The sequence below is a fragment of the Nannobrachium achirus genome (assembly GCF_963921795.1).
Source record: "Nannobrachium achirus genome assembly, chromosome: 10".
NCBI lineage: Eukaryota > Metazoa > Chordata > Actinopteri > Myctophiformes > Myctophidae > Nannobrachium > Nannobrachium achirus.
Genome location: NC_137819.1, coordinates 8,436,642 through 8,724,999, shown reverse-complemented (window position 1 = coordinate 8,724,999; position 288,358 = coordinate 8,436,642). Strand labels below are relative to the sequence as shown.

The following is a 288,358-nucleotide window of genomic DNA, read 5'->3' as shown; positions in this document are numbered from 1 at the left end:
GTCCAGCATAGTGGGACAATAGATTAGGGAAGTGGAGAGGTTAGATGGCTTCACTAGCCTACAGTAGGCTGGATCCTGCTGTTATAGGCCAGACCAGGGTGCACAGGACTGCACCAGACTCCAGCAGTCTCCACCGGGCTGCTCAAGGCTCCCGCCAGTCCTGTAGCTCCTCGTTGATGGGATTATACACTGTGTACACGGGCCCTAGTTTCTACATGCCTTAGTGTACACGGCCAATAATTTTACATGAACATGCCTAGGCTATACTACAGTAGTGCCCTGTATAGCCTACTAGAGCCCAGCCCAGCCCACCAGAGCCAAAAACAGCCCACCAGAGCCTTTGTGACAGGTGATAGATTTAGAGCTACAAGTTATGGTATGGAACTGCCGATGGAATTAGATCTACAAATCATGGGGATGCGACTGGTTTTAGAATTAGATCTACAAATCATGTGGATGTGACAGGTGATAGATTTAGAGCTACAAATTATGGTATGAATTAGATCTACAAATCATGGGGATTGGAATGGTTTTAGAATTAGATCTACAAATCATGTGGATGTGACTGGTTTGAGAATTAGATCTACAAATCATGTGGATGTGACAAGTGATGGATTTAGGGCTACAAATTATGGTATGGAACTGCCGTTGAATTTAGATCTACAAATTATGTGGATGCGAATGGTTTTAGAATTAGATCTACAAATCATGTGGATGTGACAGGTGATAGATTTAGAGCTACAAATTATGTTATGGAACTGCCGATGGAATTAGATCTACAAATCATGGGGATGCGACTAGTTTTAGAATTAGATCTACAAATCATGTGGATCTGACAGGTGATAGATTTAGAGCTACAAATTATGGTATGGATTAGATCTACAAATCATGTGGATGTGAATGATTTTAGAATTAGATCTACAAATCATGTGGATGTGACTGGTTTTAGAATTAGATCTACAAATCATTTGGATGGAACTGCTGATGGAATTAGATCTACAAATCATGGGGATGTGAATGGTTTTAGAATTAGATCTACAAATCATGTGGATGCGACTGGTTTTAGAATTAGATCTACAAATCATGTGGATGTGACAGGTGATAGATTTAGAGCTACAAATTATGGTATGGAACTGCCGATGGAATTAGATCTACAAATCATGGGGATGCGACTAGTTTTAGAATTAGATCTACAAATCATGTGGATGTGACAGGTGATAGATTTAGAGCTAAGAATTATGGTATGGATTAGATCTACAAATCATGTTGATGTGAATGGTTTTAGAATTAGATCTACAAATCATGTGGATGTGACTGGTTTTAGAATTAGATCTACAAATCATGTGGATGACAGGTGATGGATTTAGAGCTACAAATTATGGTATGGAACTGCCGATGGAATTAGATCTACAAATCATGGGGATGTGAATGGTTTTAGAATTAGATCTACAAATCATGTGGATGTGACTGGTTTTAGAATTAGATCTACAAATCATGTGGATGTGACAGGTGATAGATTTAGAGCTACAAATTATGGTATGGATTAGATCTACAAATCATGTGGATGTTAATGGTTTTAGAATTAGATCTACAAATCATGTGGATGTGACAGGTGATGGATTTAGAGCTACAAATCATGGTATGGAACTGCTGATGGAATTAGATCTACAAATCATGGGGATGGGACTGGTTTTGGAATTAGATATACAAATCATAGAAATGAACTGTCTGTAAAGTTAGATCTACAAATCACGGAGATGGGATAGTCTATCAAATTAGACAGTAATTTGTTTCCATTCAATAATGCTGCCTGTGTACACATGTCCACTTCCAATAGTTTTGGAAAATAGCCTGCTGCCCTGTGGAATTATGCTTGAACTGCAGAAAAGGACCCTAAATTAAAAAAAAAAGAAACTAAAATCATCCGTGGGACTGATGGGCGAACAAGTGGAGTCCACACGCAGAGGGGGCCCCAGAGGACATTTAGAGTCCACCCGGTGAATTTTCACGCCCCCACAATCCGCACAGTGGGGCCCGTAAATTTGGCTGTGTACACCGGCCATAGCTCATTGACCTTAGAGACACCAAAAACAATAGGGGTAATAATAATAATAAAAATAATAAATAAAATGTTCTCAAAAAATTGCAGTGCAATTCTGCAACTCTGAGATGTAGTGGAGCAGAAGTAAAAGCACTGAAAATTGGAAATACTCAAGTAAAATGAAAGAATACCTCTAAATTGTATGTAACAACTGTATATGTAGTGTACTTAAGTACAGCACTTGAGTAAATGTAATTGGTTACTGTCAGGCAGGGGAGGTGACCAGGGGCGTCACAAGGGGTAGGAAAGTGGGACTGAGTTACTAGGGCCCAAGGTGGAGGGGCCCTAGTAACTTTAGCTATTGAAAAATAGCAGATATAGTCCTACAAGCTCACGCGTGCTTGTAGATCTGCTATTTTTGAAAAGTCGCGAAAATGTGTGCAAATCTTTGAATATATGTATTTTTTAAGTGAACATTTTGTAACTCAAATTTTGCTTCTGGGGGATCCCTGGAACTAAATATTTTGAGATGGTGGGGGTCCTTCACATGAAAAAGTTTGAGCATCACTGACATGGAAACATAGGTTTCTTGGCACACATTTTCACGATTTTTCAAAAATAGCAGATCTACAAGCTCGCAGCGCGGCACTCGGTGCCGCGCTGTGAGCTTGTATATCTGCTATTTTTCAATAGTTAACATTCATGGGGGGCCCGCAGTGAATCCTTGTACCCAGGGCCCAGAATTTGGTGTGACGCCCCTGGAGGTGACACATGTTGGAAAGGAGAAGTGAAAAGGCAGCAGTCCCGTAGTGTTGGCTGCAGTGATTACTAAACGCTGTGGTCATGATGACACCAGCCCTGGGTTCTTTGTCAAGACCAACACAGATTTCAATATACAGTGGACCCTGTTGAAGGCCTCAGAAAACATAAAACACAAAAGTATCAAACGTGGCAGATCCACAAGCTATCCCAGCACGTTGTATTAGTTCACGTAATGTTAGACGTGTTTTGGGGAAATAGTGTTTTATGAACAAAATCAATATGTACGGTATAGCCAAACATTTTCCCTAACATTTGATTAATTCCAAACCTTTTTTAGTCCAGGCCTGGTGTGTTCCAGAAGCTGTTTAGCATGGATATTAATATTTATAAGGATGTGCCTTGAGATGTAGGACTTTCCTTACGGTGTCGCCTTGGGCCCAGAACAGTGTGAAACCTGCTCTACTGCTTCAACACAGCCCTGGATAAACACTTAAACACTACAGTTATACACTTATACAACTACTTACTTATACACCATACACTTATACAACTAGACTTACTTATACAGTATTGAGTACACAGTTATGTAACAAGACGTTGCCACACAACCAGCCTCCCGCTCCTCTGCCACTCAGAGACTCAAATGAAACATTTATATGAGACACTGGCAAGATGTTCTTACCCCCTTTTATAGGGCTGTCACAATATGACATTTTACATGACGATTAATTGTCACTCAAATAATTGGCGATTAACAATTTAATTGTGTTTTTGTCGTTGATAATTACATTTCTGTTTGGCTTTTAGGCGTTAAAGTTGTACATGGTAGATATGACACATAACCTAAATATACAAAGAAATTACTGACATATTTGACAACTTACTACTTAAAAAATAACTTTGATAGTGGAAATAGCCGATCTACAAGCTGAGCTTGTAGATCTGCTATTTCCACTATTTTGGACATTTTTCAACATTCACGATTATGACGATTATGACAAAATAATTGCGATAATGTCAAATAATCACGATTAGACGATTATGTAATAATTGTGACAGCCCTACCCTTTTATCTACAATTTAGTTGTTATGCCAGTTATTTCCTCCCCACAGACGTCTGTGTTCTGTGTTGTCACTGCTGTTGTATCCTACTGCAGGGGTTTTCAAAGTGGGAGACGGGGCACCCTGGGGTGCCGTGACGGCAGTCCAGGGGCGCCGCGAGATCTTTTGATAATAGTTGGAATTTATTTGGACACTTAAAAAATATATTTAGTATCATTTTAAACTTGAAATACAGCATTATTTTCAGTCAGTTCTAACCAAAATGTCTATTATCTCAACGTTTTCCTTGCAACATAATCGCTAAAATATGCTATAAATTTGCTGGGTGCTGGGAGTGAAAATTATTGCCTCGGATGAATATACATTTCTAGGGGTGCCTTGAGCCCAAAAAGTTTGGGAACCCCTGTCCTACTGACTCACCTGCCAGTGAGGAGCCCCCACTGGGAGGACGTACTGTTGTATCCTACTGACTCACCTGCCAGTGAGGAGCCCCCACTGGGAGGACGTACTGTTGTATCCTACTGACTCACCTGCCAGTGAGGAGCCCCCACTGGGAGGATATAGAGCCTTCATCCTATTCCTCCCAGCCAACACATTCTATAAATGCTTTTGCTACTTTTGCTTTTATTGTATCCTAATGTCATTTTATAAAGTGTAGCCTTTGCTTGATGTCTTTGTGTAACAATCAACTGCCTTGTTGTGTAAATGTGCTGTAGCTACAAATAAACCTTACAGCAGCTGCCTCTGACTGCACTTCTCCCTCCCCAAACATAACAGAGGCCTGTTTACCAGGGTTCAATGTCCTGTCCTCTGACACAGTGGCAGAGTGGAGGGCAATGCCCCCCTAGTAGACAGTGGGTAACAGTGGTATAGTGAGGGCAATGCCCCCCTAGTAGACAGTGGGTAACAGTGGTATAGTGAGGGCAATGCCCTCCTAGTAGACAGTGGGTAACAGTGGTAGAGTGAGGGCAAGTAGACAGTGGGTAACAGTAGCAGAGTGAGGGCAATGCCCTCCTAGTAGACAGTGGGTAACAGTGGTATAGTTAGGGCAATGCCCTCCTAGTAGACATTGGGTAACAGTGGTATAGTGAGGGCAATGCCCTCCTAGTAGACAGTGGGTAACAGTGGTATAGTGAGGGCAATGCCCTCCTAGTAGACAGTGGGTAACAGTGGTAGAGTGAGGGCAATGCCCTCCTAGTAGACAGTGGGTAACAGTGGTATAGTGAGGGCAATGCCCTCCTAGTAGACAGTGGGTAACAGTGGTATAGTGAGGGCAATGCCCTCCTAGTAGACAGTGGGTAACAGTGGTAGAGTGAGGGCAAGTAGACAGTGGGTAACAGTAGCAGAGTGAGGGCAATGCCCTCCTAGTAGACAGTGGGTAACAGTAGCAGAGTGAGGGCAATGCCCTCCTAGTAGACAGTGGGTAACAGTGGTATAGTGAGGGCAATGCCCTCCTAGTAGACAGTGGGTAACAGTAGCAGAGTGAGGGCAATGCCCTCCTAGTAGACCCGTCGCCGACGATTGCGTAACGATTTTGACTGCTAAGGCGATTGTGCCATTGCAGCTGTACTTCCGCCTAGAATGCAGGGTAACAGGGGCAGAATGCAGGGCATGGTTGCCCCTCTAACTCCAACTCTCTGTCCACCCAGAGGATAAAATGCTGTGCCAGTGGAATTTTCCACATGGGCACCTATTGCTCTCTGAGCTCCAATATACTGTGTCAGCTCGCACACACGCACACGCACACGCACACACACACACACACACACACACACACACACACACACACACACACACACAGTATAACCTCTGCAGTACCCCCCCCCCACACCCACACACACACACACACACACACACACACACACACACACACACACTGTTTGTTATGCACTGTTTGCATTGTTATGTGATGTTCATAAATATGGAGTGTCCTGTCCAAATACAAACACATAAATAAAGTAAAGTATATACAGTAGGAATGCACAATGCTTTGGTTTGTATCAATAACACATAAATAAAACATTTAGAACAGCAGCAGCGCTAAGTGGAAGGTGGAGAGGAGCATGAAAGCCTGTCAATTATTCATGGAACACTTTGAGACGTGTGAAGAGATGCTGTGTGCCTATATGGATGCTACACGCGATGGGTGCTACATGATGTCTGCTACATGGGTGCTACACGATGGGTGCTAAATGGGTGTTAAAGTGGCTCAGGAGGTAGAGTGGCCGCATGGCAACCGGAGGGATCCCAGTTCGATCCCGGGCTCCCCCAGAGTTAGCGTTGAAGAGTCCTTGAGCAAGACTCTGAACCCCTAACTGCTCCTGATGAGCAGGTTGGTGCCTTGGTTTCCTCTGCCATTGGTGTGTGAATGGTTGTGTGAATGGGTGAATGTAATGAATGTGTGGGTGAATGGATGAATGTAATGAATGTGTGTGTAAATGGGTGAATGTAATGAATGTGTGTGTGAATGGATGAATGTCATGCACTATCATTGCAAAGTACCTTGGATAAAGGCGCTATAATGCACCATTTACCATGGGTGTTACTTAAATATTATCCATGAGAACCATCTACATGTATGTGTACTCATGTTAGTGTGTGTGCACCGTACAGTCTCAATATGCAAAGTGTCAGGTGCCAGTGTGTGTGTGTGTGTGTGTGTGTGTGTGTGTGTGTGTGTGTGTGTGTGTGTGTGTGTGTGTGTGTGTGTGTGTGTGTGTGTGTGTGTGTGTGTGCGCGCGCACGTGTGCGCATGCGCGTGTGCGTGCGTGCGTGTCAGTTGTTCATAACCTGATTGGCTGGTTTCACTCATATCATGTAGAAGGTTACAGAGGGCAAAGCTCAGAGGGCAAAGGTCAGAGGGAAAGGTCAATGTTGTGTGATTGTGACACAACATTGACCCCCCCCCCCCCCCCCCCCCAGATAATCAGTGCAGGGGGGAGGGGTTGACAGACAGACAGACAGACCGACAGAAACAGCTGTGAACCGTCTACCGGCCAATCAGCGATGGGGAATTCGTCAGCAGCCATCTCATTAGCATATAATTGGCTGTATTGGCTGGGTTATAAAACGCACTGTGAGGACTGTGTTGTCATCGCTAGCATCTGGACACTGTCACCAGCGTCATCTGGTCAGTGTCACCAGTGTCACTTAGCTTAATAGAAGGGCTATCTGGACTCTGTCTAAACTACAGCCTAATAGAAGGGCTCTCTGGACTCTGAGGGCAGAGGAGACTAAACGCTGTGGTTCTCAACCTGTGGGGGTCCCCAAATTATTTGGTGAAAATAGCAGATCTACATGCTCACAACGCCTCGCAATAATGCAAGGCGTTGTGAGCATGTGGGGGCTTGTCACCTATAGATAAAGTCTGGGCCCCCATAGTCATGAACCCCTGTGGGGGTCTCTTTCTCCTGTGGGACATATTGACTGATTGAAAATAACACAGCAGTTCATTAATATCACCATAAATCTATCTATCTGTCTCACTCTCTCTCTCTCTCATCCCGAGTCTGGTGACGCAAGCGAAGTTGCATAAACACACACGCCGTTGAGTTACACCTATTTCCAGTTAATAATAACCTGTGTAAAATCAGCTGCATTTGGAGGTAAACGTGAAACACTTTATTGTGAAGGTAAGACCGGAAAAGTTGTTGTTGTTGCTGCATGGGTAGTTGTCGCACGTCATGTCGGTCAGCTTGGCTTTGGAATACGAGGCGCGTGGTTTAGTTGTATGTAGCCTACTGTACATGGATGGATTGTCAAAAACAAGTTGTATTATTGGATAGAATACGTCACAGACCCTTTCAAACGAGAGGGCACTTGTGAGTAAAGTTGGCAAGTTGTTCAAGCACTAATTAACAACAATGCACGCTCTTTTTAAGATGAAAACAACAAACAACATGGATGCAACACTGGTCTGTTGCATCCAGATGAAACACTGCGTTAATCATGTGGACAGCTGGACACGTTAAAACGTTACCTTGAATGGAATATATCTATGACTATGAGGAGAAAAAATTTCAACTTTCCCAAAAAGCTGTCCTATTAAACCATGGAAGCTGGGACAGCATCCACTGCCTGTATCCACTGTGTAAAATGTATTACCATAACATGTCAGCTGAGCCACATTTTGAAAGATTATGAAGTACATATTTTTGTGCCGCAGGCACAAAAGCAGGCTCCCTTTGTTTGTTATTGTGAAGGAAATGTGTTCTCAAAGTAATGCAAGGTTCAGCAACCATTACGCACGCCGATGCACAAATGGTAATGTGGGTAATTAATGTACAGTATTTGTGCAAGTTGGCCCTAACATTTGTGTATACTTATTATGTTCAAACAGTTCAATCAAATCAAATTAACATAACGCTTATGGCTGTGTTAGGCTGCATTTATGGACCTGCTTGTCATTAAAGCATACAGATATCTATGACAGGTATTTTTATCAGATGTCCGGTAAGTTTTAATCATGCCGGTCACGGTGACCGGCAGTTTAAAATGCTAGTGCAATCTCTGATTGGGACAGTAAGGAATGGAGCAATAAATGGTGAGTTAATATGAACAGAAATACCTGCCTGGAGTTGTCAACATAGCCAATGTGAAGCCCCAAAGACACCCGAATTAATATTGTGAAAGGAAAAATCTGATTTAATATAGGAACATACCTGTTTTAGCCGTATTTATACCCGAAACTACCAGAAAATGACAAATTAAACATTGGCCAAATTGTAAAACATTAGCGGCAGAAATCTACATTGTGAGCATAATAGAACAGTGTTACAGTATACAAAATGTAATTCCTCAACTCTTACTGCTCGTCAGGGTGGGGGATCCCCAGTTAAAATATGATTATTTTGGGGGTCACGGCCTGAAAAGGCCCCCGGTTCTTCTGAGAATCTGAAGCCTGTTTGGTTTCAGCTCGGCCCCTGGCTGGAGGTCAGAGGTCAGCTGAAGACACACAGCAGAGCCAGGGAAAACAAGCTCACATCACATGACCGTCCAGCCCTCTGTGTCACCTCACATGACCTGACCTGAAGGTTCTCTACACTATGGGATTCACAACAACACTGCTAACATTATGTTCTTTATAGACATATTATTATGATATTTTAGATGAAGCAAACAATCAAGTTTTGCTTATTGCAGGCGCCCGCTGGCCTACCGGCCCAGGCGCATACCACATAGGCTCTGATGCCTGACAGCGTGTTGCGGGTTCGAGTCCCGATCCCAATGACATTTCCTGAGTGTCAATATGTACCTATACTGTCCCATCAATAAAGGCATAAAAGCCCCCAGAAAAAGTTGGGTATACCTTGGCTACAGGGGGAAAAAATAAAATGTATTTCTTAAAATAATTTCATATCATGCCTGTTGCTAAGGTATGGCAACATGAAGGCGTGCGTTTATGTATGTTGCCATACCATAGCTTTTTCTGAACTGACGCCACTGTTGCATACATCGATGAAATCGATTAACCACTTAATCATTTGACACTTCGCCGGCGATCTACAACTTCACAAAGCGCCACATCGCGACTCGTGAGCTTGTAGATCTGCAATGGTTCACTACTCTTTTCAATTATGATAAAATACCGGAAATAGGGATCGCGGTTACTGTACCGTTAAGACCCAATTATTAAAAATCCAAACATGGAATAATTTCATTGATGCATGTACAGTATATAGTGTCCAGGTTTTCTTCTGAATAAGCAGGACACGGTTCTAAATCATGCAAAAACACTATCATTTTAAAATGTTTTTAGCACATTGGCATAGAGTAGACACTAAGCTAAGGCACATCGGGAGTCCCATTACTTTATCATTTACTTTTATGTTTCAGGCTAGTGGACATGACCTTTGGGCGAGTAGAGCATGACCTGTACTTAAAGGGCCAGTTCACCTCTGGAACAACCAGATCTTATTTTATTGTGTTTTTGTTTGGGAGAAGATCGACACAATCCTGAGTATTTTTTTGTGTTCAATCTGTGTTTTTAGATATTTTAGTATTTCAGTGTGAATGATGATGCATTTTGCATCATATGAGTCATCATGCTGCATCATGCAAAATGCATCATCATTCACAATGAAATACTAAAATATCTCAAAACACAGATTGAACACAAAAGATTACTCAGGATTGTGTTGATGTTCTCCCAAACAACAATAAAATAAGATCTGGTTGTCCCAGAGGTGAACTGGCCCTTTAAGTTGCCCCACAGGCAAGTGCCCCTGAGACCTTAAGAGTCTGTCACCCCCTGCCTCATTTTGCCTCCAGGACCCCCTGGCTGGGACCCCTTCCCTCCTGGCTTAGAGGGAGAGAACCCTCTGCTCCCGTCCAGTCCTACCATGTGAACCCTGGCTCTGGTTCCTCTACACCAGGGGTTTCCAAACCTTTTTGTCTCAGGGCACCCCATGAATATTGTTTTAATCCGAGGCACCCCTACATTATAATTTTCACTCCTAGCACCTTATATTTATAGCATATCGTCGTTGTCGGGTGGAAACCTGGCATGTCCAAAACCGTTTGTTTTGTAATTATCATCTATAAAATGCACTAAACTAGTGAAAACAGCAGATCTACAAGCACACAACGCCTCCCATCGCGAGGCGTTGTGTGCTTGTAGATCGGCTGTTTTCACTAGTTTTGTGCGACAGTCTTGTATGATGAAGCAGGGCTTTGCTTTACCAAAAGACGTACAAATTTGAAACTTGGAAATACAAGGTTTCTGCCCGACAGTGACAATATTTTAGTGATTATGTTGTGAGGAAAACGTTGAGATAATAGCCATGTTGGTTAGAACTGACTGAAAATAACTTTGTAGCCTAATTCAAGTTTAAAATTATACTAAATATTTCTTCAAGTGTCCAAATAAATTCCAAATATTATCAAATGATCTCGCGCCACCCCTGGACTGCCGTCACGGCACCCCAGGGTGCCCCGTCACCCACTTTGAAAACCCCTGCTCTACACAAACACTTCCAGAGAGAAGGGAAGGAAAGCCAGTGGAGTCTGAGGAGGACTGCAGTCAGTCAGTCTGCCAGGCATTGCAGCACAACATGCACACTGGTTGCTACACTGCAGTGCTGGAGAGCACCTAAGTACAATTCACTCAAGTACTGTTCTTTTCTACTTTACTGGAGTATTTCTAATTTGCAGTTCTTTTACTTCTACTCCACTACATCTCAAATATATGTGCTTTTTACTCCACTACAAGTATTTTAAAATTTGAGTAACTATAGTTAAGCATACATTAACCACTTCAGCTCTAGATGTCCGGCATTTGGAAATAGTTGATCTACAAGCTTACAATGCGTCTCGATAAATTGTTAGTTCAAGTATATCTGCTATTTTCAAAAGATTTGTATACATTTAGCATACATTTGAAAATGGTATACTTTCTACTTTTGGTACTTGTGTTTTGATGCCAATACCTTTGTACTTTTACTCAAATGCATTTTGAACAGAGGGTTTCTACTTGTAACAGAGTATTTCTGCATTGCAGTATTGATACTTTTACTTGTGAGTCTTCTCTCCAGCACTGCTCCACTGTTCCCTGCAGGGCTGCAGCAGGGAGTATTGTTATTGTTGTTCTTTTTAATTCTCTTGACACCAGGAAGCAGTGCTTTTCACTGCTGAGATGAAAACCCCACGGATGGAATAATGGAATAAAAACAACAAATAAAACCCCACGGATGGAATAATGGAATAAAAACAACAAATAAAACCTCACGGATGGAATAATGGAATAAAAACAACAAATAAAACCTCATGGATGTAATAATGGAATAAGACTGCAGCCACACCAAAGTACCTATGAGAGTGGATTCCCCATTCCAACGATGCATTTCAATGAGAATGAAGCAGTTTCGTGCCAGTAGAGGAAAAAAACGCTCCATTCTCATTGAAATGCATTGGCGGAATGGGGAATCCACTTTCATAGGTACTTTGGTGTGGCTGCAGCCTTAAAGCAACAAATAAAACCCCACGAACGTAATAATGGAATAAAAGCAACAAATACTGTAAAACCTCACGACTGAAGGTTTAATGATGATGATGACGATTATTAAATCCTAAACGTTAAATATTGCTGCTGTTCCACAACACAGACAAGCAGATCAGATGAAGAAATCACAGATTTGAGGCTTTATAACCTCTTGCTTTTTATGACGTATCGGAGACCATTTGTTTCATGGAAGGTGTTTCTGTACACGTATTCTATTGATAGTCTGTCCATGAATTAAATACTGAGGGCTTTCAACGTAAAACAGACCGTAAAAGGTCTTATTTGGGATGTTCCTTAGGCAGGGTGTTTAACTGTACTTGTACTGTACTACATTTATATTGTATTGACTATACTTGTACTGTTCTCCATTTTTGTCTAATAAAATAATCAATCAATCAATCAATCAGTCTGATCACTTAAAATCCCAAAGGTTAATTGATCTTAAAATAACAAATAGTAATAAAAAATAGCCGATCGGCATGCTCAAGCTTGTAGATCTGCTATTGTTGGTGTGCGACATGCTTCCATATAGAGGACATGAATGACTTCTATGGAATCCAAAAGGACTGAAATCAGCCTGGGTGACTGAGAAGTTAAAGTACTCATATTCGTTGCTTAAAGTAAAAGTATCAATACTGCAATGTTGAAAAACTCTAGTAAAAGTACAAAGGTATTGGTATCAAAATGTACTTAAAGTATCAAAAGTTGAAAGTACATGCAGAATGTCCCTTTTGAAGTTTTAAAACGAATACAAATCTTTTGAAAATACCCGGAAATTGGAAATACTCAAGTAAAGTACATATACCTAAGAATTGTACTTTAAGTACAGTACTTGAGTAAATGTACTTAGTTACTTTACACCATTGCATAATAATAATACTGCACATGTAAGGAAGGAAACACCCAGAGAATGAACTGCATGCTGTACACACTGCAGTGGTAGGAAAGTAACTAAGTACATTTACTCAAGTACTGTTCCAACCCAGGTACAATGTTGAGGTCCGTATTGCAATGCTTTATACTGTACTTCTACTCCACTACAAATCAGAGGCAAATGCTGTACTTTTTTATTCCACAACTATTACTTGAAAATCTTTTAGATTCACTCCAGACTATCATTAATAATACAAAACATATTGTACATGAATCAATTAAGCCCTGGCTATACTGTCTACTAGTATACTTAATATATTCTGAAATAGACAATCTACAATCGAGTACATTGGCTGTTTTTGAATAGTTTTTACATCATTTTGAAAACTTCTACATTGATTGATTGATTGATTGATTGATTGATTGAAGACTTTATTAGAGGTTTGCATAGGAAAAGGTACAGTTTCATGACGGTACAGTTCACTGGTACAAGGTCTACTAAAAGGAGATCCTAGAAAAGACTAATAGGAAACCATTGAAGTATCTCATATAACATTGAATGACAGACGGATAGAACACAGTACTAAGCCGTAGATATAGTCAGGAAAATGTAGTATGCGTTTTTCAAGTGCCAAATGCCAATTACCTCTGCACTTTCACTCCAGTAATGTATTTGAACACGGAACGTTTACTTGGAACAGAGTATTTCCACTTTAACTTAAGATTAAAAGAACCGGGGAGCGGAGTGGAATAATTCTTCCTCCACAAGCGAGGCTAGAGGATAACAGATAAGAGAAGCCCAGCCTGCACAGAGGACAGTGCAGAAAAACCAACACAGAATAATGAGTCACTTCTTGATAAAAAGCTGTCAGCTGAAACAGAAGTGTCAGCAAACGTCCGTGTGAAGAGTTATAGACTAAACAGACAGTCAGACAACAGAGCCGTGGTAGTATTGACACTGCGAAGCCAAGACTGTTTGTTCAGCGTTCATGCGAGCAGGGGCGTCACGACGAGGGGGGGAGGAAGTGGGACTGAGTTACTATAGGGCCCAAGGTGGTTTAGCTATTGAAAAATAGCAGATATACCAGCTCACAGTGCGGCTGCGAGCTTGTAGATCTGCTATTTTTGAAAAGTCGTGAAAGTGTGTGCAAATCTTTGAATATATGTATTTTTAAGCGGACATTTGTAACTCAAATTTTGCTTCTGGTGGGGGGGGGGGGGGGGGGGGGGGGGGGGGGTGGTCCCTGGAACTAAATGTTTTGAGATGGGGGTCTGTGGCCAAATACATATCATTTTGGGGGTCCTTGATATGAAAAAGTTTGAGCACCACTGACATAGAAACAGGTTTTTCAAAGACTTTTTCAAATACTTTTTCACAACTTTTCAAAAATAGCAGATCACACTCAAGTGTAACAGAATCTGTTACAAGTATCTGCTATTTTTCAATAGTTAAAGCACAAAATAACGTGTAATAATGCGTTCCCAGTCTAAATGGGTTAAACCCCCTCCTCCCCCTATGAAGAACATTCATGGGGGGCCCGCAGTGAATCCTTGTACCCAGGGCCCAGGATTTGGTGTGACACCCCTGCATGTGAGTAAACCCAAGAAGACAGCTCTTCTGCTGCTGCTGCTATAGTACACCATGAACTTTAGTAACCCTGCTTGTTCTGTCTTTCATGTGAGTATGAGTAAACAGAAGAAGACGGGGCGGCAGTGGCTCAGGGGTAGAGTTGCCGTCTTAGAACAAGGACGGAGGGTTCCCGAAGGAAGGTTCCCAGTTTGATCCCACGGGCACCCCCAGCTTTAGTGTGGAAGAGTCCTTGAGCAAGACTCTGAACCCCTAACTGCTCCTGATGAGCAGGTTGGTGCTGCGCATGGTTTCCTCTGACATCAGTGTGTGAATGTGAGTGTGAATGGGTGAATGTAATGCAGTGGTTCTCAACCTTTTCAGGCCGCGACCCCCAAAATAATGATATTTTAACTGGAGACCCCCCCCCCCCACACACACACACACACACACACACACCCTGACGAGCACTAAGAGTTGAGGAATTACATTTTTTATAACACGGTTGTTCTATTGTGAGAATAGCAGATCTGCATGCTCACAACGCCTCGCGTTGTGAGCATGTAGATCTGTTATTTTCACAATTTCTGTCTCTAAATAAATGGTAAATGGTGCATTTATATAGCGCTTTTATCCAAGGCGCTTTACATAGATTGTGCATTACATTCACCCATTCACACACACATTCATACACCGGTGGCAGAGAAAACCATGCAAGGCACCAACCTGCTCATCAGGAGTCTTGCTCAAGGACTCTTCGACATTAACTCAGGGGGAGCCCGGGATCGAACTGGGAACCCTTCGGGAACCCTTCGTGCTCTAATAACGGTTTCTCTACACCCGAGCTATGCCCCCCTTTAATATTTGACAATTTGACCAATGTTTAATTTGTCATCTTGGAGGTATTAAAAAGTCCTTAAATTGGCACTTTAGAAATGTGCAGACACCCTCTATACACTTAATATTTATGTTAGTTTGTTTACTGTTGAGTGAGAAAACAATGTTGCTCATTAAGTTCACCACCTGGGGGACCCCCCGAACATAATTTGGGGACCCCCCCCGGGGGGTCCCGAACCCACAGGTTGAGAACCACTGAGGTAATGCACAATCTATGTAAAGCTCCTTGGATAAAAGGCGATGTATAAATGCACCATTTACCATTAAGACAGCTCTGCTGCTGCTGCTAGTATACACCCATGAACTGTATTAACCCCGGTTTGTTCTGCGTTTCATGTGAGTCAACTGCAGACGGCTCAGCCCATGAACTATATTAACCCCCGCCGACAGGCCGGCTAAATAATGGACGCGTTTCACTTCCCCCCCGGGACCCACGAGGAAGTCAGAACTAAGAAACTGAACAGTGACTCTGGAATACTAGAGATATGTGTAGGAGTTAGGGGTGTAACGATATAGTAACTGAATCGAAAAATCTATTTTAATTTGCAATGATCTACTACAGGGGTCTTCAATAGGGGGTCCGGGACCCCTAGGGGGTCCTCAGGGTTACAAGAGGGGGGTCCTCCAAATCTTTGTGTGATAAAAACCTTCTTTTCTCCTTTTTTATATTAACCACTTGAACCCTAGCATCCATATTCTGAGAACTTTAGCCAAAAATAGCCGATCTACAAGCTCGTAGATCGGCTTGTAGATCGGCTATTTTTGGCAAAGAGCTTTGGTGTAGAGGGGAAAAAAAGCAGATTAATTACAGAGTGAAAGGTCAAGTTTATTAAGTATTGACGGTTCAAGTGGTCAAATATCTGAAAACGCAAATTGACATGAATCCAAAATACACTGATGATTGTGCTGTCAATCGATGAAACGACATGGAATCTATGAACAGGTTGTGGGGGTCCCTGCTTCATCTCTCTCTCAACTAAGGAGTCCTTGGCCTGAAAACGTTGAAGACCCCTGATCTACTATATCGATATGCAGAAGCATATATCGTACCGTTTTGGCTTTGTATCGTATCGGCATCGCTTCACAATGCAGATAATCGATATCAAATCGTTTTGCAGTGCAAATAATTGATTGTATGGAAACAAAGTATTTGTGCCTTGCATTTAGCAATTTTAAGAAGGAAAATGAAAAAGAGGGGTTTAATTACTTTTACATTCCATATAGCTACTCTTGGTCTATCGATAAATGTGTGTAATCTCTGTGTTCATGTCAAGGTGCGGGTTTGTCCATATGTGTTGAAATATAATGTCCATGTATTTGCCTGAGAATCACATTGTTTACTTATTTATATCCATAATAATTCCCTTAAAAACATGCACTATTGACACGTATATAATTACTGTATCGATTTTAAATCATTGAATTGAATCGTATCACCATGAATGAACCAATACTGTCCATGTATCGTATCGTCAACCGTGTATCGTGATGCGTATCGTATCGCTATTGAACGTATCGTTACACCCCTAGTGGGAGTATACTGGTGGTGAGGGTGAAAGGCTGGCTCTCTGTCCAGAAGCCTTTGTACAGAGAGGAGAGGAGAGGAGAGGAGAGGAGAGGAGAGGAGAGGAGAGGAGAGGAGAGGAGAGGAGAGGAGAGGCACACAGAACCCTGTGAGTTCATTGAACTCCAGTAGCAGCTTGGAGAGGAGCCACATCCCACACAGTAAACTCAGCCCTGGATCTTGTGATGCTTCTCACGCACGCACTCACACACACACACACACGCTCATGTGCGTGCGTGCACGTCGTGGACACGCAGCGTTCATATCACTATACTCATGAGGACATCAGCATTACTAAATGTTGTTGTAAATCAGATATTTTCTGTACACTTTTTGGTGCACAAGCAACTAATCAGGCATAGCTTCCAACCTGACACCTAAATACTTGTCTAACCCTAACCTGAAATATTTGTGCTGATTCTAATTCTAAGCGCTAAAACATCTTTTGTAACCGTGAAATAGGATTTGCTCTTTCTGTTTCTCAAATTGTGTGTGTGTGTGTGTGTGTGTGTGTGTGTGTGTGTGTGTGTGTGTGTGTGTGTGTGTGTGTGTGTGTGTGTGTGTGAACATTCGGCCCTCACAAGCACACACACTATCGAGCGCAAATCGTGCCACATGGACGTTGCTACACTCGCGCGCACGCATTCGATTTTATCTGTGTTGTACTGAACGCATGAACGTCTCCTGTAATTTTCAAATGGCTTTTGAATCATAACGCGCAAACGTCGCCGTCACGCGTCCCCGTGTGCCTTCTCTTTTGTGCCTCACAGGGGAACGCGAGGTCGCGTAGTGTTAGGCGTTTGTGGCGAACGCATGTGTTAACGCACGCATACATCTAATGGCCATGTGGCCATCATGCGTGAGACGACACGGTCAAATGCAGCGCCGCCATGAACTGTACGCGTGATTGACTTGTTGCTCTGCTCTGGAACGCACGTGTGAGATGTGTGCCACCCATTTGATTCTCAGCGCTAAACCTGCGTGTGTGTGTGTAGACGTGTATATCAAATAAAACATCCAGACGTTCATGCGAGCATGCGTTGGTCTGTCTCCACTCTCCACTGTGGGCTGCATGCTCTCTGTGCTCCTTGGCTGACGTAGCAAATTTGCTTTATATAGGCCTATTTGAATTGGGATAAAATACAGACCCTCAAGGACCACCGGTGGTCCTTTGGTGAGTTGGTGGTCCTGGTGGTCCCCCCCCCAAGGACCACCGTTGGCCAAGGACCACCGTTGGTCCTTGGGGGAAGTTCCAAGTGGTCCACAGCTAAATTATGGAGAGTTGTTAACCAAATGGATCTTTTAAATCTTTAGAGTATAAAGTGAAACCAAATAGATTTCGTTTCATTTTCTGGAAACACCCCGCCATTCCGAATATATTATTTATTATTATTTGGGCGATGATGTGATGTTGAAATGTAACTTTCAGATCAGCGCATGCATGAGTCACGGCCTTGCGCCCTGCTGGTTGGGACTAATATATTAAGTAGAAGTGTGTTGTGTTTATGGACTAAAATAACAGATGCTGGTTATTTTTATTTGTTTTGCCCATTTTTATATTTGCATTTTAACCAAATGTTTTAATCCTTGACTGATTGAGACTATACATATTTCGTTAATTTATTTATATTTATTTATTTATTTATTTATTTATTTAACTGTTTTTGTTTTGTTTGGTGTTCCTAAGTTGAGCCCTTCGGAATGGCTGCCTTCTGGTTAAGTTGTCAGTTAAATTGCTTTATTTATTATTTGTTTAGTTCTGTTCAGTTATGTTGTGTTTAGACCTTTATTTCGTTATTTGTTTGTTTTGTTGTTAACTTCAGCTCTGAGCAGCGGCCTGGCCTGCCGGGCTCAATTTGTCACGCACATGTCGGGCTTTGGGCTGGGTCGGGCTTGAGAAAAATAAATAAAGAAAAAAATTGGCAAGATCTGTGCTTTGCATCCCGGCCAGCAGCAGTTCCAGTGAACGGGTTTTCAGCGCTGCGGGCAGAACCATCTCCGAGCGAAGGACATCGTTGAACGATTTTCTTCATCACAATTTATAAGATCGGTGAGTACAGCCTAGCCTTTAACTGTTGGCAATATATACCCAATGGCCAACGTAGAATGTAGTCATCTTGGTCTCTTGTGATCTTATCATTTATTTATAAATGTATTTTATTTAATTTCAGCTGCTTGCTGTCTGATTGGATTATTCGCCGGTGCGGCCTCCCGGTGCGGCCTTGCGCCCAGCGCTGGATTTTTGGGACTATTAAACTGAACGAATAAGTGTTGATTCATACAAAGAAAAGTGCTGTGTTACGGACTAAAATAACAAATGCTGTTTATTTTATTTGTTTAGCCTATTTACATACTTTAATTTAACCAGGGAATGGGAATGTTTCGTTGCTTGACTGATTAAGGCTATTCATTCTAATATTTTATACACATACTTAACTTGAGATTGTTTATTTTAATTGCACAAATGTCGCACAACGCAAACTCAAAGGATTGTTCATTGTTAAATTGTCCTCGGGAGTCGGGACCTGTTTCACAATTGAATAAAGACAGTTGGAAAGGGGTATCATGTCTCTGTTCTTCACCAATATTTAAAATGTAATGAAAACAAAAGGCCGCCGCTACACGCACTCTGCAATTAAGCTTGTTTAGAAAAATGTCGGTCTTCGGGCCGGGCCGGTCTCCAATTGTCAATTATGTATCGGGCTTTGGGTTAGGGTTAGGTGATTTCTGACCATTCTGGCCGCCTCCTCCCCTCATTGATTTAATTTCTGATCACCCCTCCCTCCATCGCACATAGTGTATTATTTGTGAGGAGTTGCTCACATTTAGATGAAAGGAAAGTGCTTCTGGAGTCACTTGTATATCATATATAGGCTATAGGCTAATATAATATAGGCCGATGTGTGGGTCTCTCGCCCTAGCTCGCGCGCGCTGCTCTCTGTGCCAAATCATGTCCAAATGGAGACGCTTTTGCGCAGCGAGTGAGCCAGCGGAGGGCAAGACGAGGGGCAGAGAGAGAGAGAGAGAGAGAGAGAGAGAGAGACGTTGCCCTCTTCGTAGATATTCATATCTTGCTAAAGTATTTTCTGTCTGGTTTATTGCTGGTAGATTTTGCGAGACTCTCCCGCCGCCGCTGGTTTTATTTTTTGATTGCCCGTTTACGAACGTTGACCGCTGATAAATAGGCTAATGCGGCGCTTGCGGGGGTCCTGCGGTTACACACAGGGAGATGGAGGAGGCATTATTATGCAGCTTGGATACATTCATGTCCCTGGACAGACGTGCACGGACGATTCCTTGTTTCGGATGACAAAGTGCAGTGCGAGCGCAAACGTATCAATTAAATATGCAAGAATGTGGCAACTTCACCCCTCCCATTCGCACGACTAAACCGAATTATATTATGAGAATGTGGCCTCACCATTTAGGCCTACTGCTAATCTGCATAGATTCTCTGCCATTCCGCCATTTTTTTTGTACCATGCATGTTCCAAGCTCCTCCATGCTCCGGTTTAGATAACTACTGTACAACGCATTTGCCCTTCGCAATAGGGCCAGGTCTGTCTGTCTGTCTGTCTGTCTGTCTGTCTGTCTGTCTGTCTGTCTGTCTGTCTGTCACGCAGCAATGCATGCATGCGCTCAGCGGAGAGGCAGCCCCTTGCCTAGTTAGTAAAGCCTGGTGTGCGAGGTTACCTAGTTAGTAGTATAGTAATAAGGGTAATAATAACCCCTCCCCCTCTCTCTCTTTCCTTTAGTTGTCTTGTTATAGGCATATAGGCATAAAACGTACGGCTAAAGTGGATCAATGGATGTTTTATATAATATAATAGGCCTAATCATATCTTTTAATTACCTCAACATTTTACTTGAGTATACAGTATAAGTAAATCTACTTAGTTACTTTGCCCCACTGCGCCCAGTGAGAGCAGAGAGAGAGAGAGAGAGAGAGAGAGAGAGAGAGAGAGAGAGAGAGAGAGAGAGAGAGAGAGATCTCGGCAAGCGCCGAGGTCCATTTGGTTACCAACTGTCCAACTCCATCATTAATAAGCTGGGGATTGTGGACCACCTCAAGCCTCAAGGACCACTGGTGGTATTTGAAGCAGATGATCAGATCGTGCAAAACTCGGAATACCCCGAAACGCTTTGCGTGGTGTCACAGGCGAGAGAGATGAAGCAGGGATCCCCACAACCTTCATAGATTCCATATAGTTTCATTGTTTGACAGCACAATCACTTTTTTTGCGCAGCCTCCTCGCCAGCATGGTGCTTTAAAACGGCGAAATTAAACAAATATAGGCCTATTCGCTATATAAATATTTTGTTCGTGGGCCTGTGTTTCGCCGTTAATAGTTCTCCTTGGCTTTATTTATTTTTTCCTATAGGCCTACGCCAATGTAATGTGCACAGGAGTATTTTAGTTGCACAAAAAACAACCGCTCGCCCAGAACGAACCAACGGCGCAGTACAAAACCAAGGCAGGCAGGGTCCATTTGGTTTCATTTTACGCTCTCAAGAGTTAAGGGTCTATAGTTCCGTTTGGTTACTCTCCATATTTTAACTGGAGATCACCTGCATGGAAACCCTAACCCCTCAAGGACCAACACAGCACTGGTGGTCCCCGGACCACTGGTTGAGACCCACTGCTGTAGACTCAATATACTGTAATCATATCGAACAAAAATAAATACCCTATGAATTCAATGAAATGTCGGCTTGACAAGTGTAACGCTGACACTGCATGTGTAATGGATGTGTAATGAATGGATGGATGAAATAATAAAATGTACTTTTCATCATGTCTGTTGCTAAGGTATGGCAACATGACTGGTGTCTTGCACGCACGCGAGGGCGCGCGTGCAAGACACCAGTCATGTTGCCATACCTTAGCTTTTGCTGAACTGACGCCACTGGTAAACCCCGACTCTGCAGGGTCTCCAGCGAACAAGACAGCGCTGATTTGGGACAAGCGCTAGAGCTGCAGGCAGCTCGCCCCGTGTTGCGTATCTATAGCAGATATACAAGCTCATAGCGTGGCGAATTGCGACGAGTTGTGAGCTTGTAGCTCTGATATTTTCAACGCGCGTCACCATCGTACGACGAATAGGCTGATTTTAACAGCGCACAGCACAGAAGAAGCGCAGCACGCTCACCCTTCGGGATTTAAACCATGCTGACAGATCATGATACAAAAATGATGATGTTGTTTTAATGGTTGTAGCCTACTACTTTAACCAAATAATAATAAGAATAATAGGCTTAAATCTGATAAAATAGCCTAAAGGGAGCCAAATGATATAAGGGAGACATTTTCCCAGCCGGTCACAGTGTCCGGTGGACTTTATAATTACCGGCCAATTAAACATTTTAACGGTCAATGGCACAACGTATGCTTCGCCAATATCTTTATATATACAGACAGACAGACAGACAGACAGACAGACAGACAGACAGACAGACAGACAGACAGACAGACAGACAGACACCTGGCACCCCCTCAAGAACCACTGGGGGGCCCCGGACCACTGGTTGAAATCCACTGTCAGAAAGAAAGTAATGACGTGCTGCCGTGTATATCACCGAGAAGAAAAAAAAAAAAGTAGGCCTATACCTCTGCCCTCATGAAAGTCAGGCAAGACTGACGTTAACCTTTATTTTATTTAGAACATAAGATGAAACCAAATGGACCCTTGTGTTCATGAATGAGTTAGAGCTTAAAATGAATAGGCTACAACACCTTACAAAAGGATCCGAAGTGTAGTGGAGTAGAAGGAAAGTAGGCTACTGGTAATTGGACTCATCTTTTTACTGTGAAAATCAGACAACTGTTTCTGCCTAAAACAACGTCACAAGAGTGCACAGTGAGCAGCAGCAGAACCAGGGCATGCAGTCACACACTTGTCGGCTGGAGTGCATAGGCCTACTGAGGCAGCAGCCTGCACATAAGAGCTTAGAATTTCAGCCCGAGCCCGACGGGACCCGACGGGTCGGCGCGGCGCGGGCCGGGCCGGGCTCAATTTGTCACGCACATGTCGGGCTTTGGGCTGGGTCGGGCTTGAGGGGAAAAAAAAAAAAAATACAAATATATGTGCCTGTTGCACCAAGACCAGATGGAGAGGATGAGGATGCTGCTGCTGCCGCTCCTCCGGCCCAAAATGCAGACAACGAGTTTGCAGAGTGGCAAAATGAGCACAGAGCTGACGAGGGAGAGGACGAGGTTGACGAGGGAGAGGACGAGGTTGATCCCGGCGCGGCCTTGCGCCCAGCGCTGGATTTTTGGGACTATTAAACTGAACGAATAAGTGTTGATTCATACAAAGAAAAGTGCTGTGTTACGGACTAAAATAACAAATGCTGTTTATTTTATTTGTTTAGCCCATTTATATACTTTAATTTAACCAGGGAATGTTTCGTTGCTTGACTGATTAAGGCTATTCATTCACACATGCATCAGCGTATAGGCAGAAGCGCTGTCATGACAGTGTCAGATCTTCTTTCAAAACTGATTCCAAATGTTCAGAAGTATTGGAGAGTATTGGGAAAAAAAAGAAGGCTGTTTGTCATGACAGAACATCACATATAGGCCTAGGCCTATACAATGTATACATATCATGAGAGAGAGAGAGAGAGAGAGAGAGAGAGAGAGAGAGAGAGAGAGAGAGAGAGAGAGAGATAGAGACCTTTATTCACGTCGCTTTCGCTAATTCGCCGGTGAGGACATACCTTAACCGTGACAAATTAAACATTGGCCAAATTGTCAAATATTAGAGGCCTATTTCTGTTTATGTGCAACCACTTTTAACAGCTGTCTATCTGTGTGATGAGGGGCTGTGGTGCTGAAACTGACTGACTTGACGTTCTCTATATGCATGTGCAATGGGAAAATGAAATCAATCAGTCTGTCTGTCTGTCTGTCTGTCTGTCTGTCTGTCTGTCTGTCTGTCTGTCTGTCTGTCTGTCTGTCTGTCTTCCACACTGGATGTGTGGACAAATTGAATGAATTTTGATATTTTGATAAATGAATTAATAGGCCTACTGTCATTGCATAGGTCGGCCTAGGTCAACGAGTCAACCCAATTAGCGCTCCTGCAGATGGTCTGATTGGACTCTGACCAGCTCTGCGCTTCTCAAAGTTACATTAGATCATTTAAAACATTGTGGCATTATTCTCAGCCAACTAATGATAGTCTATTCTGCATTCTGGTTGTCGTCACCCCAAATAATGGATTACTTCTTCATATAATTTATATAGGATATAATGCAGCAGCACTCTTTATGTGCAAAGCCCTCTTCTATAATAATCAGATTAATTTTTACTCACAACAGAGTAAAATATATTTAAACTCTTAGATCTGCATTGTTAAACAGGCAACAATAGTGGATGGCAATGGCATAGAATTGAATGGTTTGGTCTGTATTTGAACTGGAATGAGTTACTGCTTAAAACGAATACAATTAAACCATTGATATAAGAATCACTGTACATTTACAGAATTAAATTCTGTAAAAAAAAAAAAAAAATCTGAGATTTTTTTTTTTTTTACATTACATGTCACGCGTACCTTCGCGGAACCATCGTGTAAAGACGCGATGCGTCCAGACGCTTTGATGCAGCGCAACGTGTGCCCCGGAGTGCCACTGGAGCAGAACTAACGCATGCATGCACGCACGCATATGTAAACAAAAAGCCATTTGCCACACATGCGTCGCTTCGCTTAGCTGGCACGGAAAAGCCGCCATACACACACACACCAGAGCGTCCACACACACACACACACACACACACACACACACACACACACACACACACACACACACACACACACACACACACACACACACACACACACACACACACACACACACACACACACACACACACACACACACACAGTTGCTTCTGATGCCCTACAAACTCGAAATTGCAGGCATGCATCCAGACGTTCAAAATATACAGAATGGTAAACAACGCACATGAACGTATTCACAGTCATCATAAAAATAAAGTCATGAGTACAGTAACCTTCTCCTCCATACAGACAGACTGCCTAATGGAGGAGGTTGAGCAGCAGTATCTTAATGCCTCATACTCCACTATTAGAGCTGAATGTATTTCGGTTCGGTTCGGGGAGTCACAAAATCTCGGTGGCACCGAACAGCCGAATTAATGACGGTACCCACCCCCCAGAACCTCTGAATGACGTCATATTGTAGTTTGGACAGAGCCGAACCCAAATATTTTTGGCTCTAAAAGTGGAGTATGAATCGGCCCTTACACTTCGTAATCCTTAGACCCCCTCTGACCACCGGCCATCAAGACCCCAAAGCTGGCAAATCAAAAAACAATGAGCTGACACGTATAGCTTAGATATAATGGCTTGTAGTGTAGCACACACACACACACACACACACACACACACACACACACACACACACACACACACACACACACACACACACACACACACACACACACACACACACACACACACACACACACACACACACACACACACACACACACACACACACACACAGCACTGCGCAAACAGAGAGAATCCTCCTGATAGTTCTGGCCTGTTGCCCTCCTAGCCTAGTTGTTGTACAGCTCATCACTGGTGCATTACAACAGAACAGTAGTTCTCAAACTCTTTAGGCTGCAGTAACCCTTGAATACAGCATTTTGCTTAGAAAGATGTACATCAAAAGTTAGGTTCCCATGCCAATATGTTCATAATAAAACAGCATAATGGCAAATAAACATTGCTTTCTATTCAATAACAGTTGTACTAGTCAGGGCATTGATGTAATTTGGTTAAATAATCTACAGATTAGCAGGTTCACACACAGTCTGTCAATGTTTTGTCATTACCCATAACAGTAACATACATTATTCACATTTTTCTCACATACCCCCTGCAGTACCCTGGCGTCCCCCTAGGGGTACACATACCCCCATTTGAGAAACACTGCAACCTAACCTCATTACTGGTGCATTACTGTAGGTAAGAACAGAGGAAATGGGTGGCATGACACAAGAGAAGGAATGGCTGTTCCGGGGTGTGCGTGTGTGTGTGTGTGTGTGCGCGTGTGATTCTATACTATAAAACAGAAATACTTTATTGATCCCCCAGAGGGACATTATTAAGAACCACAGCTGCTCTCATCAGCAATCACATCCCAAGGCAATAAATAATTTATGATAAAATCCAATTAAAACGTCATCAATCCCCTGGATTAAATATCCCCCAGTCAGTAGCCTGCACTGAAGGAAGCATGAGCTCAGTTCAGGGCTCTCCCCAGGTTGGCAGAGGGAGAGCAGAGCCCAGGATTACAGCTTAGGCAACTGGCACTGGGTGAAAAATGGGTTACAAAATCATTGGATAAAAATGATAAGATAAAAAAAAAAGAAAACGGCCACATCGAAATACACCGCTTTAGTGACACACTCAATCATCCCCTCCACTTATTATAAAAGGTTCCATTTGCTTAGCAACTCTTCCTCACATAGCTGGGAAGCACTGCTGTATGGTATTAAGAAATAGTGTAAAATAGACCTCAGGGGTTCATTTTTTACATCAGTGTCAGTTAAACTAACACTGCGCGAGGGTGTATGACACACTGTTTAGTGACAGATAGACAGACACAAAGGGGTCATGTGATGTGTGCAGAGTAAGGTAATGGAGCCTCATTGCATTTGACTGTGACACTTTATGAGGATATAAAGATTTATTGATGCTCTGAGGGCAGTTTAAGAGTCATAACAGCACCAGCACTGACAGTGAAACGGCCAGGGAGAGTTGAAGGTGCTCAGTGTCTGATGTGACGTTTTTGAGTTAAAGCAAAAGGTTTATTGTTAAAGCTCTAGAATACAATGCTAATCGTTGCTATCCCCCTGCCTCTCCAGCTCTTTAATAAACAGAAAACTCATTTTCAGGTGGGTTACACGTTTTCTCCAATCGGGAGAGAGCAGAACCCTGACCACTAAAGATCATTGATCAGTGTTCCGGTGCCAGCTTTGTCTGCTCATTTCTTTGTGTCATGATTCATCACTTCCACTTTACACTAGTTTATCCTGGATCCTGACTGGATGAAAATGGTATCCCGAACCTGAATATGTCTTCTCTGTTTACTAGAGAGCTGGAGAGACATGTACTGTAGTCGACCCACTGTTACTGAACAAACACTCTCCAGCAATGATGTGCAATGGGGAAATGTAGAGCTGTTTAACTAAAACAGAACTTGTTCAGGCACAGCCAAAAAGCAAGACCAGATGGATAAGAATGAAGCTGCACTGGATAATAATGTGTGCAACGAATACAACTATCACCAATTCATAATAAGTCAAGTATATCACTGTACAGTGAATGAATACATCTACAGATCCATAAAAAAAGATATTGTGTAAAAAAGCATTGCAGATGCCATAGAACCCCAAATCATAACTGACTTCAGAAACCTCCCACTGGACTTCAAGCAACTCTGACTTGACATTTCTATTATAAATCCTTGTTTTGAGTGGTCTTGTGTAATATTGTAATAGTTTGAAATATGGACTTTTGATATTCATGAGCTGTATGCCATAACAATTCAAAAGGTTAACATAAAAAAGGTTTGGAATAATTCACTGAATGTGCAACGTATCTAGAATATATGAAAGTTTCAAGAAAATGTACGTTTACACAATATTCAATTTTTTTAGAAGGATCTGTAATGTTGCCAAAAGCTACTTTTGCTGTCTTTGAATTTAAATAAATGTTTTGGCCATAATGATGAGGTTTCCACCCTCCAGAGACTATTAGTTGATGTACAGTGTTAATGTAACATAACACTGTGCAACAATGTGTCCAGTACAGTGTTAATGTAACATAACACAGTGCAACAATGTGTCCAGTACAGTGTTAATGTGACATAACACTGTGCAACAATGTGTCCAGTACAGTGTTAATGTGACATAACACTGTGCAACAATGTGTCGAGTACAGTGTTAATGTAACATAACACTGTACAACAATGTGTCCAGTACAGTGTTAATGTGACATAACACTGTGCAACAATGTGTCCAGTACAGTGTTAATGTAACATAACACTGTACAACAATGTGTCCAGTACAGTGTTAATGTGACATAACACTGTGCAACAATGTGTCGAGTACAGTGTTAATGTAACATAACACTGTACAACAATGTGTCCAGTACAGTGTTAATGTGACATAACACTGTACAACAATGTGTCCAGTACAGTGTTAATGTGACATACACTGTACAACAATGTGTCCAGTACAGTGTTAATGTGACATACACTGTGCAACAATGTGTCCAGTACAGTGTTAATGTGACATACACTGTACAACAATGTGTCCAGTACAGTGTTAATGTGACATACACTGTGCAACAATGTGTCGAGTGGAGCCAAGAGAGTTTCAGAGCCCCGCCCATGATACTGGCTCCATGCCACGCATGATGCATTAATGTCAACCAAACCCCGTCACCAGGTGCCAAGTGGGAAAGCTGGCACTGCCACACGCTGTCACACACTGTCACTGTCACACACTGTCACTGTCAAACAACTCACAATTTACAATTTAGGCATTTAGCAGATGCTCTTAATGCAATAAGCAAGGACAAAACGTAGGTAGACCAGGAACAAAGACAATCATCAGTCTAACCAGAAGACACTACGCACTGAGTGAGTTAGCAAAGCTCGACTATGTCATTTTCTTTGAGAGAATAAAATCATATCTTGTCCAATCTGTATGGTAGAGTATGTTAATACAATATACAGTATCTCACAAAAGTGAGTTTACCCCTCTGATTTCTGCAAATATTTAATTATATCTCTTCATGGGACAACACTGAAGAAATTACACTTTTTCACTTAGGGGTGTACTCACTTTTGTTGCCAGCTGTTTAGACATTAATGGCTGTATGGTAGGTCGAGTTAGTTTGAGGGGACAATAAAATTACACTGTTATCCAAGCTGTACACTGACCACTTCACATGGTATCAAAGTGTCATTTCTTCAGTGTTGTCCCATGAAGAGATATCATTACATATCTGCAGAAATGAGAGGAGTGTACTCACTGTTGTGAGATAATGTAACTCATAAAATCAGGGTGGTTGTGTTTGGTCACCCTGACACCCTGACATTTAGATCCTGCGTCTAGATCTTGGACATGACCTTTGACACGATACCGTTTGACACAAATGCATTTCCAGGAATGTCCCCAGAGAAAGCAGGCAGGCTCCACTATCTCTGTGGTAAACATTACACCATGCACCTTTAACACACACCTGATCGATCTGTTTTATCTGCTTTCATTGATTATCACGTGGCCTACATTGTGGAGTTTGACCACAGCAGCCACTGAGCAGCAGTGGCCTGGCCTGGGACCACAGCTCCAGCTCTAAGGCTAATAATGCCTTGCTCGCGGGCACTGTGCCAGGTGTGTACAGTATGTCCTTCCTTGAACACTTAAAGCTCTAATACTTCATTGACCGGTGTCCAGGGCAGGAATTTCATGGAGGCCATGAAGGCCATGGCCGTCGTTGCCCCTCAGTTTGGCCTTGTGAGCCCTCCAAAAAATGGCATGACCTGAGACCACAGTGGCCTTAATGCCCCAGCTGACTGTACCACTTTCTCCTCTGTCTCTTTCTTGCCAGTATGTAGACAGTAGACACCAGTGTCTCTTTCTTGTCATGTAGACACCAGTGACTTGTTGAGTCCCCATTTTCAAACAAATGTATTTATTTCACAGCTACATATTACATTTAAAGTTTTAACCCATAACCCTTAAATTCAATTAATTATATAAATGGACGAAAATCTTGTTTTATTTGATGGCCTTCCTGCCCTGGAACATGGCCTTTTTGTGCCCTCAAAAAATGGACAACAGCAAAGTGGCCTTGCCCCTAAAATGATGAAATTCCAGGAATGCCAGTGTCCCTCAGGGCTGGGCCTCAGGACCCCCTCCAATATCTTCGCTGGAAAAAAAGGTCTATATACAAGCTCACAACAACGCTATCTGCTTTTTTGCTGAATGTTTGCCCCAGAATAGAGTATGCTATAGCGCTGCACATGCATGCCTTCTGCTTTGGGAGAACCCCACATACTGTAATAAACACTGGGAGAGGACAAGCAAACTATACTGAACAGAAAGGACCAGTCAGGATGGAACCCAGGACCTTCTTGGCATGGGTGACCCTGCCAACCACCACTGATCCAATGGAGAGAAACATGAAGTACTTTTGATATGATGATGTATTCCTTTAAAATAATAAATCACACCCAGTGTGAAGTGAGCAGGGCCTTTTATGACTTAATTTCATTAAACGTCCTGCGGCGCTTGGCTAATGCCCTGCTCTGCGGGACGGACGTACAGAAAGACAAGGCCAGATGTAGAAGCAGTTAGCACCACTCAAACATCTCTGTATTTCTTTGTGTGTGACATTATGAGTGTAGGTGTAAACTGAACATTATTCACAGGGACCCAAATCTCTTCTGTCGCACCAATAATCAGCTAAATACAAGCAGCAGTGAATCAGCTGAAACTAGTTACACACTATCTATCTCTATCTAGGTCGTCCTCAGACGAGCCCTCCATCGTTGTTTCCAGTCATCTCGGTTCTCCATACATCTGGCCAGCTCATTGGTGTTCTGTGTTACACACACAGAGGCCAAATGATTCCCTGGTACAATTTTAAAGTGATATAATGATACTAATAATAGGCCTAAATCAAATTCTCAAAGTGGGGTCCAGGGACATAGGGGGCCTGCGCAAAATGTGTCAATAAAGCACAAAATGAGGTGCTCTCACCACTGGTATCACCACTTCCAAAGAAAACTGATATATTATGCCAATGCCAATGACATCACCACTGGCATCACCAGGAATACTGCTCCCTCATTGGCTGTTAATGATGACGTTGCCAGAGATGCTGGTCCCTGATTGGGCTACGGTCTCAAACAAGAGAGGACACCAACATACATACAGTACATACCCAGCTGATTGCAGAACTTGCGCGCTCTGCTGGCGCTAGTAATAATAGTATGAATAAGCGTCCAGACTCACTCGTTCTCCAGTAGGGTCATGCAGACGACCTCCTTGACCCCGGGGTTGTTGGCCTTGTCACAGGAGCAGTGCTGCAGGTTCCAGGTGGCCAGGCGCACCACCGCCTTGCCGTCCCGCAGGGCGGGGGGAGGAGGCTCCACGTGGGGCCGCGTGGACGCCATGTGGGTGGGCCCGCCGGGGGGGAGCTCCAACTCCTCACTGCGCAGGCTGGAACACAGGGACGCAAGCAGAATGTTAGAGAGGCAGGGGCTGACATGTGTAAAAAGGGCCTTTTGGTGGAAATATCGAAAATAGCAGACCTCCAAGCCCACAACACGTCGGGGTGCGACGCGTTGTGAGCTTGGAGGTTGACTATTTTCGGTACTAAAGTGAATATTGGAGATGTGGCACAGGGCATGGATTTCTACACAGAGAGGGCAATTCTTTCAACATAAGATGTTGATTTCTAGTTCAGGAGAGTTTGGACAAGGCAATTCTCTTGAATGCTGCCTTCAGGTATGGCATGGAAAGAGGGTGTTGGCATTTCTTTCACACTATAGTAAAAACTGTATTCATGGTCTGGAGAGGGCACTTTTTAGAGACGGATAAAAGGGCAGGGGCTCAAGCCCCCTTTTTTTAAATAGTTTTTATCCCACAATTCTGTAACCCATTTTTTCACCCAGTGCCAATTGCCTAAGCTGTAATCCTGGTTTCTGCTCTCCCTCTTCCACGCCTGGGGAGCCCCGGCTGGCCAGGGGGAGGCAGTATAGAGACCAGGATTACTCCATGTGTTTGTGAGGGTATCCACCCTAGGAGACACGGGGAGAACATGCAAACTCCACACAGAAAAGCCCTATCGCCAACCCCACCTAGGGTGTGGGAACTGATGACGCGGAGGAGAGAACACGCCTCCAGCGCCAACAGCGTCCCCCGGCAGGAATCGAACCCAGGACCTTCTAGCTGTGAGGCGACAGTGCTACCAGCGCCACCGTGCCCCCTGGCTCAAGCCCACTTTGATGTGTGTGTGTTTGGGTACCTGCTGAAGGAGGTGGGGCTGGGGTGGGAGCGGTTGTGTCCTCCTCCTCCATTGTTGGTGTTGGTGGAGGGCGTGCGCGATCGCTCCACGAACACGTGGAAGCGGATCTTGTCGAGCAGCGATCCGTTGATGCTGTCCACCTTGACCAGGTCCTCGATGCTGCGGAAGGGCCCGCGCTCCGCCCGGTACGCCACGATGTTGCGGGCGATCTTCTCGGTGATGCCGCGGATGCTCTGCAGCTGGGCGGGCGTGGCCGTGTTGATGTTCATGCCCGTCCCGGAGAAGGAGCACAGGCCGTGGTCACGGTGGGTCTGCTGAGGACATGGGGAGAGATTGATACGAGTGTTAAATTAGAAAAAATCTAGAACAGTACAGGTACTGTCTAGCCTGGTTGTCAGCCTGTTCGCTCCGTTCCGCGATTTGTTTTGTCTCTCCGCATAACAGTCTGGAAAGCCTCCTATCTCCAAGCGGAGGTGGGACATTGAAGCGGGATTCACCCAGCCGTGGCTTCCGATTGGTCTTTGGTGATGTCTGTCAAACACACCAGTGTGTATTGGCTGGCTGATGACGCAGCTACCTAACCCTACTCTGATTTGTTGGAACAACACCCAATCAGCAACGTCCTCGCTATGTCACAACGGACGTTCAGAAATTCAAGTCAACTGAGTAATTTCCAGACTGTGACGCGGAGAGACAAACAGATCGGAATGGAGCAAACAGGCTGGCAACCAGGCTAGGTACAGTCCAAACTTGTGTGCGCGCGCGCAAACTTTTTGTCTCGGCCCTAGACTTTTTTTGAGGGCATACTATAATCTATGATCCGTGGCTATTCGTGTGGCCAGGGCAGACGCCAGTACATAATGCCTATCAGATACACTACTTTGAAAGGTTCACGAGGGCATTCGCTTTTTCGAAAAAATAAATCTTCACAGCATACGGCGTATACCCGCGTGACAGGTAGAACACAGCACTGGCCCTAAGGGAGAAGTGATCATTACCTCCGCCTCTGGTGAATTTTCAGTTCAGTTTTAAAGCAGGGCTCGGCAACCTTTATGAAATGAAGTGCCATGTTTTTATTTTCTAGACAGTCAGTGAGCCATGTCAACATACATTTTAATGACTCCCCATTAAACATTCTGATTTCTGACATATTTTAATTGGCAGGACATTGTATAACGATCATTAGACTCAATAATCCACCTCTCTCTGACATGCCTACCTGTCAGAGTTCAGAGTTTTAATGAATGTAGAATTATGTGCAGGATGTCATTTGCTGTAAATTAGGTGCCTTCATTTAATTGACCAATTGTGTTAAACAAATATTTGATTTTAAAATGTAGAAAAATCCTCTCTCACACTTATGCCAGAGTGCCAGTGATCACCCTCCCCTGTGCCAATGTTGGCACCATGCCTAAGGTTAATAATAATAATAACCCCAACATGACTTATTTTCTATTGATTACTACTCACCCACCCCATGGAAAGGAAGACACAATATGAGATTCTATATTCAGGGATGCCGTGGATGAAAAAGTTATTTACAGGGCGTGACCTGAATAAAAAAAACTAAGTTTGGGTCTCCACCCGGAATCAATGGGGAATGCAATAAAAAAAATATTATTGAACTCAAGTCTCCATGGGGTGAGTATAAATCAATAGAAAATATGTCATTTTGTGGCTGAACTACTCCTTTAATGGAAGGGTTCAGGGCATTCCACACTTGTGTGGCAGTGCTGCACAATAAGCAGAACATTGGTTCTCAAAGTAGTGGGGTCCTTGAGGGAGTTCCGGGGGGGAAGGGGGGGGAGTTAAATGAACGATTAACGTTGATTTTACAATATAAATTGGGGTCTCAAAGATAGAAGTGCCAGAACAAGTGCCATTAAACTGGGGGTCCTTGAAATTAAAACGATTCAGAATCACAAGCTGGAGCCGTATAAATCTCCTCTTATATGGGGGTCCCTGGCATCTCTGTTCGACTGGTCCCTTGTCAAAGTTATAATATTTTTTTTTAAATAAATGTAGACTTATGTGCAGCAGCATATGTACTTTGTTGCAAATGATGTGACTTAATTTAATTGACCACGTTTAAAACATTTGATTTTAAAATATAATCTCTCTCACACACTTCTGCCAGTGTGCCAGTGATCACCCTCCCTGTACCAGTGTTGGCAGTGGCACCCACCCCGTGCCTAAGGTTGCCTTGCCCTGCAGTAGAAGGTAGAGCAGGGGTCTTCAACGTTTTCAGGCCAAGGACCCCTTAGTTGAGAGAGAGATGAAGCAGGGACCCCCATAACCTGTTCATAGATTCCATATAGTTTCATTGTTTGACAGCATAATCATCAGTGTATTTTGGATTCCTGTCCATTTGTGTTCTGTTCTCAGATATTTCACCACTTGAACCGCCAAGGCCTACTTAATAAACTTGACCTTTCACTCTGTACTTAGTCTGCTCTTTTCCCCCCTCTACACCAAAAGCTCTTTGTCAAAAATAGCCGATCTACAAGCTCACAACGCCTCGCGGTAGATCGGCTATTTTTGGCTAAAGTTCTCAGAATATGGACACTAGGATTCAAGTGGTTAATATATAATAATAATAATAATAATAATAATAAAAGTTCTATCACTCAAAGATTTGGAGGACCCCCTGTAGTAACTCTGAAGAGCCCCTAGGGGTCCCGGACCATAGGTCCAGGACCCCCTGTTGAAGATGCAGTAGAAGGTAGAGTTTACCTGGTGGGGGTCCATGTCTCTCCTCAGGGAGGAGGGGCTGTGCTGGGACGAGGAGCTTCTACTGTTCACACAGATCTCCAGCTTGATGCTCTCCAGCTTGGTGGCCCCCACCCCGCTGACCAGCGCCAGGTCCTCCACCTTCTTGAAGCCCCCTATGCAGTCCCGGTACTCCACGATGCTGCGCGCCACGCAGCGGTTCACCCCCGGCAGGGTCATCAGCTCCTCCTCGGTGGCCAGGTTGATGTTCAGCCGCTCCTGGTTGACCATGATGAGGCCCGGGGTGAAGTTGCACGCCGCGCTGAACTTGCGCTTCTTGCCGTGGCACGAGGAGCCGGAGGAGAAGTCTCCGGGATCCCGGGGGATGGAGCGGTGGCAGCCCAGGTTGCCCCCCATGGTTGGCACCGGTCCGGACCGGGGGCAGAGAGAGGGGCGCGCAGGGCAGGGCGGGCTGGGTCGCCTGGGTGGGTGCTGGAGGTGGAGGTGGACTGGTGGAGGTATAGGGGGTCCGGGGAGGATCTCGACTCCTTCCAAACGCACCGGGGTCCCGGACCGCAGAGAGACCGGGAGAGAGACGCACGGAGCCCGGGGAGAAACGGAGCGATCACCGCCTGGTTGAGTGCAGCACAGACGCGGTGGAAGTCAAACAGAATATCCGTGCGCACATGCTTTAAATCCTCTTTAAACAACACCCTGACACCGCTGTGTGTGCGTCTGTCTAGCGGGGGTCCGCGACCGCGGGGGTCCGGGGAGATGAATAAACACGCACAGATCGAGCGGTTTATTCCAGTCTGTCTTGTGTTCTGCTCTGCTCTGCTCTCACACACACACTGACTGCAAACTGCATGGCGACGACTCGAGCTTCCCCTGCCCTGTGTGTGTGTGTGTGTGTGTGTGTGTGTGTGTGTGTGTGTGTGTGTGTGTGTGTGTGTGTGTGTGTGCGTGGGTGCGTGCGTGTGAAATGTGGGCTAATATAACAGGGACTTTGCTCCGGTGTTTGCTGGTGTTCCCTCGACTGGGTTGTGTGTGTGCGTTCGTGCGTGTGCGCGTGAGGCAGAGAGAGAACCGTTCTGGATGACTCCACTCTACCGTCACAGCAGGGGGCGTGGCTGCATGACAGCATGCAGGCCACATGATGAGAGCTGTCTGTCAAACATGATCTGTGTGTGTGTGTGTGTGTGTGTGTGTGTGTGTGTGTGTGTGTGTGTGTGTGTGTGTGTGTGTGTGTGTGTGTGTGTGTGTGTGTGTGTGTGTGTGTGTGTGCACTAAGTAAAGCTCTTATAATGGGGTCAATGTATCTCTCTCTCTCTCTCTCTCTCTCTCTCTCTCTCTCTCTCTCTCTCTCTCTCTCGCCATGGGTCTTCAACAGGGGGTCCGGGACCCCTAGGGGTTCCTGCAGAGTTACTACAGGGGGTCCTCCAAATCTTTGTGTGATAGAAACTTTTTTCCTCCTTTTTTATATTAACCACTTGAACCCTAGCATCCATATTCTGAGAGCTTTAAGCCAAAAATTTGTAGATCGGCTATTTTCAGCAAAGAGGTTTGGTGTAGAGGGGAAAAAGAGCAGACTAAGTACAGAGTGAAAGGTCAACTTTATTAAGTATTGACAGTTCAAGTGGTTAAATATCTGAAAACACAAATTGACATGAATCCAAAATACACTGATGATTGTGCTGTCAAACAATGAAACTATATGGAATGAACAGGTTGTAAGTAAGTAAGTAAGTAAACTTTATTTATATAGCACCTTTCGAAACACGGTTACAAAGTGCTTTACAGTATAAACAAAAAAGCATAAACAAGTAACAGGGTAAAACTTTGAACAAGATTAAAAATACAAAAATACAATACAAAAAAGAAACCCAGGAAAAAAAAGACAAATGCATTGACCTGAACAATGAGGCCAATAAAAACATCATGGAGTAAAATTAATTTGAAACAGATGTGTTTTCAACATACGTTTAAAACTGTCGACTGACACTGCAGTTTTTAAAGGTAAAGGTAAGGCGTTCCACAAGGTAGGGGCCACCGATCTCCCTTCGTTTTAAGATTGGACACAGGGACTTCCATCAGGCCCTTGTTAGAGGATCTAAGGGATCGTGCATTGGGTTTAGGGGGCAACAGGTCAACAATGTAAAGCGGGGCCAGCCCATGCAACGCTTTATATGTAATTAAAAGTATTTTAAAATCTATTCTAGCTTTGATGGGAAGCCAATGAAGAGAGGCTAAAGGCCCATTCCCACTGGGCCAGATAACAGATATCTGGAGATATTTCTCCAGATATTTTTCCATGCAAAGTGGATGGTAGATACAGATAAAAAAAAAGTCTACCACAGATATTTGCCACAGATACTTTTATCTGTGGCAAATAGTGTTGGTGAGGATTCTGGCTGCAGTATTTTGTAGGCTACAAGTTGAAGTCGGGATAGTGAAGAACGATTTAGGGTGGTGTATAGTCCGTTGCAATAATCAAGACCGGAGGAGACGAAGGCATGCATCATTTTTTCCAGATCTTGGGGAGAGAGAATTGACTTAATTTTAGCAATGTTTCGTAGATGGTAAAAGCAGGCCTGGGTAACCTTTTTAACATGGAACTCAAGGTTTAAGTTATTGTCGAAAAAGACACCCAAGTTCTTTACTGTCTGTTTGACATTCGTTGCCAGTGGTCCAAGCAAGGGAGAGCCGAATTTCATTAGAGCTACTCTCAGGGCCAATTATAAGAATTTCGGTTTTGTCTGCGTTAAGTTGTAAAAAATTGTGAGCCATCCAGTTTTTAATGCTAGTTAAACAATCATACATGACTGTGAGCTTATTGAGGTTGTTTTGTTTGAAAGAGAGATACAGCTGTGTATCGTCAGCGTAACAATGGTATGAGATGCCTTCGAAACTACTAATAAGGGTGCCAAGGGGTAGCATGTAAAGAGAGAAAAGGATGGGGCCAAGTATGGAGCCCTGAGGGACCCCACAGGCCAGGGGAACTGAGGAGGAAGCATAGCTGTTGACTGCAACAGCCACACTTCTCGCTGATAAGTAAGAAGAGAACCATTTTAAGGCCGATCCAGGTTGTGGGGGTCCCTGGTTCATCTCTCTCTCAACTAAGGGGTCCTTGGCCTGAAAACTTTGAAGACCCCTGCTCTAGGCGATAGATGGATAGATAGATACTTTCAAAAATAGCAGATCTATCATCTACAAGTTCACAGCGCCGCTGTTTTTGAACCTTTATGATGAAAATATTGGAACAGGTTCTCTTGCACGACACATGTTCAAATGAGGGTCTGCATGTGGCCAAATAAGCCTATCATTTTGGGGGTCCTTGACAATGTGGTTTTTGCTTTGCGCAGTGTTGTGAGCTTATAGGTCGTCTATTTTAACTATTTCTTAAACATTTGTTTTCTATCAATGAAATGTATTGGATTTTTATTTTATTTACACATTTTTTATTTAGATACAAAAAAAATTAGAAAAGAATGTATGGAGCCATAAAAATGTGTCCGTGACCAACAAATGGGTCATGACCCACAGTTTGGGAAACAGTGCTATAGCACAGTGGTTCTCAACCTGTGGGTCGGGACCCCCAGGGGGGGTCCCCAAATTATTTTGAGGGGTCCCCAGATGATTAACTTAATATACAACATTGTTTTCTCACTCAACAGTAAAGAAACCAACATAAAGTTAGTTTAAGTGTATAGAGGGTGTCTGCACATTTCTAAAGTGACAATTTAAGGACTTTTTAATACCTCTAAAATGACAAACTAAACATTGGCCAAATTGTCAAATATTAGGGGCAGAAATTGTGAAAATAGCAGATCTACATGCTCACAACGACTCGCAACGTGAGGCGTTGTGAGCATGTAGATCTGCTATTTTCACAATAGAACCATGTTGTACAAAATGTAATGCCTCAACTCTTAGTGCTCGTCAGTTACTCTTAGAGCTCGTCACGGCCTGAAAAGGTTGAGAACCACTGCTATAGTAGAGCATGTAGTCAGTGGTCCGTGTCTTTACATAACATGTTTCATTGTATCCATGTTGGTTTCAGCTCAGTTTCTGACTCATGTCACTAGCATGACAATGGAATAAACCATGACCACCAGCCTTATAGATGTCATCAGGCACGTGCACAGGGGGCTTGAGTCCCTGCCCTTTTATCATGTGTGTAAAGGAGTGCCCTCTCCAGACCGTGAATGCAGTTTTTTACTATGGTGAAAGAAATGCAAATGTCCCCTCTTTCCATGCCATACCTGAAGGCAGCGTTCAAGAGTCCAAAGCCTTGTCCAAACTCTCCTGAACTTGAATGCAGCATCTTATGTTGAAAGAATTGCCCTCTCTGTGTAAAAAAAAAACAATGCTGTTACGCCACATCTCGTAATAGCCCACCTCCATATTTCGATATTTTCACCAAAAGGCCCTTTTAGAAATGTCAGCCCCTGCCTCTCTAACATTCTCTGCACGTCCTTGCATGTCATTAACATGAACTTGGGTCCTACTTTTTGGCAGTAAACATAGGCGATCTACAAGCTCACAACGAGCAGATCTGCAGCGATGCATTCACAAAACAGACATTCACTGTCACTGACAGACTTTAAACATTCAGGAGTTTCTTCCTCTGACTGAGGCCTATACTATAATATTTCATATCCATTATGTTCCCTCCTACTGCCATAATAATACTTTAATCTGTGAACTCAGCTCACCTTCAGTTTATTGTCACATCACAACAAGCCATAATAAAATGATTGTTGTTTGTGTCCCAGATTTGACACCATGCCATGGTGTTTTCCTTAACATGTGGTGTCTGGGAGGCGTGCGTGCATGATGTGTGGTGTCTTGGAATGGGTCGTATCAGTGGTTCCCAAGCTTTTTAGCTCATGACACAAAAGAGAGATTGGACATTTTCGGGACCCAAACTAGTGAAAACAGCAGATCTGCAAGCACGCAACGTGTCTCTTCCCGCAGCGTTGTGAGCTTGTAGATCGTCTATTTTCACTTCTTCTTTTCTGATAGATTTATTTATTCATTCATTCATTCATTCATTAATGAAATTACTCAAAGAATCATAGAATTTGTTTATATTCCTGAAAATCTTAGCTTTTTGGGGTAATGTTTTTTGCCCATAAAAATGAGTCTGTGACCCACAAATGTGTCCCGACTCCCAACCCAGTGCTTGGGTTATATAACTATATAAATACATAGACTCCCGACCCAGTGCTTGGGTTGTATAACTATATAAATACATTAGTCACGGTCCTCTCCTCTCTTCATCTGGGTCAAGTTGTCTGCTTGACAGAGCCGTGCAACACAAGGTGTAGAGAGCAGGGCTTCTGGTAAATGCTGCATTTATGTCGATGTCAGAGGAAACCATGCAAGGCACCAACCTGCTCATCAGGAGCAGTTAAGGGTTCATTGTTTGGCTCAAGGTATACTCTTCCACACTAACTCTGGGGGAGCCCAGGATCGAACTGGGAACCCTTCGGGAACCCTCTGTGTTCTAACGACGGTTTCTCTACCCCTGAGCCACTGCCGCTCTTCTGCATAAGGAGCACTTTCTTTTTTTAAGATTATCGTTTGGGCTTTTTGCCTTTATATAGGTAGACAGGAAACAGGGGGAGAGATGGGGAATGAAATGCAGCAGGACTTGAACCCGCAAAAAACACTCAGGCATCAGAGCCTACGGTATGTGGTATGCACCTGGACCGCTAGGCCAGCGGGCATCCCATATAGGAGTACTTTTGGTACTTGAAGTACATTATGGTTTTTGTTTGATGCTGTAGCATGATGGCTAGAGCGTTAATTTAGGAAGAAACACAAGAATTTAGAATATTTCTGCAGCATAGATATGCATTGGGGGTCCCATGCTCTCTCTCTCTCTCTTGGCTTGAATAACGCTGAACAACAACTGTATGTTGATCTTTCTGTGTCAGCGGTCTACCATTACTAACTGTAGGTTGATCTTTCTGTGTCAACGGTGTAACATTACTAATCCTCTCAGGGCAGCAGCAGCAGCAGCAGCCAGAAACTCTTGGCCCCACTTGACCTGCAGCCTGACTGCATGCTTATACAGTCCAGCCAGCGGGTTCATGGCACCCTGCCAAGGAGAGAGTACTGTAATATTTCATATCTATATGTTCCCTCCTACTGCTGTACACACTTTAATCTGTGAACTCAGCTCACCTTCAGTTTATTGTCACATTGTCACAACAAGGTAGAAGAAAAGTCTATAGGTCAGGTCTTCAACGTTTTCAGGCCAAGGACCCCTTAGTTGAGAGAGAGATGAAGCAGGGACCCCCACAACCTGTTCATAGATTCCATAATAGTTTCATTGTTTGACAGCACAATCGTCAGTGTATTTTGGATTCATGTTAATGTGTGTTTTCAGATATTTAACCACTTGAACGTCAAATCTTATCTAACTTGACCTTTCACGCTCTTTTCACCCTCTACACCAAAGCTCTTTGCCAAAAATAGCCGATCTACAAGCTCACAACGCCTCGCGCTGCGAGGCGTTGTGAGCTTGTAGATCAGCTATTTTTGTCTGAAGTTCTCAGAATATGGACACTAGGGTTCAAGTGGTTAATAGAGAAAAATAGAAAAAAGGTTTCCACCACACAAAGATTTGGAGGACCCCCGGATAGCCGGGTTGCTTTCCCTGAAAATGTGGCATCCGTGAGTCCCGCTCGCACGCCCGCACGCACGCACGCACGCCCGCACGCACGCACGCACGCACGCCCGCACGCACGCACGCACGCACGCCCGCACGCACGCACGCACGCACGCACGCACGCACGCACGCACGCACGCACACATGCACGCAGTCTAGTTAATGCATTTTTTGCCTTTCTAAAGCTCAGTCTCCAAGGTGCAGACTTAGCACAGCGTTCTGGCTCTCCTTAACATCGTGGGACTGAACTGAACTGCTGATTTCAGGCTTTATTCTTCTTTAGTCTTCATCAGGATCAGCATCATTAGCTTCCACCAGGGACGGATTAACCCCCGCGAGGGCCCTGGGGCCGCTCATTTTTTAGGGGGCCCGCCACCCCTTCTTCTTGGCAGAACTACTTTACCACTGACCAGAGTGTTAACTGTACTTCTGAACACAATATCATGTTTACATAAACCTGACCACCACCACCTAATACATTGTCTTGTCTCCTCATTTTCTCATTGATTATTGATTGATCTGAATTGCACCACACCCACCCCCCACCGTAACCCGCCCCCCCCCCCTCCCGAAGCGCACCACCCAGCTCGGATTTTAATCCATGATGATCATCTGTGGGCCAAGAAAGCACCTGTAGACAACAGAGGAGGGGCACCAATAACTCACATTTATGTGCTCACATTGTTATGCACAATCAGCAATCATTCCATTAGGAAGATTTCTATGTGTGTCTATGTGTGTTTCTATCCATTAGTATTCACATCATAGGCGGCACAAGTTGAAGTGTTAAGGTACTGTACATCAATCAATAAGAATAAGAACAGGTCATTCCTGGGCAAAAGTCATACGAGCACCGGGCGAAAGGTCAGGCGAAATATCCGACTTTTTTGGCGAACGGCCAGGAGGGCGAACAGACTTGTATTCCCCCCATGAAGGCCTATGGCACATTAGGAGTCCGCTAAGACTGTGGTTTTATTTTCAAGGACCCCCATAACTGTAAAGTGTAAAGACTCTATTAGAGTCCAGGGTGAAGAGCTATTCACCACAAATGTATTATCCACCTAAAGTGGAAACAAGTGGAGGCCATCATAGTCAGTCACGGTTTAAGTCCTATCACTGTGACTGACTGGTCTAGATCGACCAATCAGTGAACGGGGTGATGGGCCGATCTGTCTGAAAGTAAAAACAGAGAGATGTGTCGGGGTTCGCGGTGGATAGCTCTTCACCGCGAGTAATGACGTAATGTTGAAGTTTTATGACTTAATTTAAGGTTTTAAGAATACACCGCGGTGGATAGCTTATCACCGCGGTGCCTACTATGATAGGGGCTTTAGGGTCCATTTGTGTACTCTCGGAGTTACAGAGCTGTAATGGTCATTATAGCTCTTGATGTGTTTGTGCACTAGAGTAGCTATATAATTCTGCATGCAGTGGCAAAAATAGAATTTCGACAAAAAAAGTCCACCACAAGCCAGCAAGGTGACGACGACCCCCTGACCCCAGCTCACTGGAGGAGGGTTTTATGCTTTCTAATAGGCTTTTACACACTGTTACAACACAGTTTACATTCACCTCACAATGGAGGCCTTTCTTTCTTGTGTCCACATGCACAGAGTGTTATCAATCTGACCTGCTGGCTGTTTCTTCACTCTGTCAGTGTGGAGCAAGGACTTGGACCCTGAACCCTGCATGTGTCCACTGGGCCACACTGTGTGTATTGTACTTTTACCCCACTACAATTATTTGAAAACTTTAGTTTACTTTGCACATTTTGATTATTACTAGTCCTGTACCCGTGGGATTTGCACGTGTGCACAGTATCTAAGGCAGGGGTTTTCAAAGTGGGTGACGGGGCACCCTGGGGTGCCGTGTCGGCAGTCCAGGGGTGCCACAATATATTTATTTTAAACTTGAAGTACAAAGTTATTTTGAGTCAGTTCTAACCAAAATGGCTATTACCTCGCTTTTCTCGGAACATAATCACTAAAATATGCTATAAATATAAGGTGCTGGGAGTGAAAATTAGGAATATAATAATGTAGGGGTGCCTCGGATGAAAAAAATCTTCATAGGGGTGCCCCGAGCCAAAAATGTTTGAGAACCCCTGATCTAAGAGATTGAATGTAGGAGTCTCAGAAGTAATAATGGAGCGGGCAGATCTTTATGCCCATATATGGTGTTCCATGTTGAAGTGCCCGTTGGGCAGATCTTTATGCCCATATATGGTGTTCCATGTTGAAGTGCCCGTTGGGCAGATATTTGTGCCCATATATGGTGTTCCGTGTCCAGGCCAGTCTGTAATGTCAGTACTATGATGCAGACAGGCGGTTACCATGGCGGCGAAACTCTGCAGCATCAGTGATGTCAGCATGCGGACGGACAGACATTCGCTAAATAGTTAGATTACAAAACAAACATTAATCACGTCACTGTACATTTTGATACCAATACTTTTGTACTTTTTACTCAAGCAGATTTTGAATTCCGGACTTTTACTTACAACAGAGTGTTTCTACATTCCAGTTTTGATACTTTTACTTGAGTAAAAAGAAGTACCTTTCCCAGCAGCATGCTGACCCAACCAGGCCAGTTTTTCAGCAGGTTTCACCAGCCTTACATTTAAATGTAATTTTACCGCCCTCTGCTGGTGGAAAAGCGCCACTGCACACACTCAGTCAGCATGTCTGATCAATTAATAATCTGATCAATCAATCAATCAATCAATCAATCAATCAATTCAGTCGATTAAAGACATTATTTTAGAAAATGAGATCATTTTGATAGCCACGCCTTGAAGTTGTCTCCCACTCATTATTACACACCACTTGTTATGGATTTATTCATTTACCATTGGTTCTCAAAGTGGGGTCCGGGGACCCCAAGGGGTCCTTGGAATAGAGTTAGTTAAGACAGCGTCACAACAAGTTTAACCATATTTTGTACTTTGGCTATATTCAAAAATAGCAGATCTACAAGCTCATAGCTAATAGCACTGTGTGCCCTGCTATGAGCTTGTAGATCTGCTAATGTTTTTTGAAAAAGGAAAAAAAAAAAAGGTTCATATTTTAGATTATAATTAAAGAAAAGAAAAGATGAGTGTTAAAATGTTTTCATTTACTGCTTTTTATCGTTTTAGCCATTTTAGCGATTTAGATTTCAGTGGGTGGGGACATACGTACAAGTGACTAAATATGTCGTTTTAGACACAATAAGCCACAGACGTCTTCAATACTATTTACAGTAACACTACTAGTCACATCTGCCCATGAAAGATTGTGGTGCATCTTGGGAGTGGGCTTATTGAGTCTAAAAATACATATTTAGACACTTGTACGCATGCCCCCACTGAAATCAACATAATTAAAATCACTGAAATGATAGAAAGAAGTAAATGAAATCATTTTAACACTCATCTTTTATTTTCTCTAATTACAATCAAAAATATGAACCCATGTTGTAAAAAAAAACAAAGTTGTCCTTTAACTGTCCTTTGCTCAAAATATTTTTCAGATGGGGGTCTGTGAACAAATACATGTCATTTTGGGGGTCCTTGACATGAAAACAATTGAGAACCATATACTATTAACATACTCTTTCTTAACTGCCACCAATACCATCCATGGCCTACATCAGACCCTAGGGGGTCCCCAGAGTGACTACAGGGGGTCCTCCAATTTTTTGTGATAGACGCTTTTTTCTCCATTTCTATATTAACCAATTGAACTCTAGCGTCCATATTTTGAGAACTTAAGACAAAAATAGCAGATCTACAAGCTCACAACGCCTCGCACTGCGAGGCGTTGTGAGCTTGTAAATCGGCTATTTTTGGCAAAGAGGTTTGGTGTAGAGGGGAAAAAGAGCAGACTAAGTACAGAGCAAAAGGTGAAGTTTATTAAGTATTGACGGTTCAAAATGTACTTGAACCCAAAATACACCGATTGCACTATATGGAATCTAATTTATGAACAAGTTGTGGGGGGTCCCTGCTTCATCTCTCTCTCGACTAAGGGGTCCCTTGGCCTGAAAACGTTGAAGACCCCTGGCCTACATTACAACAACATGGAAATATCATGAATTTATCATAGTGTTAAGTCTCAGCTCAGGTCTAAATGCAGGAGGCAGAATATAATAGCATGAGTTAAGCTGTGCTGATTGACTCAACCTGATGGTGATTGGCTCTCCTGTCAGCCTGGGGTGTTAAGTTCACTCCACAAGTGGTGCAACGGTAATTGAATACATTTACTTGAGTAATAGGCCTATACTTGAGTAAGAATTGTTTTTGTTGAGTAGCTATAATTTAGGGTTGGCAGCAGTTGCTCAGAGGTAGAGCGGCCGGATGGGAACAGCAAGGTTCCCAGTTCGATCCCGGGCTCCCCCAGAGTTAGTGTGGAAGAGTCCTTGAGCAAGACTCTGAACCCCTAACTGCTCCTGATGAGTTGATGCCTTGCATGGTTTCCTCTGCCATCGGTGTGTGAATAGTTGGTGAATGTGTGTGTGAATGGGTGTGAATTTGTGGGTCCCTTAATTTCTTTGGTTTCTAACATGTTTTCATTATTATTTCAAAACATTTTCAAAAGACATTCCCCAAAAAGCTAAGAAAATTCCATAAATTAGAAAACAAATGATTAAGAAGCAGTGAAAATAGCTGATCTACAAGCTCACTCTTGTGTGCAAAACAATGGTGCTATTTGTTCCAAAAGTGTTGTATATATAAAATGACACAATGTGACATAGCTCTGTTTACGCAATGTATATGTTCCCTTTTTCAACTGCTTTTACTATATTTTGACACCTGCTTTGGCAATGTAAACGTATGTTTTCTCATGCCAATAGGCCTAAAGCTTTGATTGATTGATTGAAGACTTTATTAGAAGTTTGCATAGGAAAAGGTACAGTTTCATGACGGTACAGTTCACTGGTACAAGGTCTACTAAAAGGATATCCATGAAAAGACTAAGCTTATTTCCACAGGAAACCATTAAAGTATCTCATATAACATTGAATGATAGACAAAGCTCCTTTGCATTGAATTGAATTGAAATGATGTGCTTGGAGACCCCTGCAAGGAGGAGTTTTATCGGTAGTTGAGATTCAATAAAGCAGGGGTCTTCAACGTTTTAAGGCCAAGGACCCCTAGGAAGAGGCAGGGACCACCCCCCCCCCCCTCCCCTGCAGCTATCAATGTGTATAACATTGTGTTTTTGGATCCATATTAACGTGTGTTATTTAACTATTTTAAATAGCAGATACAGGCCAACAAGCTCCAGATCTACAAGCTTGCAGCGCAGCACTCGTGCCGTGCTGTGAGTTGCCTTTATTATTTATAGAGATGTTTCTGTAAGGACCGACAGGAAACAGGAAGAGAGATAGACGGGGAGACAATCGCAGCAAAGATCGTCGAGAACGGCACTCGAACCTGCGGTGCACAGTCAGGCTACATTGGAGCCTGGGTGCCCGGACCGCTAGGTCAGCAGTCTCCCTGCTTGGCATGAGCTTGGCATGAAGAAAAGTTTGAGAACCACAGCTATGAGATTCAACTCTACATCAGTGGCTCTCAACCTGTGGGTCAGGAGGGGTCCCCAAATAATTTTGGGGGGTCCCCAGATGATTAGTTTAATTATTGTTTTCTCAACAGTAAACAAACCAACAAAGTTTTAAGTGTATATCTGCACATTTCTAAAGTGACAATTTAAGGACTTTTAAGACCATTTTAACTCTAAAGTAAAATGTTAACATTATCCATATTGTCAAATATTAGAGGCAGAAATTGTGAAAATAGCAGATCTACATGCATGTAGATCCTCTATTTTCTATTTTCTTGTAATTCCTCAACTCTTAGTGCTGGTCAGGGTGGGGGTCCCCAGTTCAAATATTATTTTGGGGGTCCCTGGCCTGAAAAGGTTGAGAACCACTACAACACTTTGACAAAGTGCTTACATTGGTTTTAATACAAAAGAATAACTTTAACACAAGCCAGGCCTTTATTTCCAGCTGGGAATGAGGTTTTTTATTCATTCCAGTGTGTGTGTGTGTGTGTGTGTGTGTGTGTGTGTGTGTGTGTGTGTGTGTGTGTGTGTGTGTGTGAGAGAGAGAGAGAGACACATGAAAAACACATGTGTATGAACATCACAAAGAAAACATAAATAACAAAACATCATGTAGACAACATGACAGGGGTTATTTGAGGTGACATAATGTAATAATTACTATAATAACAACATTATTTATATAGCAGAGTACTGTACACACTGCAGTGTTGACTTTGACAGCACATTTTGATTTAGACTTATTCACAGTCTTTTGATTAAAAATTCCATTTAGTTTTAGTCACATTTTAGTCATCTGAAAGGTTGTAGTTTTGGTCTAGTTTTAGTCGACTAAATTTGATTGTGGATTTTTCTGACGAAAAGTTACTTTGGCGGAGCCTTGATGGCGTCGTAATGGCTAATTTTACACTTGGTTGCATGCTGAAAATAGCAGATCTACAAGCTCACAAGGGGGTGGGGCGGTGGGTTACCGTCATTAAGTCAGCCGTTCGGTGCTGCCGAGATGTTGTGACACCCCGAACGGAACCGAACAGATTTAAAGGACAACTTCGTTTTTTTACAACAAGGGTTCATATTTTAGTCATTAGAGAAAAGAATGATTTGTGTTAAAATGTTTTCATTTACTGCTTTCTATCGTTTTAGTGATTTTAACAATTTTGATTTGCATGCATGCCGGAAGTGGCCAAATATGTATTTTTAGACACAATAAGCCCATTCCCAAGGTGCACTACAATCTTTCATGTGCAGTTATGACTTATGGGGGCTGGTGTAAATAGTAACAAAGAAATTGTCTGCTTATTGTGTCTAAAAAGACATAATTATTTAGCCACTTGTACGCATGCCCCCACTGAAATCAAAATACTAAAACCACTAAAACAATAGAAAGCTGTAAATGAAAACATTAACACTCACTCATTATCTATCTATCTATCTATCTATCTATCTATCTGTCTGTCTATCGATCTATTGGTCTATCAGTCTATCTATCTATCTTATTATTATTATTATTATACTGTCGTAGCATGCATGCTACCAGCGTTATAGCTCATCCTAAGTCAAGTGTCAGCAACACTAAACAAACCACGGTGAAAGGATGATGAGTTGGGTTAATTTCCTGAGAGGTGGTTAAATGGCCTGTAAAACGACACCGTCCTGGGCTGGCGAGGAGGAGGAACGCTACGGTCTGTGACTTCCACCGCAGTCTGTAAAGGTAGGTCACAGGCATGTGCACACATAGGGACATCAAAGGGGGCTTGAGCCCCTGCCCTTTTATCCGTCTGTAAAAAGTGCCCTCTCTCCAGACCATGAATGCAGTTTTTACTATGGTGAAAGAAATGCAAACGCCCCCTCTTTCCATGCCATACCTGAAGGCGGCATTCAAGAGAATTGCCTTGTCCAAACTCTCCTGAACTTGAATGCAGCATCTTATGTTGAAAGAGGGGAGGGGAGGGGAGGCAGCCGCATTGGTTCTGAACTTAATTAAGATGGGACTTCAGGTGGGAGGAGTTTAACATGGAAACAGAAGCAGGTCCCTGAGCGATGAAAAGCAGGTCACATTGTTCATACTGGGTCCAGAGTGCTTCTGAGGACATCCATGCTAGAACAGCACTGCACCATCCACAAAATACATCACACACACAAACCAATGACATCCATGCATAACTCTGATAAAGAATGTACACAATGTAACCAAACCCCCTCTCAGCCACTAGCTCCCCTGAACCTTTGATTTGTCCTGAGTTTGTCTCACCTGGGAGCCCCTGAGACATGTTTAACATCACTAGGGGGTCATTTGCTGGAATATCGTTTAGTTTGTCAATGCTACATATTTCGTTTTCTCCAGAGTTTTTGCCAGAGTTGTGCATTTTGGGTCCAGCTTTGAATTTGAGTTCCTGACACTTAACGGATCCATTTGGTCAGAATGACATGAGTATCAGTATAGATTCTCTCTCTCTCTCTCTCTCTCTCACTGTCTCCACCACTCCAGTGGCATCCTTCAAACCTGCCCTGAAAACTCACCTTTCAGGAGGCCAGAGAAGGAGGTTATCACTTCTCCCATAGACAGGTGAAAACTTACCTTTCAGGAGGCCAGAGAAGGAGGGAGTTATCACTTCTCCCATAGACAGGTGAAAACTTACCTTTCAGGAGGCCAGAGAAGGAGGGAGTTATCACTTCTCCCATAGACAGGTGAAAACTCACCTTTCAGGAGGCCAGAGAAGGAGGGGGTTATCACTTCTCCCATAGACAGGCCAGAAGTGAGCACCCCCCACCCCCCCACCTTAGCCCCACCCCCTTGTTTCCCCTATCCTGTACATACCGTATAGTGTTTTTATAACTGCGATATTATTGAATGTTTTCTTTGCTTGCTATTTATTATGTCCTTGAATTAAATACAGAGGACTTCCAATGTAAAAAAGACCGTAAAAAGTCTTATTTGGGATGTTCCTTTTAGGCAAGGTGTTTAACTGTACTTGTACTGTACTACATTTCAATTGTATTGACTATACTTGTACTGTTCTATTTCTGTCTAATAAAATAATCGATCAATCAATCAATGATGACGTTGCCAGAAATGCTGGTCCATGATTGGGCTACGGGCTTAAACAAACACAGACACCGACATATACCTACAAACATAATACTGTACATACGCAGCCGAACGCAGCACTTGCACGCTCTTCTAGTGCAAGTAAAGAAAGAAAGACAGAAAGAAAGAAAGAGCGATATCTACATGACATCACGGCGCGTTGTGCACGTCAGCTACCGTGCATGACGAGATGTGATAACGACCGTCCACCAATGGAGACCATGGATGGATGATGTCACTCTGGCTCTTTTAATCAAAAGCCATAGAAAGGTAGACGCCTCCTTTATCTCTGGTTCATATGCATCAGGGGACCAAGGGAATCCCTGTGCATCGCTTCCACGTGCGTCACACATACTGAAGTTGCTAGGCCAATCAGAGGCAGGTCTTTACGTACGCAGCCTGTAAGAACAGCTGAGCAGCGCCACATCAGGAACTGGATGGAAACATGCCAATAAAGCTCTGATGAATTGAATTGATAAGTCCCGGAGAAGACGCGTTGTGATTGGCCAGTAGTCACTTGACTGGCAGCGGTCCTTGGTTTTTCCATGAAGTCCGGACGACTGTTGTTGCACATCGCTCCAATGAACTGCAGAGGATGATGAGGTATCTAGTGTTTCATATCTATAGTCACGTTTCCATAAACCTATTTGAAAATAGGAAGCGAATTATCAGACCAAGCGAATTTAGCCTGTTTCCATTTGCGGGTGTCATTCGAATTAGCGACGGTCGCATGAGCCGACTATAAAGAGCTACAACTGGCAGCCTGGCACGTTGTGAAAACGGGAGGAATTTACACATGGTCTGTGTCACTCCGTGTGTAACAACCGGTTTGTTTTGTGGGCTAACGCTATACAATGGACGTTAAGCGGCAGGGGAAAGTGTTTAACTTGGACCAGAACGTCATAATTTATTCGCATTTATTGGCTGACCCGTTTCCATTCACTAATGCGCTTTTAGTTTTTTCCGTAAAGCATCAAAATCCACCTCCTCCAAGCGCATAAAAGTTTTTGCGGATAATGAAAGTTTATTCGAATGAAAGTTTATTTTGCGCAAAAGCCTTAATGCGCATTAAGAGGCTTTATGGAAACGCCACTTGTGTTTTTAAAGATGTCACATCGGGGGGTTAGCGTTTGGTTGAGCGCCATGTTTCTGAGCCCAGGGGACTCTAGGGACCTTCCTGGACCCCTATGGGGACCCCCAAGGACCCCCAGGGACCCCCAGGGTGTCAGATGATGACCCTGAGCTCCTGGTCGGTGAGCTGGTTGGCCTCCATGATGCGCTCCAGCTGCTTGCTGTAGGCCTGCTGGTCCTGCAGGAAGTGAGGGATTCGAACCTTGTCCATCTGAGCCACGCCCTTCAGACGCTCCACGTCCTCGAATGACACCTGGTGGGGTTGGACACACGCACGCACGCACGCACATACACACACACACACACACACACACACACACACACACACACACACACACACACACACACACACACACGCACACACACACACACGCGATTCATGTTTGAGCTTTCTCTTTTAACCCTTTCAGTGCCCACTGCCCAGAATCACCACTAGAGGACGCCCAATGGCCATAGAATCCACCATAGACATACGCTGTATACTGTATGCACAAGCCCTGCGCAGCCATGACGCGCCTGAACACTTTCCTTTGTGCATGAACAGGAACAGGATGAAGTTAGCTTGAAGTTAGCTATTGGCTACCAAGCATTTTAGAAGCCCTATTTTCGGCGATTTAGCCGTGATTAAAGCTTGCACACCTCATGGATATGCATGGAACAGAGAAAATGAGCTCTAAAGATCCTGGATTGCATTGGAGTGGATGGGAAATATCGGCGGCGCGACGCTCTCGCAGGCCGTGTAAACAGATGACGGCCGGCGGCCCGGCTCGAATAAAAAAAAAAAAAAAAGACGAACTAGTTCGGGATTGGCACCCCGAACGTTAATAAGGTCCAAACTATCCCGAACTAGTTCGGGATAGGCACAATAAGAGTTAAACCATGCTGTTAACCTGGCAAATGGTAAACGGTTCTACAGGTATACAGTATATCGTCGTTGTCGAGTGAAAACCGTTCGTTTTGCATTTTTCATTTTAAAAACGATTTAAACCAGTGAAAACAGACGATCTACAAGCACACAACGCCTCGCACCACGAGGCGTTGTGTGCTTGTAGATCGGCTGTTTTCACTACTTTTGTGTGACGGCCTTGTATGATGAAGCAGGGCTTTACCTTGGAGATACGAGGTTTCTGGCCGACAGTGACGATGCTTTATATAAATGTACTGTTTACCATGTTCCAGGTTAACAGTGGTTTAACAGAAAAAGCCTTGTCCAACTCCATTGTAATCAAGGCATTTTCACTCGCTGGTAAGTAGACTAAATCACGTCTTTTTCCCCCTTTTAACGCATTCACGGGCCTCCCCAAGTTAGGCATCATTATTATTTCATGTAATCGGCTCTAGTTAATGTATAATGTCAGAAATGTGACTTTATTGACTTTAAAATTGACTTAAATTAACTTGGAGAGGCCTGTGAATCCGGTAAAAGGGGGAAAAAGACGTGATTAGGCCATGGCTACACGGAGCTGGATTTTTCATATATTCCGGTTTTTCAGATATCCACATAGAAAAATATCTAGGTCCACACGACAAAGATATCTAGGTCTAACAAGCACACACACAGTTAAGTCTTCAGAGATATCCGGGTTCCCTGTCTACACGGATCCAGTGAATCGGATATTTTTCAATCTCTCCACTTATTTATCCGGTTTATAAAATATCCAGCTTCGCAGCCGAAATATCCAGCTTCATGCGGCTGCAAGCCCCAACAGCACAAAAAAATGTCTAGCTTCAGAAATATCCAGCTCCGTGTAGCCATGGTCTAGTCTACTTGAAAATGCCTCGGTTACAATGGAGGTGGACAAGCATCTGATCAGTCCTACTGCATGCTTATATAAGCTGCCTCTCTGTGTCTGCATGTTGTTAAACATCACTGCATTGAGCTGCAGTGCAGACACCACTACTGTTCTACTGTAGTTAAACACACACAGAGAAGTAGTTCAATGAGCATCATTTTATAGTGCCATACAGGGAGCAAGAGAAAGGCATAGCCTTATTGATGTGCATAGATAAGGCTCTGCCATAAAAAGGTCTATAACCTTATATACTGTATATGCATACTGTAGTGTAGCATATCATCAAGTCTATAACCTTATTTACATGCATATAACTATAAGTAAGTCTACAGTCATTCAAGTTCACTCAGCTGGGCCGGGTTTGAACGCGACCCTAGACCCTGTGATGCATCATGTCAAGCTCTCTCCCAGCATGCACTGGGCCTGGGCACAGTGAAGCAGCACACATAGCAAGAGAATAAAAGCTTTGAACACATTCTCAACTGGATGGTTCAGATACGCCACACTCAGGGGCGGAGCCAGGATTTACCAACTGGCCAGGCCTGGCACAATGTGATGTGAGCTTGTACCTCGGCTATTTTAAAAATAGCGAACATCTAAATATTTACAGGAGCATAATACAGTCATGGAAGTGGACTTCCCAAGCAAAATGGAGATGTTTTAATGTTAGAAATCGCTTCATAATTGATTGAGCTATGATCAAATCAAACTGTGGTGCTTCCTAGATAGCCGCGCATCGCCGCGTCGAACCGCGCATCACAGCGCCGCACGGCACCGCAAATGTTTAGTTATTTTTGTGTGGGCACAAAAACGAAATGGTTGGGTCTAGGCCCACCCTTGTCAATGCCACTGGCTACACTGACACCTTTCATTCTCAACAGCATGGTTCAGATACGTTACACAGGTGGTTCTCAACCTTTTCAAGCCGCGACCCCCAAAATAATCATATTTTAACTGGGGACCCCCCCCCCCACCCTGACGAACACTAAAGGTCTGTACATACTGAGGGCGAATTGGCGAATAGCGAATTAGCGCATAATTCGCCTTTTTTTAAAAACCTTATAAAGTCAATGGAAGCATCCACACCAAACGCGAATTTCGAAAAAGCGAAAAGGCGTCTGTTTTTTATTCGCCCTTGTGTCGAATTTAGCGAACGTTTAAAGGCGAATTCCTCTCTCTCTCTGTATCAAAGTAAGCTCACTCTACCCTATTTCAAGAGAGAGAGAGAGAGAGAGAATGGTAGAGGGACCTTCATGTTGCATTGAGGCCGAGGGGAACGGTGTTTTTCTCCTTTTCCGTGTCTCTCTCTGTGTGGCAGCGTGGCTGCTTGTAAAAACTACTCGAATGTATTACTGGTAAAAGCATGGTATGTTTTAGGCTAATTTATACTGTAACTGCAAAAAGACGAATGTTTTAAAATAAATCGATGGGTATTAAATACAAAAGGATCCAAAGTGTAGTGGAGTAGAAGGAAAGTACTGGAAATTGGACTCATCTACAAGTACAGGCTACTCAAGTAAATGTACTTTTAGTTACTTTCCACCAGCTGCTGCGGGGACCTGCCAGTATGCAGGGACACGGGCGGAGGAGGAACGGTGAACACTCTGCTCCCCTTCCCCTTTCTCTCTCTGGCCAAATGCACTGCATGCAGACTCAGAGAGATGCGATATAATATGAAGAGTGCACTGTCTCGCAAATAGGGAGCGCGTGTACTCCGTTCTACTCTCTCCTCTCTTCTCCTTTCTCCTGCATGCGCCAGAGGCAGATAATCACCCCCTCGTTTAGGCGAATTAAGCGAATATTAAACGCATATTCGCGTCGCTTTTTGGTGTGTATGGAAAAAGGCGAATCGCGAATTCTTCGCCTTTTTGGTCCGCTTATTCACGTCGCTTTCGCTAATTCGCCCGTCTGGACAGAGCTTTAGAGTTGAGGCTTTACATTTTGTATAACACGATTTCTATTGTGAAAAATAGCAGATCTACATGCTCACAACGCCTCTCAACGCTAGGCATTGTGAGCACGTAGATCGGCTATTTTCACAATTTCTGCCTCTAATATTTGACATTTTGTCAATGTTTAATTTGTCATTTTAGAGGTATTAAAAGTTGTTAAATTGTCACTTTTAAGGACTTTTGTCAAATGTGCATATACCCTCTATAGTCTATACACTCAAACTTTATGTTGGTTTGTTTACAACAATGTTGCACGTTAAGCTAATGGGTCGGGACCCCCCAATATAATTTGGGGACCCCCTCAGGTTGAGAACCGCTGCGCTACACTGACCCACCTTTCCCAGAGCCATCAGCATGGGGAAGTTGATCTTGTCTCTGTACCTCAGGATCTTCAGGACGCCGTCCAGATACACCTGGTCTTTACTGAAGCATCCTGCAACACAAGATAAGAAAATACATCCTCTGTCTTTAATGGGAGAACATGCAAACAGCACAACCTTTCACCAACCCCAGGGTATGGGCACTGACGACGCGGAGTAGAGAACACGCCCCCCAGCGCCCACAGCCAATAGGACCCAGGACCTTCTAGCAGTGAGGCTACAGTGCTACAACTGCGCCACCGTGCCCCTCTCTTTGGTATCACCTTTTAATATGAATATTATCATTAAAATCTTCTTTTGACAATTGTTTGGGGGCCCACATTTGGGCTATAAGTACCTACCAGTCTGTGAGGTGTTGGTCTGTCCCCTCTATAGCAGGGGTGGGCAACTTTGATGATGGAGAGAGAGGGCCACTATATTTCCACACTCACTCCAGAGGGCCACATTGCATATACAGTCAAAAATAGCAAAAGTAGACGATCTACAAGCTCAAAACGCGTCTCACTGCAACGTGTTTTGAGCTTGTAGATCGGCTATTTTTGAATTGGAATGCTGAATTCTTTTTAATTTAATTTCAAATGCATTTAAATGTTCTTATTTTAACTTTATGAACTTAAATACAAATACATTGGATATAAAAAAGGCTAGTACTATTAACTATTAATAGTACTCATTAAGCTACTACTATAGACTATAGAAGTAATTAAAGCGTCGTCGGTCCTCTATAGGTACAGTACCTACCTGGCTGTGAGGTGTTGGTCTGTCCCCTCTTGGCGCGGACACAGTAGTCCCAGCGGGTGTTGGGGTCTTGGACGAAGCGTCCCAGGCTGTGGTAGAGCTGGGAGAAGGACATGTGGCTGGCCTGGTGGCAGAGGGATATGGGTTAGGGTTAGGGTCTGGCCTGGTGGCAGAGTGATATGGGTTAGGGTTAGGGTCTGGCCTGGTGGCAGAGTGATATAGGTTAGGGTTAGGGTCTGGCCTGGTGGCAGAGTGATATGGGTTAGGGTTAGGGTCTGGCCTGGTAGCAGAGGGATATGGGTTAGGGCAGGGGTCGGCAACCCAAAATGTTGAAAGAGCCATATTGGACCAAAAAAACCCAAAACAAATGTGTCTGGAGCCGCAAAAAAATTATAAAAGTCTTATATATTGTCGTTGTCGGGTGGAAACCTTGTATGTCCAAAACTTCGTTTTGTATTTATCATTTAAAAAATGAACTACACTAGTGAAAACAGCCGATCTACAAGCACACAACGCCTCGCACCGCGAGGCGTTGTGTGCTTGTAGATCTGCTGTTTTCACTACTTTTGTGCGTCAGTTTTGTATGATGAAGCAGGGCTTTACTTTGCGGGGGAAAAAAACATACAAATTTGAAACTTGGAGATACAAGGTTTCTGCCCGACAGTGACGATAAAAAAATCGTTAAAACAATTCCATTTTCATACATTTTTGCTAAAGAGCCGCATGCGGCTCTAGAGCCGCGGGTTGCTGACCCCCGGGTTAGGGTTAGGGTCTGGCCTGGTAGCAGAGGGATATGGGTTAGGGTTAGGGTTACCCTATCCCATAATTGTCAAACACTAGCGTCAGAAATTGTGCAGAAATTGTGCTCACAACGAGGCGTTGTGAGCATGTAGATCTGGTATTTTCACGATAGAACCGTGTTATACAAAATGTAATGCCTCAACTTGGAAAAGGGGCTAAGAGCCCCTTTTCCACTGGCCCAACTCCACACCACACCGCCCACTTGTGCCAGGTTTTCCACTACAAGGACCTGGGTAGAGTGGTGTGAAAGTGGTACTAAACGGGGTACTAAAAAGTATCCAATCTAGAGTAGGTCTGAGCTAGGCCAAACAGGGCCAAACACTTCATAATGACTGATCACTCACTGACTTTTCATTTAGACTACCATGATATAGTTGTAATACATGATAATAGATTCTATTGTGTTATAACCACTATTATAATCTATTATAGTGTATTATAATTATCATAGTAATACATTAATACTTTATAATGTATTATAATCACAGTTATAATCCATTATAGTGCATTATAATTTGTAATACAAATTTATATTGTATTATAATCACAGTTAAAAGGGTCAATTTGTTTCTCACCGATAGGGGTACTTTTGTGTAATATAATGGAAAATGTAGATATGTTTATGTGGTGTGGTGTGGTGTAGTGTGGTGTGGTGTAGTGTGGTGTGGTGTGGTGCTGAAACTGCAGTCGAAAGTTTTGGAACTTTTGGAAAAGCAAAGAATGTTAGAGAGGCAGGGGCTGAAATTTCTTGGGGCCTTTTGTAAGGAATTATTGAAAATAGCAGACCTCCAAGCTCACAGCGCGTCACGCTGCGACGGGTTGTGAGATTGGAGGTCGGCTATTTTCGGTACTTGATACCACACTAACTAAAGCATAAAAAAGGCAACGCTGCAGTTTCCACCCGACAGAGACCTTATGTACAGTATTACATCAGTGGTTCACTAACTTTTTAGCTCGAGAGCCAAAAAGAGAAATTAGATGTTTGCCCAGGACCCAAACTAGTGAAAACAGCAGATCTAAAAGCTCAGCTTGTAGATCGGCTATTTTCACTAGTTCTTAGACCTTTGCTTTCTAATTAATGGAATTTCTTAGATTTCTCTTTTGTTTTCATTTTATTCATGAAATTACTAAATCATTGCATTTTTTTCCCCATTTCAAATGTGATTATATTGGGGGTGGAGGACCCCTGCCTACCTGGTAGACGGTGTAGTAGAGCAGCGCGGCCCGCCACAACGTGGGGTCCTTCCTGAACAGGACAGAGTGGATGCTGGCCAGACCCTCCTCCGTTGGGTTGAGGGGTCCCAGGTTGTGGCGCCTGCGCCCCACGCTGCTGCTCCACGGCTGCTGGCTGTTGTTGATGCCCCGGAAGTAGTGTGTTCCTGACCAATACACAACAACAACAACAACAGCGTTGGTTAAACTGTTTAACCCATTCAGAACGGGTACACTATATCGTGTATCATTATTTTATGCTTTAACTATTGAAAAATAGCAGATATACAAGCTCACAGCGCGGCACCGAGTGCCGCGCTGCGAGCTTGTAGATCTGCTATTTTAGAAAGATCGTGAAAATTTGAATTTTGACCCGATTCTATAAGTGTCTTTTGAATCCTTCTAAGATTTTTGGAAAAAAAACCTATGTTTCTATGTGAGCAATCTGGCCAGCCATCGTCAAAGAAAAGGTCCTTTTCACTTCAACTGGAGCTCAGTTAGTCTGTTCTTGAGAGACTACTATGTCAGAGGTTCTCAAACCTTTTCATGTCAAGGACCCCCAAAATGATATTTATTTGGCCACGGACCCGCATCTCAAAATATTTAGTTCCAGGGACCACCCAGAAGCAAAGTTTGAGTTACAACCGTTCGCTTTGAAAATACATATATTCAAAGATTTGCGCACATTTTCATGACTTTTTCAAAAATAGCAGATCTACAAGCTCACAGCGCGGCACCGTCGCATATATCTTCTATTTTTCACTGGTTAAAGCAGTCAATAATTCTAGGCCTAAATGGGTTAAAGCACAACTTTGTTTTTTTACAACAAGGGTTCATATTTTAGATTGTAATTAGAGAAAAGAAAAGATGAGTGTTAAAATGTTTTCATAAATATGTCTGTTTAGACACAATAAGACCGTTCTCAAGATGCACTGCAATCCTGTGTGTCTAAAAAGACATATTTAGCCACTTGTACGCATGCCCCCATCCACTGAAATAGAAAAAACGGCTAAAAGAACAGAAAGCAGTAAATGAAAAAAATGTAACATTCATCTTTTCTTTTATTACAATCTGAAATATGAACCCTTGTTGTAAAAAAACAAAGTTGTCCTTTAAGACCTGAAACAAATTATTATTTAACCATTATTTTATGCTCTAACTAATAAAAAAATCAAACCTCGGTTCGAAGTGAAGCGGTGAACTTTTATTCTATGTGTTCTAGAGTTATAAACTCTGTGATCTATACATTCTTTATATTCTGAATGAATTAATGATTTTATCTGGAGGGCCGAATTGTCATGTGAAGCTTGACCAATCCTCAAAGTATCCAATCATCAGACCGGAACGGACACTACACACATGCGTACGTACGGACGTACGTACGTATGTACGGACGTACGTACGTACGTACGTACGGACGGACGGACGGACGGACGGACGGGACAGGACAGATAAAACCTGTTCATTCTGAACTGAAATGGCCATATATGGACATGGGACACACATTTTGCTTTTTGAAAAAGCCTATTCATTCTGGACTGATATTCTGGACGTACGGGACAGAAAAAACCTGTTCATTCTGGACTGGAGAGACCATATATGGACATGAGGTGACATACATTTTGTTTTTGAAAAAGCCTGTTCATTCTGGACTGAGATGACCATATATGGACATGAAACACACATTTTGTTTTTGAGAAAACCTGTTCATTCTGGACTGAAATGACCATATGTAACAGTATTAACTATAAGTGTGTATAATTACACAACATGTTACATAAATAAGTGCATACCTGACAATTCTCCATTGTGTACTGTATATAGAGTTTAGTGGTCACAGCTCCTAAGTCCCCTCCTACCCTCTCCTGTATAAATTACCTGCCACACCTCCACCTCTTCATTCTGTATTTCCGCATTGAATGAGGTGGGTGGCCTTCGTTATCGTTCTGTGTAAAACACATTAATAATTGAAGTTATAAAAGACTGATAAAGTGTTTGTTTGACTGTTTAGAGAAAGGAGCTCTTGTACACTGAAAAAGACTCACTTGGAGACGTGTGTTTCTCTCTCCTTTGTCAGGTATGTTGTGTGTTATCTGTATTGTTAATCCGATTCTGTATTTCCGCATTGAATGAGAGAAAGGAGCTCTTGTACACTGAAAAAGACTCACTTGGAGACGTGTGTTTCTCTGTCATTTGTCAGAATTAAACGGAGGTTGTCTCCAATGAGAGTTTTGGGTCTGTCTACTCTACACAACGCAGAGAGATAAAGATACACCGGTTACACATATATGGGCGTGGGACAAACAAAGCGACTCATTGGAAGCGGTTTTCACCGCTTCAAAAATAGCAGATCTACAAGCTCACAGCACAGCACTAGCTTGTAGATCTGCTATTTTTGAAAAATCGTTAACTTGATGTTGACTGTGCACGTTTTTGAATATATTTCACCCGATTCTATAAATGTCTTCTAAATCCTTCTAAGTTTCCATGTCAGTGGTCCTAAAACTTTTTCATGTCAAGGAACCACAGAATTACATGTATTTGGTCGTGGACCCCCATTTCAATATATATATATTAGTTTTTTTTTGTTGCTTGGTCATGATAAATAGGAACATTTCAGAACACAATAGAGTGAATACACAGTGAATATTTGTTGAAATGATAAAAAAGAAATCGCTATGTGGATTACTAGCCTTACATAGACATCTCCATTTTCCTGGCGAGACTTTTGCTTTGTGACTGATGGGGAAGTCTCGGTAGGAGATCACCCCCGCTGCTGGTGGTTGAAGGCTGAATACCAGCCGGGGAAGAGGGACTAAAAACTGGCACATTGTCGGGGTGCGATGCGGTGCAGTACGGCGCAATATGGTACAGCGTAGCGCGGTCATAGCGATTTTGAATTATAATGAATAAGCTTCAACAAAATAGTTCACATGAACGAAATCGATGTAACTAATTATTCGATTGGGTACATATATTTTAAATGTGCCGAATTACAATTAAAATACATTTTATGTTGAGGCTCCTTCGTCAATGTCCTGGTCAGTGCGAGTCAGCCTAGAGGCGCTGCTCTCTCTCTCTGCCCTCAGCCTGTTTCAGATGAACTTGTTTTGGTCAAACTAAGAAAAACATGTATTTTCGGGGGGGAAACCCCGTTTTGCAATGTAACTACTGTAGTTTTTTGTTCCTTTTAATTAATATCACATAGATGTTTTTCTTTTGCTACTTTAAATAGCAATATGGGGCTATGAAAAATGGGACCAAAAAGTCTGTGTTTTTAGATATTTTAGTATTTCAGCATGCTACAACTGGTCATATGATGCTTTGTAGTATGATGTTGCATCATCTATTGCATCATATGATGCAAAATGCAGGAGGAGCTGGGAGAGGGTTGGGGAGGGGTGGGCAGGCCTGAGCAGGAGGCGAGGAAGAGCTGGGATGAGGGTGGGGCTCAATAGCGCAGTCCTCCTACTCAGGACAAGGTGGTACTGCAGCTGAAAATGCTCTGAAAGCCAGGCAGAAATGACAGGGGCTCTGTATTCAGGGGTGATAATTTAGCGTAGAACCTTTAACTGAACACTGAATATATCATAGAAAAGGAGGTGGTCAATGGCATTTAAACTTCTAAGGCCGGTGGAGCAAAGCTGAAACCTTTTCGTACAAAAAGGGGGGATCAACAACTCAAAAGACAAGCCGACGTTTCACTTTTCCAAAACCTAAGCGGTTTCATTAGCCACAGGCTATGGGAACTGTGGTCACAGTCCCATAGCCTGGATGGACGGTGGTTGGAATCATCAGCAGCAGCAGCACTGCTCACTTAACAATGGTGCGATTTAATTATTTTAATTTTTATATAATTGTGGGCTCGCGGAAAGGCGAGACCAGTATGTTATACCGAAACTTTATAGGTCAAGTTTATTCTCAAAATTACAGACAGTACAAAGCCAATAAGGAGCAGCGTTCTTGGTGACATCACCACCAACAAGTGCGACCCGATATAAATAACAATAACACCCACATGAAATATTTTGTAGTTTGTCCTCCCAAATTCTCAAAGTCTCAGAAGTAATGTTGGCGTGCCCGTTGGGCAGATGTCTATGCCCATATAAGTTGGAGTGTCTGTTGGGTAGATCTTTGTGCCCATACATGGTGTTCCATTCGAGCCCACACTGTTTCGTCGGAACAGTATTTCTAGTTCTAATTCTCGTACAAAGTAGCATATAAGTAGCGTTGGGAAACAATCTTTCAATAGAATGTGTGTGTGAATGGGTGAAAGATGCAGTGCCATGATTTATTTTGCAGATTATACTAGGAGGAAGATTTTTTTCTAAAAAAGTGTACAGAAAGTGTTAAAATTATGTTTTTATGTGGCCACACCCACCAGTTCATTAAGTATGCCTGGTTGTCATGGTGGGTGGTGACCCAGCTGAAGTTAGCCACACCCACAGTGTTGGGTGAATGGTAAAAGGGGAGGGGATGATTATTATGATGTCATTAACTCAGGGAAGGCAACAGGGAAGGCAAATTTGCACATTAGAACCCCAGCCCCTGGTCTATTAGAGTAATGTTTTTTTTTTTTGTTTTTTTTATAATTTTATCCCACGATTTTGTAACCCATTTTTCACCCAGTGCCAATTGCCTATGTAATCCTGGGCTCTGCTCTCACTCTGCCATGCCTGGGGAGACAACGGACAAACCTCATGCCTCCTTCAATGCATGGGTAGTCCAAGTTGTTTCTTTTCACCTGACAGTGGGGATTTCCCTGAGGTGTACGTAGCGCGTGGAAGGAACACGTTATTCCAACCAGTTCCTTTCCCCTCCATCAGGCGCCCCGGCTGGCCAGGGGGAGGCATTATTGAGACCAGGATTACTGCATGTTTTTGTGAGGGTATCAACCCTAGGAGACATGGGGAGAACATTCAAACTCCACACAGAAAGGCCCTTTCACCAACCCCACCTAGGGTGTGGGCGCCGATGACACGGAGGGAGGAACACACCCCCAGCGCCCACAGCGTCCCCCGTCGGGAATCGAACTAAGGACCTTCTAGCTGTGAGGCGAAGCGCTAACCACTGCACCACTATTAGAGTAATGTTAACGCCATAGACACCTGTATACAAAACTATGGCCATGTAAATGCACCATTCAACATTTATAAAGCCACTACGTGGAAGAAAGTATTTCTGGAGGGTTTAAGGAAGTGCCACCTCCTGGTTGTCCACCTTCTGCCCACACAGGGGACAGGTGGTCTTCTTCATGCCACTCAGCCAGGGGTCCAGACACCTGCTGTGGTAGGCATGAGAGCACGGCAGCACCCTCAGCCCGTCCCCTTCCTGGTACTCTGTGAGGCAGATGGAGCACACGTCGTACGGGTCCCCCGTCTGGAACTCGCGGGATCGCTTCTCTCGCAGTTCACTGCGCCTCCAGGCGTCCGCAAACATCTTCCAAAAGGTTCTGAAGAGCACCAGGATGACCAGGTCCAGCACCAGCATGGAGAGAGCTGTCCACACCAACCCTGACAACCAGCCATGTTGCCGCGCAACCACTAGCCCTATGGGGAAGGCGGTGAAGATCATTAACACGCAACAGGTTATCCGCCGGGTTTGGCTTGTAGGGGTCCAGACACCTGCCAGTAACCATATGGTTACTGGCGAATGCAGCATTGGGTACAGGCACAGGGACCAATCCCGCGAGTTCCAGAACCAACAAAGGACAATTAACCCTGGAGACATTGACATCAACGTTACTGGGTGTAACAGTGGCATGTTTTTCAGTGCCATGCCGACTGAGATTAGACACACTGTGGCGAGGATGACGGTGCCCAGCAGGCAGAGGCAGCCCACAATCTCACCGAGGACAGCAACCATTTTCTCCTGAAGGGCGTCTGCCGTGAGGACGACATGGCCGCCCTTGTCGTGGGTATAGTGGCGTTTCAGAGAGTGGGCGGTCTCGCCGCTCACAAACACGGCAGGGATGCGTATCCACATGCTGACGTCCCAGGCGTATCCCATCCTGACCAGAGCGCCGGGCGACGTCGAGTTGACGTCGTGAACCACGGCGGCCACGTACCCGGCCCTCTGGGCGTTAAGGACCTGGGCGGCGAAGCCGCAGTCGCCTGAGCGCTCCACGAGGGCGACGAAGTCGCCGCCGCCGTCGTCGGTGCGATTGTGCGGCGGCGGAGCCACGGGCTCACACGCGTTCTCCGGCCGCGCCACCACAAGGAAGCCCTTCTGTCCGTCTCTGGGCAACGGGTCACCGAAAAGCGCAGAGAGTCCGTCGAAGCTCCTGTTTCCGCCGTCGGCTGAGTAGGCGACGATGTCGCCCCCTACGTGCGACGGCGGGTGGAGGACGGCGAAGAGCAGGAGGGCAACGATGACGTTCTGTGTGATCGACAGCATCGCTGCGAGCTTCGCTCTGTAGACTCAATGGAACAACTTTATGAGCTTCGCTGTAGAATTGCTACTCCAAAGGGACTGGTTACAAGGATTTAGGACCCGCCGCAATGGTGTCCGGTGAGAACTTAACAGAGATGTCTTTGAATCGTATGGAAGGCTCTGAAGTCTTGCTGGGAGAACTAGCTGAAGATCTTGAGATGGTTGGATGTGATGATAAGCTATAAGCTTCAGTGATCCTGGCTGTATGGTCTGAGTCGAGGAATGCTTTTGCCCTCTTTGGTGCCAAAGGCTTCTATTTATAGGGCTCAATGGTGTACAGTATGACATCAGCGTGATGTCATCTTGATGAGGTCAGCAGCTAGACATCTCCATATATGGGGATATCCAACGTGAGATGAGGTGAGATGCGTCAGTCATCTCCATATATGGAGATTCAACTTAGATTCAACTTCAATGCGTAACCAAGGCAACTGTCAACTGCCAGTATGGTGTGAGGGCAATTGAGAGCCTTCGCAACTCTGTAGACTCAATGGAACAACTTTACGAGCTTCACTCTGTAGACTCAAGGAACAACTTTACGAGCTTCGCTCTGTAGACTCAACGGAACAACTTTATGTGATTTGACGTTCACAGTGAGTACGAACGCTGGCGCGCCACGCTCGCTCATTTATATCTCAGAGTGTTCGGATGACGTTACGGTTGCTATTGGCGATGTAACAGCGATACTAATAAGGAGTAAGGATGTCACGATTCCAATTCGAATCGCGCCCTACATAAGGAGGCTGGACCTTCATCAAGCTGACCTCCATCTGAAAACACTTCTTGTGCCAGGGAACGCCCAAGGACCCCCAAGGACCCCCAGAGAGCCCCCCACATACAAGATCTAGTAATGCTCTCAGCAGCAGCAGCCAGGGTGCTGTTCTACCCCACCCTGGTCTACACCCTGCTGATGGAGAAGCTCTCGTCCAGACGCTGGTTCGACAGGATAGACGACACCGTCCTGCTGGGGGCGCTGCCCTTCAGATCCATGACCAGACAGCTGGTGGAAGAGGAGAAGGTCAGAGGCGTGGTCACCATGAACGAGGACTACGAGACCCGCTATTTCTGCAACTCCGCCGCGGAGTGGGCGTCGGCCGGCGTGCGGCAGGTGGTCCTCAGCACGGTGGACCTGACGGGGGTCCCCAGCCTGGAGGACCTCCACCGGGGGGTGGAGTTCACCCTGCGTCTCAGAGCGGAGGGCTCCAGCGTCTACGTCCACTGCAAGGCCGGACGCTCCCGCGGCGCCACCATGGCGGCCGCCTACCTCATCAAGCTCCATGGGTGGAGGCCGGAGGAGGCCTGCTCCAACCTGAGCTCCATCAGACCTCAGGTCCAGATCCGCTCCGCCCAGATGGATATGCTGAGGAGCTTCTACCGGGACGTGTGTGGAGACCAGAGAAACTGATCTACCTGGAGGTGTGTGGAGACCAGAGAAACTGATCTGTCTGTGAGGACAAAGATTTCTGGATCCGCCTACAAATAGCCTCCTAAGCGGGCGCTGGGGTCTGACGGCCGTTTACTGGTGCTATAGATCCCGCGAGAGTGTGTTGCTGGGACAGGGAAAGGGAGAAAGGGCGGTAATAAAGCTGATTTTCTCCTTTTTTGTGTCGCTGAAAAAATACACTTAAGTATGACAATTTTGTTAATATTTTGTGGCTTGTGACGATCGGGTCCTATATTTCGTTCACTGATCCATCTATGACATTGTCAACCGTTGATAAAACACATTCTCTAATCGTGTAGACTTCTTGTAAACTAATGCATATAATTTGTAGTTTTTGCCAGACCCATGAAATGGGTAGGCCTACATAAGCAAATGTCGGTCTGTCCCTTTTCTATATAAAGGGTATATATGATGATGACATGCCTACAAAAGGCATGATGTCATAAATGATGATGACAGACAGGGGGTCTGGCACAACCAGGTTGACCTGGTCTAGTTTTTACTGAATAGGTTCCTGGTCTAGGTGTTTTTTTCTTAGATTTGCCTACTATTTCTTTACAGTTGATGTATTGATGTTGATGTACTGATGTATTACCTTGCTTATTGTATGTCGCTCTGGATTAAGAGCATCTGATAAATGCTTAAATTGTAAATTGTAAATATAAGTACAACCACAGTCAGTCTTATACTGTTGGCAACTGAGCAACTCCACGTGGCATTTGTGGCTGTACATATTTGGTGGCCAGACCTACTTTGAGGAAGAGTTCTTCAATGATCTGTGGGAATTCAATCCAGAGACCTCCTCCTGGAAGGAGGTTGAGCTAACGGGAGTCCCACGTGGGAGAACGGGATTGTGCTGTTGCACGGTGCGAGGTAATTTCATCCTCTTGCGGAGGAGTTGCAGACCCCTCCGAATGGGTAGATACTAGGGCATTCACTGAATATTCGCTTATTTTAATTTCTTTATTATTTTCTCTTTAAAAAAGATATAGTTTTGCCCCTGTTAATGCTCTATACCAGGGGTTCTCAAACCTTTTTAGGCTGTGACGCCCAAAATAAACATATTTGAACTGGGGACCCCCACCCTGACAAGTATTACATTTAATGTTACTTGGTTCCGCAGATAAATATTGTGAAAATATAGCAGATCTACATGCTCACAACGCCTCGCAACGCAAGGCGTTGTGAGCATGTAGTTTTCACAATGTTCGCCTCTTGCTGACTTGACAGTGCTTGACAGTTTGGCCAGTGTGGCGAGTCCTGTCGAATATTTGACTATTCGAATACTTTGAGGTCGAATAATTCGAATACTAAAAATCACTATTCGTGAATGCCCTAGTAGATACTACAGTATAGTGATGATGATGAAGGCTCCCGGCTGGTTTCATCATTGGAAGAGGATGGTGACGACCAGTATATCTTAGATGTGAAGACCTCGTTTGAAGACGCCATGTGAGGAAATCTCGCTTTTTCGAACGCACATCATTTTGACAACGGAGCGTGGGCAGGTATCGCTACTCTCCCCACGGAGGTTAGGGTTAGGTTTGGTTGTCGAAAGGATGACTTGTAGAAATAGCGACACGCCATCTCATCTTCATCACGTCTCCAGAGGCAGAGGAGAGAGCATGCTCATCTTCAAGTTAACAGTTAGCCCTGGGTGTCCTACAGACTGTCCTAAAACAGCTCCAATCAAAGCCTTCTCTCACAACGTATTTCTGCCTGGTACGGAAACTGCACTGCCCGAGAGAACATGCAAAGCTACAGCGGGCCGTGCAGTCAGCACAGTGCACCCGGTTTATGCAAGTTTTCAGAGTACCCCTTGTACCCATCCGTCTATCTGCCTCTGTCCCTTTAATGCATGTATCTGTCAGTCTGTGTCCCTTTATGCCTATATATGGGTATTCATGTATCTGTCAGTCTGTGTCCCTTTATGCCTATATATGGATATTCATGTATCTGTCAGTCTGTGTCCCTTTATGCCTATATATGGGTATTCATGTATCTGTCAGTCTGTGTCCCTTTATGCCTATATATGGGTATTCATGTATCTGTCAGTCTGTGTCCCTTTATGCCTATATATGGGTATTCATGTATCTGTCAGTCTGTGTCCCTTTATGCCTATATATGGGTATTCATGTATCTGTCAGTCTGTGTCCCTTTTATGCCTATATATGGATATTCATGTATCTGTCAGTCTGTGTCCCTTTAATGCCTATATATGGATATTCATGTATCTGTCAGTCTGTGTCCCTTTAATGCCTATATATGGATATTCACGTATTTGTCAGTCTGTGTCCCTTTTATGCCTATATATGGATATTCATGTATCTGTCAGGCTGTGTCCCTTTTATGCCCATATGTAGAGATTTCTGCAGACAGCACTAATGAAAACAATGGGTTATCCTTTTAGGATTCTTTTGTATAAATGAAGGCTGGGGCTTTAACTGATTAAGTTCGATTCATTAATTACAGTCAAATATACACATTTTACGATCCTTTCTCACTGGACACGTTTTCGCTGTAGGAGTGGACGAGCTGCCCTGTCCCAAGATGGCCACCATGTGGCGACGTCAGTCCCCATTGGCTAACTGCCGAGTAGACCGCTTTGCTTGGCCTAGTGCAGGGGTCTTCAACAGGGGGTCCGCGACCCCTAGGGGGTCCGCGGAGGTATTTTTTATTATTAATAATAAAAAATGCTCAATGGATATCACTGGTCATCATCTTGAATCCTTAACTGTTCTGCTGCTGTAGACGATCCTCACCGTCATTCAAATCGGTGACTACATGACGCCGTTGACAGCGCTCACCGTCAATCTTACTGTATTTACAGTAAATGTATTAATACTTACATAATGTCGCCCCGGTCGCGGCCGCATCGGTAATGTCCGCGATTTGTTTGCAACGCACGTTGGGCGTGCACGCGAAGTGAAGCTCCTCCATGTTAAGTCAATGGAGAGGCCCATAAAGATACTTCATTTAATCCAAAAGAGCCATTTTGAGCCATTTTGCACCAGATCTGATGTAAACAATACACACGGCAGGGCGCAGCCATCTTTCTCTTCTCGGCTCACACTGTCATGTGACTAGATGACGTAATCGTTGCCGTCAAGTGATAATCCAAAAAAACAAAAACAACCCCCTTCCAGCCCTTCAAAATAATAGCGGCGGCTGACGGAGGAAACGGCGCGGCACCAAGGCAACAAGCAACCTTCAGATTAAGAGGCACGAGTTGTGTTAAGAGGTGACCCCAAGCTACAAGAATCAGTTGAGAAAAAAACTTTTACAGGCAAATCCACGTTCACCCCCACGACTCCCGGACTATATGCAATTGACAGATTGTTGATATTATTGACATTTGTTCTCAGTTAATAAGTAGTATGTTTAGAAATGGTAGTGGTACGGCCCACCCTGCTCGCTGTAACTTGTACTTGTTTAAAATAAAAAATATGTCGTAGCCCCGACCCCCCCCACCCTACGAGGTGGTAGGGGGTCCCTGCTCCATCTCCCCATCAGTTTGGGGGTCCCCGGCCTGAAAACGTTGAAGACCCCTGGCCTAGTGGATTAAAAAAAGCTCACTCATTGATTCACTCGTATACCAGAATTTAAATGTGTTTTAATTGAGAAAAGGGCAAATACTTATATTTTTAGAGATTAAACATGTAATTAATTTTTATTAATTAATTACAAGCCTCAAGTTAATTAGAAAAAGTCAATCAATTAATCAATCAATCAATCAATCAATCAGTGTGTCCCTTTTATCCCCATACATGGAGATCCATGTAAGGCTTGTCAAAGTGCAGGAACATCTACGACAGCATATATCATATTGATGTCATCAAGGTACTCCATATATGGGGATTTGGGGTTTTACATTCTTTTTCACACGTTAGTCTCTGAGCCTTTTATGCCCATATATGTGACTGTCTGTCTTCCTGTGTACCCTTTATGCTCATTATGCCCATATATGTGACTGTCTCTCTTTCTGTGTACCCTTAACGCTCATTATGCTCCCTGGTGTCATCTAGTCATAGGCGCAAATGGCGGGGGGGACAAGGTGTTTTTGTCACCTTCCAGGTTCAATTTCGTCCCCTCCATTCACTTCCACAAGACCCCCCTGTCCCCCCCAGTCAGGGACATAGTGGTCTAAATTCTGAAATCATGCACTAAACACGATCGAAGATGCTTTTTGAATGATTTATAGATGCTATTATATGAGAACACCCCTCTGTTTTCCTGCAAAATGGTTTGGTCTGTGTTGCCAAGTTCTTAGAAACAAGCAGCCAGCTATATAAAAACCACAATATTCCAGGGTGGTTTTCATATAGCTGGCTGCTTGTTTCTCTCGCAAAATCTGGCAACAAGAAATGAAAGCGACAGAAGGAACGACAGAAGGAAGTGAACTTCCTGCTGCTGCAGCTCAAACTCAATAGAACACATTATTTATAACTTTGGTTCTGCCATTTCAAATAGTTAACACATTCCCCGCCATTTAACAATACCTTCGTACTCTACCATGCCTCCAGTCTCCATAGACTTCCATGTAATTCATAGTGCACGGATCATGCACACCCATGCCTAGATAATGCACCACGTGTGTCCACATTGCTCACAGGCGAGGAGGAGCTGGGAGAGGGTTGGGGAGGGGTGGGCAGGCCTGAGCAGGAGGCGAGGAAGAGCTGGGATGAGGGTGGGGCTCAATAGCGCAGTCCTCCTACTCAGGACAAGGTGGTACTGCAGCTGAAAATGCTCTGAAAGCCAGGCAGAAATGACAGGGGCTCTGTATTGAGGGGTGATAATTTAGCGTAGAACCTTTAACTGAACACTGAATATATCATAGAAAAGGAGGTGTTCAATGGCATTTAAACTTCTAAGGCCGGTGGAGCAAAGCTGAAACCTTTTCGTACAAAAAGGGGGGATCAACAACTCAAAAGACAAGCCGACGTTTCACTTTTCCAAAACCTAAGAGGTTTCATTAGCCACAGGCTATGGGAACTGTGGTCACAGTCCCATAGCCTGGATGGACGGTGGTTGGAATCATAAGCAGCAGCAGCACTGCTCACTTAACAATGGTGCGATTTAATTATTTTAATTTTTATATAATTGTGGGCTCGCGGAAAGGCGAGACCAGTATGTTATACCGAAACTTTATAGGTCAAGTTTATTCTCAAAATTACAGACAGTACAAAGCCAATAAGGAGCAGCGTTCTTGGTGACATCACCACCAACAAGTGCGACCTGATATAAATAACAATAACACACACATGAAATATTTTGTAGTTTGTCCTCCCAAATTCTCAAAGTCTCAGAAGTAATGTTGGCGTGCCCGTTGGGCAGATGTCTATGCCCATATAAGTTGGAGTGTCTGTTGGGTAGATCTTTGTGCCCATACATGGTGTTCCATTCGAGCCCACACTGTTTCGTCTGAACAGTTTTTCTAGTTCTAATTCTCGTACAAAGTAGCATATAAGTAGCGTTGGGAAACAATCTTTCAATAGAATGTGTGTGTGAATGGGTGAAAGATGCAGTGCCATGATTTATTTTGCAGATTATACTAGGAGGAAGATGTTTTTTTTTTGTTGGGTGAATGGTAAAAGGGGAGGGGATGATTATTATGATGTCATTAACTCAGCGTTTTTCAGTTGGGCCTTTTGACTCAGAGGCTTTCAGCTTTCAGGAAGAAACCAACAATACACAGGGAAGGCAAATTTGCACATGAGAACCCCAGCCCCTGGTCTATTAGAGTAATGTTTTTTCTTTTTTTTTTAATAATTTTAGCCCACGATTTTGTAACCCATTTTTCACCCAGTGCCAATTGCCTATGTAATCCTGGGCTCTGCTCTCCCTCTGCCACGCCTGGGGAGACAACGGACAAACCTCATGCCTCCTTCAATGCATGGGTAGTCCAAGTTGTTTCTTTTCACCTGACAGTGGGGATTTCCCTGGGATGTACGTAGCGCGTCGAAGGAACACGTTATTCCAACCAGTTCCTTTCCCCTCCATCAGGCGCCCCGGCTGGCCAGGGGGAGGCATTATTGAGACCAGGATTACTGCATGTTTTTGTGACGGTACCTACCCTAGGAGACACGGGGAGAACATGCAAACTCCACAGAGAAAGGCCCTTTCACCAACCCCACCTAGGGTGTGGGTGCCGATGACACGGAGGGAGGAACACACCCCCAGCGCCCACAGCGTCCCCCGTCGGGAATCGAACCAAGGACCTTCTAGCTGTGAGGCGAAGCGCTAACCACTGCACCACTATTAGAGTAATGTTAACGCCATAGACACCTGTATACAAAACTATGGCCATGTAAATGCACCATTCAACATTTACAAAGCCACTACGTGGAAGAAAGTATTTCTGGAGGGTTTAAGGAAGTGCCACCTCCTGGTTGTCCACCTTCTGCCCACACAGGGGACAGGTGGTCTTCTTCATGCCACTCAGCCAGGGGTCCAGACACCTGCTGTGGTAGGCATGAGAGCACGGCAGCACCCTCAGCCCGTCCCCTTCCTGGTACTCTGTGAGGCAGATGGAGCACACGTCGTACGGGTCCCCCGTCTGGAACTCGCGGGATTGCTTCTCTCGCAGTTCCCTGCGCCTCCAGGCGTCCGCAAACATCTTCCAAAAGGTTCTGAAGAGCACCAGGATGACCAGGTCCAGCACCAGCATGGAGAGAGCTGTCCACACCAACCCTGACAACCAGCCATGTTGCCGCGCAACCACTAGCCCTAGCATGGTGAAGGCGGTGAAGATCATTAACACGCAACAGGTTATCCGCCGGGTTTGGCTTGTAGGGGTCCAGACACCTGCCAGTAACCACATGAATACTGGCGAATGCAGCATTGGGTACTGGTACAGGGACCAATCCCGCGAGTTCCAGAACCAAGGACACCAAAGGACAATTAACCCTAGAGACATTGACATCAACACTACAGGGTGTAACAGTGGCATGTTTTTCAGTGCCATGCCGACTGAGATTAGACACACTGTGGCGATGATGACGGTGCCCAGCAGGCAGAGGCAGCCCACAATCTCACCGAGGACAGCAACCATTTTCTCCTGAAGGGCGTCTGCCGTGAGGACGACATGGCCGCCCTTGTCGTGGGTATAGTGGCGTTTCAGAGAGTGGGCGGTCTCGCCGCTCACAAACACGGCAGGGATGCGTATCCACATGCTGACGTCCCAGGCGTATCCCATCCTGACCAGAGCGCCGGGCGACGTCGAGTTGACGTCGTGAACCACGGCGGCCACGTACCCGGCCCTCTGGGCGTTAAGGACCTGGGCGGCGAAGCCGCAGTCGCCTGAGCGCTCCACGAGGGCGACGAAGTCGCCGCCGCCGTCGTCGGTGCGATTGTGCGGCGGCGGAGCCACGGGCTCACACGCGTTCTCCGGCCGCGCCACCACAAGGAAGCCCTTCTGTCCGTCTCTGGGCAACGGGTCACCGAAAAGCGCAGAGAGTCCGTCGAAGCTCCTGTTTCCGCCGTCGGCTGAGTAGGCGACGATGTCGCCCCCTACGTGCGACGGCGGGTGGAGGACGGCGAAGAGCAGGAGGGCAACGATGACGTTCTGTGTGATCGACAGCATCGCTGCGAGCTTCACTCTGTAGACTCAATGGAACAACTTTATGAGCTTCGCTGTAGAATTGCTACTCCAAAGGGACTGGTTACAAGGATTTAGGACCCGCCGCAATGGTGTCCGGTGAGAACTTAACCGAGATGTCTTTGAATCGTATGGAAGGCTCTGAAGTCTTGCTGGGAGAACTAGCTGATGATCTTGAGATGGTTGGATGTGATGACAAGCTATAAGCTTCAGTGATCCTGGCTGTATGGTCTGAGTCGAGGAATGCTTTTGCCCTCTTTGGTGCCAAAGGCTTCTATTTATAGGGCTCATTTGTGTACAGTATGACATCAGCGTGATGTCATCTTGATGAGGTCAGCAGCTAGACATCTCCGTATATGGGCCGTTGATTTGTGTACGATGTGACATCAGCGTGATGTCATCCTGATGAAGTCAGCAGCTAGACATCTCCATATATGGGGATATCCAACGTGAGATGAGGTGAGATGCGTCAGTCATCTCCATATATGGAGATTCAACTTAGATTCAACTTCAATGCGTAACCAAGGCAACTGTCAACTGCCAGTATGGTGTGAGAGCAATTGAGAGCCTTCGCAACTCTGTAGACTCAATGGAACAACTTTACGAGCTTCACTCTGTAGACTCAAGGAACAACTTTACGAGGTTCGCTCTGTAGACTCAACGGAACAACTTTATGTGATTTGACGTTCACAGTGAGTACGAACGCTGGCGCGCCACGCTCGCTCATTTATATCTCAGAGTGTTCGGATGACGTCACGGTTGATATTGGCGATGTAACAGCGATACTAATAAGGAGTAAGGATGTCACGATTCCAATTCGAATCGCGCCCTACATAAGGAGGCTGGACCTTCATCAAGCTGACCTCCATCTGAAAACACTTCTTGTGCCAGGGAACGCCCAAGGACCCCCAGAGAGCCCCCCACATACAAGATCTAGTAATGCTCTCAGCAGCAGCAGCCAGGGTGCTGTTCTACCCCACCCTGGTCTACACCCTGCTGATGGAGAAGCTCTCGTCCAGACGCTGGTTCGACAGGATAGACGACACCGTCCTGCTGGGGGCGCTGCCCTTCAGATCCATGACCAGACAGCTGGTGGAAGAGGAGAAGGTCAGAGGCGTGGTCACCATGAACGAGGACTACGAGACCCGCTATTTCTGCAACTCCGCCGCGGAGTGGGCGTCGGCCGGCGTGCAGCAGGTGGTCCTCAGCACGGTGGACCTGACGGTGGTCCCCAGCCTGGAGGACCTCCACCGGGGGGTGGAGTTCACCCTGCGTCTCAGAGCGGAGGGCTCCAGCGTCTACGTCCACTGCAAGGCCGGACGCTCCCGCGGCGCCACCATGGCGGCCGCCTACCTCATCAAGCTCCACGAGTGGAGGCCGGAGGAGGCCTGCTCCAACCTGAGCTCCATCAGACCTCAGGTCCAGATCCGCTCTGCCCAGATGGATATGCTGAGGAGCTTCTACCGGGACGTGTGTGGAGACCAGAGAAACTGATCTACCTGGAGGTGTGTGGAGACCAGAGAAACTGATCTGTCTGTGAGGACAAAGATTTCTGGATCCGCCTACAAATAGCCTCCTAAGCGGGCGCTGGGGTCTGACGGCCGTTTACTGGTGCTATAGATCCCGCGAGAGTGTGTTGCTGGGACAGGGAAAGGGAGAAAGGGCGGTAATAAAGCTGATTTTCTCCTTTTTTGTGTCGCTGAAAAAATACACTTAAGTATGACAATTTTGTTAATATTTTGTGGCTTGTGACAATCGGGTCCTATATTTCGTTCACTGATCCATCTATGACATTGTCAACCGTTGATAAAACACATTCTCTAATCGTGTAGACTTCTTGTAAACTAATGCATATAATTTGTAGTTTTTTTTACTGAATAGGTGCCTGGTCTAGGTGTTTTTTTTCTTAGATTTGCCTACTATTTCTTTACAGTTGATGTATTGATGTTGATGTACTGATGTATTACCTTGCTTATTGTAAGTCGCTCTGGATTAAGAGCATCTGATAAATGCTTAAATTGTAAATTGTAAATATAAGTACAACCACAGTCAGTCTTATACTGTTGGCAACTGAGCAACTCCACGTGGCATTTGTGGCTGTACATATTTGGTGGCCAGACCTACTTTGAGGAAGAGTTCTTCAATGATCTGTGGGAATTCAATCCAGAGACCTCCTCCTGGAAGGAGGTTGAGCTAACGGGAGTCCCACGTGGGAGAACAGGATTGTTCTGTTACACGGTGGGAGGTCGTTTCATCCTTTTTGGAGGAGTTGCAGACCCCTCCGAATGGGTAGATACTAGGGCATTCACCGAATATTCGAATATCAAAGTCACTATTCGACGTTGTTCACTGAAGTTGAATATTCGCTTATTTTAATTTATTTATTATTTTCTCTTTAAAAAAGATATAGTTTTGCCCCTGTTAATGCTCTATACCAGGGGTTCTCAAACCTTTTTAGGCTGTGACGCCCAAAATAAACATATTTGAACTGGGGACCCCCACCCTGACAAGTATTACATTTAATGTTACTTGGTTCCGCAGATAAATATTGTGGAAAATATAGCAGATCTAAATGCTCACAACGCCTCGCAACGCGAGGCGTTGTGAGCATGTAGTTTTCACAATGTTCGCCTCTTGCTGACTTAATATTTGACAGTTTGGCCAGTGTGGCGAGTCCTTTCGAATATTTGACTATTCGAATACTTTGAGGTCGAATAATTTGAATACTAAAAATCACTATTCGTGAATATAGTAGATACTATAGTGATGATGATGAAGGCTCCCGGCTGGTTTCATCATTGGAAGAGGATGGTGACGACCAGTATATCTTAGATGTGAAGACCTCGTTTGAAGACGCCATGTGAGGAAATCTCGCTTTTTCGAACGCACATCATTTTGACAACGGAGCGTGGGCAGGTATCGCTACTCTCCCCACGGAGGTTAGGGTTAGGTTTGGTTGTCGAAAGGATGACTTGTAGAAATAGCGACACGCCATCTCATCTTCATCACGTCTCCAGAGGAGAGAGCATGCTCATCTTCAAGTTCACAGTTAGCCCTGGGTGTCCTACAGACTGTCCTAAAACAGCTCCAATCAAAGCCTTCTCTCACAACGTAATTCTGCCTGGTACGGAAACTGCACTGCCCGAGAGAACATGCAAAGCTACAGCGGGCCGTGCAGTCAGCACAGTGCACCCGGTTTATGCAAGTTTTCAGAGTACCCCTTGTACCCATCCGTCTGTCTGCCTCTGTCCCTTTAATGCATGTATCTGTCAGTCTGTGTCCCTTTATGCCTATATATGGATATTCATGTATCTGTCAGTCTGTGTCCCTTTAATGCCTATATATGGATATTCACGTATCTGTCAGTCTGTGTCCCTTTTATGCCTATATATGGATATTCACGTATCTGTCAGTCTGTGTCCCTTTAATGCCTATATATGGATATTCACGTATCTGTCAGTCTGTGTCCCTTTTATGCCTATATATGGATATTCACGTATCTGTCAGTCTGTGTCCCTTTTATGCCTATATATGGATATTCACGTATCTGTCAGTCTGTGTCCCTTTTATGCCTATATATGGATATTCATGTATCTGTCAGTCTGTGTCCCTTTAATGCCTATATATGGATATTCACGTATTTGTCAGTCTGTGTCCCTTTTATGCCTATATATGGATATTCATGTATCTGTCAGTCTTTGTCCCTTTTATGCCTATATATGGATATTCACGTATTTGTCAGTCTGTGTCCCTTTTATGCCTATATATGGATATTCATGTATCTGTCAGTCTTTGTCCCTTTTATGCCTATATATGGATATTCATGTATCTGTCAGTCTGTGTCCCTTTAATGCCTATATATGGATATTCACGTATTTGTCAGTCTGTGTCCCTTTTATGCCTATATATGGATATTCATGTATCTGTCAGTCTGTGTCCCTTTAATGCCTATATATGGATATTCACATATTTGTCAGTCTGTGTCCCTTTTATGCCTATATATGGATATTCATGTATCTGTCAGTCTGTGTCCCTTTTATGCCTATATATGGATATTCATGTATCTGTCAGTCTGTGTGCCTTTTATGCCTATATATGGATATTCATGTATCTGTCAGTCTGTGTGCCTTCTATGCCCATATGTAGAGATTTCTGCAGACAGCCCTATAATGAAAACAATGGGTTATCCTTTTAGGATTCTTTTGAATGAAGGCTGGGGCTTTAACGAGTTCGATTCATTAATTACAGTCAAAAAATATACACATTTTTCGATCCTTTCTCACTGGACACGTTTCCGCTGTAGGAGTGGACGAGCTGCCCTGTGCCAAGATGGCCGCCATGTGGCGACGTCAGTCTCCATTGGCTAACAGCCAAGCAGACCGCTTTGCTTGGCCTAGTGCAGGGGTCTTCAACAGGGGGTCCGCGACCCCTAGGGGGTCCGCGGAGGTATTTTTTATTATTAATAATAAAAAATGCTCAATGGATATCACTGGTCATCATCTTGAATCCTTAAGAGGTGACCCCAAGCTACAAGAATCAGTTGAGAAAAAAACTTTTACAGGCAAATCCACGTTCACCCCCACGACTCCCGGACTATATGCAATTGACAGATTGTTGATATTATTGACATTTGTTCTCAGTTAATAAGTAGTATGTTTAGAAATGGTAGTGGTACGGCCCACCCTGCTCGCTGTAACTTGTACTTGTTTAAAATAAAAAATATGTCGTAGCCCCGACCCCCCCCACCCTACGAGGTGGTAGGGGGTCCCTGCTCCATCTCCCCATCAGTTTGGGGGTCCCCGGCCTGAAAACGTTGAAGACCCCTGGCCTAGTGGATTAAAAAAAGCTCACTCATTGATTCACTCGTATACCAGAATTTAAATGTGTTTTAATTGAGAAAAGGGCAAATACTTATATTTTTAGAGATTAAAATGTAATTAATTTTTATTAATTAATTACAAGCCTCAAATTAATTAGAAATTCAATCAATCAATCAATCAATCAATCAATCAATCAATCAATCAATCAGTGTGTCCCTTTTATCCCCATACATGGAGATCCATGTAAGGCTTGTCAAAGTGCAGGAACATCTATGACAGCATATCATATTGATGTCATCAGGGTACTCCATATATGTGGATTTGGGGTTTTACATTCTTTTTCACAAGTTAGTCTCTGAGCCTTTTATGCCCATATATGTGACTGTCTGTCTTCCTGTGTACCCTTTACGCTCATTATGCTCCCTGGTGTCATCTAGTCCGGGCGTTTCGGGCAGTATGTTGATGGAATCGTGCACATACAATAAAAGCATGACATTTGGCACACAGTTAGAACATGCCATATGGAACATTGTTGGCAGTAGGGACATTGCAGATTTGTCTTTGGAAACTTGTGGGAGCCAATCAAAGTCGGGGTCTCATAGACTTTACTATACAGTAAAATAATAATAAAAAAACATATGCTTTAAGTAGCATGTGAGTGGTCAAACTAGGGGGTTTTCGTGATTCTGAATCCAATACAAACATTTGTTTTGCACGAAAAACATTCCTTGGGCTAAAAACTGCCCCCATAAAACTATGGTTTAGTGATGAGTCATCACTTTTCACAGTTTTGTGGGGGCTGTTTTTTGGAAAGGAAAGTTTTTCGTGCAAAACAAACAATCCTCTAACCGTTGGGCCACCGCTGCCCCTAAATGCTGGCTAAACGTCCAGCTTACCTCTGGAATCTAACGCCGGCTCCCTATTGGTTCACCAACTTATGTGCCCGCCTCCGCTCCCCCCTCTGCTCAGATCCTGCTCTGCCTCTGAATTCCACCCTTGTCCCTTTTATACCCATATATGGAGACCCCTGGTGTCATCAATATTAAGCTCATGTGGTCTATGACGTCAGACATCTATGATGTCAGACATCTCCAAAATTTGGGAAATAATTAATTTCAAGTCCAATGGTGAAAATCTATTCACTAATACATGGGACAGAGAAAGGGCGATAATAAAGTAGATTTTCTCCTTTTTTTTGTAAGATCCAATATTTAGTTCAGTGACCGTGGAGCTTAAAGGCCTGTCTATAATTGTTTGGTTCGGTGAGTTGTGTTTTCCGACGTACACATTTCCGTGCAATGCTTTTCAGAAGTCGCGAGGGAGGGATATCATTTTATGGTCGAAAAGGACCTTTTGACCGAAATCTTCGGTTTCGGTTGAAGTATAGACAGGTTTACAATGAATCAGAAGCTGTGTACACGTTCACTCTCCCAATGGAAATTAATTGACTCCAATAAAATAGAGGACGGACAGCCCCGCCCCCAGCCATTCACTTCAATGCAAGTGCTCAGTGGCGTTTTGAAGCATGTGGAAGTAGCTGAATCCAGGTGCATTCTGGGGGAAATTGGCACATAATTATGTGCCAAAATGTTTGACGTTGAGACGTAATGATGTCACCAACGACGTCGACGTCCATTGAACCCTATTGTAGACCCCAGCGGCGCGCTCTTATGCTCGTGCATGTATGTTTCACCCCGCCTGAAGTTCCAGCTTTGGCCAGTAGGGCGGCCGCTTCAATGTTTACAAGTCGTTCTGGGGGCTTGCTTCTTGTCAACCTACATCATGTGGATACGGGAAATAAACCGGAATTGCCGTGTGCTGTTATTTCCGTCCTGGGTGTTACCAATGATACTGATGATGCCTGTCAGGTTGGGTTCCATTGGGGCCAAACAGTGTCAAGGTGGCTGCTCACTGCTGCAGAGGGTGTGCTACACTAAATGGAACAGGACCTTCATTAGTGTCATTGGTAACTAGCCTGTAGAGGAGGTAACCTTACACCTTCTGCTACAAAGACCCAGGAGAAGACAAGATACCGCCTCATTCCAGGGCCGTGCAAACATACAGAAGATAGAAAGGTAGACTGAAGCAATAAGCCACAAGAGGCATGTGGTTACCTGGTATTTTATAACGGCTGAGGGGCGTGGTGAGAACCTATACGTATAGGATGTTAGGATTTAGAAAACATTTATAGCTACCCTGGTGCCTGGTACAGGAAGATAAGTACACAGGGCTCTTTTTCTCTATAACGATGTCTCTCTCTCCCTCCTTTGAGGGGAGTGTCTTAATTCCTGTATGAAAACTGTTGCTTTTCTCTGTATCTCTCAGAATGCATTCTCATGGATAAACTGACTTATTGTGCACAGTTTTCTCTCCTCATATTTGGCTTTGCGTCTTTTACTTTTCAAAATAACTCTGACTCAGAGCTTTTAATTCTATGGTTAAAAAATCCTAGCTATCACAAGCAGGCCCTAACAGGATCCATTCTGACATGTCTGCGTGTGCGTGTTTTGCGTATAAAGACACCAGCAGCAGCAGTGTGTGCTGTGTGGATCGATACGGACAAAGAAGGTGTAAAATTGACCTCGATCACAACACGCTCAGGTTTCGGGGGTAAAACAACAAACTGAGTTACTGGACTGTGATTAAAAACCCAGCCTGCTAATGGGCCCGTAGAGGTGGGGAATCACACCCACCTTCCCACCATGCACGTACGCATGCATGTACGCATCCACTGGCAGTGTTGTACCCGAACGCGTTCAAAGAACGATCGTTCGTGAACACGTTCGTATTTTGGGCGAACGTGAACTGAACGTAATTGTTTTCGCTTGATGAACGATATTGTCGAACGCGGTCATTCTGACGCCCGTGAACGGCGTTCGTCGGCGTTCGTCGGCCGTTCATGCGGCGGTCCGCGCCTCCGCGGTCGCCTGTCCTCTCCTCTCTCTTTTCATTCACATGCTCCAATAATGCACTGCACGCAGCTCCTTGAACGTTGATATGCGGTGCTTTCTGCACTCTGCAGTTGGCAGCTGCACTGTGAATCTCCTCCTCGTTACGTCTCACAAGCCTATACTTTGTCCTATGTGTGTTGCACGGCGAAAATAGCTGATCTGCAAGCTCACAACGTGTCGCATCCACGAGACAACGTGAGCTTGTAGATCAGCTATTTTAACCAACGCGGAAACACAAGTGTTTCGTATGAAACACCTGTTTGTTAAGACTCGGAAGGAGGCACTCCATTCCTATGGGTGTCGCTAACGCCAGGTTTAGAAACGTCTGCCTTCAGGAAGACTGGGCACTGGGCACATAAATATTGTGGGCACCTCAATGTTAAGTTGGATGAAATTATTGCTGTGTATGGTTCTATATGGGCTGTGTCAATAATTTTGACAAATAATAGCATGCAGCAACGTCTAAAAATGTATATATTATATATATAGACCTATATATATATATATATATATATATATATATATAATATATATTTGAATAGCCAAAAGGATAAAAACAATTATGGTTAAAAAAAGAACGAAAAAGAACTAAGTTAGTTCATTTTGGGGAACCATGAACTTTAGTTCAAAATATAGAATTATGAACTAGAAATGAACTAGTTCATTTTAGAAGTTCTGAACTTGAACTTGAACTAGTTCGTTTTTAAAGTGAACTTTCCCAACACTGTCCACTGGGCTTTTTCCCTCGGCTGGAGACACCATGGCGCTCGCCTGGCAGCCCTTACAGGCCCTTACAGGCCCCCCGAGTTGAACATGTCTGCTCTCAGCAAGCAGGGAAGAAGTGCCTTGAGTGCACGGTGCACGAGCGGGTGTACAGTAAATGCCCAGAGCAACGCCAAGCTGCCAGAGTTTTCAAAAACACAGCGCTCCCGATACAAACAATTACAAACATGCGCTGCACTCAGGAAAAGATAAAAAAAAAAACTACTACTTGGCGGACACAAGGTTTTAATCCCTAAATACATCGTCCTGTGACGAGCAGTGAAAAAGCTGTGACGCATTGTGGGCTGAATTCGTTGTGATAATACCTATACTACAGCATTACCAGGGCCAGACTGGGACATACTGTACATTCTGCCCTGGCATCTTGGCCCAGACCGGCACACCACAACCAGCGCTAACCAAACATAGAAGATCTACAAGCATCAATGCATGGAGGCAGCGGCGTGTTGTGGGCTTGTGTGCTGTTGAATGTTTGGGTGGGACTCCTGGGCCACAGTAGCCTGTGGTGCTACTGAAGGAATTGCCCTCTCCGCTTAGTGGCCGCCCAGCCCAAAAACTATTTCCCACTGGCCAACAGGCCCACTTTTATAGTCGGCCCACCGGGCATATGGCCGGTATGCCAGATGCCCAGTCCACCCCTGTACAGAAGTATACAGTGCAGTAGGGGTGGGCGATATGGTGATAATTATCGTTGAGAGGATACAATGTCTCCACGATATGCCTCGTATATATATCGTCATACAATGAGGGAGCCTTATAAGAAATCCTGTTTAATCGTTAATACAGAGATTCATTGCAGAATTCAATTAAACCTGCATTTTGGTCTAAATCATCAGTTCTCAAACTTTAAAATGTCAAGGTCTCCACTTAACTCTGACAGTATACAAATGAAACCAAATGGACCCGTAAGGGTCCATTTGGTGTCATTTGTATACTGTCAGAGTTACATACTTGTAAAGTTCACTTTAGACCTCCCAAAAGGAACCCAGAGAGTCTAGTTTTTGTCAAGTAACTTGAAAAATAACCATAAAAACCAAAGTGAAAAAAGAAGTGATACAGCTTGGGAAAACATTGTGATATTGTATGTTTCCATATCGCCCACCCCTACAGTGTAGTGTGATAGTTTTTAGTCTTGTGTAGCCACAATCTCTGAATGCTACAGTATATAGAGTCTGGAACTACAGCTCCCCAAATCAGAGTAACGGAAGCTGGCATTTCAATTCACAAAAATATATTTCAAAATATCATTTCTGATATGCTTATTGCTTAGATGATTTTTATTTATATGAGGATAAACGTAAGCGACTGTAGAAACGAAACGGAAGTGAGGAGGAGGATTCACGTGCACTTTTTGGTTCCTCATGCCGGATACTCATGATCAGAGCTTCCGTCTCCCAGACTTTATGACGGGAGCATGTGCAAATTGTGGGAGACAACAGTCAACAGTCTGGTGACGCCAGACTACACAGTTAGTGAATGAGCCCACAATCTGGTGCCTCAGTCAGCCTGCCCTACAGCCAGTGTTCTAATACATACAGTACTCCTTGGACTACTGTAATTCTCTCTTTTCTGAGCTCCTAATTGATGTCTAAGACATCAATTAACCATCTTCAACTCATCCAAAACACAGCAGCTAGAGTCCTCACTAGACTCTAGCTCACTGGAAATACGGCCACATCACCCCGGTTCTTGCCTCTCTGCACTGCATGGCTACCAGTGGCGTTCAGAATTGATTTTAAAATGACATTGTTTGTTTTTAAATCACTAAACGGATTTGCACTGTTTATATGTATGTTTAACCTCTATATTTCTAGCAAATGAATTGTATTCCCGAGTTTAAATAAAGGTATCAAACATATGAATCTATCTCACCTATCTCATGTCTCAGCATGCCTTCCAGCCAGTGTTCTCGTGCGGTGCAGATGTTGATGGTCAGTGTGGGTCTGCAGTTCACCACCGTCATGGAGGCCCTGGACAGCAGGTCGTCCGTCACGTGCACCACGATCTGTGGGTCGGACGCACACGCACACGCACACGCACACACACACACACACACACACACACACACACACACACACACGCGCACACACACACACACACACACACACACACACACACACGCACACACACAATTTACAATAGGCATTTAGCAGACACTTTTAATCCAGAGTGACAGTAAGCAGGTTAATCATGAGGTAATACCATCAAATGCATAGGAATAGCCATCTAGGATCACAGGTAAACCAGGAACCTAGCATTAAAACCCCTGATACACCTAGCAATTCTTTAATTAATATCAACCATTGGCAGCGTCATTGGATTAATCATTTTGTGCCTTCACGCGTGCAAGACACCAGTCATGTTGCCATACCTTATCAACAGGCATGAATTTATTTTAGGAGGTACATTTACATTTTTCCCCTTTAGCCAAGGTATGGCAACTGCTAGCCAGACCCAATTGACGCCTCTGGTCGTTGCTGGTTGATATTGATGAAAGAATTGCTACGTGTGTCATTAGTCAAAAACCATACATGGGCAACTGGCGGCCCGAGGGCCCAATGCTGCCTTTACTTACTGCGGCCCGCAGGTAAATATTATCGTTGTTACAATTCCAAACATGCAGACATGAACTGCTTTAACTCATTTAATGCCACCCTTTCACCACTAGAGGGGGCCCAGTGTGCCACAGACAATCCCATAGAGATATGCTGGTATATGCAGAAGCCCTGCAGCCATGACTTGCCTGAACACTTTCCTTTGTGCATGTACAGGAAGAGGATGAAGTTAGCTTGAAGTTAGCTATTGGCTACCAAGCATTTTAAAAGCCTTATTTTCGTCAACTTAGCCATGATTAAACCTTGCACACCTCATGCATGGGAAAAAAACAGAGAAGAATGAGCTCTAAAAAATCCAATGCAATCCTGGATTGCATTGTAGTGGGTTTGTGCAGTTTGTTCACAGCTTTCAAACAAAAAAATCCGATTGGAAATCCGTTCAGGCATTCTTGAGATAATAGCCATTATGTTTTACACTGTTGTGAGCTTGGAGGTCTGCTACCTGAGTTGTATGGGGGTTGTATGGGGGTTAAACATAAAAAATCGCGATTGAAATCATGTTCACTAGTTTTGATGGGGTCCAAAAAAAAAAATTCAAAATTTTTTTTTTCAATTTTTTTTTTTTTTTTTTTTTTTTTAAATCACGAGTATACTCGTGATTGGCACTGTGGGATACGCTAATATATCACGAGTATACTCGTGATTGGCACAGAATGAGTTAATTAATCAGTCTCTATCAGTAGCTTAACGTCTACTCGTCTAGTATAAATAAATACAAAAATATTTTAAGTGTATATATAATGATATAATAAGTATTTGTATTTAAAGGAGTAGTTCACCCCCAACATCACTTTTTTTCTATTGATTACTCATGCCATGGAGAGTAGAGTTCAATAATATTTTTTGGTTTTTGTCACATTCCTAAGACAAAAATGTGATAACAATAGATTTTCCCCCATTGATTCCGGATGGTGACCCGTTTCGAAACGGGTCACCATCCGGAATCAATGGGGGAAAATTTACTCGAATACATTTTTTGTCTTAGGAATGTGACAAAAACCAAAAAATATTATTGAACTCTAGTCTCCATGGCATGAGTAATCAATAGAAAAAAAAGTCATTTTGGGGGTGAACTACTCCTTTAAGTTCATAAAGTTAACATAAGTGTAGCTAAAAGCATTTAGTTATTCAGGATTCCATTTTAAAAAGTAGCCGATCTACAAGCTCTAAACGCTTCGCGTTGTGACGTGTTTTGAGCTTGTAGATCATCTATTTCTGTTACTTTTTTTATGACTGTAGAATGACAAAGTCGTCTATGCTATCTAAATAACATTTTGGCCTTTGAATGAAACTGCACGGTCGTCAAGGCTAGGATAAGTGCTACGGCAAGTATCACTTGACCTACAATAGACCTATAATAGCTCCATTGTTAACTTAAAGACCTCCATTAAAAACTGATTCGCTGCTGGAGCTCATTATTATGATCATCTCTTAGTTGAATTGTAACAGGATCCTTTCATAGTAGCCATACTTTACTATTTTATGGTGTATTGAAATGTAACACTTATTTCTTTACTTTCTGGGGCTGTGCGATGAAAAATATCATACTGTACCTCAATACTTACAAATCCAAATACCAAATACCTACATAGCTATGACTTTTCACCCCCGGTGTGATGAAAAGGCTTTACGCAGCATGATGTGAATGGACTCACTGAGGAGAGACTGAGAGCTTGTATCATTAAGTGAACATCATTCTCCTGCCTTCATTAGTTGAGGCATACTGCTGCACAGAAGGTGTCGGAGCCATTCAGTCCATATATCTATAACTAAAGCCATTAGTTGACTTGAGGCATCACTGCTGCACACAAGGTCTATATCTGCCATATCGTGTGCAGTGGAGTGTGATTCATTTGGAGGTTTCCGATCGTGTGCCTGTTATATAAACTGTCCGAACAAACAATAAATATAAATCACAATAGTATTTGTTCGCTCAAAATCAGTCAAAGGTCATGTGAAATGTCTCCTCCTGTTTTCTTTGTGTGGGTTGTCGCACAGTTTGGACAGCAAAAGGATAGAGCACCTCATCTCAATGGTCTGGCAACTTTGTTCCTCTACGACTGCCTGCCTATATGTTCCAAACCCCCCACCCCTCAGGTTTCTAGTGCTGACCTGCTCTAAGTGCCGACAATAGCATATAAAACACAATGAAGCAGCATTCTGCTTTGACGGGCCGGCGGCCTGGAATTAACTCCCAGTACACCTTAAGACAGGCAGCCTCTGTGGATAGCTTTAAAGCACAGCTCAAGACCTATTTCTCACTCTTGCTTTTAGTAGATTTTTTAATCGCTTTTACCTCTTTTACCATTTACCATTGCCAATACCGATATTGACCGAAACTTTGAGATCCACTCCCCAAGGCAGCTTGGAACGTGGATCGTGGAAAGATTAGGGATTTCGTTTCCCGAATGCTATCTGTACCAGACTGTTTAGATATTATCTCACCTCAACATCATCAATCTGAGTTCCCAGAGGTTATTTTTCTCGCCACTAGGGGGGCGAGAAGAACCTCTGGGCCAAAACTATGATATTCCTGGGCAGGAAGTTGTCCCAGGCTCAGAATCTGAGCTGGGACAATACAGGAAGTAGAGCCCTGTGCAAACCTTCAAAACATCCAGAACAGAAACCAACCAAAAACACTACAACAATATGCAGCCCATGTTTCAAGGTGAATCCTACCAGACTACAACATCATTAATGACAGCAGCCACTCCGCCCATACGCTGTTCAAACTCCTCCCATCCAAGAAACGTTATCAGAGCATCAGATCGCACACCACCCGTTTCAGTAATAGTCCCCCCCCCCCCCCCCCAGGCAGTTCAACGAATGGTTGAAACATAGGCAATAGGCACTGCATGCACTTTCCAAGCTGTGCACTGTTACACTGTATGGTGTGGGATTGGGGTATGTAATTGTATATTTATATCTGGACTTAATGTGTAGCCTACATGGTATGTAGGTCTCTACACTGTTGTTGTGTCTTTAAGGCTGAGAATGCTCCTAGCACAAGCATTTCACTGTATTTGTACTTGTATGTGACAATAAACTTTAACCTTGAACATCTCCCATACATCCTTTCTTCTCCATATATTATCTGTAGATGTTTATATATTACACTCACCTCTCCCATACAGCCTTCCTTCTCCATGTACTTCTTCACGTTGGTCCAGACACGGCTCTTGGTGAGAAGGGCGCCCCCGGTGGCCTGCTCAAACTTCTCGTAGTTTCCGTACTTCTTCAGGGCCAGCTCCATGATCCTCACCGCCTGCCGAGGACCACACAACATGTTTTATGGACATCTATGGACAACAACATGCTTTATGGACATCTATGGACCACAACATGTTTTATGGACATCTATTGACCACAACATGTTTTATGGACATCTGTTTTATGGACATCTATGGACCACAACATGTTCCATGGCCATCTATTGACCACAACATGTTCCATGGACATCCATGCATGGACCACACAACATGGACATCTATGGACCACAACATGTTCCAAGTAGGGGGCACTTGAGAAATTAGCCTTGACACCAGAATATGTACAGTAGATATTTATGCTCAGAAAATACGTCCAATCCATCTAAGGTTTTGTCTGAGTGAAACAAACTTTACCGTACGTCACATTTGGGTCTTTCAGGTTTCATCAGTGAGAGAGCTGCACTGCCTGTCAGTGTTTATGACCCAGTTAAACTACTGCCCTGTCAGTGTTTATAACCCAGTTCCACTGCTGTCCTGTCAGTGCTGTAATGGTGACAATAATGTCTTCGGACAATAAGGCCTCACATGGATTCGTTTTTGCTGGTGCTGATTCCACTGCAGCTCCTCAAGTCCTGGGCAGAATGTCCACCCTTGTCAACAATAGTGCCCTCAGAACTCTTGCCGGGGCCCTCATTCAGTCCCACTTTGACTACGCTTGCACCTCATGGAACTAACATCAAAAAGCCACTAAAGACTAAGCTCCAAACCTCCCAGAACAAACTGATTAGGCCACTTCTCGACCTGGGGCCCATGACCCATGTTTCTCCCACACATTTTGCTAGCCTAAGTTGGCTCAGACAGGGTTAAACAACTAAAAATGGGATTGACTTTCAAAATAGTCAACGCAAATCTGCCTTCCATCTCCTCAGTACCCGCATATCTGACCAAACATCTCCAAAAAGTTAGCGACACCCACAGCCACAACACCAACACCCTAAACCGGTAAAAGGACGTATTTGAGATGTTCCTTTTAGGCAGGGTGTTTAACTGTACTTTAAACACTTTAACACCATATATGGGCATGAAAGGGCCACAGCCAGACGGACGGATACTACGGGTATTGCACAACCGGACATCGATGGTGACTGTTCTGTCCAACGGTCTGGGTTCTCCAACATTACTTCTGAGACTCCTACATTCAATCCCTCACATACTGTGCAGTGTGCACACCATCGGGCACAGGACTAGTGTTGATTGTGTTAGGAAGTTCTCTTTACAGGCTACAGCCACCACTATGCCTGAGTCATGGTGCTGTTTCATGTCTTGCTCCCAAAATAGCCTGTGTAGCTAAACTAGCCCATCTACAAGCTCCCATGGATTTATTTAAATATCTTATGTAACTAAACTAGATCTACAAGCTCCCGTAGAGGCTCTATTTCCAGTGTGTGACATCTGGGTACGACGGTAAACGAGGCTACAATACAAACTGTGTCTTTTGTTGTGCAGGAGGACAAGGACAACCCTGGGCACGCACGCGCACACACGCACGCACGCACGCGCACGCACGCACACACACACGCACACACACACACGCACGCAGGGAGAGCGTGTAAAACAAGAGAAGCCTGGGCCAGAGGAAGAAAGGAAACATGAAAGCGCACCCTGCCTGTGGATCGCTTTACCACAGCACTGTTTCCTCTTCCTGCACTTAATTTAACCTGTCGTCTATCATTGTCTGTCTGTCACCGTCCCACCGCCGCCTGTACGGCCCGCCGTGTTACCGTGGCACTGTGGCAGCCAGCCAGCAACACAACATGACACAACATCCAGGCTTTGTTTTATCAAACAGTTCATTGAAAATAACGGGGCCGTGTTTTTTGACGCGCCGCTTCCGCGCCGCCTCCGCGTCCAGTGTGTGTTCCCCTTCAGGAAGCTCCTCCTCCTTCCTACCTGTGTGAGGAAGCTCCTCCTCCTTCCTACCTGTGTGAGGAAGCTCCTCCTCCTTCCTACTTGTGTGAGGATGCTCCTCCTCCTTCCTACCTGTGTGAGGAAGCTCCTCCTCCTTCCTACCTGTGTGAGGAAGCGGTTGGATGCGGTGCTGTGCCTCTGCAGCAGCGCGGGCGCCACCTGGTGGCTGTACTGGAACTGCGGGTCGTAGGTGAACTCCGACTTGAAGAACTTCGCCTTCTCCTTGTCCACGTTGGAGGGCTTGATGGCTGTGAGGACGCACGGCCTGCCGCGCCCGCCGTCAGGCCAGGGCGGCCGGGGCAGCGCGGGCAGCCTGGTGGCCCCGCGGGGCGGGGTGCCCGGGGAGGGGCAGGCCTTCCGGGGCCGGGGCGCGGGCCGGGGGGACAGGCCCATGGGGCTGCCCTGCACCCAGATGCTCCTCTGGGCCGAGGACCTGGGGTTGGAGAAGCTGCCTGAGAGAGGAGAGGAGGGGTGTTAAAGTCCGTTATTACACGGCTCAGTTGAACGCTTAGTTGATTCTGATTGGTTTCTGAAAGGCTGAATTCAGCGGTGTGTTATTTCTGGATAATGACCGCTCAGCTCAATGACCGATGTCAATCAAAGGTCTGTCAGAACTTACAGACAGTAAATCGTGTTTAATAGTACAAGAAAATCGCTGCTCACTTCACATGGTATCAAACACGACAAATCAGCATATCTCCTTGTATGGGCCGTTCTGTCCGTGACGTCAGTTATCTCCATACATGGAGTTCCGTGCACATACGGACTAGATCTGGGATCGGGCCCATTTTTTCAGTCCGTGCCGAACCTGTGTCCGACAGTTTTTTGTCCCGCACAGATCGACGATCGTTGCCCCAATCCATGCCAAACTTTGCGCACACACTCCTTGCCTGCCAGTCCACAACCTCCACCCCACCAGGGACCCCCGGAGCTCCAGGGACCCCCAGGGACCCCCTTCCGCCGCCGCCAAAAAGTGCAAGAATGACCAAATGACCACCCAAACACGGCTGTTCACTGGGAATTCCCGGGGACCACCGACTCCTGGTGCTCCAAAATGGATGCCCCTAGTGGAGGACCCCCGCCACTGCAGCGCACATAAAATGCCGTAACTCGGGCTAGGAGCGACCGGGAGAGCCGGGGCCGGTACCCACGCGTCCGCCTCGGCGGCGCCAAGAGAGCCGTCAACATGAATTTGTCCCATATAGCGCCACCATCAGGCCCATTTTTTCAAACACATTTTTGGACACTGCTCCTACAGATTTTGCCCTAAAATCACGCAAATCGGTACACAGTATGTCTACACTCATGTCATCAACATGGATCTGTCCCATATAGCGCCACCATCTGGCCGATTTTTTCAAACACATTTTTGGACACTGCTCCTACACATTTTGCCCTAAAATCACGCTGCGACCTGACGGTCGCTTATCTCCCGATTAGGGAGTCTTACTGGTGAAAGTGTTTAAATTGTACGTAGATTATTACATAATATAAATGCACACTCATCCTGGAAAATAGCCGATCTTCAAGCTCACAATGCGCCGCGTATGCGAGGCGTTGTGAGCTTGTAGATCAGCCACCTTTGGCACGAAACACGCCGTGACGACGGAGTATAACCCAGGATTTACTTGACGGGGCTTGCACAGTGCACAACCGTCACAAAATACACTTCCAATTCAAGGGACAGTAGTGGGGAACACGGTGCCAACAAGCAGCGAGCTCCCTTCAGCACAACAACACGTTTACCTCAGCGTTTGGGACGTTCTCCATGCTTAGAGTTATGTCTCCATGCCTGCAGCATTAGCGTGAACAGCACACACACAGTGCCATGCACTCATCATTCATAGAGTTATATGGGCATCATCAGAGAGAGTGCATGATATGACCCGAATCCACGTCTGACAATTAATTATGAAAATGTGTCCGGCCCGAGCCCAACAGGTTTTCGGTCGGGTATCTCAGCTCTAATACGGAGGACACATACATACGGTACCCACACTCACAGCCAGACATAGGAGTGGTTAGCAGCGCTCAAAAAGGGTTAATAGTGACATCATCATCGTTACCTGAGACGGCAGAGTTGGACTTGATGGAGCCGGCGTTCCCCTTGGGACCGCGAAGCGCCGCCACCGCATCACTCGTCGTCACACACAAGCGGTTCCTCCTCTGGGAGGTGGAGGTGGAGGTGCAGCAGGTGGAGGTCTTGGCCCGCCTGTAGGGGGAGTCCTTCTGCTGCTGTCTCTGTCTGTGTCTGTCCCTCTGCTCCTCCGTCTGCAGCAGCACGTTGTAGCTGCTGCTGCTCAGGAGGTCTCTGAGGACACCGGGGGACATTCTGTCCACACGGGGGGACGGAGTGGGTGGACTGGAAGACATCCTGTCCACTTTGATATTGTGTTGGTGGGGGGACACTGGCGTCTGGGGGCTGGTGCGGGGCGTCTTAGCGTGGTGGGAGGGCGCTTTGGCGCGGGGCGTCTCAGCGTGGTGGGGGGACGCTCTGGCGCGGGGGGTCTCAGCGTGGTGGGGGGACGCTCTGGCGCGGGGGGTCTCAGCGTGGTGGGGGGACGCTCTGGCGCGGGGCGTCTCAGCGGCAGAGGAGTTGAGCACGTGCTGCTTGGACATCTCCACCTCCGGCCAGTGGAGTCGCTCTGAACCAAAACATAACACAACAACAGTTAATCTGATGAATAATATAATGAATAATAATGCATGTTCTCCCCGTTTCTCCTAGGGTAGATAGACCCTCACAAAAAACATGCAGTAATCCTGGTCTCTATACTGCCTCCCCCTGGCCAGCCGGGGCGCCTGATGGAGGGGAAAGGAACTGGTTGGAATAACGTGTTCCTTCCACGCGCTACGTCCAGCCGGGGAAACTCCCCCTTATCAGGTGAAAAGAAGCAACTTGGACTCCTCATGCATAGAAGGAAGCATGAGGTCAGTCCGTTGCTCTCCCCAGGTTAGCAGAGGGAGTGTAGCACACAGGATTACATTAGATAATTGACACCGGGTGAAAAAAAAAGAAAAAAGAAAAGAAAAGAAAAAAAGAAAAAAACGTCTTTAGTCCTCTTTAAAATAATCAATCCATAGATTGATGCCCCCCCCCCCCCATTAGTGATAAAAGATTATCACTAATGACTAAAATAATACAATTTCAAATATAGCTAAAAGCTCAACATGCCTTTTCTGTGACACCAGATTGCAAAAACGTCAAATAAAATATTGATTAATCAGATGAAATCAATTTAGTCAATGACAAAAAATATAGATTCAAAATATTCTGTGTCGATTCGTCGATAAAAACAAAAGGAAATTTAAAAAAAAATCCGAAAACACATTATTCTATTATCAGTAAAGTTTCAGCCCCAATTCACTATACCACTTATTCGGTATTTTACCTTCTCTGCAGACTTCAAGTAAAGTAGTAGCAACCTGCCTAGATGGAATAACCCTCTTATGAAGGGATTAAACATGTAGAAATAAAACTATAAATAAATAAATGAATCCATGAATTCCTTCAGGTCAGTCAGTGCAGTGTTCTGTGGATGAATGATGAGGTTTTCACAGAGCAGCGTTCTTATCTCATCCTCCCTTACATAAGCACGGCTGTCATGTCCGTTCACTCAGCCTTCAATCTGAAGGGACCTAATGTGAGATGGGCTCCGTTACAGCAGGAGAATAGCTCACGTGTTTTACTTACTGTAATTAAAAGTACAGATAGTGCCAGGCCTGGAATTTACTCATTTTAGGGGCGTGGCCACTTGGCCTTTGGTGCTGTCCATTTGTTGAGGGCACAAAGGCCAAATGCCAGGGCAGGAAGGCCATCAAATGAAACAAGATTTTAGTCCATTTAAATAATTGATTGAATTTAAGGGTTAAGGATGATTTTAAATGTAATATGTAGACTATCTGCTGTGAAATAAATAAATGGGTATTTACAATCTGATCCATGCTCAGCCCTACACAAATCAAAGATACTGGATTGGTTTAAAATGGGGACTCAACAAGACACTGGTGTCTACATGACAAGAAAGAGACACTGGTGTCTACATAGCGACAAGACAGAGACAGGATTAAGTAATACAGTCAGCTGGTCTGGGGCATTAAGGCCACTGTGGCCTCAGGTCATGTCATTGTTTGGAGAGGCACAAGGCCAAACTGAGGGGCAACAACGGCCATAGCCTTTGTGGCCTCCCTGAAATTCCTGACCTGGATACTGCAATGTAGATATACTCTGTTACAAGTGGGTCCTGTATTCAAAATGTACTAAAGTATCGACATCATCAAAATGTACTAAAGTATCGACATCATCAAAACATACTTAAAGTACCCGAAGTAAAAGTAGTCATTGTGCAGAATGACCCATTTCACAGGTTCAAAACGCATACAAAATGTTTTGAAAATCTACAGCAGATCTACAAGCTCCCAATGTGTCGCATCGTGACACATTAGGAGCTTGTAGATCTGCTATTCTCAAATGACCGAAATATATATATAGGGCTGAAGTGGTTTGTGACCAGGATTACAGCATGTTTCTTTTTTTTTGGGGCCCTTCATGCCATAGGTCAGGGGTGGGCAACTTTGATGATGGCGAGGGCGGCTATATTTCCACTCCAGAGGGCCACATTGCATATTGCTATGTCCAACTTTGTCATTCTAGTATCTCATACAAAAGAAGCAAAAATAGCAGATCTACAAGCTTGTAGATCGGCTATTTATTCTTCTTTTGAATTGGAATCCTGAATAATTTTTTGTTGTTTTTGAATTGGAATCCTGAAATGTAACATTTTTATCTAATTTCAAATGCATTTAGTTATATAGTCATGTTAACTTTATGAACCTAAATACAAATACATTGGGCATAAAAAAATACATTTTAATACTACTATACTAGTCATTAAGCTGCTAATATTGACTGACGGAATTAAAGCAGGTCATGTTTAGAAATGTAACAGCTGAAATCAGTAATATATCAGTATTCCGGTATTAACCTGAGGGCCGCATTAAAGGGCCAGTTCACCTCTGGGACAACCAGATCTTATTTTATTGTTGTTTGGGACACGATCAACACAATCCTGAGATATTTTTTTTTGTTCAATCTGTGTTTTGAGATACTTTAGTATTTCAGCATGAATGATGATGCATTTTGCATCATATGAGTCATCATGCTGCATCATATGATGCAAAATGCATCATCATTCATGCTGAAACACTAAAATATCTCAAAACACAGATTGAACACAAAAAATAGCTCAGGATTGTGTTGATCGTGTCCCAATACGATCTGGTTGTCCCAGAGGTGAACTGGGCCTTTAAGTGAAGGTGGGGGCCGCATGTGGCCCCCGGGCCGCCAGTTGCCCATGTATGCCATAGGGTGTTGGCTTTGATGACACGGAGGAGAGAACACCCCCACAGCGTCTCCAGCGGGAATGGAACCCAGGACCTTCTAGCTGTGAGGCCACATTGCTACCGACTGCACTAATTACTCATTTTAACACAGTAAATGTTTTTGGAAAAAGAAAATAATAATAATCATGGCACCCCGTCTTTAAGAAACAAACGAGTGAGTACTTCCTCCAGCAGTGCTGTGTGACATTATATTGTAGACAGAGGACTCAGCATGCAGTTCATGAGGGCTCAGCTTCATTATATTAGTGCAGTTCAATATGTTCAGAAAATGTGTTCAGCTAAAAACGGCCCCACAAAACTATGGTTTTAAGTTTTGTGAGGGCCGTTTTAGCACAAGGAATGTTTTTCATGCAAAACAAATGCTTGCAATGGATTCAGAATCCTTAAAAAAAACAGTTCCTCACATGGTAGATTTTTTGGGGGTATTTTTTCCTTTATATAGTATAGTGTATAGTAAGTGAATGGGACCCAAACTTTCAGCAGCTGTCAAAAGATTCCCCTAGGGATTTTGCTAATGGAATCACAGATTTTCTGATTTGTTATACTCTGAAGTTTCCAAAAATGTATAGTTTTACAAATCCCCCGAAAGTTTGAACGGAATTACACAAGTGACTGGACTATATTGTAGAGCAAACTATTTTGGCTTTAGTACCCCCTTAAACTGATTTCTGAAGCCAAGTACCCCCTAGCCCTGACTAGTACTACAGCATTTTGCTTAGAGAAAGTCCAGTTCCAATGCCAATATGTTCAAAATAAAACATCATAATGGCAAAATAAACATTGCGTTCTATTCAATAAGTTGTACTAATCAAGGTATTGATGTAATTTGGTTTAACAATTTACAAATGAGCTGTTTCACAGTGCTGCCACTGCTGTCAATGTTTTATCATTGACCATACATTAAAAGACATATTCCCATTTTCTAGTGCTTTCCTCATGTACCCCCTGCATACCCCTAGGGGTACAGAGGATTAAGCCACATTTGAGAAACATTGTTGTCCAGGACTCAGCATGCAGTGAGGACACAGCTTCATTATATTGTAGAGGACTCAGCATGCAGTGGCCTGAGGGAACAGCTTCCTCATCAGGCTGAGAGAATGAGAGAGCAAACACGGTGCTTCTAGAAGCACTGGACCATGCACTGCATGCACACACACAAGCTCAGCACAGTGCACGCACAGTAGCAGTGCAATCGCACACACAGTGCACGCACAGTACTTAATCTAACTGCCATTTGAATGTGTACTCTTGAATGTGTGGTCTCACTCTGAGAGTCATCTTTGGCCTATTTGCCTTTAATGGTAGGATAGGACAGTATAGGCTGACGAGAGACAGTAGGATAGGATAGGATAGGATAGGATAGGATAGGATAGGACAGGATAGGATAGGATAGGATAGGATAGGATAGGATCATAGACTGTAAAAAAATATGGACGGTGGAAAGCCACTGTTTTCTATGCTGCGCAAATTACGCTTTTTTGGCCGTTGTATGGGTGACGCCATCATTGTAGAAATCAATGTTCATTGGTATAAATGATACCATCTCGAATGCTATTGGCTGCCAATGGTCACGTGCAACCGCAGGGATACATGGGACATTGTCTTGAGATTGCCGAAAATAAAGCACACGAATAAGAATCATCACAAGCCTATGATCACATGCCCCTCCTACAGCATACCCTGCTATAACATCAATTATAACATAAATTGGTCCATATTTTCACAAAACGCATATCATGGTGATTGAAACAAGGCTTTAATAGCGGCAGGAACCATAAAGTATTTATGACAATGTTATCGGACCACAATGGAAACAAGTCCCCAGACCCTTTGTTTGTTAGTTATCCTTTTAGCTTAACCCCCAAATGACTTTTTTTCTATTGATTACTCACACCATGGAGACTTGAGTTCAATAATACTTTTTTGTATTTGTCGCATTCCTAAGACAAAGATATGATTAAAGTAAATGTACCCCCATTGATTCCAGATGGAGACCCAAATGCATTCGGGTCCCCATCCAGAATCAATGGAGGTACATTTATTGTAATCAAATTATTGTCTTAGGCATGCGACAAAAACAAAACAATATCCATGAATTCAAGTCTCCATGGCGTGAATAATCAATAGAAAACAAGTCATTTTGGGGGTGAACTACTCCTTTAAATGTCTTGACTGTACCGTGTGCTGTTTTACATCTCTGACTAATAAAGTATTCCATCAATCAATCAATCAATTTACCTGATAGTCAGTGTGTGTGTGCGTGGGTGAGTGTGTCTGTCCTGTCCTGTCATTGTGAGTCATGGGTGATTGTGTGTAATTCCTTCCTAAATCTTTGTCCAGTGCATACAGTAGCATACTTGTAAAAGAGACTTTGTGTCAATGTATTTTTTAATGAATGGTTATCTAAAAGTTATGTTATCGCTGAGTAATGATAGGACCAGGGAAGCAAAAACAAGCAGTAATATTGTCGTAGCAATGTACCGGTAGTAGGTAATAGTAGTAATAAGGGTAATAGTCTAAGCCAGAGGTCTTCAACAGGGGGTCTAGGAACCCTAGGGGGTCCTTAGATTGAGTACAGGGGAGCCGCCAAATCATTGTGTGATAGGATAATTCTTTTAAATTAACAACTCGCATCCCTATTCCAAGGAGAACTTTAGCCAAAAATAGCAGATCTACAAACTCTCAATGCCTTGCGCTGCGAGGCATTGAGAGCTTGTAGATTGGATATTTTTGGCAAAGTGTAAGTGTACTGTAGAGGTAAAAAAAGAAGCAGACTAAGTACATAGTGAAAGGTCAAGTTTACAAAATGTCGTCGATTTAAGTGGTTAAATGTCTGAAAATAAACAATAACATGAATCCAACATATGTTTGACAGCACTGTCATACAAGTCTATGAATCTAGCTATGACATCGATGAAAATCTGCATCACACATTTATACAATAATATGTAGAGGGGGTCCCTGCTAAATCTCTCTCTCAGCTAAGGGGTCCATGGCCTGAAAACGTTCTCAAACCTTTTTGGTCGCAGTACCAACTTAAACTGATTTCTGAAGCCAAGTACCCTCTTCCCCTGCACTACAGCCTTTTGCTTATAAAATTTACATTAAGGTCCAGGTCCAATGCCAATATGTCCAAAATGAAACAGCATAATGGCAAATAAACATTGCTTTCTATTCAATAACAGTTGTACTAGTCAAGGTATTTATTGCGACCATAGGTCGCAGTTTACTATCCGTGTTTGGTTTCCGGTCGTCCGCCCGGACGGGTAACGCCTGACACTGTGGTTCCCCTGACACATCACTGTGTCAGATACTCAGGGAAATCCATATATGGGCATTAACTGGTGCCATCACACCGATGTCAGATACTCAGAGCAGGGATCTCCATATATGGGCATGAAAGGGATTGTATCGCAGATGATGCCCTGTTATATAGAGAACCACACTAACAGAACCTATATATGGCCAAGACAGATGGCCAAGACTGATGGCGCGACCTCGTCCTTTAGGAAGAGGCCGCTTTTCGCCCTTAGGCGTCTTACTGGTGTAATTTGGTTTAACAAATTATAGATGAGCAGGTTCACACACAGACTGTCAATGTGGTGTCATTACCCTTAACAGTAAAATACATATTCCCATTTTCTCCTTCACCTCTTGCAGTACCCACACAATGGTCTAAAGCTTCATTGGCTGGACAAGTTGAATCAAGTCACCAAATCCAATCACATTTTTACTTCATGGTCAAATGTATATATTTGGGCCAATCTTATCTAACATAAGACTTTTGGACCAATCATTTTCATGTGTAGATAGGCCTACTGTATACTATTCTACCCTACTGGGAATATTATCTGACTGTTTTGTATACACATCAAATACTGTATTTTACTCTACTTTTTGTTTTAACTTGGCCTATTATTAGATGAGAAAAATAGGACCGGTCACAAGAAGAAGAAGTGTGAGTATTACCTGTCACTTTGATAGATTCCAGCATCTTTTAGATGTCTGTGTCAACTGACAGCTTCCCTTCAGTGAAGTTAGCTTCATCAGCTAACACTGAGCTTCAAGTGGAGTATTATTATTATTAAACATCTAAATCCAGGCATTACATCATCCGCTCACACGAGGCAGTTATAATGAACACAAAACGTCCTTCTTTAAAACGGTAACGCACTAACATGTGAAGATAGCATTGTTCCACCGTCCAGTCCCAGCTGAGATGTGACAACTGACAGCAGACTGAATGCACTGCAGCTCTGCTGGGCTCAGTCAGTAGAGATGGGACGTTCGCGAACGAATCGAGTCTTTTGAACGGCTCTTTGAAATGAACGATGGGATCCGGTTCGCATGGAGCCGTTCCTTTCTAAATGAACAGTTTTGTGAAGAAAAGTGCATTCTTTACTTATTTGTTATTATGTAGAAAGTATCAATACTGCAATGTAGAAATACATTGCCAAAAGTAGAAGTTTGGAATTAAAATGTACTTGAGCAAAAGTAATGGTATCAAAATGCACTTAAAGTAGCAATAGTATAAAAAGTACTCATTATGCAAAATGTCCCATTTCCAGTGAATAAAATGTAGGGGGAAAAAAAAAACATTTTGAAAATAGCAGATCAACAAGCGCACAATGTGTCGCAAGGTGACACATTGTGAGCTTGTAGATCGGCTATTTTCAAATAGCGGAAATGTAGAGCCTATATATATGGCCGAAATGTATATAGGCCTAGTGTTGAATTGATTTCTAATTATAATCGAAATCTACAAAGTGTAACTAAAATTAGTCTTTTGAACGGCTCTTTGAAAGGAACGGATCCCAGAGATCCGGCTCACTTCAAAGAGCCATAAATCCCATCTCTATCAGTCAGCTGCTTGGTCGCCATGGTAACTGGTAGCGTCGTGACGCAGTGTTGCCAGATTCCACGAGAGAAATAAGCAACAACGTCGTCTGTGAAAACAAGCCCCCCGAGAGAAATATTTTTTGAATATTTTTTAAACATTTTCAACAACACTAAGCCGGGGTTGGCACAAAATACTTTTTAGATTGGGGGCTTGTATATTGTACTGTAGTGTACCCCATGTCTCTGCCAACAGCTCATAGTATATTCAATAAAAACTTTAGTTTAGAAACAAGCAAACACCCCAAAACCACCAATAGGTCTATTTACAAGTACAGACCTTCACCTTACAGAGAAACAAGCCCAATGTCGCTTATAATGAAAAGATATGGCAACACTGTTCGTGATTAGCTAGTAGCCTACAGAAACACGCAAGGGCTTGTGGGAGATGGAGTTTCATCTCGAACACACACACGGTCAGAAATTTTGGATGTTCATGTTTTATCTACTGTTAAAAAAATACAAAATACAAAACTACAAGCAAAACTGCTTTCTGATTTAAATGTGTCATGAAAACAAATGTCTGACATCCACTCACTCAATCAATATTAATGTCGTTATGAGCAGGATAAGGACTGAAGAATGGTATAATTAATGTGATGATGACACAAAAAAACAATAACGTGTCACGACAAGTAGAGCAGTGTGAAGTCATAGATAATCACTGAATTAAATGGTTTTAGGAGCAGACCCTGCAACAACGTTGGAGAATAGTTCAATGATTTGTCTCCCTCTCGTGGCCAAACTGAGCTCTGTGATGTTGGATGTGTGATTTCATTATTGTGCATTGTTTTGATTTAATCAATGAATTATGTCAATCCATTAATGAGCACAATGTATCATCTCGAATCATGCAAAAATATATTTCACAGTACACACATTAAAATAATAATAATAACCATCATCCCAATATCCCAATAAAAGTGACATCTATCTACACCCACCCATCATATCTATATTTTGATATTGATAATTTCCTATGCATAGTGTTCTATCCGTCTGTCGAAAGGCATACTAGGATCTCCTTTTAGTTGACCTTACCAGTGAACTGTACTGTCATGACTCATGAAACTGTACCTTTTTGATTGCAGTCAGGAAAACATTTTAAAGTATATAGACATTACATATACATTGAATGACAGACGAATAGAACACAGTACTATGCAAACCTCTAATACATTCTTCAATCAATCAATATAAATGATTTATTTAGACATTAATAATGAGACATGTATATCTATCTCAAGCTTTGTTGCTTCACACAGCACATTGACACTCCTTTCAGTTCTATTTTCTATATAAATCATTAATTTCCCCCAAAACCTTATGACATCCGGCCCAGAGCGGATACGGAAACAGTGGTGACGACGCCTCGGCTCTGTGATTGGTCCTCCGCGACGCTCCACGTAGACCGTCAAGGGCTGCGCATGCGCACTCGCGCTCAGCGGAGTCAGCGCTGAAATTCAAAATTTGAAGTCAGAAAGAAGAGTCGTTTGTGTTGAACGGAGGGAGAGGAGAGACTGCGTTCAGTAGTTAGTTTATTATTACACATTAAAACAACATCTACAGTTGTTTTTACACATAACTGTAACACAGGGCTCGTCTCCGGGACACAATGGATCCTTTTACCGAGGTGAGGCCAAGGTTTTAAGGCTTTTTATTTGCACTTTCACTGCGTTACTAATGCTAGTAGCACTGCAAGCCAGCGGCGTCAGCTTAGAAAAACCTACGGTATGGCAACATGACTGGTGTCGCGCGCGTGCAAGACACCAGTCATGTTGCCATACCTTAGCAACAGGCACGATTACAGTACATTTGATTATTTCCCCCTGTAGACAAGTATGGCAGCTGCCATAGCTTGCCATACCCAATTGACGCCTCTGCTGCAAGCTAACGAACGTTAGCCTGCTTGTTGTTGTCAGTTAAGTCAGCACGAAAATGGACAAACCGTTGAACAAAGAGTGGTTTTCAGATGGTGTAAAGTTTATTTACAGTTTATAATAAAACCACAATGTGTATTATGCTGATAATAGTAATACTCATTGTTAATAATCGCTGAATTGACCACGACACGCCCTGAACGACTGCCTCTTTTTCACGTGTCCATTGTTTCGTGGTCAACTGTCAACATATCAATAATTCAATATTCGCTCGACTGAATAATAACTAAATGCTGAAACGTCAATCATAAGAGAGTTGTTGTGCTGTTGAATAGCATGCATAGAAACATCCTCATTGGTATTTATTTGTCTTATTATATTCATTTGTAAAGGATTTTAATTTGCAGTGACGTGGGAGGGGAAAAAAGCCACAATACTGACTACTCTTTGTTTGACTAGTTATCATTTTTGATTGATTGAATACTCTTTATTAACAGTTTGCGAAATGTTATAGAGCTATAATCATACAGTGAAGCTAAAAGTATAAAACATACAGTCCTATACGTGCTTGTTTTGTTTTGTTTGCTTTGTGGCGGTCACTAGCTCCCATAGCCAGGGCTGATGGATTCCAAAATGATCTTTTGAGTGATGTGTGTCTGGTCAGCTGATAAAGTGTTTGCTGCTGTGTTGTAAAAACACCATTTTCTCAACCTTTTTCCAATTTCAATGACAGACAGTTTTATTCATTTGCAATTAGCATTAGGTCACACACAGTAGACCCACATTTCATTAAAAAATATATATCTGAGACCTCAATCTACCCTGTAAATCTTCAGTGTTAATTTTACCTGAATCAGAAGCAAGCGGACCCTTGAGGGTCCCCAAACCCTGCACACTGAGAACCAGTATTGTAAACATAACATAGCAGAGGCATTTTGCTGTTCTAACCGTTCATTTCTAATAGAATAACCCATTTAGACCTGAAAGCAAATCTGTGTCCATTATGATTTTATGCTAGCAGATATACAAGCTCACAAGTGCCGCAGTGAGCTTGTAGATCTGCTATTTTTGAAAAATGGTGAACCCGATTCTATAAATATCTTCTAATCCTTCTTCTGAATCAGTGATTCAAACTTTTTCATGTCAAGGACCTCCAAAATTACATGTATTTGGGTCCTTCCTGGGTCTTGTTGTCCAGGACATGATGATCATAAGATAACTGTGAGAGGCCAGCCATGGTTGGTAACCCATTAATAGCTTTGTCATGTGGAGAGATGCAAATAATTAAAGATCATTTGGTTGCTGTTGGGTGAGAAAAGGAAACCTCGTAAATCCAAATCCGTTCCTTTTAAAAAATATATATTTTAAATACAAACTTTTATGGTGATAATAGCCAAACTACAAGTTCACAACACTTTGCACTGCGACATGTTGTGAGCTGAAGAGATCTGCTATTTTCATTACTTTTGTGCATCTCTTGTTGTATGATGAAGCAGGACATTCATTTCAAAAATGTATATCAAAAATGGAGTATGGACAATTGGACATATGTTTCTGCCCGACTTCAACGCTGCATTTTGAATGTATTGTTTTTGGGGGGAGAGACATTGTTAATGTTCTGTTATGGAGAGAGGCTTTTCCATCATCATGCCATGATGTTGCCTCCCTGAACCAATAGAATCCCAGAGTTCAAATCCAGCAAGCACACAAACGGCAGCTGTGTGTGTGTGTGTGTGTGTGTGTGTGTGTGTGTGTGTGTGTGTGTGTGTGTGTGTGTGTGTGTGTGTGTGTGTGTGTGTGTGTGTGTGTGTGTGTGTGTGTGTGTGTGTGTGTGTGTGTGTGTGTGTGTGTGTGTGTGTGTGTGTGTGTGTGTGTGTGTGTGTGTGTGTGCTGTGTCTGCTGTGTCTCATTCCTTAGGAATGGCTGTTAAATTCAGCAGCAACGCTCCACTCATGTTTTCCAAGTTGCCTGGAGGAATTCTACAGGCTGCAACGGCGCCACAGGAATGTGTTTGGTCTTGTATAGTTAACAGGGAAGGGAACTAACAGGGCTGTAAATCAGGCCTCGTGACGGCTTTGACTCAGAGGAGGAGAAGGAAAGAACGGCGGGGGTGTGGAATGGATGGAACCAGCAGATGTCTGTCTCACTCTGTTATCTGTGTTAAAACCACTAGTTTACTTGTTGGAGTTAGTCTTCTGTAAAGTGGCAGTTCTTTTCCACCCTACTCTTAAGTTAGTCTCCGTAGATCAGGGGTAGGCAACCTTAGGCACGGGTGCCAACATTAATAATAATAATATCTGGGACTATATAGCGCTTTTCTGAATACTCAAAGACGCTTTACATTGGCACAGGGGAGGGTGATCACTGGCATAAGTGTGACTGGCAGATAGTAACTATTAACTACAGTAGTATGCTACTACTACAGTGCTTGTCAACCTTTTCAGGCAGACCTTTGCATCCATTTGTACATTTCTCAGAGTTACAGACCTGTAAAGGTCCATTTGGTTCCATTTGTTAGTTGTTACACAGTCAGAGACCTGTCCTGTAAGTAAGGGTCCATTTGGTTCTATTTGTTAGTTGTTACACTCTCAGAGTTACAGACCTGTAAAGGTCCATTTGGTTCCTTTTCTACACTCTGAGTTACAGACCTGTAAAGGTCCATTGGGTTCCTTTTCTACACTCTGAGTTACAGACCTGTAAGGGTCCATTTGGTTGGATCCATTTGTACATTCTCAGAGTTACAGACCAGTAAGGGTCCGTTTGGTCCCCAGGCCGGTGTTGAGATGCAGCGTACTATACAGTCTAGTACCGTACACACACACATACTGTGCTGCTGTCTTCACTTTATGCCTTTGTGCTTTGCCAGCAGTTATTATTCGTTGATCTCCAGTCAGGCAGTTTGAGGAGATGGATAATGACCTTATTTGGAGCTGAATTCAGGGCTAGTTGAAACATGACATAATCAGATTAGACTGCAGTGCAGTCTCTAGAATGACAATGTAACTACCAGCCAGGCACTAGACGTGTATCCAGAGTGAACTACAAGTGTGAGCGGGGGCGGCAGTGGCTCAGGGGTAGAGAAACTGTCATTAGAACACAGAGGGTTCCCAGTTCGATCCCGGGCTCCCCCAGAGTTGGTGTGGAAGAGTCCTTGAGCAAGACTCTGCCTTGCATGGTTTCCTCTGCCATTGGTGTATGAATGTGTGTATTGCACAATCTATGTATGGCGCCTTGGATAAAGGCGCTATATAAATGCACCATTTACCATTTAGTGTGAGATCAGAATAAGAGGAGTGAACATGAGCTCTAGTCAACAAACAACAGGATAAACAGTCACACAAGTAGAGTGAGGAGAGAACAACCTAGGTAAACAGTAGCATCTGTCTACTCTAAACTAAAGTAAACATTGTTAAAGGTTGTGGTCAAGGAAAAAACAACAGTAACAAAGGGGGTGAATAGGTGACAACAAGAAGGGATACACGGCACGCTATGAAGTTAACGTTTTATTTTTGTATAAAAGTAATCTTGCCAGTTGGCAGAATACTTTAATTAAGTTCAACAGCAACTGTCCTTGAATCAAAATGCATTGGCATTTCTAATATAATGCTTATTAAAGATATGAACATTTTACTGTATGTGGGTTGTGGGTAACACAAAATGAATGATCATTTAAATTAAGTGGACAATATTCTGGGGGGAACATTAGCCCAAGTACAAAGCCAGCTCCATTCCAGTCTGGACTATAAAGTCTAGAGAGGGTTTCAGTGGTTACACGTTTAATATTCAGTAGTTGAACTTGAATAACAGTATTTGCACAGTTTGCTCATAATGGCTTTTTGAAAAGCCCTTTTAGTTCTGGTTAAATAAGTGTCTGATGTATATGATGATGAATGGTCACCAACCACTCCCTGTTTATAATTATGCTTTATGCCGAATATAGTCTCTGTCATGTAGAAACCTCATGTCCAAAACAGTAACTTTTCAGACTTCTCTTAAAAAAAAGTAGCAGATCTAAAAGCTCAAATACTTTTGTGTGACTGCCTGGGATGCTATAGTTAGAATATGCAGATAACCTGACAACAATATGATGAATGATCACCACTCCTTGTTTCTAATGAGACCTTTCTTCCTCTGTGGTTGAAGAAACTGTTGGAGAGAACGCGGGCCCGCAGGGAGAACTTGCAGAAGAAGATGGCCTCCAGACCTGCAGCAGCAGCGAGCAGCACCAAGAGGACCAGGGAACCTCTTACTGAGAGCAACACACCGTCACACATTGATACAGGTACTTAATGTCACTTTGATATTACACTTCCAGTCCCCAGTCATGCACTGTTCCCTCTGTCAGCTGAGAGTGTAACAATATTTACATCATTTCATATCGCACACCTGCAGAGCTGTAACTCACCAGCAAGTCCACATGACATTTTTCTAAATTAACTATTAGGTTTTGTTTTTAAACGACCAAGGATTTATTAACAGGAGACACATGAGACAAAGAAGCACAGACGACACTGAACCTGTAAAGTCTTCAAATTAACAGACCTTCCCTGTCACTGTAGTTCCTTTATAAACGTTTAGTTTTTTTCCGTTTCCTCTCCACTGTCTGTCTCGCAGCTCCACAGCCGTCCTCCAAGCCGTCTCCGTCCAAGCGCAGCCGTTCAGGGGAGATGGCGCCTCCGCAGCTCGCCACGGTGGGCGAGGAGAACCGGGAGCCCACGCCCGCTGCTCGCACCCTGGTCCCTTCTGCGCTGCCGGTAGGGATGTAAACTAATATTAGAATAATCAAAATGTAAAACCTACGGGACTGTTGATGACCGCCACGGCAGTCTCGTCTGTAGTAAAAAGTAAAAAATACTTTTCATCTACTCACTAAAAAAAAGGACAGGTTTAAGATGTTGAAAACCTACTTTCCTTATCAGAGCCCCCCCCCCCCCCCCCCCCCCACCTCACGTCTAGATATAAAAAATAAAAAAAAATCTACATTTGGTTCCATTTGTATATTGTCAGAGTTACATACTTATAAGGGTCAATTTAGACCTCCCAAAAGAGAGTCCCTGGACCCCACATTGAGGACCACTGGTCTAAATGGTCTGTTACTCCTTTTTCTTTTAGTTTTTGTCACCTTGAACTGTAGGTGGTAACTTGAAAAATACATAAAAACCAACATGAAAAAGAGTCGTGATAAGATCGTGTATCGAGATACAGCTTGGGAAAATATGGTGATATTGTAATTTTCCATATGGCCCACCCCTAGCTGGAGGACCCCCGCACGGACCGGAAGCCCCCGGTGGGGCCCGCCAGCCTGCGCTCATCCTCCTCTCTGGAGAAGAAGAGCATGACGCGTCCCGTGGTCCAGAACACGCCTCCAGAACAGACCATGGCGAGGCCCGTGGTCCAGAACACGCCTCCAGAACAGACCATGGCGAGGCCCGTGGTCCAGACCACGCCTCCAGAACAGACCATGGCGAGGCCCGTGGTGGTCCAGACGACACCTGTGGTGGTCCAGACTCCTCCAGAACAGGTCCCAGAGCCTGAGAGGATGGTGGTGCCATCGGCTGCCACAGAACCACAACGGAGCCAAGGTTAGTATAGTTTTAGTTCGTTTTCATTCGTTTTCATTACTTAACAAAGGATTACTTCACCTATTTTCACTGCCAATAGTTAGTGACTATAGTACTTATTAAGTGTGCCTATGCATAGCATGGGGACACTTATTGTTCTTGCTCATATTTATTTATTTAAGTCTGTCCATGCAATTCCCCAAAAGTTTGGCACGCTACTCCTCCCACAGTTTTTGCACCACACACTCCCGCCATATGTCAAATTGATCGGCTTGCTCGGGAATGGTGTGCTATCAAGTTGCTAAGAGAAAGGTTCTATAGTTTAATTGATATTAATTTATTAGTGAATTAATTTCCCCCATTGACTTATAATGGGAATCGCATTCAATTATTTTTTTCTCGCAAACCATAGGGGCTACAGTTTCAAGACTTGGAGAGGAGGTTCATAATGATTGTAAGAATTAATCAAAAAATAATTACATCACTCGGCCTCATGGTGGCGCTATAACGGCCAACTTTACGTTTTGCCTTGTAACTCATGAACCGTAGGTCGGAAAATGTAAATTATTTTTTCCCCGGATTCCTTGGGTCAAGACGCATCTCCGCATATAGGCCACGCCCATTTGCGTATGGGTAGATTTTCCGCCATCTTGAATTTTCTCCAAAACACACTTTTTGCTCCTTTTCCTACATATTTTCTTCAAATGTCTTAAAAACCGGTACACATGATCTATGAAGCCACGCGATAAACATAGTCAAAGGATATTTCGATAGTCCATACCGTTCGTTCGTAACACGCTTCCAAAGTTAGCGGGAGGGGCCCGTTTCACAAACGATAGCCATAAATCACAAACAATAAGTCGAGTCACCACCGAATTTCAACCACAGGTCGGGGGCGGCATACTCAACTAATCCCCAAAAGCATTTCCACTTCGACCCATAGGGGGCGTCACAAACGCGCGAAAGGTAACCGTTTCGTGCCAGAACGCGTTTTTCAGGGGGACCGACCCTCTCAAAACGAAACACGGACGACTCGGCGGACGGTCTCACGGTCCGAACCGCCGTACAAGGTCGCGCATTTAGCGAGCTGCAGGCACACTTGTCAAAATTGACTCTGTCAATTCTAGTATAGTACTATAGTCACACGTTCTTCCATCCATGGTTCCAGATAAACTTTATCTACTCCTCCCACAGTTTTGGTGGCACACAAATGAAAAAGTTTGAGAACCACTGATTTAGAAGACATTTATAGAATCGGGTCAAAAAATATTTACATTTACACAAATGTTCACGATTTTTCATAAACGGCGGATCTACAAGCTTGCAGCGCGGCACTCTGCGCTGTGTCCCGGCAACATGTTTCCATTGTGGTCCCATGTATCCAATTCATCGACATAGCATAAAAATAACACACTAAAACAGGGGTCTTTTTTTCAGCCCAAGGACCCCTTAGTTGAAAGAGTGATGAAGCAGGGACCCCCACAACATTTTCATAGATTCCATATAGTTTAACAGCACAATCATCAGTGTATTTTGGATTCATGTCAATTTGTGTTTTCAGGTATTTAACCACTTGAACCGTCAATACTTAATAAACTTGACCTTTCACTCTGTACTTGATGTGCTCTTTTCCCCCTCTAAACCAAAGCTCTTAGCCAAAAATAGCAAAAATCTAGCTTGTAGATCGTCTATTTTCGGCAAAGGTTCTCAGAATATGGACACTATGGTTCAAGTGGTTAATATAAAAAAGGAGAAAAGTGTCTAGGCCCCCCAAAGATTTGGAGGACCCCCCCTATAGTAACTGAGGACCCCCTAGGGGTCCCGGACACCCTGTTGAGGAACCTTGCACTAAAATACATACTCTCTGCCTTCCCCAGAGCCCCAGCGGACAGAGCGTCCCACCCCGGAACCTGAAGGTCAGGTGTCGGTTGTTCCTGCCGGTAGAAGCCATGTGCAGCTGGACAGGGAGGCGGTGCCAAAGGACGACCCGCCCCCAGCTACGGCCGGCGGTGGCATGAAGTCCCGCCTCCAGAGACTGGCAGAGAAGAGGCATTGTTGGGACAACGAGGGTACGGAGGGGTGCCGTTAGCATGATGGCTTTTCATTCAACATTAGAATCACACCCAGTGTGAAGTGAGCAGTGCTTTTTATGAGATCATTTAATTAAGTGTCCCGCGAAGTGTGGGACATATGTACCTACGTACATACAAACAGACAAACCAGATGTAGCAGCACTTAGCACCTCTCAAAAGGAAGCCTCCGCACACAACAACATGTGTTGCTCCAACAACATCTGGCTTTGTCGGGGCTCTGAAGTATGGCCTACATCTGGTCTACATCTTGGCACAAAGCAGACGGCTTATTGTGTCTAAAAAGACATTCAGAATGTTTCAGCCACATGTAGTACACATGCTCCCACACACTGAAATCAAAATAACGATAGAAAGCAGTAAATGAAAACATTTTTAACACATCTTTTCCTTTCTCTAATTACTATCTAAAATAGGAACCCTTGTTGTAAAGTTGTCCTTTTAAAAGGAAAATACTTGCTAGTCTCTTTATGCAGTGGTGGTCCCTTTGTGTTTTACTCTCCTTGTTGGGATGGGACGATAAGCGATATCATTAATCGTGATAAAAAAAAAGAACACTTGCGATAATCGTATTGTGGAGATTTGATGTATTGTGATATCGTTCTCCGTCATGCACTGGGATCAATTCACCTTTTATTTGCAGAGCTGCATATCCCGTACCACTTAAACCCCTCTATAATTGGTAAAAAGGTACTTATAATATACATACTCGATACAGTCTTTTTGTCCCTTCTTATGTCTTTGCCAAAAAAAATAGCCAATCTACAGGCTCACAACGTGCGTTGTGAGCTTGTAGATCTGCTATTTCTTTGGCAAACGTTCCTCCCCAGGATAATGGATTTTGATTATCGCGATAATATCGTAAAATCGTGGTTTCTTTTGTCACAATCATCGTGATATGACATTTGAATATCATCCCATCCCTAACGTTTATTCCTTACAAATCTTTCTAGGTGACGGTGCGGACGACATGCCAGTTGGTCCCCCTCCGTCCCCCCTGAAGAGACAGGAGGTGTGTCCTCCTCCCCCGGCCCCCACCACCTCCTCGGACGCCCCAATGGGGCGCAGGGGCCGACTGGCCAACCTGGCGGCCACCATTGGCTCCTGGGAGGATGACCTGAGTCACCCTGTCACCCGCAAGGAGGACAATGAACAAGAGAAGGCTGGCACGGCCTGGGCCGCCAAGATGGCTGCTCGAGACGCAGCCGCTAAGCAGCCTGCTGCTGCCTCTTCTGCAGTCTCTGCAGCCGCTAGACAGCCTGCTGCAGCCTCCACCACTTTTTCTGCTCCCGCTAGACAGCCTGCTGCAGCCTCCACCACTGTTTCTGCAGCCACTAGAGAGCCTGTTGCTTCCGCAGCTGCAGCCACACAGCAGCGTGTGCAGGCCAGCAGCAAGGCACCGGCCAGCTCCAACCAGGTAATGATCTCCCCAGCTCAATTAGTTACGTCTGTTTAATTTGAAAGAGCTAATGACATGCAAGTGAAGAAAAAGGTTAATGATTGCCCACACATAATATAGGCTGGTCTCTCCCTCTGTCTTTTTCTTTTAGATTTTACGTTATTATTATTAACGTTTCGCCCATGCAGGGCTTCATAAAATGGTCTTAAAATATTGAAGAAGAAAAAATACAAATAAAAAAGACCGTTCGTGTGTGGATTTTCCCTTTTTTCTTCACGTGATTATCTTTTGGAAGCTGTGGGGACGTTTGTGTCGTAATCCTTCTTTCTTCTAATGGCATACATTACACATCACTTTTTTGGGGTTAGAAATCATCCTAGAGAAAAAGATAAATAGTCTGCAGTGTCTGCACACACATAGACACATAATTATGCATGTGCAGACTCTTATTCTGTTTATCTTGTTTGTTTTACATACTGTAGATAACATTTTAATAACAAGTCAAACAACGTGAAAGAGAATGCAAAAAATGCAAACGAACAAACAGGGCTTGAGATTGAGAAGTAACATTCTCCAGGAAAACATTTACAATATAATCTGGGTAAAAATAAAATCCCAGCAAGTTGAAGCAATGTCGATATATTACAAAAACTAAATGCCACACTCACAGTAAGGAAGATACAGTATGTGCAAATTATATCAAAGCGATCAACAATAAAAGACATTCACACAGACTAGACTTCATGGGAGAGTATTGATTTGACTCAGCTCTACTCCTGAGGCTGCTCTAGCCCTAAGTGATATTTTGTCATAAACATTTGTAAAAGTTAAGGCTTTATATTCTATATTAATCACTGCTGTAGAGCAGGGGTAGACAACCTTATGCACAGGGGAGGGTGATCAGTCATCTCTGGAAGAAGTGTGAGAGGATTCTTTTAAAATCATATTTACAGCAAATTACATCCTGCACATACATAGAACTACATTCATTAAAAGTCTGAACTCTGACTGGGAAGGGTGTTGGGGAGATGGGTGGATTACTGCTCTGAGTCTAATGATCCATCATTACACTTGTAACAATGCTCTGCCAATCAAAATGTCAAATGTTTTGATGGTGTGTCATTAAAGGAGCTATAGTCAACTTTTTCTTGAAAAACGGATGGTAAAATAAAAATAATGTTTCGAAAATATTTTATAAAAAAATAAGCTTCATATATGTGTTTCTATTAAAAAATGACCACAAAAAGCGTAAAATAATGATAAAGTAATCATTTTGGCCATTGTCAGACCGACACTTTGTTTACATTCTAGTCTATAGACTAGGATGTAAACAAAGTGTCGGCCCTACAATGAAAAAGTTAGTTAGTTAGCTCCTTTAAGTTTGTGTTGTCATGGCACACTGACTATCTAGAAAATAAAAAGATGGCACTTCATTTCAAAAAGGTTGCAGACCCCTGCTGTAGTGTGTTCAGTAACGGGGGTCTCCCTGTCTATGTAATCAGAAAATATATGTTCAGAAATCAGAAGCGTTGCCAATATCATCCCAATCAGGAGAGGGCAACCATTTATCTGCTTCAATGAGTCCTGGGTTATTATCAGAATGTAGAACTATTTAACTCTTACTGTAACCTGGGGTGAGAGGAGAAACATGCTCTTACTGTACCTTAACCTATTAATTATTACTTTAACCATTATGTTATGCTTTAACTATTACAAAATAGCAGACTTACAAGCTCACAATCTGAATCTACTATTTTCAAAAAATCGTGAACATTTGTGCAGGTCTTTGAATATTTTTGACCCGATTCTATTATAAATGTCTTCTAAATCAGTGGTTCTCAAACCTTTTCATGTCAAGGACCCCCAAAATGACTTGTATTTGGCCAAAATATGTTGTTCCAGGGACCTCCCCATAAGCAAATATTTGAGTCACAAATGTTCGCTTTAAAAAAAGATATATTCAAAGATTTGCAAAAGATTTCAATGATTTTTCAAAACATGGCAGATCTACAAGCTCGCAGCGCGGCACTCGGTGCCGCGCTGTGAGCTTGTATATCTGCTGTTTTTCAATACCTAAAGCATGAAACAATTCCAGGTCTTGATGGCTTTTAAGTGCAAATAAATGTCACTTCATGGCTGTGTTCGGTTGCTGTTATTTACTCTGCTCATTTCCCCTCAAAGCAGGCCGTCGTCGCCTCTTCCAGCGCTCAGCAGCAGGCCGCCGTTCCGGGAGTCCGGGGACCCCTGGCTCAGGCGGGGAGGGGACCGGCCAGTCCCCAGAAAGCCTCCACCCAGGAGCCCTCCTACCCGGCCAGTCCCCAGAAGAAGGCCTCTACCCAGGAGCCCTCCTACCCGGCCAGTCCCCAGAAGAAGGCCTCCACCCAGGGGGTGTCCTACCCGGCCAGTCCCCAGAAAGCGGGACCTTCCTCCGCCACGCTGGTGGTGTCCCAAAGCCCCCGGAAGGACAGGGGTCTGGACTTCACCTTCTCCAGCCCCAAGAAACCTGAGCTGGGTGCCAAGCCTCTGGCCACTGGTCCTTCTGCTGGTCCTTCTGCTCCACAGAGCAGGGAGAGGGTCCCCTCCAAGGACCCGGGGACCCCCCTGCCGCAGAAAACTACCGCCGGACCTACAGGTGAGAGACGCCACACTCTGTCATTTCACAAGTTGACCATAGAAGTCTGTCCCTCTCCCCAGGTTGGCAGAGGGAGTGTAGCGCCCAGGGTTACAATAGTCAAAAGAATTGATTACAAAAGTATTTTCTTTTTAATACACGTGAATGTAAACCGGATATATTATGGGATTAAAAGTGGCAAGGACTGACACAGATCTCCATATATGTCCAATAATTGTCTCCACAAGCCGAAAGGCATGGGAGAGACTATGTTTTTGCGTCCGTCCGTCTGTTACCAGCTAATCTCCGGCACCGTTGGCCCGGTCACTGCCAAACTGTGCACACACACTCCCTGGATGCCAATTCAGAACCTCTGCTCCAAATGCTCCACATGGGCTTGTTCTAGTGCCACCAGGAGGCCGATTTATGCAAAACTAACTTTTGCCAGTACTCCTATAGATTTTGTCCAAAAATCACACAAATCGGTACTCAGTATCTCTACAGTCATGTGATCGGCATGGATCTGTCCATATTCCATCCTGATTGGCTTTAACTGTCTTCCAAAGTTTTCCTATTGTTCCTTGAGATTTTATCCAAAAATCGTGCAAATCAGTACACAGTATCTCTATAGTCATGTGATCAAGACGGATCTGTCCGATATTTCATATTCCATCCTAATTGGCTAACATTGGCTTCCAAAGTTTGCAGGATTGGTCCATTTTGAACAAAATGCCTCAAATCATGAACGTGGCAAAACACTACTTTCTGGCCTTGACAGTCCATACATCCAAACAGAAAAGTCCTATCTGATCGCATTAAACCATGGGTCTTCAACAGGGGGTCCTCAGAGTTACTACTGGTGTTCCTCCAAATCTTTTTTTTTTTTTTTTTGTTGTTTTTTAGCGTCCATATTCTGAGAACTTTAGCCAAAAATAGCAGATCTACAAGCTCACAGCGCCTCGCAGCGGCTATCTTCGACAAAGAGCTTTGGTGTAGAGGGGAAAAAGAGCAGACTAAGTACAGAGTGAAAGGTCAACTTTATTAAGTATTGACGGTTCAAGTGGTTAAATATCTGAAAACACAAATTGACATGAATCCAAAATACACTGACAATTGTGCTGTCAAACGATGAAACTATATGGAATCTATGAACAGGTTGTGCCTTGTGGGGTCCTTGGCCTGAAAACGTTGAAGACCCCTGCATTAAACGACATTAAACAACGTTAAACTCACTTGGCGACTCATTTTGCCACTCGATTTGTCATTCACTTTAAGCATGCGCATACCCTCTATTAGGGTTCCCAAACTTTTTTGACTCGGGGCACCCAATGATTTTTTTTTTCTTTTTTTTCGAGGCATCCCTACATTATATCGTCATTGTCGGGTGGAAACCTTGTCCAAAACCTTCTCTTTTTGTGTTATTATTTTAAAATAAAATGTGTGTGTGTGTGTGTGTGTGTGTGTGTGTGTGTGTGTGTGTGTGTGTGCGTGTGCGTGCGTGTGTGTGTGTGTGTGTGTGTGTGTTCACAGGAGTCAAGTCGTTTGTGGAGCGTTTTGGAGAGCGCTGCCAGGAACGCTCCAATCAGGGCTCTCCTGCCGCTGCAGGCTCCTCCCACTCCCAGCTCAGGACCCCCGGCGCTGCCGCTGTCCCTCCCAGCACCAGGACCCCTGCTGCTGTGACCCCCAGCACCAGGACGGTTGCCGTGACGCCCGGCGTCTCCCCCAGCACCAGGCTGGTCCAGGAGAGGCTGCGAGCAGCCCAGGCTGCCAGCACGGCCACCGCAGACCTCACCCAGAGGCAGAAACTGGTATTACACTGTTTATAACCACACCTCCCCCAGAGGCAGAAACTGGTATTACACTGTTTATAACCATTGCACTGTTTATAACTAAGCTTCAAACAGCCCAAAACAAACTAATTAGGGTCCTGCTTAACCTTCCCTATCAGACTCACCTCACCGCTACTCACCAGTTAAGAGTGGGGTGGCTCAGAGTAGATGACAGAGTACAGCATCTTGCAATGGGCCTGGTGTACAAGATACACTACACCACTAAGATACCCATGTACCTGGCAAAATACTTTATAAACATTAAGGACGTCCACAATTACAACACCAGAGGCAGTGCCACAGATCACGTTCAACCCAGAGTCAAATCAAACAAAGGGTCAAACTCATTCTTCTGCTATAAGAATCCACAAAAATGTGGAGCTTAGTCTTTTCTAGGAGCTCCTTCTAGTTGACCTTGTACCAGTGAACTGTACCGTCATGAAACTACTTTTTCCTATGCAAACTGACAATAAAGTCTTCAATCAATCAATCAAACCACACCTCACCCAGAGGCAGAAACCGGTGGGTGGACGAAGACAACATGGCAAATAGCAGATCTACATGCTCGCAGCGTGAGGCGTTGTGAGCATATAGATCTAAATCTAAGGATCTAAGGATAAAAAGACCTTAAATTGTCACTTTAGAAATGTGCAGATACCCTAAACTAAGACTAAATCTATTGATAATATACACAGAAGTGCAATTTGCTTCGTTTTGTTTTTGTGAGGCGATAGCTGACTATAGTGACCATCAGTAAAGTCACAACCGGGTTCTAAAATGATTGTTTTAAATGAGAAAATCACTGTTATTTAAACCTTTATTGCTTTATACTTCCTCCACTGCTGTCTTCACTGTGATTTCAGGCTCTTTTCAAACCAATCATATTTATCTTGTGTCTCAGGAGCGTGAGTCAGAGCTGGCTCAGATCCGCAGCCGCTTCCAGAAGGGAAGCGGAAACATGTGGAAGAGCAAGGAGGAGGAAACAGAGCCAACAGCACCCAGGAAACACCCTGAGGAGACCCCTGCACCCAGGAAACACCCTGAGGTCAAGGTAGGTTTGATTAGCCACTCTATTTACCTTTACCTTTACAACAAATATTACAAACAACATAAAAAGGACAAAAGACAGACCCAAAAGAAAGAAAGACACAGAAAACAAAGGCAGTCGAGCTAAGCTACACCCCTTCCATTCTTAGATAATTATATCAATAGTGATTATGTGAATTGCAATGCTTAATGCAGCAAACCCTTGATGTACAGAAATAAATAGTCCTATACTAAATGGAACTTTCCTTTAACATTGTTCCTCCTGGCGATCATATATTCATATGATCGCCAGTCATAAGTTGAGTCCAGTCTGTGAGCCCCGGTATGGAACAGCTCTTCCAGTTTCTCAATATCATCCTTGCTGCTGTAACAAGTCTGTCCTGCCGTGATGAGTGCGTGTTGCCCCTTGGTGACTCCTTGTGGCACAATCTCCCAAGAGACACAACCCTGGAGATTCTGCTAGTCTCAGTCCCAACCAGTCACCCAGTTTCCCGAGTACTTCTTTCCAAAAAGGGCAATATATTTACCTCGTTTTGACATGTGTCTGCTTATTCTAGGCTAGGCTAATTCTAAGCTTGTCCCAGAAGGATTTGTTTAGTCGAATCTGATTGGCCGAATATTGCAGTCGAATGGGCAACTACAGAGGAGAACAAAATGCATAATTTGACAGAGAGATTGACATTGGAATAACGCAGCAAAGGTCGTTGGGAACAGGACTCGAACCCTCGACACGCTGTCAGTCATTAGAGCCTATGTGGTATTCACCTGGACCACTAGGCCAGCGGGCGACCTATATCCTATAATTTGGTAGTCAACTAAGATCACCTTGTTCCATTAATCGGCTTGTGTGTGTGTGTGTGTGTGTGTGTGTGTGTGTGTGTGTGTGTGTGTGTGTGTGTGTGTGTGTGTGTGTGTGTGTGTGTGTGTGTGTGTGTGTGTGTGTGTGTGTGTGTGTGTGTGTGTGTGTGTGTGTGTGTGTGTGTGTGTGTGCACGGAGAGAGACCTGCCTCGCTGCACACACATATCACGGCCACGGAAGCCTTTCACGTTTTCGTTGGACATTGGAATAAAAACTAATGTTGGATATATGTCTCGGGTGACGGGTCTAGATCACATCCTGGTGAAATATCTGGTAGTGTGTGATCCCTTGTCAGTGATCAATCTCATCTATCTATAAATGCGAGAAGTCTCTGCGTGTGTGTTTGTAATCCGTGTATCTCGAGAACCGTTCGTCCCACCGGCTTCAGATTCAGCACGCGCGCTCCCCGCCGCGGCACGGAGTGCAGTGCCGGGCCTCGACCCGTCCCGACGCGCGGTTTTCCCTAACCGGCGCGAAACGTTCGGAATCTCCTTATGCGGGGCTGATTGTTGACATCAGGCTGTTCCGGAGGAAATCGGCGCAAAATCGGTCATTGTGACATCACTGCAGTGCCGGGCGCAAGCGCTGACTCATTGTGACATCACTGCAGTGCCGGGCCTTGCCTCGACCCGACAGATATCTCCGTATATGGGCATAAGACTGAGAACTCCATATATGGGCATATGGGCAGATACAGAGATCTCCATACAGTATATGGGCATACATAGACAGATATCTCCGTATATAGGCATAAAAGGGACACAGACCCTAGACCCGACAGATATCTCCGTATACTGAGAACTCCATATATGGGCATCTTGCCTCGACCCGACAGATATCTCCGTATATGGGCATAAGACTGAGAACTGAAATCGGTGCAAGCGCTGACTCATTGTGAGATTTGTGACATCACCTCATAAAAGGCTCTGACATCACGTACGCCACATGAGTCAACAAAAAATCTCTGTGAGTGTGTATGTATGTATGTAATCCGCGTATCTCGAGAACCGTTCGTCCCACCGGCACGCGCGTTCTCCATATATGGGATAAAATGAATGCCCGTATGCGGAGCTGATGTCTGACATCAGAGTTTTCCACAACCGGTACTGTGTGTCCAGAGATCTTCATATATGGGCATAAGTGGACAAAGACAAACAGATGGTCAAAACGGGTCCTATGACAACAGGTATATTGGGGTTTGCATTAAAGGGTGGGGCATTCATGGGGTTTGCATTAAAGGGTGGGGCATTCATTCCCTATTTCAAATTCGGCACGCGCGTTCCCCACCGCAGCAGGTAGTGCAGTGCTCGGCCTCGACCCGACCCGATACACGATTTTCTGTAACCAGCACGAAAGGTTCGGATTCTGATGTCTGACATCAGGATTTTCCGGAACTGACACTGTGTCTGCATAGATCTCCATATATGGGCATAAAATGGATGCAGACAGACAGATACAGATATCTCCATAAATGGGCATAAATGGACACAGGCAAACAGATGGTCAAAGATCTCCATATATGGGCATAAAGTGGACGCAGACAGACAGATACAGATATCTCCATATATGGCATAAATGGACACAGGCAAACAGATGGTCAAAACGGGTCCTATGACAACAGGTATAATGGGGTTTGCATTAAGTTTGTCTCCTCCTCCATCTGTTTGTCTGTGTCCCTTTATTCCCATTATGGAGATCTCTGTATCTGTCTGTGCCTCCGACTGTGTTGCAGACACAGTGCCGGTTCCCCCTTTAATGCAAACCCCATATTGTCATAGGACCCGTTTTGACCATCTGTTTGAAAAAGCGACAGAGATCTCATATATGGGCATAAAATGGACGCAGATAAACAGATATCTCCATATATGGCATATATGGGCATACAATGGACGCAGAATCACAAAGTTCTCCATATACGGGCATAAAAGGGACACAGACAGACAGATACAGAGATCTCCATATATGGGCATAAAATGGACGCAGATAGACAGATATCTCCATATATGGGCATATAATGGACCCAGAACTATAACTGCAGTGATCTCTATATGGACATAAAATGGACGCCGACAGACAGACAGATACAGATATCTCCATATATGGGCATAAATGGACACAGGCAGACAGATGGTCAAAATAGGTCCTATGAAAACAGGTATAATGGGGTTTGCATTAAAGGGCGGGGCATTCATTCCCTATTTACATTGTTCCGAGTTGACCAGGTCGCCGACTAGACCAGCTTCTAGTAGTCTTAAAACCACAACGATTTTATGACCGCCCATTTCAAGAAATACTCTTAATGATCCAATAATCGCCGACCACTTAAATATCGTACAGTGTGTCCAAGCATTAAAGGAAAACTTTGATTTGATTTATGTATTTGCACAATAAAAAAACAATACATGTTAACATTATTAAAAAGCATGACAATAAGTGCAGGCGAGAAAGGAAGCCCATATAGGGCTTATACAAGGTTCTCACCTAAAGTAATAAACAAGTATATGTATATATTTTTTTTACAACAAGGGTTGTAGGGCAGATGTGACTTATGGGGGCTAGTGTTTTTACTGTAAAAAGTAATAAAGACATTGCCGGATTATTGTGTCTAAAAAGACACATTTAGGCACTTGCACGCATGCCCCAACCACTGAAATCAAAGTCATTAAAATCGCTAAAACAATAGAAAGAAGTAAATGAAAACATTGTAACATGCATTTTTTCTTTTCTCTAATTATAAATCTAAAATATGAACCCTTGTTGTGAAAAAAACAAAGTTGTCCCTAAGTCCATCTGCTGTATGTGTGACTTGTAACATCGTGTCCTGTTTGTGTCCAGGTGGTGGAGACAGACTGCTCTCAGTCTGTGGACGAGGATGAGGACTTCAGCACCACCAGTACCTCCACCTGTCCTACTGAACCTTTCAGCACCGCCAGCAACCTGACCTCTGCAGGTACTACACCTCACTAGAGGCCACTATGCACTAAAACAGTTTAGCTGGGTATATGTTTCAAGCTCTGTCCATAGCTGGAGTCCCAGCTTTCCAAAAGGCTGTGACAGCATTTCTTTATGTAGTTTTTGAACAAAAACCCATGTAGTAGTTTTAGTATTGTTTGAAACAATACTGCGCTGAATGATTGTTATATAGTCCTGGAAATTGAGTTAAATATTCTGGAAAAGCATTATAACCAGACCTGGCAGTCTATTATTATGAGTAAAAAAACGATGGCACCACCTCTTTAACTTCACTTCTTGTACATGTATGGAATGTTCATTAACGTGCACTGTCCCATGAATAAACACACATAGTAAAGTAACATTTATTTTTTCAGGGAACCTCTTGGTGGTGTCTCCTCCGGCTGCCACCTCCAGCCCCATGAGGAGACTGGACCTGCTGGTGACGGAGGAGAAGACCTCCACCTCCTCCACCTGCTCCTCCTCCTCCAGCCCCCTGAGGAGACAGGAGGAGGAGACACCCTCCACCTCCACCTTCTCCACCTGTGAGGAGGTGGAGCAGAGCGTGGACCAGTCCATCAACTCTGCCGTCATCAACGGCCTGTTCGAGGGAGTCTACGACGAAGAGGAGGACGATGAGGAGGACGCTCTGAACATCTCCTCCATGTCTCTGCTGGCTCCTCTGGAGGAGACGGTGGCCGCCGTCGTGAAGAGCCCTGAGAGGAGGATGATGATGGTAGGCACACACATGATCCATCCACCAATGTTAGGTTATGTGTCATATCTGCCATGTCTAACTTCAAAGCCTACAAGCTTGTGAAAAAATCACAATTAAATGGCAATTATTTAATAAAATGTCATAAATCGTGACGGCCCTAGTAGGGTGCCTCTCGTTGGGATTGGGTAGACATGTCTGTCAATCATTTCAGCCCTGGGTCAGACAGGGAGAGTGTTTTCTTCAGGTCTTTAATTTTGAGTGTATCAAAGGGTGCATTCAGAAATGCGCACCGGGTGTGTGCTCAGTGTAGTCGGTGCCTAAACCCAACCCTAACCCTAACCTCAGTAAAACTATGCCTAAAACTAACCCTAACCAGACCTGGTGCGCTTTTCCGAACGCACCCTTTGATACACTCGGACTGAAATACCTGCAGAAAACACTCTCCCGGGTCGGCCGGTTCATGCACCAATGAGCTGCTACTGACAGCCAATCACAGATGACAGAATAGTTTTTGACTAGATGTATTTAGGGAGCATTGTTAGCCGCCTGAAAATAAGCAATTGCCTTTTTCTCTGCTTATGTCAGCAGAAAACTACCTACCGGTACATGATCAGCTTTAATGTGCTTCACTGCTTACTGTTTGCAGTTTAGTTTTTTGGGGGTTTGAAAGCGTCACATTTGTACCCTTGTCATCTGTTGTCCTATACTGTCCAGTGTCCACACATCCACTCTGTTGTCTCTTCTCTCCAGACATCCACTCCAGCAGGCTCCTTCAGTGAGAAGAGTAAGACTCCTGACTGCGTGTCCAAACCCAGTAAGTTCCAGAGAGCCCGTGTGACGAGGGGAGGATCCAGTGATGGCATCGATGACAATCTGCCCTACAGGTATCCTTATGTTCCAACCTACCTCTCAGCTTCAACATGACAGCTATTCAGCTTGTCTACACAATCAATTGACAATCCTAATGGATACATCTGTAACCCCACCCACTTGCAAGGATGTAAAATAACCTCTTTCATTTGCCTACTTAGAGTTGCGTATTATTTTTCATCTTACAGTATGGTAAAAAAAAAAATACATTAAAAAATGACTAATTCACTAATAGATTATTTGTATTCTACGGACAAACATATCTATAGTTTTATATCGGACCCATCCAAAATATCTGAGACTCTAAAAATAAGTTAGGACCTTAATTTGGACCCTTCCCCACCACAAACCGTGTGTTTGTTTGTCTTGTGTAGCAAGCATTGTAACCTTACAGTGTGTGTTGCATTATAAACTGACTGTGTGTTGTCCTGTGTTGCAGTGTTGATGCGTACCGGTCCATCAAGAAGAAGGACGTGGACAGACCTGAGGTGAAGCAGGTGATCGTCAGGAAAGAGGACGTCTCCCAGCGTCTGGAGGATGAACCCAGAGCCTCTAGTGCTGCCAGCATCAAGCACAGGATGAAGGTTAGTTAGTTAGTTAGACCAGGAGGATGAACCAGAGCCTCTAGTGCTGCCAGCATCAAGCACAGGATGAAGGTTAGTTAGTTACTTACACCAGGAGGATGAACCCAGAGCCTCTAGTGCTGCCAGCATCAAGCACAGGATGAAGGTTAGTTAGTTAGACCAGGAGGATGAACCAGAGCCTCTAGTGCTGCCAGCATCAAGCACAGGATGAAGGTTAGTTAGTTAGTTACACCAGGAGGATGAACCCAGAGCCTCTAGTGCTGCCAGCATCAAGCACAGGATGAAGGTTAGTTAGTTAGTTAGACCAGGAGGATGAACCAGAGCCTCTAGTGCTGCCAGTATCAAGCACAGGATGAAGGTTAGTTAGTTAGACCAGGAGGATGAACCCAGAGCCTCTAGTGCTGCCAGCATCAAGCACAGGATGAAGGTTAGTTAGTTAGACCAGGAGGATGAACCCAGAGCCTCTAGTGCTGCCAGCATCAAGCACAGGATGAAGGTTAGTTAGTTAGACCAGGAGGATGAACCCAGAGCCTCTAGTGCTGCCAGCATCAAGCACAGGATGAAGGTTAGTTAGTTAGACCAGGAGGATGAACCCAGAGCCTCTAGTGCTGCCAGCATCAAGCACAGGATGAAGGTTAGTTAGTTAGACCAGGAGGATGAACCCAGAGCCTCTAGTGCTGCCAGCATCAAGCACAGGATGAAGGTTAGTTAGTTAGACCAGGAGGATGAACCAGAGCCTCTAGTGCTGCCAGCATCAAGCACAGGATGAAGGTTAGTTAGTTAGACCAGGAGGATGAACCAGAGCCTCTAGTGCTGCCAGCATCAAGCACAGGATGAAGGTTAGTTAGTTAGACCAGGAGGATGAACCAGAGCCTCTAGTGCTGCCAGCATCAAGCACAGGATGAAGGTTAGTTAGACCAGTAGTTCTCAACCTGTGGGTTGGGGACCCCCCCAGGGGGGTCACCAAATTATTTTGGGGGGTCCCCAGATGATTAACTTAATGTGAAACATTGTTTTCTCACTCAACGGTAAACAAATTACATAAAACCTACGTGTATTGAGGGTATGCACATTTCTAAAGTGACAATTTAAGGACTTTTTAATACCTCTAAAATGACAAATTAAACATTGGCCAAATTGTCAAACATTAGGGGCAGAAATTGTGAAAATAGCCGATCTACATGCTCACAACGCCTCGCAGCGCTAGGCAGGAAGGCACAGAGTGGTGAACAAATGCTATTGGTCGGAGAGTTTCTCCGCTAGCGTATCCCCGCCTCCAAAGAATGTCTGCGCTCGGCCAGGTTAGTTAGACACTGAATAGAAAAAAACATTTAAAGGGATATAACACTTTCAAAAAAACTTTTGGTAATTTTATCATCTAATCAGGCTTTTATGAATACCCTGAACAGTTTTTAATTAGCTTGATTCAATATTTAGATATTTCATGTAAATGTTACCAGGCCCTCCTGGCCCAGGGCCTCTCCCCACACACACCCATTGTAACTTCAAACTTCATTTTAACCATAATAGATTCATTAAAAACACCCATTATTTTTTCTGGTGACTCATAATACCATCCCAATACGTGAGCAGACCGTGTTTTTTCCATAACTTTTTTCATTTATTTTTAATAATTATGTTTTTGAATTTCATTTTTTCCATTTTACCAAATAATTATTAAAAATAAATGAAAAAAGTTATCGAAGAAACACGGCCTGCTCATGTATTAGGAGGGTAGTATGAGTAACCAGAAGAAATAATGTGTGTTTTTAATGAATCTATCATGTATGAAGTTTGAAGTTACAATGGGTTTGTATGTGGAGAGAGGCCCTACCACTGCTCCCTGTTGAAAGTGGAATATCCCTTTAACTCGTACATGTCATGAATCGCTCATTGATGCCGCAGACTAGAGCCCTGCAAGCCCGACGGGACCCGACCAGGGCCCGGCCCGGCCCGCCAAAACGGGCCGGGCTCGTTTAGAAACTCACCAACGGATTTCACACATGACGTCTCTGTGACTCAGACTGTGTGCGCTTAGAATGGAGTGTGGTGTGTGTGAGTGAGTGCTGCCTGCCTGCCTCCCATAGCCTTCTAGGCTAATAGCCTTCTAGGCTATGGGCTCTATCCGTATCTATAGCAACACGGCTGAGATTGGTCGTGACATGAGTACATTAGCCAATGGAGAGCCGCAACGAGCCGAGGGCGACGGCTTTTCTTCTCACACACTCACACAAGTCTACTCTGCGACTCTGCGTGTACATACACAGCGAGACTAGAACATTAGGAGCAGTGGAGCACTACTGTAGTTTCACCCATTTCACCGTCATTTCTCAAATAAATCGCCCTGTAATGATTCCCCGACCTCCCGAGTCCCGTATCAGTTACGGGATGCGTGCGTGCGTCTTTACTCTTTAGTACTGGACGATACTCTGTATTTTACGAGATGGCGAAACCACGGGCGGCAAGCCGACAATAATATCAATATCTAATTGCAGTGAAGATATACAGTAACATAACAAACGGTGGGTGGAGGAAGATTTCTTGCGTTGTGATGTGTGTGTAATTACTTGCTGTGCTGTTGTGTTGTGTTGACTTCTTTCTTTTAATCAGAGCGCAAGACGAGCACAGCTATAGTATAGAGGGCTGTACATACGTCTCTCAGTCTCCGTCCTCTCCGACCATAGTTTTCGTCGGAAAGTTTCGACTTTCTGACGTGCGTGCAGCTTTCCGAACTCAAATTATGAGTAATACTCTTCAGAAGTTGCAAGAGATGTCATTTTGTAGTTGAACTGGACCTTTCCGACGCAAATGTCGGTGGTCTGTGACAGTATGGACTCCCCTTGAGAGTGCAGCTGCAGCGCACAGCAGTGAAAGCCACGCACACAAATAATTAATTAATAATAAGGCGACGGGCTTCGTGCCGGGCTCGGGCTTTAAATAGCGGCACCAAACGGGCCACGGGCCGGGCCTGGACTGAAGTCCACGGGCCATGGCCGGGCCCGGGCCCACATTTTAGGCCCGTGCAGGGCTCTACCGCAGACTAACGTAACCACCTTTTAGAACTGCATGAATGTCATTTGGACAAATCCTAAAGCCTAATCATAATGTTACATATCATGCCTGATTGTTTAGAGAACAGCGCTAGCTTGGGAGGGCTTTTCACTGTCACATGTTGTCTTTTTTCATTGTGTGGTTGAAAGTCCCTCTGTGATCCATGTTGTATAGATGCTGAACAACGAGATGAGCCTGCAGCAGACCATCATCCACCAGGGTTAGAGTTTTAGAGCAGTAATAACTGTCCCTCTGTGTTCTCTAGATGCTGAACAACGACATGAGCCTGCAGCAGACCATCATCCACCAGGCCAGCCAGGCTCTGAACTGCTGCACCGACGAGGAGCACGGCAAGGGATCCCAGGTGGAGGCTGAGGCCGAGAGACTGCTGCTGATAGCCAGTGAGTTATTTTACTGTAAACCATGTTATACTGAGAGACTGCTGCTGATAGCCAGTGAGTTATTATTATACTGTAAACCATGTTCTACTGAGAGACTGCTGCTGATAGCCAGTGAGTTATTTTACTGTAAACCATGTTATACTGAGAGATTGCTGCTGGTAGCCAGTGAGTTATTTTACTGTAAACCATGTTATACTGAGAGACTGCTGCTGGTAGCCAGTGAGTTATTATACTGTAAACCATGTTCTACTGAGAGACTGCTGCTGATAGCCAGTGAGTTATTTTACTGTAAACCATGTTATACTGAGAGACTGCTGCTGGTAGCCAGTGAGTTATTTTACTGTAAACCATGTTATACTGAGAGACTGCTGCTGGTAGCCAGTGAGTTATTTTACTGTAAACCATGTTATACTGAGATACTGCTGCTGATAGCAAGTGAGTTATTTTACTGTAAACCATGTTATACTGAGAGACTGCTGCTGGTAGCCAGTGAGTTATTATACTGTAAACCATGTTATACTGAGAGACTGCTGCTGATAGCCAGTGAGTTATTATACTGTAAACCATGTTATACTGAGAGACTGCTGCTGATAGCCAGTGAGTTATTTTACTGTAAACCATGTTATACTGAGAGACTGCTGCTGATAGCCAGTGAGTTATTATACTGTAAACCATGTTATACTGAGAGACTGCTGCTGGTAGCCAGTGAGTTATTATACTGTAAACCATGTTATACTGAGAGACTGCTGCTGGTAGCCAGTGAGTTATTTTACTGTAAACCATGTTATACTGAGAGATTGCTGCTGGTAGCCAGTGAGTTATTTTACTGTAAACCATGTTATACTGAGAGATTGCTGCTGGTAGCCAGTGAGTTATTTTACTGTAAACCATGTTATACTGAGAGACTGCTGCTGGTAGCCAGTGAGTTATTATACTGTAAACCATGTTATACTGAGAGACTGCTGCTGGTAGCCAGTGAGTTATTAGACTTTATTACCCGGCTTGGTTGAATGCTTGATCCTGATTGGTCGAGCGCTGAAAACAGTGGTGAATTATAGGCGTATAATGACCGCTCCACTCTATAATTCACCGCTGCTCATCAATGGCTCAGAGCACCTGCTGCAGGATGCACTGTGTGAATTTAGTATCCAACATGTCCGCCATGTAAACAAACACACAGCGTCATTTACAACTAAACCTTCACTGTAGAATTATCTGTGGGACACATCCGGTTAACAGCTGACATACAAGCTCACGTCGCGTCGCAGATGCAACCGCTGTGAGCTTGTAGATCACACTCGGCTGCAACGCCGGAAATGCCACATCATGCCTTGTGCGCAATGCATGATGGGAGGTTGCAAAGTTGTGGATAGCCAAATAAATAGCAAAATAATGACATCCATCCAATGTGTTAAGTAAAACATGCGAGTACTTTTTTCCACCATTCCATCATGATTGTACACGCTCGCTCTCTCTCTCTCTCTCTCTCTCTCTCTCTCTCTCTCTCTCTCTCTCTCTCTCTCTCTCTCTCTCTTTCCCCCCCCCCCCCCCAGCTGAGAGGAGAGCCACAGTGAAGGCAGAGTTGGAGCAGCTGAAGGGCCAGGGTTCAGGGTCTGCAGGAGGTCAGAAGCAGGGTTCTGCTGCTGGAGGCTCCAAGGCCCAGGAGGAGGTGATGGGGGTCTCTGCCTCCAAGGGCTCCATCTGCCTGCAGGAGCTCCGTCTGCCCCTCAAAGCTGACTTTGTCTGCTCTGCTGCCAACAAGCCTGGTACTGGAGGAGCTTTACTTTGTTTATGAACACATTGAGACCTGAGTCTAATGTCTTCTAAATCTTAACAGTTCTCTATATCAGGTGTTTTCAAAGTGGGTGACGGGGCACCCTGGGGTGCCGTGACAGCAGTCCAGGGGTGCCGCGAGATAATTTGATAATATTTGGAATTTATGTGGACACTTATTTTATATATTTAGTATCATTTTAAACTTGAAGTGCAATGTTATTTTCAGTCAGCTCTAACCAAAATGGCTATTATCTCAACGTTTTCCTCGCAACATAATCACTAAAATATTGTCACTGTCGGGCAGAAACCTCGTATCTCCAAGTGTATGTATTTTGGTAAAGCAAGGCCCTGCTTCATCATACAAGACTGTTGCACAAAACTAGTGAAAACAGCCGATCTACAAGCACACAATACCTCGCGACCCGAGGCGTTGTGTGCTTGTAGATCTGCTGTTTTCACTAGTTTAGTAAACTAAATTTTATAGATGATTAATACAAAACGAACGGTTTTGGACATACAAGGTTTCCACGCGACATGGACGATAAGCTATATAAGGTGCTGGGAGTGAAAATTATAATGTAAGGGTGCCTCGGATTAAAACAAATATTTATGGGGTGCCCTGAGACAAAAAAGTTTGGGAACCCCTGCTCTATATCAAATTCTAAGGAGCTTTATTGGCATGAGAAAACATACGTTTACATTGTCAAAGCAAGTTTCAAAACATGTTGGAGGGGTACAGCATTGTGTAAACAGAGCTATGTCACATTTTGTCATTATGTACAGTATATACAGGATTATATTATTATATAATTTCTTCTCAATAGTAGAAAGCCTCACATTTTAAATGCGTTTAAAGGTAGCAGCTCTGTTCATACTGTATGTGCAGTAGGTCTGGATGCCATTCAATGTTTGTAGTCCTTAGGGTGGTTGTATTCCATTCTATAGCCTTCTTTTATCACAACAGTTCACACATCTGTAGTTGTATTTCTCTCAGTAGGTATGGGAGTTTTTTGTCTTTGATCATGTTTTCAAACTCACTCCGGGTGTGTGTAATCTGTGGGAAGTGTGTCTGATGTCTTGGTACAGTGGGCAGGTGGTTAGAAAGTGTAGCTCTGTTTATATCAGTGGTGCTCAAACCTTTCTATTGTTCCATCTCCTCAGAATCGGCCAACCATTACTTCTTCCTGATGATCCGAGCGGGAGCAGAGAACACAGTGGCCACAACTCTGGCCAGCACCCGCAGTGCTCTGAGCGGAGACGCCTTGACCTTTAGCACCAAGTTCACTATGTAAGTTATTCTATTACACTAGATACCTTTAATACCAAGTTCACCATGTAAGTTATATGTAAGTTATTCTATTACACTAGATACCTTTAATACCAAGTTCACCATGTAAGTTATATGTAAGTTATTCTATTACACTAGATACCTTTAATACCAAATTCACCATGTAGGCTATTCTATTATACTAGATGCCTTTAATACCAAGTTCTCTATGTAAGTTAATACTGTTATACTAGACCTTTAATACCAAGTTCACTATGTAAGTCACTCACTCACTGCCCGCACTGGTGTGTGTCTGGTGTATAGACCAGGGGTCTTCAACGTTTTCAGGCCAAGGACCCCTTAGTTGAGAGAGAGATGAAGCAGGGACCCCCACAACCTTTTCATAGATTCCATATAGTTTCATTTTTTGTCAGCACGATCATCAGTGTATTTTGGATTCATGTCAATGTGTGTTTTCAGATATCTAACCACTTGAATTGTCAATGCATATTTGACATTTCACTCCTTACTTAGTCTGCTCTTTTCCCCCTCTACACCAAACGTCTTTGCCGAAAATAGCCAATAAAAATAGCAGATCTACAAGCTCACAACGCCTTGCAGCGTGAGGCGTTGTGAGCTTGTAGATCTGCTATTTTTGGCTAAAGTTCTCAGAATATGGACGCTCGGATTTAAGTGGTTAATATAAAAAAGGAGAAACAAGTTTCTAACAGACAAAGATTTGGAGGACCCCTGTAGTAACTCTAAGGACCCCCTAGGGATCCCGGACCCCCTGTTGAAGACCCTTGGTATAGAGCGTTTTCCTGAGCACTCCCCTCTAGAGGGCGCAGTCAGCCATGGCTGTGGTGCAACTCTAGTCTGTTGATACGCTGGACGAGGAGTTACAAAGATGTTCACCAGAAGTGGATACAAAATATCAACCTAAAGGACTTTGTTGCCACAAAGAACAGCACAGCAGGTTCTGGAAACTTTTATTTAGCGACTCACTCCTAATGTTAGCACACAGCCTCGTGTTTTGTATTGGTTTACTGGTTGTACTGTATGTAGGGTTGAAACCACAGATATGGCAGCGCCCTCTCCAGGGTGTCGCTCAGGAAATCGGCGTATAGAAGTAACTGGCAACCAATCAAATTGGGAGGCGCTTTCTGCAATGAATGGGCAAGACGACTAAATAGTGGAGAGGGAGGGGGGGATTATTGCCTACTTTAAGTTTTTAAAAAGGAAAAGAGTGATAACCCTATATTAAAATTGCCTAATGGGTGGATGGTGGACATCGCAAACGTAACATTGCAGACTTGCAAGGCCACACCAGGGGCCTCGTGTGGCACCCAGGGGCCCACGGGCACAGTGTCGTTACAACCTGCACCAGACCTTGTTCAGGGTACCGTCATGAGAATAGATTGCATACGTACATACGGGGCACTACATCAGTGTTCAGCATCTGAGACTGAGGTTTATCGGCATAAGTTGGTGACCTTGGCTCTCATCCGTGCAATGAATGTAGGACTGCATTGGAAGGCCTGGAAATGTATTAAAAATATAAGTCCATTGTCACTGTTCTATATGAAACGTACTCTTCTCTTCCATGTCTCTGTTCTTTAATATGAAACGTATTCTTCTCTGTTCTCTTCCATGTCAAACCTTCAGGCCTGACGTCAGCAGTGGCTTTGAGATCGACATTGAGGTCTACTACTTGGTGGGTGTCTCTTTTTTCTCATTGTTTTACTGCTGTTATGGAACACCAACCCAACAGCACAATCATCTCCATTTAAAAACCAGTATAATTAGTCTACATATGAATGGATTAAAGTGATATAAACACTGTTTAGGTGCAGAAGTATAGTATGAATAATTAATGTGATATAAGCCACTGTTTAGGTGCAGATATATAGTCTACATATGAATGAATTAAAGTGATATAAACACTGTTTAGGTGCAGAAGTATAGTATGAATAATTAATGTGATATAAGCCACTGTTTAGGTGCAGATATATAGTCTACATATGAATGAATTAAAGTGATATAAACACTGTTTAGGTGCAGAAGTATAGTATAAATAATTAATGTGATATAAGCCACTGTTTAGGTGCAGATATATAGTCTACATATGAATGAATTAAAGTGATATAAACACTGTTTAGGTGCAGAAGCGTGAGCTGTGCAGCGACAAGAGAAAGAAACCCAGCAAGTCCAAGGTAATTCCCTCTTCCAAAGGACTAATCAAGCACATCCTTTGTTCTGCATAAATTAGACTTGTTCTTACAACCGTTTTGCTTGCCAAAGATTGTAGGTTCGGTGAGAATAACAAAGTATAAATCAAGCCTAACGTGGCAGAACTGTTACCCACGTCTGTGCGCGTCTGGCACCGCTGGTTTGGGTTACTTCATTGAAAATAATGTATGGGGGTTGGGGGCGTATGTTCTCATGCGCCGCGTCTGATGTGTGTTTCCCTTGAGACTGTGTGTGTGTGTGTGTTCAGGTTGTCTGGAGTGGAATTCTTGACGGTCATGATTTGTTAATGTCGGTACGAACATCATCTTCTGTATTCAGTCACTCACCAGTTCACATGTTGGTGGGGGGTGCACTGTGGACTGGGTGGGGAGATGTGTTAGCCGCCTGGGGAACCAGAGCCCCTGGTTGTCCCAGGTTCCATTCCATAGCTGAATGGTTAGGGAGCCCGCCTGGGGAACCAGAGCCCCTGGTTGTCCCAGGTTCCATTCCATAGCTGAATGGTTAGGGAGCCCCGCCTGGGGAACCAGAGCCCCTGGTTGTCCCAGGTTCCATTCCATAGCTGAATGGTTAGGGAGCCCGCCAGGGGAACCAGAGCCCCTGGTTGTCCCTGGTTCCATTCCATAGCTGAATGGTTAGGGAACCAGAGCCCCTGGTTGTCCCTGGTTCCATTCCATAGCTGAATGGTTAGGGAACCAGAGCCCCTGGTTGTCCCAGGTTCCATTCTATAGCTGAATGGTTAGGGAGCCCGCCAGGGGAACCAGAGCCCCTGGTTGTCCCATGTTCCATTCCATAGCTGAATGGTTAGGGAGCCCGCCTGGGGAACCAGAGCCCCTGGTTGTCCCTGGTTCCATTCTATAGCTGAATGGTTAGGGAGCCCGCCTGGGGAACCAGAGCCCCTGGTTGTCCCAGGTTCCATTCTATAGCTGAATGGTTAGGGAGCCCGCCAGGGGAACCAGAGCCCCTGGTTGTCCCATGTTCCATTCCATAGCTGAATGGTTAGGGAGCCCGCCTGGGGAACCAGAGCCCCTGGTTGTCCCTGGTTCCATTCTATAGCTGAATGGTTAGGGAGCCCGCCTGGGGAACCAGAGCCCCTGGTTTTCCCTGGTTCCATTCCAGGCCAGGGTAGCAATGTGGATGTGTGTCCCTGAGCAAGACTCTTAGCCTCGTGCGCTCCTTGTGGGCAGAGAATCAGCTGGGTTGAGCTGAAAATACAGAATTTCCCTGGAGGGAGAAAATGGGTAACTATTATTATGTGCACTGTGGGCTCGGGTGTGTTTACTGGTGTTTACTGCGAGAGTGTGTTGCTGGGACAGATAAAGGTCGATAATAAGGTTTCTCTTTGTCTCTGGGAGAAGGAAAGTATGAAAATGTTGGGAATATTGTGTGGCTTGTGACGATGGGGTCCAACATTTAGTTTAGTTCAGAGACCGTGGAGCTAAAGAATGATTCAGAAGCTGTGAAACATCCCTTGGAATGAATACTCCAAACCACTTCACTGTACAGGAAGTAAACCGGAGATGGCATGTCTTGCTATTTCCCTCTTGGCTGGCACTCTTCAAAGTACACACATTGTGTACATGTGAATGGTTTCAGGTGTACTGAGAGCTGCATCTGAACTGTCTCACTGACAAACACTCTGTTGTCCCTTCTGTCTTTCTTTCCAGGCCATCACTCCAAAGAGATTCCTTGCCATTACTGTAAGTCTTCACATTTTACACTCCACTGTTGCCAATGGTTGTCCATAAAAATAACTGCTTGTGTTGGATTTATTGGTAGTAGTTTTCACGTTTATCACAATACTATAATTTATTCTGCCTTTTCTTTTTCTCCTTGCAGAAAACGAGCCAAACTCCAGGTAAGACAAACTACAAAGTAGTTGATAGAAAATACATGTTTACACTCGAGTGCCTCTGAGACCTTAGTGTCAAGCCCTGGATTGTATAGGTTCAAGGTTCAGCTTTATTTGTCTCCCTTGGGTGAAATGTGTCTTGGAGACAGAGTCATATCTCCTGCCAGATGGCAATAGATCGTACTCTGGGTTCAGAACATGCAAGGGGTTAGACAAAATGTTCCGAGCTTGTCTTACTACTACTTGCTCAAAGATGGCCTGGGGGGTGATCCAGGGCGTGGCCATACCCATGACCTTCCCTGCCATACATGCCAGCCTACGAGCCTAGCTATTTGTGTATCTTTGACTATTGAAACAAACAGCATGTTATCCTGAAGTGATGCCAGTGTTGTTCTATAGAGGGTATGCGCAATGCGCGTGACATCATCATCGTATCAGGAAGTTATGTGGGCACGCCTACTGAGTGGCAAAACACTATTTTCTAGCTTTGAAAGCCCATGCATCCAAAAAGTAAAGTCCTATCGGATTTCTTTAAACAATGTTAAACAACATTAAACTCACTTTGCCACTCGATTTGCCATTCACTTTATGCATGCGCATACCCTCTATTGAAACAAACAGCATGGTATCCTGAGTGTTCTTGTATAATGTGTGTTCAGTGCTGGCCAGTCCTGGAGGCCCCAACTCTGTGAGGACCAGTAACTTCAGCCTGGTGGGATCCCACAAACTGACCCTGGCTTCCATCGGCAAGACCAAATTCCCCCTGACCAAGGTAAACACACTTTGTGTTATTGTGTCTTTCCATCTTCCACACTCAACTTATCAGCATTATCAACTGTGTAGTCTCACATAGCCAGACAACTATTCCACAATCTCCCAGTGCTAGTCTGGAACTACACCTCCAACTCCCAGTAAGGAAGCAGGCATTTCCGTTAACGATAACGATAATATATTTTAAAATATCTTTACATTTTATTTGCTAGGCAGCAAGCTATATATGCTTAGTTGATTTTGATTTATGTTAGGATAAATTTGCACGGATGTAAAGATGAAACAGAAGTGTGGAGGAGGCTTCACCTCAGCTTAACTCTTGATCAGAGCTCCAGACTGTATGACAGAAGCATTTGAACATTGTGGGAGGCTCAAACTAGGGGCTTCAGCTATCCATCTTCTTGGAGATTATTCTACAGATAACTTTTTTTAATTAAGCGAATAATGCGAGATGAAAACATTTCAAGATGACCAAAATCCGCCCAACAATCTTGATGCCAGGTTGACATGGTGGTCTGTTAAAACACACCCTCATCTCTCTGTTGTAGATCAAATATGAAGGACAACTTCTCACTGACATGTTTCACACTGACATGTTTCATTACAAGGTTAACTTTGCTACAGTTATTCTTTTTAATTTTAATTGTTTTCATTTTTAATTAATTCAATGAAGGCTGGGAAAGGGTGACACGATGACTCTTTCTGTCTCTTTCTGACGCCAACGTCGTCACATTGATTTGGTTCCCTGTCTGTTCTCTTATTGTATGGAATATAATAAGTTCTGTTGGGTCACCTAAATGTTAAACTAATGTCTTAACATTCCTCACACGAGCACATTATCGGTGCCACTTGTGGGTGTCCGTTTAAAGCTACAATCTGTGAGCATCAAGTCTCTCCCAACAGACCATGTCCTGCGACTTCTATAAAGATGGCGGCACAATTATATGTACACTGCAGTCCAAATTAATTTGAACTATTTTCAAATGATCTCGCGGCACCCCTGGACTGCCGTTACGGCACCCCAGGGTACCCCGGCCGTCACCCACTTTGAAAACCCCTGTCCTACCGATTGAAGAGTAGGGAGACTGCCTCCAACCACTGACTTAACATACCATAACCATACGGATCGGCTAAATCTAAGTCCCAGATTGTAGATTTAAACATGTCTAATAATGAGGTGTTTCTTTCCCCACTCCTGCATTAACGGTGTCTTAACAACCTGAACTTCAGGGAACATTGGCTCTTACACCTCTGCACAGTGCACACATATATCTGCTTTAGAGGGGGCCCTAGCACACATTAGGGCATTAACGAAAGAGTCGACGACTTCATTACACAAGTCGACTCCCACCAGAGAAAGTCGAAGTTGGAAAAAAATAAATAATACTTTCTATTGTGAAAATAGCCGATCTACATGCACACAAAGCCTCGAGGCGTTGTGAGCATGAAGATCTGCTATTTTCACAATTTCTGCCTCTATATATTTGACAAATTTGGACGATGTTTAATTTGCCATTTTAAAGGTATTATAAAGTCCTTAAATTTGCACTTTAGAAATGTGCATGTCTATACACTTAACCTTTATGTTGGTTTGTTTACAGTTGAGTGAGAAAACAGTGTTTCACATTAAGTTAATCTTCTGGGGACCCCCCAAAATAATTGGGGGGGTCGTGTGTGATGTGATGACGTCATCAAACGATAAAGTCGACTCAACTCAGCTCAACTTTTTACTGAGCCGAGTCGACTTGCAAAAGTCACAAGTCGTTAATGCCCTAGTACACATCCCAGGATCCTCCAGGCTACTATAAGTATTTATGGGTTTAAAGTGGTCAATGTTGCAGAGGTGTTTGCTGGCTGCTAATTCTGTCGCGTGTGTGTGTGTGTGTGTGTGTGTGTGTGTGTGTGTGTGTGTGTGTGTGTGTGTGTGTGTGTGTGTGTGTGTGTGTGTGTGTGTGTGTGTGTGTGTGTGTGTGTGTGTGTGTGTGTGTGTGTGTGTGTGTGTGTGTGTGTGTGTGTGTGTGTGTGTGCACGCGCGCACGTGTGTGTAGGTTCCATTCCTATGCCCTCTAGAAGGCCACATCCACCTGAAGATGCAGTGTCAGGTGGGCTGCAGTGTGGAGGAGAGGGGCTTCCTGGTGAGTGTTATGTTGCTTGATTCAGTATATTTAATATTCATTTCATCAGACCATTTCTTTTGTAATACTTTTGGGAGAAAATTAAGACAATGTTTATATGACAATTGTAATTGAAAAAAATCACACCCAATGTGAAGTGAGCGGTGGTCGTGCTAGCATAACGTCTTCAATTGGTAATTGGTGATGTGATACAGGCTACACACACACACACACACATTGCTATGGCAAAGCGCTGAGGAAAAAGATTAGGATATAGGTCTAGGATGTAATTGGTGATGTAATATGGCTACACACACACACACACACACACACTGCTATGGCAAAACGCTGAGGAAAACACATTGCTATGGCAAAACGCTGAGGAAAGGTGGCTACAGATAGTGGCTACAGATAATTGGTGATGTAATGTGATGTAATATGGCTACACACACACATTGCTATGGCAAAACGCTGAGGAAAACACATTGCTATGGCAAAACGCTGAGGAAAGGTGGCTACAGATAGTGGCTACAGATAATTGGTGATGTAATGTGATGTAATATGGCTACACACACATTTCTATGGCAAAACGCTGAGGACAAGTGGCTACAGACACACGCACAGCCACTCTTAGGAGCGGTTTGCCATCGCTCAAAAAACACGCCCCCTCACGTTACCTGACGTGTTAACAGGTTACCATGGTAACCAATAGCCATCGTGCCACCGCAAGATGGAGTCAGGGAAAAGACTCAGTTTCCCATGATGCCTCGCAAAATACTGACAACCGTCGACATGCGGTCGTCCATTGCATTGTATTCATCCTGGCTGCAACATGCATAAATCTCCGCTTCTTTTCACATATCCCACGTTTGGTCCAGGGTTCCCACGGTCATGAAATTATTGGAAATATTTTGAAATTAGAAAAATATTTTTCCATTACTGGAAAAGTTTTGGAATTGATCAAGGTGCAATGCATTGTTTTTGGTTATTGATTTTGTTAACTCATTTGCTGCCACCATAAATCGACTTGACGTGGGCACGTGCGTGTCCATCGTGCACGATCCGCATGCGTGCCACGGTCTGTTCGCAGCGTGCATGCTTTATTTATGCTACACTGGATTGGATTAAATATTCTGGGACAGAACTGTCTCGGGTGTTCACAGAAACCCCAGTAGATGATAAAATTATGTGAAATATCCCTTTAACCGTGGAGTTATATATTATTGTACAATGCTGATGTTAGTGTGTCTTTCAGACCATGTTTGAGGACGTCAGTGGTTTTGGAGCGTGGCACAGGAGATGGTGTGTCCTGTCTGGTTACTGCATCTCCTACTGGACCTACCCTGATGACGAGAGACGCAAGGTAACCCGAACATACTGACATGCCCTCTCTGTTACATGACATCAATACCATTTGTGGATTTCTGATCAATCGGAGCTTCCAAAATGATTCCCCTTAGTTTGAAATTGGTTTACATTTTCAAAAACTGTTACTTTTAAGGATTCAAATGAAAAACCTTCATCCATAACCCTGTCTGTCTCTGATAAATTGTGCTGTGCTCTGTAAAACAGAAGCCCATGGGTCGTCTCAACCTGGCCAACTGCACCAGCCGTAAGGTGGAGCCGGCCAACCGGGAGTTCTGTGCCCGTCCCAACACCTTCGAGCTGGTCACCGTCCGTCCCCAGAGGGACGAGGACAAGGAGACGCTGGTGTCCCAGTGCCACAACACCATGTGTGTCACCAAGTAAGTGTCCTGTACCTTTAATCACCTTTAACACATTAAAGCAGGGGTCTTCAACAGGGGGTCCTTAGAGTTACTACAGGGGGGGGGCACCAAATCCTTGTGTGATAGGATCATTTGAACCCTCGCATCCCTATTCCAAGAACGTTAGACAAAAATAGCAAATCTACAAGGGCCCAACGCCTCGCAGCACAATATTTTTGGCTTAAAGGGGAAGACCACCCATTTTCAATATTGAACTATGTCATTAATATACCTTAGAGGAGTTCTTCCCCCTTCTGTGTTGCCTAGAACTGGAGGATTGATTTTGGGGTTTGTATTGTAAAGTACAATGTTTGATGTCATCAAGTTGTAATTTGCAATACAAACCCCAAAATCAATCCTCCAGTTCTAGGCAACACAGAAGAGGGGGACCTTTTCTTTTTATTTCCACACAACTCCTCTCAGGTATATTAATGACATAGTTCAATATTGAAAATGGGTGGTCTTCCCCTTTTAATATGTTTGGTGCAGAGGTAAAAAAAAAAGAGCAGAACAAGACAAGTACATGGTGAAGGGTCAAGTTTACAAAATATTGACGTTTTAAGTCGTTAAATGTCTGAACACAATAACACGAATCCAACATACACAATTGTCAAATATTAGAGGCAGAAATTGTGTTGCGAGGCGTTGTGAGCATGTAGATCGTCTATTTTCACAATCGAACCGTGTTATTCAAAATGTAACGCCTCAACTCTTAGTGCTTGTACCCAGTTAAAATGTGATTATTTTGAGGGTAGCGGCCTGAAAAGCTTGAGAACCACCGGGCTAAACAAGGTGTCCTCCTTGCCTCTGCTCTCCTGTCAGGAACTGGCTGTCTGCAGACACCAAGGACGAGAGGAACCTCTGGATGCTGAAGCTCAACCAGGTGTTGGTGGATCTGCGCATGTGGCAGCCAGACTCCTGCTACCGGCCCCAGTGAGGCGTCCTACTCTCCTTCTCCACTGGAGGGAGCCATTCTCCTGCTACCTGCCCCAGTGATCCCCACTGTAGGGAGCCAGTGAGACTCAGGCCCTTGCTTCTGTTTCATGGGACTAAATTATAAATATATGATATTATAATATCAACCATTGTGTTTTACTAAAGTGCAATACAGAGTGAAATGTGTTGAAATACAATATGTGTTTTGCCGGAGAATATTTTAAGAGCGCAACAGTAATTAAACGTACTTTATAGAATGAGAAACAAATGTACTTTTCATGTCATTCCAGTATTTGGTGGAGGTTTGATGACCTTTGGTGTTTCCAAAGAGTTTTAGGCTGTTTTAGTCTCTGAAACATTTTGTTTGATTTCACCTGAGTTGGCTTTTATTTTTCTACACATTATTAAAAAAAGGCATGGCTTTATTATATATATATATTGAGTCTGTTTTCAATGCTTAAGTTGATATGTAAATGTTGTTGAAATACTAAATGAATGCACGTTTCTCTTGCCACAATTTGTATGTTTTAAACTAAAGGGATATTTCACTTTCAAACATGTTTGTGGGTCCTTTTAACGTCTACTCAGGCGTTTGTGTCTTTAGATAAATAATGGTCTACTCAATCAATCAACCTAAAAACTGTCTGTCAAACAAAAGCCTGAGTAGAAGATAAAATGACCCCAAAATGTTTTTAAAGTCAAAATATCCCTCGTTAAGTTCACCTTTGTGTTGAGCATATCACATGTTATTACAGTGTGTCACAGCTGTCAGGTTTTATTTGTCATATTGGTTTAAATAGTTTATTATGTTTTTATGGGTAAATCTACCATTTACCAGGTGCCATTTATCATTGTGCTTCCATCCTCTTCCAGGAGATTATTTGATTAGGGTGCAGTCACACAGAACTTTTATTATGAGGGAGGAATCTTCCAATGCATCTCAATGGGAACGGAGCGCTTTGCTGCCATTTGGGGAGAAGCGTTCAGCTCCCATTGGAGTGCATTTGCAGAATCCTCCCTTATAGGCAGAATTAGAAGTTTTATGTAACTGCACCTTATACTGTAATTAATCTGTTACAAGCACTCCACGCATTTTAATGACTGGTGAGTATTGTTTTAAAAATGCACTTCAATAAATGCCAAACAGAACTAAACGACTTGATTATTTTTTATCTTGAATTTGTTTTAGGTGCTTAATTGCAAGAGTGTTTGTGGATAAAGGACCAGTGAATGCATTATAGACAGGTCTAATCCTACAACCTTCTGATAAAAGGGTGTACCAAACTTTTCTCAGTTGATCCTCATGCAGGGGTCTTCAACAGGGGGTCCTGGACCCCTAGGGGGTCCTCAGAGTCACTAAAGGGGGTCTTCCAAATCTTTGAGTGATAGAAACCTTTTCTCATTTTTTATATTAACCAATTGAACCCTAGTGTCCAAATTCCGAGAACTTTAGCCAAAAATAGCAGATCTACAAGCTCACAATGGCTCGCGTTGCGAGGCGTTGTGAGCTGGTAGATCGGCTATTTTTGCCAAAGAGCTTTGGTGTAGAGGGAAAAAAGAGCAGACTAAGTACAGAGTGAAAGGTCAAGTTTTTTAAGTATTGACGGTTCAAGTGGTTAAATATCTGAAAACACAATTTGACATGAATCCAAAATACACTCTGATGATTGTGCTGTCAAAAGATGAAACTATATGAAATCTATGAACATGTTGTGGGGGTCCCTGCTTCATCTCTCAACTAGGGGTCCTTGGCCTGAAAACGTTGAAGACCTCTGTTCTAATGTATTTTTCCTGTAGAATCCATTTCTGCCATGTACATTTTTGTATTGTGCATAATTATTGAGACAATTAGCACATTGACTGAAATATGCTAATGTATGGCAGAAATGGATTCTACAGGAAAGAATAGGAACAAATTAGAATCAACTGAGAAAAGTTTGGTACACCCTTTTATCGGAAGGTTGTAGGATTAGACCTGTCTATTAAGACAGGGAAGTGAACGCATTATTACATATTATTTTATGCTTTAACTTATAAACAATAGATACACGCATGAAAGGGAGGCTTATTGATGATGCAACCATCAGAGTGATTGTGTGATACTTGTGGCTTCATCCGCGCCGGCGCAGGGAAGCCACCTGGTGGTCCCAGTCATCACATCAGCTCTGTTTGGATCCCATAGCCCGGGATGCAACGGCCTCTCATTGGCTGTCACTGGTTTATAGCTGGTTGTCAGGCAACCGCCCAACGTGTGACGGTGTTCCCAGCAGACTGTTACCCTATTCACGGCCCGTTAATGTATGATAATTTATAATAGATTATAATAGTGGTTATAATAACACAATAGAATCTATATATTATCATGTATTACAACTCTATCCTGGTGTTCTAAATTAAAAGGCAGTGAGTGATCAGTCATTATTAAGTGTTTGGCCCTGTTTGGCCTAGCTCAGACCTACTCTAGATTGGATACTTTAGCCCCTTTTCGACAGCAGTTTAAAAAAAAATATCTACATTTTCCATTACAAAAAAGTACCCCTATCGGTAAGAAACAAATTGACCCATTTAACTGTTTTGATTGATTGATTGATTGAAGGCTTTATTAGAAGTTTGCATAGGAAAATGTACAGATTCATGACGGTACAGTTCACTGGTACAAGGTCTACTAAAAGGAGATCCATGAAAAGACTAAGCTTATTTCAACAGGAAACCATTTAAGTATCTCATATAACATTGAATGACAGACAAATAGAACACAGTACTATGCAGTAGATATGTAAAGAAAAAGGGGGAAAAAAAGAAAAGAAAACAGTAAATCTAAACAAACAGTAAGTAGGTCTATATACAAGGAATATACTACAATATAATACAATATAAACTTGTATTACAACTATCCTAATTATAATGCACTGTAATGGATTATAACTGTGATTATAATACATCATAAAGTATTAATGTATTACTATGATAATTAAAATACACTATAATAGATTATAATAGTGGTTATAACACAATATAATCTATTATCATGTATTACAACTATATCTGGTGATCAGTCATTATGAAGTGTTTGGCCCTGTTTGGCCTAGCTCAGACCCTGTTTAGTACCACTTTCACACCACTCTACCCAGGTCCTTGTAGTGGAAAACCTGGCACAAGTGGGCGGTGTGGTGTGGAGTTGGGCCAGTGGAAAATGGGCTTTTTTAGAGTTTAGTACCACTTTCACACCACTCTACCCAGGTCCGTCCTTGTAGTGGAAAACCTGGCACAAGTGGGCGATGTGGAGTTGTGTGGTGTTGGGCCATGTCAGTGGAAAAGGGTCTTTGTCTGTTCTTGAGAGACATAACTTTAGGAGCGTGAAACTGTAAATGACGCTGACATCGCAGCCAATCACAGTGGGGCCGGCGTCCTCCCAGGCGATGGGGTCAGACTGTAGCATTACCACGCATCATATCACTCTGTCAGTCAGTCTGCCGGTTAGAAGTCACACAAACCTCCTTTAAAACTGCTCTTCTCCCCTGGAAAAACCCTCCGATTGACAAGGTAGGACTTCATTACCTTACGAGTCTGATCACAGTAATCAGTGATACATCCTTCTATAATAGTAGCTCTGGTCCATAGCGTTAGTGGAGTTAGGGAGACCTCCACTAACGCTATGGACCAGAGCTACTATAATAGGTGTAATAAGTTTAACGTGCTTTAAATGGAGTGTAGTAGATATAGGAAGCGTGCATGCGTTCAGTCCATACGTTAAAGCCTTTATGATGTCGCTAGTCTCTAACGACGCGCTGTGATCTTATAGATCTGCTCTTTGGTTGGCCATAGGAATAGGATAGCCTATCTTTGGCACGTCGCTTCAAGCAGAACGATCTTCCAAACTAGAGGGAAGAAAATGAATGAAATGGTAAAGAAAACAGGCTATAACACCTCGTTAGAAAACAATGATAGATAGATAAAGATATCGATCAGTTTAGTGACGTGAATCCCAGAGAAGACCACGTTTCTGAACAGATGTCATGGTGTGTCATCATAAACCATCCTTAAAGTCATAGATTGGTAGTTATTGCTCTGCATAAACTCAGATCAACGGGGGAAAGCCACGCGCGAAACATAGGCACGCATACAGTAGGCTCTCTATTCCACAGTCATATGGTCATATATGCCGGTAATATGACATTAGTTAGTCAGTCAGTGGCTACTATGTTTCCTATAGGAATGCATGGACAGCATGTACAGTACACAGTAGGAACACGTGGTCAGCGTTTAGCCAATCAGAAACAGCGTAGGGCTGACGTCATGGGATAGACATTGTAACCATGATGATGCCATGTTAGCCGCAAATTGCAACACTAGATTTTTGCCAGACCCATGAAATGGGTAGGCCTACATAAGCAAATGTCGGTCTGTCCGGGTTTTCTATATAAAGGGTATATATGATGATGACATGATGATGACATGCCTACAAAAGGCATGATGTCATAAATGATGATGACAGACAGGGGGTCTGGCACAACCAGGTTGACCTGGTCTAGTTTTTTTACAATATGTTGAAATTAGGGTTGCAATACAGGGTATGCACAGCACATGCTTAAAGTGAATGGCCAATCGAGTGGCAAAGTGAGTTTAACCCAGTTTAATGTCGTTTAATGCAGTGGTTCTCAACCTGTCCCCAAATTATTTGGGGGGGGGGGGGGGGGTCCCCAGATGATTAACTTAATGTGCAACATTGTTTTCTCTCTCAACAGTAAACAAACCAACATAAAGTTTAAGTGTATAGAGGGTATCAGCACATTTCTAAAGTGACAATTTAAGGACTTTTTAAAAACTGAAAAGGAAAGAGAACCACTATTTTAAAGCAATCAGACAGGACTTTTCTGTTTGGATGTATGGTTACTGTCAAGGCCAGAAAGTAGTTTTTTGCCACTCAGTAGGTGGTGCTGCATAACTTGCAGGCATGATGATGATGATGTCACAAGCATACCCTCTATTGATTGATTGATTGACTTATTTATTGACATATTTATTAGAAGTTTGCATAGGACAAAGTACAGTTTCATGACCGTACAAAGCAATCTGTCTGGCTGCCTCAAGCACACATCTACTTACCAATAATACTCAAGTAACCTTAAGTAAAAGTGCTCTCAGAAGTGAGGACAGTACTGTAGTACTAACATCTTCACAGAGGGAAGCCACTGTTGAAGTTTGCACGCTGCCGTGGTGTACGAAAGAGTCTCAAACTCTGAAAAAGTTAGATTTCCTGACATTCTCTCTAATTGATAAATAGATTGCCCACGGTCCCTCAGCTGAGCAAAGAGTCTCATCTGTGAGCGTTTTATCATTTTCAGAGAGGGCAGAAACTTCTAAAGGGGCCTTTTGGTGAAAATATCAAAAATAGCAGACCTCCAAGCTCACAACACGCCGTGCTGTGATGCGATGTGAGCTTGGAGGTCGGCTATTTTCTACATAGAGAGGGCAGAGAGGGAGAGTTTGGACAAGGCAATTCTCTTGAATGCTGCCTTCAGGTATGGCATGGAAAGAGGGGGCATTAGCATTTCTTTCACCATAGTGAAAACTGCATTCATGGTCCGGAGAGGGCACTTTTTACTGACGGATAAAAGGGCAGGGGCTCATGCCTGATGTCTATGTGTGCATGTGCCTGCATCACAGTACAAACAGTACAAAGAGCTGTAATCACAAGGCCATGTTATGTGAACACCTGTTTGAACGGCGGCTGACCCGTGAGTTTTAACGGCGTTTTGACGTCCACAGACAGACAGAGAACACACAGCCTTGGGTAGAGATGGGACGATATGAACATTTCTTGTCACGATTATTGTGACCCACAAAAAATCTGATTTACGATATCAGATTATCCCCAGCATCCATTATCCTGGGGCGGAACATTTGCCAAAAATAGCTGATCAACAAACTCACAGCGCGTCACAGTTGCGACACGTTGTGAGCTTGTAGATTGGCTATTTTTTGGCAAAGAGATTTACCGTAGTAGAGTGAAAAAAGACTGTATCAAGTACGTTATTTAAAAGTCGTTTTTTATTAATTATAGAAGGTTTAAATGGTACCAGATACATGTGTGCAGCTCGGAAAATAAAAGGTGAATTGATCCCAGGCCAGGGGAGATATAATCCATCTGGTCCTTGGTCTGCCAGGGGGTCTCCTTTTTGGAAGACACAATACCTGGTGCCTACCGGACCATCTAGCCATGGAGGGCCAGGGTTCCCACACATTTTTACCAATTAATTTCCAAAACGTTTCCAGAATATTTAACCCAATTTCCAGGACTATATAACAATAATTCAGCTCAATAACAAGTCGCTTACTCCTATGCGCAGTGCCCAAAGACAGGTAGTGTATGCCAGTGGTTCTCAACCTTTTCAGGCTGTGACCTCCAAAATAATCATATTTGAACTGGGGACCCCCCACCCTGACGAGCACTAAGAGTTGAGGAATTTTGTATAACACGGTTCTATTGTGAAAATAGCCGATCTACATGCTCACAACGCCTCGCAACGCGAGGCGTTGTGAGCATGTAGATCGGCTATTTTCACAATTTATGCCTCTAATATTTGACAATTTGGCAATGTTTAATTTGTCATTTCAGAGGTATTTACAAAATCAATAACCAAAGACAATGCATAGCTATTCTTTCCAGGAACTTTTCCAGTACTGGAAAAATATTTTTCTAATTTCAAAATCCAGGAATGACCGTGGGAACCCTGGAGGGCTCTGTGTGTGACTACAATAATCTAAGTGTCTGTCCGTCCTGTCCGTCCCTCTCTTAGAGATGTGTGGAATCTGGGCGTTGTTTGGCAGCGATGAGTGCCTGGCGGTGCAGTGCACCAGCGCCATGAAGATCGCCCACCGCGGCCCCGACGCCTTCCGCTTCGAGAACGTCAACGGCTTCACCAACTGCTGCTTCGGCTTCCACCGCCTGGCCATCGTGGACCAGCTGTACGGAATGCAGCCGATGCGCATCAAGAAGTTCCCCTACCTCTGGCTGTGTTATAACGGAGAGATCTACAACCACCTCACAGTAAGTAAACATCAAGAAGTTCCCCTACCTCTGGCTGTGTTATAACGGAGAGATCTACAACCACCTCACAGTAAGTAACACATGAAGAAGTTCCCCTACCTATGGCTGTGTTATAACGGAGAGATCTACAACCACCTCACAGTAAGTAACACATCAAGAAGTTCCCCTACCTATGGCTGTGTTATAACGGAGAGATCTACAACCACCTCACAGTAAGTAACACATCAAGAAGTTCCCTTACCTGTGGCTGTGCTACAACGGAGAGATCTGAATCTTTGACGGGAGTGTTCCTGACTAAACTATCCCTTAAACATTGCCGTGACACAGTGCAAAATGACTGTACATCACGGTTACAGTGTGTAATCTCTCCTGTGTCTCCGTCCCCTGCAGCTGAAGGAGCAGTTTGGCTTTGAGCACCAGACCAAGGTGGACGGGGAGGTGCTGCTCCACCTGTACGAGCGATTCGGGGTGGAGAAGATGGCGTCCCTGCTGGACGGGGTGTTTGCCTTCGTGCTGCTGGACACGGCCAACAGGAAGGTGTTCCTGGGACGGGATACGTACGGTGTGAGGCCGCTCTTCAAGCTGCTCACTGACGACGGCTTCCTGGCCGTCTCCTCTGAGGCCAAAGGTATGTTATAGCGCCACCATGAGGCCAAAGGTATGCTATAGCGCCACCATGAGGCCAAAGGTACATTATAGCGCCACCATGAGGCCAAAGGTACGTTATAGTGCCACCATGAGGCCAAAGGTACGTTATAGCGCCACCATGAGGCCAAAGGTATGTTATAGCACCACCATGAGGCCAAAGGTATGGGGAGAGATACGTATGGTGTGATGCCGCTCTTCAAGCTGCTCACTGACGACGGCTTCCTGGCCGTCTCCTCTGAGGCCAAAGGTACGAACATGGCTCCTTTTGTTGCCTTTGTTCAGTGACCACTTTTAGGGTTCCTTTATGACCCCGCCAAATGACATTCAGGGTCTAATTTCAGTCCCTCTTTTTGTTCTGTCTTTCACATTCAAGCTTTGGTGGAAGAAAGTACTCCCAGAGTAACACAGTGTAAGAAATAATGTTTTTAAACAAAAAGAACAAAGTAATTGATAAAACAGGGCCTCCTCACAGAATCAGGGAGCCAACTATTTAAAAGGGAGTTTGAAGTTCAATGGGTTGATATATGTAGCAGGGGTGGGGGAGTTTGATCAAATATTGAACCAAGCAATGTAAAGCCTGTCTGGGGTTCACATGAAAATGAAGTGTTTTAATGTGAAATACACCTTTAATGACATTATGTCTAATTACAAAATGTGCTCACAATCTTTGTTTAATCTCAGGTACCTAACACTAAGTGTAAATAGTGTGTTGTGAGATCGACTGATCGATTTACTGATTGGATACTTCATTAACAAATTGCGTTGTCTAACGTATTTAATGTTGTCTAATGGAGTGGTTCTCAACCTGTGGTTTGGGACCCCCAGGGGGGTCTCCAAATTATTCGGGGGGGTCCCCAGATGATTAACTTAATGTGTAACATTGTTTTCTCACCCAACAGTAAACAAACCAACATAAAGTTTAAGTGTATCTGAGTCATTCCACGAAACCGGTACGATTTGAGGTCCCTCTAATCCTTTTAGCTGTATTTTATCTATTTGGTCACCAAAATTGATTTTTAAAAGCTTTTATCATTAATTGAAATATTCCCTTTAATATTGTGTAAAACTTACATACATCTTATCTTAATTCCAGAAATTATCTTCCCTTTTTTTAGTAGACACCACCTATTTTGTCCATTTTCTCATGTCCCCGATGGCTGCTAAGGAAAGTGGACTTGAGATATAACTAATAAAAGTGTAAAATAATCCATAAATTATGCTATTAACATAAAACCAGCAATGTACTCTATTGCTGGTCATGTTTAGTATCAAACATATAATTTTCCAAATGTCTGTCTGTCTGTCTGAGTGAGTGTCTGTCTGTCTGTCTGTCTGTCTGTCTGTCTGTCTGTCTGTCTGAGTGAGTGTCTGTCACAGCGTTTCTCCTCAGTGGCTGGAGCAATTGATCTGAAATCGCATCACCATTAGCATATGAACACACCTGACATAACTGTGAAGCCCGTTTGTCACTTTCACAAATCATATGCTGTATATTAGCATTTTATGGTGTATCTATATCTATTCTGCATCTACTGTAGCATGAGGCATATCTATTCTGCATCTAGCATGAGGCAACATGTTTAACCAGGTGTGTGTGTGTGTGTGTGTGTGTGTGTGTGTGTGTGTGTGGGGGGGGGGGGGGGGGGGGGGTATCTCTGTAGCCAATGCCATTAAACGAAACGGGTATTTCTTACATTGATGATCCTACATATTATCATGCAAGCACCAGTTAAAGTTACTTTCCATCCCTCATATACTGTGTGCACAGTGCACATCCCATAACCCACACACTGCACATCATTTCAAACGGGTAAGGGCTAGTTTTAATAGATAGATGATTTATCATTAAAATCACATAATATAGCTCCGTCCCCAATCGCACTCAACCCCGTTACAAAGTCATTCTCCTCTCTGTAAAAAGTATGAACTGCTCCTTTAGTGACATCAACAACATGCAATGGCATTCTACAAGTCTTCTGAGCAAGATACTGCAGAAAGAGGACATTTCCCAACTTTTTACACCTATTTATAGTCATTTATACTTTCATAGTGTGGTCGTAAAGCTTAACAACTCAACCCTGTTACATGAAATAAAGATAGAAAACAATCATTTGTGAAAAATATCTTTGTTATTTCAACAATGTATCTGATTTCCTAATGTCACGCATGCCATGTGGTCTCCTCTTAATCACCACAGGTAGAGTAATTGCCATCTTGAGTAAAAAATCTCAACCCCGTTCCACTCAACCCCGTTATCAATGTCAACCCTGTTGAATGGATTATTCCATATAAAAATATTAATTTAATGCCTGAGATGGGAAAATATGTTTTTCTGCATGTTAAATATGTCCTTAACTCATTGCATGCCAGGCCCGATAGTCCCGAGATTATTTTAATGTCTTTCCCTGCCAGGCCCGATAGTCCCGAGAATTTCCGCCATTTTGGGGGAAAAAAAAAAAAAAATCAAAAAAGTTTTTTTTTCAAAAAAAATTTTGGACCCCAAAAAATGTAGTAGGCATGATAGAAATCGCGAAATTGCATGTTCAACCCCCATAGCAACCCCATCTATCAAACATGGCAGCCATCTTTGTTTACATTTTAGGAAAACATAATGGCTTGTATCTCATGAATGCCTGAACGGATTTCCATTCGGATTTTTTTGTTTGAAAGCTGTGAGCAATGTGGACACACGTGGTGCATTATCTAGGCATGGGTGTGCATGATCCGTGCACTATGAATTACATGGACGTCTATGGAGACCAGAGGCACCATAGAGTACGAAGGTATTGTTAAATGGCGGGGAATGTGTTAATGGCTATTCCGAAAAGCAATTCATTTCGATCAAATTTTCCCGAAAAAAATGTCCAAATCGTACCGGTTTCGTGGAATGACTCATCTGGGTATATGCACATTTCTAAAGTGACAATTTAAGGACGTTTTAATACCTCTAAAATAACAAATTAAACTTCTGTCAAATTGTAAAATATTAAGAGGCAGAAAGTGTGAAAATAGTTGCAAGGCGTTGTGAGCATGTAGATCTGCTGTTTTCACAATAGAATTGTGTTATACAAAATGTACTGCCTCAACTCTTAGTGCTCGTCAGGGTGGGGGGGCTCCCCAGTTAAAATATGATTATTTTGGGTGTCACAGACTGAAAAGGTTGAGAACCACTGGACTAACATATCTAATGTTGTCTAATGTATCTATTCTAACTTCTAATGTTGTTCCCATAATGCATTGCAGGCCTGACACAGATCACCCACTCCATGTCCACCCCAGCCTCCATCGTTCCCTTCCCCCCCGGACACGTGGAGTCTTTTAATCTGAAACCCACCGGGAAGGTGGAGTCTCTTCAGCTGGACCAGTTCCACTGCTGCACCCAGGAGCCAAGCCACGCCCTTTATGACACCGTGGACAACCTGAGCTCAGGTAGGCCTTATGTCCCTTATGCACCTTATTGTCCTTATTAGGGATGCGGTATCGGTACTCGTGGTATCGGTACTCGCCCCGATACCGGCCTATTTTGCGGTATCGGTACTCGTGAGATACTGCTCACAAAGCGCCCGAGTACCCTGTGTGTTCCGCCACTTCGCCTTTCTCTCTCTCTCTTAAAGTATCAAAAGTAAAAATACAAAATGTTTGAGCATAGCAGATCTAGAAGATCATGCACAGTACAGGAATTTCCATGGGCTAAACCTGAAAAAAAAAGTGAAATGTGTGGCAGTTGTGCCATGTTCTGGGAAAGCAATGCAATTTAATGTGTTATATACAGCCAGAAAGTGAGTAACATCTGATAAAAAAATTTTTTTATTATTAATTGTACTCGTATCGGTACTCGGTATCGGCGAGTACTCAAAATGAAGCACTCGTACTTGTACTCGGTCAGCAAAAAAGTGGTATCGGGACATCCCTAGTCCTTATGTCCCTTATGTTCCTCCCACGCCCTTTATGACACCGTGGACAACCTGAGCTCAGGTATACATTACCTTATGCACCTTATTGTCCTTATGTCCCTTATGCTCCTGCCACGCCCTTTATGACACCGTGGACAACCTGAGCTCAGGTAGGCCTTATGTCCCTTATGCACCTTATTGTCCTTATGTCCCTTATGCTCCTGCCACTCCCTTTATGACACCGTGGACAACCTGAGCTCAGGTAGGCCTTATGTCCCTTATGCACCTTATTGTCCTTATGTCCCTTATGCTCCTGCCACGCCCTTTATGACACTGTGGACAACCTGAGCTCAGGTATACCTTATGTCCCTTATGTCCCTTATGCACCTTATGTCCCTTATGTTCCTCCCACGCCCTGTACGATACGGTGCACAACCTGAGCTCAGGTACGCCTTATGTCCCTTATGCACCTTATTGTCCTTTATAGACATGTCTATGGTGCCGTACAGGCGGTGTATGTACATATCCCTGTACGACACCATAGACATGCTTTCCTCAGGTACACCTCATGTAACTTATGTCCCTTATGTAGCCTACCTTATGTCTTCTATGTCCCTTATGTCAGGGGTTCAGAAGCCTGGGGGTCCGTGGACCTTCAAAGATGACAGGGGTTAGGAGGGCTGTGATGCCTGATGTCTGTTAGGAGACTCATTAGTCATTCAAATCATATTTGCTTTCATCCACTGCCTGTTTGTTCTCTGTAAAGAATGTACTGTCCTGTCAATAGGCCTGGACTTTCCTCATTTTAGGTGCAAGGCCACTTGGCCTTTGGTGTTGATCATTCTTTGAGGGCACAAAGGCCAAACGCCAGGGCAGGAAGACCATGAAATAAAACAAGATTTTAGTCTATTGAAAGAATTTGTTGAATTTAAGGGTTAGGGATGATAACCTAATCTGCAGTGAAATAGATACATTATGGTATTTACAATCTGATGAATCCATGTTCAGCCCTGCACCAATCAAAGTCACAGGATTGGTTTAAAGATGGGGACTCGGGGGAGTTAAGATTTCAGAATCTCAAAAATGTACACTGGTGTCTACATGACAATAAAGAGACACTGGTGTCTACTGTCTACATATTGACCAGACAGAGACAGAGCAGAAAGTGGTACAGTCAGCTGGGGCATTAAGGCCACTGTGGCCTCAGGTCATGCCATTGGTTTGAGGGGAACAAGGTCAAACTGAGGGGCAACGACGGCCATGGCCTTGATGAAATTCCTTGCCTGTAACTTAACATACCGTAGCTCAGTGTTTCTCAATCTTTTTTGGCTTGAGTACCCCCTTTCCCTGATCTCTGAATCCAAGTACCCCCTTTACCCCGACAACAACATTTTTCCAATAAATAGTGGTAGGCCTATATGAAGCTATGATAACCCCCCATTTCAAGAATATAAAATCACAAATAAGGAATGGAGTGAAAGTTTAAAACGGTGCCTCCTGAGCACTGAGCAGATTTATTTTCAACACTGTGGCCAAAACATTTCAGTCCAGTTTTCATGTCAATAACTTTAAAACATTCAAGCACATCCCAGGTGCCTGGTACTATGTACAGTAATTTGGGGTGGCAACTATCAGGCTCACCAAGTTTCTCCATGTGTCATCGCTAAACATAGCAGTGTTTTTTCCCCCTCCTAATTCAATGTTTTTTTAATTATTTAACTATGAATAATATAATCATTTTACTTCTTTTTAGGGGGGTATTTTCGAGTACCCCCTGTAGTACCTCCGCGTACCCCTAGGGGTACACATACCCCCATTTGAGAAACACTGCCGTAGATGACTCCCACCATACAACATCATAGTGAAGTATAGTGACAACATTGATAAAGAATGTGATCACTTTTCCACCTAGCATGCCACTATATAAAATATAATTTGGAAAGAAAAATCAATACCTTTCAATAAGTTTCAGTAAGGGTGGTGTCTGAAGAGACTGTCGGAGCACAATGACTGACACCTGTCATCCAACACGCTGTATCTTCTAATCCCTCCAGGCTTCGATGAAGAGACGGTGAAGAAGAACATCAGGTTGCTGTTTGAGAACGCCGTACGGAAACGTCTCATGGCCCACAGGAGGATCGGCTGTCTGCTCTCAGGTAACTATCAACCAGGGACGTGCTGGCCATTGGGAAAAGCGGGACAGTTCCCGAACGGCTGGTTCATGCCGGCCATTAGGAAAAGAATACAAATAAAATGTCGGCCTTCGTTCCATTTTGGGGGCTGGGCGGCCAACAAAGTAAATCGTCACTGTCGGGCAGAAACCTTGTATCTCCAAGTTTCAAATGTGTATGTTTCTTTCGCAAAGCAAAGCCCTGCTTCATCATACAAGGCCGTCGCACAAAAGTAGTGAAAACAGCAGATCTACAAGCACACAACGCCTCGCACCGCGAGGCGTTGTGTGCTTGTAGATCGACTGTTTTCACTAGTTTAAATCATTTTTAAAATGATAAATACAAAGGAAAAGAATACAAATAAAATGTCGGCCTTCGTTCCATTTTGGGGGCTGGGCGGCCAACAAAGTAAATCGTCACTGTCGGGCAGAAACCTCGTATCTCCAAGTTTCAAATTTGTATGTTTTTTCGCAAAGCAAAGCCCTGCTTCATCATACAAGGCCGTCGCACAAAAGTAGTGAAAACAGCAGATCTACAAGCACACAACGCCTCGCACCGCGAGGCGTTGTGTGCTTGTAGATCGACTGTTTTCACTATTTTAAATCATTTTTAAAATGATAAATACAAAACAAACGGTTTTGGACATACAAGGTTTCCACCCGACAACAACGAAATATAACTCATGTAATTGGCCCACTGGCTTGTCACTTGTCATGATCTGAAATGGCACATTTTTGAGTAGCAGCAGCGCTATAGAGAGAGATCTCTCTATAGCGCGCAATGAGGGCCTCTACAACAAGTTTTCCCGGGCTGAATCAGGGGCCCAGCACGTCCCTGCTATCAACCTACCATTTACATATTTATGAGCACGTCATCATAGCCATAAAAACATAAAAACATGTATTTTTTTTTAAATGGGCTTGCAAGTTCACTCATAAGGCAAAAAAACGCACTTGGGGTGACAGGGCCTTCTCAGTTGCAGCCCCCACCCTCTGGAACCCACTCCCACCTCATATAAAAGAAGCCCCCACCCTTGCCGTGTTCAAAGCCTCCTTCAAAACCCACCTTTTCAGATTTGCTTTCCCTACCTAACATTACTCCACCCGCCTTTCAGTTTTTATTTTTATTCTTTGTTTGCCCTGTTAATGTACTTTTTAGATTTTATCCTTTTAACTTTGTCCCAATAAAGTTGTTTTTATTTTGTTTTGTAAAGCGACTTTGAGTACCTTGAAAAGCGCTATATAAGTTTGATGTATTATTATTATTATTATAAGGTTTGGAACCTTTATTTGCCACGGAGACATAAGTTCCTGCTTTGCATCGGACACTCTGCTTCCCATTTGTCACAACCCAGACGAAAGCACGGGTACTTTTCCCTCATTTCATCAGTGAAATTGCATTTGCGTTTCCGCATTTTCTTTTCATTCGCTCCTCACCAGCAGACAGTGTGTGCGTTTGCTTCAGTGGCTTTGCTAGTACTGGGAGCGTAGGAGGAGACTCGGAGAGCGAGGCGCTGCACTGTTTTATAATGAATAAATACGCGTTCCGGGGTTCGGGGTGGAACTCCGCCTCTCAGAGTGTGTTCCCAAACGAACCACTGAACATGTATGGTAAATACAATGGTCTGTGATGCGCTGATAAAGTAGACGCTACGCTACACAAACTCAAAACCCTGGACCTTTGAAGGATTTTATAAACTCCCCCCGGACAGGCCGGACAGCCCCCAAAAAGAGTCCGGGGAAAAGAGGACGTATGGTCACCCGTAATGCTAACACGAGGTATGGACTCTGTGTGTGTTGCTCATGCTAACAGGTGGTCTGGACTCCAGTCTGGTTGCTGCTATGCTGGTCAAGCTGTGCAAAGAGGAGAAGATTCCGTATCCCGTCCAGACCTTCGCCATCGGGTCTGAAGACAGTCCTGACATCCTGGCTGCTCGCAAGGTAGGGAATAAACCCTTTAGGCTGTTTGTCTGTCCACCAAGGTACTGCAGAGAAACCCTGTAGGTTGTGTGTCTGTCCACCAAGGTACTGCAGAGAAACCCTTTAGGCTGTGTGTCTGTCCACCAAGGTACTGCAGAGAAACCCTTTAGGTTGTGTGTCTGTCCACCAAGGTACTGCAGAGAAACCCTTTAGGTTGTGTGTCTGTCCACCAAGGTACTGCAGAGAAACCCTTTAGGTTGTGTGTCTGTCCACCAAGGTACTGCAGAGAAACCCTTTAGGTTGTGTGTCTGTCCACCAAGGTACTGCAGAGAAACCCTTTAGGTTGTGTGTCTGTCCACCAAGGTACTGCAGAGAAACCCTTTAGGCTGTGTGTCTGTCCACCAAGGTACTGCAGAGAAACCCTTTAGGCTGTTTGTCTGTCCACCAAGGTACTGCAGAGAAACCCTTTAGGTTGTGTGTCTGTCCACCAAGGTACTGCAGAGAAACCCTTTAGGTTGTGTGTCTGTCCACCAAGGTACTGCAGAGAAACCCTTTAGGTTGTGTGTCTGTCCACCAAGGTACTGCAGAGAAACCCTTTAGGCTGTATGTCTGTCCACCAAGGTACTGCAGAGAAACCCTTTAGGTTGTGTGACTGTCCACCAAGGTACTGCAGAGAAACCCTTTAGGCTGTGTGTCTGTCCACCAAGGTACTGCAGAGAAACCCTTTAGGTTGTGTGTCTGTCCACCAAGGTACTGCAGAGAAACCCTTTAGGCTGTGTGTCTGTCCACCAAGGTACTGCAGAGAAACCCTTTAGGTTGTGTGTCTGTCCACCAAGGTACTGCAGAGAAACCCTTTAGGTTGTGTGTCTGTCCACCAAGGTACTGCAGAGAAACCCTTTAGGTTGTGTGTCTGTCCACCAAGGTACTGCAGAGAAACCCTTTAGGTTGTGTGTCTGTCCACCAAGGTACTGCAGAGAAACCCTTTAGGCTGTGTGTCTGTCCACCAAGCCAGTGGTTCTCAACCTTTCAGGCCGCAACCTCCAAAATAATCGTATTTTAACTGACGAGCACTAAGAGTTGAGGCATTACATTTAGCATAACGCGGTTCTATTGTGAAAATAGCAGATCTACAAGCTCACAACGAGGCGCGAAGCGACACGTTGTGAGCTTGTAGATCTGCTGTTTTCACTAGTTTGGGTCCGGGGCAAACTTCCAATGCCTCTTTTGGCCAGCTGGAAACACGAGGCGCTCTTCCAAAACGCTTCATCCAAATGCCCAGAGTGGAAAATATTTAAACTATGTGATAACACAACGTCCTAATAGATGTTCAGCACTACGTCTCAGCATAGCGTGAATACATGTACTGTACTGTACTTATCAGAAGTGATAGTAATCAGCCTGTTGGTAGAGTATTGTCAACGAGAGGTAGAGATCAAAATAGTTCAGCCAAGTCTCTCTGGTACCGTTGGCAGAAGACATTTATTCTGAGAGGAAAGAGGATGCCTGCAACACTGCAGATTCAATAAGTCTGTAAGGTGCACGGCCCAACAATGTCATGAAAAGAAGAACACAGCCAGCACTCAATAAATGTCCACAAAGGTCTTCCATCACTCTGTCTGGGTGACACAAATTATTCAGTGCTGGCTATTTTTCTGTTCTTTTCAAGAAGCCATTTATTCACCGTGGCGTCATGGGGGTCATGAGAAAAGGACACAATAAGGACCTGCAAGCTTCAGCCCTGCGTTGTTTGAATGAAGGATGCAGGGTGATGGAACGTATGCAGAGACCGATAACATTTGTTTTGGGCTTGTATGCCTTTATTGACAGGACAGTAGACTGACAGGAAACAGGGACAGAGAGATTGGGAGTGACACGCACAAAAGGCCGTTAGATGTGGAATCACATTTCCATACAGGCCATAGTTTTGAGTTTAAGACAGAAAGAATGTAGGGTCCACCTCGCAAACTCAAAGCTAATCCATTAAAATGGCAAACTGTTTGTTCATAGACAAAATTGTGTGGACATCTCAAGCCTATATTCAGGCCAGGTGTTGGACATCAAGGTATCAGATAATGGAAGGAGAGGAACGTACTCACTTTTTCTTTTTTTCTTTTTAGTTCTAGAGCAGATAAACAGTGTGCAGGTGTTCCTAGCCTGGGTGCCAGCCTGTTCGCTCCGATCCGCGATTTGTTTTTGTCTCTCCGCGTCTGGAAAGCCTCGTATCTAACACAGCTTTCCAGCTTTCCGTTTGGTGATGGTGCGGAGCAACCCTAACCCTACTCCGATTCGTTGGAACATCAAGTGGCTTTCCAGCCACCGCGGCCTCCGATTGGTCTGTGATGCGGGGCGAGACAAATATACCAGTCTGTATTGGCTGGCTGATGATGTAGCTACCCTAACCCTACTCTGATTCGTTGGAACAACACCCAATCAGCAACGACCTCGCTACGTCACAACGGACGTCCAGAAATATGAGTCAACTGATTCATTTCCAGACTGCGATGCGGAGAGACAAAAACAAATCGCGTATCGGAGCGAACAGGCTGGCACCCAGGCTAGGGCGTTCCTCTCCTTCCAAAGACTGTCTGTTCCTTCACATCACATGGTATTGATTGTTGTTCAGGTAGCAGCTCACATCACATGGTATTGATTGTTGTTCAGGTAGCAGCTCACATCACATGGTATTGATTGTTGTTCAGGTAGCAGCTCACATCACATGGTATTGATTGTTGTTCAGGTCGCAGCTCACATCACATGGTATTGATTGTTGTTCAGGTAGCAGCTCACATCACATGGTATTGATTGTTGTTCAGGTCGCAGCTCACATCACATGGTATTGATTGTTGTTCAGGTCGCAGCTCACATCACATGGTATTGATTGTTGTTTAGGTAGCAGCTCACATCACATGGTATTGATTGTTGTTTAGGTAGCAGCTCACATCACATGGTATTGATTGTTGTTTAGGTAGCAGCTCACATCACATGGTATTGATTGTTGTTCAGGTAGCAGCTCACATCACATGGTATTGATTGTTGTTTAGGTAGCAGCTCACATCACATGGTATTGATTGTTGTTCAGGTAGCAGCTCACATCACATGGTATTGATTGTTGTTTAGGTAGCAGCTCACATCACATGGTATTGATTGTTGTTCAGGTAGCAGCTCACATCACATGGTATTGATTGTTGTTTAGGTAGCAGCTCACATCACATGGTATTGATTGTTGTTTAGGTAGCGGCTCACATCACATGGTATTGATTGTTGTTTAGGTAGCAGCTCACATCACATGGTATTGATTGTTGTTCAGGTCGCAGCTCACATCACATGGTATTGATTGTTGTTCAGGTCGCAGCTCACATCACATGGTATTGATTGTTGTTTAGGTAGCAGCTCACATCACATGGTATTGATTGTTGTTCAGGTAGCAGCTCACATCACATGGTATTGATTGTTGTTCAGGTCGCAGCTCACATCACATGGTATTGATTGTTGTTTAGGTAGCAGCTCACATCACATGGTATTGATTGTTGTTCAGGTAGCAGCTCACATCACATGGTATTGATTGTTGTTCAGGTCGCAGCTCACATCACATGGTATTGATTGTTGTTTAGGTAGCGGCTCACATCACATGGTATTGATTGTTGTTTAGGTAGCGGCTCACATCACATGGTATTGATTGTTGTTTAGGTAGCAGCTCACATCACATGGTATTGATTGTTGTTCAGGTAGCAGCTCACATCACATGGTATTGATTGTTGTTCAGGTAGCAGCTCACATCACATGGTATTGATTGTTGTTTAGGTAGCAGCTCACATCACATGGTATTGATTGTTGTTCAGGTAGCAGCTCACATCACATGGTATTGATTGTTGTTCAGGTCGCAGCTCACATCACATGGTATTGATTGTTGTTCAGGTCGCAGCTCACATCACATGGTATTGATTGTTGTTCAGGTAGCGGCTCACATCGGCAGTGAACACCACGAGGTCAACTTCACGGCGGAGGAGGGGATCCGCGCCGTCGACGACGTCATCTTCCACCTGGAGAGCTATGACATCACAACGATACGAGCCTCTGTGGGTGAGTTGGGGTACTGTAGGTACAGTCTTCATCAGATCATCTGAACCTTTTTGATATCCAGGGACCCCCACTTTGATATGCTTTAGGCTACAGACCCCCACTTTGATTCACATGTGTTGTCTCTGGGACCCCCAATCTACACAGTAAAATCCTCCAGCGCTTATTGAGAGTGAACCAGTGGACCATAAGGGTCCATTTGGCTCCATGTGTACACTCTCAGTTACACACCTGTAATGGTGTGTTCAAACTTGAAGCCAAAAAAGCGTACCTGTTGGTCTTGGTTGGTGCAACAACAGCACCAACCAAACTGTTTGGATAATTTCCCTGTCATTTCCCTACAACATCAACCCTGATTGGCTGTCAGGACGCGGTGGGTGGAGTTGGGGGGGGGGGGGGGAGTGAAGGTTCCGTTCGCATCGTTCGCGCCGCCCCATTAGGGTCGTCCACGCGGCGCCTGGTCGCGCGTCGTCTCGTCTAATCTTTGCATTCACTTTGTATGTAATGGCACCGCTCCAACCATCCAGGTTTGAATGAAACATAATGAAACATAATGAAACATAAGGGTCATTTGGAGTTTAGAGGGACCAGACGTGTAGGATAAGTGTTGACCCCGGTGACCTGGGGACAGAATGTGCTTGGACCAGCTGCATTCCTCTTCCAGCTGATTGGTCCGTTTGAATGATGCTGGCATCCTGCCAGATGATGTGAACACTGCTGAAAAGAGCAGTGTCTGTACGTTTTACAACTGTTGACCTTTAGCCTTGTTCAGAAGTTGAATTTCACATTTTAACACATGGGAAGCCAAGGTTTCTAACATTTCTAGCTGTTGCTGCTGCCGCCGTTCACTCACGCTTTATTTTGAAGAGCCTCGGAAGCTTCGTGCGTGAGCATGTGAGTGTCCACTCACTGACGATTGAGGAAGATAATCCATTTGTTTACAAACGCTCGCGGTTTCTAACATTTCTAGCTGTTGCTGCTGCCGCCGTTCACTCACGCTTTATTTTGAAGAGCCTCGGAAGCTTCGTGCGTGAGCATGTGAGTGTCCACTCACTGACGATTGAGGAAGATAATCCATTTGTTTACAAACGCTCGCGAAACTAAAATCCAAAACGGGGCCGACCATCGCGGTAAAGTGTCGCCTTGAAAACAATCACATCTCTGCTTCCCTGGCGTTCTTTGCACCTCATTCATAGATAAAGCCCTTTTTATGTTTCAGCCTAGAATGGAAATCAATGCAGCCTGGTCGCGCCATTGTCTCTCTCTGCGAGCCACGGTGTGACGTATGGACTAGGGTCATTCACAGGGCACACAGCATGCGCGCAGCACGCTGTACAGTTAAACCTTTGTTGTCTCGTTGGCAGAGTGACCCCTATTGGCCTTATCTCGTTACCTTATCTCGTAACGAGTTTGGCCCCTTGGGTGTTAATGTATTACTGTTATCCTTTTCTTTTGTTCATTATTATTACTAGTCCTTGCCCTTTCAAACATTATGTGCTCTGAATGATGTGCAGAGATTGGGCTATGGGGTGTGCACAGTATATGAGGGATTGAATGTAGGAGTCTCAGGATTAATGTTTAATCAGGGGATATCTTCAGAAATAGTGTCAAATCCTGGAATAAATTCCTTACCAAAATGTTTCTTCACCAATGTGTTTGTAAAGGTGTCTAGTAACACATCTCACAAAGACTGAAATTCAGTTTCCCTAGGAGAATCCTTGACAGCTGCTGAAAGTTGGGGTCCCATTAAATTAACTATACAGGATAAAACACAACAAAATAAATAAGCTTTAAGTAGCATGTGAGGGGTCAAACTAGGGTTTTTTCATGATTCTGAATCCATTACAAGCATTTATTTTGCACGAAAAACATTCCTTGGGCTAGAAACGGACCCACAAAAATATGGTTTAGTGATGAGTCATCACTTTTCACAGTTTCGTATGAGCCGCCTTTACCCCAAGGAATGTTTTTTGTGCAAAACAAATGCTTGCAATGGATTCAGAATCATGAAAAATCCGTAGTTTGACCCCTCACATGCTACTTAAAGCCCATTTATTCTCGTGTGTTTTATCCCATATAGTTAAAGTTGTACTATGTAACTTTTTTTATAAAACAAATCTTAAAATTCTCCTAACTATTAAATCACAAAAGTTTTAGAAGATCCGCGCCGTGAATTTCAGCCTGTAAAGCCTTCTCTGTATGTAAACTGAGATCCTTGCCGTGGACCGGATCTCGCGCGAAAATTGCGTCATCACACTACCGGCCAATCACAGCGAGGGTTATACAACTGCCGGCCAATCACAGCGCATCTTGAAGTGGGGTCGCTATGGCAGCCATATTTGTTGTCGCCCGTTTGTACCATCCCTTCTCTAGGTAATTTCGCCTACCAGGCAGGGTGAAGGAGTCCGTATCTCTGGAATTACTGAACGCACAGGAACAAGGGACCCCTTATAAGATAGATCTCAGCGAGGTGGAGGCAGACGCGGGGGTCTGAAGGTACGAAAAACGTCCGAAAGACGCGGACGCGACCGCGGTTTGCTATAGGGCTAATGACCACTAGTTGGGCATCTTACACAGTATGGCTTTAAGTTAACTCATTAACTGCCAAAAACGTGAATCCCTTAAAAATCCCGTTGTACCACCCTGCCACGCCCGTGAATCCCGTAAATAAATAAAAAAATAAAAAAAAATGTTTTTTTTTTTTTTTTTTTTTTTTTTTTTAATTTTTTTTGGACCCCAAAAACGTTAGTAGGCATGATAGCGATCGCGAAATTGCTTGTTTAACCCCCATACAACCCCCATACAACTCAGGTAGCAGACCTCCAAGCTCACAACAGTGTAAAACATAATGGCTGCTATCTCATGAATGCCTGAACGGATTTCCATTCGGATTTTTTTGTTTGAAAGCTGTGAGCAATGTGGACACACGTGGTGCATTATCTAGGCATGGGTGTGCATGATCCGTGCACTATGAATTACATGGAAGTCTATGGAGACGAATGGCAGTTAAAGAGTACGAAGGTATTGTTAAATGGCAGCATATGAGTTAATGGGACTCCAACTTTCAGCAACTGTAACAGATTCTCCTAGGGAAACTGAATTTCAGTCTTTGTGAGATGTGTTACTAGACACCTTTACAAACACATTGGTGAAGATTTTTTTTGGTAAGGAATTTATTCCAGGACTTTTTAAGATATCCCCTGATTAGTTGGAGAACAGTGATGTCAGTCACCTCCACATTTGGGCGCTGTTTCAGCATGCAGCTGTTACCGTGGTGACGACGCCTGTGCAGTACAGGCAGTGGTATCGTGATGTCAGTTCTCTCCAAATTTGGACACAGTTTAGTATCAGTGATGTCAGCATGCGTGTATATCAGACAGACATCGGACAGACAGACAGACATTCGGTCGTTTATTAGTAGGATATAGTAATTAAATACAAACCCACAAAAGTGACTCTCACACACTGTCTATTTATTGTACAATTCAAACATTTATTAAAGAATAGCGGTTTAAGGACTTTGTCAAGCGGACGAAGATTTCCTGAAATTGGCTGATTTTGTATTTTTAGTTAAACGTTTTTCTTAATTTAATATTAAAGAATACATGTTTCCTGGCTGTAGGAATGTACCTGGTGTCTAAGTACATCCAGGAGAAGACAGACAGCGTGGTGATCTTCTCTGGAGAAGGTTCAGATGAGCTGACCCAGGGATACATCTACTTCCACAAGGTCAGTGTTCTGCTCCAGGGGTTTTCAAAGTGGGTGCCGTGACAGCAGTCCAGGGGAGCCGCGAGATCATTTCTAATATTTAGAATTTATTTGGACACAAAAAATCCTTTTTAAACATGTATAAAATACAAAGTTATTTTCAGTTCTAACCAAAATGGCTATTATCTCAACGTTTTCTTCACAACATAATCCCAGGGAGAATAAAGGCCAAAATGCCTATTATGTTTTCCCCTTATATGGAGGTGAATTCATTTGAATGTACAACGCAATTAGCCAGTAGCTATGCCTCTCCCCTAAAAGTTTTTGTCCAATGCTAGCTTAGCAACCGGCAGCTTGCCAAGTCTGTTGCCAAGGCAAACCTTGGCAAGCAGGAAGTTATTCTAAGCTAGCATTGGACAAAAGCTTTTTGGGAGGGGCATAGCTACTGGCTAATTCTGATTCATTCAGATGTTGTCATCATTTAATAATAATTAATAACAAAAGATTTAACAATTTTGATTAAAAAAAAAGTGAGCTTGTACTATAGGTCAGCCGTCATAATGGCGGCTGGCCTACAAGTGGCGATAAGTCAGGATTAATGTTTAAAGGGATATTTCACCATCAAACATGTTTGGGGTCATTTTAACGACAATGCAGGCTTTTGTGTTTCACAGTTTTTATGTTGCTTCATTCAGTATTTTGATATTAGATTTTTTATCAGACATTGGGTTTGTATGTAACTTCAAAACTTCATTTTAACCATGAAAACAACCGTCCTTGGTTCTGGTGCCTCATACTGTCCTCTTAATACGTTAGGGGTGCTGTGTTTTCCTTTTTTCAACGTTAACCCTTGATTGAATGTTTTTTTTTTTTTTTGTGATGGTGATTGGTGAACTAGGCTCCCAGTCCTAAGACGGCAGCAGAGGAAAGCGTTCGTCTCCTGAAGGAACTCTACCTGTTTGACAACTTGCGCGCAGACCGCACCACAGCCGCACACGGGTAAAAACAACACTCTCCACACACAGTAATACAGACCGCACCACCACAGCACAGCACACAAGTAAAAACAACATATACTTTATCACATAATGATGTCTCTAAAAACTGAAAAGACTGTGTTTTACTCTGTCCAGAGCAAGGATCTTTTCTTTTTATTTCAAGGACCCCCAGTTTGATGTGCATAAGGCCACATTCCCCCACTTTTTTTTCTTCCTTTTTCCATCTCTGAGCTCCCAAAATACACTTTAAAAAATGTGTTAATTTGGGATCCATTTGGTTCCATTAGTAATCGCTCGGTTAATCTGTAAGGTCCTTTTCATTCCTTACAGCTTACAGGACCAAATGGCGAGCAAAACAAATACTGTATGCTGCTGTTGTTTCCATAGTCGAAGGGAGCGCTTGTTTTCTGTGGAGATGATGGAGGCGCGCCGTCTCAGGCAAACTTGAGCCGTGTAAGACACCGCCGAGTGAGCTGAAGCTGCGTCGAGCGTTGCGAAGTCCACTTGAGCCGACTCAGCGCCGTCGGAGTTATAGATAGATAGATACCTTTATTATCCCAAGGGGGAAAATCAGTCACCCAGAGGCAGCACAGCAGTTTAAGGTTACAAGTTACAGAGAAGTAAGAAAAAGAAAAGAAGTACTGTAGTGTACAGTCCAAAAAAAGCAAGGAACAATAAAAAAGAAGAATATATACATAAAGTGACTAAGAAACAAACGCTCATAAGTGAAACGTCACACACAAAAAGCAATACTCAAAGCACAACTAAACAATGCAGTGCCAAACTAAAGTGTTCATAACAGTCAATGCTAGTCAGTGCTACACAAGTATCTCACCACCATGTCAACACAGCAATAGTACTCTAGTCTACCAACACAACCTAATAGTGCAGGGCCAAAAATAAAGCCCTTTGCACACAGACGCGTTTTTCTCGCACGGGAAAAAAAAGGATGATTTCGTTTTTTTAAAGAAAACAATTATTCTCTATGACCTCATGCACACCGGCTCCGAATTTGCCATGCGGCAGGTGGCTGCGGCTGTGCGTCTTTTCCCCGATCGAACCCAGTTCAATTTGTGCGTCTTGTCACGTGCGGTAAAAACTCATCACTCCTTTTATGACTCCTTTTCGGATAGGCAGAGTGGATTCATTCCACACAGCCTTGCACACCAAATCCAATGTGTTTTAATCATGCAGCAAACGGAAAGAAACGCAACGGTCCTGTGTGCAAAGCCCTTAAGTGTCCATAGTCACTAGTCAGTGCAAATAAATCAAGAATAAAAAGAATGTTGTCTTTCAAAATACAAAAAAGTATTTCAAATACAGTATTTTCCGGACTATAAGGCGCACCGGACTATAAGGCGCACTGTCAATGAATGGTCTATTTTCTAACTGTTTTCATATATAAGGCGCACCGGACTATAAGGCGCACATAATAGACGCTACCGTTGCGTTATGCATCCAACAGATGGAGCTGTGCTAAAGGGAATGTCAATGTCAATGAATGATCCATATAAGGCGCACTGGACTATAAGGCGCACTGTAGTTTATTGAGAAAATTAAAGGCTTTTAAGTGCGCCTTATAGTCCGGAAAATACGGTACTGCCCATCTCTGCCGACAAGGCACCTCATACAGAAACAATGCTGGCATACTGTACCACTGTTTATTACTGATACCATTTCACTCCACTAGATGTCACTCTAACACCTCCAGTGACAGATAGTTTCTGTTCTCTACAGTGGGTGATGTAAATGTGCAGCCCTCATGTTCAGACTGACAGAACCCAGCTCACATCACACCAAATTAATCTGCTCTGATTTATTCCTCTCATTTCACTTTTTGTTCTGTTTTTGTTTCCTTTTGTCATTCAGTTCCTGCTTGTTTACACGATTTCATTATGCATCTTAACAATACACTGAGACACAAACTCACAAAGCGTGCATGCGTGCGTTTGTGCGCTCGTTCGTTTGTGTGCGACCGTGCGTGGGTGTTGTTTGCTAACACAATGAATCCCGTCACATCATTTTCATCTTTTATTATTACACAATAAAGTCTTGATCATCGAATCATAGCTTCAGTGGTGAAGTAGATTGGATGAATATATTATCCCTGCTCAAAAGATTGTCAGAACAGCAACATGTGCTCTGGTTTGATAGAATATGCAAAATAAACTCTTTGTTCAATGACTTCTAGTGTTGAGACTCATACTGATGGAGCTCTGGGGGGATTAGTATGGAAATGGAACGCAGCCGCTTCAATCAATACCTTTTTTATTTGTCTGGCTCCCTGAGTACGGCTTATCAATATCATTTCTCTGTGTGTGTGTGTGTGTGTGTGTGTGTGTGTGTGTGTGTGTGTGTGTGTGTGTGTGTGTGTGTGTGTGTGTGTGTGTGTGTGTGTGTGTGTGTGTGTGTGTGTGTGTTAGGGGTGTGAAAGAATATTCTATATTCGAAGATTCGTTCGAATGTTAACAATAAAAGAATATTCGAACGTAAAAAATGGAGCTTCGAATTAATTTATATTTAATTAAAACAAATCTACCGCACTTCTCGCGAGATTCTGGGCGCATGGAACGTTAAAAGGTGGCTGGTCTCGCAAGGCAGTAGTCTCCATTCGTTGCTGCAAAAGTGGGTTGATCTACAAGTCCACAATACGTCGCTGATCCAATACGTTCATTATGTTGTGAGCTTGTACATTAAGGGTGCCTATTTAGCGACACCGTCATACAGCGAAGAATAAACCTCCAGCTGCTTCACTTTCCCTTCACACTGTCACTGGCCGTCACATGTCGGAGTGGACAGTGGAGAGATGCACTCGTCCGCCTCGCAGACAGTGCACAGTGCAGTGCACACACAGTGCTTTTAAACTGGCTCACGTTGATTCAGAATGATTAACGAGTCGAGCTGAAACGGGCGACTCATTTAGTAGTGACGGGAAGGCATACAACAACGAGACTTCTCCACCGAAAACACTATAAAAAAGCATGGATTTCTTCTCTCACCGAGTCAATCTCCCCGCACGCAGCCACGCGGTAACGGTAAAACTTCCTCCGTCACTCACACTGCTCTTGTAGACAGGAAAGCCTGGTGAGGCGAGGTTACTTGTAGACTACCCAATTTTGTTCAAACCAAAACATAATCCATTGGTGTGATTATAATTGCTCATTTCATGTCGTGGCTGTTCCAACTCAACTCAATCACAGCTGCTGTGAGTGAGGCACGCTTTGCAAGACGATCCGATTCTGCTCTAACGCAGGCACGTGCACACATACATCAAACGGGGCTTGAGCCCCTGCCCTTTTAACAGAGAATTGTCCACCAAAAGGCCCTTTTAGAAATGTCAGCCCCTGCCTCTCTTAACATTCTTTGCACGTCCCTGACCAACGCGGACCTGCACACAGTAAAAAAAAAAAAAGCGATAGAAGCGACTGTCTAGAATAAACAGCTTTGAAGTGCGAATGCTTCGAATTATTCGATATTTTCGAATATTCGAATTTATTCGAATCAACGGTGGATTTTCGGGCGAATATTCGAATGCTATTTTTGGCACATTTTCACAGCCCTAGTGTGTGTGTGTGTGTGTGTGTGGGGGGGGGGAGGGGGGGAGGGGGGGGGGGGGGGGGACCTAGGTCTAATCAGGTTAGATTGTTCTTGCTTCTCAACAATACAGTAGCTGTGACTGCCATGATGACATGATGAATGGTGGACATAATATAGTTTTATGTTCTTATAGGGTGTATATAACAGAAACCATCCATTTTTCAAATTTGAATATAAATATATATATTATATATATATCATCATATATATATATATGACCGTCAGGTCAGCAGTGTCCAAAAATGTGTTTGAAAACATCGGCCTGAAGGTGGCGCTAAATGGGACAGATCCATGTTGATGACATGAGTCTAGACATACTGTGTACCGCTTTGCGTGATTTTAGGGCAAAATCTGTAGGAGAAGTGTCCAAAAATGTGTTTTGCAAGAATCGGCCTCATGGAGGCGCTAGAAGAGGGCCACGTGAGAAATGAGGGCTGGAGGTTGTGGTTTGGCAGCCAAGGACTGCGTGTGCAAAGTTTGGCATGGATAGGGGCAACGGTGGCGGAGATATGAGAAGGATCATCTCAATTTTTCAACTTTGAATAAATATATTTTGTATAAATCTGCTATTGAACGTCTGTGTGTGGCTTTTACAAATATTGAACCAATGAAACATATTAAAAAGTGCTTCTGAGGGGGCGCCCGCTGGCCTGGTGGTCAAGGCGCATACCACATACTAGGATATGATGCCTGCTGGCGTCGCCGGTTCGATTCCCGATCCGGACGACCTTTGCCACATGTCATTCCCCATCTCTCTCCCCAATTCCTGTCAGTCTACTGTCCTATCGAATAAAGGCATAAAAAGCCCAAAAACAAATCTTAAAAAAACAAAAAAAAAAGTGCTTCTGACTAAACCTCCTAACTCCATCGGCTCCTCAAACTGTCAGTCAAACCTCCTAACTCCAACTGAGGGTTTTTAATGACGCATTCAAGTGTCTGAGAGTGTATAAAGTCATCATAGCAACTTTGACGAGGCAGTGTTGTGGTGTTGTTCTAAAAACGTGTATTTTCTTTTCCATTTCCTCAAAAGTTAATATTTTGGACATACTGTAGCTGGTTTCTGACCAACAACAGAGATATTTAGTTTATGTTCATAAGGATGATTGTTGTGTTTCTGTCTTCTTCCAGGTTGGAGTTGAGGGTTCCATTCCTGGACCACAGGTTCACAGCGTACTACCTGTCTCTACCAGAGGAGATGAGGATACCCAGGGTGAGTAGGTCATAAGGTCATAGGTCATAGGTTCACAGCGTACTACCTGTCTCTGCCCGAGGAGATGAGGATACCCAGGGTGAGTACACTGACCTCCAAGGTCGTAGGGTCATAATAATAATAATAATAATAATATTAATTGCGACCGTCGGGTCACAGTTACTATCAAAACATCCAACAGCTGTCTGTCCGTCACGTCACACTTTTCCCCTACTCTTATCTCCGCCACCGTTGCCCCTATCCTTGCCAAACTTTCCACACACACTCCTTGGCTGCCAAACCACAACCTCCACCCCTCATTCCTCACATGGCCCTCTTCTAGCACCACCATGAGGTCGATTCTTGCAAAACACATTTTTGGACACTGCTCCTACAGATTTTGGCCTGAAATCACACAAAGCGCTACACAGTATGTCTACAGTCATGTCATCAACATGGATCTGTCCCATTTCCCATATTCCCTCCTGATTGGCCACCATTGCCTTCTAAAGTTTGTGAGAGTCTTACTGGTCTTTATTGTCTCTGAAGGATAATGTGTCTATGCTGTTCAAACAAAAAACAACACATAACCATAACACTAGTAAGACGCCTCAGGGCGACTTGGTCATCTGGCCAGTGATATATATCGGACCAGTTACCCATATATGGAGGCCACATTGGCCACATACCACACTAACAGAATCCATATATGGCCAAGACAGATGGCCAAGACAGCCCATATCTGTGTGGCTGGTTCTACAGACAGGGATCTCCATGTATGGGCATAAAAGGGTATGATGTCAGATGTCATAGACGTCATAGGACTTTCACATAACAAATAACTGAGTAAGCATGTTTGGGCTCTCACAGCATATCTCCATATACAGTACATGGATCTCCATATATGGGTACCATACGGCCAAGTTGTGACTGTTCACATACTAATCTGCGACCTACGGTCGCAACAACACGAACATATCACAAAGACAGATCATCAGGTCCCCACTATTCACAGAAAAACCATCCTAGCGACGGGGGCGGTTGTTTAGCAGTTTGTTTAGTGCAGCAGTGGCTGAGCGGACAAAACTCCTGCTAAACCGAACCTTGTGCCACATCAAGGTTCTGTATCTTCACCCTGATGGCATGAGGAAGTAGAGATACAGAGAATGGTCAGTGCCATGTGTTATTGAGAGTGCTAAGTGTGTGATGGACTTAATGTTCATATCAGACAGTGTGGGTGTGGGAAGTCCAATGATCTTGGAAGCAATACGGGTAATACTGTAAAGTGTGTTTCTGTTAGGCAATGCAAAGCATGGACAGTATAGTGAAGAAACATCCTGAGCAGTTCAACAGAAAAGGTTGAATAATGCTTTAGTACAGTAATAACAGAAGATGGGGGGGCAACAGACAGTGATCTTAAATCATAGGTCATCAATACCTGGGAGGAGGCCGTGACCCCTGGGAGGGCTGGGAAGATGACATAGAATAGATAATGTATTTAACACGTTTAGACGTGAGGCCCATTATACAAATGTCTTCTAAATCCGAACAGTTTTCGGAAAAAACATGTTTCTATATCATTTATATACAGTAATGTTAACAACTAGAGGGTTGCGGCCCTTCGGGCCGCTCCCATCTAGTTAAAAAAAAATTAAAAAAAAGTTAAAAAATAAAATAAAAAGTTAAAAAATAAAAAGAAATTGTGGCGGAACTATTGTGCCGCAGCGCACGTTTCCGGTCGGACATATTTGACCGCCGGACGCACTGGAGAGAAGTGACTGTTATGCCTCTGCTATTTCTCTGCACTCACTGTGGACACAGTGAGTGCAAACACAGTGGTGTCAAATTTCACTCTCTCTCTCTCGCTTGCCCGCCCCCCCTCCCCTGTTGCCTCCTCTCTCTCGTGCTTAGTGAATGAGCGGACGGCATAGAGGTGGGCGGTATTATTCCCTACGACCTTCTCCCTACCGTTGAGTTGAAGTAGAGTTGGAGTGGATGCAGAGTGGGCGTGCCATGGGCTTGGAAGTGGGATGCGGCTTTAAGCCAATTGTAAATATAAGATATTAACTATGCTGGTTGTGTCCTGTTCCTCCAGCATGGAGTGGAGAAGCATCTTCTCAGAGATTCCTTCAAGGGTCTCAACCTGATCCCTGACGACATCCTGTGGAGGAGGAAGGAAGCCTTCAGCGACGGAGTCATGTCTATGAAGAAGAGCTGGTACACAGTGCTGCAGGAGCACCTGGAGGCCGAGGTGGGTACTGCATGCATGTATGTACACCTAGAGGCCGAGGTAGATACTGCATGTATGTATACAGTATACTAGGGCAGGGGTTTTCAAAGTGGGTGACGGGGCACCCTGGGGTGCCGTGACGGCAGTCCAGGGGTGCCGCGAGATAATTTGATAATATTTGGAATTTATTTGGACACTTGAAAAAAATATTTAGTATAATTTTAAACTTGAAGTACAGAGTTATTTTCAGTCAGTTCTAACCAAAATGGCTGTTATCTCAACATTTTCCTCGCAACATAATCACTAAAACATCGTCACTGTTCTCCAAGTTTCAAATGTGTACGTCTTTTGGTAAAGCAAAGCCCTGCTTCATCATACAAGACTGTCGCACAAAACTAGTGAAAACAGCCCATCTACAAGCACACAACGCCTCACATCAATCTGCTGTTTTCACTAGTTTAGTAGCCTACATTTTATAGATGATAAATACAAAACAAACGGTTTTGGACATAGAAGGTTTCTACCTGACCACGACGATATGCTATAGGCTAAATATAAGGTGCTGGGAGTGAAAATTACAATGTAGGGGTGCCTCGGATTAAAACAAATATTTATGGGGTGCCCTGAGAGAAAAAAGTTTGGGAACCCCTGTACTAGGGCATTAACCAAAAAATCGACAAATCGACTCAATCGACTTGATTACATAAGTCGACTCCCATCAGGGAAAGTCAAACGTTGAAGGGAAAAAAAAGAAGAAAAAGACACTTTAGACTGCATGCCTAGTTGCCTGTTTCATGTAATCAATTCCCCAAATGTGTTATTTTGGGGACCGCTCAGTCTCAGCGCATGTTTCAGTTCATTCGGACCTCTTCTTTCTTGACTGAAGAGACGTGTGGTATAGGCCTATACGCTCCTAGCGAGACATTTAACTTCACCCGGCCGCCGCGACGGACGGCATTGCGCTGAGAACAGCTGACTGAAGGCTACAACCTTCACTGCTTCACTCATACAGTACAAGTCACTCACATTGCATCGCGGATATGCCCGTTATGAGAGCTAAGCTTGGAGGTCTGCTATTCTCTGCACGCAACACCGTCGCGGGACGGAGAATACATTAATTAGGCTTTATCATGGGCTGCAGCTGCTGTGATCATAGATGCGTTGCGGCGCGACACGCTGTGAGCTTGTAGATCGTCTATTTTCAAATAGCCTGGCTATAGGGCTAAGGTAGACTATGTTTTATAATGTAATAATTAAGGCTGGGACTTTAACTGATTAATTGCCATTCATTAATTACAGAAAATTAACGCGATTTAAAAAAAAATACGCATTTTAATCGCACTTAGTTTTTGCACCACAGAACCTTCAGTTTTGGGCATACCGATCATAGCGATGCATCAACCAAGAAGAGGCAACAAACGCAAAGGGAGAAGTAGCCGATCAGAGCGCTTTGCTTGGCCCAGTGGATGCGAAATTTAGATTTAAAAAACTCACTCGTTGATTCACTCGTACAACAAAATGTTTTACTTGAAAGAAAATGCTTCTCAGGTCAAATATCAATGTGCGATTAAAATTAAAATTAATTGCGATTAATTAATCACAGAGCCTGTAATTAATTAGATTAAAAATTTTAATCGCATCCCAACCCTAGTAATAATTTATATTGAATGTCAGTTGTCAAGACACAGATCTTTAATAGAAGTTGCTCAAGTTGAACAGCAGTGTGTCAGTGGTTTCTCCGCCCAACTGGGTATTTGTTAAAGTGTAGTTGCTTTTTGGGCTTGCTTTCTAAACCAGTGGTTCTCAATTATTATTATTATTATTATTATTTCATATCAAGGACCCCCAGATTAATATATTTGTCCAAAAATATGTGGTGCCAGGGACCTCCACACAAGAATTGTGTTGTTAAAATGTTGAAAGAATATTCAAACTGAGCCTAGTTGCTTCTATTGGGCTTTCATAGACCTGGTCGTTTGTTTCTTTGGCAAAAACCTTTCACACTGTTTCACTAATCACACATGGGTCAGGACTTGGTCATACAGAATCTTTCAGTTTTCAGACACATTTTGAGTGCTGTGCTCCACTTGTCTGTCTGTCTGTCTGTCTCTCTCTCTCTCTCTCTCTCTCTCTCTCTCATAATAACATAATTTTCCCCAACAGATTAATCTCGTTTACACATCCTGAACGGAAAACGATCGATCGACGATTAATGCCAAACGTAAACAGCGATTATCTTCAAACGGTTGTCATCGGGCGATTAATTATGCGATGACTGACAGGTCTGGTAGTCACACCTGGACCGCTCTCACAGCATGCCAGGATCCCCGGGGACCACCGGCCTGGGAGAGAGGGGAGGGGGTCCTTTACGCATTATTACTTTAACCTTTATTTTATGCTTTAACTATTAAATAAATAGCAGATATACAAGCTCACAACCGCACGCTGCGAGCTTGCCACTTTTGAAAGATTGTGAACATAATGTTGTGCAAGTCTTTGAATATATTTGACCCGATTCTATAAATGTCTGTCTAAATCAGTGGTTCTCAAACCTTTTCATGTCAAGGACCCCCAAAATTACATGTATTTGGCCGTGGACCCCCATCTCAAAATGTGTTGTTCCAGGGACCACCCAGAAGCAAATATTTGAGTTACAAACGCTCGCTTTTAAAAAGATATGTTCAAAGTTAACAAAACAAAAAAAGCAAAAAACTAGATCTTTCAAAAACAGCAGATCTACAAGCTCGCAGCGCGGCACTCGGTGCCGCGGTGTGAGCTTGTAGATCTGCTGTTTTGTATTAGTTAAAGCATAAAACATTGCTTAAAGTGGTTCCATGTGTTTGTGTCAGGACGAGGAGTCTCATCTGTGTGCTTTAATCACACAGTGTGTTTGTAAGCCTTGTGTTTGACCAGAGCCCTGATCAGCAGAGCTGCCTGTTATCTTTGATTGATGGACCACTGATTTCCACCAGGAAATTAAGGCTGTTTGGTGTTGTTAGCTTCCTGCCGGGGGAGGGGGGGGGGTTGAGGAGGGGGGGGGGGGGGGGGTAAAGCCGTTCCCAGCCGTTTTATGGTATTATTGTATTTGCACGCAACGCCACGTTCCCATCAGTGCAGGGGTGTCGCACCAAATTCTGGGCCCTGGGTACAAGGATTTGATTGATTGAAGACTTTATTTCACTTCATATTTTGTGATTTAACTATTGAAAAATAGCAGATATACGAGCTCACAGCGCGCTGCGAGCTTGTAGATCTGCTATTTTTTATTTTTTTTTAAATCTTGAAAATATTTGCAAGTCTTTGAATATTTCAAATCTCAAGGTTTTTTGAAAAACCTGTTTTTCTATGTGAATGGTGCTCAAACTTTTTCATGTGAAGGACCCCCAAAATGATATGTATTTGGCCACGGACCCCCATGTCAAAATATTTAGTTCCAGGGACCCCCTATAGAAGCAAAATTGTATTTACAAATGTTCGCTTAAAAAATACATATATTCAAAGATTTGCACACATTTTCACGACTATTCAAAAATAGCAGATCTACAAGCTCACTGCGTGGCCGCGCTGTGAGCTTGTATATCTGCTATTTTTTCAATAGCTAAAGTATAAAATAATGTAAGGACCCTCCACCTTGGGCCCTAGTAACTCAGTCCCACTTTCCCCCCCTTGTGACGCCCCTGCATGAGTGATACAGTGTAGTGGTTTTAACTAAGTGCCTACCTGGCGGTTTTGCATAACGTTGCTCTTCTATTACGTTCTCACGCCGTTCGTTAGTGGTTTCTGCTGTCAGTCACTGATGAACTGTCGATGTATGATTGTCACCTAAAGCCGACCAGCTTTGCATAGCGTTAGGACTTTACCTGCTCTGCTGATGCACTGCTGTAATGAGAGAGAGAGTTTATCCAAAGCAACGTGTCAGGATTATCTTACTGGAAATGTGCACAACTCTCTGTCTGCGTGTGGGTCTGTAGTTCTATCTCCAGAAAGCATCTGTGTCACGTAACCACTTCAACTATTTTTTTTTTTATACTTTGGCTATTCAAAAATAGCAGATGTACAAGTTCACAGCGCAGCACAGAGTGCCGCGCTGTGAACTTGTGGATCTGTTATTTTTGAAAAACATTGAAAAGTTGTGCAAATCTTTGAATAGGCCTGTATATTCTTTTAAAGCGATTTTCTTTATGTAATCACGCCGTTCAAACTATCCAGGTTTGGACGCAGCATTAGAAAGGTTCTCAGGTCTTTAAAGGTTTTGAACTCCTGTTGTCTCCAGGTGAACGATGCCCAGCTGGAGAAGGCCCACAAGACCTTCCCCCACCTCCCCCCCGCCACCAAGGAGGCCTACTACTTCAGACAGGTGTTTGAGAAGCTGTACCCCGGCCGCTCCACCTGGATCCCCCACTACTGGATGCCCCGCTGGATCAGTGCCACGGACCCCTCCGCCCGGACCCTGTCCATCTACAAGCCTGACAAGGACCAGTGATCACTCTACCCCAGGGGTCTTCAACGTTCTCAGGCCAAGGACCCCTCAGCTGAGAGAGAGATGAAGCAGGGACCCCCACAACCTGTTCAGAGATTCCATATAGTTTCATTGTTTGACGGAACAATCGTCTGTATTTTTGGATTCATGTCAAATTGTGTTTTCAGATATTTAACCACTTGAGCCGTCAATACTTAATAAACTTGACCTTTCACTCTGTACTTGGTCTGCTCTTTTCCCCCCTCTACACCAAAGCTGTTTGTTAAAATAGCCGATCTACTGTGAGCTTGTAGGTCTGCTATTTTTGGCTGAAGTTCTCAGGATATGGATGCTAGGGTTCAAGTGGTTAATATTTAAAAAAATATATATAGTAACTCTGAGGACCCCCTAGGGGTCCCGGACCCCCTGTTGAAGACCCCTGCTCTACCCTGTCCATCTACAAGCCAGACAAGGCTCCCTGAGCGCAACGGTGGGGGCCAGCGGTGGGCAAGGAGGTAGGGAGCGCTTCGTTGTGTCCACCTGGACCACGCAGAGGAGCTGAAAGAAGATTTACTATTCTGTCCATAACGGCACATAACTCGGTAACGGCGCTGAGTCGGCTCATGCGACCGTCGCAGCGCTCGACACGGTGTCTCACGTGGCTCATGGTCGCCTGAGACGGCGCGCCTCTGTCGTCATCACCCTTGCAGCCCCCCGCGCCCCCACCGTTGTGCTCAGGGTCCCTGGGAAAACCGCAGTCGCCTCCATGCTATGGCAGATGTATAGCCCTTTTTCCTGAGCGCTCAGGAAAATGGTCTATATAAAAAAAACACTGTTATTTTCTTCAGGGACTGTTTTTAATTAGTATTTTGGGCCTACAGTAAATACAGTAGCATCATTCACAGAAGATTGTATGAAAATAAGGAGTGAGAATTATTTATCCGTTTAATACACTTCCATACCAGAGGCCGATTCTATGAAATGCCGTGGTGTGAGCTTGTACATCTGCTATTGTTTGAATAGCCAACGGTAAAATCTGAAATGACACGGACGCTTGTCCAAGTTTTAATGGCTTAAACCATAATTGCATTGCATTAAATTAAATCTTAATACGTATTGTTAGGCTGCTAAACCTTCATCTGAAAATACTTCATTCCCTTAAGTGAAGATCAGTCAGTCAAGAATCAAGATTTGTCAAAACGTTTAAGGGAAAAAAGCGGATTTACAACATAGACTGTATAAAATATAGGGGGATTTACAATAAGCTCTGAGTGTTGTGAGCTTAGATACGAGTGAGATTGTTGTTAAATGCTTAAACTGTTTCTTATTTTGCCGGGGACCCCCAGGGACCCCCTGGAACCCCCTAAAGGACCTTTGAGAACCAGCAATATAGAGAGTAACTACTCTAGTTACTAACTATTAAGCTAACTATTAAAGGGATATTGCAGTCATTTTATCATCTACTCAGGCTCATCTACAGATGGCTTTTAAGTTGCTAGATTCAGTATTCAAATATTAAGGAGGGTGTTTTTTCAATTAATACAACATTTTTAAAATAGAGTTTGAATTTACAATGCTTTTGTATTGAAAAGGGGCGTGTCTGATAAAATGTATATCAAATATAGAGCAACGTAAAAACTGTTTGGGTTGTTCCCAAAAGCCTTAGTAGACGATAATTTAAAATGTACAGTTTTTTGGAAATGAAATGTCTCTTTAAGCTATCTATGCACGACGGATTTCAGCTGGTTCACTGCTAAGTCAGCTATACGATATATGTACCATCTACTGCTATATAAGTTGATCATTTCCTTTGTGTTTGGGCCAAACTCTGGCCAGCTGTAGCCTGTAACAGCCTTACGCCGTATGGCTCGCGACCATCAATATCAACATGTATTGATTTATTGCAAATGTATGTAATTGTATAAACATGGGCAAATGTTTAGCAGTGTCAGAAATAAAATACAAAAGTGTATATACCACGACCTATGAAGATGAATTATTATAGTGTCTAAAGTGCTTTTAACAACGTTACTTTACTTTGAGAAAGAGAGTGAGGAAAAAGGTTCTGTCACTTTGATTGCCTTTTTATTTATTTTTCGAAGATCAACAATAAATAAATCAGATTTCTATCTGTTGCAATGGGAGCTGATAGATTTAAATGTACATTTACTGGATGCACCAAGCCTTAAAACTGTGCTCAACCATAATCATCATGGTCACAATAAACTCTGTCATCCAATAATCCAATCTGTAACTGTTGCTCAATTATGTGCTGTTGGATGAGGACGGCTTGTCGGCTACCCAAACTATTTTCCACATTTATATCATTTTAAATTGTTATAATATAAAGTGATGCCCGGTGGTTTGATTGCAGACTCATTTATTTGTTGTTGTTGTTGTTGTTGTTGTACGACCCTTTAGATCAGCCTCAACTTGACAACACAGTCAGGGAGGAAACCTTGCATGTCCGAAACCGTTCCTTTTTTATTATTATAAAAAAAAAAAGAATATAATATACTAGTGAAAGCAGCCGATCTACAAGCTCACAACGTGTCGCAATGCGACACGTTGTGAGCCTGTAGATCGACTACTTTCACTAGTATATCTGTGAGACACTCTTGTATGATGAAGTTGGACATTCATTTACAAAAACAAAACAAAAGTTGAATTGTGACAGCAACGATTAGGAATGAGTCATTAAAGCTGTTATTGAGGAGCCAAAAACCATTAAAAATGTTAATGGTCCGTTTTAATGATATACTTTGTGTTCAAATTGGTTGTGACACTGAACATTTTTTTATTTTTTTATTTGAAAGAGCAAAAGTTAACTATTAAAGGAGTAGTTCACCCCCAAAATGACTTTTTCCCCATATTGATTACGCATGCCATATAGAGACTTGAGTTCAATAATATTTATTTGTATTTGTCGCATTCCTAAAACAAAAATCTGATTATAGTAAATGTACTCCCATTGATTAGCCCTATTCACGGCCCGCCCACTTAGCATCCCCCTGGTGCTGAAGTCACGTTTTGAAGGGTAAACCCTGCTACAGAAATCGCAAATTTAATGCAATTTCCGAATAGTACAGTATAAAATACGGCTAGCATGATCAAGAACACAAGATAGTAAAAGGCACAAAGCGTAATAATTTACTTTACCGTTCGAAATAATGATTTGTTGGCTTTAAGTCCAACAATTTCTGTGTTATTTTACCCTTCTAAACTGACGTCAGCACCAGAAAGTTGCTGAGAAATTTGCTGAGTGGGCGGGCCGTGAATAGGGCTTATTCCGGATGGGGACCAAATGCATGGCCCTGGATGGGGAAACCATCATTTCAATTTATCATCAATTTATTATAATACATTTTTTGTCTTAGGAATGCGACAAATACTAAATAAATATTATTGAACTCAAGTCTCCATGGCATGAGTAATCAATAGAAAAAAAGTCATTTTGGGGGTGAACTACTCCTTTGAACTTCAGTGCTCCAGAAACGAACCGATCTAAAAGCTCACATGGCGCTTCACAAAGCTACAACATGCATCACGATTTGTGAGCTTGTAGATCAGCTATTGTCAGAATGCATCCTAGTATAAAACCAAGCTTACATGTTCTCAACAGACTAAAGCAGACAGATAGACTAATGGATAAAGCTAATGAGACATAAACCAGATCTAAGACTAAATCACATTCATCAGAACATGGATGGTGAGCTGTAGTTATAAACAGATATTAATTTAAACCATAGAACAGGTGTAAACATTCAGAGACTTCCATTATAATTGTTTCCATGCCGACTGCTGCTAATGTCATCAATACAAGTGGTTTAATAATTTGACACAATTTTGTTTAGTGCATGCACCTTACTCCCACAGTACAACACACTGACTTTTTTGTCTTTTTTGGAGTGTGTTTTTCAAGCATTTTCTGATGCTATGCTCACGCACCTTTGTTTCCTGCTTGGCCACCTTATCACTGTTTGCAGCTATATTTTGTATTTGTTTTTCACTTAAAGCACCCAATGACCACTTATAGTGTTTAAGTACAGTATATACCAGTAAGATTTTTATTTTTTTAATTTGAAATAGCAAAAGTTAACTATTAAAGGAGTAGTTCACCCCCAAAATGACTTTTTCCCCATATTGATTACGCATGCCATATAGAGACTTGAGTTCAATAATATTTATTTGTATTTGTAGCATTCCTAAGACAAAAATCTGATTATAGTAAATGTACTCCCATTGATTAGCCCTATTCACGGCCCACCCACTCAGCAACTTCCTAGTGCTGAAGTCACGTTTTGAAGGGTAAACCCTGCTAAAAGCCCATAGAGTTAACACAGAAATCGCAAATTTAATGCAATTTCCGAATAGTACAGTATAAAATACGGCTAGCATGATCAAGAACACAAGATAGTAAAAGGCACAAAGCGTAATAATTTACTTTACCGTTCGAAATAATGATTTGTTGGCTTTAAGTCCAACAATTTCTGTGTTATTTTACCCTTCTAAACTGACGTCAGCACCAGAAAGTTGCTGAGAAATTTACTGAGTGGGCGGGCCGTGAATAGGGCTTATTCCGGATGGGGACCAAATGCATGGCCCTGGATGGGGAAACCATCATTTCAATTTATCATCAATTTATTATAATACATTTTTTGTCTTAGGAATGCGACAAATACTAAATAAATATTATTGAACTCAAGTCTCCATGGCATGAGTAATCAATAGAAAAAAAGTCATTTTGGGGGTGAACTACTCCTTTGAACTTCAGTGCTCCAGAAACGAACCGATCTAAAAGCTCACATGGCGCTTCACAAAGCTACAACATGCATCACGATTTGTGAGCTTGTAGATCAGCTATTGTCAGAATGCATCCTAGTATAAAACCAAGCTTACATGTTCTCAACAGACTAAAGCAGACAGATAGACTAATGGATAAAGCTAATGAGACATAAACCAGATCTAAGACTAAATCACATTCGTCAGAACATGGATGGTGAGCTGTAGTTATAAACAGATATTAATTTAAACCATAGAACAGGTGTAAACATTCAGAGACTTCCATTATAATTGTTTCCATGCCGACTGCTGCTAATGTCATCAATACAAGTGGTTTAATAATTTGACACAATTTTGTTTAGTGCATGCACCTTACTCCCACAGTACAACACACTGACTTTTTTGTCTTTTTTGGAGTGTGTTTTTCAAGCATTTTCCTGCTTGGCCACCTTATCACTGTTTGCAGCTATATTTTGTATTTGTTTTTCACTTAAAGCACCCAATGACCACTTATAGTGTTTAAGTACAGTATATACCAGTAAGATGCCTAAGGGCGCATATGGCCTTGTCTTCTAGGCCATCTGGCCAGTGATGTATGTCGGACCAGTTACCCATATATGGAGACCCCTGGTAGATATTCACAGATATGGGCTTAATATTGATGACATCAGGGATCTCCATATAGGCATAAAGGGGATTTGGTCCCCCTGGCATCTCAGGGATCTCCCTATATGGGCATAAAAGGGATTTGGCACTGGGTGAAAATGGGTTACAAAATCGTGGGATAAAAATTATAATATATATATATATATATATATATATATATATATATATATATATATATATTTAAAAACATTGATTGATACGGCACTAAATTCACAGTGCAGCCTGAGTGCAGCAGGTGTTCTGAGCCTTTGATTAGGCTGTGGTCTGTTATAGAGCGGAGCGGTCATTATTCACCTATAATTCACCGCTGATTTCAGTGCTGACCCATCAGAATCAAGCATTCAACCAAGCCGGGTAATAACTATAATTAAAACCACGTTATAGATGTTTTATAACGCATTATAGAAACTAACTTCATAGAAAGTGTTTCCCAAAACCACTTTACTGTACATCATCGACAATCCACAACAAACTTCACAAAATGGGTGGGAATAAGAAACGTGAATTCAGCCAATAAGGAAAATAGTTTTAATATTATCGAGTGACAGCGTCGCTATAATAAAGTCACTTTGAAACAGGAATAATGAGAACATGCCCTGAAACCATCGTCTCTCAACCCAACGTACAGTATAGGTATTTACACACACACACACACACACACACACATACAAACACACAGTCGCTCAATGATTATAACAAGTTATGAGGCACTATACAGTGACATTGGCAGTGCAACTTTTATCGATGTACACTGAGGATAGAAAGAAACATTACTGTGACAGTGGCCACCGTAAACAGGAGATTCATTGTGAGATGGAGTAAGGGTTCTATAAATCAGTTGTTTCGTATAGAGCAGGAGTCTTCAACGTTTTCAGGCCAAGGGCCCCTTAGTTGAGAGAGAGATGAAGCAGGGACCCCCACAACCTTTTCATAGATTCCATATTGTTTCATTGTTTGACAGCACAATCATCAATGTGTTTTGGATTCATGTCAATGTGTGTTTTCAGATATGTAAACACTAGAACCATCAATACTTAATAAACTTGACCTTTCACTCTGTACTTAGTCTGCTCTTTTTCCCCTCTACACCAAACCTATTTGCTGAAAATTCAAGTTCAAGTTCAAGTGGTTAATAATAAAAAGGAGAAAAAAAGGTTTCTATCACACAAAGATTTGGAGGACCCCCTGTAGTAACTCTGAGGACCCCCTAGGGGTCCCGGACCCCCTGTTGAAGACCCCTGGTATAGGTGTTTTCAATGGTTTCCAACCTTGTTCATTATTTATTTGCCGTTTTGAGCCACGGACCCAAACCTTACCATAGGAGAGATCATTTGCAAACATCGATCAAAAATAACAATTCTTCTACATCTCTAATTGTGTAGACTTCTGGTAAATTAAGTAATGCAGACTTTTAACCACAATGTAACTCTTGAGAGCGTTACCAAATGGACCCCTGAGGTTAGGGGTCCATTTAGAGGCATTAAAGAGTCCCTTTCTAACTTTAGAAATGTGCAGATACCCTCTCTATACACTTTATGTTGGTTTATTTACTGTTGAGTGAGAAAACAATGTTTCACATTAAGCTATCTGGGGGACCCCCCCAAAATAATTTGGGGAACCCCCTGGGGGTCCCGACCCACAGGTTGAGAACCACTGCTATATAGATCAGTGATTCTCAAACTTTATTTTTAGTTTTTTTGCTGGAGACCCCAATAGAGTATGTGATGTGATGTCTGTCTCCCTGCATGGGACTCCACTTGTGACAATAACCGATCGACAAGCTCACAGGCAACACATCGCGATGCATTGCCCGTCGCCCGAGCATCTTCTGCTGAGAGAAAAGGGACACAGAATAACGTGGGGGCACAGGACGGTAGAACAGCACTCACTGCTACAACACTACAATGTGAGGAAAACACAAATACTATCAGACTAACATCTCATACAGGTCAGAAGGAAAGGGAAAACCGCCAGGTCACCTTCATAAACTAATGGCCGCAAGTCATTTTCTTTTTAGGACAATGTTGCCTAATTCAGCACTTTATGGCCGCAGACACACAGTTAAAGCATGTGCCCTGCAGTGCTTGCCCTGGGAGAGGATGGGGGAAGAGCATGGGTTTGAAGGAGCAAGCTTGCTCTTATAGCTTGCCTCGAGGCTGCCCTTAAGACAAGAAGCCGCTGAGAGGCAAAAACATCATGTGACTTCCATAGGGAATGAATTTGGACACTGCTCTTCCCCCCTCCTCCCCCAAGGGCAAGCACAGGGCAAGTGCTTTACATGTGTGTCTGAGGCCTATGACACCTTTTGTGTTGCCTATAAGTCACATTGGTTTTGTGACTTAGGCCCCCCAAAGTGGCCTAAGACTGGAGTAAGTCAGTAAGTAATTTGGCATAAATCAGGTTTAATCCTATTCAATCCTCTTACGTCACATAACTGACATACAGTATTATTCTTATGTTAATAGTCATACGTTGTTATAAACGTTTAGGGTGAAATGATGAAGAAATAGCACATAGCTTTGTTTTGGATCAGTTTTGTATTTCTCCTGAAAGACTTAAAACTTGACATAGGTCATTAGTTTCAGAAGGTGACGAGAGGTTCTATCAGACTAACATCTACGGTGTAAAAGAAAACCCGGCACGGTGAGGTTCTGTGATGATGAGGATGTGAAGAGAGTTCAGGATGACTCCGCTCCGCTCAGCGCTTCTTCTTCTCCAGGTCTTGTGGTCTTGTGCTCCATTCGTACAGATCGTACAGATCTGCAGAAACACACAGGAGAAAAGAACCAAACTGTCACCTTCACCAATAGGGATGGGATCCCGGATCCGGAACTAGAGAGGAACCCGGATACAGCTCTGAGGAACCGGGAATCAGTTCCATCATCACATGTGGAACCATTTACAACCAGGCACGTCACACATAATAACTGCCCTCTCCAGACCATGAATGCAGCATTTACTAGGGAGAAAGAAATACAAATGCTCCCTTTTCATGTCCCACAGCATTCACTCTAAAAACAAACAGTGCTATATATCCAGTGTTTCTCAACCACTGTGCCTGGGGACCTTTGGTGTGTCCCTGAGAAGAGTCAAGTGTGCCCCTTCTCGAAACTGCTTGAAAGCCAGTATTGTATTTATAATTTTAAAAATGATTTAAACTAGTGAAAACAGCCGATCTACAAGGACACAACGCCTCGCACCGCGAGGCGTTGTGTGCTTGCTGTTTTCACTACTGTTGTGTTTGTATGATGAAGCAGGGCTTTACTTTGCGAAGAAACGTACACATTTGAAACTTGGAAATACAAGGTTTCTTCCCAACAGTGACGATATTTACACCCCCGTATTATGTTGGTGTGCCCATGGATAATTGGGACATGAAAAGTGTGCCCATGCAGAAAAAGGTTGAGAAACACTGCTTAACTCAAATCTTTGCTTCTGGGGGTCCCTGGCCTGGAGCTAAATGGGCACAATGGGCTGTGTTGTGAGCTTATAGACCTGCTATTTTTGGTGGGTCTGTGGGTTTTATAAATATCGTAAAGGTATCTGGTTAAGGTAGAGGTGTTACCTGGCTCCTCTTGGCTCCTCTTCCCCATCAGACCAACAAAGGAGTTGATTTTATGTCCTGAAAAGAAAAGAAAACAACTGTAAATCTTTTCAGTGATATTCAAGTGTGACAACACGATTATAGATTCTATAGAGTGTACAGCTAATCACTACAATTAATAGTTACTCAGTAATTAATCTATAATTTGTAATGATTAGTAATATTAGTAATTATTATAATATAATACTCATGCCATTAGGGTTTTGATTCCAATGCCAGGGAAGTTGGAGAGTCTACAAATGTAACCATTTGGTTACATTTGTCCCACAACCCCCAAAATACTTTTAACTGGGGACCCCCCACCCTGACGAGCACCAAGAGTTGAGGCATTACATTTTGTATAACACGGTTCTATTGAGAAAATAGCAGATCTACATGCTCAAAACGCCTCACGTTGCGAGGCGTTGTGAGCATGTAGATCTGCTATTTTCACAATTTCTAATATTTGACAATTTGGCCAATGTTTAATTTATCACTTTAAAGGTATTAAAAAGTCCTTAAAGTGTCACTTTAGAAATGTGCAGATACCCTCTATACACTTAAACTTTATGTTGTTTTGTTTACTGTTGAGTGAGAAAACAATCTTGCACATTAAGTTAATCCTCTGGGGGACCCCACAAAATAATTTGGGGACCCCGACCCACAGGTTGAGAACCACTGGTGTAGTACATGTGGCTCCAGGTAAATGCCCACAGAAGGGTGACATTATACCAGTGACAGACGGACAACATGACATGATTTATGTTTTTTATGGCGGTTGTTTTATTTTTATTTTTATGAGAGACACTTCTCCCAAGGTCAGGATGCACGCTTGCGTCACTGTGCCCGACTGGTCTCCCCCCCCACCCCCTCCCCCCTCCTCCCCCTCTCTGTCAATCACAGTAATGGGCCGTAATAGTATTGGTTACGGGCGGAGGGGGAGGGGCGACTTATAAATCCACACACTGGCACCCACACAGGACCACCGTGCAACAACATGGACGCCTGTGTTTAACAAGGTACATGTAACCTATAATGGGGATCCTGATAGAGTAAAAAATAAAGTAGCAACTCCTTGTGACAAAACAGTTTGAAGGCCAGACTGCACCAATGCAACTAGTTGCAACAAAACAGTTAGAAGAACACTCCGCACCAATGCAACTGCTTGAAACTGCCATTGAGTTGCAAGGCGTGCTCGTTTTTGCCAACGGGTCTGAGGCCCTAAGCTAGATGCAGAATAGATATTCTGCATCTAGCTTAGGGCTTAACTCAAATCTTTGCTTCTGGGGGTCCCTGGCCTGGAGCTAAATATATTGAGATGGGGGTCTGCGGCCAAATACATATCATTTTGAGGGGTCCTTGACATGACAAAGTTTGAGAACCACTGATATAGCAACAGAATGTTTTTTTTTTTTTTTTTTTTTTTCAGAAACCTGAAGACATTAGAATCAGCCTATATCAATGGTCATTTCAAGGACCCCCAAAATGATATGTATTTGGCCATGTCAAGGACCCCCAAAATGATATGTATTTGGTCATGGTCGGGACCCCCATCTCAAAATATGTTGTTCCAGGGAACCCCAGAAACAAAGATTTGAGTTAGAAATGTCCACACTAAATTTGGGTCTTTTCTGCATCTAGCATAAGGCCTCAGACCCGTTGGGAAACGCCAGGTCGCAGTAGCCAGTCGGTGCATGTTTCAAGTTGCAAGGAGCTTCATTGGCGTGGACTGGCCTTTACTGGGGGAAGAAAACCACTCTCTGGCAATGATTATATGGAAATGTTGTTCATTTGGGACCGCCTCCAAAATGACACGGTACATATCAAGGGGTTTATCCTTCTAATAGAGGTACTAATAAATAGAGCTATTCAAAACTTAAAGGAGTAGTTCACCCCCAGATGACTTTTTTCCTATCGATTATTCACCCCATGGCGACCTGAGTTCAATCATATTTTTTGTTTGTCGCATTCCTAAGACAATAATTTGATTATAATAACTTTAATTAATTAATTATAATAACTTTACCCCCATTGATCCAGAATCATAATGAGCCTACAAAGATCAAATTATTGCCGTAGGAATGTGACAAAAACCAAAAACCAGTAGGGTTCACATACTGATACTTTTACTTAAGTAAAACATGTGAGTACTTCTACCTGAGTGGGATGCTCGTTATCTCTGTCTCTCAGTCCCCCCCCCCCCCCCCCCCACACACACACACAGTCTGCAGATCAATTAGAGCGCGTCTAAACAGTCTTCAAAGCAAAAGCATAAAGAAATAACAGCTTTACAGTCACTCACAAACACACAAACACAGTGCATGATGTGTGGGTTGTGATTTAATTAAAAACCTCCTTTCACTATTTAATATAGAGTACTTGTTAATCTGTCACGAAGCAGATTAACTGCATGCTTTTTAACCCTGCATGTTTTATATTCTCCAGCTATTTGACAGAATAGACGATCTGCAAGCTCACACAGCTGCCCCCCCCCCTCCATCAACACAGCACCGCAGTTATACTTACATAATTACTATTAATTAGTTATAATTAGATAATTACTGTTTAATTGTGAACCCACCCACACGCACGCACGCAGGCACACACACACACACACACACACACACACACACACACACACACACACACACACACACACACACACACACGACTGTGGTTCTCAAACTGTGGCTCGGGACCCTCAGGGGGTCCCTGAATTATATTGTGATATTGCATCATTGTTTTCTCACTCAACAGTAAACAAACTAACATACAGTATGAGTGTAATAAAAATCAGACCGTTACTGCGTCATAACTATACTATAAGAGATTGTCATTGGCCAAATTGATCAAATATTACCCAAGAAATGGGCCAAAGATTTGGAAAATATCAGATCTAAATGCACACAATGCCATTAGGAGCAAGACAAATGGAAGATCCATTCTACTTATTTCCGTTTGCATGAATTAGTATATTTATTTTCCATGTGTACATTCAGAGTTACAGAGCTGTATGTGTCAATTTGGTTACTATACGATCAATGATTTATAGCCATGGGGACCCCCCCCCCTGGACCCCTTCTCTGCTCCTGATGCTGGTTAAAATATGAATATAGGAAGTTGATGAACCAAACAGTCTAATGAATCAATCAGTTGAAAAGACACTTACTTTTGCGGGTGATCTGTGCGTTTGCTGAGGAGACCAGAGCAGAACATTGTAGTTAGTGAAGACAGATAGCAGAACATTGTGGTTATAAGACAGATAGCAGCACATGCTGTTTGGTAAGAAATGACTGCATTATAAACTCTTTAATATAGATCAGTGGTTCCCAAACAGTGGGTCGAGACCCATTTGTGGGTCATGGACCGATTTGTTCAAAAACGAACAAATCAAAGAAATTCCATTAACTCATTTAATGCCACCCTTTCACCACTAGAGGGGGCCAAGTGTGCCACAGACAATCCCATAGAGATATGCTGGTATATGCAGAAGCCCTGCAGCCATGACTTGCCTAAACACTTTCCTTTGTGCATGTACAGGAAGAGGATGAAGTTAGCTTGAAGTTAGCTATTGGCTACCAAGCATTTTAAAAGCCTTATTTTCGTCAACTTAGCCATGATTAAACCTTGCACACCTCATGCATGGGAAAAAAACAGAGAAGAATGAGCTCTAAAAAATCCAATGCAATCCTGGATTGCATTGTTGTGGGTTTGTGCAGTTTGTTCACAGCTTTCAAACAAAAAAATCCGATTGGAAATCCGTTCAGGCATTCTTGAGATAATAGCCATTATGTTTTACACTGTTGTGAGCTTGGAGGTCTGCTACCTGAGTTGTATGGGGGTTGTATGGGGGTTAAACATGCAAAATCGCGATTGAAATCATGTTCACTAGTTTTGATGGGGTCCAAAAAAAAAAATTCAAAAAAAAAATTTCAATTTTTTTTTTTTTTTTTTTTTTTTTGAATCACGTGTATACACGTGATTGGCACTGTGGGATGCGCTAATATATCACGTGTATACACGTGATTGGCACAGAATGAGTTAATATAAAAATATATAGGTCTATAATTGAGAAGTAGTGAAAATAGCCGATCTACAAGCTCGCAACGCGGCACAAAGCGATGCATTACAGGCTTGTAGATCTGCTGTTTTCACTAGATTGGGTCCCAGGCAAACGTCTAATCTCTCTTAATTTTGGGTCTCGACCTGAAAAGTTTGGGAACTACTGAACTACAGATTATAATTTGGTGCTAGCAGACAGATTCTTGTTGTTTTTCACTTTTGTTATTAAACCCATGTAGGCCTAACCTATTTAAGCCTAAATCAGAAATTAGCCTACAAAAACCAATATGTTGCTATATACTGTACATGTACTGTAAGCCCCTCCCATACACTAAAATGTGATCCCGGCCTGAATGGGTTAAGAGTGTTCTTCAGTACTGTAGTAGCACCTGGTATGGATGCCTGTCTGCAGTCCTAAAGTCACAACTGCTGCAACAACTGAACATTTGTTCAAAGATAGTTGGACAACCACTTCAGAGGCTATACTGTATACGACTACGTATGATAACAGCATTCTAAGGTTGGCAAGGAATATTACCTCTAACAATAGCCATGTGTTGCATAGAGACTATAGGTTGCTGCCTTCAGGAAGGAGATACGGTGTTCCAGCATACAATAAGGTCAGACTAAAAAGGTCCTTTGTCCATCAGTCGACTCTAAGGCTTAAAGGAGTCTTCAACCTGTCTTCATATAATAGGTCCTCACTAATGTTCATGATAAAATATCACAATTTTTTCTACTCAGTCCAAGTCTCCTAGGAGAGCTGTGGGAAGTTCAGAATCCATTGTCTTGTGACATCATCATTTAAAAAAATATATATATTTTTTATTATCGCGAGAACAATGGCTTCCACTTTAAAATTGCAACTTTTCAGGAATAGAAAGCCTGCAGTTTCTATAGTGTGTGCCAGCGGCTACGTCATTGTAGTCCTTAGCGGCCATTTCTTGGGTCAAAACACAGGTGTTTCAATTGTTTGATTGCATAGAACTAATGCTATAGTCTAATCAGAACACCTGTGTAAGGCTGTGTTTACCCAAGAAATGGCCGCTCTTAGAACTACATTTGGCACACCCTATAAGCTGGATTGGCAATCGATGATGTCACAAGACGATGGGTTTCTGACCTGCCCACAGCCCTCCTCTGAAAAAAAGAAGAAAAAAAGAAGCTATTTTTGAGTGAGGACCAATTATATGAACATAGGTTGAAAAGTGGTGGAGTACCCCTTTAATCAGGAGTTTGGCCAGAGGTAGGCTAAGCGGTGGACATTGCTCTTGTCTTTACTATCCTTATGTATGTAATCCTGTTTCGTTCATTTGTTGTCTATGTCAATGTTTTGTATTATAGGTTTTCGTATACATGGCTGCCGTGTCGCAAGACAAATTTCAGTGTGAACTGACAATACAGTACTATATCATATCATAATGTGTTGTTGTTTTTTTTACCAGGGGTTCGCTTCCCCATCAGACCCACAAACTGGTTTGGCCGAGGCTTCCTCGTCATCCTCCTCAGGATCTCTCTGAACGAGTCGCTGGAGGGCCACCCGTCCTGGAGAAGACACAAAACACATGTTAATGTTAATTATACTTAAAAAAAAAAAAAAAAAAAAAACATTCTGAGCTGAGACCGAAAAAAAAAAAAAAAAAAGTCTTCTCACACACCTTTTCATGTCAAGGACCCCCAAATAAATGCTATGTATTTGGCCGCGGACCCCCTATCTCAAAATGTGTTGTTCCACGGACCCCCAGAATCAGAGATTGGAGTTATAAATGTTCACTTAAAAATAGGCTATACGTTTTTTCAAAGATTTGCAACAAAACAAATCACGATTTTTCATGAAAATCAGCAGGAACTGAGCGCTATGAGTGTGCAGGCCTATCTGCTATTTTTTTAGTATTATAATTAAGACTCCGATGGCTAAATGGGCAGTGTTCATTTAACTCTGTCTTTTAAAAATCCAACCAAATGGACCCTAAAGAGTCTGGAATTACTATAGACCCTCTCTCTCTCTCTCTCTCTCTCTCTCTCTCTCTCTCTCTCTCTCTCTCTCTAATGGTCAGTGCTGTGAGCTGTATAGCCTATTAGTTTGAAGAAGTATCCTGATTCGACATGTAATCTCCTGCGATAGGAATTCTTCCATTAAATATTAATATTTTTTATCTCAGTGTAGACGTTCTATCTCTGGAAGAATATCATCTTATTAATGACTCAGTGCTGCTTGAAGGCTAATAATATCTATGAGCATTAGAGTCCGGTCACACCCATCTATCCATGTCTTGAGGCCGATGAGTAGCCTATCTGCAGTCCTGTAAAGTAACTAAGTCATTTTATTTAACCCATTTAGAACGGGTACACATTTTGTGTTTCATTATTTTATGCTTTAACTATTGAAAAATAGCAGATATACAAGCTTGTAGATCTGCTATTTTTGAAAAATCGTGAAAATTTGAATTTTGACCCGATTCTATAAGTGTCTTTTGAATCCTTCTAAGATTTTTTTTCAAAAACCCATGTTTCAACGACAGCAATCTGGCCAGCCATCGTCAAAGAAAAGGTCCTTTTCACTTAAATGGAGCTCAGTTAGTCTGTTCTTGAGAGACTACTGTGTCAGTGGTGGTCAAACCTTTTCATGTGAAGGACCCCCAAAATTATATTTATTTGGCCACGGACCCCCATCTCAAAATATCTAGTTCCAGGGACCCCCCAGAAGCAAAATTTGAGTTACAAACGTTCACTTTGAAAATACTTATATTCAAAGATTTGCACACATTTTCACGACTTTTTCAAAAATAGCAGATCTACAAGCTCGCAGCGCGGCTGTGAGCTTGTATATCTGCTATTTTTCAATAGTTAAAGCAGTCAATAATTCTAGGGTTAGGGTTAGGCCTAAATGGGTTAAGTACTGTACTGGTACAATGTTGAGGTATTTGTACTGTACTTGAGTATTTCCAATTTCTAATACTTTTACTTCTACTACATCTCAAATCCAAATATTTTACTTTTACTGCACTACAATTATTTGAAAACTTTAGATACTATAGTTAGGCTACAGTACTTTGCAGATATAAATTATAATATTATAAAACATGCACAAACCACTTTAGCCTTATGGTATACCGTGGCTATTTGAAAATAGCCGATCTACAAGCTCACAACAGATCTGCTATTTTCAAACATTTTGCACTTTTACTTGTTGTGTACATTTTGATGCAAATACTTCCATACTTTTACTCAAGTACATTTTGAATTCCAGACTCTACATTGCAGTGATACTTAAAAGTACTAGTAATTTGTACGTAGTCTGCTCTTTTTTTCCTCCCCAAACCTCTTGGACCGAAAATAGCAGATTTTGTGAGCTTGTAGATCTGCTATTTTTGTCTGAAGAATAGGAATGCTATTCAAGTTGCTAAAAAATAAATCCTATCACAAAAAGATTTGGAGGACCCCCTGTAGTAACTCTGAGGATCCCCTTGGGGTCCCGGACCCCCTGTTGAAGACCCCTGCTCTACTCCACTCTGTAGGACATAACCGTTCATCAAGACAACGTTTCCGGCTGTCTCTTTCTTGGCATCAGTCCAAGAACACAATGTCAAACACTGAACCAACGTGTTCTGCATGGCAATGAGTCTGATAGATAGATAGATAGATAGATAGATAGATAGATAGATAGATAGATAGATAGATAGATAGATAGATAGATAGGTAGGTAGGTAGATAGATAGATAGATAGATAGATAGATAGATAGATAGATAGATAGATAGATAGATAGGTAGATAGGTAGATAGATAGATAGATAGAGACAATAATATTATTGATATTAATTAACAACGTTATTCCATCCCAATTTTAAGTTGACACCTAAAGTAATATAAATAGAATTATTTAATTAGAGGGGGGTGAAACAAATAGTTATTGTAGGCTACTTTTTGTTTAAGGGTGGATCCTATTCAGTGAGACATAATTGGCATTTTAATTAGGGAAGCCTAATTGGGTGTTTTACCTTAATCATAGAACGAAAATTAAAGAAAAGAAGAAATTTATAAAGAAAATAGGCAATCTGAGCTTGTAATTCAGCTATTTTTCAAAAAAAAAAATCTAAATATATATTTTGTACAAATTGAACCAAATGGACCCTTACGCAGGGGTCCATATGGTTCCATTTGTACACTCTCAGAGGGTCCTTAATAAAAAAAAAAGAAAAAAAAGAAAACCACTAGTGGACTCCTAAATATGTCATAGTGTCATAGTAAATCAGTGTCATACATATTCTGAAGAAACCTGTGGACTTTGACATTCACTAATTGGCTATTACTCTTATGATGCAAATAAGAACATTATAATGGTCTGTAAAAAAGAATAATATAAAACCTTCCAGGCGCACGGACATATCGCTGCTCCTCACCTGTATGTGGCTGTTGTTGCTCCAGTAGTCCAGCTCCTCTCTGGAGCCTCCTGTCTCCTCACACAGAGCCTGAGCCACGGACAGCAGGACGAGCACAGCGGGGAGAAGGAGCTTCATGATGCAAAACCACCCAACACCAACACACCCTCCGCCCTTTAGAAATATACAGAAGCGCTCAACCGCAAAACGAAACAAAAACTCCTATATTCAAATCGTGTAACTGTCCTACAAATGTTCTTTACTTGCGCGTAACTCTTTCCAAAAAAACGTTTGTCCTACGAAAGCGTTTTCTTTTAAATTAATTAAAAGAAACAAAACAAACTCCTAATATTCAGGCGTGTGTTGTGGCACGGAGCTTTTCTTTCTTTGCGTTTCACACTCTAGCGTTCAGACGGACGGCCGTGCTGGGGACTCCATCCTCTCCGTGCGTAACCGTGCGTAAAAAGAGTTGTTCCCTCTCGGTGTCTCCTTCCCTTCCTCTCCTGCTGCTCCGTGTCTCCTCCGCTCTTTGTGACAGCGCTCTGCTCGTGCGCGCTGCTTTATACGCGCGGCCAGGAGGTGCCAGCTCTCTGTTAATTGGGTTTCCATCAAAGCACGCACATAAATGCGCATTACGCACGACATGGGCACGCGCCTCCTCCTCCTCCTCCTCCTTACCGGCGTGGATGACTAACATCCTCCCCCTTGCGTTTTCCTTTTCTTTTCTTTGACCTTTTATGACTCGTGTTAAATCTTCCCTTTGGAATGAATGTCCAATATGTTAGACTGACAGCACAACCCTCCGTGTCATTGATGGAGAGGAGAGAGTAGCCAGATGAAATGGAGCATTTACGGCTCCATTTGGTTTCATCTAGGAGTTAAATGAGTTCACGCAGTACATTATGTAGGCCTACTGCGTAAAAACACCGGTGGTGACGCATTTACTTTGGTTTGCAAACTTTGCATAGATAGAAACATAGGCTACATTATTAGAGTAAAGACTGACTGACGGTAAATCCCTTCTTCTTATAATTTAGTTGATATCATGGTCGATTTTCATTTATGGTAAAAAGTATTTATTGTGTCATTTTTTATTGTGTATAGTGTTTTTCCACAGACCTTTTTCACTTCGTTATTTAATGTTTTAACCTTAAAGGAGTAGTTCACCCCTAAAATGACTTCGTTTTTTCCCATTGATTACTCATGTCATGAAGACTTGAGTTCAATAATATGTTTTGTTTTTTGTTGCATTCCTAAGACAAAACATTTTCTTTATTACAAATAATGTACCCCCATTGATTCCCCATCTGTAATCAATGGGGGTACATTTACTATAATGATTTTGTTGTCTTAGGAATGCAACAAATACAAAAAAATATGATTGAACTCAAGTCTCCATGGCATGAGTAATCAATAGAAAAAAGTCATTTTGGGGGTGAACTACTCCTTTAAGCCTTATAGACAGACAGGCAGGCAGGCAGGCAGGCAGGCAGACAGACAGACAGACAGACAGACAGACAGACAGACAGACAGACAGACAGACAGACAGACAGACAGACAGACAGACAGAGAATTATAAATCCCAACATGTTTTAGTTTAGCAGTTACAACAACCATGGATAATGTAAAAAAAATGTGTTCAAATTCTATTCAAATAGCATCAAATGTTTCACAATAATTCATATCCAACTGGACATACAGTGAGTGCATGTTCCTTTATTCACATCAGATCATGAGCGTGGGCGGGTTTGACAAACACACGCGCACGCACGCACACACACACACACACACACACACACACACACACACACACACACACACACACACACACACACACACACACACATGCACACAGCAGTGTGACATGACCTTTGACCCCAGAAGCCCCTGATTTCCATCACAGAAGGTGTTTAAACCCTTTCTGACAGAACACACACACACACACACACACACACACACACACACACACACACACACACACACACACACACACACACACACACACACACACACACACACACACACACACACACACACACACACACACACAGGTCAGGCCCCTAATCAGTGTTTCACGGATCTCAACGAGCTCTTGATTGCTGTGGAGTGTTGTTTTTATCCCTCATGTACAATGAAGCCTCTTTTATTTAATCATGTCTTTACTTAATCATTTCTCATACTGTACAATGGACCGTCTGTTATTTAATCATGTGCTGCTGTCGGTCCAATGCTAATGTTAGTGAACATGAGAGGGAGTCTATAGTCTAGTGGTTCTCAAGCTTTTCAGGCCGAGACACTCAAAATAATCATATTCTAACTGAGGACCCCACCCCACCCTGACGAGCACTAAGAGTTGAGGCATTACATTTTGTATAACACGATTCTAGTGTGAAAATAGCAGATCTACATGCTCGCGAGGCGTTGTGAGCAGTATTTGTGAAAATGTGTGCAAATCTTTGAATATATGTATCTTTTGAGTAAGCATTTGTAACTAAATATTTTTAGATGGGGGGTCCGTGGCCAAATACATATAATTTTGGGGGTCCTTCACATGAAAAAGTTTGAGCACCAATGACACAGAAACAGGTAAAAAAAAAAAAAAAAAAAAAAAAACATAGAAGGATTTGAAAATTTCAAAGACAGATTTTCAAGATTTTTCAAAAATAGCAGATCTACAAGCTTGCAGCGTGGCACAGATAGTTAAAGCACAACATAATGCGTCCTCAGTCTAAATGGGTTAAACCCCCTCCCACTATGAAGAACATTCACGGGGGGCCCACAGTGAATCCTTGTACCCAGGGCCCAGAATTTGGTGTGACACCCCTGCCTGTATTTAACTTATTCTGACACGTTTTGCGACCACAATGACCACAAAGCCCTCTGCGATTTTTGTGTTATCCTTTTAGCATCATTGTATAATTCTCCCACTGTACTACAGTTACTATATGCAGTATTCATTCAATCAATCATCCATTCAATCAATCAATCAGTCAAGCCCTGTGTGCCACTGTCTGTATGCCACATCCCTACCCAGAATTCCCCCAAGGCTGCCTCTTGTTAGAAGGAGTTATTGCCACGGGAATAAATTAGTGCCGGCCGGGCTGCTCAACATAAGATGGCTCAGCCTCTGGCCGCTCAGCAAAACACCAAAAGCCCAAGGGCCAAGCTAAAAATGACCGTCCTATTTTGGACGTTTAGAAAATGATTTTGTAACACACTACATGAGTAGTCTAAAAGGTAAGGAAACACACAGAAAACAGCCACGCTCCATCTATAAAACCAAACCTCATTGAACAAAAAGATTGTCATGGAATAATTAATGATGAAATGATGAACGTTCTTCTTTTGGAACAAACAAAATAGCAAAAAAGCTTAAAAAAAATAGAACAAAACAAAAATAGTTTGGAGGGAAACTAAAATCAGAAATTATTTGTCCACACCGAAAGTAGAAAAAATATATTTTATCGGTATTATTTGTATGGCCGCATGTGGCCCCCTGGCCGCAGGTTTAATAGCGCTGAATTAGATAGGAAACCTCAAACCTTCAAGGTGATTAATGTATGAAGATCCGCCATCCCTAGACACATAGAGGAGAAATGGTTTACACATCATGGTCTCCTCAGTCAGTGGTTCTCAACCTGTGGGTCGGGACCCCCAGAGGGGTCTCCAAATTATTTTGGGGGGTCCTCAGATGATTAACTTAATGTGCAACATTGTTTTCTCACTCAACAGTAAACAAACCAACATAAAGTTTAAGTGTATAGAGGGTATTTGCACATTTCTAAAGTTACAATTTAAGGACTTTCTAACACCTCTAAAACGTCAAATTACACATTGGCCAAATTGTCAAATTGTGAAAATAGCAGATCTACATGAGCTTGTAGATCTGCTATTTTCACAATAGAACCGTGTTATACAAAATGTAATTTCTCAATTCTTCAGTCGCGGCCTGAAAAGGTTGAGAACCACTGTCCTAAGAGAGTGCTGGCATCTGACCGAAGAATATGGATAACGTGCTAAAGATCAAGAGTGTGTTGCTGGGACAGAGAAAGGTTGGAGATGATTTTCTCTTCATTTGTCTCTCTGAAAAAAGCCATTTTAGTCAGAACATCTTGGGAATGTTGTGTGGCTTTGTGACGATCTGATCCAGTCCATTACTTAGTTCAGTGACCATGGAGATAGAAAAATGGATCAGAAGATGTGTTCACCTTCACTCTGCCATTGGAATGAATGGACTCCAACCTGCTTCCTCTCTCCTGAAAAGGCGTCCGCCCACTTCACACACATACAGGAGGTAAACCGGGAAGTAAACGTTTAGGGAAGCTGAGGAGACAGAAAGATGACTCAGATGAGAGTCACTGCAGTAGAATGGAAACGTCAGTGAATCCTTCTTGTACCATGCGTCACCTAAAGGAAGACCTGGAATTCTGTCACTTTAGATTGGAACCACTTTAACCATTATCTTATGCTTTAGCTATTAAAATATAACAGATATACAAGCTCACAGCGCAGCGCTGCGAGCTTGTACTGTAGAAACATTTTAGCAAATCCTTGATTCAAGGACCTTGAATATGCCTTATTTTAAACCAAACATTTGTAACTCAAATATTTGCATCTGGGGGGGTCCCTGATACATAATATTTTGAGATGTCTGCGGACAAATAGCCTATATAATTTTAGGGGTCCCTGACATAGAAACATAAAAAAAGAAATGTAGAAGGATTTGGAAGACATTTATAGAATCGGGTCAACCTATTCAGATACTTGCACACATTTTTCAAAAACAGCAGATCTACAAGCTCGCAGCGTGGCGCTCGGTGCTCCTGGCTTGCCTTGTCAGGCTGAGGCTCGCTGGACGGACCCTATAGACTGCCTTTCTGTTCAGAGAGAAAAATGAAAGATAATGATAATTATAATCACTTACAGTAATGCAGTCCTCTTTAGGGCTGGGATGTATGATTCTACCACTTTTTCTAGTCACGTGTTCAAATACTGGATTGTGATTGGCTTAAAACAGTAGTAAATGAGGCCACAATAGCCGGAATGTGTGAAATGCCCGGATGTACATGCAAATGAGGCACATTTCCGAGATCAATACGCGATGAACGCATCCGGGGACTTCAGGAGGGAGTCGGAACCCTATGGTCGGAACACCTTTCCCCCCACCAACAAATGACGGTCGCAGCGGTCCTTTGTTTACTAACGTGCGTACTATCGTCGCCGATTTATTTGGATCCAATGCAATCCGCCAACTTTAAAGCCCCTTTTCTCTGAACCTATGCCTTTCTGGAAGCGAACAGCCTCTATTTACGGCCGGAACGGTGCTTTTAACTGACGTTAGTTTAGCTGTAAGCTAGGCGACCGAGTATTTCCCGGTGAATCTGTGCGCAAAGGTGGGGGCTTGGGAGTGTGGGGGTCTGGGGGACACGCACCACCACTGACTATTGCTGATGATGGAGAGGTTCTATAGCTTAGCCTTTATGTATTGAAAATGAGAGGCACTCTTGCCGATTTAGTAAGAGACTCGTCTCCAATTGCAAGATATTTAAAAGTTATTTGGGGCCATGATGATGATGATATCCTTTTCTTCCCACAACTAGACTAAGGATTTTATATTGTCTGTGTTATTGTTTACAACCACTGAACCACAATTATTCACGTGTGGCAAGATTCACTCGTTTTTAGTAGGCTATATAGTGTAGGCTTAGAAGAAGCCTTTTCAGAAGTTAATTTAATGATTTCCATTTAATGATTTCATTTATCCTCATCTAATGCACCGTATGCACGCTGTTTAAAGGCCGTGTAGGCTTTTCAGAAGTTAATTGAATGTTTTCCATTTGCGCTAATGCACGCAACTGTTTTCGCCAGGTTTTAAGGTCTTATTTTAGTTGTTTCTCATAAGCTTGCAACCCTCCTTGCCCATCGGCCCCCACCTTTGCGCACAGATTCACCGGGAAATACTCGGTCGCGTAAGCTAGACATCTGTCTCAGCATGGAGTTGGCGCCATCTGGTGGTGAGTAGAAGATGTTGTTTGTGGCACTATTTGTTGTTATGGCGGAAGTTTTATAGGCAATAATGATTGTAACTTAAGATCCTTGCAAGTTACAACTATGTGTTTTCTTTCATGTATACGGAAAAAAGTGGTAGAAAAGCTATTTACCACTCGGGGTCGGACATTATGCTCTGATAATGTCCTGTGTTAGGGGGTTATCGGACTCGGCTTCGCCTCGTCCGATCACCCCCTAACACAGGACATTATCAGAGCATAATGTCCTCTCACTCGGGGTAAATTGCTTACATAATCCTTAGACTGCTGCTCATCCAATTAACAGGAAGGAGAGAGTGTTGAGCTGAGTGCTGGTGCTTATCTAGGGTTAGGCGTAGGCTACTTATCCTCACTGTCGGGGAGAAACCTTGTATCTCCAAGTTTCAATGTGTACGTTATATCGTAAAGCAAAGCCCTGCTTCATCATACAAGATTGTCGCTCAAGACTGGTGAAAATAGCAGATCTGGGGTGCCTGCTGGCCTACTGGTCCATGCAGGCACATACCACTTGGGCGTTGCCACATAGGCATGGATGCCAGGCGGCGTCGCTGGTTCAATTCCCAATCCGGGCGACCTTTGCCGCATGTCATGCACTCTCCACCCCCCCCCCCCCCCCCCCCATTTCCTGTCAGTCTAGTGTCCTATCAATAAAGGCATAAAAGCCCCAAAACAAATCTTAAAAAAACAAGCCCACAATGCCTTGTGGTGCGAGGCGTTGTGTGATTGTAGATCGGCTATTTTCACTAGTTTATTCATTTATTCATTTTTAAAATGATGAATACAAAACCAACGGTGTTGGACAAGGTTTCCACTCGACACTGAAGCGTCACTGATTAACATTTTCATGTGAATGACATCCAATTTGATACGTATTTGTGGCAGCGCCGGACGCCCATGTGAAAATGTTTCGCTCCAGGGACCGTCATAAGAGAACATTTTGATCCAAAAGGGAGCCGAAAAATTGGATATGACAAAAGCGTTTAAACTGATTTGATTGATTGTGGTGGGTGGGTGCATGGGTGGGGGTGGTGGACGGGTGGGGGTGGGTGAGTGGTAAAGCGAGAGAGGTGATGGAGCTATAGTGTGTAGGCTGTAGGCAGTGGTGTAAGTAACTATGTACATTTACTCAAGTACTGCACTTAAAGGAGTAGTTCACCTCCAAAATGACTTTTTTTTCTATTGATTACTCACGCCATGGAGACTTGAGTTCAATAATATATGTATATTTTTAACATTTATTATGGTAAATGTACCCACATTGATTCTGAATGGGCACCCAAAGCGATTTGGGTCTCCATCCAGAATCAATGAGGGTACATTTTTGGTAATCAAATGTTAAAAATATACATAAATTATTGAACTCAAGTCTCCATGGCATGAGTAAGTTGTGTGTGTGTGTGTGTGTGTGTGTGTGTGTGTGTGTGTGTGTGCGTGTGTGTGTGTGTGTGTGTGTGTGTGTGTGTGCGCGCGCGTGCATGTGCACGCGTGCGCATGCGTGTGTGTGTGTGTGTCTAACCCCCACCAGGTGTCGTTCGAGGACGTGGAGCGTCTGAATAGCGTGGCCCAAAAAATATATATATATTATTGAACTCAAGTCTTCATGGCATGAGTAATCAAAAGTCATTTTTGAGGTATTTTTTACTTTACTGGAGTAGGCTACTACCAATCTTCAGTATAGCCTACTTGAACTTCTACCCCACTACATCTCAGAGACAAATATTGTAATTTTTATTCCACTACTCATATGAAAACGTGTTATAGTTACTTTGTAGAGTGTGATTATCAATACAAAACATACATTTATCACTCACTGACATTTGAAAATAGGCGATCTTATCTACAAGCTCACAATGCGTCGCAATATTTTGAAAGTGCTATTTTCATTACAATTTACAGTTTAGGCATTTAGCAGACACTTTTAATCCAAAGCCACTTACAATGGGCAGGTAATACACATCACTATAATAAGCAAGATAATATGTCAGTACATCAACAACAATAGGGACTGTCGGTTATGACATCACCGCAAGATTCGGGGCTTAACTCCGCCCACTTTGGCGGCCATTGCCATTGTTAGGTCTTGGATGCATCAAGATCAGTCTGTACTAGTTCTACTTGTTGAGCAAGCAACGATACTTTTACTTCAATTGCTCTAGGCTTTGATTGCATTTCAATAAAACCATATTTGATCAACATAACGATCACACACATTTTACTGTTTATAGGGAATGTTATATTATTATAAACCGAACTTTATTTCCAAAGCAATGGATGAATGTGATGGCTGTTCTGATCTGCTTGTGCTCTTTCTGTGCTCATGCATGGACAGCTGAAGTCGTGATTTTAGCGTGATATCTTTTTATTGGGAGACAATAATGAGCACCAGTAAATGAAAGCAGACATTCCAGTGAATATGGACACGTTTAAATTTATTTTTTTTGATGAAAATTGACCGAATAATGACCGGGTCAAATTGCAAGTGGTCTTGGCAGTGGCCCAATAACTGGCTGTAGGCACGCTATGTGGTGTAAAGTAATTAAGTATATTTACTTAAGTACTGTACTTAGTACCTACACTTTTGAGTTATATGTACTTTGCCAATATTTTTACTTCTTCTCCACTTCATCTCTGATCCAAATATTGTAACATTTTAGGCCTACTGTTTATAGGGAATGTTATATTATTATAAACCATCTTTATTTCCAAAGATGGCTGTTCTGATCTGCTTGTGCTCTTTCTGCGCTCATGCATGGACAGATTTTAGCGTGATATCTTTTTATTGGGAGACAATAATGAGCACCAGCAAATGAAAGCAGACATTCCAGTGAATATGGACACGTTTCAATTTAAATTTTTTGATGAAAATTGACCGAGTAATGGCCGGGTCAAATTGCAAGTGGTCTTGGCAGTGGCCCAATAACTGGCTGTAGGCACGCTATGTGGTATAAAGTAATTAAGTATATTTACTTAAGTACTGTACTTTAGTAGGCCTACACTTTTGAGTTATATGTACTTTGCCAATATTTTTACTTCTTCTCCACTACATCTCTGATCCAAATATATCATTTATTTCAAAACTTTAGTTAGTAATGCTAGGCCTACTATACTTTTGATTATTATTACAAAACATCATTAACCACTTCAGCATATACATATATTTTGACCATTTGAAAATAGCCGATCTACAAGCTTACAATGTTAGATCCATGCTATTTTCAAAAGATGTTTTGATAACTTGAAAGGGACATTCTGCACAATGAGTAGGCCTACTTTTACTGTTGGTACTTTAAGTACATTTTGATACCATTACCACTACTTTTATACTTTTACTCATGTAAATTTTGAATAGGCCTACTGGACTTCGACTTGTAATAGAGTACACTTGCATTGACCAATCCATCTTATCTACAACCAGCGAACTGTCAATGCTGTTCTCCGGTCATCGCTTCCTTTTATCCAAGAGTCTTACAAGAAAGATAGCAACGAACATGGCGGGCGGAAGTGGCCGATTTTTGCAAGGCCCCGCCCAGTCCTCACCCCCTATACAACAAATGCATAGGAATATCAATCTAGAAAAACAATAACATAGGTAGATGCAACCTAATTGAGGGAAGGGGAGTGCTACAGTAAGTGCTATGGGTTTAGGAGGAGTCTTCAGTCCACGGTGGAAGCTAGGGAGTGAGTCTGTAGTTTTAAGTGCGACAAGGAGTTTATTGCACAGATTGGGGGCCAGCCCAGAAGGGAGAATTTTCTAGGACGAGTGGATTTTTGGGGATGTTCATAACATTTAGAAAATTTGTGAAATGGGATGATGAGTTACTTACCTAAAATGAATTAATTAAAGTACATTTTGATGCCAATACTTTTTTGCTTTTACTCAAGTACATTTTGAATACAGGCCTTTTGCTTCTAAGTTGTGAGTGTTTCTACATTGCAGTATTGATACTCATATAATTGGTCCTCACTCAAAAATAGCTTTTTCCTTTTTTTTTTCTTTTTTTTTCTCAGAGGAGGGCTGTGGGCAGGTCAGAAACCCATCGTCTTGTGACATCATCGATTGCCAATCCAGCTTATAGAAACTGCAGGCTTTCTATTCCTGAAAAGTTGCAATTTTAAAGTCGAAGCCATTGCTCTCGCAATAATAAAAATCTAAATCTTTTTTTCAAAAATATTGATTAATTTTGTTTTTGGGAAAATGATGATGTCACAAGACGATGGATTCTGAACTTCCCACAGCTCTCCTAGGAGACTTGGACTGAGTAGAAAAAAATGTTGATATTTTATCATGAACATTAGAGGACCTATTATATGAAGACAGGTTGAAAAGTGGTGAAATACTCCTTTAAGTAAAACATTTGAGTAATTTTTACCACAGCTAGCAGGCAGTAGGTGGGAGCTACCGGGCGACGCTGAGAGGAAGGATTTGATCAAACAATAAGAGCTGATTTATTATGAGAGAATGAAGACCAACACCAGCAGACAGAGCACCAGCAGGGTGTTATAATACGATCAGCTGGGGCCTTTTATTCCTGTTAGATTGGATTTATTTGTCAGGGACAACCTGGTTGCATGGGTTCCACATGGCGGCTGTCTTCTATAAGGCTGTGAGAAAAAAAAGAATACTGTAGTTAAATTAAAAGTAAAAATAAAAGAGGCTTCATTGTACATGAGGGATAAAAACAACACTCCACAGCAATCAAGAGCTCGTTGAGATCTGTGAAACACTGATTAGGGGCCCTGTGTGTGTGTGTGTGTGTGTGTGTGTGTGTGTGTGTGTGTGTGTGTGTGTGTGTGTGTGTGTGTGTGTGTGTGTGTGTGTGTGTGTGTGTGTGTGTGTGTGTGTGTGTGTGTGTGTGTGTGTGTGTGTGTGTGTGTGTGTGTGTGTGTGTGTGTGTGTGTGTGTGTGTGTGTGTGTGTGTGAGATCCTCAGAGCAGAGAGACATCACGTGATTGGCCCACTGGCTTGTGTAGTGTATCTTGTAGACCAGGCCCATTCATGGGTTGCATTTGTAGTCACACCAGCCATTTTGAGGACCAACACAAGTGTTTTGATTAACGTACAACATTGGTTCTATGCCAATCAGACACATTGAACACCTGTGGGACTACAAATGCAACCCATGAATAGCAAGATGCTGTACTCTGTAAATGGGGCATTTACAGTATATAGCACATTTATCCAACACGCTTTACATAGGTTGTGCATTACATTCACCCATTCACACACACAGACACACGCACACGCGCGCACGCACACACGCACGCACGCACGCACGCACGCACGCACGGACGCACGCACGCACGCACGTACGCACGCACGCACACACACACACACACACACACACACATTCATTACATTCACCCATTCACACACACATTCATACACCGATGGCAGAGGAAACCATGCAAGGCACCAACCTGCTCATCAGTAGTTAGGGGTTCAGAGTCTTGCTCAAGGACTCTTTGACAGCAGTGTCCCTTAAAGGAAGAATGTGAAAAGTGCTTGTGAAGTTTGTCACCCTCAGTTCTCTCACCTACTGTGTTCACACCTCATCATGGTGCCAGGCTGATAGACATCTGAAAGGCCATTTATAGTTACGTAAGGTTGATTTTGTGTACTTTTGGGGGTGAGAGATAACGTACGGTAATTGCGTCGACATGCATAGTTCCTCTCTCCGTTATTTATGTGCCGACCCGCTCTCCGCTCCCGTTTGGGCCGCGCGCCACATGGAGGTGTTTTTTAGACAAAATATGTAGAACCACAGAATTTCTTGACCCGACGACCGACGTGATGTTTGCTGTCAGCAACGTTATCGCGGTAAATGCAACTCCGCGAGGGACCGAGGTACAGATTAACCACCCGAACGGAGTAATTATTACAAAACAGAGCACTGCACCCGTCTCTCTGTTTAGTTGGAGGACAGGCGGTGTGAGTGTGTGCACTCGCGCGTTTGTGTGTATGTTTTCTCATGTCAACAAAGCTGTTTGAGGCTGTGACTGTGAGGAGTCCAGACGTCCTCTTCAGTGATTGCAATGACGTTCCTTTTTTCACGTTTCTTGCTAAATTATATTTCTTGTTGGGACACATAGTTTCAGAACCGCTGTCATAATTAATTTTCCTCACTACTGCCACGGTTGACAAAAGTTCGCCACGGGTAGTTCAAACGTACGTACGTCTTTATCGGTTTTAATCCGTCGGGTTGAGTGCTGTCCGTAAGGTTATGGACAGAGTCAATTATGTACGGAGCTATGGAGCAACCAGATTAAATGACTCTCCCCCTCTGTTTCTTGTGTATTCGTGCGGTCCTTATGTACTACTATGCATGGTACTTGAGACATCTGAACAGGCATGTGCACATATAGACATAGATATATATATATAGATATATATAGATATATATATATAGATATATATAGATATATAGATATATAGATATATAGATATATATAGATATAGAAATCGATGATCTACTGCTTTTGTCTCCTACTGGTCCACATGTGGACCTTACAGCCTCGGGAGTGGCTTTGCAGCCTAGTGTGTACTTGGACAGTCTCTCCCAAATCGAGCTCTCTGAATTCACCTCGATTATCACTTCCTCCAAGTCAACGACCTGTCTCCTCGATCCAGTCCCCACTAGATTACTTAAGGAGGTCCTGACCCAGATCGGTCCTTCCTTACTCAATATGATAAATATCTCTCTTGTGACAGGCTATGTGCCACAGTCCTTTAAGGTAGCAGTAATCAAACCTCTTCTCAAAAAGCCCACTCTCGATCCAGGTCTTTTAGCTAACTATAGACCTATATCGAATCTCCCGTTCCTCTCTAAGGTCCTTGAGAAGGCAGTTGCCAAGCAGTTGTGTGACTTTTTACACAACAACAATTTATTTGAGACTTTCCAGTCAGGTTTCAGAGCACACCATAGCACTGAGACAGCACTTGTGAAAGTAACAAATGATATCCTGATCGCGCTGGATAACGGACTCCTTTCCGTGTTAGTTTTGCTGGATCTTAGTGCCGCTTTTGACACTATCGACCACCATATTCTGTTACAACGACTAGAGCACCTGGTTGGTATTCGGGGTACCGCACTGGGATGGTTCGAGTCCTATCTGTCGGACAGATCTCAGTTTGTAAACGTTAATGATACATCCTCACTACGTGAAAAGGTCAGATACGGAGTCCCACAAGGCTCTGTGCTTGGACCAATACTATTCACCCTATATATGCTTCCTCTGGGTGAAATCATTAGAAAACATTCTATACACTTCCATTGCTATGCAGATGACACTCAATTATATCTGTCAATAAAGCCAGATGAAACGGATCAACTGGCTAATCTGCAAGCATGTCTCAAAGACATAAAGAGTTGGATGACCAGTAACTACCTACTCCTCAACTCTGACAAAACAGAAGTTATCGTCTTGGGCCCTAAGCACCTAAGGGACAAACTAGCAGATAGGAACTTTGCTCTGGATGGCATTACCGTGGCCTCTAAGGCTGCTGTGAAGAATCTGGGGGTTATGTTTGATCAAGATATGTCTTTTCATTCTCACATCAAGCAAACCTCAAAGATTGCCTTCTTCCATCTGCGTAACATTGCTAAAGTGAGGCGCATCCTGTCTCAAAGCGATGCAGAAAAACTAGTCCATGCATTTGTTACCTCTAGGCTGGACTACTGCAACTCAGTATTATCAGGCTGCCCAAGTAAGTCTCTGAACAGCCTACAGCTAGTCCAGAATGCTGCCGCTCGTGTATTGACAGGAGCCAGAAGAAGTGATCATATCACTCCTTCCCTGGCATCTCTACACTGGCTCCCGGTTAAATACAGAATTGAATTTAAAATTCTCCTCCTCACATACAAAGCATATCACGGTCTGGCACCGCAGTACCTCGAAGAGCTCATTGAGCCTCGCAGTACTACTAGACCGGTGCGTCCACAATATGCAAACATGCTTGTCGTTCCCAAAAAAATACCTAAGGCCAGAACAGGAGCCAGAGCTTTTAAGTATCAGGCACCTCAGTTGTGGAACCTCCTCCCAGTCTCTGTCCGTGTGGCAGACACACTTTGTGTTTTTAAGACTAGATTAAAAACGTTTCTCTATGATAAAGCCTATAATTAGGTTCGTTCGTTCGTTCGTTCGTTCGTTCGTTCGTTGCTTCGTTCGTTCACTCATGTTGACACCATGGCCGGGCTGACAAAAGGCCGTGGCTCTGTGAGACAGCGTACAATCACTCCTAATCCCAACCTACAAAGTTACTGGGTTGGGCTGAATAATGGGTCAGAGGGGAGGGGGAACCCTCCTCCCTCTCTTCCCCTTTTGGTTGTGTGGGTTTGTGTCACATTGGTGCAATTGTAACTAGCACTGTGCCTACCATTATAAGGCCTGCCACTAATTCGAACTCCGGGGATCATCCCCGGAGTTTCTTTTCTGTCTCCCACTCCACAGTTCCAGTTCCTGGAAACTCGACAACCTAAAAAACCTAAAACTCGACAACTCAGCTGCTGGGATTGCTACTAAAACTCGACTACTCAGCTGCAGACCAAGAGAGTGACTCCGGACCGGGCCTCCATGAAGCACGCCTGTGGACCTGCCTGGATCTCTCTGTGTCTATCTCTTGCTCTGTCTTTGTTCCTTACTGTCCCCCCGACTCGGTCGAGGCAGCACGGCTGTTCACCCCAGAGTCAGGATCTGCCTGACGTTTCCTCCTCCTTAAGAGGGGGTTTTTCGTTACCATTGTCGCAAATTGCTTGCTCAGGGTGGGGGCCTGTGAGGTATCCGCTCGAGTTCTCTCGAGGGGGTACCTCACAGGTACAGGTTCTGCTCGGGTTCTCTCTCTCCTCCCCCCACCCCCCCTACCCTTACCTCCCCTTCCCCTCCCCTTCCCCTCCCCCTACACGCGCATGCGCATGCAGCGCCTGTGTGTGTGTGTGCGTTCGTTCGTTCGTTCGTTCTTGTACACACGCATGCAGAACCTGTGTATGTGTGTGCGTGTGCCCCTTGTTGTCTTTCCCTTGTCTCTCCCTTGTTTCTCCCTCTCTCCTCTCTCTCTCTCTCTCTCATGGCTCTTTAGCCTTTGTAAAGTGTCTTGAGATAACTTGTTATGATTTGACACTTTAATAAAATTGAATTGAATTGAATTGAATTGACATCAAAGGGGGCTTGAGCCCGTGCCCTTTTATCCGTCTGTAAAAAGCTTGTTGATCTGCTATTTTCAGCACGCAACCATGTGTAGAATCAGCCATTAACACACCATCAAAGCCTGCCAAAATACATTTTTGTCAACAAATTCAAAACATTTCAGATGACTAAAATATGACTTATAGGCTAATAGCCTATACTTTTTACCCCTTTCTTTTACTACCAATCTAGACGTTATGCGAATTAATGTCATTGCTTACTGCAGGGGTTCCCAAACATTTTTGGCTCAGGGCACCCCATAAAGATTTTTTTTTCTTCCGAGGCACCCCTACGTTATATTCATAATTTTCACTCCCAGCACCTTATATTTATATCATATTTTAGTGATTATGTTGCGAGGAAAACGTTGAGATATAGTGATTTTGGTTAGAACTGACTGAAAATACCGTACGTTTGTACTTCAAGTTTAAAATGATACTAAATATTTTTGTAATGTCCAAATAAATTCCAAATATTATCAAATTATCTCGCGGCACCCCTGGACTGGTGTCGGGGCACCCCAGGGTGCCCCGACAGCCACTTTGATAACCCCTGGCTTAGTGGCTCAACTGCCAGTGAGGAGCCCCCACCGGGAGGACAAAGCTACAATAGCACCTCCATATTCATTAGGTACTTATTAGACCGATTAAAAAAAAGGATTTTCATGCAAATGTCGCTCATTCACAACACCTGGGGTTTCACAAATTAAACTGCTGATTGAAAATATGCATAAACTATTATTACCTATTTTAGACATCCATTGGTCATTAATGCAGACAGTTTATGTTTAAGAATTTGATGGCATAATGAATTGTATGAATACATTATACCTGCAGCAGTAATGTAAATTAGTTAACTCTCCTGTTATAATCTCCAAGTCCCAATCTGCAGTGGTGTAAAGTAACAAAGTACATTTACTCAAGTACTGTATTTGTACTTTACTGGAGTATTTCCAATTTTCAATAATTTACTTCAACTACATCTCTGATGAAAATATTGTACTTTTTACCCTACAACAATCATTTGATAACTTTAGTTACTGTTACGGAAGGAGACCATTAATAAAGTGAACTAAAAAAATATGTTTTTTCACACCTTTAGAGCATATAGCCGTGGTCATCATATGCATATTCTAACTCTAGAAAACTAAGACTAATAATAACGAGTTTGACGCCTAAGGGCGAAAAGCAAGGTCGCGCATGTCTTGGCCATCTGGCCAGTGATGTATATTGGACCAGTTACCCCTGGTACCCATGTTCACAGATATGGGCTTAATATTGATGACATCAGGGATCTCCATGTATATGGACATAAAAGGCATTTGGTTCCCCTGACATCACAGTGATGTCAGAGCGTGACATGTCAGATGTCAGAGGGTGACACTGAGCGTGACATTGACATCACAGTGATGTCAGAGTGTGATGTCATGGCGTGAGCAGCAAACCCATGTCAGAGCGGCAAACCCATAGACCGTAAAAAAAGCATACACGGATGGACGGACAGAAACGGACATGATGTGCCGTTTCACATAGTAAACTGCAACCTTCGGTCACAATATTTTAATAGTCCACATAACAATACCGGTATATCAAAAGTCCACATAAAAAAAAATCGTAATTACTTTCTCTGTCCTTGTGTGAAAATGTGCTTGCGATGATCTAATATCCATGAACCCTGATTACATTCACCTGTTTGATTCCCACTGCTGCACTTGCTCCAAAGACAGCTGGTTTTAATTACAGAGCTACTCTGTTTTGAATCTCATTCAAGATGACGTCCAGACTCCAGACTGTGTATTAAGTCACTGTAAACGTAATCAGCAGCACACTAAAGTATGTAACTGACAACATTATAGGTTGGAATGATAAGCAACTTGGTCACAATTTCACAAACATCTTGCACAAGTGGCAGACAGACAGACAGACAGACAGACAGACAGAGAGACAGAGAGACAGATAGACAGACAGGCCTATCTGGCTGCCACCTCACACAGCTGATGAAGTCAACAGAGGACTGCTCAAAGTAGGAAGCTTTTATTTTTTGTTTTACTTTTCTGCTGCTGCTGCTGTTTGTGTTGTGTTGTATGCTATGTAGCCTCACTAGCCTGCTGATTGACCCTGCTGCTCATTTTGGGGCCCATGTGTGGCAATGAAACATGTTCACTGACTGACTGTGGCTCTAGAATTGGAGGCTGATGATGTCACTCTACCCACTATGTGTGTTGTGTTGTGTTGTGTTGTGTTGTGTTGTGTTGGTTGTGGCTGTTGTTGAAGTAGTGAGCATTACCATTAGTTCTGGAGACAGGCAGGTTTAATGCCACTCCAGAGGAGGGGACATATTATTGTCTGTTTTGTGAACTTGGTGAAATTGAAAACGAGGTTCACTTTCTGTTTTATTGCCCTAAATATGTTAATAATAATAATAATAATAGCTTGGATTTATATAGCGCTTTTCTAAGTACCCAACGCGCTTAACAACAAAGGAAAAAACAGTAAATTCAACAATTAAAAAGATAAAAGTCAGTCGGGGACTCTGGGCATAAATTCCAGACCTCAGCTGGGATATGCTATCCTGAAGAGGTGGGTTTTGAGTGAGGTTTTGAAGGAGGGGAGGGAGGGAGCGCTTCTGAGGTGGTTGGGGAGAGCGTTCCAGAGGGTGGGGGCAGAAACAGAGAAGGCCCTATCCCCCCAGGTTCGGTATTTGGCCTTGCGGACCTCCAAGAGGTTGGCTTCACTGGACCTGAGGGATCGGGTTGGGACATAGGGACAAATAAGGTCAGATAGGTAGGAGGGAGCCAGGTTATTGAGTGCCTTGAAGGTGGTTAGTAGGATTTTGTAATGGATGCGTTGTTTGACAGGGAGCCAGTGTAGGTCGTGGAGGACAGGAGTGATATGGTCTCTGGAGCGGGTACTGGTGAGAAGGCGGGCGGCGGAGTTTTGGACATACTGTAGTTTGCTGAGGATTTTGGCGGTGGTGCCGTTGAGGATGCTGTTGCAGTAATCTATCCGGGATGTAACAAATGCGTGAATGAGTGTTTCGGCAGCTGTGAATGTGAGTGAAGGGCGGAGGCGTGCATGTTGACATAATAAGAGACGTATCTGTTAGTAAGATGTCTTCCATCTGTAGTGATTTCCTAGAGTTAGATGATTTTGAAAAACTTGAGATATGTTTTGTTAAAGGAGCTTTTATTGTGGCAGATGTTATCTGTCAGGCTTGGGAGAGAAGACAGAACACTGTATAATTCCATAACTGAATGTATGACTATATTGTAAAACATTTTGTAAACCTAAAGTGGTGTCTTATAAACCCATGAGGGTTGGGCACTGTGTGTGCAGGACACGAAAATAAACTAATCAATCAATCAATCAATCAATCAATCAATCAATCAATCAATCAATCTGATTGGCTGGGTGGCAACATCTTTGTCTATAGTATGTGAAGAGTACAGCCCAAATAGGGTGGCTCTTCTTTGCTTGGGATAATGGGCTGCAGTAGAAATTAGGGGTGGGCGATATGGTGATAATTATCGTTGAGACGATACAATGTCTCCACGATATGCCTTTTCCGAGATATCGTATATCGTGATGCAATGAGGGAGCCTTATAAAAAAATCCTGTTGAGTTGTTGATACAGATTCATTGCAGAATTCATTTAAATCGGTGAGGGTCCATTTGGTTTCATTTGTATACTGTCAGAGGTACATGCTTGAAAGGGTAAATTTAGAGCTCCCAAAAGGAGCCCATACAGAGAGTCCCTGGACCCCACTTTGAGGACCACTGGTCTAAATGGTCTGTTACTCCTTTTTCTTTTAGTTTTTGTTACCTTGAACTGTAGGTGGTTGTACTGTTAAGTAACCATACAAACCAACATGAAAAAGAATCGGGGTGCGATTGTGTATCGTGATACAGCTTGGGAAAATATCGTGATATCGTATTTTTCCATATCGCCCACCCCTAGTAGAAATGTTTCAGATTGGCTGAAGCTTCTTTTTAAATTGTCTGCCCGGGCCAGCACTGCAGAATGCACCTGGCATAATTCAATATGCCTTACATTGTTTTGTAATGATGTTTGTGGAATGGTCCAGGTAATTACCACTACAACACAGCGCTATACGCTAGTCCCAGACAGAGATGTCTGCTGTCATGCTGTGCAGCAAGCAGCTTAACGTTTGTTCTTGTTCATTCCAGATACGCTTCTTTCATTGTCTCCTTTCCAATCATCATGGCTGTCTTCTTCAGGGACTACATATTGTATACAATTATGTTGCAGATTGAACTTTTTCATAGATGTCTTAGATAGCTTCATAGACAACTGCATATGATCCATGATTCACCATATACAGGTGTATTTTGAGACATTTAAACACTCGATATGTATTTTCTCCTTTTTGATAAAGCAGCCTGTATTGTTTAACTGATTAAGTGCACCAAGAATGGATATGCAGTGTTTATGCAGCATAATCCATTTTCTTCTTTCTTTCTTTCTTTCTTTCTTTCTTTTTTTCTTTTTTTCTTTCTTTCTTTCTTTCTTTCTTTCTTTCTTTCTTTCTTTCTTTCTTTCTTTCTTTCCTTCCTTCCTGATGCATGTGTTCCTGGCCCAGTGATGTTGAAAGGTCACTGCACCCAGCTGCCCTGGGCTCAGGGATTACTGCTTTAGTTTAGGGCATGTCATTACAGTCCTCATCCACACCGGTGATTTTTAATGACTTTATTTGTATGATATTTAGCTGATATTTAGTGAGGCATTCATCCAGGCTATAGGATTTTGTAGATGTTGGCACATATTTGTCCAGCACTGCACTGTTAGACCAGGCTTTCTCAAAGTGGGTGCCGTGAAGCCAGTCTAGGGCTGCCTCAGAATACTTTGATAACATTTGGAATTCATTAAAAGGACCTGCGTTGCACTGTACTGGTGCTATCTTTTTCCTTCTACACCACAAGTCTCTTCACCAACAATAGCAGATCTACAAGCTCACAATGCGTCACGTTGTGACGCGTTGTGACACGTTGTGACACGTTGTGAGCTTGTAGAACGGCTATTTTTGGTGAATGTTCCTCCCCAGAATATAGGGATGCTGGGGTCCAAGTGGTTAAAGGACAACTTTGTTTTTTAAAACAAGGGTTCATATTTTAGATAGTCATTAGAGAAAAGAAAATATATTGTTTGAGCGATTTTAATGATTGTGATTTGCATGCATGCCCCCAGGTTGATGGCATGCATGCAAGTGGCTAAATATGCCTTTTTAGACACAATAAGCCCATTCCAATTATGCACTGCAATCTTTCATTGGTAGATGTGACCTATGGGGGCTGGTGTAAATAGTAACAAAGAAATTGTCGGCTTATTGTGTCTAAAAATACATATTCAGCCACTTGAATATGCCCACTGAAATCAAAATTCTAAAATCTCTAAAACAAAAGAATGCATTAAATGAAAACATTTTAACACTTTTTTTTAATTTTCTCTCTTTTCTTTTTTGATCTGTACAAATGGAAAAGGTTATTCTCTCAAGTTTTCATTGTGACACATACTGTATCTTAGGGGGAAAGATTTTGTTGGACATAAATGTCAGGTGCTGTAATGTAACAATGTAATTCAGGGGTGCTGTGGATGACACAGTTATGTTTCCAGGGGTGACTTGAGACTAACATGTTTTAGAAGCTGTGTTGTTCAACCGGCCCACAGCAGTTTTCCTGTCCTCAGTGTGATCAGTATTAGCAGCCTTCACATGCCAACACAATTTGATTGAACAAGGGTTGTAATTTCCGTTTGTGGCCGAGCCCATAAAAAATATGAAATGAAGTTTTATGAGTGATATAATTACTGCTACGTCCACCCTTCCCTTCATCCCTGTTGGGAAATCATCATGATCAATTATTACCTCCCAGACTTTTATAACAAGCTCTGACCGTAAACGTTGCTTTTACGGTTTCTTTGCTTTGTGGAAATGTGTTGTCGTCTTTTTTAACGTCTGGCCAGGAAATGAACGTTTACTGTATGTCAACAACTCTACAGCACAGGGCAGTAGGTCTATATCTCACCACCCTGTGTCTGTGTGTCTGTGGTCAAATAGAACCAGTTCTTCTTCCCAACAGCAGCCCTAAACTGCTGAAACCACATTTCCTCATAATAACAAACTCCATTTTTAAATACTATAGCCCAGTGGTTCTCAAAGTGGAATCCAGGGACTCTGTGGATTCTCTTTTAGGGATTCTAAATTGACCCATTCAAGTCTGTAACTCTGACAGAGTTAAGGGGACCGTGGCTTAGCAGTCTACTTCACGTCTCTCTCCCCATCTCCACTTTACACCATCAATAAAATATATATACTTAAAAAATCAATGGAGAAATTGTTTGAGAATCACTGGTATAGCCCATAGCTCAAGCTTGTAGACCAGCTATTTTCACTACTTTTGTGCGCGACAGTCTTGTATGATGATGGCGAGCGTGATTGCTTTATGAAAAAAAAGGTGAAAATTCTGCCTGACTGCAACAAAATACAAGCTGTCTTCCTCAGCTCATTTGATTTCTTTGTGAGATTCATTCAAGAATGTATTCCAGACGTAGATCTGTTTTCTTCCCTCAATATTTGTTGTATGTCAAAGTAGCCTACATGGCAGTGGTACTCAAAACTTTGACATTTGAAGGTCTCCCCTTAACTTTGATAGTGTACAAATGTCAGAGTTACAGACTTGTCAGGATCAATTTAGACCTCCATAAAGGAACCAAGAGAGTCCCTGGAATCCACTTTGAGGACCACTGGTATATAAGGCTTGCCTAAGTGGTTGAGAACATCTCCTCCAGCCCTGTGTTCTCATGGAAGCCTGGATTTGGTTCACATGGCCTAGAAGTTCAATTAAAAGGAGCTTTATTGGCATGAGAAAAGATACGTTTACATTGCCAAAGCAAGTGTCAAAATATAATAAAAACAGTTGAAATACAGTTGGAGGAGGTACAGCATTGTGTAAACAGAACATACATACAGTTGGAGGGGGTATAGCATTGTGTGAACAGAACTATGTCATATTTTGTTGTTATGTACAGTATACACAGGGTATGAAGCTTTTTGGAACAAATAGCAGCATTTTTTTCTCAAAATCATTTCAATAGTATTTTAAAAAAAAAATAAAAGAAAAAAGCCTCGCATTTAAAACGTGTTTAAAGGTAGCAGCTCTGTTCATACTGTATGTGCAGTAGGTCTGGATGCCGTTCAATGGTTTGTAGTCCTTAGGGTGGTTGTGTTCCAGTCTCTAGCCTTCTTTTATCACAACAGTTCACACATCTTGCTGCTGTGTTCACACATTGTTGTATTTCTCCCAGTAGGATTAGGGAGTCCTACTGGTATTTCTCCCAGTAGGTATGGGAGTTTTTTGTCATTTGTCATGTTTTCAAGCTCACTTTGGGTGTGTGTAATCTGTGGGAAGTGTGTGTCTCTGATGTCTTGGTACTGTGTGGCAGGTGGTTAGAAAGTGTAGCTCTGTTTCTACCACATTTTGTGTGCAGTGGGTGTTCACACTGAAGGATGTTTGTGTCCGTAAGCAGGAGAACAATAAGCAGGGAAAACGATGAGGACATACAGTACAGTATGTGCATTAATGACAGTTTAACAAGTGGTTGTCTGTTTTCTATTCTTGGATATAATTTCCTGGTGCATGAGGAGACTTAATTGTTATTTGAAGACGATGCACTATATGTATAGCACCATCATGACACACATAATGTTTTTGGAGCTGTGTGAAACACAGGCTCCCTATACGTGGCTGTGTGGGTCTGTCTGTGTGTGTGTCTGTCTGTGTGTGTGTCTGTGTGTATGTAGCCTGACTTCGGCGCGTAACTAGTGCCGCACCATTTACGCCACTCGCGCAATATATACATCAAAATGTGCGGCTCGGCCGGGAATGGTGTTCTATTACCTTTCGTTCCGATCCGCCTTACCATGCCGACGTAATCGGCAAAAAACGACGCTTAATTGTCCCCATTGACTTATAATGGGACAATGCAAGAAATCACTTTCAAGTATTTTTCTCTCGTAAACCATAGGAGCTACAGTTTCAAACCTCGGAGAGGAGATTCATAATGATTTTAAGAATGAATCGAAAAATAATTACATCACTCGGCCTCATGGTGGCGCTATAACGGCCCACTTTCCGTTTTGCCCCGTAACTCTTGAACCGTGGATCGGAAAATTAAAATTCTTTTTTCCCTGGATTCCTTGGGTCAAGACGCATCTCCCCATATAGGCCACGCCCATTTGCGCCAGGATAGATTTTCCGCCATCTTGAATTTTCTCCAAAACACACTTTTTGCTCCTTTTCCTACATATTTTCTTCAAATGTCACAAAAATCGGTACACATGATCCACACACACACACACACACACACACACACACACACACACACACACACACACACACACACACACACACACACACACACACACACACACAGCTCCACTTCATACGGGTGTGATTCTTTTATTGTTTTTCACTGGCTAGTTGCGATGCTCATCTTGTTAATGTGATGAGTTAATTACTATATTTCTGAGATAAAGTATATTGCCTACACACACACACACACACACACACACACACACACACACACACACACACACACACACACACACACACACACACACACACACACACACACACACACACACACACGTCCTTGCCCGGGGGTGTGTGCACAGTATATGAGGGATTCAACGAAGGAGTCTCAGAAGTATTGTTGGAGAACCCAGATGTATCAGTGAGGTCAGTCACTCAAATCTGGGCACTGTTTCAGCAAGCGGCTGTTACCATGGCATTGACACATGCACAGTATACAGGTGGAGGTATCAGTGATCATTTATCTCCAAATTTGGGCACTGTTTAGTATCGGTGATGACAGCATGCGGGTTCCGGACAGACGGACGGACGGACGGACGGACGGACGGACGGTCGATTAATAGTTTGATAGATGTAGCCAAATACACACTACATTTGGGAAGGGGTGCCCACACTTATTTGACTTCAGAACTACTTTTAAAATGACCACCTCAACAAGATCTATCCACCCAACAACATCATTATCCCATTGCTGAAGAAATTGTACCTAAGGGGGCTTTGGAGCTTTAGCGGCGCTGGCGTTACATATAGTGGCATTCCTCGCACATTTCTATATAACTTTATAATACTACTGACGTTTGTGCGCAACAACAACCCTTCATTTCAAAATATGTTGTTCCAGGGACCCCGAGAAAGAAAGATTTAAGTTACAAACGTTAGCTTTAAAAAAAAAAAAAAAAAAAAGATATATTCAAAGATTGAAAAGAAAATAGCAGATCTACAAACTCGCAGCGCGGCCACTGTGAGCTTGGAGATTTATACAAAAATATAGATATTCTAATACATTTTTTAGGGGTATGTCATGTGGTCTACCTGCACAGCCTTTGAGATCTACTGGTTGATCACGATCTACCTTTTGGGCACCGCGGCATTTGGTAGTCCTCCTTGACATGAAAATGTCAAGGACAGCAGTGTTGTGAGGCCCGCTCTGCACCAGGAGATTCAGCCTCTGGCTCAGCTGTCCATATCCCTCTGCTAGCCTTTAGATCAATAGGGGTTTTTATACGGTGACATTTGGATATTTTGTAAGAGTAGCGATGTCTCCATCTCCAAACCCCTAGAGCTAAGCTGTTTGCCAGAGGTGTAAAGTAACTAAGTACATTTACTCAAGTACTGTACTTAAGAACAATTTGTAGTTACTTTTACTGACAGACAGAACACAGTACTATGATAGATATTTAACTCATATAACATTGAATGACAGACAGACAGAACACAGTACTATGATAGATATTTAACTCGTATAACATTGAATGACAGACAGACAGAACACAGTACTGTGCAGTAGATATCATTTTTTTTTGTGACCAAATTTTTATTCATTTTCATTTTTCATTGAAAAGGGCAGCCCCTTTTTCACATCATCGATACCATTTTCATTTCAGATACAGGTTACAGATGTAATTTCACAAAGAAACAAAAGAAAATACGTCCACAAATTGAGTCCTGCCTGTTATCTCTCTTGCCTTATGATTATGTACAGGGCTACCTTCTCTCCACTTTCTCCTTCTTCCCTCCCCCTGCCTTCCCCCAGGTTCCAAGATGACACTACTCGAGACATTACAATACATTGTCAAATGACAGTAGATATCATCAGGAAAAAGAAAACAGTTGTAGGTCGCCTAAAGAATGTTCACTGGTATTCAAGGTGCAATGCTCAGGAGAGGACACGTCACCTGCTTAAAGAAAAGGGCAAACAGAAACAGAAACATGGATGAAATCAGGATTCACACGACGACACAATTTGAATTATATCTCAGACGGTGTGCCGGTTGTGACATCAGTTATCTGTGACATCAGTCATCTAAATTATGACATCAATATTATCGATGACAGTAGATGCATGACTCCCAACTTTGGGGAAAGTTTCAGCCTGATGGAATTGAACTTATACTGGTGTTTCTTCTGTGGCCTGCTAGCAGTATGTACAGACAGACAGACACTCTCATAGAGCGCTAGCCTGCCGCAGAGCCCTGTGATTGATTGATTGAAGACTTTATTAGAAGTTTGCATAGGAAAAGGTACAGTTTCATGACGGTACAGTTCACTGGTACAAGGTCTACTAAAAGGAGATCCATGAAAAGACTAAGCTTATTTCCACAGGAAACCATTTAAGTATCTCATATAACATTGAATGACAGACGAATAGAACACAGTACTATGCAGTAGATATGTAAAGAAAAGAAAAATGAGAGAACAGAAAAAAGAGTCTAAACAGTAAGTAAGTCAGGGTTGGGCTAGGTTAGTTTTTTTTACCAGTTGCGAATGGCTGCTGCCTGTAAGTGGTTTTTCAGGGCAATTTTAAAGGATGCTAGTGATCCACACTCCTTTATGGCCTTCGGTAAGGCTTTCCACATTTTGGTGGTATAGCAGAAAAAAGAGTTATCTCTGTGTGTGTATTCCCCCGTACCCTGTCCCCCGTCCCATCTGAAGAGATGTTGTGCCATGGACCCCCATAAGAGAAGATTAATGTATTTAAAAGAACACCCTTCTCTAGGACCCCTGGGGGTCCCCGGACCCCACTTTGAGAAGCACTCGTGTAGAGGATGGGTCCACAGCACCAATGAGTGAATATCCTTCTAGAGAAAGTACAGCCTTATTGTCATTTCAAATGAGTGTCACTGTACGCAAGCACGCGCGCGCACACACACACACACACACACACACACACACACACACACACACACACACACACACACACACACACACACACACACACACACACACACACACACACACAGATTCCTCTGTTGGAATGAAATGAATGTGACACTTTGGTTTGATTTGCATTAGGCTGCTGCTAACTGACTGCAGGCAGCATAATAATCATTTGTAATTAGTTTGTAAGAAGTGTATCGATGTTTCCGGGACAATGCCAGTACACTGCAACTGATTATTAAAAGAAAAGTCATACATTATGTCAGATGGCAAAAAAAGCCAGCATGAAAACTTTGGAAACTTGTACTTCTTAACCGATTTAGTTCCATTCCCGAGATATCTCGCGAAATGTACTCGAGTATCTCGAGTGCCATTCCCGAGATATCTCGCGAAAAGTAATATATTACTGTAACGGCGGTATCCTACCGGGTACAATGGCGGAAGGTTCCGAGCCGATCTCCGTCGCTGATTTATCATCATCACGGATCCACGAGCACAAAACAGTAATCCCATAACATTGAGGCAGACGGGGGATCTCATCTTTAATGTCCATTATCTCAAAACAACACTTTAGAAGCGAAGATGGCAATAGATGCTCGCTTATAAAACACATGTTGAAAAGCATCGATCCGATCCGCCATGACGCCACGTAAACAATGATCGATTCCGGTGAAGGACGCGATGACGTCAGACCGGAAGTGTTTACGCTGTGGACTTCTGGCCTTCAAAATAAGACAACAGGAGTGAATGCAGCCTGAGGGAGACATCGTGGACACGTTAATTTCAGGGGCTCTTAATGAGTTAAGAGCAGTTTAAAATGGGTTTTTATACTGTTTTTTTTATCCAGTTAAACTTGTTTCATTTAGGGACAAGAATTCTATAGTTTTAGGATTTATTTATTTAGATTGATATAGAATTCCTTTGCACTATTTTATTTTATTTTATTCTTTCATGAATTATTTCTCTTCCTCTTTTCTCTTTCTGAAAAAAAGTACTTCTGTAGCCTCAGATCAAACTCTACTGACGTCAGAAACAGCGTCTTCCATTCATTCATACGCAATGCAGTCACTGTTGCCAGATCCTTGAAACAAGCAAGCAGGTCTATGAAAACCCTATGACAGAAAAAAAAAAAAAAAAAACTATAACTCTATGGCCAGGCCAGTCAAACGTTATTGTCTAAGGTTTGTTTTAGAGCAGTGGTTCTCAAATATTATCCTGTCAAGGACCCCCGAATGAACATACATTTGGTCCCACATCTGAACATATTCTGTGCCTTGGACCTTCACACAATTATTTTTAAAATGGCAAATCTACAAGCTCACAATTGCGACTGTGTGTGTGTGTGTGTGTGTGTGTGTGTGTGTGTGTGTGTGTGTGTGTGTGTGTGTGTGTGTGTGTGTGTGTGTGTGTGTGTGTGTGTGTGTGTGTGTGTGTGTGTGTGTGTGTGTGTGTGTGTGTGTGTGTGTGTGGAGCTCTTGTACTGTATCTGAGAGAGAGATGAAGGATAGGGACCTACATATCATTGTTATCGGGTGGAAACATTGTGCTCAACGTTGCTAATGGAAGCTAGGGTGAGTCTGTAGTTCTAAGTGTGACAGGGAGTTTATTCCACAGTTTGGGGGGCAACAGGTCAACAGGTTTTGTGTATCAGGCTACTGCATCACACTAACCGTAGCAGTAAAATTATTTTAAATATTTACAGTATACTTTTTTTTTAAACGTTTGATTTGGTGGGCAAGATGCACATTTGGGTGTCCCTGCATTCCTCATCCCCGCACCCTCCTGACCTCCCAGATCCTGTTCCATATTATATTTAGCGTACATTTCTCTGGCAGTCCAGTCCAGGCCCTGACAAAGTAACAATGGGTGTACAGTTCTTGGCTATACTCTTGTCTGTCCACCCCTGGCTGGCGGCCATTTTGGTACATGAAGAATTAGTTGTGCCTCCCTCATGTCCGGTGTGACTTTAGATGTACTAAGACTTCCTTGCCAAAAACAGAGAAGCAGACAGATAGATAGATCTTCAGCAGATGCTGCTGCATCAGTATTCTCTGCACAGCTGCCTGCCCCGCCCCCACAACCCTGCCTTTATTACAAGATGTGGAAGAAGCACTCAGAATGTTCTAAGTACAAATAGCAATACCTCAAAAATACAAGTAAAGGCCTGTGCCGACTGGAGTAAAAGTATCCCACACAAGTATACTGGCTTCAAGATACAAATCTTTAGAAAATAGAAAGTATATATGCAAACTTACAACGCATCATGTATAATATTATGTTTTGTAATAGCAATGCAAATCTAAAAAGTATCTTGTCATGTAACTAATTGTAGTGGAGTAAAAACAAACTATTTGTATAGCACCTTTCATGACTTTCATGACATGCAGCTCAAAGTGCTTTACAGAATAAGAACAAAGCACAAGTGCTTTTCAAGTTGCAGATCATTAAGAGTAGAAGTATAATAAACTGTACTTGTGAGAGACTATGCATCTACATTTAATAACAGTATACTACTAAAGGTCTTGAAGGAATATCACTTCAAACATAGGCTGAATTTACAATATGTCGGGAGTAATAGATGAGAAAGAAGTAGTCGCCAGCACTCAAGGAATATCCTTTTTACATGATTTTATTTACCTTAATGCATGGACAGTATACGGACGCGTTTCGGCCCTTCGGCCTTCCTCAGCGTTGCATGAATGCAAAGTGGAAGTGACGTGTTTAAATGCATTGTGTTACAATCATTGTAATTAGTACCAGCTGACAAAGCTGTCATCACACAAAATAAAAAAATAAACAATTTACAATACAATTGCAATACATGCTTTGGTACCAAAGACAAATCGTATGTATATCATTTAGAGTAGAGTGGGAGTAATAGATGTCCACAATTTTGGTGAAAATGCTGAAAATAGGGCGATCTCCAAGCTCACAACGTGCCACACTGCGACGCATTGTGAGCTTGGATACCACACTGAACTAAGCATAATCCAGACAATATTGAGACTTGGCGTAACGGCATGGATTTATAAGATGCTGCATTCAAGTTCAGGAGAGTTTGGACAAGGCAATTCTCTTGAATGCTGCCTTCAGGTATGGCATGGAAAGAGGAGGTATTTGAATTTCTTTCACCACAGTAAAAACTGCATTCATGGTCTGGAGAGGGCACTTTTTTACAGACGAGTAGAAGGGCAGTGGCTCAAGCCCCCTTTGATCTATGTGTGTCCATTAGGAGTTTGTGGCTGCAGTTCAGAGCATCGGTGCAGACGGGAGGTCAGTCAGTGCATTCTGCTCACACAGAGGAGCCTGGAAGTCCAGTCCAGTCTCAGTACGGTAGTTTGTGGGTCATAACGCCAACAGAAGACTCTCAAAGTCACTTTATATTCTCCTGCCGTCCTGTCCTCTGACTCACACAATCTCTCTTTGCAAGACTTACAGTAATGGGCTAATACCAACGGTCAAAAAGTACAGTTATGTCTTCTCTCTGTTGGGCTACTACAGTACATGTTACATTTCCTGGCAAATCTGTATTCATCATCTGGTTCATAAAGATAGCCTGATGAAGGTCTAAATGATCAAACTTTGTTGTACACATTGATTAATGTGTATTACCCCCTCAGGCTGGGAACACATTTTTGTGTACATACACAGTACGAAAAATATTTAAGTTTTTCAGATTTTTTGGGGGAATTTTTTCTAGAAAAACAGTGGGTCATTTTCAAATCGGACTTAGACCTAAATGGGTTACGAACACTTGCATTTGAAGACGAAGTGTGGCGAGTTTGGAGTTTGTCAGACCTTTGTTTGGTCTGTTCCTCGACGCATCTTCGTAGGCGTGCAAGAGACTTTGTAGCAACTCATAATGTAATAACGGCTCATAATGTAATAAGGGCTCATAATGTAATAAGAAAAATGTAATAAAAGCTCATAATGTAATAATCAGCTCATAATGTAATAAAAGAACCTCCATATAGGAGGCTCATTATGTAATAAAACTTCATAATGTAATAATGTATTTTTTATTACATTATGAGCTGATTATTACATTATGAGCTTTTATTACATTTTAATTATTACATTATGAGCTTGTTTTTTATTACATTATGAGCTGATTATTACATTATGAGTTTTTATTACATGTTTTTTATTACATTATGAGCCCTTATTACATTATGAGTTGCTACACACCCTGCCAACTTTGTTGATGAAGAATGGAGCAACTATCTGCTAAACATGCAGCAAATGAATACATCTGGGGATCATTTAGCTGTACAAAGAGAATCCACAATGTTCAACATACAGTTCGTGATTGTATCGACACTGGGTGTTGATGCAGCATCGATAATATCCCCATGTGGTCATCGCTAGTTCTGGGCCACTTTGCCGAAGGTCATGGGGACCATTATGTAAGCCTTGATGGACGAGTCACACACTTGATTCAAAGAGCGCGCCACTTCGATCTGTCCAGACTTAGGGCCAGAGTGAGGTACCGGGTCAGGGCCAGAGTGAGGGCCTTACGGCGAGAGTGAGGGCCAGATTTAGGGTCAGAGCAGGGCAAGATTTACCCTTCATGGCGCGCTGTGCTTGGACCTAGTTTGTTTCAAACCGGGACACGAACCACTGTTGCCTAAAACCGGGACCCTAAAATCAATGTGCACGTTATCGCGCACGTGCGTGCCCATTCTCTAACGTTTGTGCAATCGCACATACACTGCAGCGTTGCAAACAGGCAGTGAGTGATTGACAAACAGCCTCAGCATGGAATTCAGACGCGCAATGAATTTGTACATGTTTTCTGATTGGTTATGTGAGCATGTTTTCGTGAAAAGGACATGATAAATGTCTATGCAACCACTGAAAACAGATACTATTATTGACACAATTTTGTAGTGAATGTTGAAAAGCGGGACATATTAGTGTTTTAGAGATATTTGTCGGGACACCGGGACACGCAGCTTGAAAACAAACAGTCCCGGCCAAACCGGGACGTCTGGTCACCCTACTTAATAGTGTGGTCTCAGTTGTTATATGAGATACATGAAGGTTTCCTGTGCAAATAAGCCGAAAAGCTTACTAGGATCTCCCTTTAGTTGACCTTGTACCAGTGAACTGTGTGAACTTAAGTCTTCAATCAATCAATCAATCAATCAATCAATCAATCAATAAATCAATCAGGGATAGATAGCACCTTCACTCTGCAGCTGCACTGAGGCGCTCCAACACAATAGTGCACCAGTTCTTTTAGAGTTGTGCATACTAGTATCCACCTAACATTTCTTCAAAACCCTTAAGTGTAACCAGTCATTACAGACAGCAACGTTAGCTTAGCTTAGCTTAGCGCATGTGAATATCTTTTGTTTACAGTTGATCCTCTGGTGCCCCCCCCGTGGTTGTTGATGCCCTGTGCTTCAGCACGTCAAGCCCTATTATAAATCCGGCCCTGGGCCAGAGTGAGGTACCGAGTCAGGGCCAGAGTGAGGGACAGATCGAAGTGTTGCGCTCTCCTCTGCTTCCTGGACTCTTTGAATCAAGTGTGTGACTGGTCCATCAAGGCTTACATAATGGTCCCCATGACCTTCTGCAAAGTGGCCCAGAACTAGCAATGGCAGACTATCGTATACTGACCACATGGGGATATTATCGATGCTGCATCAACACCCAGTGTCGATACAATCACAAACTGTATGTTGAACATTGTGGATGCTCTTTGTACAGCTAAATGATCCCCATATGTATTCATTTGCTGCATGTTTAGCAGATAGTTGCTCCATTCTTCATCAACAAAGTTGGCAGGGTGTGTAGCAACTCATAATGTAATAAGGGCTCATAATGTAATAAAAACATGTAATAAAAATTCATAATGTAATAATCAGCTCATAATGTAATAAAAAACTAGACCAGGTCAACCTGGTTGTGCCAGACCCCGGTTCTGCCAACCCCCTGTCTGTCATCATCATTTATGACATCATGCCTTTTGTAGGCATGTCATCATCATGTCATCATCATATATACCCTTTATATAGAAAACCCGGACAGACAGACCGACATTTGCTTATGTAGGCCTACCCATTTCATGGGTCTGGCAACAAGCGCATAATGTAATAATTAAAATGTAATAAAAGCTCATAATGTAATAATTAGCTCATAATGTAATAAAAAATACATTATTACATTATGAAGTTTTATTACATTATGAGCCTCCTATGTGGAGGTTCTTAATGTAACACATTATTACATTATTACATTATTGAAAAATCCATTATTACGTTATGTGCTCGTTTTTTTTATTACATTATGAGCTGATTATTACATTATGAGTTTTTATTACATTTTTCTTATTACATTATGAGCCCTTATTACATTATGAGCCGTTATTACATTATGAGTTGCTACAGACTTTCTTTTCAAATCTGTATTGTCGAATTACAGATTCCCCTCTGGTTCTGTAGAGTTGTTTGAAAACAACTTGTGTATTCTGTCCCAAATGTCATAGAGCAGCCTGCATTACTGAATAATTGAATGCACGTTGTGAGCCAACATTGACGGATTGGGCGCCAGCACGATGCGACCTTTAAGCATTTTAGGAATTCTAATATGGCTTCATGCGCTGAGATGGATCAATATTACTGTATGGTATTTGTTACGGGATCCATGGTAAAGACACATCTATTTAACTGTAAAACCTGTTAACCCAAGACCAAAGAAATGGATCCATGACAGATCTATTTACCTATTAACCCCAGACCAAAGTAATCACTCCCAAAGGCCTTCTGACACTTGATCTGAAGAGTGCATTTTATGTTCACACTCTAAAACCAATCGGCTCAATGGCCACACATGTAATACCCAATTTAGTCTGGGAACGCAAATCTGTGTCACTCTAGATTTTAACCACTTTAACCATTATTTTATGCTTTAACAAGTAAAAAATGGCAGATCTACAAGCTCACAGTGCTGAGTGCTGCGCTGCAAGCTTGTAGATCCGCTATTTTTGAAATCTCTAGAATTAATGTTTTGACCCGATTCTATAAATGTCTTCTAAAGCCTTCTTGTAAATCAGTGGTTCTCACACGTTTTCATGTCAAGGAACCCTAGAAATTACATGTATTTGGCTGCCCAAAAGCTAATATTTGAGTTACAGATGTTTGCTTTAAAAAGATACATATTCAAACAAACATTTGCTACAAACTTCGTGAGTTTTTAAAATAGCAGATCTACAAGCTGTGAGCCTAAATGGGTTCTCACTTAACAGAGATGAGCATTCCCAAACTCCAAAAGTCATTAATTAATCCATGTCACAACTCACTTAGCGCCGAGCGACTTTCGGGGCGACTAACTAATGATGGCGTTTAGTGCCGAGCGACTCGGAGCGACTTTTATATAAAAGCATTGTTTAAGCTTTTAATTTGGGTTGATAGACGGAGCGGAACGGTTAGCTTACCTTCGACTAGCATACAGATGAAAACCGTGAAAAAAAAGGATACGATTATGACGTCACCTTTAAGCCATAGCTTCCTGTTTACGTAGGCCTCTGTTAGCCGCTAGGCTCAATGCAAACCATCCGACCCTCACGTAGCTTCACTAGGTCGGATTTTGATTCGGAAACTTTCTGTGTGGCATCTATATACGTTCCGATGCCCATACCAATGGTGGTTTGAGACGATCAAGCACGAATTGAGCAGTATTGAGCTCAAATGGCGGCCCGCGGCCTGTCCATTGAATGTCAATGGAGAGCATGTCATTGTACCATCCTGTTATGTCATGAACCTTGTTTTTTATTCTGACTTAACATGGGACCATACAAAGTCTATGGGCTATGGCTCACTCTAGTGGTCATCTTGTGGTATCCATGTAACGTGCATCTGTTATGTAATGTGATTTTGGGGATTCAATATAGCTATTTCCTGGCGTTATAAGCGCAGATTCATATTGAAATCTGGCTCGCTCGGCGCTAAGTGAGTTAACCTCATTAACACTCATTAGTCCCATCAATCCATGTCACATTAGCATTCAGCATCAAAAGGTTGGCAGGAGGATGTTGATCATCACAGTCTGGTTGTGACCTCTTCTCTTCTTCTCATGGATTCATTAAATCACTGATTCTCAACCCTTTTTCATTTCAACAAGCTCCAGTTTTATATGCATTTTAGGCAAAAGACCCCCACTCCATCTCCGGGACTATACTTACTGCAGTTCCTGGAGAGACTCTATGCATCTACATATACCGGTAATTGTGACCGTCAGGTCGCAGTTACTATCAAAACCTCGACCAGCTGTCCGTCAGTCCGTCCGTCAGTCTGTCTGTCACACGTCACACTTTTCCCTGCTCATGACCCTCTTCTAGCGCCACCATGAGGCCGATTCTTGCAAAACACATTTATGGACACAGCTCCTACAATTTTTGCCCTAAAATCACGCAAATCGGTACACAGTATGTCTACACTCATGTCATCAACATGGATCTGTCCCATTTAGCGCCACCTTCAGGCAGATTTTTTAAAACACATTTTTGGACACAGATTTTGCCCTAAAATATATATATTGTGGTGGACACTAGGTGGAGGTATCTCACCTCAGAATGGACACTGGTTGGGTGGTATGGGCGGAGATACGAGGTTACTTGAGGGAGGGGTGAACCTGCCTGTGTAACTTGAATTGTTTGGAAGTAAAGATCAGAGACTCCCATACTCCGTCTGCTCGTCTCATTTCACTCAATTCCACAGTGACTCCTGGAGAGGCTTGATGGTGGGGGGGTGGGGGAAATCAGCAATCGCCTCCACCTTGGCGGGTAGAGGAACAGCCCCCTGAGGAGAGACATGGTGGCCTAAGAAATCAATGGCCGGCAGGCCAAACTGACATTTGGCCGGGTTCACAATAAGTCCATGCTCGTTGAGCCGCTGGAACAGCTGTCGTAGATGTCCCCGATGCTCTACTGCAGATGTGCTGGCCACTAGGATGTCATCGAGATAAACGAACAAGAATGACATGCCACGCAGCACAGAGTCCATAAGCCGCTGGAAAGTCTGCGCTGCACCTTTAAGACCAAATGGCATCCGCAAGAACTCAAACAGTCCAAACGGGGTGATGACAGCAGTCTTGGGCACATCGGGCGGGTGGACCGGCACCTGGTGGTAACCCCGCACCAAATCTATCTTAGAGAAGATGGTGGCCCCCGACAGGTGGACGGAGAAATCCTGGATATGCGGAACCGGGTACCGGTCAGGTGTAGTGATGTTATTTAGTCGACGGAAGTCGCCACACGGGCGCCACTTCCCATCCGCCTTGGGGACCATGTGGAGAGGAGATGCCCATTCTGAGCGTTCGGGGGGGGGGGGGGCCTGTGTGGTGGACACTAGGTGGAGGTATCTCACCTCAGAATGGACACTGGTTGGGTGGTATGGGCGGAGATACGAGGTTACTTGAGGGAGGGGTGAACCTGCCTGTGTAACTTGAATTGTTTGGAAGTAAAGATCAGAGACTCCCATACTCCGTCTGCTCGTCTCATTTCACTCACTTCCACAATATTCGTATTATTTTATTACTCTCTTATAGACCCGACCATACCCGACCCCAAATGTATGCTAACTAGTAGGGCCGGGTAGGTCCTCGGGCCTGCCCAGTTAGGGCCCAGTTAGGGCCGGGCCTTAATTTTCAGGCCTGTTGAGAACTCTAAGCTGAATGTTGGGCATCATTAGTGTGAATCACTGTTATAGTTTCACGTTGTTTAACGTTAAATCAGACTTTTCTGTTTGGGTGTATGGGCTGTCAAGGCCAGAAAGTAGTTTTTGCCACTCAGTAGGCGGTCAAAGTACTGACATCACAGATGACTCTTGTTATAAGGTCACACTAGCACTGGAACATGTACTGTACAAACGATAAACTCTTCTAATTCCTCTCTCTGTATGTGAAAAGCTCTGACAAGGAACGGTATGATGGAAGAGGCAAAATCACAAACACACATCTGTCGATGAGAAATAACAACAGTTCAGTACGTGGCTGATGCCATGAGTCATTTAGTTTCAGCAGGGAATGAATGGCCTATGCTCCATGAAAAGGAACGATAGGCATAAGTAAGTAAGTAAGGGACTGAATGGCCCCATGCAGGATGCATTAAGTAATGACTTGGCTGATGGTGAGGAGGCTGTCGTATATCGTCTCTGTCGGGTGTGTAAACCTGGTACAAAACTATTAGGCCTACTTTTCAGGAAATGTTTTTAATGATTTATATTTCTTTTTACAACATAGACAGAACAGAGGGGGGAACACGGCGGTAACCAGATCATCATTAAGGATCATGTCCCCATAAAAAACAGAACAAAGAAAATGCATACTGACAAGTAGACAAGACCAAACCTAAAACCTATACCAACAAAACAAACACAGACAGACATAAAGGACAACTCCGCCCTAAATCACTTCTAGGCTCATTTTCCTACTTATATTGATCCCAAAAGACTGTCCATGGTGTAGGCAGAAATGCACCTGTTGTCCAGTTTCCCCAGCAGAACGCAGCAGCTGTCATAGCATAGAGTGGAGCATATAAGCCATATCACTTTTACAATATTTGTTGTGTTCAAAAGTGATTTAATTTTTCTCACTGATTGGTCCAGGTCCTGACCGTGTTTGCTGGGAGACCTAATAATGTCTTAATGACTTAATAATTTAAGTCTGGTCCAAGTTTTTTTGGGTTGCATGCTGCTGCGTTATTTTGTTGCTTTTTGGAAATCCAAAATCCGCAAAAAACGTTTTTCAGGCCAAGGAGAGAGAGAGGGGCCCATTGGCGAAGAAAATCGTTTGGCGAAGAAAATTGATTGGCGGAGAAAACCCTGGTCCGAAAATAAATACGAAACGGGCGGCAGTGTGCAAACGCGATTGACATAACGCAAGGTAGATTTATTTATTTATTTACATGCTCCAAAATTCGTCCAAAAAAACACAGCAGTGTGCAAAGACTTTAAAGGGATATTACACTTTCAAAGTCATTTTATCGTCTAATCAGGCTTTTATGAACACCCTGAACAGTTTTTAATTTGCTTGATTCAATATTTAGATATTTGATGTAAATGTTACCAGGCCCGACACGCCCAGGCCCTCTCCACATACACACCCATTGTAACTTCAAACTCCATTTTAACCATGATAGATTCATTAAAAACACCCGTTGTTTTTTCTGTTGACTCATATTACCCTCCTAATACGTGAGCAGGCCGTGTTTTTTCGATAACTTTTTTCATTAATTTTTAATAATTATTTGGGAAAATGATAAATATTTAATACAAAAATGGATTATTAAAAATAAATGAAAAAAGTTATCGAAAAAACACGGCCTGCTCACGTATTAGGAGGGTAGTTTGAGTCACCAGAAAAAATAATGGTTGTTTTTAATGAATTTATCACGGTTAAAATGGAGTTTGAAGTTACAATGGGTGTGTATGTGGAGAGGGCCTGGGCGTGTCGGGCCTGGTAACATTTACATCAAATATCTAAATATTGAATCAAGCAAATTAAAAACTGTTCAGGGTGTTCATAAAAGCCTGATTAGACGATTAAATGACTTTGAAAGTGTAATATCCCTTTAAGTCTACTGAAAAGGAATGCATGGAAAAAGTTTTCTCTAAATCCTGTGGAAACAGAAGTCCTTTAATGCGGCATGTACTTTTAAGGTGATCAGGGCTGACTTTGTGATTGTGTTAATTTGGCTGTTTTAAATTCAGCATGAATGAAGCAAGGTTTTTGGCTTGGCTTGTGGTTTTTTTATACATGACTTTTAATCGGTCCTCCTTGGCTCCAAAGACAATCACTTAAGTTTTGTCTTTGTTTAATTAAAGAAAATCAATATGGATGCAGTAACCTCTAAGTCTTTTGAATGTTGGGGGGTGAAAGGGGGGGAAATTGAACATTCCTGAGTGACCTATCGGGAGGGCCTGCTGCAGGCCTATCTATGCAGTTTAAAAAGAAAGCTCGAAGCTTCCTGGCCTCAACAGGAAGTGTCACGTTCAAAAATAAGAGAATTCATTTTCAGAATAAAGTAAACTTTAGTTGATGTCTCGTATTTTTCTCACTGTGCTTAATCATAAATATCCAACCCTTTGTATCCTGACAGATAATGTTAAATACATATTAATATTCCTTTCGTGTACACAGCTAATCAAGCCCGGGTTGCACATGGCTGCCAGTTTCGGGAGCGTGTCGCTGTTACTACATCTCATCTTTTCGACACCCGACTCTAACCCTCACCCTCACCCTAACCTTAACCTCCGTGGAGTGAGTCGCTAACCCTCTGGTCGAAATGATGGCCGTTCGTAAAAGCGAGATTTCCCCCCCAGTTTCCACCATATTACAGTATATATAGAGGACGGCCAGCCCCGCCCCCAGCTATTCATTCCAATGCATATTGCTCAGCGGCGTTTGAAGCACCCTGGGAGTATCAGAATCCAGGTGCATTGTGGGGGAATTGGCTTATCTGGATAAGCCAATTCTACGTCCATTGAACCCTCTTTTGCTCGTGCATGTATTTCACCCCACCTACAGTTCCAGCTTTGGCCAGTAGGGTCGACGGCTTCAAGCCGTTCTGGGGGCTTTGGGTTTCCACCTGCTGTCATTCAACTTGGTTTTCGGACACACAGACCGTCGTGCAAAGTTAGGCCAATCACACAAAGCCGAAATCTGGTTGGCTGGCTAATCAAGTGGAGCTACTGGTTCTCCATGTAGGGAAAAGTACAAGCAATTATAACGTTAATAATAACTGAACAAGTTGAAGTTTGAACAAAATTTCTAGCTCAAAGAATGTGGAAGTAGTAGGATCAGGACGCCCCAAAAAAGTGTCTGAATAAACAAATACAAATTGAGGACAACTAGCCCACAATCATGATAGTGAAATGAAATCGTCTTGATAAAGGGCCAAGGTCTTTAAAAAAAAGAGGTTGAAGATGGATGCATAGATTGTTAAAAAAAATACCCATACAACATATTATGAAAAATAAATGCATGGAAGTCATTCTTTTCCCTGCGTTGTCATTCTAAAACTGCTGTTTTATTGAAACAAAAATTATAAAACAACCTTTACATTATCTTGATGTACACAATTTCATTATTTGCTTTTGGTTGCGGTCCGGTCTTGCACTCTGAAATTGCCGATCTACAAGCTCACAACGTGTCACTATTTTCAGCGTCTTATGACACCATCAAGGCCCGTCGTCAAAATCAACTGTAGATTTTGTCGTCTAAAATCTCATGATATTTAGTCGACTAAAACGAAAACATTTCAGGTGACAAAAATAGGACTAACTAACCGAGGTTTTATTCAAAAACTATGACTAAAACTAAATCAAAATGTGCCGTCAAAATCAACACTGCTATAGACATGATCTTGGTTCCAACAAAATGGAATGAACAGACGAACCGGTCTGGTGTCTGGTTGCTCTCCATTTGATTTCATATGGGAGTCCAGACTGCTCCAGACCAGCTTGCATAAGTTCTCCAGACTAGGACATAAGTCGAGGACGTACAGGTCTGACCCAAAGAGGACGATACGGTCTGATTGGATTTATTGATATAGAGTCCATCCTTCTATGGCGCGTACCTCTGCTCCTACCTCTGCGCCAATTATCTCTGCGAGGATGCCGCGATCTCTGAGCTCCTCGAAACATCCAACCTCCCACTTATGCTTCAGACCCACAAACGTCTTCCTGAGGGTGTCTACTGTGATTGCGTAAATCATCTTGCTCCTCAGGGGAGCGCTGTCCGGAGCCCAGAAGATGAGGACCAGCTCCTCCTTCCTGTCCTCGATGGCGTAGGAGACGTCGTAGAGGGCGAAGCGGCAGTCGTCGGCGGGCAGCATGTCCGTGAAGTGCTGGTAGGGGTCGTGGACGGTGGTCCCCACGTCGCCCAGCAGGATCTCCTTGCCAGCGTCGAGGATAACGCTCTGTTTGTCGTCGCTCAGGCGGAGCAAGACGGCCTTCTTCATCCTCCTCTTCTCCTCCTCACTTTCATACACCTTACGGTTTCTCATGTGGTTAAAAACGTCAAGCACCTCATCTGAAACTGTGACGCCTGAGGCCATTGTTACACCTATGAGTCGTCGGTAGTCAACTAAATGAATGAAGACGCAACAACTCCTTTATATCTATGAAGGAACAAGGGCGGGACTACACTTTAATATATATGAGTGAATGAGGCTGCCATGAAACCTTTATGTATATGACAGGTTAGTCAGTCTCAGCTGTGTGCTGATTGGCCAGTGTATTATGACATCATGATTACTATGGTGGCAAAAATCAATCACACTCGTCTTTTGAGCGGTGCTCCTGGAAGGAGCTAAGCTCGTACATCTGGGCCTACATCTGGGCCTACATCTGCCCTTACGTCTTTGCACAAAGCACTCAAAGTTCGTGGGACTCTTAGAGAAACTGTGCAGCCTCGCTGAAAACACTTCCCCTTGCAGTACCCCAGCCAGGATGTCAAACTCTTCACTGTTGCCATCTGGGGTCACCACCTTGGCCTGTGTTCCTGCATACATGGTCTCTATTGCCCAGAGAAAGTTGGGAGGGATCCCGTAGGCCTTCGGGATCTTCATCAAGGTGCCTCTGTGTATAGAGTCAAAAGCGAAAGAGAGAGACCACAGTTTGTTGCCTAGCAGGGCAATGTTGCAGAATTGTAGGAGGATGTTGTCAAGGCCGCAAAATAAATTGCAAGACAAAAGTCTTTTCCCATAGGAATTCACTGTGAAACTGTTTTCTTTTTTCTCCAAAATCTCAAAGTAATCAATTTACGTTCCGCAGCCAAAAACATCCAGGAACGTGATGAGAGTTATGGCCGTGCGACGCCACGGCCCCGTTATGAAAAGTGTTAAAATCATGATATTTAGTTGACTAAAATTTGTCTAAAACTAAAACATGTCAGATGACTAAAATATGACTAAAACTAACCAAGGTTTTATTCAAAAACTAAATCAAAATGTGCCGTCAAAATCAAGACTGCTATACATGATCCTAGTTCTGCCTCTGGTCTTCCTTCGTCTGCAACAAACTGGAATGAACAGCTGAAACGGTCAAAGGGTGTCTCTATTTGGCCTGATTTACTAGGTACTTTAAGCAAGGATGGCAACGGCAGCCCGCTACAGTAACCGGACATGGATCAGTGCTCGATAGATAAACCTGCTTGCCGTCGCAGCCCTTCCTAATACGTCAGAATCTACCTTTCCACGTAGCGTCTACAACGTCTGCTGCATAGACGTGTCACCATGGGAACCAAAGAGTTCAGCGAAAGGGGTGGGAACCCGTCGCCGATGGCTGTTTGCTTAACGATTATCTAACGATTATCACTGCTATGGCGATTGCGACTTAGCAGCTGTACTTCCGCCTATAGCGGAGCCGCCCTGAAAAACCATGCTTGCTTAAACTCCCTACTGATTTACAGGATGGCCTTCTATGGCGACTACCTCTGAGCCAAGCTTCTCGGCGAGGTTGCGGCGATCTCTGACATCCTCCAAAGTGCTGACCTGCCACTTATGCTTCAGACCCACAAACTTCTTCCTGAGGGTGTCTATTGTGGTTGCGTATCTCATCTTGGTCTTCAGCGGAGCACTGTCCGGAGCCCAGAAGATGAAGACCAGCTCCTCCTTCCTGACCTCAATGGCGTAGGAGACGTCGTAGAGGGCGAAGCGGCAGTCGTCGGCGGGCAGCATGTCTGTGAAGTGCTGGTAGGGGTCGTGGACGGTGGTCCCCACATCGCCCAGCAGGATCTCTTTGCCGGGGTCGAGGATAATGCTTTGTTTGTCGTCGCTCAGGCGGAGCAAGACGGCCTTCTTCATCCTCCTCTTCTCCTCCTCACTTTCATACACCTTACGGTTTCTCATGTGGTTAAAAACGTCAAGCACCTCATCTGAAACTTTGATGCCTGAGGCCATTGTTACACCTATGAGTCGTCGGTAGTCAACTAAATGAATGAAGACGCAACAACACCTTTATATCTATGAAGGAACGAGGGCGGGACTACACTTTAATATATATGAGTGAATGAGGCTGCCATGAAACCTTTATGTATATGACAGGTTAGTCAGTCTCAGCTGTGTGCTGATTGGCCAGTGTATTATGACATCATGATTACTATGGTGGCAAAAATCAATCACACTCGTCTTTTGAGCGGTGCTCCTGGAAGGAGCTAAGCTCGTACATCTGGGCCTACATCTGGGCCTACATCTGCCCTTACGTCTTTGCACAAAGCACTCAAAGTTCGTGGGACTCTTAGAGAAACTGTGCAGCCTCGCTGAAAACACTTCCCCTTGCAGTACCCCAGCCAGGATGTCAAACTCTTTGGTCTCTATTGCCCGGAGAAAGTTGGGAGGGATCCCGTAGGCCTTCGGGATCTTCATCATGGTGCCTCTGTGTATAGAGTCAAAAGCCGTCAGGTTTTCTTCTTCACCTCCTCCATTAATCTCCACGGGGCCAAGATCTGGGCTAATGTGGTTCTCTCCTCTCGAAAGCCGTTTTGGTTTTCCCTCAGATGAGGGTCGATGGCATGCCGAATCCGGTTTAATATCATCCGGTTGTAGACCTTTGCTGCAATACAGGTCAGGCTGATACCTCGGTAGTTGTCTGGCTTCGAGAGGTCTCCAGCTTTAGAAACCGGGATGATGTTGGAGAGAGACCACAGCTTGTTGCCTAGCAGGGCAAGGTTGCAGAATTGTAGGAGGATGTTGTCAAGGCCGCAAAATAAATTGTAAGACAAAAGTCTTTTCCCATAGGGATTCACTGTGAAACTGTTTTCTTTTTTCTCCAAAATCTCAAAGTAATCAATTTACGTTCCGCAGCCAAAAACATCCAGGAACGTGATGAGAGTTATGGCGGTGCGACGCCACGGCCCCGTTATGAAAAGTGTTAAAATGATGATATTTAGTTGACTACTTTGTCTAAAACTAAAACATGTCAGATGACTAAAATATGACTAAAACTTACCAAGGTTTTATTCAAAAACTAAATCAAAATGTGCCGTAAAAATCAAGACTGCTATACATGATCCTAGTTCTGCCTCTGGTCTTCCTTCGTCTGCAACAAACTGGAATGAACAGCTGAACCGGTCAAAGGGTGTCTCTATTTGGCCTGATTTACTAGGTACTTTAAGCAAGGATGGCAACGGCAGCCCGCTACAGTAACCGGACATGGATCAGTGCTCGATAGATAAACCTGCTTGCCGTCGCAGCCCTTCCTAATACGTCAGAATCTATCTTTCCACATAGCGTCTACAACGTCTGCTGCATAGACGCGTCACCATGGGAACCAAAGAGTTCAGCGAAAGGGGTGGGAACCCGTCGCCGATGGCTGTTTGCTTAACGATTATCACTGCTATGGCGATTGCGACTTAGCAGCTGTACTTCCGCCTATAGCTGAGCCGCCCTGAAAAACCATGCTTGCTTAAACTCCCTACTGATTTACAGGAAGGCCTTCTATGGCGACTACCTCTGAGCCAAGCTTCTCGGCGAGGTTGCGGCGATCTCTGACATCCTCCAAAGTGTTGACCTGCCACTTATGCTTCAGACCCACAAACTTCTTCCTGAGGGTGTCTATTGCGCTTGCGTAATGTATCTTGGTCTTCAGCGGAGCGCTGTCCGGAGCCCAGAAGATGAAGACCAGCTCCTCCTTCCTGACCTCAATGGCGTAGGAGACGTCGTAGAGGGCGAAGCGGCAGTCGTCGGCAGGCAGCATGTCTGTGAAGTGCTGGTAGGGGTCGTGGACGGTGGTCCCGAGGTCGCCCAGCAGGATCTCTTTGCCGGGGTCGAGGATAATGCTTTGTTTGTCGTCGCTCAGGCGGAGCAAGACGGCCTTCTTCCTCCTCTTCTCCTCCTCACTTTCATACACCTTACGGTTTCTCATGTGGTTAAAAACATCAAGCACCTCATCTGAAACTTTGACGCCTGAGGCCATTGTTACACCTATGAGTCGTCGGTAGTCAACTAAATGAATGAAGACGCAACAACACCTTTATATCTATGAAGGAACAAGGGCGGGACTACACTTTGATATATATGAGTGAATGAGGCTGCCATGAAACCTTTATGTATATGACAGGTTAGTCAGTCTCAGCTGTGTGCTGATTGTCCAGTGTATTATGACATCATGATTACTATGGTGGCAAAAATCAATCACACTCGTCTTTTGAGCGGTGCTCCTGGAAGGAGCTAAGCTCGTACATCTGGGCCTACATCTGGGCCTACATCTGCCCTTACGTCTTTGCACAAAGCACTCAAAGTTCGTGGGACTCTTAGAGAAACTGTGCAGCCTCACTGAAAACACTTCCCCTTGCAGTACCCCAGCCAGGATGTCAAACTCTTTGGTCTCTATTGCCCGGAGAAAGTTGGGAGGGATCCCGTAGGCCTTCGGGATCTTCATCATGGTGCCTCTGTGTATAGAGTCAAAAGCCGTCAGGTTTTCTTCTTCACCTCCTCCATTAATCTGGGCTAATGTGGTTCTCTCCTCTCGAAAGCCGTTTTGGTTTTCCCTCAGATGAGGGTCGATGGCATGCCGAATCCGGTTTAATATCATCCGGTTGTAGACCTTTGCTGCAATACAGGTCAGGCTGATACCTCGGTAGTTGTCTGGCTTCGAGAGGTCTCCAGCTTTAGAAACCGGGATGCGGCGATTGCGACTTAGCAGCTGTACTTCCGCCTATAGCGGAGCCGCCCTGAAAAACCATGCTTGCTTAAACTCCCTACTGATTTACAGGACGGCCTTCTATGGCGACTACCTCTGAGCCAAGCTCCTCGCCAAGCTTCACGGCGAGGTTGCGGCGATCTCTGACATCCTCCAAAGTGCTGACCTGCCACTTATGCTTCAGACCCACAAACTTCTTCCTGAGGGTGTCTATTGTGCTTGCGTAACGCATCGTGGTCTTCAGCGGAGCGCTGTCCGGAGCCCAGAAGATGAAGACCAGCTCCTCCTTTCTGACCTTGATGGCATAGGAGACGTCGTAGAGGGCAAAGCGGCAGTCGTCGGCAGGCAGCATGTCTGTGAAGTGCTGGTAGGGGTCGTGGACGGTGGTCCCCACGTCGCCCAGCAGGATCTCTTTGCCGGGGTCGAGGATAATGCTTAGTTTGTCGTCGCTCAGGCGGAGCAATACGGCCTTTCTCTTCCTCACCTCTTTCTCGCTTTCATACTCCTTACGATTTCTCATGTGGTTAAAAACATCAAGCACCTCGTGACATTGTTACACCTATGAGTCGGCAGTAGCCGAGTGCTAAATGAACGAAGCCGCAATGACACCTTTATATCGAATGAGGCCGGGATGAATGAATGAGGCTGCCATGCCACCTTTATATATATGACAGGTATGTCCGTCTCAGCTGTGTGCTGATTGGCCAGTGTAATATGACATCATGATTACTATGGTGGCAAAAATCAAACACACTCGTCTTTTGAACGGTGCCTCTGGAAGGAGCTAAGCTTGTACGTCTGGCCTGCATCTGACCCTACATCTGGTTTACATCTGTTTACATCTGGTCTACATCTGGCCCTACGTCTTTGCACAAAGCACTCAAAGGTTGTTGTATGCCCCCAAGGTCCCATGCCAAGGTGCCAAATAATGTGGATAAATGATAATACAAAATGTGGATGTCAGTAAAATAAATGGTAAGACAAAAGTTATTTCCCATAGGAATTCACTGGGAAGAGTTTCTTTTCCAAAATCTCAAAGTAATAAAGTAATAATTTACGTTCCGACGCCAAAAACATCCAGGAACGTGATGAGAATTATGGCGGTGCGACGCCACGGCCCCGCTATAAAATGTTTTTAAAACAATGAAATCTAGCTTTCCACGTAGCGTCTACAACGTCTGCTGCATAGACACGTCACCATGGGAACCAAAGAGTTCAGTGAAAGGGGTGGGAACCCGTCGCCGATGACTGCTACGGCGATTGCGACTTAGCAGCTGTACTTACGTCCGCCTATAGCGGAGCCGTCCTGAAAAACCATGCTTGCTTAAACTCCCTGCTAATTTACAGGCCGTCCTTCTATGGCGACTACCTCTGAGCCAAGCTTCTCGGCGAGGTTGCGGCGATCTCTGACATCCTCCAAACAGTTGGCCTGCCACTTATGCTTCAGACCGGTGAACTTCCTCTTGACGCTGTCTACCGTGCTTGCGTAAATCATCTTGCTCTTCAGGGGAGCGCTGTCGGGCGCCCAGAAGATGAGGACCAGCTCCTCCTTCCTGTCCTCGGTGCGGTAGGAGACGTCGTAGAGGGCGAAGCGGCAGTCGTCGGCGGGCAGCATCTCCACGAAGTGCTGGTAGGGGTCGTGGACGGTAGTCCCGATGTCGCCCAGCAGGATCTCCTTGCCGGCGTCGAGGATAATGCTCCGACTGTCGTCGCTCAGGCGGAGCAAGACGGCCTTCTTCCTCCGACTCTTCTCCTCCTTGCTTTCCCCCAAACGACGCACTTTCATGCCGTAAAAAACATCAAGCACCTCGTCTGAGACTCTGACGCCTGAGGCCATCGCTACACCACCTATGTGTCAGCAGGATTCAAGTGGTAAATGAATGAAGCTGGAATGGCACCTTAATATATATCTAATATATATATGAATGAATGAGGCTGCCATGATATAAGTATATGCCAGGTTGGTCCGTCTCAGCTGCATGCTGATTGGCCAGTTATTATGACATCAGCGGTTGACATGAGCGGCCCATTATCATGTCCAGGGACGTGTTAACTGGTTGCCATGGTTACCAGGTAAACAGGTGTTAACCTGCATGCCGCTGGTGAGCAAAAAACGACATATCCCATGAAGGAGCGCTGCTGCAATGCAGAGTGACTTCCACTTCCTCCTTCACATCCTATCTGGGATCAGTAAAATGGCTTCTCCTCCCTTCGTTTTGCAACTTGCTGAATAAGTTTTTTTTAGGTGCCAAAATAGAAGAAACCCGTCTACCAGTGACATCGACAGGTTTTTGAAGCGGTGAAAACCGCTTCCAATGAGTGGCTTTGTGTGTCCCACGCCCATATATGGTCATTTCAGTCCAGAATGAACAGGTTCTTTCAAAAACGAAATATGTGTTTCATGTCCATATATGGTCATCTCAGTCCAGAATGAACAGGCTTTTTCAAAAACAAAATGTATGTCACCTCATGTCCATATATGGTCACTCCAGTCCAGAATGAACAGGTTTTTTCTGTCCCGTACGTCCAGAATATCAGTCCAGAATGAATAGGCTTTTTCAAAAAGCAAAATGTGTGTCCCATGTCCATATATGGCCATTTCAGTTCAGAATTAATAGGTTTTATCTGTCTGTCTGTCTGTCCGTCCGTCCGTACGTACGTACGTACGTACGTACGTACGTATGTGTGTAGTGTCCGTCCCGGTCTGATGATTGGATACTTTGAGGATTGGTCAAGCTTCACATGACAATTCGGCCCTCCAGATAAAATCATTAATTCATTCAGAATATAAAGAATGTATAGATCACAGAGTTCATAACTCTAGAACACAAAAGTTCACCACTTCACTTCGAACCGAGGTTTGATTTTTATTTTTTAGGAGATATCGATGGCTTCCATCATAGCATGCCAACTCTCCTGGAACAGAAAGCCTGTAGTTTCTATGAGCTCTGAACTGTACAGACACAGAGTGAGTAGACAAAAATGGTGCCATATAATTAGGCACAGTCTGGTACTGTATATCTCTGTGTTGTTGTTGTTGTTTGTTTTGTATACATGTTTTTTTTATGGACCTATTGTGTCTATCATCATCATCATCATCATCATCATCATAATCATCATCATCATCAAAGTGTGTACTTTGCAAGTCAAACCCCACAATCAATCCTCCAGTTCTAGGCAACACAGAACCTTTTTATTATTTCCTCAAAAGGTATATTAATGACATACTGTAGTTCAATGTTGAAAATGAGTGGTATTCTCCTTAAGTACAGTACTACAGTCCATAATTAAAGGGATATTCCACTTTCAACAGGGAAACACCTTATGGGCTTTTCTCCACATAACTTTTTAACTATGATAGATTCATTAAAAACACAGATTATTTTTCTGTTGACTCATATTACCATCCTAATACGTGAGCAGGCCGTGTTTTTTCGATAACTTTTTTCATTTATTTGTAATAATTATTTGGGAAAATGGAAAAAATGAAATACCAAAAATAATTATTAAAAATAAATGGAAAAACACAGCCTGCTCACGTATTAGGAGGGTAGTATGAGTCACCAGAAAAAATAATGGGTGTTTTTAATGAATCTATCATGGTTAAAATTAAGTCTGAAATTACAATGGGTGTGTGTGGGGAGAGGCCCTGGGCCTGGAGGGCCTGGTAACATTTACATCAAATATCTAAATATTGAATCAAGCAAATTCAAAACTGTTCAGGGTGTTCATACAAGCCTGATTAGACGATAAAATGACCAAACGTTTTTTTGAAAGTGAAATATCCCTTTTAAGTAAATGTTACTTTACACCACTGGTAGTTGTTTACGAGGTAACATTCAGAGCCCACTCACTCATAGTCAGTGTGAAAGCTGTATTGTAGCTCCAACATGGAGGAGCCTGCATCCTTGACCTTCCAGCTGATGGATTGCGGATGGTTTAACAAAAGATACCGCTTTTCCACTGAAGTATGACTAGAATCCTCTTCACTTCTCTCACCTTCACTTCTGAACCACTTAAACCCTCACCTCCTCTCCTCACCGGGCTTTCCTACGCGGAGGGAAAAGCCCTGGTATTGGTTCTAAAAGAAACGCGTGGTTCCGCTGGTTGGTTCTGTTTGACGTCGCATTGTTTTTGTTCCCCACATGATGTGAATCAAGTAGTTTATTATTATCTCTAGTCGCGCTACCAGTTAGAATAATTGCGATTACTATCAGAACCGTCACATCTCTGTACGTACGTATATGGGTAACGCTTGTCTTTTTTGTTGACTCTCATGCTCTGACATCACTGTGATCAGGGGAACCAAATCCCTTTTATTGCCATATATGGAGATCCCTGATGTCCACATCACTGTGACATCACTGTGACGCTGTCCTTTTTATGCCCATATATGGAGAAATGGAGATCCCTGGGATGCCAGGGGAACCAAATCCCTTTATGCCCATATATGGAGATCCTTGATGTCCACATCACTGTGACACTGTCCTTTTTATGCCCATATATGGAGAAATGGAGATCCCTGGGATGCCAGGGGGACCCAAAATCCCTTTTATGCCTTTATATGGAGATCCCTGATGTCCACATCACTGTGACATCACTGCGACTCAGTCCCTTTTATGCCCATATATGGAGATCCCTTATGTTATATATGGAGATCCCTGTGATGTCAGGGGAACACATCCCTTTTATGCCCATATATGGAGATATGGAGATGATCCCTGGAATGACAGGGAAACCAAATCCCTTTTATGCCCATAGATGGTGATCCCTGATATCCACATCACTGTGACATCACTCCGACTCAGTCCCTTTTATGCAATTAACAATTTAATTGTGTTTTTGTCGTTGACAATTATACATTTCTGTTTGGCTTTTAGGCTTTGAAGTTGCACATGGCAGATATGACACATAACCTCAATAAAAATATGACTGACATATTTGACAACTTTATACTACTCTATACTGATGAATAGCAGATCTATAAGCTCACAACGCGTCGCATCGCGATGCGCTGTGAGCTTGTAGATCGGCTGTTTCCACTATTTTTAAATATGAAAATATTTTCAAAATGTATGATCATGTTCATACACAATAATTGCGATTACGTCAAATAATTGCGATAGACGATTATGTAATAACTGTGACAGGCCTTAGGGGTCCACATACCCATTAGAGAAAAGCACTGCCATGTGCTTCTTTTGGGGGCTCGTTTCGATAGACCTTTTTTTAAACCTGTTTGTTTTTCTCGCTGAGCTGCTCGATCGTGACCACTTCAGAGCGCACCACACCTGACACGGAGGACAACAGAGTCAGCGGGACACGTTCTACCCTCCTCTGCTCGCTATTGTCTTAGCGTGTTGACGTGTCGTCGTATTGTGTGGAAAGGTACAGTGATTTAAAGACAAAAGGGAAACGTGGGCGGACCGTACAGTGAAGTGGGGTCGTGAGGCAGACAAAAAGTTGCACAAACAATGACTTTATTCATTTATTCTTTATTCATTATTCATACGGAATTACGGATCCCCTAACAATAATGCTCTCATCCTTAAAAACCTTTATATCACAAAGTAATGCAGGTACATTTACTCAATACTTCATAGTCCAGGTGTCTTCCACAGGTGGTCCGGGACCCCTATAGATAGGGGGTCCTCTGAGTTACTAGGGGGGCCAAATGTTTGTGTGATAAGAACTTTTTCTTTTTTTTCTTACATTAGCCACTTGAACCTTCCTCTTCTGAGGTGAACGTTAGCAGAAAAATATTGGATCTACAAGCTCACAATGTCTCGTCTCTGCTCGCGTTTGGTGTAGGGCAGGGGTGGGCAACTTTGATGATGGCGAGGGCCACTATATTTCCACCTTCACTCCAGAGGGCCACATAGCACATTGCTACGTCCTACTTTGTCATTCTAGTATCTCATACAATAGAAGCAAAAATAGCCGATCTACAAGCTCAAAACGCATCGCAGCGCGATGCGTTTTGAGCTTGTAGATCGGCTATTTTTGCTTCTTTTGAATTGGAATCCTAAATAACTTTTTGTTATTTCTTAATTGGAATCCTGAAATGTAACATTTTCATTTAATTTAAAAACATATTTAGTTATATACTCATGTCAACTTTATGAACCTAAATACAAATACATTGGACATAAAAAAATACATTTTAATACTACTATACCAGTCATTAAGCTATACTAATATAGACTGACGGAATTAAAGCAGGTCATGTTTGGAATTGTAACAGCTGAAATCAATAATGCATTCAGTATTCCCGCGGGCTGGATTAAGTGAAGGTGGGGGCCGCATGTGGCCCCCGGGCCGCCAGTTGCCCATGTATGGCGTAGGGGAAAAAGCAGATCAAGTACTGAGGGTTTAAGTGGTCTAACATGGATCCAACACTGATGACTGTGCTGTCAAACACATCTATGAATCTATCTATGAAATATAGGAAAGGTTTAATCTGCTACACAATTCTATACAATATGTAGTGGTGGGGGTCCCTGCGTCATCTCTCTGTGAGCTAAGGGGTCCTTGACCCAAAAAACGTTGAAGACCTCTGCTCGACTGCTAACACCTCAGGCAAATATTGAATATCGTCACTGTCTGGCCAAAACTTCTTAACTCCATTTTTTGAGGTTTTAGATTTTTTGGCATAAATCAGGGCTATTGAACACCCTTTACGTCTGTGTGTTGGTTCAAATAATATTGAACCAATGGAAAGTAGTGAAAAGTGCACTTGAAAACTCCACTTGAGCTCATTTTCCAGAAAATGAACATTTTGGAGTAAGGAGGTTTCGGCCCGACAACAGAGATATTCTGTTTTCCACTAGAATAATGCCAATGACGTCTCATGACTGCTTTTTTCAATGGGCCCTGTGTGCCAATGACGTCTTTGACGTCTTTTGATCAAAGGCTATAATTTCTAATTATTATTATTATTATTTTTTTAAAAGATGTCAAAATGACCTGAGATCAGAGAGATGTTTTTCTCTGTTTGTGTGTTGGCTCCCTCGTTTAGCTGATTGAGAAAATGTGTGTTCATTCTAGTAGATGGACACTTTTTTTGATTCAAACAGCTCTATCTCTGGAACCATTTGTCTGATTGAAATTAATCCTGGCACATCTACCTTGGGGCCATTTTGGCCCTTGGCACAGAAAGAGTTAATACCGTAGCGTACACATAAACCAATCAACCTTTATACTTTGGCTTTTTGAAAATAGCAGATGTACACGACGCTCACAATGACACAACAAAAGTGTTTGAGAAGTGTTTGTAGATCAGCTATTATTTGTTTTTGGGCTTTTTATGCCTTTATTTGATAGGACACAGTAGACTGACAGGAAATGGGGAGAGAGATGGGGAATGACATGTGGCAAAGGTCGTCCGGATCGGGAATCAAACCGGCGACGCCAGCAGGCATCATAGCCTAGTATGTGGTATGCGCCTGGACCACTAGGCCAGCGGCCAGCTATTTTTGACAAAGTTTGACCATCAAAAAAACGTGTGAGTACTTTGTAAGAGTATATTTTTGATGCCAATACTTTTTAGTGTAGAGGAGAGAGTGTCATTTCTATTGGTCCTCCAATACCATCTATTCTACAACAACACTGTGATTGTTCACAAAGCGCTTGTGATCGCAGCAAATGGAACATTCCACAACTCACAGCTTTTTGTTGCGTTATACCCATTCAGATCTGACTCTAGATTTGAACCACTTTAACCATTATTTTATGCTTTAACTATTAAAAAAATAGCAGATCTACAAGCTCGCAGCGCAGCATTCGGCGCTGCGAGCTTGTAGATCTGCCAGTTTTGAAAAATCGTGAACATTTGTGCAAGTCTTTCAATATTTTTGAACCGATTCTATGTCTTCTAAATGCTTCCTCTGAATCAGTGGTTCTCAAACTTTTTCATGTCAAGGACCCCCCAAATTACATGCATTTGGCCCATCTCAAAATACAGTGTTGTTCCAGGGACCGCCCAGAAGCAAATATTTGAGTTACAAATGCTCGCTTTAAAATAAAAGAAATCACGATTTTTCAGAAATAGCAGCGCAGTGCAGTGTATGAATGTGTGTGTGAATGGGTGAATGTAATGCACACTCTCTGAAAAGCGCCTTGGATAAAAGTCGCTTTATAAATATATATAAATATATAAATGCACCATTTACCATTTACCGAGGAATATCAGGGTCACACTCCTCATTCATACATGCATGAATGACAAGTTATCTGTACTTTAGTAACATTTTCAGGTGTTTGTACTTTACTTGAGTATTTACAATTTCCAATACTTTTACTTCTACTCCACTACATCTCAGATCCAAATATTGTTCTTTTACTCCACTACATTTATTTGAAAACTTTATTACTTTATAGATATACATTATAAGCCTTTAGGCTCTTTTCCACCGGCAGCGATAACGATGACGATAACGATTTAAAAAAGTGGGTTTTCAATTGAAGTGGATCGGCAGCATCCACCCAACACCGATAAAGACAACGATAGCCGACAACTACATCGTTAGGATCAACAACGATGTGGTTAAGATCACAGTGATATGGAACTGGGTCTCTGACAAACAGCTCGAGGTGCGCTCTGCGCGAGCGGCTGTTAATTGGCGCCTCTTCACACTGATGTCCGATAACATTATCGGACATCAATGTGAAGGCATAATTATCACTGTGATATTTTATGGCTATCGCCATCGTTATCGCTGCCGGTGGAAAAGGGCCTTTTAGCCTTAATTAATATCTAGGCTATTTGAAAATAGACGATCTACAAGCATTGCATCGCAATGCATTGTGAGCTTGTAGATCTGCTATTTTCAAACATTTTGTACTTGGTACTTTGAGTACATTTTGATGCCAACACTTTCATACTTCTACTCGAGTACATTTTTAATTCCGGACTTTTACTTGTAACAGAGTATTTCTATATTTAGAGTATTTCTATAAAAGCCAGTGAAGGCTTTCACTGCGGCTCTGAAAACATCCCAACCTTGAACCGTGTCAACCTCCTGCACGCTGAAGGCTGTGTGTTATTATGTCTTTATGTGTGATGATAATAATGTTTTTTTTTTTTTTTTTTTGTGTGACCAAATTTTTATTAATTTTTCAATATTTCAGTGGAAAGAGACAGGCCCTTTTTCACAACATATTTGGGCATTGAATACATTCATTTTGGACATTTGCAGGGTACAGATGTTGTTGGTAAGAAAACCAAAAACAAGAAAAATACATCTACAGATCACGTCCTGCCTCTTATGTTTGTGTGCAGGGCCATCCTTTCTCCACTTTCTCCTTCCCCCTGAAACCCGCCCTCCCCCTGGTTCCAACATGACACAACCTACAAGACGTTACATGAATTTATAGTTTACATCATTGTATATAAAAGGCTTATGGTGGCAAAAAAAAATAAAAAATAAAAATAAAAACACAAAATACCTTGTTTCACAGTTCATAATTGTGCCTTGATCCTTTCTATAGCAAGTGTGAGTGCGTCAATAGATTGCTTTTTTAATAATGTTTTTAAATGTGGAAAACCCTGAGGAGGTCTTTATGTGCTTTACCACTCACCCACTAGAGCAGGGGTTCTCAAAGTGGGTGCCGGGGCACCCTAGGGTGCTGTGATGCCAGTCCAGGGGTGCCTCAGAATTATTTGATAATTATATATATCAATATGCTTGATAAAACAGACCTGATTTGTACTGTTCTTTTTCCATCCACAGCCAACTCTCTTCACCAAAAAAAAAAAAAAAAGACATGTCTCAAGACATGTTGTGACCTTGTAGATCAGTTATTTTTGGTGAACCCCCCCCCCCAGAATAGGGATGCTCAAGTGGTTAAACGTCAAGTATGAAGTTAAGTATGACGTTATTCTCAGTCAGTTCTGATGGAAACAGATATTTCTCTGCGACATTATAGTATCTCAGGTGGAAAGAGGAGCATATTTGTTGACCTAATATGATGTAAGATTCTAAAAGTTAACAGTGTAATCAGGGGTGCCGTGGATATGAAGTTATGTACAGGGGTGACCTGAGTCATTTACAGTTCCATCCTACCTGGGTCCCGTTTTCATTTTTGCCAGACCCAGGGGGTCGGCCTACAAAAGGCTTTGTCGGTCTGTCGGTCTGTCGGTCGGTCGGTCGGTCCCTCTTTTCCTCAGTGTGCCTGTGTTTGCCTCTGACTGCTCATCTGCCCCTCCCTTCCCTTGCTCGGCTGATTGCCTTGAGTGCCGTCACCTGTACAGGACCAGCTGAGTTGAGTTGGCTGACGAGCTGCTGACACTATAAATTCCTCAGCCCATCTACAAGCTCAGAAACATTTCCAGCTGCTCAGCCTATACAATCCTGTGTGTTCCCCCCTTCCTTGCATTCTGATTTTCATTGCGGGTCTGGCAGAACCAGGTGACCTGGTCTAGTTTATTTTAAGGAGCCTTTCGGCTCCTTGAGTTTTTGCTCCTATGACAACATTTTAAAGGACAACTTTGTTTTTTTACAACAAGGGTTCATATATTAGATTGTAATTAGAGAAAAGAAAAAGTTAGTGTTAATCTTTTTTTCATTTGCTTCGTTCTATTGTTTTATCCTGTTTACCATGCTAAAATTTGGGGCATGCGTACGCATGGGGGCATGCGTACAAGTGGCTAAATATGTATTTTTAGACACAATAAGCCAGCAGTTTCTTTATTGCTATTTACAGTAACACTTCTAGCCCCCATAAGTCACATCCAACCATGAAAGGTTGTGTTGTATCTTGGGAATGGGCTTATTCTGTGTAAAATGACATATTTATCCACTTGTACGCATGCCCCCAAACACTGAAATAAGAATCTCTAAAACAATAGAAAGAAGCAAATGAAATAATTTTAACACTCATCTTGTATATTCTTTAATTACAATCTAAGATATGAACCCTTGTTGTAAAAAGTTAAAGTTGTCCTTTAAGACATCTTTTATACCAACCAAGTACATACAGAAGAACAGAGGCGGTCACTAAAGGCTCGCTGGAGGTGTAAGTTCCTCTCAGACAACCTAAATAGATCAAACGTTTTCTTCATCAACATAGTCCATTATTGTCTTTAAGCATGAAGCTCACACAGGAGGTAAGGTTCCCTGTGGACGACACCCTGAAGCTTGACACCTTGAAACTTGGAGAACACAGCTGCATAATTAAGTTAAGCCTATATGTAAATATCAGCATTTTGTTACTGTAGTGTAGACTTTAATTCTGACAAAGATTTTTTTTTTTTTTTTGACCCCATTAAATCTAGTAAACATGATTTCAATCGCGATTTTGCATGTTCCACCCCCATACAACCCCATCTTTCATACAGGGCAGCCATCTTTGTTTACATAACATGTAAAACATAATGGCTATTATCTCAAGAATGCTTGAACGGATTTCCAATCTGATATTTTTGTTTGAAAGCTGTGAACAGCCTGCACAAACATGGTGCATGATCTGTGCATGGGCGTGCATGATCTGTGCACTATAAATTACATGGAAGTCTATGGAGATTTATGGCAGGGAACACCCAAAGAAGGCATATTTAATTGGCAGTAACTGAGTTTAATAGTACCAGATTCACATCATCAGCAATAGACAAGGGGGCATATTTTTGTCCGTGCCTTAACCCTTATCCCTAAACCTTTTTTAACTATTAAAAAAAGGTTAAATTAAAAAATGGTTAAAAAAGCTCATATACAGGCTCAAAACATGTCAGTGCAGATCAGTGCAGTTTGGCCAAATCATTTTGATTGACAGGTCCCAGGGCCGAGCCGCCCATGATTGACAGCACATTGACATTCAAGCATAACGAGGTGATTAGCATAGAGCACGGCAGCCAATGGGAGAACAGGACGCTAAACAAGACGGACATCTGCTAGTGCAGTGTGACTGAGGTTATTATACACATGATCACTGCCTGAAAGGCACCCATTTACACCTGCACGCAAATCTGTGTCATTTTACGTTTGAACCACTTTAACTATTATGTTATGCTTTAACCCATTTAGGCCTAACCTATAGAATAGGGCTAAATCAGAAATTAGCCTACAAAACAAATATGTTGCTACATACTGTACATGTACTGTAAGCCCCTCCCAAACACCAAAATGTGTTCCCGGCCTTAAAAAATAGCAGACCTACATGCTCACAGCGCGGCACAAATGTCTTCTAAATCCTTCTTTTAAATCAGTAGTTCTCAAACTTTTTCATGTCAAGGACCCCCCAAAATGACATGCATTTGGCCGCGGACCCCCCATCACAAAATACAGTATGTTGTTCCAGTGACCCCCAGAGGCAAATATTTGAGTTACAAATGTTCGCTTTTAAAAAGATATATTCAAAGACTTGCAAAAAAAGAAAATCACAATTTTTCCAAAAATAGCAGATATACAAGCTCACAGAGCGGCACTCGGTGCCGCGCTGTGAGCTTGTATATCTGCTATTGTTCAATACTTAAAGCAGGGGTCTTCAACAGGGGGACCGGGACCCCTAGGGGGTCCTCAGAGTTACTACAGGGGGTCCTCCAAATCTTCCAATCCTTTTTATATTAACAACTTGAACCCTAGTGTCCATATTCTGAGAACTGTAGCCAAAAATAGCAGATCTACAAGCGCTGCGAGGCATTGTGAGCTTGTAGATCGGCTATTTTCGGCAAATATGTTTGGTGTAGAGGGGAAAAAGAGCAGACTAAGTACAGAGTAAAAGGTCAGGTTTATTAGGTAATGGCGGCTCAAGTGGTTAAATATCTGAAAACACAAATTGACATGAATCCAAAATACACTGATGATTGTGCTGTTAAACAATGAAACTATATGGAATCTCTGAAAAGGTTGTGGGGGTCCCTGCTTCATCTCTCTCTCAACTAAGTGGTCCTTGGCTTGAAAACGTTGCAGACCCCTGATTTAAAGCACTAAATAATTCCAGGCCTAAATGGCTTTTAAATAAGATGGACATCTGGCAGTGTGACTGTGGCTAATATACACATTTCCATCTCTTACTGTAATGAGCCATGCTTTTACACAACCTGAACTCTTAGCTTGTTATGGGGCTTTTAAGCCGTGTACATTTTGTAGTCAGACCTCCAAGCAGATTTATTATCAATATCTGTCCCTCGCTATTTCAACAGATCCGAGACAAAAATAACGACTAAAGTATAATTCTACCACTTTCCTTTCAACAACAAAGAGAAGAAAAAAAAATGTAAATAGTAAAAATAGTAAAAGATTCACGGGCGCTGGGGCCTTTTGGCCCCAAAAGTTCTCCTCTGCCTACAAAATGATGTCAGACTTAACAGCCGCATAGCGTCTTTTTTCCCCTCAAGTGATATTTAGCCAGAACAATGAAATGACTCTAGTAGTATGGTCCTTTTAAATATCTGTTTATGTTGACAGTATCTAGTAACAAGGTGGTACAGTAGATAGATAGATAGATAGATAGATAGATGGATAGATAGATATACAAATACATTAAAGACGAATAATTCATTCAAAAATACATAATTTACTACATTTTGCTCAGCTGCCGATAGGTTGCTAATAAAAGACAAACTAAATAAATACCTTTTTCTGACTGCATACATTTGATATAAAATGTGTCAGGCTAAAGGGTAACAGTACTCTTTTCAAATAGATAATTTAAAAATAAATATTAAAGTAATGAATTTTACTGAAATAAAAATTCCCTTAGTGAACAGCCAACGTAAGATACACACCTCTTAATAATCATATTTTAACAGGGGACCCCCCCACCCTGACGAGCAATTACATTTTGTATAACACTGTGCTATTGTGAAAATAGCCGATCTACATGCTCACAACGTCTCACAACGAGCAATTACATTTTGTATAACACTCTGCTATTTTCAAAATTTTTGCCTCTAATAGGCTATTTAACAATTTGGCCAATGTTTAATATTGTAGCGTCACGGCCGGGAGGCGAACCCGGGACCCCGATATGCCAGGTATGCCCGCTGACCAGTCAGCCAAAGTGCCAGGCACATTGGCGAGAGCCAACGCACATACCGTATAGCCTACAGTCGTCCCCTCTACCTGGAAGCGCGACCACGCGCGCCGGCCAGGATCTAAGATCGACTTTGAAACGGGGGGGTTCAAACGCAACTCAGGGAAGGACAGTCGTCGACTACCAGCCGGCCATGTCTACAACGCCGAGGATTAATTACTCCTACTTGTACCGCTGCCACCAATGTAGAACGTAGAACCCGGGACCCCGATATGCCAGGTATGCGCGCTGACCAGTCAGCCAAAGTGCCAGGCACGTTGGCGAGAGCCAACGCACATACCGTATAGCCTACAGTATGTCATTTTAGAGGTATTAAAAAGTCCTTAAATTGTCACTTTAGAATCATGCAGGTACCCTCTATACACCTAAACATTATGTTGGTTTGTTTACTGTTGAGTGAGAAAAAAACAATCATCCGGGGACCCCGGCCTCCCCAAAACAAATGTGAGGACCCCCCTGGGGGTACCGACCCGCAGGTTGAGAACCACTGATCTACACTATCAGATACCCCCCCCCCCCCCCCCTCACAAACTAAAAGGTATTCCTGGAAACAGAGAAAAGGGAGGACAGGTTAATTGTAGGCTCTGTGCCCTGCTGTCCTCCTGGTGCAGAGACAGAGCGTTCAGTCCCTGTAGTGTAGTGTGGTGTGTGTGTGCTTTTAATGTCTTTATGGAGATGGTGCAGAGCTGTGTGGGGTGGAGGAGGGTGGAGGAGGGCCTCCACTCTGACAGCCTGACAGCATAATTGCAGACACACTCTGTGGGGGGGAGAGGAGGGGATGGAGGAGGGGAAGGGGGGCTGCTTAGCATTCTCTGCCCGGTCCCTCGTCAGTCGTCACATGCTGCTAAATTTACCCCCACCCAACCCCACACACACACGCACGCACGCACGCACGCACGCACACACACACACACACACACACACACACATACATACAATCAGGCACATGAAGGAACTGTCAGGAAGGAGAAAGATCCAGGGTAAAAGGAATGGCTGCCCCCCCCCCCCAAACTGTATGCACATTTTGAGGATGCTCTTTTATTTGCTCTTTTTTTCCTTTTGCACTGTCTTTCTTTTCTCAAATCTTTCTACATCATTATCACTATTAATATCCTTTTTAGAGATTTTTGTTTTGTTGTCTGCTGTTATTATAATACACCACTGCATTGTCTGAAGGATGCCGAACAAAAACTAGTTTTACTCTTATGTACCTTATGTACAAAAGATGTAACAATAAAGTACATACAACCTTGAAACTTGAACCTTGAGATGCATCCCATTGTAAACCTCATGTATTGTTTGGATGGTAAATCTGTAGACTTTGGATTGATTGATTGATTGATTGAAGAATTTATTAGAAGTTTGCATAGAGGGAAAGGTACAGTTTCATGACGGTACAGTTCACTGGTACAAGGTCAACTAAAAGGAAACTCAGTTACTCAGTAGCTGATTTCCATTGAGATCCTTCTCTTTAACTCAAGGGTCTTCAACGTTTTCAGGCCAAGGACCCCTTAGCTGAGAGAGAGATGAAGCAGGGACTCCCACAACCTTTTTCGTAGATTCCATCTACATCGTTTGACAGCACGATCATCAGTGAATTTTGGATTCATATACATTTGTGTTTTCAAATATTTTACCACTTGAACCATCAATACATAATAAACTTGACTTGACAGACAGATAGAACACAGTACACTGTGCAGGAGATATCATCATCATCATCATAAAAAAGAGAAAAATCACACCCAATGTGAAGTGAGCGATGGTAGTGCTTGCATAACGTCTTCAGACTAGGATTTGAGTCTAAGATGTACAGGGTATGCTACACACACACACACGTTTTGCTATGGCAAAACGCTGAGGAAAAAGGCTACAGACATATAACGACATATGACATCACTAAACAAACATGATGCTACGTACCCCAATAGACCGTTTGTCAGCCTTCTGATTGGTCCCTGAGACTCCCTGACTGGCCAACCAGAAAAAAACATTCACTTTTTGCTATCGGGGGTGGAGTTTGTGCAGTGGAGATTCTGGAGAATGTTAAATGTGGCTTTCAAAACTGTCCGCAGTGCGCGACACGGCGATCGCCCGGTACGGCCGCGATCTCGGCCGTGATCTCGCTCATCATAATGAATAAGCTTCAACAAACTAGTTCACATGGACCATATCAATGGTCTAAGAGTCACGATTGGGTACATATATTTTAAATGGGCAGAATTACGAAAAGCCAGCCTATTATGTGAGGTTAGGATTATAGTTCTGTCCTCTTCCTACCCAGGATGCAATGCGCGGTCTATTCTCTTTCTGATCCAGAGGATTAAACTAATTAAAACATTTATTTTCGGGGGGAAAACTACTGTTTTGCTATGTAATTACTGTACCTTTTTCTTCCCTTTTTATTAATATCACGTAGATGTGTTTTTTGTGGTACTTTATATAGCTGTAATGAGGCTATGAAGGGAAAAAAAATCCCATCCACTACCACTATAAAAGAATCTGCAAAGAGGATTCTGTCCCACTGGGATTAAACACATTAAAACATATATTTTCGGGTAAACCCCCTGTTTTGCAATGTAACTACTGTACCTTTGTCTTCCCTTTTTATTAATATCACCTAGATGTTTTTCCTTTGGTACTTTATATAGCTGTAATGAGGCTATGAAGGGGAAAAAAATCCCATTCACTGCCACTATAAAAACAATCTGCCCAGGGTCAAATGTCCTATCATAGTAACAGGGCAGAATGGGGCGGGATTTGCAAAAGGGCTTATTGTACTATGGCAAAACGCTGAGGAAAAAGGCTACAGACACAGGCACAGCCATTCTTAGGAGCGGTCTACCACCGCTCAAAAAACAGTTATAAACAAAAACAACAATGCAGAATAAAATAGACACCTTGTAGTCTCCTTTTGTATTCCTTCTCTCGCCATCATGTGAAAGCTTTATGATGTCATGACTCTTGAATGCAGTGGAAAGGAGCGTCAGTCCCTGCCGTCAGCTCATTGTTTCCCTGAACAAGGCTTGAATAAAGAGCAGGGAACACGGTGTCTCTTTAAGGGAGGAAAGTTTATTTCTTAGCAAGACACTCTGAGAGTCAGATTGACGTACTGTACCTACAGGTGCAGCGCTGCCCTCTGCAGCTGTTAAACCAGAACCTGTTTCTCTTAAAGGAGTCAGACCAAAACACATATTTTATCATACCTGCTTTTCAAACAGCTTGAGCAGGGAGAGGAGAGCCTAGAAAGGGAGCAGAGGAATCTTCTCGTCTGTTTGACAAGTAAGGGTGCCTGTGAGGTCAAAACAGCGGTTTGGTTGGTCTCAGGACGTTGTGTAAACACAATCCAATAGAAAAATACTAACTTTGAAGCTAAAGAAATAACCGCACTAGAATAAAGACTATCTACCCTGTTAGTTATGAGAGGGCCCGCAAAATCTAGCAACAGGGGCAACCGAAATCTAGAAACAGGGGCAGCTATGAAAGAAATCGACTAAAGCAGGTATGAAGGGGTATGATAAAAGGCAGATTTAACCCTATATGTGTTTTGGTCTGAACGACTCCTTTAAGCCTCTTTACCACTACCAGGTGGTACCAGAACATTACAGAACCTTAAAAAAATGTCATGCACGTAGGCGCGCACACACACACACACACACACACACACACACACACACACACACACACACACACACACACACACACACACACACACACACACACACACACACACACACCTAATCACTCACTTCAATCTTCTCCAATCTTCACTGTAAAGTCTTCAGTGCTTATCTCTGGCCCAGGTTTAGACAACAAAGTCTTTATACGATTACGAAATATCCAACCTACCACCGAAATGACTGCAAGGCAGAGAGAAACATTGACGCCTACAATAATCCAAACCAGGGATGGTGGAGGTCCTGATGTTGGAGGTCCTGATGTTGGAGGTCCTGATGTTGGAGGTCCTTCGCGTCCAAACGGGTTGGTAAATGGATCACTGTGCTCCACGGGTTAGGGTTAGGGTTGTTGCTGGTCTGTTAGTGTACGTTAGCAACCACCTTAGCAACCATGGTTTTACCCTAGCAACCAACTGTTTACCCTAGCAACCAACTGTTTACCATAGCAACCATGTTTTTTTACCCTAGCAACCAACTGGGCATAAAAGGGATTCTGTTAGGGATCTCCATATATGGGCATAAAAGGGATTCTGTTAGGGATCTCCATATATGGGCATAAAAGGGATTCTGTTAGGGATCTCCATATATGGGCATAAAAGGGATTCTGTTAGGGATCTCCATATATGGGCATAAAAGGGATTCTGTTAGCTGTTAGTGATCTCCATATATGGGCATAAAAGGGATGCTGTTAGGGATCTCCATATATGGGCATAAAAGGGATTCTGTTAGGGATCTCCATATATGGGCATGAAAGGGATTATGTTAGGGATCTCCATATATGGGCATAAAAGGGATTGTATCCCAGATGATGCCCTGTTAGGAGATCCACACTAACAGAATCCATATATGGTCCTACCGACAGCTGCTATAAGCCAACCCTGGCGATAAGGTCTGAGTCGAAGAAATGCTTCTTTCCTGGCAAGAATTGCCCCTTTATACTGTAGGGCTCGTTTGTGTATTGTATGACATCACGCCACATCATCGGCTGAGGACTGTGTGATGTCATCATATCTCCATATATGGAGACATAAGTTGCTCATGCCCAAATATGGGCTGGTGAGGTCAGACTTAGTGTGATGCGTAGGTTATCTCCATATATGGAGATTCAACTTCAATGAGTAACCATGGCAAACTGTCAACTGCCCGTATGTCTTGATAATTGGTAAAACAAACTTTTGGCCTATTTGTCGCTTATCTCCCGATTAGGGAGTCTTACTGGTTAATATACCGTAGAGGAGTTGTGTGGAAATAGAAAAAAAAGTCCCCCCCCTTCTATGTTGCCTAGAACTGGAGGATTGATTTTGGGGTTTGTATTGTAAAGTACAACTTGATTGCATCACACCGTTGTACTTTAAAATACAAACCCCAAAATCAATCTTCCAGTTCTAGGCAACACAGAAGGGGGGGGGGGACTTTTTTTCTATTTCCACACAACTCCTCTAAGTTATATTAATGACATAGTTCAATATTGAAAATGGGTGGTCTTCCCCTTTAAAGTCATAGATGACTGGCGTCACAGACTGGACACATTTCTAGATAGTGTGGTTTCCCTTACAGGGCACACTATAGTACCTATTCTTCCTTTCTTTCTTTTCATCTTTACGAAAACTTTATTTTGCCAGTCCTCACACAGTTTTGTGTAGAATTCTGATGTCATAGACCACTTGAGATTGACACAGTATGGGGCATAGAAGGGACAAGAACGGAATGGTTAGCAAAAATCAATCCATTCAGTTATATTACTGATGATGCTGGAATAACACATATATCGTTGCTATTGGGCATATTTTAACTTTGTGTGTTCTTTTGTAAATGAATGCCCTACTCGATTATACTACTGCATTACACAAAAGTAGCAGATCTACAGTTCAGGCTCAAAATGCGGCATGTATGAAGCGATGCATTTTGACCCTGTCGATCCGATATTTTTGCTGTTTTTGAATTTGAAAGTAACTGTTTTGGACAGTTTGGGACAGATCCATTATGCAATGTTTTGATCAAGCTATTGTAAAAGAATGTGACAGTAATATACGGCAGTTCCGTATTATGACAGTGACATAATGAACTCATAAATGGCAATATTGAATAATCCGCTTTACTGTTGTTGCCGTGGCTCTGTAAGACACCCAAAGGCCCCTGGGGGCCACACATGGCCCCTCGTGTGACTTTTGACGTGGCAAACGCCTGAACAGTATTTATGCCACATTTGGTGCAGAGTGGGCCAACGGTGCAACTGTGGCACCCAGGGGCCCCTGGGGGCCACACATGGCCTCTGGTGTGGCCACTCTGATGGCAGACCCCTGATTAATCTGTGTTTGGTGCGGATCAGAGCAGTTTCTGGCAAGTTACTGTCTCTGTTCCCCTGTGGCACCCAGGGCCCACCAGGGCCCCTAATGTGGTGTGACTATTGTCATGGCAGGCCTATTTGGGCCACGGTGTGTCTGATTTGGTAAACTACACGTGCACTTAGGCCTTTTGTGCTCCAAGTTCAACTGAAGGTTTTCACATGAGCCTTTTTGGTTTTTAGGCTTTATTTCAAAAAGTAAAAATTCTTATTACCAAAAATGTCACTTGGGCCCTTTTTGCGCCAAGCCCTAGATATACTGTGTGTGTGTGTGTGTGTGTGTGTGTGTGTGTGTGTGTGTGTGTGTGTGTGTGTGTGTGTGTGTGTGTGTGTGTGTGTGTGTGTGTGTGTGTGTGTGTGTGTGTGTGTGTGTGTGTGTGTGTGTGTGTGTGTGTGTGTGTGTGTGTGTGTGTGTGTTCTGGTTTTGTTTCCATAGTGCACGGCTCTGTTTCAGACATGGTTCTGGGAACCTTTTTTAGGTCCTGCTCTTGATGTAGAACTAAACCTTAGTTCTGGGAATCTTTGGGCGGGGCCAGCAGCGCTGCTGCTCTTTTTTTGGGACCTTCCCGGTTAGGTCTGGTTATATGGAAACGTAAGCAGAACTTGGTCCCAGAACTTCTCGGTTCTGGAAAGTTCTGGTTCTAGTTCTGGTCCTGCCCTGTAGTGGAAAGGGGGCTTTATACTGTATAAGCGCTTCACCCATTTTCAACCTTTACATTCATTATAATTGGTTATTTTCTTTTTTTATCTTTTTTTTACAGGCAAAGAGAATGAACTGAAGACGCAAAGTCAGTCATTTAGTGACTCACATCTGTTACTTAAGTAGAAGTATCAGTACTGCAATGTAGACATAGTTAGTTAGTTAGTTAGTTAGCTAGTTACAAGTAAAAGTCTGGTATTGAACATTTATTTGAGTCAAAGTACAAAAGTGTTGGCGTCAAAATGTACTTAAAGTACCAAAAGTAAAAATACTCATTGTGCAGAATATCCCATTTCAAGTTTTCAAATGTAAACAAATCTTTTGAAAATAGCAGATCAATGTGTCTTGTGAGCTTGTAGATCAGTTATTTTCAAATGTTCTAAACGTATAGAGAGTGCTGAAGTGGTTAATGTGTGTTCTGTGATAATTATCAAACTCTACAAGTGCACCATGCGCACGCAGTTCACAGCTTTCAAATAAAAAAATCCGGCTTGGAAATCCGTTCATGCATTCAAGAAATATTGCCAATCTTGTTTTCCACTAAATGTAAACAAACATGGCTGCCATGTTTGAAAGATGGAGTTGTTCTGGGGGTTCACGGTCGCGATCTTACCGGAAGTAGGTAGCAGGAAGTAAAAAAGAAAAAAAAAGTTTTTTTATTTTTTCAAAATGACTAACTCAGGAAACTCGCACGTGGCATGAACGGACATTGGGCTCAGGCAACTCGGGGTGTGGCAGTATTAACATGGGAGTGGATGGGGTTATTCTGTTAACATGTGGTTGGGGGTCAATGCATCTGCCTCTGGCTGTCTGGATCCGCACCCTTTCTGCACAAAGAACTCATCTTATTTGTATTGCTCTATTACCTCTGGCAAAGCGGAACCGCTTTGTCTTCTAGGAGCGCTGCAGCCATTTACAACCTTTTATCTCAGGTATAATTGGTCCTCGGTAAAGCTTTATCTTCATGTGATATTATTGGTACTCTCAGTAATGTTCACGATAAGACTTCCTCCTGACTCCCTCTGTCAGGATCGTGCAGAGAACAGGGACTTAAAGCAACTTGGAACTTAAAGTAACCGGAAATAATCAGTGCTCAATATATATAAACCTGCCGCTGTCACAGCCCTCTCTACAACGCCAGAAGCTCCCTTTCCACGTAGCGTCTACAACGTCTGCTCCATGGACGCATCGCCATGGGAACCAAAAAGTTCGGTAAAAGGGGTGGGACCCCGTCGCCGACGGCTGTTTGCTTAACTATTTTGAGCCGTACTGTCGTCCTGAAAACCGTCAAGCTTAACACTTATGCTGCCCATTGACATTCCTCACCGTCTTTTAAAGGGTTAATATCATGGTGCCGTTGACAGCGCTCACCGTCAATCTTACTGTATTTACAGTAAAAGTATTATTACTTACTATACGGAGCTCCGGTCCAGTCCACATCGGTAATGTCCGCGATTTGTTTACAACGCACGTTGGGCGTGCACGCGAAGTGAAGCTCCTCCATAGTAAATCCATTGAGAGGCCCATAAAGAGACTTCATTTACTCAAAAAGAGACATTTTGATCCAAAGGGTGGCATGTTTACAGTACAAACAGCACTCGGCTGGGCGCCGCCATGTTATTTTTCTGGGCCCACACTGTCATGTGACTAGATGACGTAAACGTTGAAGTCAAGTGATAATCCATCTGCGCAAAAACAACCCCACCCGGCCCTTCAAAATAATAGCGGCGGCCTACGTAGGAAACGGCGCGGCACCAAGCATCCCTTCAAAGTAAGAGGCAGCTGAAGTGTTCAAGTCCCTAGTGTTAGAGAGGCAGGGGCTGAAATTGGTCATTGGCCGGTACAGTCACTTTGATTGGCAGTTGTGCAGAATGCATGGATGTGTGTGCAATGACAACTAGTAACACATTCATGCTTTTAAGCCGTGACATCATTTTGTAGTCAGACCTCCAAGCATATTTATTATCAATATCTATCCCTCGCTATTTCAACAGATCCGAGACAAAAAATAACGACTAAAGTATAATTCTACAACTTTCCTTTCAACAACAAAGAGAAGAAAAATTTGTAAATAGTAAAAATAGTAAAAAGATTCACGGGCGCTGGGGCTTTTTGGCCCCAAAAGTTCTCCTCTGCCTACAAAATGATGTCAGACTTAACAGCCCCATAGCTCTCGTAGTTCTGCTGGGGAAACTGGACAACAGGAGCATTTCTGCTTAACAGACCCAATGGACAGTCATTTGGGATCAATATAAGTAGGAAAATGAGCCTAGATGTTATTTAGGGCAGAGTTGTCCTTTAAAAAAAGGCAAAGATTAGAAAATGATTTTCTATTCTTTTTCCATGGACAGAAGTGTGTCCCGTAAGGATTTCCGATGCACGCTAGGCCAGAGGGTCCGCGCTGACCTTTAGGGGAAGTATCTCATCAGAGCTTCAAATGCTAATGCTAATGAGTTAAAGCCCAGCTGTGGGAGATGAATAATGAGCCTAGTGACGGTGGGCTGGGTGGGGGTCTCCATCCCCCGTCCCCCCTGCACCAATACACTTTAATAATAATAATATAATAATAGAAGATAGCCGAAGAATCCGAGCAGCAGGAGCGGTTTTGCAGTCGCTAAATCGCACTGTTGTGAAGAAAAAAAAGAGTTGAGCCGGAAGGCTTCCTTCCTACTCTCACCTATGGTCATGAAGTGTGGGTCATGACCCAACATATAAGGTCTCGGGTATAAGCGGACAAAATGGGTTTCCTCGGAACGGGTGGCTGGTATCTCCCTTAGAGATAGGGTGAGAACCGCTGCTCCTACACTTGGAAAGGAGTCAGCTTAGGTGGTTTGTGAATCTAGCACCCGAGCGCCTTCCTAGGAAGGTCCTCGAAGGACCAAAGACCAGATGGAAGGATTACATCTCCAAACTGGCTTGGGGAACGCCTCGGTATACTCCCTGAGGGAGTGGAGGAAGTTGCTCGTAGCCGGGGATCCAGTCCCTCAAAATGGGAGAGGACCTGTGATGTTCTGCCGCACTTTTTATTTCTGTTTTATCTATTAGTTTGGTCATTAAGTTCCACAGAATGGAACGTTAGACCTCTAGTCTAATACAATTTTGAAATTCAAATTCAATGGTCTTTCAGTTTGGTCAATTTATAACATGACCTGTTTTGGAAGTCACAGTTGGAATTATTACCCCCGCGACCCGATTCCGGATAAACGGTTGAAGATGGATGGATGGATATTTAGATACTTTGAGCCATACCTCTAGAGCTCAACACCAAGACCAAGGCCTGTTCAGCTTGGTCAATTCATAATCAAGTAAGCATCTGATTGGACACCATGTTTATTTTCTCCGGTCCAAAGGATGAACCAATCGGGTGCCTCCGTGTCTATGACATCGTTTTTTATGACGTATTTTCTCTGGCCTAAACGCGTTCTAAATCAGGGTGAACCAATCGGGTGCCTCTGTGCCTATGACATCATGGACAAATCAACAGAATCAAAGTGTTTCATTGGTCTAGCTAACTCATGTCATCATCATTAGTGACATCATAATCTTTATTTTTCAAAGGCTATTTATTTGTATTTTAAACTTGTATTACCTGCCTATCATTTATAACTTGTGAAATTATCCACAGTCTGTCTAAAAGTGTGTTTTTTTCCCTCAGCTTATGGGTGATATTCATTTAATACAATTTAGAAATTCAAATTCATTGGTCTGTTCAGTTTGGTCAATTCATAATCAAGTAAGCATTTGATTGGACACCATGTTTATTTTCTCCGGCCTAAAGGGTGAACCAATCGGGTGCCTCCGTGTCTATGACATCGTTTTTTATGACGTATTTTCTGCGGCCTAAACACGTTCTAAATGAGGGTGAACCAATCGGGTGCCTCTGTGCCTATGACATCATGGACAAATCAACAGAATCGAAGTGTTTCATTGGTCTAGCTAACTCATGTCATCATCATTAGTGACATCATAATTTTGGTAAAAAAGCGGTTCATAGGAGCGGTTTGCACCGCTCAAAAATAGTTTTGTACTTTTTTATGTATATAACTATTAAAATATCAATTCCTTTTAGCTTAATCTGTATAAAAGTACAGACTACTTATGTATGTTGTTTTTAATATAATAGTTACAGTCAATCAAAGCTTTGTTTTTGCTCTCCTGTAAATTTTAAAATTCTGAAAATGTCACTTCCGCCCTTTTTGCGCCAAGCCCTCGATATGAGCTTCTTGCACCTCCTGCAAGCAGTCTGTCTTCCTGTCTGCTGTTGTAGGACACACTGAACAGCACTTTCTTTTGCCAGATGCTTCAACTCTAATTTCACTGTTTCAGTGAGTTTCAGGTGGAAAGAATATAAACTACCCTTTTCTTTCAAATGAAAATGTAAAATGGGTCAAAATGACCCGAACAGTACTTAAGGGTTAAGCATGGCCTGATGAGTGGTCAGCGCCATCTGGTGGACAACTCATTGGGTGAAGCGTGGAGATGATGGAGATGATGGTTCGTCATCAGAATATGTAACTGATTGAAGCTCTTACGTGGTGTGGAGACGCTGGTGCTTCTTCAGAGAACCTAACTCACTGAAACCCTTGTCACACTGTCTACAGATGAAGGGTTTTTCTGCAGTATGGACACGCTGATGTCTCCTCAGGTGATCTGACCTACTGAAACCCTTGTCACACTGTTTACACACAAAGGGTCTTTCTCCAGTGTGGATACGCTGGTGTATCTTCAGAGTCCCTGACTCAATGAAACTCTTGTCACACTGTTTACACACAAAGGGTTTTTCTCCAGTGTGGATACGCTGGTGAGTCTTCAGGTGTTCTAACCTACTGAAACCCTTGTCACACTGTTTACACACAAAGGGTTTTTCTCCAGTGTGGACACGCTGATGTGTCTTAAATTGCCCTAACTGACTGAAACCCTTGTCACACTGTCTACATATGAAGGGTTTTTCTCCAGTATGGACACGCTGGTGTGTCTTCAGGTGATGTAAATGACTGAAACCCTTGTCACACTGTTTACACACAAAGGGTCTTTCACCAGTATGGAAACGCTGGTGCCTCTTCAGATCACTCATCTGACTGAAACTCTTGTCACACTGTTTACACACAAAGGGTTTTTCTCCACTGTGGAAACGCTGGTGCTTCTTCAGATTACCTGACTGATTGAAACTCTTGTCACACTGTTTACACACAAAGGGCTTTTCTCCAGTGTGGACACGTTGATGTCTCTTCAGGTTACTTAACACACTGAAACCCTTGTCACAGTGTTTACACTGGAAAGGTTTTTCTTTGGTGTGGACATGCTGGACATGCTGTGTCGATACCCCAATGGAACTCTCATCACATTGGAGGTTTTCTTTCCTTTGTGAGTCATCAAATGTTTCTTTACTTCTCCCGGCTGCGTTGAAGTCCTCACAAGATCTCGGTTTGTCTGTGTCTCCTTGTTGCTGGCTGGTTACACAGCTGGTGATCGCGGAAAAAGAAGATGAGGGCGGTTGTCCATTGCTCATCATTGGACGGCAGAGGTTGTTGTGGCTTGAACTGTAAATTGGAAGGCGTTTATTTGTCTCTTGAGGGTTGAAAACGTTCTGTCAATCTCTTTGTCTATGTCTCTATATGTTGCCGACTCTCTGACTCTCACATTACACTCTCTGTAAAGGTCTCTCACAGTCGTACTCAGACTAAATTTGACGTTTAGAAATTGCGTCACATCTTATTCAGGTCGACCAGAGCTCTGGTTTGACGTCACACAACACAAACCATTGACATCATTCCTAATAACACCGATTTGCACATCTGACAGTTGCAATTTATCCATCTGTGAATTTAATTGAATCATTGAATAAAGACCAAACCCGAAAGTAAAGGCTCAAGCTTATCGGACATATGCCCATCTGGCATATGCTATGCTACGGGCATAAAAGGCGTCTCTCGTGACCCTTATATATGCCTCTGTATTATGACGTCACCCTTTGCCCCTCTCTGATTGGCTACGGGCATAGGCGGCCCCTCTCGTGGCCCTTATATATGCCTCAATGTTATGATGTCACCCTTTGCCCCTCTCCCTGATTGGCTGATTGAGACTCAGTCTGGGAGAGCCGTCCCTGTTGACATGTTTGTCCCCTTCTCATCTCTGCCACCTCTCTCGTGCGACAGTTCAATGTCTGCCGACATTTCCCTCCCCTCTTCATCTCTGCCACCTCGTTCTTATGACTGTCTGTTGTCCACCGACAGAGATGTTGTCTTCGTGACTCTTTTTCTGTGAAGATCACTTCGAAAATTCTGATTAGAACACCAGTAAGACACAGAGGTCGCGCAGAGTGCGAGGTCGCGCAGGACGGAATTCGCACAGGACTGAATTCACACAGGACGGAAGTCATTATTAACCCATTTAGGCCTAAGTCTGATTTGAAAAAAGCCTTAAAGACGGAAATTTATTTCCGTCTTGGGAATTTATTTTTTACATTCACAACTAAACCAACCGCTCCATATTGTCGCTGACTGAACCACCACACGTGGGTAATGTTATGAGAGAAACACTGCCCACATAGTGGAGAAACCTCCGCCTAGTACAGCCATGAGCACCAATCATGATAGGCTACGCTGCGTCGGTCCCAAATGAAACACTGCCCCGAAGTTTTGAATAAGCATCTGTATGGATAATTTTTGTGAGTGACAAATAAACCTCCCCGAATCTCTGATTGGCAAACATAACAAGTGTTCAGTTGCTTATTTTAATGCAAGAGAACGTAAGCAACCGTTTATTATCAATTACTGCTGCCTTCCCTGTAAACAAATATTTCGCTCAAAATATCTGAAAAACTGACTACTACATACTGTACATGTACTGTAATACACAAAAATGTGTTCCCGGCCTAAGGGGGGTAATACACTAATGTGTGTACACATCTATATCGGACCATTTACCCTTACCCATATGTTAGATATCCTAATTTGCAAGTATGACTCGTGTCATGGCAACCACACTGTTAAACTGACACGATATGTCCATAAATGGGCATCTGCAGATAAGGGCTTAATATTGATGGCATAAAAGGGATTCTATTGTATGGGTAATCCCAGATTTGGGTTCACAGATATGGGCTTAATATTGATGGGCATAAAAGGGATTATATTAGTGTGGTTGCACTAACAGGGTCATCATCTGGGAATCAGATGTAGAGGTCAGCTCCATATATGGAGATCTACAGTAGGTGATGATCCAGTCGTCTCCATGTATCGATATCCAGGGTTTGATCTTTGATGAGGTTATGTCACAACAGTGTGATGTCACAATTTAAATAATATGATGTCACGACAATGTGACATTGACAACTCTACGGACAAGATGTTCCGGTTTTCAAAGTTGACTGCGACCTACGGTTGCAGTTATTTCCAGATTTTCCCATTCCTTTGGGGTGACGTCACTCTGTGTTATATAGGCCTAGAATTATTGAATGCTTTAACCAGTGGCAGATATACAAGCTCACAGCAAAAGTCGTGAAAATGTGTGCAAATCTTTGAATGTGTATTTTCAAAGCGAACGTTTGTAACTCAAATTTTGCTTCTGGGGGGTCCCTGGAACTAGATATTCTGAGATGGGGGTCCGTGGCCAAAAAAATATCATTTTGGGGGTCCTTCACATGAAAACGTTTGAGAACTACTGACATAGTAGTCTTTCAAGAACAGACTAACTGAGCCCCATTTAAGTGAAAAGGACCTTTTCTTTGACAATGGCTAGCCAGATTGCTGACATAGAAACATAGGTTCTTCAAAAAAAAACCTTTGAAGGATTCAAAAGACACTTATAGAATCAGGTCAGAATTCTAATTTTCACGATTTTTCAAAAATAGCAGATCTACAAGCTTGTATATCTGCTATTTTTCAATAGTTAAAGCACAAAATAATAATACACTATAATGTGTACCCGTTCTAATTAAAGTGTTTCCTATTGGATGACGTCACCCTGTGTTTTTCAAGGGTTTTCCTATTGGATGACGTAAACACAGACACACAGAATGCCTTACCCATATATTTATAGTCCACCCGTTACTACGGGCATAAACGCAGACACACAGACACTCACAGACATAGGCTACATAGATGTGAATGGCCCGTATAGCCTACTTAAGCGCCTTGTACAGTATATCAGGCTGAAATTGTTGATGGTGACGTAACCAAGAATGCTGGTCCCTCATTAGCAGTGTATTTTTAATGTTTTACATGTTGCTACAGGCGAGAGGTCTCAACACAGCTGTTGTTAACTCTCTGGTTGGGTTGTCTGTCTGTGACAATGATTTTGCTTGGTGTGGATCGGAGCGGTTCCTGGCAAGTTACTGTCTCTGGTCCAGTATTATTATTTTCTGAATGTCACTTAGGCCCTAAACATTAAGCAAAAAGCTATAAAATGTTGGAGCGAAAAGGGCGTAAGTGACGATTTAGTTTTGCAGTCGCTAAATCGCACTGTTGTGAAGAAAAAAGAGTTGAGCCGGAAGGCAAAGCTCTCTGTCTACCGAGCAATCTTCGTTCCTACTCTCACCTATGGTCATGAAGTGTGGGTCATGAACGAAAGTATAAGGTTGCGGGTGCTGGTATCTCCCTTAGAGATAGGGTGAGAAGAGGGTGAGAAGTGCAGTCACCCGAGAGAGACTTGGAGAAGAACCGCAGCTTCTACACTTGGAAAGGAGTTCGGGCATCTAGTACGGATGCCCCCCAAGCGCCTTCCTAGGAAGGTCCTCGATGCACGTCCCACTGGGAGGAGACCCCGTGGCAGACCAAAGACCAGATGGAAGGATTATATCTCCAAACTGGCTTCGGAACGCCTCGGAAGTTGCTCGGAATAGGAAATCTGGAAGTCTCAGTTGGAAGTGTTACCCCTGCGACCCGATTCCGGATAAGCGGTTGAAGATGGATGGATGGATATTTAGATACTTTGAGACATTAAGATGTTTGGACCAGCTCTGCTACCAGAGCCTGTCGTCAGTTAGACAACCAAGTCACAACGATAAGTGACCTTATTTACTTCTAGAGCTTAAGGCCAAGAGCAAGACCTAAGAGGTTTTTCATTTGTATTTTAAACTTGTATTAGCTGCCTGTCATTTATAACCTGTGAAATTATCCACAGTCTGTCTAAAAGTGTGGTTATGTTCTCCGCTTATGAGTGATATTCATCTAATACAAATCTGAAATTCAAATTCAATGTTCTTTCAGTTTGGTCAATTTATAATCAAGTAAGCATTTGATTGGACACCATGTTTATTTTCTCCGGCCTAAAGGGTGAACCAATCGGGTGCCTCCGTGTCTATGACATCGTTTTTATGACGTATTTTCTGCAGCCTAAACGCGTTCTAAATGAGGGTGAACCAATCGGGTGCCTCTGTGCCTATGACATCATGGACAAATCAACAGAATCGAAGTGTTTCATTGGTCTAGCTAACTCATGTCATTATCATTAGTGACATCATAATTTTGGTAAAGGTGTAAATGGTTTCTTCCACCGTAAGGGTGTGTAATGATTTGTAGCACGGATTGAAGGCCCATGCATTGACGCGAGAACAGCCGACCTACTGTACGTACGCGTGTGTGTGTGTGAGTGTGTGTGTGTGTGTGTGTGTTAGGGCATTAAAGACTTATATTTTTTGCAAGTCGACTCGACTCAGTAAAAAGTTGAGTTGAAGTCAACTTTATCGTTTGATAACGTCATCACATCACACACGACCCCCCAATTATTTTGGGGAGTCCCCAGATGTTTAACTTAATGTGAAACCGTGTTTTCTCACTCAACAGTAAACAAACCAACATAAAGTTTAAGTATATAGAGGGTATCTTCACATTTCTAAAGTGACAATTTAAGGACTTTTTAATACCTCTAAAATGACAAATTAAACATTGTCCAAATTGTCAAATATATAGAGGCAGAAATTATGAAAATAGCTGATCTACATGTTCACAACGCCTCGCATCACGATTTCACAATAGAAAGTATTATTTTTATTTTTTTCAACTTCGACTTTCTACTTTCTCTGGTGGGAGTCGACATGTGTAATGAAGTCGACTGAGTCGACTTGTCGACTTTTCCGTTAATGCCCTTGTGTGTGTGTGTGTGTGTGTGTGTGTGTGTGTGTGTGTGTGTGTGTGTGTGTGTGTGTGTGTGTGTGTGTGTGTGTGTGTGTGTGTGTGTGTGTGTGTGTGTGTGTGTGTGTGTGTGTCACAGTGTTGTGTATCCATACATTGTGCAGAAGGAACATGGGTTTACCAGATGTTTGTCCTTGCTGTGTGTGCGTGAGTGCGTGCATGTGTGTGTATGTGTGGGGGGGGGGGGGGTATCTCAACTTGTGCCACATGTAAGGGGGGGGGGGGGGGGGTCACCGAGTTGAAAAAAGGTTGGGGACCACACATGTTGACCATCTGCCACTTAGACAGAATTGATACATTATAAATTGATATATTATGTATAGTAAGATGCCCCGTTAGGGCGAGGTTGCGCCAATTCTTGACCATCTGGCCAGTGTATATCGGACCACCAGTTACCCATGTATGGAGATTCCTGCATGATAGTCAACAATATGATGTCAGAACATGCCCATATATGGGCATTACCAAATATGGGCATTCCCAGATATGCCCTTGATATTGATGACATCGGGACAGGCATCTCCATATATGGGCATAACATGGACAAGGACGTAATTAATTTGCAAGTGTGATCTGGGAATGCCCATGTTCTGACATGACATTGTCGACTATAAATGGGCATAAAATATATGGGCATAAAAGGGACATGAAGCCAGAGCGTGATGTCAGAGCGGCAAACCCATTCTGTTAAGAGTGGTTCCCCTGACATCACAGTGACATCAGAGCATGATGTCAGAGCGACAAACCCATAGAGCCATACACAAACCCATAGAACCATAGACTGTAAAATGTGTACTTACTTACTGACTGACTGACTGACTGACACAGACGGAGACAAGCTGTGACATTTCTCATGGTATACTGCGACCTTTGGTCGCAATAAATTGATACATTGTATATAAAATGATACATTAATCTTCAGCGCGTCATGTTCTGTTGCAGAGGTCACATGGGGCTTTTGGGGGGGAGACAGGAAGTGCTGAATAAGATAACTGGCGTGACATTTGTCAGACCACACAGGGATCAGAAAGATGGCGGGTTGCCAGGGAGATAATTAGTCTCTGTGGGGGGGGGGGGGGGGGTCAGACAGGACGTCTCTTTGATGTCTTCCATGCCTACAGAGGGCTGACCTTTCATTATAGTCTGCAAAACCTGGTCCCCTGCTGGTCAGCGCTGGTATGTGCACACATCTGGCATGCATGAGAAGCATCCATGTCATTTTACATTTTTTACTGACCTCTATACAGTGTTGCATTGTACACACGTCCAGTGTCTTTGCAGTGTCACGCCTCGTACACGCACGGGCATGCAATTCAATTCAATTCAATTTGATTCGATTCGATTCAATTCAATTGAATTCGATTCGATTCGATTCAATTCAATTCAATTAAATTAAATTCAATTCAAAACATAATAAAAACTGTTGAAAATTGGGAACATATAATACAGTTGGAGGTACAGCATTGTGTAAACAGAACATATATACAGTTGGAGGTACAGCATTGTGTAAACAGAACATATATACAGTTGGAGGTACAGCATTGTGTAAACAGAACATAGTTGGAGGTACAGCATTGTGTAAACAGAACATATAGTTGGAGGTACAGCATTGTGTAAACAGAACATATATACAGTTGGAGGTACAGCATTGTGTAAGCAGAACATATACAGTTGGAGGTACAGCATTATGTAAACAGAACATACTGTATAGAAAAGTTATAGATATCTTAGGTCTTACTGTAAGTGAAATCCTGATCAGCGACACGCGCTGAATTGTTTGTGCATCTTCTCTGCTGTGCTCACGTTGTGTCAAATGTTGGCAAAATGTGGTTCGCGGGCCCAACAGGAGCGGAATTGGGACGGTCCTCGTACCAAGGAGTGGAGGAGAAACCTTGCTCCACTCTGGCGCATTTTAAAACTCGCTCGCTCGTGCATGTTGTATTCTTATTCTTATAGGCCTACTCTTATTAAGAATAAAAGGCAAATAAGAACAGGTGATTATTCTTATTTATTTTTCCTCTATCTCTCCCCCAGGTCCCACCGCACCCCCCACCGCCCCCCCTAAAGGGGGGTTGGGGGAAAAATATTGCCCCTCGGCAAGTAGAGGCTCTGACATCAGTGGCATGGAGTAGGGGCTATTTGGCTACTTCTATTTCCAGTACAATTTCAAAATAAACATGTGTTGAATGATCGATTGTATAGACAAAAAAAAAGAAAGACTCTTGTTTTGAAATGTGCTTCTGGGCACTGTTTAGAGAGGAAATGTCTTTCAAAGGACGCCCCTTTAAACGGTCGTCTGAGCGTCTGTCTCCCTGTGCGTACGGTGCGTCATGGAGTCCTGGTGAAATTAACAACACGGGCATAAAGGAATATAAACAGAACACCAAGACAACACAACCTAGGCTATAAAGGCATTAAACATTGTCCTCTGCTCCTCTCGCCTCAGCACTTGGTGAGTCATGGCTATATAGACTTAATGTAATGATGAATGCTATGCTCTGGCTAATGTACACTGTTGTGGGCTAGTGGCTATGGTGAACCAGAACCATTGTTTCCAAACACTGGGGTCGGGACCGATCATGTGTGGGTTGTGTCGCGAACACATTGTATGGGTCTTGAAAATAGCCAATCTAGAAGTTCACAACGCAGTGCGAAGCGACTCGTTGTGAGCTTGTAGATCTGCTATTTTCACTACTACTAGTTTGGGTCCCCTAACGTTTAATTTCTCTTGGTTCACGGGCTAAAAAGTTTGGGAACCATCGTGCTTGCTGTAGTAGACAGTGGTGTACAGTAACTAAGTAGATTAACTGAAAAGCTTTGGGAACTGAATGATTATATGAAACTGGCACGCGTTGTCTGTCTGTTGGTACCAAGAAATCCATCTATATCTTGCTGGCTGGTGCATGTGAGAGGCAAAGGGAAAGTGTAGTGTGCCGTTCCCGATTGTGTTACATTTAGCTAAAAAATAGACTGCGGAAACCCAAATAAAACAAGAACAAAACCGCATAAAACAGCGCGCGCCACATGGAGCGCGTGTGACAGCCCCTCCTACTGTAAATTAGTTCCCGCGGCTATGAGTTGGAGGTACAGCATTGTGTAAACAGAACATATATACAGTTGGAGGGGGTACAGCATTGTGTAAACAGAACATATTAAGTTGTAGGGGTACAGCATTGTGTAAACAGAATATACAGTTGGAGGTACAGCATTGTGTAAACAGAACATATATACAGTTGGAGGTACAGCATTGTGTAAACAGAACATATATACAGTTGGAGGTACAGCATTGTGTAAACAGAACATACAGTTGGAGGAGGTACAGCATTGTGTAAACAGAACATATATACAGTTGGAGGTACAGCATTGTGTAAACAGAACATGTATACAGTTGGAGGTACAGCATTGTGTAAACAGAACATGCAGTTGGAGGTACAATATTGTGTAAACAGAACATATACAGTTGGAGGGGTTCAGCATTGTGTAAACAGAACATAATATATTTGGAGGGGTACAGCATTGTGTAAACACAGAACATATAGCCTACAGTTGGAGGTACAACATTGTGTAAACAGAACATAATATAGTTGGAGGGGTACAGCATTGTGTAAACAGAACATATATACAGTTGGAGGTACAACATTGTGTAAACAGAACATAATATATTGTTGGAGGTGTAGCATTGTGTAAACAGAACATATACAGTTGGAGGTACAACATTGTGTAAACAGAACATAATATATATTACTATTTTCACTAGTTTAAATCTTTTTCTTTTTAAATGAACGGTTTTGGACATACAAGGTCTCCACCCGACAGTGACTCGTCTCAGAGTGAACCTGTGTGGAGTTGTCAGAGCTGAAGGATTTCTTCCTTTCTTTGTAAAATACTAACAACACTGTGAAATAAACAGCCTTGGCTTCAACACAGTAAAATATTAACATACAAATAAACAGCCTTGGCTTCAACTCTGTGATGGTTTGTTGAGCAGAGAACCCTGGATGCCTCCTGTTAGGAAAAGAAAGAGACACACACAGCTTTCATTTACCAAACCTCACGTTAAAACCGCTAAGATGTGTACAAATGGTAAAATGATGCATTTTATAAAGCCCCTTTATCCAAGGCTCTTTCCAGTGATTGTGCCTTACATTCCATACATTCACACACCAATGGCAGAGGAAACCATGCAAGGCACCAACCTGCTCATCGGGAGCAACTAGGGGTTCAGAGTCTTGCTCAAAGACTCTTCGACACCGACTCTGTCTAGGGGAGCCCGGGATCGAACTGGGAACCTATGATGATTGATGAAGCAGGGCTTTACTTTAAGAAAATACGAACGAAATTGAAACTTGGAGATACGAGGTTTCTGCCCAACACTGACGATTTATTGTTATTAAAAAAATCACACCCGTGTGAACTGAGCGGTGGTTCTCCCCCCCCCCCCCGTGTGTGTGTGTGTGTGTGTGTGTGTGTGTGTGTGTGTGTGTGTGTGTGTGTGTGTGTGTGTGTGTGTGTGTGTGTGTGTGTGTGTGTGTGTGTGTGTGTGTGTGTGTGTGTGGCCTGGACAACAGCGCCCCTCCCTTAACGTGTGGTCAGAAAAGGTACTACACAGGCTTGAGGCTACATACAGACCCACCCACCCACATACAAACAAACAAACTAACAAACAAACATACCTACACACACGGCCACGCTATGGAGACGGTGTGACCACCGCTCAAAAAGAACATTAGCCCATAAGACCTGAGGCCCATTCTACAAATGGCTTCTAAAAATCCTATTCATTTTCTGACCAGAACCAGAAGAAATGATCTGTGTTAAAAAATACACAAAATGTTAAAACCTAAAAGGACACATGCAGGTGCTTTCCCGGTTGTAATTGCTTAACAGGGTAGTGATGGTTGTTTGTTTTATTGTTTTGCAGTAAACCAGGACGTTTTCCTGTTAGAAAATAAAGTTCCAACTCAACTCTGTATTCTTTATCTTTCACCAAACCTGAGGAGGTAAACAGGACTTTAAGTCAGACAACAGGTGTACAGAATGCTTCATACAAACTGTCAGAAGTGGATGTCGACCTTTAGCTGAGGTTTGTGGGTTGAAACTAAAAAGAAAACACATTTAATCCCTGACAAACTTTGTGCAGCAGAGATGTTGGCAGACTGAATGGATTGGCGTTACTAAATAGATGTAAAGGACTTTTGGGGTTTTTGAGTTACAGAAAGATTCCATTGAATTCAATGGAATTTGGGGATTTTGAGGTTACAAAACGTTTACAGCAAGGGTCTTCAACGGGGGGTTATATGCATGCACTTGAAAGCTATAGTGTCCATAATTATTCTGAGAACTTCAGCCAAAAATAGACAATCTACAAGCTCACAACGCCTTGCGCGCAGCGAGGCGTTGTGAGCTTGTAGATCGTCTATTTTTGGCAAAGAGGTTTGGTGTAGAGGGGAAAAAGAGCAGACCAAGTACAGAGTGAAAGGTCAAGTTTATTAAGTATTGACGGTTCAAGTGTTTAAATATCTGAAAACACAAATTTACATGAATCCAAAATACACTGATGATTGTGCTGTCAAATGATGAAACTATGAACAGGTTGTGGGGGTCCCTGCTTCATCTCTCTCTCAAGCAAGGGGTCCTTGGCCTTCTTCTTTCGTGTATCATATATACGCTGGTGATAGTGCTGTCTAACAATATGTACAGCAGTTATTTAGGTTCATCTATAGGAGGGAATGGAAGATGGATGGAATAAAATCAGACAAGCAGGCCTACTATAGCTACACTAACTAATGATGATGTCAATGGAGATAGCTGTATCTGTTAGTCCTTGCCACCTTTATGCCCATAAGATCTCTATATCTGTCAGTACTTGTCCCTTTTATGCCCATATATGGAGATCTCTGTATCTGTCCGTCCTTGTCCGTTTTGTGCCCATATATGGAGAACCCTGATGTCATCAGTCCAGCCCATTTGTGCCCCATTTGTGACCATATATGGAGCTGACTGATTTGTTTGCTAATTCCATAACGACACATTGAGGTTAGACAACACAAATTATATTTGGGGGGAACTGCATTGGGAGCTCCTTATATGGTTATGGCTGAGTCATGGTGACATCAGCGTGATGTCAGAGTTCGGTCCGCCGTCCTTTAAAAGGAACTGAAACTCTGTGTGTTTCCACTAACCGACCCCTAATAATGAGTTTATGATACTGTTTGACGGTGGTGCTTGGTGTGTGAAATGTTTCACTGGACATTACATCAAAGAAGGGGACAAAATATCTCCCATACTGCTGCTGTTGCAGTAGAACACAAGGTTTACCACTTTAGAGGGACACCTAATGACAGTGATCAGATGGAAGTGGACATCTTCAACACAGTGTCTTTGTGCTGGACGAAGTTGCCCCCAGTGACGACTGGAAGAGGAAAACGTCCTGTTGAGGTTCCCTCCAGGCGCTGGGGCCACACAGCTGTGCTTATAGATCACATCGTCTACATTTGGGGAGGTCATCCTGTCTTCAACCTTCTCTATGCCTTTGATGTCGACGCCCGCCGATGGTTCAAGCTGGAGATTTCTGGAACCGTTCCAGAGGCGAGGTACGACCACTCAGCCTGTGTCTTGAGGAAGGTCATGTATATCTATGGAGGAAGGAACCACCACTTTAGCCGCCGCATTAATGACATCTACAAGTTGGACACCACCACACTGGTCTGGTCTTTAATTGACACCAGTGGCTCTTTTTCAGCACAACACTCTGCCACCCTCATTGGAACAAAGATGTTTGTATTCGGGGGCGTAGGGCGCCAGGACAACCACATCAGAGTGTTTGACACAGAGACCAACAGCTGGCTGGACAAATCTTCTGCACAGATTCTTCCAGGAGGACACTGGGATCATTCAGCCTTTGCCTACAATAGAGAGCTGTACGTGTATCTTAACATGACCGGTGGTCTGTGGAAATACAACCCAGAGACCTTTTCCTGGAAGAAGGTGGAGACAAAGGGGAAACGCCCATGTTTCCCTTCTCAGACGATGAGGATGTGCTGTTGCATGGTGGGAGATCGTATCATCCTCTCTGGAGGATACAAAGTCAGCTTTGGAGCATCTGCACATCTGGATCTGTTGATCTTAGATTTAAATCCAACACTGCAGACTCTCTGCAAGCTAGCAGTTCTTCAGTACGGTGTGGACCAGAAGGAACTGCCACACAGCCTCAGAGAGGAACTGGCAGCCATGTCTATGGATTACACCATATTTGGCAAATGTGTCAGCCGTATGTGACAGACTGACTTCCAATAATATTATGTAAAAAAAAACAAAAAAAGGGAAAAGAAACAGGATGAAAAAATATGAAACAAACAAACAAACAAACAAACAGGTATCAAATGGGTCTGTGAGAGTCCTTGAAAAAACAACAACAATGTAGCGTCACTGAATGCTGGAACCCCAAACACCTTGAAATGAAAAAGGTTGAAAATCACTGAACTAAACCCCCAATCTACAGTACACTGTTAAACCTAATCACTGAACTAAACGGGAGTTAAGCTTACGTTAGTGTTAAGTGTACTGTAGATGAGTGACAAACTGACAGCACACTGACTAGTAACAGCGTACAAATGGAACCAAAACCATTGATAAATGCTGATCTACAAGCTCACAACTTGTCACAGTGCTGCAGATTGTGAGCTTGTAGTTGCCCTTGTTTTCGGGAAAATGTTTGAAACTCCCCAAAAAAAGGTTCCCTGATTCAGCCAACAACAGGCCCTCAGCCGGCACTAGGTTTAGGAACCACTGGTTTAGGGTATCCGAGGGGGGTAAAGACCCCAAACACATGGTTTAGGGTATCAGAAGGGGTAAAGACTCCAAACACACTGGTTTAGTGTATCAGAGGGGGGTAAAGACCCCAAACACACTGGTTTAGTGTATCAGAGGGGGTAAAGACCCCAAACACATGGTTTAGTGTATCAGAGGGGGGTAAAGATCCCAAACACACTGGTTTAGGGTATCAGAGGGGGGTAAAGACCCCAAACACACTGGTTTAGTGTATCAGAGGGGGTAAATAAGACCCCAAACACACTGGTTTAGTGTATCAGAGGGGGGTAAAGATCCCAAACACACTGGTTTAGTGTATCAGAGGGGGGTAAAGACCCCAAACACACTGGTTTAGTGTATCAGAGGGGGGTAAAGACCCCAAACACACTGGTTTAGTGTATCAGAGGGGGTAAATAAGACCCCAAACACACTGGTTTAGTGTATCAGAGGGGGGTAAAGACCCCAAACACACTGGTTTAGTGTATCAGAGGGGGGTAAAGATCCCAAACACACTGGTTTAGGGTATCAGAGGGGGGTAAAGACCCCAAACACACTGGTTTAGGGTATCAGAGGGGGGTAAAGACCCCAAACACACTGGTTTAGTGTATCAGAGGGGGTAAAGACCCCAAACCCACTGGTTTAGTGTATCAGAGGGGGTAAAGACCCCAAACCCACTGGTTTAGTGTATCAGAGGGGGTAAAGACCCCAAACACACTGGTTTAGTGTATCAGAGGGGGGTAAAGATCCCAAACACATGGTTTAGGGTATCAGAGGGGGGTAAAGATCCCAAACACACTGGTTTAGGGTATCAGAGGGGGTAAAGACCCCGAACACACTGGTTTAGTGTATCAGAGGGGGGTAAAGATCCCAAACACATGGTTTAGTGTATCAGAGGGGGTAAAGACCCCAAACCCACTGGTTTAGGGTATCAGAGGGGGTAAAGACCCCAAACACACTGGTTTAGTGTATCAGAGGGGGGTAAAGATCCCAAACACATGGTTTAGGGTATCAGAGGGGGGTAAAGATCCCAAACACACTGGTTTAGGGTATCAGAGGGGGTAAAGACCCCGAACACACATCACAACAACGAGAGCAAGGTTTGTGTTGTTATCAGTCCACCATGTTTTATGGAACGTACGTGTTGCTCCAAGATGTTTAATCAATGTCTCCATGTTCATCTCAAACTCATGCTCTCATATTTCTGCTACAACAAACATGTTTATTACACAGAAGCAAAGATTAATGATGCATGGCAGTGGTTAAATGTCTGAAAATACACATGAATCCAACACATATACGCTGGTGATAATGCTGTCTAACAATATGTACAGCAGTTATTTAGGTTCATCTATAGGAGGGAATGGAAGATGGATGGAATAAAATCAGACAAGCAGGCCTACTATAGCTACACTAACTAATGATGATGTCAATGGAGATAGCTGTATCTGTTAGTCCTTGCCACCTTTATGCCCATAAGATCTCTATATCTGTCAGTACTTGTCCCTTTTATGCCCATATATGGAGATCTCTGTATCTGTCCGTCCTTGTCCGTTTTGTGCCCATATATGGAGAACCCTGATGTCATCAGTCCAGCCCATTTGTGCCCCATTTGTGACCATATATGGAGCTGACTGATTTGTTTGCTAATTCCATAACGACACATTGAGGTTAGACAACACAAACTATATTTGGGGGGAACTGCATTGGGAGCTCCTTATATGGTTATGGCTGAGTCATGGTTCGGTCCGCCGTCCTTTAAAAGGAACTGAAACTCTGTGTGTTTCCACTAACCGACCCCTAATAATGAGTTTATGACACTGTTTGACGGTGGTGCTTGGTGTGTGAAATGTTTCACTGGACATTACATCAAAGAAGGGGAAGAAATATCACCCATACTGCTGCTGTTGCAGTAGAACACAAGGTTTACCACTTTAGAGGGAAACATAATGACAGTGATCAGATGGAAGTGGACATCTTCAACGCAGTGTCTTTGTGCTGGACGAAGTTGCCCCCAGTGACGACTGGAAGAGGAAAACGTCCTGTTGAGGTTCCCTCCAGGCGCTGGGGCCACACAGCTGTGCTTATAGATCACATCGTCTACATCTGGGGAGGTCATCCTGTCTGCAACCTTCTCTATGCCTTTGATGTCTACGCCCGCCGATGGTTCAAGCTGGAGATTTCTGGAACCGTTCCAGAGGCGAGGTACGACCACTCAGCCTGTGTCTTGAGGAAGGTCATGTATATCTATGGAGGATGGAACCACCACTTTAGCCGCCGCATTAATGACATCTACAAGTTGGACACCACCACACTGGTCTGGTCTTTAATTGACACCAGTGGCTCTTTTTCAGCACAACACTCTGCCACCATCATTGGAACAAAGATGTTTGTATTCGGGGGCGTAGGGCACCAGGACAACCACATCAGAGTGTTTGACACAGAGACCAACAGCTGGCTGGACAAATCTTCTGCACAGATTCTTCCAGGAGGACACTGGGATCATTCAGCCTTTGCCTACAATGGAGAGCTGTACGTGTATCTTAACATGACCAGTGGTCTGTGGAAATACAACCCAGAGACCTTTTCCTGGAAGAAGGTTGAGACCAAGGGGAAACGCCCATGTTTCCCTTCTCAGAGGATGAGGATGTGCTGTTGCATGGTGGGAGATCGTATCATCCTCTCTGGAGGATACAAAGTCAGCTTTGGAGCATCTGCACATCTTGAGGATCTGTTGATCTTAGATTGAAATCCAACACTGCAGACTCTCTGCAAGCTAGCAGTTCTTCAGTACGGTGTGGAGCAGAAGGAACTGCCACACAGCCTCAGAGAGGAACTGGCAGCCATGGCTGAAGAAGAACACTAGAAAGGTTCACACTAGAGCTGGGATCGGGCCCATTTTTTCTGTCCGTTCCGAACCCGTGTCCGACAGTTTTCTGTCCGACCCGAGTCGACGTCCGAGCATTAATCATGAAAAAGCGTCCGACCCGAGCCGAGGCCCAAACCTTATGTTTTCACCGCTTTTTCGCCTCGTTTCTTTTTCTTTGAGGAAGCCACTGATTTACACTCACTAGCAAACGTGTTATAATGTGTAGTGAGTGCATGCAGCGTGCCTGTTTGTTACCTTTAATAATATTAAGCCACATTGTGGCTTGTGAAAGTGTTTTAGATAATTACATAAGTAGGCTACGTTGATTATTAAATAATAGGCTATAACGTGTTCGTGCACTGCGCGTCTGGTGACTCTGGTCTGACTGCAGTCAGTGACTTGCTGCAGTCACACACTTAAAATCCACTTTTACAAACTGTTAATAAAGTATTCACACACAAACCTTTTCCACAGTTCAATCAATATCAAAATGTATTCAGTCTTACGAGCATAGACGAATCTGACATCTGCTTTTAATATCCAGCGTCCACAAACTCCAGTCCACAACAGCGGCCTTGGCCGTCTTTCTTAATCAAAAACTATTATTAATCCAACCATTATGGTTTATGGGTTTTAGGCTTAGGCTACATTCAACATCGGACTTTTTAATTATGTCTGCGTTGACAACTATGTTGAAATGCGTCCATACCGCTGATTTCCCTCTTTCGTTTTCAATTGCTTTAAACTTTCCCGTAGACAAGTTAACTTTTATCTCATTCGCTTTTTCTTCTCGTGTATCTGTTTGTTTGTTTGTTCTCTGTCACATATGACACTCCCACTTCCTTTTCCCCATGAACATGTGCATGGTTGTCAAGACAACGCACTGAGCGTAGTCACGTGCAGTGCACCAGAAAGACAAGGAAATGGCACACACAGAGACGATAGTTGGATCGTTTTACACTTTATTTTCTATAAATCAAAATGATGTCCGACCCGAATCGACGTCCGACAATTAATTGTGAAAATGCGTCCGACCCGAGCCCGAGCCCGTCGGGCTTGTCGGGTCCCGTCGGATTTCGGTCGGGTATCCCAGCTCTAGTTAACATGCTGCTGCTCAGTGGAGCAAAAACCTCTGTCAGGAAGTGTGGCCAGTGTTAGGCCACCCACCGGCCCATGAACCAGGGAAGCAGGAATAATGATGCGGTTCCAAGTGGGGTTGGAAATAAGATAAAATAAAAACTTTACTTGAAGTAGAAACAGGGACAAAAACGTGGACTCACTCTGGGTTGCGGATAAAATATAACAAAGGTACAACACCAGACAGGGCGAGGGACCAACAGTAATTAAAAAACAGGAGCACAACGGAGGAGCAGACCCACGGAGCCACGAGCAGAGTATTGAAGTGAGGAATCAAAACAGCAGGTCACCTCCACCCGCGTCATCAGCACCCACACCCTAGGTGGGGTTGGCGATAGGGCCTTTCTGTGGTGAGTTTGCATGTTCTCCAGTCCCCGTGTCTCCTTGGGCATAGGCCCTCACACAAAAACATGCAGTAGTCCTGGTTTCTATACTACCTCCCCCTAGCCAGCCGGGTGCTCCCCAATGTCCCCTGGCGCGGCAGGGGGAGAGCGGAAACCAGGACTACAGGTTAGGTAGTCACCGGGTGAGAAAAATGGGTTGCAAAAACCGCGGGATAAAACAACAGTTGCATTAAATACAAAGTCACAGGGTGGGTGAAGGGAGAGTAGAGGGGTCATGGGAACCGGGGGGCTCTCAGTCGATGAGTTGAACAAGGGGGCCCACTGATCTGACCCAGTGGACCAGCACCGAATGGGGCCGGGGCCCCTAACTGACGTAGGAGCAGGGAAACCCCCAGGAGACCCCCCAAGTGTGTCCAGTTTATAACATCAGTCATCTATATGACATGTCTGTGGATTACACCATATTTGGCAAATGTTTCAGCCGGATGTGACAGACTGACTTCCAACGTATACCTAAAGAATAATAATAAATAATAATAAATAATAAATAAATGTATAAATAAAATGATATGTATTTGGTTGCAGACATCCCGTCTGAATTTTTTTTTTCCAGGGACCACTTGAAGAAAATATTTTGAGTTACAAATGTTCGCATAGCGAGGCGTTTTGTGCTTGTAGATCTGCTGTTTTCACTAGTTTTGTGCGAGGGTCTGACCTCATGACCTCATCTGTCACCACCACAGTCGGTGATGTCACTTACACATCCTACCTGTTTAATGATGCTGATAATGACCACAGCACACAGTCTGTGATGTCACTTACACATCCTACCGGTTTAATGATGCTGATAATTACCTCATCTTTCACCACCACAGTCTGGGTGATGTCATTTACACATCCTACCTGGGTCATCTTAACCCTTGGATACATGACCTACCAATACCTACTCTTCCATGAGTGGGGTCAAACATGACCCCAATTAAAATCAATGCATTTTTGCAATAAACTACTAATATTACTACTACTACTATTACGGTACTACTATTACTACTACTATTACTACTACCAGTAAGGACACCTAAGGGTGACAAGCGACCTCGCCCGCGCCATGTCTTGGCCATCTGACCTCCCTCTCTCTGCACAATATTTATTAATTCAGAATGAACTCATTCCTAACAGAGAGTCATACCCAACTGCTGACATGGAACCTGAATAAAAGTACATTCTGATTCAAATATACCACCTCGCCAATTCATGGACTAATATATTCTATTCCATTCTGAGGTGTTTACATGAGCACATTTATTCTGAATGAGTGGAATAGGCCTATTGCTGCCCATGGAAACGCAGCTGTAAGATGTCAGTAGCCATGTTTCCATAAACTTATTCGAATTAGGGAAGTGAATGATCAGAAATGCGTATTAAGACAAAGCGAATTTAGCCTGTTTCCATTTGCGGGTGTCATTCAAATTAGCGACGGTCGCATGGTTGACAGAGTGCTCATCTTGCAAGTTTCAGCGTCCTCTGGAAGGTGGCCGATCTGCAAGCTCACAGCGCGGCGCGGAGACGCGGATGCGAGCTGCTGTGAGCTTGTAGATCGGCCACTTTTGGCACGCAACACTGAGTGATGAGGAAGGGTTAGCCACGGATGGCTTGACTCCGGGAGGTGAAAACGGGAGGATTTTACACATGGTCCGTGTCACTTCGTGTGTAACAAACAACCGGTTTGTTTTGTGGGCTATAAACGCTATACAATGGACGTTAAGCGGAAGGGGAAAGTGTTAAGTTGGCGGACGATATGGACCCAGAACGTCATAATGTATTCACATTTATTGTCTGACCCGTTTCCATTCACAAATCCATTTCGTTTATTCGATAAAGCCTCAAAATCCTCCACCTCCAAGCGGATAATTTTTTTAGCGGATAATGAAAGTTTATTCGCATTTTGAAGTGTTTCCATAAAAAGCCGTAAATGCACATTAACACGTTGCAAGCCGCGGCAGAACCCTCTGAACAGAGGTAGCGCCGAAGAAATAAGCCATTTATTTACAAACATGTTTTAAAAAAACAAAGCCCACATGATAACAACACGTACTGGAGTGCTCGACACAGCGTACATATTCATCCTGCAGAGGTCGGCGATCTTACTTTGGCGAGGCGGAGGGGAGATCAATTCCATTCGTTTACGTGCGGCGAAGCAGGGAAAGGAGCGATAGAGAAGCGGCGCCCGAACGTGATTGAAACCGCGATCCACGAACAGAGACAAAGACCAGCCATCTTGTTTGAGCTTCTTGCTGAGTTTCAACACTGGGGAGAGGATGAGGCTCCTCCTGGCCAGCCATCCATCCAGAATGTGAGTCAACGGCGTGGCCTGCTGGATATTAGGAGTATCACACCCAGCACCAGAAAATGACTGTCAGAGCATATTAACCCTTTCAGATCGCTCCAAAAAGACACAGAGAAGAATTTCCGATGTTTTTTTTTTTTTTATTATAATTTATATCAAAAGTCCGGGAATAGACGGCGTGGCTGATGGGACCCAGTAGGAAGTCCGAGGGAGTACGGCCAGGCTTAGAAGGTGTTAAGGGGCTTTATGACTAGTGTCATCATACCAGCTGTGTTAAAAACCCAATTAAGCAGCAGTGAATGTGAAAGTGTGTCAGACTCTGCTCCCTAGAGGGGGGACAGTGCTGATTGATGGTCGTGTGCTGTCGCTGATGGAATGTACCTTGGGGACCCCCTCTGAGGACCCCTGGGGGTCCCGTTGGGGGGGACTGAATGGTTAGAGAGCCCTCCTGGGGAGCAGGAGTTAGATTCCTGGCCAGGCCAGCAGTGTGTGGAATATGAGCAGTCCAAGACAGTGTCCTTGAGCAAGACACTTAAAGGACCACTTCACATCTTCATACCAGTAATAAGACTCTAATGGGGAGATAAGCGACCATCAGGTCGCGTACAGTGTTGTGTTCTAGACTAAGTACTAAGGCCTAAGTACTATAATCTATATGATCCGCGGCTATTTGTGTGGCCAGCGCATACTCCAGTGCATAATGCCTATCAGATACGCTTCACAGGGAAAACGCGTAAAAAAAAAGAAAACTTTAAAAAGGCAATGGTAGCCAATCAGGAGGGAATATGCATGGGACATATCCATGTTGATGACATGACTAGGGCAAAATCTGTAGGAGCAGTGAGGGTGGTCCATGTCTGTGTGCAAAGGGCTTTAGGGTTTAGGAGAATGAAAGTTAAGTATGTGAAACGGCACATCATGTCACCGTCCGTCTGTCTGTCTGTCTGTCTGGACGTTTTTCTTTTAAGGTCTATATAGACCTGTTTCTTGTTTACAAACATTGAGACTAAATGCACAGGTGACTGTATCATGTAATCAATTCCCACCAATCTCCAAACCTGTTGTTTTGGGGAGCGCTGGTTTCATTGGCTAATTTTGGTACGGACCTGCGCGCGCATCTAGTTCTTATCAGTGTAACGTGGACCAGAAATGCGTCTATAGGTTTGCCGCTCTGCCATCCAACTCTGACATCACTGTGATGTCAGGGGAACCACACTAACAGAATCCCTTTTATGCCCATATATGGAGATCCATGGAGATCCTTGATGTCATCAATATTAAGCCCATATCTAACAGGACTTCATATGGGAATGCCCATATATGGAGGCCACTTCGGCCACATTCCACACGAATAGAATCCATACATGGCCAAGACAGCCCATATCTGTGTGGCTGGTTCTACAGACAGCGATCTCCATGTATGGGCATAAAAAGGATTATATTTATCAGGTCTATACGTCATAGGACTTTCACATAACAAATTACTGCATGTTTGGGCTCCCACTCCATATACAGTACATGGATCTCCATATATGGGTACCAGGGATCTCCATATACACTCTGAGAAATGATTCTGCGGCCGAGTATATGGCACTATTAGAAAAAGTTATATTTACTCAATAAAATCACTGAATATCATGTATGTGATTGTTTGAGTAGGTCACACCAAACGAAATGAGTAAAAATCCAACTGTTCGTTTTGAGTTAGATGTACATATATTATTTGAGTTAATTTCGTGAGAATAAATTAGTATTTGACCAACTGATTTTATTCATGAATTATACTCAATTTGTTTTGGTAATTTTCCTTCATAATATTTGAGTATGGAGTACTTATATGGATCAATTTAAAAAGACCCTTAATTATTATTCATTCCAACTAAATAATCTTTCATCTCTCACAACAACCTAAACAATTGAGTAGATATGACTAAGATTCAAAATTGTACACAAGGGTTCATGGGAAAAAAAGGGTTCATGGGAAAATTCTACTGGAACATTCTGTCAACAAACAGCAGCAGCAGCAGCACACATCTTTTTCAACAAGAGACCTGGAGAGTGTTTGCAAATATTGGTAAGTAGATTTACTGTATCTTTGTGCATATAGGCTACACAAATGTATTGGGTATAACTTGTGTTCTTTACAAAGGTCTGCAGCTAGTTAAGGTCACAGTGAGGGTAATGTGCAAGCCCTCTAGTCATGACTTTTTGCATTTATTACAAGCTATGCACAGCTGCATACAATGGTGTGTACAATGAAGATAAAATGCACAGGTAGGCCTACATATTATCTACATGTATCTATTATGGTGTTCAATGAGGATTACATGTGTAAAAAACTTGGAAAAAGTATGAAGTAAATAAGCAACATGATTATACAGTATTCCTTGATTTTGGTTTGGCCAAGTAATTATTGGAATCATAAATTGACTAAGCCTCACATGGTGTCAGTTATTTGAATTATTATCTTTTTTTTTTCTTCAGAAATGCTCAAATGACCAATTTACAAGCTCAAGCTTGTGAGCTGTAGATCAGCTATATCCACTATTTTTGAATATTTTGAAGTATACAATTATTATTATTAACTATATCCCTGTAAAATTGGGTTGCAGATATTAAGCATTAGATGACATGATGTTGTCAGCCAGCAGACATCAAGGAGAGTTGGCCTGCCTTGTTACATGTAGATGTTTACAGAAATGGTTACAGAAATTAGACCTGAATGTGACAGACATCTTGTCATTGTAGTTAACCACTTGTATACCCTAGCATCCCTATCCTGGGGGAAAATACCAGATCTATAATCTCACGTCTTCTTTTTTACTCTCTTCCCCTCATCTCTGTCTTCCAGGTTAGTGCAAAGTTCAGGATGATCACCACACTGAATCTTGAGCCAAAATGTATGGCAATGTTGGACTTCTATACCCCCAAACTACTGTCCATTTTCCAGTCCAAGAAGGGCAGTTTGGGCACAAATGAGTATTCTACTTCAGGTATGAAACTTTCATTTACTCTAACTGCTTTAATGATATTTCACCTGGCTAATGACAATAATTACTACATTAATTTATGCTAAACTCATCTTTATCCCCTGCAACTCTCTCTCCTGATTATTCATTTCTAAATGTATGTCTTAATAGCTACTAAGGACAGTCTCCCAGCTTCCGTTGCTAAAACTGGGTTGTGGAAACAATTGTATTGCCAAAGTTTATGTTAGTTTATGAAAGTGCAGTCATACTTTTTCTTTATTGTTCAAATAATGATGTTTCTATTCTGCAGAGAGGAATCCCCAATCAACGAACACGAGAGGTCATCATCCGATGTCGCGTCGACCATCTGGAAGAAGATAGTGTCAAGATCAAGGACTTTCAAGTTAGTAAAATAAATGTTTTGACGTTTTAATGTCATCGTGGATGAGACCATCACATGCAAAGGAACAGCATAGTGATGTCCAGAGAAGGTTGTGACATTGGCTGAATGGCTGTTGCATCCGTTGCATGTCTGGTCCAACTGATTCAAGATTATGCCCAGGGCTGCATGTGTGGAGACAGCTAGGATTGCTCAATGTGTGTCTGTGTGTCTTGTAACATTTAGCCTGAAAGTGAGCTCTAAACAATTATCTTCACAATGTGTGCAGGAAGGAAGCTGCTGGTGCACCTGTCAGAGTAGAAGAGAAGTTGACAGAGGAGGTGATGATGAAGATGAAGATCTACCTGCTGCAGAACCAAGAGGACTCAATGAATGAACCTACTGATGTAGGTATTGTGATTAAGGGCATCACTGCCCTCAACAATCTTGGGGATCTGCTGCTATCTGTTGGGACTGCTCTATGCCTTTAATCTGAGATACCCCAAGAACCTCAGATATGGTCTTGAGATGTTCCAAAAAGTACTAGTTGAGTTGGATCCCGGACACCTTTCAGCCAAAGTTCAGAGACTGAAAAAATGTCTGCTTGCCGACTACTGTTCAGCAAGATACTCTCAGAACGTGGGTATAACCTACTGAAAGTGGATTTATTGTCAAAACAGCATTTTTGCAATGGTATTTGTTGCTGATAGTAATTAGTTAATGTAAAGTGTTTGTTTCTGGTGCATTCGAGTCATAATGCAAACAGGTCAGTTTAGCATATAGACATTACACGTGTGCATAGTCAATATGTTTAAATGTTGAGCTACTGTAAATGCTTATTTATTATTTCATATTCCAAGTTGTGATTTCCTTTCATGCCAAATGGCCTCTGACTGTCTTCTTTAATGTATTTTGTGGTTATGACTTACTGTTTATTTGATGGGCTCATTGTTCTTATGGTGCATAATGTTTGACAGACTGCTTACTTACAGTATGCACAGTTCAATTAGAGGTACTTATATACAGTATTGTGAACACACACTGCTCTTTAGTAAACAGAACATTTTAAAAGTGTCAGGGATACCCCTTTCCTGATCATTATCTTTAAACATATTGTTTTTGCAGGCATTGTTGCATGTCATTTACATACTAAAGTATGTTGAATGTTCATACCTGATGTGGTGTTACACTGGAAAAAAATTAGTTGATTAAAAACATAATTATCTGCATAATTATTTCATGTGTATTCATTTGACATCATGTACTCCTGGAGTAAAAGGTAAAGTAAATGAAAGGGGTAAAATGGTACTATATGAATTAAATCAATAAAAGTAAATGAATAGAGTAAATGTGACATATTTGTTTTGTTAAATCATACTCTAATATTCAATTAGATCTACTTAATATTTCAATTTATTTACTTGTAGTCTTTTGTGGCATTGACTGAATAATTTAATTATATCTACTCAATTTCTTTAGGTCATTGTACTCAATTTTAGTTGTTAATAAGTACGTAAAAGTTTTGGTTACTTTTACTCAAATTAATTGAGTTTCATTTACCTGATTTCATATCAGTAATATTTACTCAATATTTTTGAGTGTAAAAATGTTTCACCAATAAAATTGAGTAGAGCCTAGTTTTTGTTCTAAGAGTGTATGGGTAACTGGTCCGATATACATCACTGGCCAGATGGCCAAGACATGGCGCCAGTAATATTATATTATTAAGAACTGTGTTATAGGAAAGTATTTGGAGCCAACGTGCACATGGTTGAATCAAAGAAGTAAACTTTGAATCTCTTTCATGTCTCTGCTGCTGACAGACAGCAGAACAATGAGTAGAATATAATTATTGTCCCAAAGACAGACGCTGTCACGCACTGTTTGACATCCTATAATAATCATTTAGTGTGTTTTTCACCGCAGACTCTTTCTGTTTTTAAGTGGACGGAAAAGAACAGTCACCATGAAGCAAGCAGGGAGACGTGTGTTACAATGGGGCTGATATCAAAATGAATTTAAACATTGACTCAAACACAAAAGACAAGAGTGGAAAGTTAAAATGACCCCAGAAGTGTTTTCTATAAATGTCCTTCTTCTAAATCAGTGGTTCTCAAACTTTTTCATGTCATTGGACCCACAAAATGACATGTAAGCCTATTTGGCCGCAGACCCCCATCTCAAAATATGTTGCACCAGGGACCCCCCCAGAAATCTTTGCGTTACAAATGTTTGCTTTAAAAAAAATATATTCAAATATTTGCCAGAAAAAAAAAAAAAAAAAAACGTAATAAAAAAAAAAAAGAAATAGCAGATCTACAAGCTCACAGCATATGGTACAGAGCTTGTATACCGGTATCTGCTATTTTGTAACGGTTCCCTGAACATCTAACAGCAGATGGAGAGCTTTCTCCTCCGTATGACACTGACAGACATTAAAGACACAGAACTATACTTCCATGTAATGAGGGTTGCATGACGTCCATATGTCAGAGT

The 288,358-nt window shown here is 43.1% G+C and overlaps 11 protein-coding genes across 12 annotated transcripts in view; 4 read left to right on the top strand and 7 right to left on the bottom strand.

The window, feature by feature from the left end:
- eepd1 (endonuclease/exonuclease/phosphatase family domain containing 1) overlaps window positions 1-35,392 on the bottom strand; it is an 80,484-nt gene extending 45,092 nt beyond the window's left edge. The window contains exons 1-3 of one of the 2 annotated variants that reach the window (XM_080735028.1): window positions 34,582-35,392; window positions 31,849-32,162; window positions 30,834-31,040 (exon numbers count right to left, since the gene is read on the bottom strand). In XM_080735028.1, the coding sequence (XP_080591154.1) occupies window positions 30,834-31,040; window positions 31,849-32,162; window positions 34,582-34,974 (914 nt within the window). In that variant the 5' untranslated portion in view covers window positions 34,975-35,392. The remainder of the gene's footprint in view (window positions 1-30,833; window positions 31,041-31,848; window positions 32,163-34,581) is intronic. The other variant, XM_080735029.1, reaches the window with a different exon arrangement.
- Window positions 35,393-51,095: 15,703 nt separating this feature from the next.
- LOC308292229 (putative tyrosine carboxypeptidase MATCAP2) lies at window positions 51,096-87,784 on the bottom strand (the record flags this gene model as incomplete). Its single annotated transcript, XM_080734535.1, has 6 exons — window positions 87,641-87,784; window positions 83,777-83,909; window positions 57,860-58,044; window positions 55,868-55,988; window positions 55,082-55,179; window positions 51,096-51,254 (listed from the first exon to the last, which is right to left on the bottom strand). Exons 1-6 carry the CDS (start codon window positions 87,770-87,772, stop codon window positions 51,096-51,098), a joined length of 828 nt encoding a protein of 275 aa, XP_080590661.1. The 5' UTR covers window positions 87,773-87,784.
- LOC308292272 (phosphatidylglycerophosphatase and protein-tyrosine phosphatase 1-like) lies at window positions 65,160-65,714 on the top strand (the record flags this gene model as incomplete). Its single annotated transcript, XM_080734587.1, has 1 exon — window positions 65,160-65,714. The coding sequence occupies one exon, from the start codon at window positions 65,160-65,162 to the stop codon at window positions 65,712-65,714; it is 555 nt and encodes a 184-aa protein (XP_080590713.1).
- Window positions 74,290-74,844, top strand: LOC308292271 (phosphatidylglycerophosphatase and protein-tyrosine phosphatase 1-like; the record flags this gene model as incomplete). The annotated part of the gene is made up of 1 exon (XM_080734586.1): window positions 74,290-74,844. One exon carries the CDS (start codon window positions 74,290-74,292, stop codon window positions 74,842-74,844), a length of 555 nt encoding a protein of 184 aa, XP_080590712.1.
- A 13,725-nt stretch (window positions 87,785-101,509) lies between the features above and the next one.
- On the top strand, window positions 101,510-139,566 carry anln (anillin, actin binding protein). Its single transcript, XM_080735219.1, has 27 exons — window positions 101,510-101,628; window positions 106,019-106,157; window positions 106,490-106,629; window positions 107,130-107,457; window positions 109,314-109,505; window positions 110,480-110,943; window positions 113,107-113,557; window positions 115,067-115,344; window positions 116,267-116,416; window positions 120,107-120,221; window positions 120,601-120,665; window positions 120,777-120,959; window positions 121,692-121,825; window positions 122,251-122,395; window positions 125,712-125,847; window positions 127,401-127,613; window positions 128,785-128,911; window positions 130,556-130,604; window positions 131,050-131,103; window positions 132,805-132,837; window positions 132,977-132,995; window positions 133,649-133,761; window positions 134,309-134,368; window positions 135,809-135,895; window positions 137,130-137,237; window positions 137,447-137,619; window positions 138,463-139,566. The coding sequence occupies exons 1-27, from the start codon at window positions 101,611-101,613 to the stop codon at window positions 138,575-138,577; spliced, it is 4,089 nt and encodes a 1,362-aa protein (XP_080591345.1). The 5' UTR covers window positions 101,510-101,610; the 3' UTR covers window positions 138,578-139,566.
- A 2,480-nt stretch (window positions 139,567-142,046) lies between these two features.
- asns (asparagine synthetase) lies at window positions 142,047-174,756 on the top strand. Its single transcript, XM_080735041.1, has 12 exons — window positions 142,047-142,119; window positions 145,377-145,627; window positions 146,018-146,255; window positions 149,519-149,704; window positions 152,223-152,324; window positions 154,152-154,279; window positions 158,212-158,338; window positions 161,958-162,064; window positions 162,942-163,042; window positions 167,767-167,848; window positions 169,923-170,078; window positions 174,331-174,756. The coding sequence occupies exons 2-12, from the start codon at window positions 145,379-145,381 to the stop codon at window positions 174,538-174,540; spliced, it is 1,686 nt and encodes a 561-aa protein (XP_080591167.1). The 5' UTR covers window positions 142,047-142,119; window positions 145,377-145,378; the 3' UTR covers window positions 174,541-174,756.
- A 7,906-nt stretch (window positions 174,757-182,662) lies between these two features.
- Window positions 182,663-192,126, bottom strand: tac1 (tachykinin precursor 1; the record flags this gene model as incomplete). Its single annotated transcript, XM_080735218.1, has 4 exons — window positions 182,663-182,724; window positions 183,530-183,586; window positions 189,052-189,154; window positions 192,010-192,126. 4 exons carry the CDS (start codon window positions 192,124-192,126, stop codon window positions 182,663-182,665), a joined length of 339 nt encoding a protein of 112 aa, XP_080591344.1.
- Window positions 192,127-233,882: 41,756 nt separating this feature from the next.
- LOC308292788 (cofilin-2-like) lies at window positions 233,883-234,386 on the bottom strand (the record flags this gene model as incomplete). The annotated part of the gene is made up of 1 exon (XM_080735217.1): window positions 233,883-234,386. The coding sequence occupies one exon, from the start codon at window positions 234,384-234,386 to the stop codon at window positions 233,883-233,885; it is 504 nt and encodes a 167-aa protein (XP_080591343.1).
- Window positions 234,387-235,899: 1,513 nt separating this feature from the next.
- LOC308292787 (cofilin-2-like) lies at window positions 235,900-236,400 on the bottom strand (the record flags this gene model as incomplete). Its single annotated transcript, XM_080735216.1, has 1 exon — window positions 235,900-236,400. The coding sequence occupies one exon, from the start codon at window positions 236,398-236,400 to the stop codon at window positions 235,900-235,902; it is 501 nt and encodes a 166-aa protein (XP_080591342.1).
- A 784-nt stretch (window positions 236,401-237,184) lies between these two features.
- Window positions 237,185-237,646, bottom strand: LOC308292786 (cofilin-2-like; the record flags this gene model as incomplete). Its single annotated transcript, XM_080735215.1, has 1 exon — window positions 237,185-237,646. The coding sequence occupies one exon, from the start codon at window positions 237,644-237,646 to the stop codon at window positions 237,185-237,187; it is 462 nt and encodes a 153-aa protein (XP_080591341.1).
- An 816-nt stretch (window positions 237,647-238,462) lies between these two features.
- Window positions 238,463-238,963, bottom strand: LOC308292785 (cofilin-2-like; the record flags this gene model as incomplete). The annotated part of the gene is made up of 1 exon (XM_080735214.1): window positions 238,463-238,963. The coding sequence occupies one exon, from the start codon at window positions 238,961-238,963 to the stop codon at window positions 238,463-238,465; it is 501 nt and encodes a 166-aa protein (XP_080591340.1).
- Between the last annotated feature and the right edge of the window lie 49,395 nt (window positions 238,964-288,358).

What these genes read in the sequence shown, in the direction of transcription:
- anln (XM_080735219.1), top strand. An exon ending in TTTAGCACCAAGTTCACTAT is followed by an intron (nt 128,912 to 130,555) that starts GTAAGTTATTCT and finishes TCAAACCTTCAG; the next exon opens with GCCTGACGTCAGCAGTGGCT. An exon ending in AACACCATGTGTGTCACCAA is followed by an intron (nt 137,620 to 138,462) that starts GTAAGTGTCCTG and finishes CTCTCCTGTCAG; the next exon opens with GAACTGGCTGTCTGCAGACA.
- asns (XM_080735041.1), top strand. Translation starts at nt 145,379, where the DNA reads ATGTGTGGAATCTGGGCGTTGTTTGGCAGCGATGAGTGCCTGGCGGTG. An exon ending in AGATCTACAACCACCTCACA is followed by an intron (nt 145,628 to 146,017) that starts GTAAGTAAACAT and finishes CGTCCCCTGCAG; the next exon opens with CTGAAGGAGCAGTTTGGCTT. An exon ending in GATACATCTACTTCCACAAG is followed by an intron (nt 162,065 to 162,941) that starts GTCAGTGTTCTG and finishes TTGGTGAACTAG; the next exon opens with GCTCCCAGTCCTAAGACGGC.